The sequence below is a fragment of the Balaenoptera physalus genome, assembly GCF_965194825.1.
Source record: "Balaenoptera physalus genome assembly, chromosome: 1".
Taxonomy (NCBI): domain Eukaryota; kingdom Metazoa; phylum Chordata; class Mammalia; order Artiodactyla; family Balaenopteridae; genus Balaenoptera; species Balaenoptera physalus.
The window spans coordinates 86744311-87030862 of NC_138882.1; the positions used below are offsets into that span (position 1 = coordinate 86744311).

The 286552-nt window shown below is 44.1% G+C and overlaps 8 protein-coding genes and 1 long non-coding RNA gene across 40 annotated transcripts; 6 read left to right on the plus strand and 3 right to left on the minus strand.

The window, feature by feature from the left end:
* Window positions 1–453: 453 nt before the first annotated feature.
* RORC (RAR related orphan receptor C) lies at window positions 454–24163 on the plus strand. Of its 3 annotated transcripts, none has more exons than XM_082474913.1 (11): window positions 454–602; window positions 2866–2895; window positions 14106–14191; window positions 14511–14652; window positions 15902–16414; window positions 16641–16762; window positions 17651–17783; window positions 17948–18055; window positions 18237–18347; window positions 19737–19846; window positions 22733–24163. In XM_082474913.1, the coding sequence occupies exons 1-11, from the start codon at window positions 455–457 to the stop codon at window positions 22892–22894; spliced, it is 1665 nt and encodes a 554-aa protein (XP_082331039.1). In that variant the 5' UTR covers window position 454; the 3' UTR covers window positions 22895–24163. The 3 variants fall into 3 exon arrangements, with proteins under 3 accessions (XP_082331039.1, XP_082331040.1, XP_082331041.1); XM_082474914.1 differs by having other exon boundaries at window positions 17948–18019; XM_082474915.1 differs by lacking the exons at window positions 454–602; window positions 2866–2895 and adding an exon at window positions 5592–5737.
* A 205-nt stretch (window positions 24164–24368) lies between these two features.
* On the plus strand, window positions 24369–35095 carry LINGO4 (leucine rich repeat and Ig domain containing 4). Of its 2 annotated transcripts, none has more exons than XM_082474617.1 (2): window positions 24369–25009; window positions 27340–35095. In XM_082474617.1, exons 1-2 carry the CDS (start codon window positions 24810–24812, stop codon window positions 29207–29209), a joined length of 2070 nt encoding a protein of 689 aa, XP_082330743.1. In that variant the 5' UTR covers window positions 24369–24809; the 3' UTR covers window positions 29210–35095. The 2 variants fall into 2 exon arrangements, with proteins under 2 accessions (XP_082330743.1, XP_082330744.1); XM_082474618.1 differs by having other exon boundaries at window positions 27415–35095.
* Window positions 35096–35230: 135 nt separating this feature from the next.
* TDRKH (tudor and KH domain containing) lies at window positions 35231–66355 on the plus strand. 7 transcript variants are annotated; one of them, XM_082474672.1, is made up of 14 exons: window positions 35231–37425; window positions 59412–59548; window positions 60627–60733; window positions 61342–61531; window positions 62251–62390; window positions 62501–62822; window positions 63709–63869; window positions 64058–64230; window positions 64450–64514; window positions 64793–64944; window positions 65176–65277; window positions 65540–65636; window positions 65867–65954; window positions 66128–66355. In XM_082474672.1, exons 2-13 carry the CDS (start codon window positions 59425–59427, stop codon window positions 65917–65919), a joined length of 1686 nt encoding a protein of 561 aa, XP_082330798.1. In that variant the 5' UTR covers window positions 35231–37425; window positions 59412–59424; the 3' UTR covers window positions 65920–65954; window positions 66128–66355. The 7 variants fall into 7 exon arrangements, with proteins under 7 accessions (XP_082330798.1, XP_082330800.1, XP_082330799.1 ...); XM_082474674.1 differs by having other exon boundaries at window positions 35231–37400; XM_082474673.1 differs by having other exon boundaries at window positions 35231–37362.
* Window positions 66356–68334: 1979 nt separating this feature from the next.
* On the minus strand, window positions 68335–120377 carry RIIAD1 (regulatory subunit of type II PKA R-subunit domain containing 1). Its single transcript, XM_082475061.1, is given in 10 exon segments — window positions 68335–68593; window positions 69251–69336; window positions 69831–70006; window positions 70869–70943; window positions 70945–71005; window positions 104768–104948; window positions 106794–106840; window positions 111557–111633; window positions 112128–112298; window positions 119451–120377. Coding segments are annotated over 10 exon segments (1350 nt in total). The 5' UTR covers window positions 119784–120377; the 3' UTR covers window positions 68335–68450.
* Window positions 74219–81233, plus strand: MRPL9 (mitochondrial ribosomal protein L9). 2 transcript variants are annotated; one of them, XM_082475793.1, is made up of 7 exons: window positions 74221–74392; window positions 74549–74705; window positions 75174–75298; window positions 75520–75570; window positions 77509–77610; window positions 80511–80594; window positions 80708–81233. In XM_082475793.1, exons 1-7 carry the CDS (start codon window positions 74252–74254, stop codon window positions 80840–80842), a joined length of 795 nt encoding a protein of 264 aa, XP_082331919.1. In that variant the 5' UTR covers window positions 74221–74251; the 3' UTR covers window positions 80843–81233. The 2 variants fall into 2 exon arrangements, with proteins under 2 accessions (XP_082331918.1, XP_082331919.1); XM_082475792.1 differs by lacking the exon at window positions 80511–80594 and having other exon boundaries at window positions 74219–74392.
* On the plus strand, window positions 117131–139659 carry CELF3 (CUGBP Elav-like family member 3). Of its 13 annotated transcripts, XM_082475023.1 has the most exons (15): window positions 117137–117178; window positions 117914–118019; window positions 119254–119336; window positions 124458–124506; window positions 124794–124808; window positions 124938–125066; window positions 125204–125283; window positions 126294–126437; window positions 126630–126771; window positions 127018–127167; window positions 127584–127649; window positions 127954–128082; window positions 128313–128456; window positions 129181–129317; window positions 130995–139659. In XM_082475023.1, the coding sequence occupies exons 4-14, from the start codon at window positions 124458–124460 to the stop codon at window positions 129306–129308; spliced, it is 1176 nt and encodes a 391-aa protein (XP_082331149.1). In that variant the 5' UTR covers window positions 117137–117178; window positions 117914–118019; window positions 119254–119336; the 3' UTR covers window positions 129309–129317; window positions 130995–139659. The 13 variants fall into 13 exon arrangements, with proteins under 13 accessions (XP_082331155.1, XP_082331156.1, XP_082331157.1 ...); XM_082475029.1 differs by lacking the exon at window positions 119254–119336 and having other exon boundaries at window positions 117131–117178; XM_082475030.1 differs by lacking the exon at window positions 119254–119336 and having other exon boundaries at window positions 117131–117178; window positions 117914–117999.
* Window positions 136879–221918, minus strand: SNX27 (sorting nexin 27). Of its 4 annotated transcripts, none has more exons than XM_082474934.1 (12): window positions 221456–221918; window positions 198571–198802; window positions 171216–171408; window positions 169540–169604; window positions 167853–167957; window positions 164823–164901; window positions 160770–160933; window positions 153061–153150; window positions 142554–142703; window positions 142096–142224; window positions 141647–141706; window positions 136879–140752 (listed from the first exon to the last, which is right to left on the minus strand). In XM_082474934.1, the coding sequence occupies exons 1-12, from the start codon at window positions 221776–221778 to the stop codon at window positions 140705–140707; spliced, it is 1638 nt and encodes a 545-aa protein (XP_082331060.1). In that variant the 5' UTR covers window positions 221779–221918; the 3' UTR covers window positions 136879–140704. The 4 variants fall into 4 exon arrangements, with proteins under 4 accessions (XP_082331060.1, XP_082331063.1, XP_082331062.1 ...); XM_082474937.1 differs by having other exon boundaries at window positions 221527–221646; XM_082474936.1 differs by lacking the exon at window positions 198571–198802 and having other exon boundaries at window positions 221527–221918.
* LOC309667609 lies at window positions 221812–238352 on the plus strand. Its single transcript, XR_014267839.1, has 2 exons — window positions 221812–221927; window positions 222330–238352. It is a non-coding gene; the product is annotated as an uncharacterized lncRNA (long non-coding RNA).
* A 1761-nt stretch (window positions 238353–240113) lies between these two features.
* Window positions 240114–285630, minus strand: TUFT1 (tuftelin 1; the record flags this gene model as incomplete). 7 transcript variants are annotated; one of them, XM_082475249.1, is made up of 13 exons in its annotated part: window positions 285494–285630; window positions 261759–261860; window positions 259235–259274; window positions 258381–258467; window positions 257351–257440; window positions 255361–255426; window positions 251567–251680; window positions 247675–247803; window positions 246997–247091; window positions 244220–244325; window positions 243267–243350; window positions 242271–242371; window positions 240114–241683 (listed from the first exon to the last, which is right to left on the minus strand). In XM_082475249.1, exons 1-13 carry the CDS (start codon window positions 285517–285519, stop codon window positions 241620–241622), a joined length of 1104 nt encoding a protein of 367 aa, XP_082331375.1. In that variant the 5' UTR covers window positions 285520–285630. The 7 variants fall into 7 exon arrangements, with proteins under 7 accessions (XP_082331375.1, XP_082331373.1, XP_082331379.1 ...); XM_082475247.1 differs by lacking the exon at window positions 259235–259274 and adding an exon at window positions 262274–262348; XM_082475253.1 differs by lacking the exons at window positions 259235–259274; window positions 285494–285630 and adding exons at window positions 262274–262348; window positions 262578–263917.
* Window positions 285631–286552: the final 922 nt, after the last annotated feature.

Below are 286552 nucleotides of genomic sequence, written 5' to 3' on the forward strand. Positions count from 1 at the left end.
AGGCACCATCCCCCGAATAAGCCATCCCGTCTTCATCTCTCCCGTCCCCACCTCCCCTGTTCCTGTCACCTGTCTTGGCCAAGTGGAAAGCACATGATTCTAAAGTCACAGAGACCCGGGTTCAAATCACAGCTCAGCCACTTATTGTCCTGTGCAAGCCCTTGGGCAACTCATGACTATCTTTGAGCATCACTTAGCTTATAAGCACCACATAGTTATCTGGAGCAGTCATGCTGGCCTCATGGTGGATGTTGGGAGGATTGGAGAAAATCACGGATTTCCATAAAGTGACCGGCAAAGGGCCCAGCACACAGAAGGTGATCGATAAATGCTAGCCCCCTTCCCATCACCTAACCTGTTTCTCCTCAAGGCTCCAAACTCTGTTCCTCCCATCTCTCCCCTTGTCCCCTCCTGATGCCAGGATGCTCTGCCAGCCACTCCTTTCCCCTGCCTGATGCTGGGCCAGGTGCTCCCTCCCTCCTCCCTCTGCCCTCCCCTGGGCCCTGCTCCCTGCCCTCCTGGGCAGCCAGGGCAGCAAGGACGGCACCAAGGGAGTTGCCCCATGGACAGGGCCCCACAGAGACACCACCGAGCCTCGCAGGGTAAGAGGCCTTACGGCCCTGCAGGCAGGTGGAAGGGGCTGCCAGGAGGTTCAGAGGAGAGGGAGAGATGGCAAGAGACTGGTCGGGAAGTGAGGAGGGAGGAGGGGCAAGCAAAGAGAGAAGGAGAGAAAGATGAGTCGGCAGGGGAAGGCAGGCCGGTGAGAAAGGACAGGTCTCGATAGAGACTGAAGGAGAAATGGGAGGGGGGGCTGGGGACCTGCCAGAGGAGGAGAAATAGGAAGGGAGAGAGACAGGAAGCACAGGGAGGGGAAAGAAGGGGACAGCTGAAGAAGGAAGAGACGGGTGGGATGGGGGAAGAGAGGGGAGCAGAGTCAGGGAAGCTGGAGGGAGGAAGGGTCCACGTCCCAAGTGTGAGCGCCCCCTGGGAGAAAAGGCAGGCACTGCTCATCTGGCTGGGACCCCAGGCAGCAGTGGGAGGCTGACCACTCCACCTTCTTCTGTTCATTCAGCAACGGAGGAAGCCGTCCTGCCTGTAGGGATGACAAAGGGTCGGGGAGAAAGCAACAGAACCCTGTCCACCGCCCTTGCCCACCAGCCCAGCACATTCCTCCCCGCTGGCCTGGGGGGATGGGGCCTCATTTTCTGCAGAAAATGTGGGGCACTCAGCCAGGGGCAGCGGGGGACGGAGAGTCAGGCGGTCCTTGGGCCCGCAGATGGTCTAACTCAGAGACTCTCTCGGTAGGATCCCAGGGCCACGTGCTAGGTCAGGTGTGAGCGCTGAGGGGAAAAGCTGCAGGGCCACCTGGTGTAGGAAGAACTCCACTGCCGCGGCAAGCACGGGGACCACCCCTACCCCAGGCCTGCTCTGAGGCGCAAGGCTGGAGGCCAAAGAGACGGTGCCACGTCAGGGAGGAAGCTGGGTGGAGCCAGGCAGGATGGGTGGGGAGGCGGGAGGGGCCGGATGAAGCCACTCCCTCTCTGGGCAGTCCTCCGCCCACCCCACCCCCGGCAGAACCCAGGCCTTCCAGTCCCCTCGCCCGCCCCCGCCCAGGCCAGCAGAGGAAGCCTGCTTGCAAGGAGCATCTCCTGGGCAGGGGGACAGCGTGTGTGTGTGCGGGGGGCTTGAACGGAAGCGGGGTGCGGGGCGTCAAGGACTGGACAAGTAGAAGGAAGAAAACTACAGGAGAGCAGAGTCAGAGGTTAGGGAAACTATAGGGGCCATAAGGCAGGCCTGCAGGGTTTTCTGAAATGAAAGACTGGCCCTGTGCTCTGTGAGGAGCCGCTGTGTGGATGTAAGAAATGCACCAAGGCCTGGCAGGGGAAGCTTCTTCTCAGGGGCTCCCTTGGTAGGTGTTTAATAAAAGCTAACCGTACGGATGAATGAGTGACACACTCCCCCCCACTCCACCGAGGCTCCAGCTAAGGCTTTCCCCTCAGCAGCTGCCCCTCTGGAGGTCTGGGCCTCCCTGCCCACCCCGCATCAACCCGCCTGTGCTCCCTACTGCCTGCCCTCCCCCTGGACCAGCCACACACAGCAGCAGGGTGGAGGCGGGGCGGGGGGTGGAATCCTGTCCTCTGCAGGCTGGTGAGCCAGTGGAGCCAGAGCCTGCAGGAGGCATAGCAGGAGTCTGTGCTTGCAGCTCTCCCTTCCTCTTCCCCCTAACATCCTCACTACCCTACCCTCAACCACCACACCTCTGGAATTCCCAGCTGCTCTCAGGCACAAATAAGCAACCAAGAGATTGAACTCCAGCTGCGGAGTATTTATTGTGCACCTCTAAGGGGCAGGCACAACAGAATCACAAGATGAACAAGGCAGACACGGTCCCTGCCTCCATGGGGCTCACTGTCTAGCAGGAAAGCCCCGTTTCACAGATTTCACAGTTATAGCAGTGAGATGATGTGGTGAGTACCAGGAACTCAAATGCTCGTGGTGAGTGTGTAAGCACAAAGGCAGGAGGAGTTCTCCAAGGAAAAGACATAATCAGGAACCTGGGGGATGAGAAGTTATCTAGATTGAGGAGGGGCAAGGGAAGGGCATTCCAGGCAGAAGGAATAGTGTGGAGCGGTCCCAGAGTAGTGAGGAGCCTGGCACATCTGAGGACCCGGAAGAGGCCTCGTGTGACTGTAGGGCAGAGAGTGAAGAAAGGGGTGCAGTGGAGGGTGGTCCTACCTTCTCCTCAGATGGCAGGTTCTGCTGGGAAGGAATGGGGTGGGGATGAGGGCCTGGGCATTGGGGAGTGTCTCTCGGTCCTCCGTGGTCCTCAACCTTTGGCCCTGACCCCCTCTCTTCTCTTCACAGAGCTGCTGGCTGCAAAGAAGACCCACACCTGTGAGTAGAGAACTGGGGTAGGAACTGGTGCTGGGGCGTGGAGAGATGGCAAAGAATTCAGCAAGGGTTCCAGGGAGGTCCGTGTAAAAGAAAGGCGCGTGCCTTGCACAGAGATGGAGCAGCTGGGCAGAGATGTCCAGGCCTGAAGGGAGGTGGAGCCTAGAAAAACGGGGGAGATGGGGAAAGGAGGGGCAGGGGTGAAGAAACCTCAAGATCAGGGCAATCGGAAGAGATAAGAAAGAAGCCTGAAGAGTGAGAGGGAACATCGCAAAGAAACAAGGAGAGAACAGTGAAAGCGGGCCATGGTAGAAGGAGAGGAAGCTGCTGGACAGAGGCACAGGAGCCGCAAGGGGGTGGGGCAGATCGCTGGGCCAGCGGGGAGACGGGGAGGCAGGGTGGCCTCAGGGACTCCGGGAGCCTGCACCAGGCTTTGTGGAGGCAGAGCCAGGTTTGGTGTTCATCTCTGTGGTTAACACATCCCGAGGTGTGAACAAGCCTGGGGCCAGCCTGTGCAGGGCTAGAGAGCAGGAAAGCCTTCATCTCTGTAGGAAACATACAGATAGGAACACTCTGGGTCCTGGGGCCCTGAAAGACTGAGGCTACAGCGTGTGAGAAAGGGGTTAGAGCTCAGGAAGGACTTCCCAGTGGATACTAGCAAGTAACATCCTCTCTAGGGAACTCTCAGCACATCAGATCTATCCTCCTAGTTCATGGGAGAGGCTACTCCCCCAGAAAATGCACCCACTGCACCTTGGTCTCAAAGCTCATGTCCCAGCCACATGCCCTTACCAGCCTGAGGGCACTCTGAGGAAGGCCTTCTAAGCATCCTTGAATTGATGAGGACAACTCTGAGGTAGGAAAGGCCACCTGCATTTCTCTATGGCCCTCCCTTGGATTGCCTACCAGTTCCCCCTGAGAGCTCACTGCGGCTCCTCCTGCTGTCAAAACTGCCTAGAGCGCCCTGTTCCAAGCAGAGAGATCTCAGAGGGCAAAAGCACCACCCTCCTCCCTGAGCTGGTCAGACAGGGGCTGGGGGGCCACGGGGAGGCTACATCCTTCTGGTGGGGGGGTTGCTTTGCTCAGCACAATCCTGATCGGTGCCTCGCCTGCCCCTAGCCACAGGGCCCCACGGAAATGCTGAGCAGGGCCCTGGGAGGAAAGCGGGTCAAGGAGTGACGCGGGTGAGGTGGGGGAGGTGAGGACCAGGGACCATATGTGGGTGGGGGGAGATGGGGGACTTTCGGAGCATCTGGAACTGGAAGAGCCTCAACTCCATTCCTACCCTTAACCCCTTACCGCAGAAACCTCGGCCAGGACCACGCCCCCTTACCCCTTCGCAACCCACTGGCCCCGTACAGCCACACCCTCACCCCACCCCCACCGATGAGTGTCCTCCCCCAAGCCACACTGCCCAGCTCCTGAGAGCCCGAGGAAGGCCAGCGGGGAAAGGCTTGTGCCAGGCTGAGGAGCCCTGGAGTCCCGGCAAGATCAGAGACCTCTTAGGAGTTTTGGCCCAGAGAATCCAGGAGAGATGAACACCTCCTCCAGGCCCAGAGGCTCTGAAAAATGGGCTCCAGAATTGAGACAGCCCCCCAAAGGGGGTCTGAGACAACCCCAAGAAGGGAGGAACCCGAGAGGGACCCCCAGACCAAGAGGGAGCCTGATTACTAAGGGATCCTGAAGAGGGAACCCCGAGGCTGAGGTACCCCACGGAGCAGATATGAGGCTCAGAGAGCTTCTGAAGTTGACTGGCTCCACAGAAGGACCCCAAGGCCAAGAAACTCTACAGAGAGATTTGCACACCAGGAGACCCTCGTAAGCAGACCTGAACCAGAGAAAACTTCCCATTCCTCGAGTGGAATCTGGGGCCAGACTGCCTGATTTTGAATCCTGACTCCACCACTTTACTAGCTGTGTGACCTTGGGCAAGATACCTAACCCCTCTGTGTCTCACTTCCCTCATCTTTGAAATAGGTATAATGGTACCTACCACATAAAGTATTTTTTGAGGATTAGCTAATCCACATAAAACATTAAGAACCATTTCTGACATATAGCTAAGCCATCATCATCATCATCATCATTATCTGCATTCCAATTTCAGCAGTTTTGCTCCTGAGGAAATTTCTGATGGACTAACCCCTCCTACAGATTGTGGCATTGGTCTGATGATTATTACTGCTGCTATTATCATTTATTCCCTAGCCCAGGGCATGCACCGTGTCTGTAGGGAGGGCGTGAGCATGGTAGGTGGTGGGGCAGCCTCCCAGACTGCATCTCACTGAGCTCGGCTCTCGGCAGTCCGCAGGGTCGCAGGTGGCCCCAGGCAGACATTCTGTGACTTACCTCTAGAAATATCCCTGTCCCTGGAGTCACCTGGCAAAGAGGGTCAGGCTCTGGGATCCTCGGGGGGAGGGGGAGTAGGGACCTGGCCACAGGCTCGCGTGAGCTCCATTCCGGCTCCCCAGCCAGAACTACCCTGGCGGGTGGAAACAGCTTTTACCGCGTGTGTCTGTCGCCTGTGGTTTTGGAATTTTCCAACGCCCCCTGCGATTGGCTGCCCCGCCCCTCACACTCTGCCCCAGGCCCAGATTGGCCACATGGGGCGCCTGTCATCCTACCCGCTACACCCCAGAGGGGTGGGGGGGTGGAGCTGGGGGGGTTGTCACTCGGCCACCTGTGGGGTGCAGATCTTAAACCCCCCGCCCAGAAGCATTGGGGGAGAGCTAGGTGCAGAGCCGCGGCCCGCAGCCCCACTGCCAGCTGCGCCCCATCCCTGGAACACCCCCGCTGAGAAGGACAGGGAGCCCAGGCGGCAAAGCCCACGACTCAGTCATGAGAAGTAAGTGAATGGGCCACCCGGGAGAGGGGAAGCCTGGGGCCCTCTGGAAAGGACGGGCACCTTGGGAACAGTGTGAGCAGAGCTGAGTGCTCTTCCCTGGCAGGGTGTGTCCCGGTCAAGGCCAAGGTCTGTGGGGAGATGGGTGGAATAGTCGGGGAGTCTTGCTCCCTGAGCAGTTCTCTTAGAGCAGCCACAGTAAAGGGACTATTGAGGAACTCCTGTGTCATGGGCTCTGCAAAGGATCTCCAAGAGTATCTGAGGTACCCTGCCCCTCGTTTTACAAAAAAGAGACTGAGACCCAGAGAGGCCCAGTGCTTCACCCAAGATCACACAGCTGTAGTAGGTGGAGGCTGGTAATTAACAGGCAGCCTGAACTCACTCCCCTGGCTCCCACTGCAGTGTTTCCCTCCATGCCTCCAAACTGCCTGAGAGTAGGGTGAGAAAAGAGTCCGGAGGAGTTGCTGTACCCTGAAGCGGTGGGACAGTGAGGGTAAAGCCAGGTCAGCAGGCAGAGGCGGTCAGAACCCCAGCATCCAGGCCTCTGAGCCATCACGCTCTCTGCCCAATGCAGGAACAAGATGACCAAGTGGAATCCAGCCAGGGTGCTCTGTGTGTGTGTGTGTGTGTGTGTGTGTGTGTGTGTGTGTTAGAGAGAGAGAGAGAGAGAAAGAGAGAGAGAAAGAGACCCCCCCCCCACCCCAGGTTCAGATGCCTGTTTGATGAGTAGGATCAGACAGTGGAGATGGGAGCAAAAAGCCCTCAGCTTCACCCGTTTCCTGGCCCGGAGCCATGGGCCAACAGCTGGTGGGCAGATGTCTGGGGTCCCTGTGCCTTCTAGCAGAGCAGGGGTGGGCAACTCGCCCCTGTAAGGGAAGCCAGAGGACCTCTCAGAGCACAGGGCGAAGGAGGAAAAGGGAAGTCCCATGCCCCTGTGGCCTGAGGCCTGAGGTACCCCCAGCCTCAACCTGGGGTCTTCCCACAACCCACAAAAGAGAGGCCATATTAGATCCTGGAAAGACCCGTGGGCTGAGTCTAAAGACCGGGTTCTGGTGCCACCTCTGTCACAGACTAGCCTTGTAGCCTTAGGCAAGTCATTGGGCCCTTGTCTCCTGTAAAACAAGTAAGCTGAATTTTAAAACAAAACCAACTTTGGGGAAGCGCCCAGTTCTGAGGGCCCAGGACCAAGGAGAGAGCGCTGGTCTCTGAGTTAAGCACCTCCAAGGGTAGTGGAGGAAACTCAGCTCTCCCAGAGGGTACACAGAGAGGCGGCCAAGGAAAGGAAAGAGCTTCACTTCCACGTTTGGGACAGAGACTCCAGTGCCTGTGTATGAGCTGGGGCAGGTCAGGAGGGGTGAGGAGAAGAGCCAAAATCTTCCACAAGAAGAAGGGCCTCTTGGGGCTTCAGTTTCCCTTCTAGCTTCTTCCCATTAGCAGCAAAGGTTAGCAAACCGGTCTTCCCAGAAATGGTCTCAAATCAGCAAATCCACCCTGGGAAGCAATGATCAGATGTGCTTCAGAGCGTGGCAGGAGGGCAGGAGTCCCTGGGACTGGACAGGGGAGACACTTGGTCAGCTCTACATGATATCCCCCTGGGCAGTAGGCAAGAGAGGGGTCTCCTCCAATCTGGGGTTGGTACCACTGGTCCTTCTCACTTGGACATCCCTGGGTATCTCATAGCCCCAGATTATCTGACTGCCCTGACCCCCTAGGGAGTACCAGCCATCACCATGTTCTCTGACCTTAGCTGGGGCCGGCAGAGCACTGGGGTCTTGGGACTGTGACACACCCAAAGACCCAAGGGCCAGACACACAAGGAGCAGAAATAGATCAAGAAATAAAGAGAGATGCAGAGGCCAAACTCAAATGACGAAAGATCTATGAAACACATGGGGAGAGAGTGATGTCCGGATAGAGATACAACTGGAGAAATGCCAGGAGAGTCAAAACATTGCGGTGTCTAGCCTGAGACAGAACTGGAATGCAAAGATGGAAAGGCACACAGACGCAGGGAGAGACAGAGAGGAAAGAAAGCTGGCAGGAGAGGGGAGACACTGAGTATTGATCCGGTCTAGGAAGGCAGGAAGTGGGAGGCATGGGATTTATAGAAGTTCTGAAAGAATGATACAGGCTCTCTGCCATGGCAACCTGCTGGTCAGGAGAGAGGAAATGTCCATTAGCCAGAAAGACTCCCCAGCCAGCCAGAGGGAGGGTGGCCCCATCAGCTCACTCTGGGGCGCGGACAGTGTGGAGCCAATAGACATGAGGCCCCACCATTAGGCCTGGATGGGGAGGTGGGAGGACGAGGGGTACGAGGTTGCATGCCTGTCTTTGCTGTGCCCTGATCTCGCTCAAGTCTGGTCATGATAATGAGGAGCCATGGGCCAGAAAGAAGTCCAAGTCCCCGGGTGCCACAGACCTCAGCCTGAGAGCCCAGGGCCATCTGAGAACTTTACAAAGGGCCCCCTCCTTCCTCGCATCACTGTTGCACCTTCGCCTTTTCCTCCTTCCCATTCCTAACGGGACCCCCAAACACCCCCAGCCCAAGGCCCTAGATGTTGGGAGCGTCCCAGCCCGTCCCACCACAACGAAATGTGGGTGTTGGTGCGGCTGCCCCTCCCAGGGGCTCCCTCCCCCTCCCCTGCCCCCAGGCCACTGCCTCAAACAGGGAACGGGGACTTTCCCACGCTAAGAGCTCTCCAAGAAAGGCAGCCCTGGGGTCTCCTCCCGTCCCCCAGTGACTAGTCCTTTCTGAGATCTAATCTCCACTCCTCCTGCTGCTGCAGTGCTGCCCCTCCCTGGGCCTCTGGGCTCAGAAAGGATGGAGATGTCTATCTGGGAGGAGGGACGGCAACAGGGCAGGGCCTCGGGGCCAGAGCCAGGGTCCTTCTGGGTCCACTGGTCTCCTGCCCCAGCAGAGGCACTCTGGAGAGGAGATGCAGCCCGGAGGCCGGGAAGGCCGCTGATTGTGACGTCTGGGCTCCCGCTCCTCACAGCTTCCTCCTGGTGATTCATGCCCTCCCCCCAGCCACTGGTTGTTTTCACTCAGTTTTTTTGTTTCCCCTCCTTTCTCCTGTCCCAGACTGCGGGGGTGGCAGGGCACCAAGCGGGGGGTTTCAGGTGGCTGGCTGTCTTTCGTGGCTTTTCAAAACCCCAGACTCTCCCTCGCCCACCTGAGTTTTAGCTTCACTACTTTCTCAGCCTGGGATCTGGGTGTATCAGCAGAAAATTCTCACCATGGGCAGGGAGGAGCGTTCACCAGGGACAACTGCTTCTCTCCTGACCCCCAACCCAACCCTCCCCCTCCTGCTCTTTGTGGCGGAGCCCACCGCCGTGGTTTCCAGCTTTGCAGAAGCTGCGGGAACTGAGAGCTGAGAAAGGAGGGAGGCTGGTGACAGGCTGGGGTACACAGGGGTTCCCTGGTCGGAGCTGTGGTCTCCGTGGGAGGAGAGGGACTAGTTTTGGCTGTGGGGTGAGGGGGCCCTAAGCTAAGAAAAGAGATGCATTCCTCTTGCCCACTCACTCATTCGTTCCTGCAGAGAGACCTACCAAGGTGTGTGAAAGCCAGGCCACACCCCAAGGGAGCTGTGGTCTCCCGAGTAGCCCCAAGTCAGGAGCTCTGGTGGGATGGGCGAGCCATGCCTCCTTGGCCTTAGAAGCCAAGGGTAAAGGCAGGAGGGGGCTGGCACCACAGAAGGTGTGGGACAGAGGGAATAACGTCTCTCTGGATCTTTAGACTAGACATGAGTCTTGGCTTTAGTTCCACGGGTGTCCTCCCTGAATTCCGTTCCTAGCCCACCCCCTCACTTCACACTTTCCCCTGCAGCCGGTAACCTTGTCCCCCATCCCATTCTGCCCAGTGCATTTGGGTGTCTCATCCTTATAGAGTATATGGCTCAATAGTTGGGGACACTGGCTCTCAGGTTACAGAGACCTGGGTTCACATGCCAGATCTGCCACTTCTGGCTGTGTAACCTTAGTCAAGCCGCTTACTCTCCCCTGGACTCAGTTTTCTCATTTGTAAAATGGGGACAATACAAATAGTATCTACTTCACAGGATTGCTGTGATCATTAAATTAAAAATGTATGTAACGCCTGGCACAGAATAAGAATTCAGTCAGTGCTTATGTCTATCTTAATTACTCCCCCTTAATCAATGTCCATTGGAGAAAAGGAGAGAGAAAGAGAAAAGAGGAAAAGCCTAGCTTTAGACTGATGGGGCACCAGGAGAAGACGAGGACCCCAGGGTTCCTCTGGCTGCATCCTTTCTCTACCAGAGCTGGGGGGTGGTTCCGGGGTTTGAGGGGAGAGATCCCCCTGGGTTGCAACCCCTCCTTTGCTCCCACCACTTCCTTTCTGTGGCGTAGGGCACCTGGACAGGGCCCAGGGCTGTCTTCCTAAGGTGGCACAGGGCCAGGCTCTGGATGCATTCAAAGAGCCCTATCAATGAATCTCGCAGCTGTGAGAAAGGTGAGATTAGAGGAGGCTGGCGGGAGGGGGGACAGCCTACTTTGTCTCTACCGTATTTCCCCACACAGGAGGTGCCCAGAGGAAGCTCCCTGGGGATGCTTCAATCCCTGAAGCAGTCCAGAAGAGATTCATTTTCTTTTCCTAGTACCATGTCAGAATAAAGTTTTAGAGGTCACACTGGATGGCAGGGAAGATACAAGAATGAGCTGGGGAAGAGACCACCAACCCCACCCTTATGCCCCAGAAAGAGGCATAAACAGGAAGAGGGACTAAATTCTTGCTACTCAGAAAGGTAGGGTGAGGACCAGCAAGCTTGGGCACCAACCAAGAGCTTGTTCAGATGGAGAGCCTGGATCCGCCTCAGACCTGCTGCGTAGGGACCTGCATTTTAACAAGCTCCCTAGGTGATCTTGTTTAAGACTCAGAGGTCTAGAGTCACGCAGTCACTAGGTGGTTTCGGGAGGTATCATGTGCACAGGGGCATTTCTCCCTCCTTGGAATTGGAGGGTTTCCTTTGGTGGGCCCTGGGAGAGAGCTACAGTGTGAGCTACAAAGATCTTCCCGAAGCGGCAAGTGAGGGCGCGGGCAGAGTGAGGGCTGCTGCAGGAGCCGTGCTGCAGGGGCTGGCCTAGACGTTCCTGTCCTCGGCTTGGTTCTAGTTCCTGGCACTGTCAGGCCCTTAGATGGTAAGTTCCTGGCAGGCCAGGCTCCCGGGAAACAGCTTGAGTAATCCTGTGATTACTCAGCTCCCCTCCCCAATTTGCGTTCCCACCACCTGCTGCTTCAGGGACAGGGCTCGAGGGGGAGGTTTTGAAGGTGAGCTATCCGAGGTGTTTTTCAGCTCTGGCTCCCCCCACCGCCACCTCTGCCAGTCCTCTTCCCGTTCTCTCCCCTCCCCTCCTCCACAAGTCACACTCGTGTGCACCGGTACTTTCTCTTTGAGGTTTTGGGTAGATGGCATTGCCGGGGGACAGGTGGCAGGGCCAGGAGGGAGGAGTAGGATAAGAGGGCCTGACACTGCTGAGAGGGCCAGGGGCTGGGCATGGGCCCAGGACACGAGTGTGGGTTCTTCTGTGTTTCTGCGGCTCTCCCTCTCTCTGGGTCTGTCTCTGTTGTCTCCTGGTCGCCAAACTCTTGGTCTTTCTAGCTCAGAGGCTAGAGGGTCTGACCCTCTAGCCCGAAACCCCTGATCCTATGTGCCTGTCTCATTCCCTGGGTGCCTGCCTCACTATGTACCTCTGTCTCGGACTATGGTTGGGGAGCATGGGGGAGTGGCTGGCCTGGTGGCCGGGGTCTAAACTCTGGTGTCCCCCAAACATGGGTATTTGTGAAGGTGGTTTGTGGCTGGCCACATCATGCTATGAGAAGGGCGAGGTCTTGGTGACACTGTTGTGAGGTTCCTAGGGCCAGGACCAGCAGTGAGTCAGGCTGTGGGGCAGAGAGATGTGTCTGAGTTACCCGTGTGGTCAGCTCACACACGCACACGGATGTGGCTCTTGGAGAAGGGAAGAGGCAGGGAGGCCTGTGGTTGAGGACTGGGCTGGAGCCCGAGTTCCCACTGCGGCTTGGCCTAGTCTCCCTCCCGCTTACTTTTTTGGGTGACCCTTGTTGGTTTCTGCCCTCTCTGGGCTTAAGGCCACCGAGGAGAGAGATCCCACGGTGTTGGAGAGGAAATGCGTTGGGGAGAGGCAAGGGCAGACTCCACAGGGCACAAGCACTTCTCTTGGGCCTCAAATGCCTTCTGGGTTCTGTGCCCACTGCTGTGCTTGGTGGTAGCCAGCACACACAGTGCTCGCGGCCGCGCTGCGCTTTCCGCAGGTGATACCACATACGAACTGTGCTACCGCCCATCACCCCCTGGACAGGCAGTGAAGGCTATGCTTACCTTTTACTGGCAAAGGAACTGAGACCCAGAGAATCCAGTGGCTAGATGTGCATGTGCCCCCACGTTCTCTGCCCCTTTTCCGGGCACCCAATCCCCCCACCTTGTTCTCTCTTCCCTCCATTCATTCCAATCTGCTCTTAATTTACTGGAAAGAATCTGAAAGCTCCCTTGCTGTCTGTCCTGGATGATCACAGCCTATTGTGTGGGTGCTGGGCAGACTAGTGGGGCTGGGGGTGAGGAGAAGGCTCGGGCTCTAATGGAGGGACTTCAGACACCTATGCACCCCGTCCCCCGTGAGAAGGCAGCTGCTTACTCTGACTCAGCTCAAGGCTAGCCTGAGGGGATGATGGTTTAAGGATGACGGAAACAATATTTCAGGGAGTGCCACGGAGCCATGGTCACCCTCCCCACCTCACATCAGCACGTCCTACACGCAACCAGGGTCCAGGCCTGGACCAGAGGAGAGTTCACAGGACTGTGGATTTGCCCTATAGGCAGGCTGCTGCTTCCTCTGACCCTTGGGATCAGAGATGAGAAGGGGCTACAGTCCTAGACCAATTTATGACGTGCTCCACCCCAGGCATCCCCCCTCGGAGGGGAGGCAGCAGGTTAGCAATGTCAGAGGAGAGACCCACATGCCCTTAGGAGTGATGAAAACACCTAAAAGGGACACCAGCTCTGCCCAGTGCCTTCAAAGATTGGCTGGGGGAAGGCCAATGCCTGGTCCCTGAAACTCAGCAGAGAGCTGTGGGCATTGACAAGGATGGGGCAAACCTGGGGCCAGTAACCAACCACAGTGAAGGGAGCGGGGATGTAGGTTATAGTGAGCTCAGTGGGAGAGAGGGGGTTCCTGGCAGCCAGTGAACAAACACTAACAAATACGCACGTGTGCACACTGGCTTAAGCAGACATGCCTATTGGCTCACAAACCACATGTACCTTTCATGTGTACACATACACACACACACACACACACACACACACACACACACACACACACGAGCACTCCTTCAAACATGCAACATTCCCACTGATGTGTGTGCCCCAAAAGTCATATACACAGAACAGCCGAATGGAAAGCTATGGGGAACTGGGATATAGACCCAGTTCCTGGGTAAACTAGCGGTATGAACCTGGGCCAACCACCTGATCTCATTTGGCCTATTCCTTCATCTGTGAAGGAAAAAAAGAGGTTGAATTTGATGGTCCGTAGTCCCAGCCAGTGTTAACCTTCATGATTCGTGCGCACACAGTTGGACGCAGAGGCCCTTGTACACACGTAAGCATGCACACTCTCATACGTGGAGACTCGCACAGCCACCCTCTGCTCTGGGGCCAGGAACCTAGGAGGCCTGTTTGATCCGCTCCCTGGCTCTCAGACATCCAGCAGAGCTGGCTTGTTGACCCCACTTTCCTGGGCTCCATCTCGGCTTCTCCTTACCCTCTCTGGGGCCCACCCAGTGGACCCTGCCCCCTTCGGCCCGTGGTCTCTGCACAGCCCCTCCCTGAGCCTTCACTGCCCAGCCGAGGATGGCTGGCATCTCTACCTGTCCCCCAGGTGCCTCCTGCCTGGTGGACCACATCTTCCCACCATGCCCCACACTCTGCCCCTGTGGGCCGAGCCCCAGTGGGGGAGGGCGGCACAGAGGAAGCCCCCTGGGCGGGAAGCAGGTGTTGTGAAGCCATGAGGACTCCTAGGTCCCCAGGCAAGAGGGAGGCAACTAGAGCTTTTCATCTTGAAGGGCTGAACAGGTGGCCTCTGCAGCTGCTTTCTCTGCCCCCGTAGAACTGATACAACCCCCGGCCAGCCCGGGAAACTAAAACAGCCTCCACAGACACTTTGCTGAGTGGCATTTGGCATTCACTCCTTCATCCGTCTTGCAAGAGGGAAACAGCAAGCTGGAGCGGGGGAGGGAAGCAGGGGAAGCACCGTGTCCCTGTATCTGTCCCCCAGGTACAGGCGGTAGGATACACCGAAGGCTCCTGGGCTGACCTCTGCTCTTTCCCTCTTCTAGCACAAATTGAAGTGATCCCTTGCAAAATCTGTGGGGACAAATCATCTGGGATCCATTACGGGGTTATCACCTGTGAGGGGTGCAAGGTGAGTACACACACATACACAGTCTCTTCAGAGGTGGGGAGAGGGGCCTCGGCGGCCTTTGTTCTGCCTGCAGGGCTGGTCTCCTGAGACAGCCAGAGAGCTACCCGGGTGGCACCTTGCCTGGAGAGCCCGGCGAACAGGAGGGCCTTGTCTTCAACTAGGGAAGTGATTGCAGGACAGATTACAATGGAGGAGAGAAAACTGAGGCGTCGTGTAAGATCTGGAAAAGGTGGGGCTAGAGCTTGCGGGCTGCAGGCACTTGGGACTGAGCTGGGCCTGGCCCAGATCAGCAGCCCTGGTCTCCACCTGCCTTCCCCAGGGTTTCTTCCGCCGGAGCCAGCAGTGTAATGTGGCTTACTCCTGCACCCGTCAGCAGAACTGCCCCATCGACCGCACCAGCCGAAACCGATGCCAGCACTGCCGCCTGCAGAAATGCCTGGCCCTGGGCATGTCCCGAGATGGTGAGGCCAAGCGGGCAGCCCACGGGGCTTCAGTCTCCAGAGGGGCAGCCTGACCTGCTGTGCCAGACAGGGGTTAGAACGCCCTTTGGGAGCTCCGTCCCTCCCTCTGGCAGGCCCTTGTCTCTTCCACTGTTCACCATGGCAGTGGGCAGGCTACCCTCAACAAAGGTCTTCACAGTGCCCAGCTTCAGGCTCTGCTACAACAACCCTCCTTTCCCCAAGGCCCCAGACTCTTCATTTTCTCCTTCCTCGGGATGGAGTCTCCTCACCCGACTCCCCTGTGACCCAGATCCCATCCGCATTCCACATCTTTCCCTCCTGCCCCATGGCTCCAGTTCCAGCTCCGTCTCCCTCCCTAGTGCCCCATCCCCAGCCTGGGCCAGGGGGAGGTGGCTGCGAATGGGACCAGAGTTGGCCTGAGAACAGCCCAGAAGGCTGAGGCTGGGGAGGCCGGCTGTTCCTGGAGGCTTTTCTCCACCTTCCTCAGCCACTGCCCCTCGCAGCCCCCAAACTGCTCCCCTGGCAACACCACAGAAGGAGCCCAGGCCGGGGCTGGGGGAGACCTGAGGTGATGAGGAGCCAGAAGGAGCCTGTCAGCACTTTTCAGCGCCCAAAATAACAAAGTGAAAGGAAACACGCAGTGTTACAAAGGGGCAGGCGGGGCGACGAGGGGCTGTGTCCCCACACCTGGGAGGGGTGGCGGGCAAATGAAAAGGCAGGAAAGAGAGAGCAGAAGAGGATGTTCAGAAACCAGCCGCGAAGCCTGGGTTGGGCTGTGGTGAGTATCTAGGTCACCAGGGAGCCTGCAGGCCTGACCACAGGGGGACCTGCATTCTCGGCTCTCCTCTTCCTCCGACCCTCCTAGACAGGCGAAGTGATCCCAATACAGCTCGAGGCCCCCCACTCAGCCACCCCCAGCCCCATATCACGAGGCCAGGGCCCTCAGTCAGGACTCATTGCTTGCATTCTGCCACCAGTAGAAGCTGGTTTCGAGCCAGGAGAGTTTGCCCGGGAGACTGAAATGTCTGGGCTGGACCGAGCCCCGAAGCAAACCAGAGTGAGAGGTGGGAGGGGTCTTGAACAAAAGTGCCCTGAAGGGAGGCTCTCAGGCAAGACTGGAGAAGCTCTGCTGGGAGTCAGCTATTCAGGGAGCAGCAAGTTAATCCTGTGATGATCTAGTTGCCTACTCACTCTGCCCTGTACCCTGTCCTCCCCCCTCAAAAACTCCTGATCCCCAAACCTCTTTCAGCTGTCAAGTTTGGCCGCATGTCCAAGAAGCAAAGGGACAGCCTGCATGCTGAGGTGCAGAAACAACTGCAACAGCGGCAACAGCAGCAGAGGGAACAAGCGGCCAAGACCCCTCCTGCAGGAGCCCAAGGAGCAGACCCCCTCGCCTGCACCTTGGGGCTCCCAGATGGGCAGCTGCCCCTGGGCTCCTCGCCTGACCTGCCGGAGGCCTCAGCCTGTCCCCCCAGTCTCCTGAGAGCCCCAGGCTGCGGGCCCTCCTACTCCAACAGCTTGGCCAAGGCCGGGCTCAACGGGGCCTCGTACCACCTGGAATACAGCCCTGAGCGGGGCAAGGCCGGGGGCAGAGAGAACTGCTATGGCACAGGCAGCCAGCCGGCCCCTGACAGGTGTGGACTCCACTTCGAGGACCCCAGGCACCCTGGGCTTGGGGAACCAGGACGGGGCCCGGACAGCTACTTCAGCCCCAGTTTCCGCAGCACCCCAGAGGCGCCTTATGCCTCCCTGACGGAGATTGGTGAGCCCCTGGGGAGGTAGCTGGGGAGAAGGGAGGGGGAGGAAGATAAGGGAGGGGCTTCCAGGAAAGGGGCCCTAGTCAGCACCCTCTGTAAACTAGACGTGCACAGGGGCCTCGGGGGGAGGCAGAGCGGGGCTAGGCCAGGCAGAGGAGTGCCCTTTGTACGGGAAGGGTAGGAGCTGGCTGAGATTGAGCCCCTGCTTTCCTCCTCCTCCTCCGGCCCCAGAGCATCTGGTGCAGAACGTTTGTAAGTCCTACCGAGAGACGTGTCAGCTGCGGCTGGAGGACCTGCTCGGACAGCGCTCCACCGTCTTCTCCCGAGAGGAGGTGGCCGGCTACCAGAGGAAGGTGAGGCCAGGGGACCGCGCGGGGAAGGGAGGACCTCCCACCACCACTGGGGGGTCCAGAGACAGCCACCTGCACACACAGGTGGGCTGGGGCGAGGCAGGGTATCCCAGAAAGACACAGTGGGTACCGCTGTTAAGTATGCACCCTAGCAGTTGGATGAGAGCTTCTCCTTAGCTCCTGCCTATGGTCATTTTACGCGGCCTTCATCCTACCTCCCCCATCATGCCGACCTTGGCGAACAGACCTCGGCCTAAGCTCCTTCCTCCTCCATCAACAACGACAAGAGTCAGAATCCTGAGCAGCATTTGTTAAACGCTCCTTCTCTGCCAGGCACTGTGCTGAGCGCTTTACATAAATTATCCTTGACCCGAAGGACAACCAACCTATGAGGCTGGCATCTATCTCTGTTCTTAATGGACCGAGAAACTGAGCTCAGAGGAGTTCGTAGACTTACTCCTCGTCACAAAGTAGTGGATCTGAAAGCAAATTCAGATCCATCGGGCTCCAAAGCTTGTTCTCTCCCTCCTGTCACTCTGACAACACCTCCTGCGCTAAAAGCACTTGTTTGGTACTGAACTTGAGTATGTCTTAGTCACCTCAACAAGATGCACACTCTTTGAGGGCAAAGCTGTATCTCAGACGTTTGTTAATTCCCCACAACAGCTCACTCTGCGCCAGTGGCTGGTGGGCACTCAGTAAGTGCGTCCAAGTGACAGGAATTAACCTGGAGTGCACATTTGTGCTAAGAATAGGCTAAAAACATAGGTGCTGAGAATGTGGTGGTTCAGAATCTACCCCCTGCAGTTTATCTCTCTGGGTTCCCAGGGCCTTGGCGGGGGGCCCGGGGTCATAAAGAGGGCTACAGTGGGACCCCCTCCTTCCCTGCAGTCAATGTGGGAGATGTGGGAACGCTGTGCCCACCGCCTCACCGAGGCCATTCAGTACGTGGTGGAGTTCGCTAAGAGGCTCTCGGGCTTTATGGAGCTCTGCCAGAATGACCAGATCGTGCTACTCAAAGCAGGTGCCCAGGGAGAGGGGGCAGGCCTGGGGGCAGTGGGGACAGATGAGGAAACGGGCAGGGCTGAGTGGAGGGAGGTGACTTAAGGGAACTGGGACACTGAGGGAGACAGAGACAGATTCCTGGCCGTGTTTGACGGTGTACCTGCCTTTCTCCCCACTCCCCAGGAGCCATGGAAGTGGTGCTGGTCAGGATGTGCCGGGCCTACAATGCTGACAACCACACAGTCTTTTTTGAAGGCAAATACGGTGGCATGGAGCTCTTCCGAGCCTTGGGTGAGGGGCAGGGGGAAATGAGAGAGAGGAGTCGGATGCCAACCCCGTCCGAGGCTTGGAGACCCAGGGCCCCCTCTTTTCAGGACAGATTGCCCGCTCTGCTCCAAACACCAAGGGGCGGGTGTCCTCGGGCACTGTGGCCTCACCCACCTTGCTCACTCTTTCGTTTCCACCCCACCAGGCTGCAGCGAGCTCATCAGCTCCATCTTTGACTTCTCCCACTCCCTGAGTGCCTTGCATTTTTCCGAGGACGAGATTGCCCTCTACACGGCCCTCGTCCTCATCAATGCCAGTGAGTGTCACTGGGCTTGGGTAAAGGACATTCGGGCAGTGGGGGCGGGGGGGTGGCGCAACAGATACTGAAGAGTCTGGACCTTCGCTTGTGGTTAAATCTGGCAAGTCACTTTAAAGAGCTGAATGAGCCCCCCTGAATATTGCTGTAAAAATATGAGTTAAAATAAAGACACAGAGGAGCCTGACAGAGGGAAAAGAGCAGCGCAGGCGGGGTTGGAGAAGTGGGGAGACGCGAGGAAGAGAGGAAGTGAGCCATTTCCCTGGGAGAAATTAGTCTGCTTGTGAGTCCCTGTCAGTGACTCCATTGCGGCCGCACGTTGGAATCACCTGGGGAGCTTTCAAAACGATTGCTGCGACTCTGAGGTCATTGATCTGGGGTGCTGCCGGAACACCAGAAGTTTTAACAGCCTCTCACAAGTGATTGTAATGTGCCACCAAGCTTGAGAATCACTGCTCTGTGTGAACTCATTTCAAGACTACATGCCATCGGGAATTCCCTGGCCATCCAGTAGTTAGGATTCCACGCTTTCACTGCCGAGGGCATGGGTTCAATCCCTGGTTGGGGAACTAAGATCCCACAAGCCCCGTAGCGCAGCCAGAAACAGAAATGAAAAACAAAACAAAACAAAAGACAACATGCCATCATGGCAGGACTCTGGATGTCCGCTCCACTGGAATGGAGTGGGCTGGGTGAGCCAGCTGAATGCTAAGGATTCAGAGAACCTGGGGAAGTGCGTTGAGCTGCTAACCCTAGTTTGCAGGCCAAGATTATCAGTCTTCTGGCTCTGCCAATGAGTAGAGACGTAAACATTCCCCTTGAACTGGAAATAAAGACTTAAAAGATGACTTCTGGGTATTTTATGGAGTCAGGGCAAAAGGTGGTTTGTCTCTTGAAGTTAGCCACAGATTGCTGCAGAGGCCTTGATGCTGACCTAGGTGGCTTCACAAAGCCCATCTTCCTATCTGGGGCCATCCCTGCCAGGTGGCGGGGAAGAAGAGAGAACTTTTTTTTTTTTTTCTTCCCCACAGCAGAGTTTTAGTGCCTAGCTTTGAATTAGCTATGTGAAATATCAGGGTACCAGGGATAGGGCAGCTTGGAACTGGGAGATTGGAATGTCTTATCTCTTTCATCTCTCTCCAGTTTTCCTTGTAGAAAGCTAGCCCAGCCCAAGGCCCCATAGCTTACCATTATCAAACCAAGACACACACATTCACACACACACACACACACACACACACACACACACACACACACACTCTTACACTCTCTCTCACTCAGCTAGGAAGATCTATATTCAGCACAGATGTCCAGAATGACACACCCTTTTGGGGAAGTTAACGTCCATGCTCTTTCTTTTTCTTGCTATGGTCCCATCCCCTCCTTCAGACCGGCCAGGGCTCCAAGAGAAAAGGAAAGTAGAACAGCTGCAGTACAATCTGGAGCTGGCCTTTCATCATCATCTCTGCAAGACTCATCGCCACGGCATCCTGGCAAAGGTAGGAGCAGTCCCTGGGACAGAGGAGGTCAGGCCCAGTGCCAGATCTGTGACATCACAGCTTGCGAGGGCCATGGTCTGAGGGTCCAGAGGAGGAAGTGCTTGAGTGCTAAGTTGTGTGAGAGAGCTTGCAACAGCTTGGGGGCAAGGGGACTGATCAGTCACTTCCATGTGGGTAAAGATGGGGAGTTAGGGAGCCTGGAATTGGGAGGGACCTCCAGGGAACAATTCAGTTTAATAGAGCCACCGCTTACCCAGCACCTGCTTGTACCGTGGAATGGAAAGATACAGAGATGCCGTCCTTACCCCAAGAGTTTTTAATCTGCTGTGAAGAAGAGACTCGTGTACCAATGACCCTAACATAGAGGAGAATGTGTTATGGGATATAATAATAATGCGATTAACAAAGTGCTTTCACAGATATGCTCATCTTTATGACAACTCAGTCAGTAAGATAGGTGTTAAAATCTCCCTGTAGTGATAAGGAAACTTAAATGACTTGTCCAATTTTATGCAATCATAAGTGATAAATGTAAGGTTTAATCCCAGGGCTTTTTCTACCGTATCCCTGTGCCCCTAATATAGTACTACAGTAAGAGATATTGGGGAAATGTGAGAGCATGGAAGAGAGATTAAAAATAACTTGAGGGTAAAAGGAGTGGGTCATAAATGCTTCCTAGAGGAGGTGGCATTTAAACTAGGCCATGAAATATGTAAGATTTTAATGGGCCTTCAGGGGGTGGGACAGGCATTCCAAGCTTAGGGAAAAATATGGACAAAAATAAGGAGGCAAGATAATGCATATACGGAGAATAGTTCATGGAACATTTTGACTAAAGTGTAAGGTCAGGAGCTGGGATAGATTGATGGGGGCAGGGAAGTAGCAGAAGACAAGCTTGAAAATTAGGTCAAGGAGCAAATCAGAGAGGACTTTCAAGGCCATATTAAAGAGTTAAGACTTTATTTCCAGGCAATGGAGAGAACCAAAGGCTAGAGGAATGATATCATCAGAGCTATTATTTAGGCAATTTAATTTGGAACCAGTGTAAAGGAACCATTTATGTAATGGTTCAAGCAATGGGCACTTGCTATGTGCCAGGCAGAGTGCTAGGTGCTGAGAATACAGAAATGCCTTAAACGACAGGCTCTGCCCTAAATAAACTTCAAGTCTGGTAGAATAGATTAGGAGGAGGAGAACCTGAGAGAGCAGTTGGAAAGCAAATCTCTGTTGGATCCACCTTCAGAATACATCACCTCCCACTGTTACCCCCTAGCTGTCAGTTCTCACTTGGACCATTAAAGAGGCCTCCTTAACTGGACCCCTGCTCCATCCCTGTCTGTCCTACGGCAGCCACACAGCACTGTTCGCAGTGCTCCTAGAGCTGCCCATCATGCTGAAAATCAAATCTAGAGTCTGTGTCGTGGTCTACTGGCCTCATGATGTGTCTGACCCCCGACTTCTTTTCTCACCTCATCTCCTTCCACTGCCCTCTCAGTCACCCGTTCCAGCAACACTGGCCTCCTTGCTATTCCTTGAACACATCAAGCCCGGTTGCTTCTCAGGACTTTGCTGTTCCAGCTGCCTGGAAGGTTCTTCCCCTAGTTTTCCAAATGGCCTGCTGCATCCCTTCATTCTGGAGAGGTTTTCCCAGACCACCCCATACAAAAAGCCCTCTACCCATCACTCTGCTTTATTGTTTTTTAAAGAAGTTTTCTAACATATATTTATTTTCTGGCTCCCTCACTAAAATATACATTTAATAAAGGTAGAGATTTTATTTTCTTCACTGATCTATCACCACAGTCCGTCACAGTTCCTAGCCAAAAGGGTCTCAACAAATATTTGAGAATGAATGAAAGAATGAATGAATGAAGCTATTGCAATAGCCCAGACAAACGCAAAATAAAGCAGGAGGAATGAAAAGAGGATGAATTCAAGAGATTTCAAGGGATCCCATGCTGCCTGCTCTTCCCTGACTGTCCCTTTCCTAGGCAACTAAGCTGGGGAAAAGGGGGTGGCTGGTGAGAGGTATTTTTAAGGCTCACTTGGTTATACAGGAAACTGCAGAAGATAAATGGTTTTCTCAGCCTTTCTCCAGTGAGGTCTCCCTGCCTCTGTCTCCTCATGGCTCTCTGGGCCTTTTTCATTCCCCTCCACCGGCTGAGTGCTGGCAGTGTTGGTTTACTATTTGCAGTGTTGGGTACCTGCTTGGAAATTGCTTAGTCCAAACAAACAGTTATTGAGCATTTGCCATGTGCAAGCAGCTTGATAGGTACAGAGGATACAGACAGAGGGAGGGAGGGAAGGGAGAGAGAGAGACCCTACCTAAGGAGTTTAAATCTAGGGTAGGGAGACAGACAAATTGGATCATTTTCCTAAGATGGGATTTCGGTGCTGCACAGAGGGAAACCCAAAGGAAGGGCCCTTAACCCAGGGAAATAGTCCCAGAGGAGGTAACACTGAAGGTGAGTAAGAATTAGCCAAGCACAGAAGAATTGGAAAGGCATTCCAGGGGAGGGGAACAGTATCAACAAAGGCAAAGAGGCACGTAACATTATATAACAGAGAGTGACAGAATTTCACTATTATAAAAGCATAAAGTGTGAGTTAGAGAGTCTTTAACAGGGCTCATCTTAGGAGTAGCAGGAACACCATTTGGGGGTTTCAGCCAGAAAACATGTACCTGTCCCATAGCAGTCCTCGCTAGCCTCCAGTTGCCTGAACACAGACCTACCCCTACCAATGGGATCTGGCTGTTCCACAAGTGCCAAGTGTGCAGGGAGAAAGCAAGGAGGGTTATCCCAGCCCAGGAAGGATGGGGGCACTTCTCTGCTCTGGGGACAGAGCTGTAGTACTGACCCTCCTTCCCCATGAACCCATGTCCAGCTGCCACCCAAGGGGAAGCTTCGGAGCCTGTGTAGCCAGCATGTGGAAAAGCTGCAAACCTTCCAGCATCTCCACCCCATCGTGGTCCAAGCTGCTTTCCCTCCGCTCTACAAGGAACTCTTCAGCACTGAAATCGAGTCACCTGAGGGGCTGTCCAAGTGACCTGGAAGAGGGACTCCGTTCCCTTCCCTAGAGCCTGGTGGCTCACCTTCCCCTTGGCCTTTTCCTTTCCTGTGCGCCCTGGAGGGTGGTCTCTGCCTGTTTTGGGGGGGTGAGCAAATGCGGAGACTGGCTTTCTGCCCACCAGCCTGCCTGGCAGCGGGCCAAGAGCTAGAGGGTGGGGATGGAGGAACACCATCTCCAGCCTCAGCTTTGTCCTGGCCCCTCTCAGCTTCTGGGAGACCTGGGGTGGGATACAAGGACCTCTAGGAGGACCTAGGTGTCCTCAGGACAACAGGGGGATCCAGGACACCCTGGACAAACAGAACTCAACTCTGGGCTCAGAAGCTAAGAATAGGCCTTTGAAATACCTCATTGCATTTCCCTGGGGGCTTTGGCTGGGGAGATGCATCAAGCTCAGAGACTGGCATCTGGAGCCCAGAAGGACCTGTATATAACATGAATCTGGATCTTTAGATTTTCTGCCTTCCCCCTTCCTCCCAGCTCAGCAAGGAAATTGTTGGGAACCCTGGGGTCTAAAAAAGACTAGATATGTGGAGGGTAAGGACGGGATGGGGGTAAGGGAGGGGCTGGGGATAATATTTTTATGGGATTTGGGTATAAGGATAGGGTATGACGAAGGCCAAGAGCATCACAGACAGACAGACAGACAGACAGACAGAGAGTTAGAACTCAAACTTCTTATGTGCACTTTAAAAATAGACTTTAGTGGTTACACAAATCTGATCAGAGACACACGTCCACATACATGTGAAACACATACTCACACACTTAACCTGTAGTCATGCAGCTCTATAGACGCATTTAATCTGACACAGTCTCTGTCTTCCTTGAGGTCACAGATCAGAGGAACTTAGTGGCCTCAGGGAAGATCCCAATCCTGAGGGACCCCAGAACATTTTCACCTGGTGCCCCAGTTCACCAATCTTAGACGTGGGGTGGTCCAAACTCTATCCCAGCCCTGGCTGTCTTCTGTCAAAGGAAACCCTAAAAGAAGAGATGGCTGGACACTGTAAGTCAGAAGGCCAAGGACAGACCCCCGGAGGACTGTCTGGGCCCCATCCTCCAGCCCTGCTCTCGTTATGGAGAAAGGCAGCAGATGCGATTCCACCACTCTGTGCCTGGGTACCACCAAGTCTGGCAGGGTGAAGGAGACCTGTTTCTCCAGCCGTGATCTTGCCCGAGAACTTCTCTTGCCTTTATAAATAGCTGTGAGCCCTCCTCTGAGGGATAAACAGCAGGTGGTCAGGACGGTTTTGTTTTTTTTTTTTCCTCTCATGGGAGGGTAAACATAAACCCTAACCTGTGCCATTCTTTATAAAATGACTTCAAAGGCAAGAGGCATTGCTGCTCTGCAATCTCATTCCCGCGTGAGAACCCAGGTTCCCAGCCCTGCCAGCCGCCAGCACTGTAAGAAGTCTGCACCCACCCTGAGCGGTCCCCCACTGAGGCGTGGGAGCTGGTCCTCAGGAGCCCCCCACCGAAGCCGTCTCAGACTAAGCTCCACAGTGGGTGTTCTGGGCTGAGAACTTTCCCCACAAATGATACCCACAGGGAACATTTAGAATGAGAGGTTGCACAGAACTGCCCCGCATCTGGGAGACCGAAAGACAACCCTACGGAAAGTGCCTGGCCCCAGAGCTCCGCAGGGGGGAATCAGGATGCCCGAGAGACCCTGCGGAGCTGCCCAGCTGCTTCCACCGCCGACCCCTCCACCCCTCGGGGCTCCGGACCCTCCCTCTGCGCTCCCTCCCCTCCACTGCCATCCTGAAGTGGCGCCTGCTGCAGCCCTCCCTGGTTGCTTTATTTATTTATTTTGCACCAACAGGGTTGCTGCAGACTCATTCTCGCCTGGTTTAAAAAGAGAGAGAGGAGGAAAAAAAAAAAAAAAGGAGAAATGCTTTCTGGCTCTTCTCTCTACCTCGGTCTTGGCAGCAGCCGCTGCAGCAGCAACAGCAGCATCGGCAGGCGGGCAGGGGGGCAGCGGGGAGAGAGGCGCACGGGGAGGTGCGGGGCAGAGGTGCAGCTCGAGCGGGACGGGCCCCCAGCCCTGCACAGATGCAGTGCCCAACTTGATGCCACCCTCCAGCTTCTCTGGTAAGTGCACCTACCTCCTGTCCCAGAGCTGCCGCTGCCATTCTCCATAACGTTCTCAGAGACAAGGCCAGACCCGTCAAGGCTAGAGAGCCTGTGCCCACCCCAGGCCCAGCCAACCATCGATCCTGGCCCCATAGGACTTTGATGGGAAAACTAAGATGGCCCAGGTTCTCCGGAGGGAAGGACTCCAAGGAGACCTCCCTCGGTCTCCCGGGTGCTCTCTCTACCTCTGGGAGGGGTTTTCCTGCAATCCGTGTGGATATTCCAGAAATCTTACCTCCAAGAGCCCCCTCCCCGTGTAGGTCCCCATGCCTCACGCAGGTCTGCTTTAAAGAGGATATCCAGGATCAGATGTGTCTCTGGACTGCCACATAGAGACAAGAAGAAGAAAGCTCCCTGTTCCTTGAGGGTGATGCCCCAGACCCCAGCCCATACAAGGAGAGAAAGTAGTGGTCCTGACACCTATCTCTTCCTGCAAAGTGGCCGGAAGCCAGTCCTGTAGCCGTGGAGATTGGCAAGGGCAGTTTATGATTACATTAGCGACCTTTAAAGAGAAGGGGCCAGGTCCCCAGCCCCTGGCCCAGCGGGCTTCGGAGACTAAGAGGACATTCACAGGAGTGGCAAGGAGGGAAGCTGGGTTACATGCTTCGCTGCACTTTTGCTGAATGCAGGAAAGAAGGATGAGCAGGAACTGCAGCAGTAGTGATAAAGAGCTAGCTGTCAGGTGGACTTCCCAGGGGAATGAGGGTGGCTGGGACATTTCTCTGCCTGGAGAACTCTTAGCATGCCATCCATACCTGCCAGGTTGGGATAGGGAACAGAGGGGCCTTCTCAGCAGCCTCTGCCGTGCCATTCTTTCTCACACCCAAGCCTCAGAATGGTGTCCTACATCCCTCTGCTCTTTGGGCCTCTTTCTTCAGTTTCTGAACTACTACCGTCCTCTGAAGTAGCTATAGCGTAGCCACCAGAACGATCCTTCTAGGAGAGGGTATAGAGTGGGAAATAAAGGGGAAGAAATCACACCATCTCTTAAACTGCCTCTCCTAAGTTCCACCTGGGAGAAAATGGGCCGTGGGGTAGAAAGCTGACCCTGTAGGGCCCAGAAAGTCTGAGGCCTGAAAGGTCAAAGGTGATTGGGATCTGCGGCTAGAAAGAAACCCAGGCCTCCTGCCTCAGTTGGCTCTTGTCCTATCTCTGTAGCATCCCTTGCCAATTCCAATACCTCCCCTCCCTTGGGGTCCCAGTTGTCACTAAACAGGGTGAGTCTATGGGACCTCTTCTCCTCCATCACCTCAGTCAGGCTCCAGTGGTCATCCGCCTGATTTTGCCCAGGCCCCTGGCACCCAGAAACCACTTTAAGTTGACAGGCTGGGCACACAGCCTGTGCCCAGAGATCTGCTGTGCCAGCCAAGGGCTCCCTTGGTCCCCACCATAGCGTCTGGCCAGGCGCTGTCTCTCCTCACTTGTCTATGCCTCCCTGGCTCTCAGTCTGTCTCTTGTGTTTTTCTCAGGCAGCGGAGGCCAAAGGGGACAAGAGCTCTCCCTCAGACTCACACACTGGGTTGAATCAAAACACCATGAAGGAGGGGTATGAGAGAAGCCTAAGTCTGAGGACCAAGCAACAAAACTGGGGCATCTCTTGGGTCCCTCACACCCTAACGTCATCTATAGGGGAGGCGGGGTTGCCCTTGGGGTTCTTGTGAGGGATTCATGCACCCCCTGCATCCTGTGCCATATCTAATGTGCAGCTTGGCTGTCGTCCACAAGGTGTTCTGGGGAGATTGGATCTTGTTAGTCTGGGGCCTCAGGCCCTGGGCCAGGCTGGAGGAGGGCAGAGAGGCAATAAGTGGAGCCTGGGGGGCAGAGCTGAGGCCCACATGCTTCCCAGCCTTGGATGACTTAGTCAAGGTGATGCCTGTCTCCAATCAGGATCCAGGGATATGATCCCCCTTAAGCCGTAGACAAAGCTGTGGGTAGATAACCTGGGAGAAGGGTGGGCAGAGAGGCACAGAGCAGAGATCGGGAGAGCAGCTATCAGGGAGAAGGGACCTGAGGTATTTCTGGATCTCACAGATGTAGGGAAACTCAAAAGTTACTTCCCTGCTGCTTCCTGTCTCCCTCCCATAAAACTTTCCCCACCTGACTAGGGTTCCATGAGCTAGTAAGCACTTGGCCTGTTACCCAGGTTGGGAGGGGGAGGAAAGTAGAGAGTCCCCGAAGAGGAGCTCCAGAAGGCTCCAGGAAGGTGTGCACCAGAATTCCTCCCAGATCTGCACCCTAGCTGCTGGCCATGCTGAGATGGGTAGCTCAATATCTCTCTCTCCTCTAAGGAGGCCCAGGGAAGTCCAGGGTTCCCATCACCTGAAGCCACTTTCCAAAAAGGGCCATGTCATCGTCTATTCCAGGATTGAAGAAGGGATGGCTGCGGCCACTACTCCAAAGCAAGCCTGGCCCCCGTGGCCCCCCATCTTTTTCCTGCTCCTCCTGTCTGGGGGGGGCAGCGGCGGCTGCCCTGCTGTGTGTGACTGCACCTCCCAACCCCGGGCAGTGCTCTGTGCCCAGCGGCGGCTGGAGGCTGTGCCAGGGGGACTCCCGCTGGACACCGAGCTCCTGGACCTGAGTGGGAACCGCCTATGGGGGCTTCAGCGGAGAATGCTCTCCCGCCTGGGCCTGCTCCGGGAACTGGACCTCAGCTACAACCAGCTGTCCACCCTCGAGCCAGGGGCCTTCCATGGTCTGCAGGGCCTGCTCACCCTGAGGCTGCAGGGCAACCGTCTGCGAATCATGGGCCCTGGGGTCTTCTCAGGCCTGTCTGCCCTCACGCTGCTGGACATTCGCCTCAACCAGATTGTCCTCTTCCTCGATGGAGCTTTCGGGGAGCTAGGCAGCCTCCAGCAGCTTGAGGCTGGGGACAACCACCTGGTGTTTGTGGCTCCGGGAGCCTTTGCTGGACTGGCCAAGCTGAGCACCCTCACCCTGGAGCGCTGCAACCTCAGCACCGTGCCTGGCCCGGCCCTGGCCCGCCTCCCAGCGCTAGGGGCCCTAAGGCTCCGAGAATTAGATATTGGGAGGCTGCCGGGAGGGGCGCTGCGAGGGCTGGGGCGGCTAAAGGAGCTGGAGATCCATCACTGGCCACCTCTGGAGGCTCTGGAGCCTGGGAGCCTGACCGGGCTCAATCTCAGCAGCTTGGCCATCACCCGCTGCAACCTGAGCTCGGTGCCCTTCCAGGCGCTGCACCACCTGAGCTTCCTCAGGGTCCTGGATCTGTCTCAGAACCCCATCTCTGCCATCCCGGCCCGGGGGCTCAGCCCCCTGGTGCGGCTCCAGGAGCTCCGACTGTCAGGGGCATGCCTCACCTCCATCGCTGCCCACGCCTTCCATGGCTTGACTGCCTTCCACCTCCTAGACGTGGCGGATAACGCCCTTCAGACACTGGAGGAAACGGCCTTCCCTTCTCCAGACAAATTGGTCACCCTGAGGCTGTCTGGTAACCCCCTGGCCTGTGACTGCCGCCTCGTCTGGCTGCTCCGGCTCCGCCGCCGCCTGGACTTTGGCACGTCCCCCCCTGCCTGTGCCGGCCCCCAGCACGTCCAGGGGAAGAGTCTGAGGGAGTTTTTAGACATCCTACCTCCAGGGCACTTCACTTGCCAACCAGCCCTGATCCGAAAGTCCGGGCCACGATGGGTCATTGCAGAGGAGGGGGGGCATGCCGTTTTCTCCTGCTCTGGAGATGGAGACCCAGCCCCCATCGTCTCCTGGATGAGGCCTCAGGGGGCTTGGCTGGGAAGGGCCGGGAGAGTAAGGGTCCTGGAGGATGGGACGCTGGAGATCCGCTCCGTGCGGCTACGGGATAGAGGGGCCTACGTCTGTGTGGTCAGCAATGTAGCTGGGAATGACTCCCTGAGGACCTGGCTGGAAGTAATCCAAGTTGAACCACCAAATAGCACGCTCTCTGACCCCAACATCACCACGCCAGGGATCCCAGGGCCCCTCTTGCTGGATAGCAGAGGCATAGCTATGGTGCTGGCAGTCGGCTTCCTCCCCTTCCTCACCTCAGTAACCCTGTGCTTTGGCCTCATTGCCCTCTGGAGCAAAGGCAAAGGCCGGGTCAAACATCACATGACCTTTGACTTTGTGGCACCCCGAACCTCTGGGGATAAGAACTCTGGGGGTAACCGGGTCACTGCCAAGCTCTTCTGACCTTTCCTTCCACACTGGGGACCCATCCAAGAGGGGAAGAGGACCAAGGCTGCTTGGACCAGAAGCTAGACCCAAACAGCATAGATCTCGCACACCTCCTGCCTGCACCATGCCAGCAGCTAATGCTGCCTCCTGATAGCCTGCCTCCTTGTGCTTTTGCAGTTTGAGGATAGCACTGTCATCTCTTCCCTGAGGGTCCCGGGAAGCTGAAGATGTAGACCCTGTAGTCAGCCCAGTCCTCCCCACACCACATACAAAGCAGGAAATATAACCCTCCAGTCTGCTAGTCTAAGCTCCAGGCTTCCTTCACACCCACCTACACACACCTTCATAACCAATACCAATTGCCAACCACAGCCATAGATTACTTCAGAGATGGGGCTGGGAAGTGCCACTTGCTTCTTGGAGTCTCTGCTCCTCAACCAGGTGGTCTCTCTCTCTCTCTTTTCTGCTCTGTCCCCTCTCTAGGTGCAAAGAACTAGGGCCAATGACCTCAAGCTAAGGAGAAGAGGATGTGACAGGGGAGTGTGGGACGGGGAGGAGGACAGACTACACACTGGCACTGAGTGTGCATGAGCCCCACCACCTGCCTCTGTCTGTCACATCATTAAACCTGTTGCCAAAAGGCCATGACAGTAGCAGCCACAACTAAATGTGATCTCTGGAGTTTTCTTTAGTCTTTTCCACCCCTTATTTCTGTCAGATCTCCCCCTTCCTACCCTTTCTGCCTGCCCATGGAGCCTGTATCCTAATGGCCTTGCCTGAATCTAACGAGCCTGACAACCAGGGGTTTATGCAAAAAGTTGCCGGCCATGCCTGGAGAGATCAGCACTCCCGGCCCACGTCAGGGTCAACCCTTTCCCCTGTACTCTCCCTCTCTGGAGTTGGAGGAGAGATCCTCTGCCTTCCAAAGGATCCCTCTGCAGAAATGTCAACCCAGGGCACCCAGCTCCTTCCCTTCTTTCTCATTCTGGTTGGAACCTCCCTAACATTCCTGTATTGCAGATCCCTAGTGCCCTTGATGGAAAGCAAGAGAACTCCTAGAAAATGACTAACAAAAGCAAGAATCTGCAGCTGTCAAAGGAGAGAGACCCAGAACACAGCAGAACTAGGTTTGAAGGAACAAGGTGGGAGGGGCACTGCAAGCTGTAGTGAAAAGTGGAGGGAGGAAGGAGCAGCAGGAACTACCTGCCTTTCCACCGTCCTTCAGCAGCTTTCCCTGGTTCTGTGTTTAGTGCAGCCCCGCTGGGAAGCTGTCTCTGGATAGAGGTCGCTGTCTTATGGAGACCCCAGATGCAGAGGCGGAGTGGGAGGAGGAGATGCCGACTGCCTCTGAGTGTACTCCAAAGAGAGGGCAAAGCAGAGCTAGGAAAAGTAGAGATGCTGAGAGCTCAAGGGACAGGGCAGCAGCCCCAGCATCGCCGGAAGGGGAGGGGTGAAGGGAGAGAAAAGGAGCAGGGAGGAGGGACCGAGAAGTGGAGAGTCACGAGGTCCCTGGGAGCCTCTCTCTCTCTCTGCAGCAGCATCTGCACAGCGGCCTTAGCTCCCCTCCACCCTCAGGAGCCCCCACCCACCCCTCACCCAACAATATGCAAGCGTCATCAGCTTCCTAGCCATTCCTGCTGCCCTCGTCCTTGCTCTGAGGAGACTACACTCATTAGGAGATTCCCAGCCCAAACTGTCCCTGACAGGTGAGAGAAGCTGGCGCCATATGGGGGCAGCCAGACTTCACCAGCAGGCAAGCTCTTCGGTGGGGCAGAGGTGGGAATCTGGGGGCAGGGGGCTGTGGGCAGAGGTGAATGTGAGAGAGAACCCGGCAGTTTGGAGAGTGAGGCTGGAGGATCACACAATCTTGCGCATCCGGAGCCTCCAACCTTGCTCCCGGCACCGTGCACACACAATTCTCTTAGCATTGCAGCAACCTCCCCTCTCCAGTTTATTAGACAGCAGAAAGGTTTCCCTGGGGCACAGCCCTCTCCCTCATTTCTAAAATCTTCCATCAGTAGCTTGTGAGATTGGGACTTGTGGGGGTCAGGTGCTAGAGGTTCTCATACTAGTTGCCCACACTGCAATGCAGAAAAGGGCAGAAGCAGCAATGCTGTTCAGAGAACTCTACCCTGGGAAGCCCCCTGAGGCAGTGGGGAATGGATGACACGTGTCTGGATTGGGAGATGCTGCTGCCTGAGTCCCACAGCCGCCAGAGCAGCCCAATAGAAACAGAATGTGAGTCACTTATGTGATTTCAAGTTTTCTAGTATCCCATTAAAAAAGCAAAAGAAACAGATACAATTAATTGTAATACTCTATTTTATTTAACCCAGTGTACCCAAACTATGATCATTTCAACATGTTAGCTATATAAAAATGAGTAATGAAATACTTTACATTATTTTTTCATATTAGGTCTTTGAAATCTAGTGTATACTTTACACTTACAACACATTCCAATTTGATAACTAAATTCTCACCAGAAATATCTGATCTGTATTTAGGTTTCATAAAATTCACTGTTGAAAAAGTCAGTTCACACGTCCAAGTTGTTCCAACCAAGCTGTTCCATATTAAAAGTTTTCCAATAACTAAATCAAGTATTGGTTTTAACATTTAAATTAATTGAAATTAAATAAATTTTAAATTCTACTCCTCAGTCACACTAGCCATCTTTCAAGTGCTCAGTAGCCACATGTGGCCAGTGGCTACCATATTGGACAGCACAGCTCCAGACACTGTAACTCTGGGTGTAGACTAGGGCCTCCTCAGCAGAGGTGGGCAAAGTGTCCCTCGAGAAGCACATTCAACCTAGAGGAAATGCCTGTGGGGTTCCCCAACTACCACCCCTTGCTCTCCTGACATGGCCTTTCCAGAACACCTTCAGGGAGGGACGCTAGTTACCGTAACAAGGTTACTGCAATGAGCACTTCCACAGCTTGTCCAATCATCAGAAAGCCAGCCCCTTACCCCATCTGCCTGAAAAGGCTGCCCTTAGCTCAGGGGTGTGTGTGTGTGTGTGGACAAGTGTGTGATGGCAACCAGGGACGCAGGCGGGTGGTGTGTGTGCACGTGCAGGGATGTTATGGTCCAGGTCAGAGGCAATCCAATGGCAGCTCTCCCCTGGAGGGACAGTCGTGGAGATAGATAGAAGAAAAATAACATTTATTCTATGTTAGTGGTTATATGTATGTTTTCTTATTTAATCCTCACATCAACCCTATAATACAGGGAATCTTGGCTGATGGAACTAAAGGTCAAATAGATTAACTTGCTCGGGTACACAGAGCTGGTTAGTAAGGGAGCTGCTTCTGGACTCAGGGCTAACTCAAAATCCAAACGCTTTCCACCACCCCGCCATACTGCTCCAGTCACTGTCTGCTCTTATAACCCCCTTTCCCAGGGTCTCTCAGCTGCAGGAACTGACCTGTGAGAAAGGTAGAATCCAGGGCTCATCCTCAGCCCCACCCACTCCGAACAACTCTTTTAAGGGGAACTGGGGTCAGTTGTTGGTCCTCACCTTCCTTCAGTAACTCTAATGCACCTGATTCAGGAAGCTGAGGATTGGTTGTTAGTTTTTAATCTTTCTTCTCAGTTTCCCCCAGCATCCATCTCTCAGAGAGAGGCAGGAGGCTTTGGGTAGGACTTTTGCTCTAAGAAGTGAGTGTGGTGATGATTCAGGCCGGCGAGCATGTGAGATCAGAGGACTCCTGAGTCCTCTTCCTCCAAACTGCTTTGTAAAGGGGAGTTATGGAAGAAGACTTAGAGCTGGATGGTGGTGGCCAGAGAAGCTGAGGAGAATGTCTCTCTCCTAGGACACCCTGCCACAAGTCATCAATCTGATCGAAAGACGAAAGAGTAGCACCAGCATAATTTCTGATACTAAACCCACACTCCCAGTTGCTGGTTTCTGGTGAAGAGCCTTGAGTGACGGGGGAAGAAGGGGTGATTCCTACAATGGACAAAGGGAGTGTGCTGTTTTCCAAAACCTCAGATAGCTGAATATCATTTGAATGGTTTGCATGTTATCCAGGAAGGGAACTCTGTAAGCAGCCAAGGCTCTAGAACTAGGCTACTGTGTCTGAGAACCCCTCCCTGCCCAGCCCTTTAGCTAAAGTCTACTTTCCTGCTTTGGCTTACTGAGTGGAAACACCTGCCCACTGAACTCTCTGGACAACCCACACCTTATGTTCATCAGTTTCACCTACTGCCACCTGCACCTTGTTCGGAACACCCTTCAGGGAAACAGAACTGGACTCTTCAGAACAGGAGATGAGAATAAAGAAATCACAGTTCACCCAATCCTAGTCTCTCACAACTCAATCTTTCAATCCTGGTTTGGGCTCTTAGAGGGGGAATGAGATGACAAATCCCAAATACACAGTGACTTGAGAGTGAGTTTGGAATCATCTCACCTAAAGTTATCCTTTCTACTCCCCAGTCTCCCTACCCAACCAATTAGAAATCCACCCTCCTTCAGAAAATTTCCAGGAAAAGTGATTACACCTGGCTTTTCACTGCTCTGATTAAGAAATTAATCCTGTGGTTTAATTTTTAATTTTAATCCCTATTTTTGGACTTCCACTTCATTTCCTCTTCTTTGCTCACCAGCTCCCATTGGAGCTGGAAGATGATGAGCCCATAAAGTAGGCCTGTGCTTTTTATAGCAACAATGGACACTCTTCCTTAGGTCTGAACTACACTTTACCTTTTTAAAAGTAAAAGTAGCTATAGCAATCAAGGCACTCAAATACCTAGAAATAATCTTAAAAAAAATATGTAAATTTTACATGACAAAAACTTTAAAACACTACTGATGGGACATCAATGACTTACACATGTTTATAGGAAGATTCTATATCATAAATATAACAACTCTCCCTTATGTAATCTAAAAATATGTGATTCCAAAAAATAACATTAACAGTATACTCAGAAAGGAAATTGTGGTATATTCCCAAAATATAATACTACACAGTGATGAGAATGAATGGGATAAAACTATACACAATAATACAGCTGAATGTCACAAAAATAATGTTGAACAAAAGAAACCAGACACAAAAGAGTACTTACTGTGTGATTCTCTTTGTATAAAAAACAAAACAAGCAAAACTAGTTTCTGCTACTAGGAGTCAGAAGCAAGTTTACCCTTGAGGGGAGTAGTGACTGGGAAGGGATAATGTTCTGTTTTTTTGATCTGGGTGTTGGTTACACAAATGTGTTCCATTTTTGAAAATTCATCAACATGTATGCTTTTCATCTGTGCACTTTTCTGTGTATATATTGTACATCAATTTTAAAAATTGTGGTAAAAATAACACATAATGTACATCAATTTTAAAAAACAGTATGGTACTAGAACATGAATAGAGAGATCAATGGAACATGAAAAACCCAGAAATAGGCCCAAATACATGACAATTTGGATCTTATGAAAGGTAGCATTCAAAAACAATGGAGGAAATATGTGTTATTCAATAAGGGTTGGACAAGACAAAACTGGATCATTATTTCACACCTTAACACCAAAATAAATTCCAGGTGAATCAAATATTTTACATATGGGGCTTCCCTGGTGGTGCAGTGGTTGAGAATCTGCCTGCCAATGCAGGGGACACGGGTTCAAGTCCTGGTCTGGGAAGATCCCACATGCCGCGGAGCAACTGGGCCCGTGAGCCACAACTACTGAGCCTGCGCGTCTGGAGCCTGTGCTCCGCAACAAGAGAGGCCGCGATAGTGAGCGGCCCGCGCATGGCGATGAAGAGTGGCCCCCACTTGCCGCAACTAGAGAAAGCCCTCGCACAGAAACGAAGACCCAACACAGCCAAAGATAAAAATTAATTAATTAATTAATTTTTAAAAATTACATTGCAAAAATACACTATAAAAATATTTTTAAAAAACATAGGATAATTTTTTAATAATCTTAGGTCATAGGACGCTTTTCTAAATATGAGACCCAGAAGTTATCAAAGAAAATGCTGACAAATTCAGCTACATAAAAATTAAAAATACTTGCATAACAAAAAAAGTCACCATGAAAGTAAAAAGACATAGGACAAACTGGGAAAGGGGAAAAATATTTTCAACTTATACATGAACAAAAGGCAAATATTAAAAGTCCTGACGACCAAATAGAAATATGAACAAAGTGTATGAACAATTTACAGAAAAATAGAAAGCAATTGGCACTTAAGCATATTAAAAGATGCTCAACCTTATAAGAGAAATGAAAATTTAAATTGCAATGAGATGCCATTTACACTATCAGATTGTCAAAAATCAAAAAGTTTGATAACAGGCTGTATAAGCTTGCTGATTGGTAAAAATTGAGAGAGAAGATTGGTAAAAATTGCATGGAAGGCAATTTGGCAATACTAACCAAAATCCTTTTCAAACATTGTTGGTGGAATGAAAATGAGAAAAATCTTTGTGGGAGAAAGAGAATTTGTGAAATTGTATCTATCCAAATGAAAAAACAATACACACACTTCTCAGACAGTGTTTGCAGCCCCAAGTATTTATTGTACAGATATATAAGAGCCAAACAAAATATACTTGGGTATCAGTATAATGTTAATGGGACTGATTGAATATATCTTAATACATCCCTCAGGTTTACTATGAAACTTAACTATTAGGCAGATATCTATGTGCTGCTATGGACAGATATCTAGAGCATATAAAAAGAAATTGCAAAATAGTAATGTATAACATGTTACCGACTGGGTAATACATATAAATACATTTAATGTATACATGTTTACTATAGAATATCTTGTGAAAAATCCACAAGAATCTGGTAAAACCGGTTGCTTCTTAGGGAAGAGAGGCCTTTTATTCCTTCGTAGAATGTGCATGTACTACTTACTCAAAACACATATATATTTTTCAGATTAACACAAAACGAAAAACTGAGGCCCACTGGCATCTCCTTAGCTGACCAGAGATATAATCTTGCATTCACTCAACAAACATTTACTGCGTGCGTATCATGCCCCAGGCATTGTGACAGAAGCTGGTGCGAAAGATCCCCGCATTACAAGGAGCGCTCAACCCCTGTCAAGGGTGAGCCCCTAGTGCGGGGAGGGGACTGGAGGCCGGGAGGGGCCAAGGGCCAGCTCGCGAGGCTCCCGGCGGCTCAGAGTCCGTAGCAGGGTCCAACCGTCTCAAACGGTCCAAGGACCCAGACGGCGGTTGGAATGCACTCTTCCAAAGCAAACCGCCGTCTGCAGAAACCCTCCCCTTTTCTCACCCCCACAGAAACGGCCCGGTGGCTTGTGCCTTCGCGCCTGTTGCCCCGACCCGTCTCCCTTTAATCTCCAGGAAAGGGGGGGGCCCTGATGACCGCCCTACCCACAGGTCCCTTACCACGGGGTGCTTCGAACTCGGGTCCCTCGCCATCCCTCCTGCTGCAGTGTCGGTGCTCCTCGTCTGTTCATTCCTCGACAGAGAAGTAGAGTGAGCCCCGCACTCTCTGCCGCGAAATTCCTTCCCCTTGGCTTTCTCTCCATCTCTACGAAGCCTATTTAATGTTTTCCCGCAAAAAAAAATGTTTTCCGTGTCTCCTGAGTCCCTGTCACAGTATGGGGACCGATCGAGGCAAAAGATCTCAAAAGAAACAAGTGGCGGAGCATCGCCCATCAGGAGGGGGCTGCCCCAATGGTCACTGGGTTGTGGGGTCGCACTGGCTTTGTACAAAGGCACTAATTTTGTGCGAACGGTGATGCGGCTGAGTGATGCCACCCCCTCGCACCTTGGGAGCGCGATTTTTCCCCCAGGCTTAGGAGGTGGAAGCCTCCTCGGTAATTGGCCTAGAGATTGGCAGGGAGTACTCCGGGAGCCTCTAACTGGCTGTTTAATACTCAGCAGGTGCAATCTCAATTAACGATGTCGGCTTTCCCTGGAGCCTATTGGCTGACCTGGTGGGCCGGCTTTGAATTCCATCCGGGTAATTGGGTACTAGCACGCAGCAACGCCGTCGCTCAGGGGCAGTCCCCGTGAGGATTGGTTATGGGGGGGAAGACTGATTGGTCGGGCTGCGACCCGGGCATTGATTGGTGCGGGCTGGCTGCGGGGGCGGGGAAGTGGCGGCTGAAGCTAGGACCGCGGGGTTCCGAGTGGCGCTGTGAGTGAGAGGAGACGACGGCCTCTGGCTTGAGGTGCGAGGCGGAGCGCGCGACGGCTGACTCGAGGAGCAGTAAAGGCGGGGACCGGGAGCGGAGGTTTGGGGAGTGGGGGAGGCTGGGCCAGGGGCGCCAGTGGCAACAAGGAGGCGGAAATGTGGGGCTTAGGGAAGGGAAGCGCCCCCGGACGAGGAGAGGGTGTGGGGAAAGCTTTCCCCCACCCCGAGGCTAGTAACCGTATCCAGGGGAAATGCGCTCGTCCCAGGATTAAGCCACGACGGACCCTTGCACCAGTGCGGGAGGGTTTGTCCCAAGCCAATAACAATCAGTTTATCAGTTTGCCTTTTATTTTCCACAGCTTTTTCTTTGATTATCTCTGATAGGATGACTATTTACAGTCATCAGAGTAAGGGGGTTTTGTTTGTTTTTCCAGCTTCCCTCTTTAGTTCTTAATACAGATAGGATCGTGGGTTTTGGCTCAAGACTCCCGTGTCAAAGCTACTCTTTCCTCAGCTTGCGAGAAGTGGGTGGAGGCTTCTTTCACGCACTGCTTTAAAAATAAATGTAGCAAGGATGAGAAAATTGAATGAGCTGCTTCAGTTCAACAAGCCTATCACCATGTTTTAGGTACTTTGTAAGTTCTGGTTGTTAGGAGATACTGGAGTGATAGATCCTTGCCCCCATGGAGCTCACTTTGTGTTTTGAAATGCATATCATATCAGATAGTTGTTAGCAACTGTTTAATACAAATGTCAGGAAACTTCAAAGTTAGCTTTTTCTGAAAAGCGTTGTCTAGCCATATTTCTCAACCTTGAAATGACCCACGTGTCTCCTCTTTACCTGGTTTCCCCAGGAGCTATGCTCTTAAGTTTTAGTCTCCTCTTCACATTCAATTTGCAGTAATAAAATCAAACATAAGCTAGCATTTGGTACTATACAGTTATTCCCATTTCCATCATATTTCCCACTTTTATTTTTCTTAAGAGAAACTTAACAATATGAAAGGATATGTAAATTGTAAACAAAACTATACTTGATTAATATTAATCAAGTAGATTTTCTGTGAGACATCAGCTGATAACAAAATTAGCACAGACTTCATTTGTAATATTTGAAGAGGTGTTAGTAAAATTTAGGTTTTGGTTCAAATAGAAGTCACCTGATAAATTCATCCTTGTCACGGACATTCATCTTCCTGCCACCCACACTCCCTCCACCACCAAATCATCAATATTCTATCTCAAATGCTACCATCTACTCAAATGAGAAACCTGGTAGCCAGCTCCTTGGCTCACCCTCTAACCTTTCCATAAATCAATTGCTGGGTCTTGTGTGTTCTACCTTTGAAAACTCTCTGAACCGTCTGTCTCCTTCTTTCCATCTCTATCACTGACACCTGGACTAGCCTCTGAATTGGTCTCCCTACACGTGCTGTTGCTGCTTTCAGTTCATTCTCACTACAGACATAGCCATTAATCAAGAATTACAAGCAATGCATGTGTTATGAAGGGATGGTTGGTGTACTATGGAAACCAGTAGCAATGAAATCCAACTCAGTATAGCGGGTCATACTAGGGTCATTCTCTCCTCTCTCTGAGATGGAGAGAAAAACATTTTGAGGTGTTCCAGGGACCCTTTGGAAAACCTCAAAGTTAGCTAGAGGTCAAATGAACTTTCTTTAGAATTTGATCTTTGCGAAGTTTGTCAGAAATATCAAAAAGTTTTAAAACACTTGGTCAAGTAGGATCATAGGTCACTGTGGAACAATACTTATTCACTGAAACAAAGTGACAAAGATCTCAAAGGCAAATACGGAAATGTATTTCCATTCCTTATACCTTCTTTTTCCTGAAAACACTCCTCTTTCCTTGTATACTGAAATGTTTCGCTTATTCTAGTAGCTTAAATTACGTATATTAATTAGAAATCTCAGCTCTTAAATCCCTAATTTTTAATGAAAACTAAGAAGTAAGCAATTATTAACTGTCTTTTACATTAGCATTCTGTAGATTAGCAAGCTTATAAATAATATTTATGGTTTCTAGAAAACACGTGCTTTTTTTATAGTAAGTGTCTTAGTGTGGCACCAAACATATTAAATAGTTTCAAATATCTGTAGTTTCTTTGTAAAAGGAAGTCTGTGTTCAGTGACTAATGCTTCAGTATCTCATTTTATTTGGGAGTTATCTATTCAGTAGACTTCCATCATTTAACTTAATTTAGCAAAACTCTAAAGTTTCAAATTATCAAAATCTAGAGAGTATTTTAAATAGACATTCCCAAACATAATTATTCCTAAAGAGTTTACCTAAAGTTCTTATCTCATTTACCTCTCTTTTATTTACTTAAAAGTTTCATCATATCAAGTTATTTTCTTGCCAGCAAACTTTGCAACAGATATAATAAGGTCTTGTTTGATTTCCAGTAAACCTAGGTACAATAAAGGTATTATACTTAATGTTGATGATTCTAAAGGTATATATTGTTAATTAAACCAACAAGCTTAAGCTAACTTTAATACCTGACATTAATTCAATACTGAATATTTCCCAGATTGTTACCGGAAAACTGGGTTCACCTCTTGGTGGCTGTCAAGCCAAAAAACACAACCAAGCCAAAGATCGGGAGAAGGAAGGATTTATTTCTTGCAGCAAGTAAGGAGAACACTGAGGATCTTTTCTAAAGCAGTGTCTCCCCAAATAGCAAAATTGGGGAAGTTTTAAGTAAGGGTACATGCATATTCATGAAGGGGTTTGGGTGGTTGAGAGTCCAAGCTTTAGCTGATTGATGTCAGGAGGGTCAGAAAAAGTCAACATCATCATCATCATCAACCAGATCATCCCTTGGTGCCAGTTGATCTGGTTGTTCAGTGCTTCAGGCTAATCTTTACCACTGAAACAGAACCAGGAGTCTTTACAACTGATATATTATCTTTGCCATCATTACTTCTCTTGCCTGATAAGTCATTGTTTCTGCATTCTTTTGTTCCCTTAAAATCATTAATTACTGAGACCTGTTCAATGACAAGCATTGTGGCCAGGCTTGGATCACATAATGACTTGGGCCAAAAATGGCTTCTCTACTGTCAAGAAAACCATGCCCAGGGACCTCTTACCCTATCTGCTTACAAGATCACGTGAATCCGAAATTCCTTCCGGCTAGTTTCTTTTATATTTCTAAGTATTTATATAAGTGCTTAATTTTCTTTAAGCCAGTTAAATAGAGTTCTTGTACAAATTAATTTTGGCAATAGAACACATCTACAACACACATAGACACATAGAAAGAGACACCCATAGTTTTCATTCCAAAATTTCAACCATGAATCAGGGACAAAAATATTAAACCCATCAGTAACAAGCTGTTGGATTCAAATTGGGTTTCTGGCACATGGAACAAATCAAAGTCACCTGTTTAGATGGCTAAACATTTTTACTAATACTTATGGAGACACACTTAAGATTTTGTCATTGACAAGTCAAGTGCCAAATTACCTACACCCTTCCTGAAACTTGAATTTTATCTTTTTTTTTTTTAATTGAAGTATAGTTGATTTACAATGTTGTGTTAGTTTCTGGTGTAGTGCAAAGTGATTCAGCTATACATATGTACACATATTCTTTTTTCATATTTTCCATTATGGTTTATTACAGGATATTGAATATAGTTCCCTGTGCTATACAGTAGGACCTTGTTTATCTATTTTACATATAGTAGCTTGTATCTGCTAATCCCAAACTCCCAATTTATACTTCCACTACCTGCTTTCCCCTTTGGTAACCATAAGTTTGTTTTCGAAGTCTGAGTCTGTTTCTGTTTTGTAAATAAGCTCATTTGTGTCATATTTTAGATTCCACATATAAGTGATATTGTATGGTATTTGTCTTTCTCTTTCTGACTTACTTTACTTAGTATGATGATCTCTAGGTCCATCTATGTTGCTGCAAATAGCATTATTTCATTATTTTTTATGGCTGAGTAGTATTCCATTGTTTATATGTACCACATCTTCATCCACTCATCTGTCGATGAACATTTAGGTTGTTTCTGTGTCTTGGCTATTGTGAATAGTGCTGGCTGTATCTTTTTGAAGTATGGTTTTCTCCTGATATATGTCCAGGAGTGGGATTGCTGGGTCATATAGTAGTTCTGTTTTTAGTTTTTTAGAAACCCCCATACTGTTCTCCATAGTGGTTATACCAATTAACATTTCCAGCAGCAGTATAGGAGGGTTCCCTTTTCTCCACACCCTCTCCAGCATTTATTGTTTGTAGACTTTTTGATGATAGCCATTCTGACCAGTGTGAGGTGATACTTCATTGTAGTTTTGATTTGCATTTCTCTAATAATTAACAATGTTGAGCATCTTTTCATGTGCCTTTTGGCCATCTGTATGTCTTTGGAGAAATGCCTATTTAGATCTTCTGCCCATTTTTTGATTGGGTTGTTTGTTTTTTTGATATTGAGCTGCATGAGCTGTTTGTAGTATAGTCTGAAGTCAGGGATCCTGATTCCTCCAGCTCCTTTTTCTTTCTTAGGATTGCTTTGGCTATTCGGGGTCTTTTGTGTTTCCATACAAATTTAAAATATTTTTGCTCTAGTGAAAAATGCCATGGGTAATTTGATAGGGATTGCATTGAATCTGTAGATTGCTTTAGGTAGTATAGTCATTTTGACAATATTGATTTTTCCAATCCAAGAACATGGTATATTTTTCCATCTGGGTCATCTTTGATTTCTTTCATCAGCATCTTATAGTTTTCAGACTACAGGTCTTTTGCCTCCTTAGGTTTATTCCTAAGTATTTTATTCTTTTTGATGTGATGGTAAATGGGATTGTTTCCTCAATTTCTCTTTCTGATCTTTCATTACTAGTATATAGAAATGCAAGAGATTTCAGTGTATTAATTTTGTATCCTGCAACTTTACTGAATTCATTGATGAGCTCTAGTAGTTTTTGGGTAGCATCTTTAGGATTTTCTATGTATAGTATCATGGCATCTGCAAACAGTGACAGTTTTACTTCTTTTCCAATTTGGATTTCTTTTTTTTTTTTTTTTTTAATGTTTATTTATTTATTTATTTTTTACTTATTTTTGGCTGCATTGGGTCTTCATTGCTGCATACGGGCTTTCTCTAGTCGAGGCGAGCGGGGGCTACTCTGCACTGTGGTGTGCAGGCTTCTCATTGCGGTGGCGTATCTTGTTGCAGAGCACGGGCTCTGGGCTCGTGGGCTTCAGTAGTTGTGGCACACGGGCTCAGTAGTTGTGGCTTTCGGGCTCTAGAGCACAGGCTCAGTAGTTGTGGTGCATGGGCTTAGTTGCTCCACGGCATGTGGGGTCCTCCTTGACAAGGGATCAAACCCGTGTCCCCAGCATTGGCAGTGGGTTCTTAACCACTGCGCCACCAGGGAAGTCCCAAATTTGGATTTCTTTTATTTCTTTTTCTTCTCTGATTGCCATGGCTAGGACTTCCAGAACTATGTTGAATAAAAGTGGCAAGAGCGGACATCCCTTGTCTTGTTCCTGATCTTAGAGGAAATGCTTTCAGCTTTTCACCATTTAGTACGATGTTAGCTGTGGGTTTGTCACATATGGCCTTTATTATGTTGAGGTAGTTTCCCTCTATGCCCAGTTTCTGGAGAGTTTTTATCATAAATGGGTGTTTAATTTTATCAGAAGCTTTTTGTGCTTTTTTTTTGAGATGATCATATGTTGGTTTTTTTTTTAACATCTTTACTGGAGTATAATTGCTTTGCAATGGTGTTAGTTTCTGCTTTATAACAAAGTGAATCAGCTATACATATACATATATCCCCATATGTCCTCCCTCTTGGGTCTCCCTCCCATCCTCCCCATCCCACCCCTCTAGGTGGATCATATGGTTTTTAATCTTCAATTTGTTAATGTGGTGTATCACACTGATCAGTTTGCAGATATTGAAAAATCCTTGCATCCCTGGAATAAATCCCACTTGATCATGGTGTATGGTCCTTTTAATGTATTGTTGGATTCAGTTTGCTAGTATTTTGTTGAGGATTTTTGCATCTATGTTCATCAGTGATACTGGTCTGTCATTTTCTTTTTTTGTGGTATCTATGTCTGGCTTTGGTATCAGGGTGATGGTGGCCTCATAGAATGAGTTTGGAGTGTTCCTTCCTCTGCATTTTTTGGAATAGTTTCAGAAGGATAGGTGTTAACTCTACTTTAAATGTTTGATAGAATTTGCCTGTGAAGCCATGTGGTCCTGGACTTTGTTCATTGGAAGTTTTTAAATTACTGATTCAATTTCAGTACTGGTAGTTGGTCTGTTCGTATTTTCTATTTATTCCTGGTTCATTCTTGGAAGACTATACCTTTCTAAGAATTTGTCCATTTCTTCTAGGTTGTCCATTTATTGGCATATGATTGCTTGTAGTAGTCTCTTTTGATCCTTTGTATTTCTGTGGTGTCAGTTGTAACTTTTTTCATTTCTAATTTTATTGATTTGAGCGCTCTCCCTTTTTTTCTTGATGAGTCTGGCTAAAGGTTTATCAATTTTGTTTATCTTTTCGAAGAACCAGCTTTTAGTTTCTTTGATCTTTTCTGCTGTTCATCTCTCTTTCATTTATTTCTGCCCTGATTTTCATGATTTCTTTCCTTCTACTAACTTTGGGTTTTGTTTGTTCTTCTTTCTCTAGTTGCTAGGTGTAAGGTTAGGTTGTTCGAGATTTTTCTTGTTTCCTGAGGTAGGATTGTATTGCTATAAACTTCTGTCTTAGAACTGCTCTTGCTGTGTCCCATAGATTTTGGAGCATTGTGTTTTCATTTTCATTTGTCTCTAGGTATTTTTTGATTACCTCTTTGACTTCTTCAGTGATCCATTGGTTGTTTAGTAACATATTGTTTAGCCTCCACTTGTTTGTTATTTACAGTTTTTTTTCTTGTAGCTGATTTCTAATCTCATAGTGTTGTGATTGTTGTGGTTGGAAAAGATGCTTGATTTGATTTCAGTTTTCTTAAATTTACTGGGGCTTGCTTTGTGGCCCAGTATGTGATCTATCCTGGAGAATGTTCCATGTACACTTGAGAAGAATGTGTATTCTGCTGCTTTCAGATGGAATGTTCTATAAATATCAATTAAGTCCATCTGATCTAATGTATCATTTAAGGCCTGTGTTTCCTTATTGATTTTCTGTCTGGATGATCTGTCTATTGATATAAGTGGGTTGTTAAAGTCCCCTACTATTATAGTATTACTGTCAATTTCTCCTTTTATGGCTCTTAGCATTTGCTTCATATATTGAGGGGCTCTTATGTTGGGTGCATATATATTTACAATTGTTATATCTTCTCCTTGGATTGATCCCTTGATCATTATGTACTGTCCTTCTTTGTCTCTTGTAAGTCTTTATTTTAAAGTCTATTTTGTCTGATATGCATATTGGCTACTCCAGCTTTCTTTTGATTTCCATTTGCGTGGAATACCCTTTTTCATCCCCTCACTTTCAGTCTGTACATGTCCCAAGATCTGAAGTGGGTCTGTTGTAGACAGCACATATACGGGTCTTGTGTTTGTATCCATTCAGCCAGTCTGTGTCTTTTGGTTGGAGCATTTCATCCATTTACATTTAAAGTAGTTATTGATATGTTTGTTCTTATTGCCATTTTGTTAATTGTTTTGGATTTGTTTTTGTAGGTCTTTTTTCTTTCTTTCCTCTTTTGTTCTCCTCTCTTGTAATTTGATGACTTATCGTTAGTGTTGTGTTTGGATTGCTTTCTTTTGTGTGTGTGTGTGTGTGTGTGTCTATTGTAGATTATTGGTTTGTGGTTACCATAAGATTTTGATATAGCAGTCTACATATATATACAAGATTGTTTTAAGTTGCTGGTCTCTTAATTTCAAATGCATTTCCAATATCCTGCTTTTGTGCTTTCCTCTTCTCACGATTGCTGGTTTTGGTATCATATTTGTGTGTGGATGATTTCCTACCTTTACTGTATGTTTGCCTTTACCAGTGAGCTTTCCCATTCATAATTTTCTTGTTTCTAGTTGTGGCCTTTTCTTTTCCACCTAGAGGAGTTCCTTTAGCATTTGTTGTAAAGCTGGTTTGGTGGTGCTGAATTCTTTTAGCTTTTGCTTGTCTGTAAAGCTTCTGATTTCTCCAAATCTGAAAAGAGCCTTGCTGGGTGGAGTATTCTTGGTTGTAGGTTTTTCCTTTCATCACATTAAATATATCGTGCCACTCCCTTCTGGCCTGCAAGGTTTCTGCTGAAAAATCAGCTGATAACCTTATGGGGATTCCCTTGTATGTTATGTGTTGCTTTTCTCTTGTTGGTTTTAATATTTTCTCTTTGTCTTTAATTTTTGTCAGTCTGGTTACTCTGTGTCTTGGTGTGTTCCTCCTTGGGTTTATCCCATATGGGACTCTCTATGCTTCCTGGACTTGTGTGTTTCCTTTCCCATGTTAGGGAAGTTTTTGGTTATTATCTCTTCAAATATTTTCTCAGGCCCTCTCTCTCTTTTTTCTCCTTCTGGGACCCCTGTAATGTCAATGTTGGTGCATTTAACGTTGTCCCAGAGGTCTCTTAGACTGTCCTCATTTCTTTTCACTTTTTTTCTTGTTTCTGTTCTGTGGCAGTGATTTCCACCAATCTGTCTTCCAGCTCACTTATTCATTCTTCTGCCTCATTTATTCTGCTATTGATTCCTTCTAGTGTATTTTTCATTTCAGTTATTGTTCATCTCTGTTTGTTCTTTAAATTTTCTAGCTCTTTGTTAAACGTTTTATTTATCTTCTTGGTCTCTGCCTCCATTCTTTTTCCAAGATTGTGGACCATCTTTACTATCATTACTCTCTTTTGTCTAACTTTCTGTGTTTGTGGCCTCCGTTCCTCAGGCTGCAGGATTATAGCTCCTCTTGCTTCTGGTGTCCGTCCCCCGGTGGGTGAGGTTGGTCCAGGGGCTTGTGCAGGCTTCCTGGTGGGAGGGACTGGTGCCTGCCCACTGGTGGGGGGGAGCTGGGTCTTGTCCCTCTGGTGGGCAGGGCCATGTCAAGGAGTGTGTTTAGAGGTGGCTGTGGGATCAGGACGACTTCAGGCAGCCTATCTGCTGATGGGTGGGTCTGTGCTCCCATCCTGTTAGTTGTTTGGCCTGAGGTGTCCTAGCACTGGAGCCTGCAGGCTATTGGATGGGGCCAGGTTTCAATGCCAAAATGGTGACCTCTGGGAGAGTTCACAATGATGAATATTCACTGGGGCTTCTGCCAACAGTGTCCTTGCCCCCACAGTCAGCCACAGCCAACCTCTGCCTCCCCAGGAGACCCTCCAAGACCCACAGGTAGGTCTGTCCCAGGCTCCTATGGAGTCACTGCTTTGCCCTGGGTCCCAGTGCATGTGAAACCTTGTGTGTGCCCTCCAAGAGTGTTGTCTCTGTTTCCCCCAGTCCTGTGGAGCTCCTGCACTCAAGCCCCACTGATGTAGCCAAATGCACTAGAGGCTCCTCCTCTTGATGCCAGACCCCCAGGCTGGGGAGCCTGACATGGGGCTCAGAACTCTCACTCCTGTGGGAGAACCTCTGCGATATAATTATTTTCCAGTTTGTGGGTTGCCCACCTGGTGGGTATGGGATTTGATTATATCGCGAAAGCATCCCTTCTACCATCTCCTTGTGGCTGCTTCTTTGTCTTTGGATGTAGAATATCTTTTTGGTAGGTTTGAATCTTTTTTGTAGATGGTTGTTCAGCGGTTAGTTGTGATTTTGGTGTTCTTGTGAGATGAGGTAAGCTCAAGTCCCTTTGCTCCACCATCTTGTCTCCCCAACACCCTTTAGACTTTTTAATGATGGCCATTCTGCACAGTGTGAGGTAGTACATCATTGCAGTTTTGATTTGCGTGAAATTTGTGTTTTAAAAAGATGGTCCGGGGAATTCCCTGGCAGTCTGCTCTTCCATTGCGGGGGACCCCATTTGATCCCTGGTCAGGGAACTAAGATCCCACAAGCCACAGCAGCACAGCCAAAATAAGAAGAAAAAAAAAAAAAGATGGTCCAGATAAGAGTTCCTGGAGAAGATCAAATAGAATATTTGCATCTCAAAGGCATAGGAGGAGAAAGGCAAGTTCCTCCTAGGAGGACTTTGTTCCTTAAAGGCTAGATTTTTGTTTTTCAATACTTACAAGCCTCGGGACTTCCCTGGTGGTGCAGTGGTTAAGAATCCACCTGCCAGTGCAGGGGACACAGGTTCGAGCCCTGGTCCGGGAAGATCCAACATGCCACGGAGCAACTAAGCCTGTGTGCCACAGCTACTGAGCCTGCGCTCTAGAGCCTGTGAGCCACAACTACTGAAGCCCTCAAGCCACAACTACTGAAGCTCATGCGCCTAGAGCCTGTGCTCCTCAACAAGAGAAGCCACCGCAATGAGAAGCCCGTGCACCGCAACGAAGAGTAGCCCCCACTTGCTGCAACTAGAGAAAGCCCACGTGCAGCAATGAAGACCCAATGCAGTCAAAAATAAATAAATAAATAATTAATTAATTAAAAAAAATACTTACAAGCCTCTTAATAGGTGAGGTTGGGGAGTGGTGAAAGGTTTGGTGGGTTTTGTATTGTTTCTGGAGCCACATCTCTGGTCCTGTAAAGAGTAGAATTTTAAAACAAAGACAGTTGTTTTTAATTCCTCAAAGAATTGGGTGGCCACCTCAGTGAAAGGACTGACATACCCATTCACCTCTGTTGGAATTTTACGTTCCCTCATTTAGCTTAGAGGACAAGGACCCCCCCCCCAGTAAAATTCCTATCAGGCTCTGAATATCAGCTATGGTCAGTTTAGTCAGACCAGTGGCCTCCCATCTTGGTAATCCATTTACAAACACTTTTGAGGATCCTTCGTGGGTTTAAGAAATTCTTTAACTATGGCCTACAGCCTCAGATGGTCCCATTTCTTTTTCTTTTTCTTTTCCTTTTTTTTTTTTTTTAGTGAAGTATAGTTGATTTACAGTGTTGTGCCTATCTCTACTGTACAGCAAAGTGACTCAGTTTTACACATATATTCTTTTTTTAATATTCTTTTCCATATGGTTTATCCCAGGAGATATTGTTTATCCATTCTAAATGTAATAGTTTGCATCTACCAGCCCCAAATTCCCAGCCCATCCCTTTCCCTCCCTCTCTCTCCCGGCTTTGGCAACCGTGAGTCTGAGCTCTATGTCTGTGAGTTTGTTTCTGTTTTGTAGATAAGTTCATTTGTGCCATATTTTAGATTCCACATATAAGTGATATCATATGGTATTTGTCTTTGTGTTTCCTTTTTTTTTTTTTAAATGGATGACCACAACAAAAGCAGCAATGATTGCAATTACCAAACATGAAACACACTCAAACTATGTCATAATATTGACATTCAGTCCAGTAATCCTCCACTGTGACAGCTCCTTTACTTTGCAGTGAAAATTGATTTGTATATTCTTTGCCTCTGAGTCCTTGTGGGATTTTTTTTTTTAATTCAAACAAAGTCACAAAAATTATACTCATCAGTTCACTCAGTCCCATGTAATTAATTTTTTTTTCCATCTTGATCTTTTCTTAGCACTTTTATGAGTTCATCAGTTTTTCATTAGAGTTCTGAAATGCTTATTCATTCAGTTCAGCAGTACAGTCACTTACCAGAAACCTGTACTTGTCAGAGTCTTTTCCATGAATTTCTTGAAGATGAAACCCTTTTATAGGAACATATTTGCAAAAGCATCAGAGTACACCCAGAACTGTCTGTAAATGACAAAAGACTTAAAAATGACCACAGTTAAAGATTTGATGAAAGTTCATAATAATGCAGTTGACAAGAAAATTAGTTATTTCTGAGATATACATTTTAAACTAATAACTAGGATTATGACTTACAACATTATACCAGAACATATAAGATTTTTAGAAATTTCATGTAATGTCTGAAACATTTATATTAACATATTTCCATACAAATAACCCAATGAAAGTTTAGTATTAGTTGTTTTGTTTGTTTTTTTATGCTGCAGGTTCTTATTAGTCGTCAATTTTATACACATCAGTGTATACATGTCAACCCCAATCGCCCAATTCAGCACACCACCATCCCCACCCCACCGCAGTTTTCCCCCCTTGGTGTCCATATGTCCGTTCTCTACATCTGTGTCTCAACTTCTGCCCTGAAAACTGGCTCATCTGTACCATTTTTCCACATACATGCATTAATATACGATATTTGTTTTTCTCTCTCTGACTTACTTCACTCTGTATTACAGTCTCTAGATCCATCCACGTCTCAACAAATGACTCAATTTCGTTCCTTTTTATGGCTGAGTAATATTCCATTGTATATATGTACCACAACTTCTTTATCCATTCGTCTGTTGATGGGCATTTAGGTTGCTTCCATGACCTGGCTATTGTAAATAGTGCTGCAATGAACATTCGGGTGCATGTGTCTTTTTGAATTACGGTTTTCTCTGGGTATATGCCCAGTAGTGGGATTGCTGGGTCATATGGTAATTCTATTTTTAGCTTTTTAAGGAAGCTCCATACTGTTCTCCATAGTGGCTGTATCAATTTACATTCCCACCAACAGTGCAAGAGGGTTCCCTTTTCTCCACACCCTCTCCAGCATTTGTTGTTTGTAGATTTTCTGATGATGCCCATTCGAACTGGTGTGAGGTGATACCTCATTGTAGTTTTGATTTGCATTTCTCTAATAATTAGTGGTGTTGAGCAGCTTTTCATGTGCTTCATGGCCGTCTGTATGTCTTCTTTGGAGAAATGTCTATTTAGGTCTTCTGCCCATTTTTGGATTGGGGTGTTTGTTTCTTTAATATTGAGCTGAATAAGCTGTTTATATATTTTGGAGATTAATCCTTTGTCCGTTGATTCATTTGCAAATATTTTCTCCCATTGTGAGGGTTGTCTTTTCGTCTTGTTTATGGTTTCCTTTGCTGTGCAAAAGCTTTGAAGTTTCATTAGGTCCCATTTGTTTATTTTTGTTTTTATTTCCATTACTCTAGGAGGTGGATCAAAAAAGATCTTGCTGTGATTTATGTCAAAGAGTGTTCTTCCTATGTTTTCCTCTAAGAGTTTTATAGTGTCCAGTCTTACATTTAGGTCTCTAATCTATTTTGAGTTTATTTTTGTGTATGGTGTTAGGGAGTATTCTAATTTCATTCTTTTACATGTAGCTGTCCAGTTTTCCCAGCACCACTTATTGAAGAGACTGTCTTTTCTCCATTGTATATCTTTGCCTCCTTTGTCATAGATTAGTTGGCCATAGGTGCGTGGGTTTATCTCTGGGCTTTCTATCCTGTTCCATTGATCTATGTTTCTGTTCTTGTGCCAGTACCATATTGTCTTGATTACTGTAGCTTTGTAGTATAGTCTGAAGTCAGGGAGTCTGATTCCTCCAGCTCCATTTTTTTCCCTCAAGACTGCTTTGACTATTCGGGGTCTTTTGTGTCTCCATACAAATTTTAAGATGATTTGTTCTAGCTCCGTAAAAAATGCCATTGGTAATTTGATAGGGATTGCATTGAATCTGTAGATTGCTTTGGGTAGTATAGTCATTTTCACAATGTTGATTCTTCCAATCCAAGAACATGGTATATCTCTCCATCTGTTGGTATCATCTTTAATTTCTTTCATCAGTGTCTTATACTTTTCTGCATACAGTTCTTCTGTCTCCCTAGGTAGGTTTATTCCTAGGTATTTTATTCTTTTCGTTGCAATGGTAAATGGGAGTGTTTCCATAATTTTTCTTTCAGATTTTTCATCATTAGTGTATAGGAATGCAAGAGATTTCTGTGCATTAATTTTGTATCCTGCAACTTTACCATATTCATTAATTAGCTCTAGCAGTTTTCTGGTGGCAGTTTTAGGATTCTCTATGTATAGTATCATGTCATCTGCAAACAGTGACAGTTTTACTTCTTCTTTTTCAATTTGTATTCCTTTTATTTCTTTTTCTTCTCTGATTGCTGTGGCTAGGACTTCCAAAACTATGTTGAATAATAGTGGTGAGAGTGGACATCCTTGTCTCGTTCCTGATCTTAGAGGAAATGCTTTCAGTTTTTCACCATTGAGAATGATGTTTGCTGTGGGTTTGTCATATATGGCCTTTATTATGTTGAGGTAGGTTCCCTCTATGCCCACTTTCTGGAGAGTTTTTATCATAAATCGGTGTTGAATTTTGTCAAAAGCTTTTTCTGCATCTATTGAGATGATCATATGGTTTTTATTCTTCAATTTGTTAATATGGTGTATCACATTGATTGATTTGCGTATATTGAAGAATCGTTGCATCCCTGGGATAAATCCCACTTGATCGTGGTGTATGATCCTTTTAATGTGTTTTTGGATTCTGTTTGCTAGTATTTTGTTGAGGATTTTTGCATCTATATTCATGAGTGATATTGGTCTGTAATTTTCTTTTTTTGTAGTGTCTTTGTCTGGTTTTGGTATCAGGGTGATGGCCTCATAGAATGAGTTTGGGAGTGTTCCTTCCTCTGCAATTTTTTGGAAGAGTTTGAGAAGGATAAGTGTTAGCTCTTCTCTAAATGTTTGATAGAATTCACCTGTGAAGCCATCTGGTCCTGGACCTTTGTTTGTTGGAAGATTTTTAATCACAGTTTCAATTTCATTACTTGTGATTGGTCTGTTATATTTTCTATTTCTTCCTGGTTCAGTCTTGGAAGGTTATACCTTTCTAAGAATTTGTCCATTTCTTCCAGGTTGTCCATTTTATTGGCATAAAGTTGCTTGTAGTAGTCTCTTAGGATGCTTTGTATTTCTGTGGTGTCTGTTGTAACTTCTCCTTTTTCATTTCTGATTTTATTGATTTGAGTCCTCTCCCTCTTTTTCTTGATGAGTCTGGCTAATGGCTTATCAATTTTGTTTATCTTCTCAAAGAACCAGCTTTTAGTTTTATTGATCTTTGCTATTGTTTTCTTTGTTTCTATTTCATTTATGTCTGCTCTGATCTTTATGATTTCTTTCCTTCTGCTAACTTTGGGTTTTGTTTGTTCTTCTTTCTCTAGTTTCTTTAGGTGTAAGGTTAGATTGTTTACTTGAGATTTTTCTTGTTTCTTGAGGTAGGCTTGTATAGCTATAAACTTCCCTCTTAGAACTACTTTTGCTGCATCCCACAGGTTTTGGGTCGTCGTGTTTTCATTGTCATTTGTCTCTAGGTATTTTTTGATTTCCTCTTTGATTTCTTCAGTGATCTCTTGGTTGTTTAGTAACGTATTGTTTAGCCTCCATGTGTTTGTGTTTTTTACGTTTTTTCCCCTGTAATTCATTTCTAATCTCATAGCGTTGTGGTCAGAAAAGATGCTTGATATGATTTCAATTTTCTTAAATTTACTGAGGCTTGATTTGTGACCCAAGATGTGATCTATCCTGGAGAATGTTCCGTGCGCACTTGAGAAGAACGTGTAATCTGCTGTTTTTGGATGGAATGTCCTATATATATCAATTAAATCTATCTGGTCTATTGTGTCATTTAAAGCTTCTGTTTCCTTATTTATTTTCATTTTGGATGATCTGTCCATTGGTGTAAGTGAGGTGTTAAAGTCCCCCACTATTATCGTGTTACTGTCAATTTCCTCTTTTATAGCTGTTAGCAGTTGCCTTATGTATTGAGGTGCTCCTATGTTGGGTGCATATATATTTATAATTGTTATATCTTCTTCTTGGATTGATCCCTGGATCATTATGTAGTGTCCTTCCTTGTCTCTTGTAACATTCTTTATTTTAAAGTCTATTTTATCTGATATGAGTATAGCTACTCCAGCTTTCTTTTGATTTCCATTTGCATGGAATATCTTTTTCCATCCCCTCACTTTCAGTCTGTATGTGTCCCTAGGTCTAAAGTGGGTCTCTTGTAGACAGCATATATATGGGTCTTGTTTTTGTATCCATTCAGCAAGCCTGTGTCTTTTGGTTGGAGCATTTAATCCATTCACGTTTAAGGTAATTATCGATATGTATGTTCCTGTGACCATTTTCTTAATTGTTTTGGGTTTGTTTTTGTAGGTCCTTTTCTTCTCTCGTGTTTCCCACTTAGAGAAGTTCCTTTAGTATTTGTTGTAGAGCTGGTTTGGTGGTGCTGAATTCTCTTAGCTTTTGCTTGTCTGTAAAGCTTTTGATGTCTCCATCAAATCTAAATGAGATCCTTGCCGGGTAGAGTAATCTTGGTTGTAGGTTCTTCCCTTTCATCACTTTCAGTATATCATGCCACTCCCTTCTGGCTTGTAGAGTTTCTGCTGAGAAATCAGCTGTTAACCTTATGGGAGTTCCCTTGTATGTTATTTGTCGTTTTTCCCTTGCTGCTTTCAATAATTTTTCTTTGTCTTTAATTTTTGCCACTTTGATTACTATGTGTCTTGGCGTGTTTCTCCTTGCGTTTATCCTGTATGGGACTCTCTGCACTTCCTGGACTTGGGTGGCTATTTCCTTTCCCATGTTAGGGAAGTTTTCGACTATAATCTCTTCAAATATTTTCTCTGGTCCTTTCTCTCTTCTCTTTCTGGGACCCCTATAATGCGAATGTTGTTGCGTTTAATGTTGTCCCAGAGGTCTCTTAGGCTGTCTTCATTTCTTTTCATTCTTTTTTCTTTAGTCTGTTCCGCAGCAGTGAATTCCACCATTCTGTCTTCCAGGTCACTTATCCGTTCTTCTGCCTCAGTTATTCTGCTATTGATTCCTTCTAGTGTAGTTTTCATTTCAGTTATTGTATTGGTCATCTCTGTTTGTTTGTGCTTTAATTCTTCTAGGTCTTTGTTAAACATTTCTTGCATCTTCTCGATCTTTGCCTCCATTCTTTTTCCGAGGTCCTGGATCATCTTCGCTGTCATTATTCTGAATTCTTTTTCTGGAAGGTTGCCTATCTCCATTTTATTTAGTTGTTTTTCTGGGGTTTTTTCTTGTTCCTTCATCTGGTATATAGCCCTCTGCCTTTTCATCTTGTCTATCTTTCTGTAAATGTGGTTTTCGGTCCACAGGCTACAGGATTGTAGTTTTTCTTGCTTCTGCTGTCTGCCCTCTGGTGGTTGAGGCTATCTAAGAGGCTTGATGGGAGGCTCTGATGGTGGGTAGAGCTGACTGACTGTTACTGTGGCGGTCAGAGCTCCGTAAAACTTTAATCCACTTGACTGTTGATGGGTGGGGCTGGGTTCCCTCCCTGTTGGTTGTTTTGCCTGAGACAACCCAACACTGGAGCCTGGGCTCTTTGGTGGGGTTAATGGCAGACTCTGGGAGGGCTCACGCCAAGGAGCACTTCCCAGAACCTCCGCTGTCAGTGTCCTTGTCCCCACGGTGAAACAGAGCCACCCCCCGCCTCTGCAGGAGACCCCCCCAACACCAGCAGGTAGGTCTGGTTCAGTCTCCCCCAGGGTCACTGCTCCTTCTCCTGGGTCCCGATGCGCACACTACTTTGTGTGTGCCCTCCAAGAGTGGGGTCTCTGTTTCCCCCAGTCCTGTCGAAGTCCTGCAATCAATTCCCACTAGGCTTCGAAGTCTGATTCTCTAAGAATTCCTCCTCCCATTGCCGGACCCCCAGGTTGGGAAGCCTGACGTGGGGCTCAGAACCTTCACTCCAGTGGGTGGACTTCTGTGGTATAAGTGTTCGCCATTCTGTGAGTCACCCACCCAGCAGTTATGGGATTTGATTTTACTCTGATTGCGCCCCTCCTACCGTCTCACTGTGGCTTCTCCTCTGTCCTTGGACGTGGTGTATCCTCCTTGGTGAAGTCCAGTGTCTTCCTGTCGATGATTGTACAGCAGCCAGTTGTGATTCTGGTGCTCTTGCAAGAGGGAGTGAGAGCACGTCCTTCTACTCTGCCATCTTGGTTAATCCCCCCCGTCTTTGTGTTTCTGACTTACTTCACTTAGTATGATAATCTCTCGGTCTGTCCATGTTGCTGCAGATGGCATTATTTCGTTCTTTTTTATGGCTGAGTAGTATTCCATTGTATATATGTACCGTATCTTCTTTATCCATTCATCTGTCGATGGACATTTAGGTTATTTCCATGTCTTGGCTATTGTGAATAGTGCTGCTATGAACATAGGGATGCATGTATCTTTTTGAATTATAGTTTTGTCCGGGTACATGCCCAGGAGTGGGATTGCTGGATCATATGGTAATTCTATTTTTAGTTTTCTGAGGAACCTCCATACTGTTTTCCATAGTGGCTGCACCAACTTACATTCCTCAAGTGGTCCCATTTCTAAAGGTAACCATTTAATAGTGTCTTCAGAGTAGAAAGGCAATTCAGATAGAGGATCACTAGAATGAGTACTCAAAGGAGGATAGAGGGGAGCAGTAGTTAAAGTTTTAGGTACCATTAATCTTTCATTAGCCTTCTACAACAATTCTTTCAATGAGGCTATTTTGAAATTTTGGAGCTTTTTTGGGCTTCTTCATATCACTTAAAATGGGTACAATAGTTTAAGATGATAGCTCTCTAAAATTTTAACAATTTGGAAGTTTTTCCAATTCAGAGGATCCAAAGCTTCAAAAAGCTAGCCCTATACAAATATTTCTCCCTGCTAAACTCTTACCACTGTTTCCAGTAGACCCTGCAGGCAGACATCCAGGAGACTGCCAGCTTTAACTGCATGCAAAAAAATCAGTTTTGGAATGCAAAAAGAGAACCCAATCTTGGCCATTTCAGGGTGGGGTTTCCTCTAATTTCCAATTAAGTACTTGCAAGCATACATAAACCCAGCTGGTATTCCCATAGGTGGCTGTCTGTCTCCACAGGGGCTGTTTGGCCTTTGAGGCACGATTTCCCATTATTAATTTGGTAGCCTAATTCAGATATGAGATACGATCTGAACAGCGTTATGGGGACCGTGTGGTGGATCAAATGTGTGCTGCTTCTGAGTCTAGCTCCCCAAGAATGTTACGCTTTATGGTTGGGCAGGTACTTCTGCCAGTGGGGAGGTTTGGTCAATGCATGGTGCAGATACACAATGCACAGTAGAGAGAGGAGGCCAAAGGGCAGAGAAAATTTTTTATATTTAAATTATCCTTGACTTGCCTTAGAATATGAAATTTTATTTCATCACATGTGATTTATTAAAGTGAAAAACAGAATGGTTGTAAGTGTATTGATGGACTAGGGAGTAAGACTATGAAGGCGGAAGTGACATGTGTCAGAGCGAGGATACTTAAGAGGGTACATCCTGTTCCCCTCGTAAGGGTAGGTTTAGAATGTAAGGCTGTGAAGATGGTAGGCAGAGATTAGATTATAAAGAACCTTTCATGCCACTGAGCTTACGTGTAGGCAGGAGAGTTGCTGAAGAATAAGAGGATGTGTATTCATTCAACAAGTTATTATTGACCAAATATTTATTGAGTGGCTACTGTGTGCTAAGTACTGAGGAACAAAACAAAACAAAATAATTCCTGCCTTTGGGGAGTTAACTTTCTAATGGGGAGACAATCAAAGTGAACACCTTCCAGGTTATTATAATGACTGACTTTTAATCATAGTGAAATGGAAAACTTTGGAAGGATTTGAGCAGATGAATAGCACTATTTGACTTACTCCAGCTGTTGTGTTGGGAATAAACTGGACAATGGCAAAAGCAGGGACGTAATTAAGAAGCAGTTGCAGTAATCTAGACAAGAGATAATGGTGGTTTAGAGCAGATGGCGGTCATAGCAGTGGAGAGGTTAAAAAGTGGTTAGATTCTGGATAATTTGAAGGTAGAACAAATAGGATTTGCTGACAGGATGGAGGTGCTGTTTGAGGGGAAGAAGAGTAAGATTTTTAGCCTAAGGAGCTGAAAGAATGGAGTTGCCATTAACTGAGATGGCAAAGACTACAGGAAGAGGGTGAGATCAGGAGCTAGGTGTTGCACCTGTTAAGTTTGAGATGCCTATTAAACATCAAATGGAGACATCTCATAGGCAGTTGGATATACAGACCTGGAGTTCATGGGAATGGTCCTAACTAGATCTGTGAATTTGGGGATTAAATCAGCATATAGATAAGGTTTAAAGCCAAGACTGACTGAGACTTGATGAAATCCCCAGAGAAGTGAGGTAGAACAAAGAGGGCAAAGGACAGAGCCCTGGGGCACTCCAGTGTTTAGAGGTTAGAAAAAGGAGCAGGAACCAGCAAAGTAGACTGATGGAGCAGCCAGAAAGGGAGAAGGAAAACCAGGAAAGAGTGATGTGAAGCCAAGGGAAGAAAGTGTCAGAGAAGAGGGAGTCACCAGCTGTCCCAGACCCTGGGAGGGGTGGGGGTAAAGGGAGGACTGAGAATTGATCATTGGATTCAGCAAGTCCAAGTCACTGGTGACCTTGACAAGAGCAGTAAGAGTGGATTCAAGAAGAGAAATCGAACACAGAAGTATTGACACTCTTTGAGTTTTCTTGTAAAAGGAAGGGAAAAATGAGTAGTATTTAGAGGAGTAAGTGGAATTGAGAAAGGATTTTCTTTAAGAAAGGAGAAATAATAGCATGTTTGTCTGCTGATAGAAAGATTCAGTAGAGCAGAAAACATTAATGATGCAGGATAAGGAAGGAGAGCAACATTTATATGGAGCAGAGATAGTTCATCAATGGCCACAGGAAAGAAGATAGAATATTTAGGCACAGATGGAGGTAGGTGGGTCAGTTTGGAAGTTTGTTAATACTTTCTCTGAATGCTTTACTTTCTTAGTGAAATAGGAAGCAAAGACATCAGTTGAGAGGGAGGATGGAGAAGGAAGCACTAGAGGTTTGAGAAGAGGCGGTATGAAATAATTGGGAGGGTGAGAAAGTACATGGAATAAAGGAATAGAGTGAGGGACATACTGAAATATGCTAGGCAGGACTTCCCTGGCGGCGCAGTGGTTAAGAACCTGCCTGACAATGCAGGGGACACGGGTTCGAGCCCTGGTCCGGGAGGATCCGACATGCCGTGGAGCACCAGGCCCCGTGCACCACAACTACTGAGCCTGCACTCTAGAGCCCGCGCACCACAACTACTGAGCCTGCGTGCCACAACTACTGAAGCCCGTGTGCCACAACTACTGAAGCCTTCGCGCCTAGAGCCCGTGCTCCGCAACAGGAGAGGCCACCTCAGTGAGAAGCCCACACACCGCAACGAGGAGTGGCCCCCCGCTCGCTGCAACTAGAGAGAGCCCATGTGCAGCAACGAAGACCCAACACAGCCAAAAATAAATTAATTAAATAAATAAATTTTAAAAATATATATGCTAGGCAGCAAAATGAAGATACAGTGTCAGAGAGAGACTAATAGCAAGAAGGCCATTGCAGTGGTCTAAATGAGATTTGATGAGCTTCTGAATCAATTCAGGTACAGTATTGGGGTCATTAGCGTATAGGTAGTAGTTCAAGCTTCAAGTATGGATAAAATTGCCCAAAGAGAGCAGACTGACAATAGCAATGGATAGAGACCACTGGAAGACAAGCTTAAAACTCAGAACTCCTCTAGGTAAACAGGAAAAACCATGGGAAAGAGGGCACAGAGGTAAGATTAGTTAAGGCTTATATGTGCCATCCAGGTTGATTACCTGGGAAGTTGTAGTTTTGATGAAGGAACAGGAGAGAACCCCATTTCACTGTCAGATGAGGAGTAAGTAGAAATACGGAGTACAGATAGTAAATAGACCACACTTCCAAGAAAGAAAAGTAGAAGTAGCAAAGCCTAAAACTAGGCCTGGAAAGCCATTCCTTTGGCAGAGACAACAGCTTCTGGAAAGACCAGGAGGTATAGAAGTGCACATATAAGGAATTTTAAATAGTTTGATATGAAAACTAAATTTTTTAAAATATTTGATTCATTTAATTTTTTGTTCCTTTGTCTTTTAAAACTGATCAGTGTATAGTTCTCTTTGGAGGAATTGGGGAGGGAGAAGTAACCTTCTATTTAGTTGTATGTATATGTGTCCCTTAGCTAACTTTTTAAAAAAAAATACCGAGACTTTCACATGAGGTAGACTTTGAGACTGCTCAAGCTCTTGAAATTGGAAATTAGGCAGTAATATTCTTCTTAATATTGTAATGTGTTCCCATTCTCTACCTGTCATAAAAGTTGTATGAAAGCTCCTTTTCCTTCATTTGCTTATTTTAGGAAGCAGCAGAAAATGTCCACTGAACGGACCTCTTGGACAGGTTTGTCCACTATTCAGAAAATAGCACTGGGCCTCGGGATCCCAGCCAGTGCAGTGGTTGCCTATATCCTATACCGCAGATATAGGGAAAGCAGAGGTATGTGAATCCATGGCTGTACACATGGAAATGTTTAAACTATGTTCTGGCCTTGTTAAATTGAAATGAAAACTTCCATTCCAGACTGGGTATCATTTGTCGGGATGTAATTGGCTTTCTCTGAGGGATCTTTTTTTTTTTTAATCAATTCATTTATTTTTTGGTTTTGGCTGCATTGGGTCTTCGTTGCTGCGCGCGGGCTTTCTCTAGTTGCAGCGAGCGGGGGCTGCTCTTCATTGTGGTGCACGGGCTTCTCATTGCAGTGGCTTCTCTTGTTGCAGAGCATGGGCTCTAGGTGCATGGGCTCCAGTAGTTGTGGCTCGCGGGCTCTAGAGCTCAGGCTCAGTAGTTGTGACACGTGGGCTTAGTTGCTCCGCAGCGTGTGGGATCTTCCCGGACCAGGGCTCAAACCCGCGTCCCCTGCATTGGCAGGTGGATTCTTAACCACTGCACCACCAGGGAAGTCCTTGTGAGGGATCTTTGAAACAAAGTTTTTTCTTTTCTATGTTAATGTGAAGCTAGTCTGTGAAATAAAGAACTCATTTTATAATTCTTTTGATCTCTTCCTTTCAGCAACACCAACACTACAGTGGGTTCTTTCTTTCTCCTTTTTTTATACCCATACACTTGTTTATATTTTCCTTCTACTGTTAGAAGGCTAACTGTCCGGTCCAGTTTCCCCACAGGTTGGACCTAGGGAGTAGGACCTAGAGAAATGATTTACGTACAAACAAGAGAAATTCTGAGCCTAGTGGGCTCCTCAGGCAACTTCTAGCCTTCATTCTTCTCCAGGAGTCGTGTCTTGGGAGAAGTAGTTTGCCCAGAATCCATCACCCCTTCCTTGCAGAACCAAATGACTTTTCCCATTTTAACATATGAAAACAGTAGCCCAGAGAGAATGCCCATCTTCTGGTCTTTCAGGACCTTTTAATTCCCACTCAGATGCTACTTCTCCTTCTCTTTGTGGTTGAGATCCTCAGTTTATCTCTTGCATCCACATCTCTTTGACAGCTAGATTCAGGGGAGGGCAGGTAGTAGCTTTGGGTATTATCTAAGTATGATCTGTTTATCTATGCAGAAGAGCGGCTGACATTTGTTGGGGAGGATGACATCGAGATAGAGATGCGAGTCCCCCAGGAGGCTGTGAAGCTCATCATTGGCCGGCAAGGAGCCAATATTAAGCAGGTAACTGTGTGAGCAGGCAACAGCTTTCCCAGGGATTGATTCTGTTTTCCCTCCTCTGCCCCCATTCCATAAAACCCACTCACACTATGTATATTTTAAACAGAAAAAATACAGGAACTTTTTAGCTAACTGCTATTTTCCTTCTAGAGATGAGTACTTCTCCCTAGAGAATGGGTGACTTAACTTGAAATGGGGATTTTTAATTGGATGATTCTCAGCCTGGTATAGCTTGAATCATTCCTTTCTACTATGGAATTATGAACTCTCATTAATTGACAGTAACTAATTGCTCCCTGATTCTTTTTACCATCTCCTGTTGTTCAGTTGGAATGTCAGTAAAGTAAAATAATTGATTCTCTAATCCAAATTAGGGGGAAAGAGTGTTCTAAACACAGAGAAACTGTTTTGGATTAACTGCTATTTGGGGTTACCTTTGTCTCTAATCTCCTTCCATAAGTACACGTAATTGAGGACTGCTTATAGCACCCTGAGTTCACTGGCTGCTGTGTCCAGTTCCATCTACCTCCAGGGTTAGGTTTAGAGTATCCTTGGCTGACCCAGATGAGAGCTTGTCCAGCGCGTACTACCACGTATCCTTTTCTCTGCAGCTACGAAAACAGACAGGTGCTCGGATCGATGTGGACACAGAGGATGTAGGAGATGAGCGGGTGCTGCTTATCAGTGGTTTTCCTGTTCAGGTGTGCAAGGCCAAAGCAGCAATTCATCAGATCCTGACTGAGAGTACCCCAGTGTCTGAGCAGCTCTCAGTTCCCCAGAGATCTGTGGGCAGAATCATAGGTACCACTGGACAGCTTCCTCTGCTGTTTCCTTTTTTGTTTACCTTTGCCTTTCTTTCACACCTTCCCAAGGGTTTCTCCTGGCCTACTTCCGCTTCACCTTGCTGAGAAAAAAAGGCAGGGACGTTGAGACCAGAGCTTTACTTTTTTACAGAAGTAAAAGCAGTGGTAAAGCAAAACTCATTACCTCAAGAAGTTGTATGATCTGAACCTTACAAATAGGTTCCAGAAGGGTTCAGGTAAATGTATTTACCTCAGATTTTTAAAGGGAAGCTAAGGATGCTCATTTTATCCCAAGTCTTTCAAGACAGTGCTCTAGAAAGCACCTATTATGCCTTCCCCGGAGCATTCCTTACGCTGCTGGTAGAGGCAGAGAAATGTCCTGTCCCTGGTCCACTGTTTCACACACTGTGTAGGGTATCTTCTAATGAAGTGGGGATGTAAAGTATGCCGAGTGGCCAAAAAATGCAAGTGACATGACCACATTAACCTAGCCAATGTGTAGAATTTAAATAAAATGGATAGAGCAAATAATCCAGTATTCCCCTTAGTATAATACAGATTTCGGTAGCTCCTGCTTTCCATTCACTATCTTCCATTCTGTTTAGTTTGAAAATGAGAACTGACTCTCCCCTCCTAGTATGTACAAAACAGTGGTGTCTCTAGTAGTTAAGGTTAGCAAGGAGGGAAGGACAGGTTTTTATGTATTATGCAATGCAGGGAGAGGCGGCGAGACAATTCGTTCTATCTGTAAGGCCTCGGGAGCCAGAGTAACCTGTGACAAAGAATCAGAGGGGACATTGCTACTATCAAGACTTATAAAAATCTCAGGAACACAGAAGGAGGTGGCAGCAGCTAAGGCAAGTAGCTGATAGATTTGAATTGTATCTAAGAGTGAGAAGAACACTTTACTCCATCCCAGGTCAATATCTGGCCATGTAGATATCATCCCTTGTCTTATTTTCCACAGCATTTGATACTGGAGAAAGTTTTAGAAGATGAAGAACTTAGGAAGAGAATTGCTCATTCTGCAGAAACCAGAGTCCCACGGAAGCAGCCAATCAGCGTAAGAAGAGAGGAAGTGACAGAGCCAGCTGGGGCTGGAGAGCCAGCTTTATGGAAAAACACTGGCACTAGCTTGGAGCAGGCTGCACCTCTGGCAGTTCCTCCCCACAAAGGAGGTGGCGACACGTCTGTTGTAGGACCAGAAGAGCGTTCCTGCAAGAAACCTAATGATGACAACTTTCAGAAGTTTGGAGCCCAGACCAGTCCAGAGACATCCATGTTTGAAAGTAAGTAAGAAAGAGGGAACCCCGGAGCCATATGGAAGATAGAAAAAGTGGCTTAGATAACCCAAAATAGGAAACAGTAAAAAAAAAAATGTCTATTTTCTCGACTACACTTACAAGTCTTTAATCACAGATAGGACTTTCTGGCAATATTTTACTTGGGATTAGTACTAAACACAAATACTTTTTTTCTGAATACAGCACAACTAATAATTATAGAAAACAATATAGAAATGTGCTAGTTCACAGGAAACTAGTCTGTGAGTAATACATCAAATAAGTGAATTACATGGTATTCTTTCTCCAAACCTATTTATTTAAATAAGTAAAATACTGAGTGCAGTTTTTTTCCTGAATCATTACTGTTTTAAAAAATCGACACCATTCAAGAAGAATAAAAAGGCTGTGGGCTTTTTCTTCTATGTATAGGTACTGGGATGGGCAGGGAAGACCAGGGCCCCTCAGAGGTTCATAGACTTGTCCAGGGTCACATAATGAGTCAGTGATAGAAAGGGATCTGGAACAGGCCCACATCTGTCCATGTGTCTTCTCCCTGGTCCATGCTGCAGCTAGCATATGGGGATTTCCCTTCATTATAACTGGTGGCTGATTTGAATACATGGCAGATGACTAAGAATGTGACCGAACTCTTATTACTCAGATACATAGAAAGGAACAGAACATAGCTTCGTATTTTTCTTCAGGATATTCTTGTATGATGCATCCGGTTGTCCCTCTAGCCATTTTTAAATGGTAATAGCCACTTGGTATTTGTACCTCTCACCCTCCTGATGCAGTCTTCCCATTTCAACCAGAGATGATTCTAATAATGGTCACCATATTAGTTAATAATGATTCTGCAGCTTAACTTGCTTATCCCTGTGGTTAGTCCCCAGTCCGGACTTCAGTTTCCATGCTGATGAATTCCTAGAAGTCTATGTCTCTGCCTCTGAACATCCTAACCACTTCTGGATCCAAATCATTGGCTCCCGCAGCCTGCAACTGGATAAGCTTGTCAGTGAGATGACCCAGCACTATGAAAATAGTCTGGTGAGTTGCCATAGGGACAGGGCAGGGGTTTGATGGAAAGGGGGCATATCTTTTTCATTGTGACATATTCTCTTCCCTTTTCTGTGGAGCAGCGGCTTGTTCTTCCTTCCTTCTGGTATCCACTGTTTATATTTTAGCCTACCCCTTCCTAACTCTGCCCTCTCCTGCCTCCTCATCCCCTTGTGTAGCCTGAAGACTTGACAGTACATGTAGGAGACATTGTCGCAGCACCTTTACCTACAAATGGTTCCTGGTATCGAGCCCGGGTCCTTGGCACCTTGGAGAATGGGAACCTGGACCTCTACTTCGTTGACTTTGGAGATAATGGAGATTGCCCACTGAGGGACCTCAGGGTGCTCAGGTCAGCGTGGGGGCCAGGCTGGAGTCTCACTTACTGACTCAGTCCTGGCCATAGGGTGGTGAGCTGTTGGCACTTATCACCAGGGGGCGTTGGAAGAGAACCTCTTTACAATGATCAGATGATTATCATCTTCTGCTGGGTTAACTGCTGTCTAGAAGCCAGGAATATAAGAAGGGCCTTCTGGCACTAGGATTCTAATTTCAATTTCTTTCACTTTAGGAGTGACTTCCTAAGCCTTCCATTTCAAGCAATAGAGTGTAGTCTGGCACGGATAGCCCCCTCAGGTAAATTAGTCCTATTACCTATTGACTTTGCCTCCATATAGAATAACTTTCATAGAGCACATGGGAGGGAGTCTCACATTCCCAGGCTTTTTGAGCTCGGGGGGCTCAGGTGCCTTTTCATCACTAGTGCTAGAAAGCAACGGCCAGAAACTTGCCTGGCAGTCAGACATAGGTGCCTTTTGAAGTAGACAAAGGTAGTTCCAGTTTTCCTCCAGGACATAATCCCACCCCCGTCAGCACTGACCCCTTCTTAGGCGCTCTCTACGATTTTTTACGAGGTGAACAATGGGAAGAGGAAGCTTTGGATGAGTTTGACAGACTCACTCACTGTGCTGACTGGAAGCCCCTGATGGCCAAGATCTCTAGCTACGTCCAGTCTGGGATCTCAACTTGGCCCAAGATCCACTTATATGATACTAGCAATGGGAAGGTAAGACTGGGGTTCACACGTTGCTCACTGTCTCTTCAGTGTATTTATAGCCTCATTTACTTTTTCTCTCCCAGAAACCCTTACTTGATGATATTTCTAACTCGTAAGATCCTACTTACTGAACCACCAAAGGAGTTTTTTAAAGTATCAATCCTAGCTCTTCTGCCTTATTTCCTCTGATTTGCCCTTCCTTCAGAGAGAACATCATTCCCTTTTCATCTTTTTTCTCAGAAACTTGATATTGGGTTAGAATTAGTTCGTAAAGGATACGCAGTTGAGCTTCCTGAAGACATGGAAGAAAACAGAGCTGTCCCAGTAATGTTGCACGGTGTGGTGAGTGAGCCATTGTAGCCATTCAGGGTGCTGCTTTGGGGCAAATCTGGTGCCTTGAGACAAGAGGGCTTCTAGTCGTGCATGACAGTTTGTAGAGCGTTCTCTTCTCTTAAGGACTCTGAGTTGCTCCACTAGTTGATCACAGGAGACCTTGGGTGCCTCAGCAGCCAAACCAGATTCGGTGAGCAAAATGATGGGACGGCTTCTCCTTTCCCACCAGCCAAACACATTCTTCCTTTTTCTCTTGTTTTCGTCCCTTCAGGCCACAGAAACAGATGTCTCTCTCCGCAGCACGGTCACTGAGACCAAGAAGAGCCCTGGAGAGATGGCAGATACCCTGTCCTGCCTCAGTTTATTAGGTACAAACAGCATTTGCTCCCTAGAGCATCTCTAGAAGTCACCATTTCTTAATCAGCCTCTCCAACTAGGGAGGTTGTTAAGACTTACCTCTTAACCAAGGTGGTCATCGAGCACCAAGAAGCCCTTTTAGCAGGGCTAAAATTTAGCAGCCCTTTTAGCAGGGCTAAAATTTAGCAGTGCCTGCTAAATTAGGGCAGTATCTAACTTTATCCTCATTTCCGCTAAATAGAAGCTGCCTCTATGTCTGGTGATGATAACCTTGAAGATGACTACTTACTCTGAGGTCACCTTCAGTTGCCTCAGCCATCTGCTTTGCGGTAAGTAAAGCTATCATCTATCTGTAGCAACAGGAAAGTAATTAGGGTGACAACAGGGGCCTTGCCTCTTCCCCATAGCCCATCTTACTACTACTTCTCTGCAGCTGCTTTCCTGCAGCTTTACTTTCAGACTGAGCCCTTTCAAGCTTTTTGTGTCTTTGTGTCTTTGGCAGGATTTGGCATAAGATTTGGTGCCTGGAGAGAGGAGCCTGTGATAGAGATCAGTGCAGTTCTTCCTTCATTATATACACGATCTGGCTTGCTGTGGACCAAATGCATTTGCTCCTTCCACTGGACTACCAGAAAGTGTGAGGGGTGGAGGGAGACAAACACATGCCCCTACTCCACCACCACCCCCTGCTCCCCTTCCAGTGTTTGAGTGCTGCTGCGCTACTTCCAGCCTGCTCAGCGTCCAGCTCGTTCCCCTCGGCCAGTCACAGAGCACACTGCTGCTAGGCTGTGTCCTTTTGAGGCTGGGAAACAGCCAGGGTTTGGTTATTGGAAATGATGATTCTGCAGCCTTCTGACTCACCTCATCAGGTGACTGGTTAAGGAGAGTTTTTTGAGTGGTGAACTCAAAGACTGCAGTTGAGTCAGGAGGCAAAGGCAAAAATCAGCATAATTATATTGAAAAGCCTCAGGAAGTGGGAAGAGAATACTGCCTCCCAGCCTCAACTGCTGATATGTTATTGGAGACAAGTTTTTTGAAACAGTGCTCCAACTATTTCCCATAGTTGAGAGGTAACTCAGGAAATATTCTAAATTGCTGGTATAGTATCTATAATATATATGTATACACACACAGCCATAGAGAGAACTTATGTAGCTGTTCAAATCATTTGGGGGGTCCTTTGCTGAATAAAGTTCTCAAGAAAATTATTTAAAACTAAATGCTGGTTGAATCACAAGGTGGAAACAAGTCTATGGGTATCTTGTGAACTGAAATCTGGTGAAAACTGCCAAACACCTCACACAGAGGGGCCCATCTATGAAACGTCTGTCCCTCTCATGCACAGATCATATTCTTGCCGTAAAGCAACTTCAGAATTAATCATTCACTAAGACCCTACCTAAAAGGAGTAGATTAGGATTCTAGAAACATGGGTTCTAGGGATAGATCTTTGTTGTGAACTTGCGGGGCCTGTTTCCTTATAGCATCTCTCCATTTCTGACAGTATTTTGAGGATCCAGTGAGAACTGTGAAGGTATTTGAAAGTAATGTGGGTGGTAGAATGATGGCAAATGAACTTTTTTTTTTTTTTAAGATCAGCAAGGTAAAGTAGAAGACTTAAAACTAGTATATAAGGCTATCATATGCAGGATTTTTTAAATCCAGGAATTAGTGACATCCACCCCTATACACATGGCAGCTATATTTTCCCATAGACACAATTTTCAAATTTTATTGTCTTAGAAAAGTCTCAGTACCAAGCAGCAGAAAGGCTTCAGTGAAGGAGCGTCTCTGAGTAGCTTGGGTAGTCCCACAGGAATCAGTGAAGGGCTGCCATTGATATGACATTTCAGACCTTGGCTGCACTCACTCAGTGAAGCAGGCTCGGCCCTGGAATTGGAGCTGCTGTACAACAGGGTCATGAGGCCAGTTAGTCCCCAGTTTCCTCAGCCTTTACGCCTTTTTTTTTTTTTTTTTTTTGGGAATATTTATTTTTTTAATTGAAATGTAGTTGATTTACACTGTTGTGCCAATCTCTGCTGTACAGCAGAGTGACTCAGTTTTACACATATAGACATCCTTTTTTTATATATTCCTTGCCATTATGGTTTATCACAGGATATTGAATATAGTTCCCTGTGCTATCAGTAGGACCTTGTTATCAGCCTTTACTCTTGAGAGGTCCCCTGATAGAAAACATTCATAGGACTTCTTGCTCTGGAAAATGAGTAGTGTCTCATTCTTAACTGTAGTTTGTCACTGTGTATGAAAGCCTGTTCCTTTAATATGGCCTTTAAGCCTTGTCAGTTTGCACTGCATTCTGATGGGTTCCCTAATCCAATATAACTCTCTACTTCTCCTGCTTCCTGGGATGTTCCTCCCCTTGGGCCAGTGCCTCGGGAACCATGTACCTTCTCTGATGTCCTCCACCTCAAAGAGAAGGAAATAGCACTTGTCTCCAATTTGAACCAAAATATATGGATGAAAGTCTCCCAGTAAGGCTTAAGTCTTCCTGAATTCCCTAGTGCTTGGTTTTGCTGCTGGCAGGTGCTCAGATGGTTAGAATAAATAGGGGAAGGCAAAAACTGAAAATCCTTGGATCCTTTCTCTCTCTGGCTCAGGCCCCTTTGATCTTTTCAGTCATCAAATGTTTATCTATCTATCCTACAGTGAATTCAGCTCTGTAAGGCTCAAAGAAACAGTGAACACTTGAGGATTGCACTACCCTTTATTCCTAAGATGGAAGGTGTTCTGAATCACATCCTGGGCCCCTGGTTCTCATTTATCAAGGCTCCCAGCCCTTCACAGAGTAGGAATAAGCATGTTCAGGGAGGTTCACTGGGCAGGTGGCTTATGTCCCTTTCAAGGGGATACACCATAAAGATGACATTGTTCCAGGGAGGAAGGGCCGGGTGATCTGGTCTGACCACTTCAAAGCCCATGTAGCTGAAGGCCCGTAGCAGGGCACCTGTGAAAAGAAAGAACAAATTAGAACACTCTGAAACTCAATACAACTGTTCCCCCAGCCTTGGCTTCTTCCAGTAGGAAATGACTTAGGGGGTGTGGGAAACAGTGTAGTGCAGGCACTGGGATGATGTGCTTTCGAGTCAAACAAACCTAGACTCTAACCTGGCTGGAGTTTACTATACCGGGATAGCATAGTAAACTCTTGACCATCTTTGTCTTTTATCCAATGAAGTATAAACTCCTTGAGGGAGGAGGTGTAGTTTCTGTAATGTGTGCCTAGCATCTGGTTAATTATATTCCTATGCTGCTGGCCTAATGCCTGACCCTTTCCCTCTATAGGTGTTTAATACACTTGAGATCCTTTCTGTCCTACCAGCCAGGTCCCTTGAATGGCTTCTTTGTCATTTCACCAGTGCTCCTTCAGTCTAGATTCTGATATCTACGTGCAGGGCCTTCTTCATAGTCTAGTTATGACTTGAATGAACAGAATGCTAGATGCCTTAATTTCCTTGGCGGGGAGTAGGGGGTGGGTGTTGAATCCCTGAACTGCCTGAGCATGCCCTTTTTTAAAGAGTGAGGGGAAGAAGGTCTACAAAGGAAAAGTCACTTGTCAGCTGCTTCAGCACAAAGGGCCGGGAAGGACAGAGCAGATCCCCACCTCTATCATTGCGGTTGTTCTGGAAGTTTACAAGCACAGAATCCACATTGGTCTTCTCCTCCACGTACTCCAGTGTTGCAGTCAAACTAGGGACCAGAGGGAAGATGGTCAATGTAATGTTCAGCAAACTCAAAATCCAGAAAGACACCTACTTGCAGCAGAAGAAATGTTATTACTCAGTTTTTCCTGACCCAAGCCAGGAAATGAAAGCTGCTAAACTAGTTTTGATAGATTTTTTTCTCTGAAGCCAAGGGATTATACACTACTGGACTGACACCCATGCCGTGGAAGGGGCTTGGGGTGAAGGGGCCACTCTATAAAGACAAACAGCTAGAGAGCACTTCCTTTAAACTATTTATGGATTCCCACTTGTGTTTCTGAATCAGTTTAGCAACCTCCCATGGGCTGTTATCCTTTGAACCCCAGATCCTAGCTCAGCTCACAGGCTTGTTCAGTGGTTTGAATGTATCCAGCTCCTGAATAAGCCCTCACTGGTTAGCATGCCCACTACCTGATTATGACATAAGAGCGAAATCCCCTAACCTCTTTCCTCCCCTCTCCCCCATACAGGCTCAGTCACCTTTCCCGGCTGCCTTGATCCAAGGCCCGGTATGGGATATCTAGGAAGAGTCTGTGGTCACAAAGAAGGCCGTGCCAATGGGCAGAGGTCTGGGGGGTGAGGCGGAAGTGGAAGTCTAACTGCACTGGGTCCTGGTGAAGCAGGGGGTCAGTAGCCAGCACCGTCAGGTTCCCAGCCTAGAAAAGGGGTAAAAATGAGAATAATAGTCTCCTATTTCTGTGCTCACCTAACCCTCAAATCATATCTCAGGCCAGTTTGGGTGTGTCTGTGGAAGCAAGGCAGGGGCTGATGGAGAGCCTGGGAGAAGTGGAGCCAAGGTCTTAACATCCCTTAGTCCTGGGACCTAACTCTGTTCCTATCATGGAGTTCTCTTTGATACAAATAATTTGGAATCTGGAGTCAATGGAGTATTACTGCCTGCTGACCTCCCTCGGTGTGCTCTAACCACTCAGCAACTTATATTTACATCAGAGAGCTTACTCTAAACAAAGCTGTGCCATCTATTTACTGTCTCACTGATAATACTCTTCTGCTTTTTTCCATCATAAGTTTTCTCTAAATTCTCCCATTTCTTACTTAAAATGCATAGCTCATACCCAGGCCATCTATTTACTGTCTCACTGATAATACTCTTCTACTTTTTTCCATCATATAAGTTTTCTCTAAATTCTCCCATTTCTTATTTAAAATGCATAGCTCATACCCAGGCATGTTATTGAGATATGATACAAAGGCAAGGGCAGGAGTTCTGGGTTCTAGTCCCAGAACTTAGCTTAGCATCTAAACAGCTTTATGTCTTAATACAGTCTATCTTTGTTTCCACTTTCTCTTTTCCCATCCTGCTTTTCACCACCAGCCCTAGGACCTTGCCTTAAGATCTCTGGACCAGAATCCTTGTCTATAAAGGAGCTTTTACACATGAGCTCCGAGGTCTCATCTAGCTCTAGCTTCTTATGATTTATTTTCCAACTAGCTAATGTCCCTTTGCAAGATGTCATTACAGCAAGGGCTACCATGTCACAGCATCAGTCCACTTACCGAATGTAATTCTTTAAGCTGGTCTTGATCACCCTGCTCGCTGCTTCTGCCCCCCTGAAGGCCTACTAGGGACTCAGGAGCACTGAAGGCAGCAACGGGGTCGGAGTGTCAAGTCCTCCTGTTCCTTATAAGTGATGCTGATTGGGAAAAAGAGGTCCAAATTAGTTTATTTCTGAGTCTGAGATGGTGAAAGACTCTTAACTTCCAGGTACACAGGGCCAGGCTCTGGCACCATCTTCTCTATCTTATGTGAACCAACCTATCTGTTTCCATTTTCCCAAGCCAGCCAGATAGAAAAAGTTTATGAAGCTCCATGCCAGCCTTCTACTCTATTTTGCTATTATCATCTTTTGCCACTTGGGAAGTTCTTTCGAATTCTTTTTTCTTTACAGTTTATGTAAACAACTACAAGTAGAGATGAAAACAAGTACCTTTTATAACAAGGCAGCATCTTCTCCCGGAGGGTGATCCGGTATTTGTAACAGTAAAGGTAATAGGCGTATGGTGACCAGATCGGGTAGCGGTAGTTCCGTGTTTTTCCCCTCTTGATATAAGAAAGGGAGTAGATAGAGGGGCGCGACCTGTTACAAGGCAGTTTCTTAGTTCAGTGCCTCCCCAAGGCAAAGTGAGGTTCAGGGATGGGTGGCAGAGGTTCAGGCAACTGGTGCCATTGTGACACGGTGAACACTATGACATGGACAAAGCGTCAGCCCTTACATCACCTCAGGACTCCTCTCTGCTGCTCCCTACCCCATTACCCCCTTAGGTAGCCCCAAGGCTCCTGTTCAACTAGTATGCCCTTCACAGCTATATCAGAAGTTAAAATACTTTCACTTCTGTAGTGGTTGGTAAACAGCCCTGGCTGACCACTTGTGCCCACACAATGTGGGCTCCTCTCTGGCATGTGCACATGCAAACACACACTTCAGCAACTAAAGGGTTGGGGTCTGACACTGCAGGAAGCTTCTAAGGCCCTGATCCAGCATCTGACCTGACTGGTTGGTTCCTGGTTCCTATCAGTTAAATATTTTTATTATCATCCCTACCTTTAATAAGCCAGTGGTGCTACACGTTGTTGAACTTTCTCATTGCCTTATAGGGTAGAAATCACAAACCAAATGCCTCCGGGGGCCTGGACAATTAATGGAAATTAGTGGAGCTGCGGGGCAGGGCTGAAGCCAAATGAAAAGCTCACACCCTAAAAAAAAGTGACACAATAGCTCCAAACAGCTGCCATGCAGGAATGCAGACTCAGTGGTACCAGATCATATGATTTTTCAACAGAAACTGGAAAGATAGATTTTTGTGATAAATTTCTCAAATTTTTAAAAAATATTGGCTACTAACTTAAAAAATAAAAATTGTTGATTAAAAAAAATCAACATGGTGAGTCAAATTTGGTTCTGGGGCCACCAGTTTGAGACCTCTGCATATTCATTTATTCATCCATTTAACAAATATTTATTGAGGACCTACTATGAGCTTAGGATACACAGTAAACAAAACAAAGATCCCCTGCCCCATGGAACTTCTAACAGTGAAAGAACAAACCTAAACACTAAGCACAAGAAAATTATTTCATATGTTAGATGATAGCTGCTATGGAGGAAAATAGAGTAGAATAAAGAAGGATCAGGAGTGTGAAGGGGGTGGGGCAGTTGCAGTAATAAATAGGGTGATCTAAATAGGCCTCATTGAAAAGGTGACATTTAATCAAAGACCTGAAGAGGGTGAGGGATTTAGGCCAAGTGAACATCTGAGGGTAAAAGCATTCTGTGTCAAAGCAACAGCCAGTGCAAAAGCCCTAAGGAGAATGTGTCAAATGTTTTCCACAAACAGCCAGGAGTCCACTGTGGGTGGAGTAGTATAAGCTATAGGGAGAGTATAAAAAGAAGAGAGCTAATGGGGCCAGATCATTGTAGGGCCTTGTAGACCATTGTCTGGCCTTTTTCTTTTACTCTGAGTAAAGGGGGAAGTCATTGCAGGTTTTGGGTAGAAGAGACATGATCTGACTTGTGTTTTTAGAAAGATTCTGACTGTTGTAAATAAACTGTAGAGCTTCAAACGATGTTTGTTAGGAGACTATTGCAGTAATCCAGGAGAAAGACAGTGTCTTATTCCAGGGTGGAGCATTGCAGGTGATGGGATGTGGCTGGATTCTGGAAATAGTATAAAGGTAGCACCCACAGGATTTCCTGGCGTAGGAGAGAAATTGAGTCCAAGAACTGAAAGAATGGAGTTACCATCAACTGAGAGGGGAAAGGCTGCAGGTGAGGCACTATGGGGCAGGGTATAGAGATGGATTTAGTTTGGAGCATGTTAACTTTGAATTGTCCATTAGACCTATAAGGGGAAGATGACACGCAGTTGGATACTCATGTCTGGAGTTTAGAAGACTAGGGTGAAGACAGAAATTTGAAGTCATTGGCATATAAATGGTATGTTAAGCCATGAGACTGAATGGGATCACCAAGAGTGTGTACATTGAGAAGAGTAAAGATCCAAAAACTGAGTCCTGGGGGCACTCTGAGAAGTGGGGAATAAAAGAGAAATCAGCAAAGGAGACTGTGAAGGAAAATAGTGAAGTAGGAAGGAGATAAAAACAAATTGGTGTCCTGGAAGCTAAAAAAGTGTAATTAAGAGGAGGGACTACTGGTCAAAGGCTGTTTATGTGTCAAATAACATGATGTATAGAGCATCTTTCCATAAATCTCTTCTGCCAAACAGACCCTATTCACTCCATTTATATGGTTTGCTCCCCAGTACTGAGACCCTCCACGGAGGGAACCGTCTCCATTGTGATTTAGAATTCTTTAAACATGAGCCTAAATACTGCAGTGTCACGATTAAGGATTAGGCGACTTCCTGGGGCTTGCAAGTTTTCCAGAGGATCCCATCCTTCCACCACTTTTAGGCAGGTTTGAAGTAAGGAAAAATGAGAGCAGCACCCTCTCCCCTCAGCATCCAGTTATCACAGAATGTCAGAATTGTAAGTGACCTCAGAGAACTACTAGAGCTCAGTCGAAGCCCCCATCTTAAAGACAAAGTGAAGCCAAGAGGGAGAGGGTGTCTTTCCCGGTGTCAGTGCACCAGTCACTCCACTATGTGTCAGTGGCTACGGGTGTCCCTCCCCTCGAAAAGAAATTGGGAGAAGGGAGTAGAGGAATGCTGAATCGTGGAGCATTCATCCCAGATCTCTGGTCTCGAGACAGCCAAGTCGCAGCCCAATCCGGGCCCGGGCTTCCCCCGGGCTTCCCCAGGGCTTCCCCCGGGCTCAGCTCGGACAGAGCCGCACCGGCTCAGGCGCTCCGCGGGCACCCGGTGGGGGCCTTTCCTGCCGCCGGCGCCGGGGGCCTTCTACGCCTCCATCCGCGCCCGAGAACATGGCGGCGGCCTCGGGGAGAGCTCTGCTGCGGGCGAGCACTGAGCGGCTGGTGCGAGGAGGGGTTTGGGAGCTCCTCCGGCCGCGACTTGAAGGGGGCACCTCCGGCTCGGAGCGCGACTTCAGCCTGTCTCACAGTCGGGTGAGGGCCGGGTGTGCGTTCTGGGGCTCCTTGACTGGGGCGCGTTGAGACCCGGTGGGGCCCCGGCCTGCGGGTGGTGGGCTCTCCTTGAGGGGCCGGCGGCCAGAGGAGGCTTCTCCGTGGAGACTCGCTCACGCTCGCTCCCCCGGCCGCCAGGGCACGGTCATTGTGGAGCGCTGGTGGAAGGTGCCGCTAGCGGGAGAGGGCCGGAAGCCGCGCCTGCACCGGCGGCACCGCGTCTACAAGCTGGCGGAGGACACGAAACACCGGCCCAAAGACAACCTGGAGCTCATCCTCACGCAGTCGGTGGAGGGTAAGGCCCCGGCAGAGGTGCTTCCTGTTTCAGGCTGGGCCTGTTTGGCATCAGCTTTTTTCTGCCTTTTCACTAATTTGGGGGAATGACCAGCTCATATTTGAGAAGAGGAAGCCACAAAAAGTACTGTGATGGTGACACTGGCCTCCTACATAGAAAATCAGAACAGGAATGCAGCAGCATCATTAACAGTGTGTGGGGAGAAAGAGGCCTGACAGTATGTGCCACAGATACTGAAATCCCGTGATGGGACAGTGCTTCACTTTGTACAGGGAATATTAAGTTTCTAAATCAGGTCCTAAAGAAATGAATTAGAAATCTCTTAAGAGTTGTCCTAGTGAATGCTAATATTTCTTCTAGGAAGAATAAGCACTGTGAGGGAATAAGAGGTCTTTTTTCCTTTGATTGTCCCTTTTTTTAGGGATTGCTCGATAATTCTGATCCAGTGTCTCTGTGCTCTGTTGGCAGAACTTGGAGTCCGAGGTGACCTGGTCTCAGTGAAAAAATCTGTAGGCCGTAATCGACTACTTCCTCAAGGACTGGCTGTATATGCATCTCCTGAAAACAGGAAGCTGTTTGAAGAGGAGAAATTGGTGAGCCCAGAAGACGGCAGAGGGACTTGGAGGAAGTAGAACCTTAGGATTACCTGTAGCAACTTCTTCGAGTCCCTACTTCATTTTCAAATGAAGTAGAGACTAGAAGAACAGGAATTCAGAAGCCCAGCCTATGCTGAGCATAGCAAGAGTTTGTTATTAGTTACCACAAACTCATTTTTCTTTTTTTTTTTTTTTCCATCTATAACTTTCTTTTCTAGCTGAGACAAGAAGGAAAATTAGAGAAGATCCAGACCAAGGCAGGTGAGACGGTGAGTAGAAACATAGAAAATCTTTATTTATTGGTCACCTACAAAGTCACCAACCTCTTCCTGAAAGACTTCTTGATTTCCTTGAAGTCTCCTGATTTCAAGCACAAGGTAGGGGCAAGGGGAAGTGTTGTGGCTACCATAACTGGTGTTGAGATATCCTAGGATATCCTGACCTGTTGGGTGAAGTGCTCTAGTTTATTGAGGGAGGCCCCAAGCTGGGTACCAGGGGACCCATGGAAAAGTGAGATGAGGACTCTGCCTTCGGGGTTGTTTACAGACAAGTTGGAGAGAACATAGACACGTGAGAAAGTGATAAACTCAAGGCAGTAAATTATGAGTGACATGGACCAAAATGGATTAGGGTGATTGGGAAAGGATTTTTTTCAGATGGGATTGAATTAGGCCTTATGGGATTAGTAGGCTTTGGATAGACCAGGAGGGTGGGAAAGGTATTCTTAAGGGAGAAAAAGTAGATAGTTAAGGCACGTTGTTGTTGTTGTTTAATTTTAAAAAAAATTTATGCAATTTTTAAAGGTTACACTTCATTTACAGTTATTACAAAATATTGGCTATATTCTCCATGTTGTAGAATACATCCTTGTAGCCTGTCTTACACTCTATATCTGTGCATCTGTTTCTTTTTTGTTATGTTCACTGGTTTGTTGTTTTTTTTAGATTCCACATGTAAGTTATCATACAATATTTGTCTTTCTCTGACTTACTTCACTTAGCATAATGCCCTCCAAGTCCATCCTTGTTGTTGCAAATGGCAAGATTTTGTTCTTCTTTATGGCTTAGTATTCCATTGTGTGTGTATGTGTATGCACATACATATTTGTGTGTGTGTGTATACACGTATATACTACATTTTCTTTATCAATTCATCTGTTGATGGACACTTAGGTTGCTTCCATGTCTTGGCAATTGTAAATAATGCGGCTGTGAACATTGGGGTGCACGTATCTTTTCAAATTAGTGTTTTTGTTTTTTTCAGACATATACCCAGGAGTGGAATTGCTGGGTCATATTTTTAGTTTTTTGAGAAACCGCTATACTGTTTTCCACAGTGGCTGCACAAACTTATATTCCCACCAACAGTGTATGAAGGTTCCCTTTCTTCTACATCCTCGCCAACATTTGTTATTTGATGATAGCCATTCTGACAGGTGTGAGGTGATAGCTCAGTTAAAGCATGTTTTAAAATAGAAAGTAGACCAGTCTAGCTAAAACAGAGGACTTCTATTAGGAAATGACTGGAAAGAGGGTTGGGGCATGACTTACAAAACATCTTTAATCCTCAGCTAATGAACTTATACTTCGTTCTATAAGCAGGGAGGAATCATTATGGTGTAGGGTTGGGATTGAAGGGCCAGAATATTGTGTTAAAACAGTCTATGAAAATCATTCCATCATGAGATATACAAGCGGCCCCCATTGGTGAGCCTAACCTTGGTTTTGGGTTTTTTTTAAAAAAACACTTTTTAAATTTTTTTTAAAATTTTCTTTCTTTCGGCTGCACCAGGTCTTAGTCGCAACATGCAGACTTCTTAATTGCAGCGTGCATGTGGGATCTAGTTCCCCGACCAGGGATCGAACCTGGGCCCCCCTGCATTGGGAGTACGGAGTCTTACCCACTGGACCACCAGGGAAGTCCCTGATGAGCCTAACTTTGACATGGCCTGTTTCTCCTTGCTTAGGAATAGCCACGTATAAGCAGCATTTCCTTCCAGAGCATCGCTAAAACATCTTTCCATAATATCAGCCTTGAGACAATGAGAATTTTTATCTTTCGTATTCATCATCTCACCTATCTTGGCTATGAGGCAGAAATTGTGCTTTGCCTGAACTCTCAGACTGTGTGGCTCTTGGCCTCTTGCTAACATGTTTCCTCTCCTTGATTACAACTCTAACCTATCTTCTGTGTATAATTCCTCTCAGACAGTGAGATTTCTGAGAAGATGTCACCTGCAGGTAGGAATGAAGAACAATGTCAAATGGGAGCTAAACCCTGAAATAGTTGCCCGCCACTTCCTCAGAAATGTGAGTATTCCCAAACACTGCTCTACCCCTGAGGGTGGAAACTACCCCTGGGAAGAAGAAGCTACCCCAGGATTGATCCCTCTGTTAGGAAAGGGTGTGATCATCCAGCTGGAGTTACAGGAAGCATTTTTTTTTTTAATGGAAGTATAGTTGATTTACAATGTTGTGTTAATTTTCTGCTGTATAGCAAAGTGATTCAGTTATACATATATATACATCCTTTTTCATATTTTTTATTATGGTTTTTTACAGGATATTGAATATAGTTCCCTGTGCTATACAGTAGGACTTTGTTTTTTATCTATTCTATACATAATAGTTTGCGTCTGCTAATCCCAAACTCCCAATCCATCCCTCCCCCACCTGGCAACCACAAGTCATTTCCCTCCCACACCCGTGTAAACCAATCAAGAACGCTTTCCCTAAGTTGGACAGCCTCATGTAAATCAATGCAACCTGCCCCTTGGCAACCACAAGCCTGTTCTCTACGTTTGTGAGTCTGTTTCTGTTTCATAGATCTTTTTTCTAATATAAATTTATTTATTTATTTATTTATTTATTTATTATTTATTTTTGGCTGCGTTGGGTCTTCGTTGCTGCACGTAGGCTTTCTCTAGTTGCGGTGCGCAGGCTTCTCATTGCGGTGGCTTCTCTTGTTGTGGAGCACGGGCTCTAGGCGTGCAGGCTTCAGTAGTTGTGGCATGCAGGCTCAGCTGTGGCTCATGGGCTTTAGAGCGCAGACTCAGTAGTTGTGGCGCATGGGCTTAGTTGCTCCGCGGCATGTGGGATCTTCCCGCACCAGGGCTCGAACCTGTGTCCCTGCATTGGCAGGTGGATTCTTAACCACTGCGCCACCAGGGAAGTCCTGTTTCATACATCATTTGTGTCATATTTTAGATTCCACATATAAGTGATATCATATGGCATTTGTCTTTATTAGTTCACTTAGTATGATAATCTCTAGGTCCATCTATGTTGTTGCAAATGGCATTATTTCATTCTTTTTTATGGCTGAGTAGTATTCCATTGTATATACATACCACATCTTTTTCCATTCATCCATTGATGGACATTTAGGTTGTTTCCATGTCTTGGCTACTGTGAATAGGTCTGCTGTGAACAGAGAGGTGCATGTATCTTTTTGAATTATAGTTTTTGTTGTTTTTTTTAAAAGTACAAACAGATTATTTTTTAAATTTATTTATTTATTTATTTATAGCTGTGTTGGGTCTTTGTTTCTGTGCGAGGGCTTTCTCTAGTTGTGGCAAGTGGGGGCCACTCTTCATCGCAGTGCACGGGCCTCTCACTATTGCGGCCTCGCTTGTTGCGGAGCACAGGCTCCAGACGCACAGGCTCAGTAATCATGGCTCACAGGCCCAGTTGCTCCGCGGCATGTGGGATCTTCCCAGACCAGGGCTCGAACCCGTGTCCCCTGCATTGGCAGGCAGATTCTCAACCACTGCGCCACCAGGGAAGCCCTGAATTATAGTTTTGTCCAGATACATGCCCAGGAGTGGGATTGCTGGATCATATGGTAGCTCTGTTTTTAGTTTTTTAAGGAATCTCCATACTGTTTTCCATAGTGGCTGTACCAATTTACATTCCCACCAACAGTGTAGAAAGGTTCCCTTTTCTCCACACCCTCTCCAGCATTTGTTATCTGTAGACTTTTTTTTTTTTAATTTATTTATTTATGGCTGTGTTGGGTCTTCGTTTCTGTGCAAGGGCTTTCTCTAGTTGCAGCAAGTGGGGGCCACTCTTCATCGCGGTACGTGGGCCTCTCACTATCGTGGCCTCTCTTGTTGCAGAGCACAGGCTCCAGACGCTCAGTAATTGTGGCCCACGGGCCTAGTTGCTCCACGGCATGTGGGATCTTCCCAGACCAGGGCTCAAACCCGTGTCCCCTGCATTGGCAGGCAGATTCTCAACCACTGTGCCACCAGGGAAGCCCTATTTGTAGACTTTTTAATGATGGCCATTCTGACCAGTGTGAGGTGGTAGTTCATTGTACTTTTGATTTGCGTTTCTCTAATAGCGATGATGAACATCTTTTCATGTGCCTGTCGGCCATTAGTATGTCTCCTTTGAAGAAATGTCTGTTTAGGTCTTCTGCCCATTGTTTTTGATTAGGTTGCTTTTTTGTTGTTGAGTTGTTTGAGCTGGTAGTATATTTTGGAAATTAAGCCCTTGTCAGTAGCTTCATTTACAAATATTTTCTCCCAGTCCATAGGTTGTCTTTTTGTTTTGTTTATGGTTTCCTTTGCTGTGCAAAAGCTTGTAAACGGTCTCAATTGTTTACTTTTGCTTTTATTTCTATTGCCTTGGGATACTGACCTAGGAAAACATTGGTACGATTTATGTCAGAATGTTTTGCCTACGTTCTCTTCTAGGAGTTTTATGTTGTCCTGTCTTATATTTTAAGTCTTTAAGCCATTTTGAGTTTATTTTTGTGTATGGTGTGAGGAAGTGTTCTAACTTCGCTGATTTACATGCGGCTGTCCAACTTAGGGAAAGCGTTCTTGATTGGTTTGCAGGGGTGTGGGAGGGAAATAACTAAGATGGTCACATAGAATCTGAAGACTGATAGGAGAAGATGGTGGGATCATTTATTTTCTCTAGCTAGGGAAAACCTGAGGAAATGTGACTCACTGGAGAATTTTTACTTTTGTGGATGAAGTGAGTTTGATCTCAAGCCCTGTTTCTCTTTGTGACTCCACCTCCCTTTCTGAGAAATTAGGACTGAGTTATTCTGCCACTGTTTATGGAGGTTTGTGCCTTTCCATGGGATCAGCCAGGGTAAACCCCCCAGTTTTATTCACCCATGTAGAGGAAAGTCTAGAGGTTGCCTGGAGTGGCAGCCATGTAAACAGAGCTCCCTTTGGCTGTGATTTTTTTTGCAGCTTGGTGTTGTGGTTGCCCCACATGCGTTAAAGTTACCAGAAGAGCCTATCACACAGAGGGGCGAGTACTGGTGTGAGGTGACGGTGAGTGTCTCACATCCTGTCTCCTTTTTCTCACTGGGTAGAAAGCTGGGATTGGATGGTGTTAGTTCGTATCTGCCCCACTGATCTGAAGATTCCTGTTGTTTTGTGTACAGGTAAATGGGCTTGACACTGTGAGGGTACCTATGTCTGTGGTGAACTTTGAGAGGCCCAAGACCAAAAGATATAAGTACTGGTTAGCCCAGCAAGCTGCCAAGGGCATGGCCCCCACAAGCTCCCAGACCATCTGAACCTGTTCTACCTCGAAAGCAGCAAAGCAGAATCAGAGGAGTGGTGGAGCGAAGATGGGCCAGCACCGTGATATCACTCCCAGCTCTGACCAAACATGGAATTTTAGAAAGCATATGGAGACAGCGACAGCAGACTAGACTGAATATACGTTGAATTGTCCATATTTGCCATCTTCAGCGGTTATCACATCTAGCGTTATTGGGGCAGGCCTACTCCAGAAGTACCAGGCTGTAGATTTGATAAGCTAAATATTAATAGACCAAAAGAGTCTAGATCTGTTTAGCCTCTTCCTACATTGGAATTCATTGGAATAAATGATAGAGCTAGCTCATTCTCATCATCCAAACTAAACATTTGTATCCAAAAAAAAAATAAAGAGGTTGTATTCTTTTTAGGTGTTGTTTACTGGACTGAGTAGACTGGAGACGGGACCTCTAAGTGGGATGTCCTCTTGAGCCACTGGGGTTTACTGCTAAAAAGGAAAAAAGAGAATACATTTGCAGGCTACAGCCCACAGTTGCTATGGACAAATTACTCAACAAGTTGATATGCCTTATGGTCTTAAAACTTACTAGGTATGCTAATAAAGCCCTCAGTACAAATAAGCACAATGGAGTCTACTTTTCTAAGGAGATCTGAATAAGGCCTAAGAGAAATTGTTGGAGAAAATGACGCTGGGATGAAAGAAGTTTAAAAAGGGAACTTCTGTTTTATTTCTTCAACCAGCTCCTGAAATTTGGAAAAGAAAATACCTTGGTTTCCAGACCGAGGTTAAGATATGGGGCTAGTTCGTAGGTAATTACGGAATAGGAGATGAAGCAAGTAGATAGATGATAGTTCTGCATAAGTTCAAGGTCCATTCCTGGAAAACAGACCAACTGTTGACAAGTGGATTGTGCCAGAGTCACTCAAATAAATATGAGATTTTGCAGTTTAGGAAGGATAAAGATGAGACCATTGACTCTATTGCTACCCTTACCAGAGAAATTGGTTTCTATCAATCATCCTATGTGAGCTCACCTGCCTTGCCAAGCCAACTAACTACTTTCATCCACACAAAGCCATCCCTGCTATTGAGAGTTCTGTCATCAGTAGTTGCACTAATATCTGTATCCAACCTCACACTTGCCAGAACTCTGTAACAGGTCGAGCACTAGTATTGTTTGCAATTGCCATTTGATTGATTGTCAGATTTGCCATCAATCCCTGCTGTCCTTGAAATGGAAAGCTCACTTAATACTGCATCTTTCCACACCACCACCATCACCATGATGAAGCTCTCTGAAACTGAGCAACAGGAGCAACGTTCCACAGAGCAAACCTCAAAAAGTGTCCAAATACTTGTTGTGAGGTGAGTTCCCGGCAAAACAGACTGAGTTGGAGATTTGGGTGCAGGAAGTTTACTGGGGGCGTCCTCTAGATTAACACCTGTCGGGGAGTGAAGGAAGCAAAATTCGGTAGAGGGAGAAGTTGAGCTGACACAGTCTCAACAAAGGCCTTAGTCCCCTGGGGAGCTCAAGCTAGGGTGGCTTGAGCCATCTAGGTGTGTACCATGTTGAGGCAGGTGGCCAGACCTATAGACCCCCACGCTGACAAGGAAAGGGTCTTGGGTGAGGTGACTGATTTCAGGCACAGGCAGTTCCCAGAGGGGAACTCAGATGAGAGCTGTGCACATTCTCAGCAGCTTGGGAAGTGAGTGCTTTGGTGCTGAAGGGAGCAATCTGGGCAGCATACCATAGTCTCCACTACAGTCCACTTCTTGTGCTGTCAGATCAGTTTGTTCATAAGTTCTAAAACGATCCCTTCAGGATCCTGATGGGCTTCCTTTCCTGGGAAAACTTGGAGGAAGATCTGGGACAGACTACAGCCCCTGCTGCTGTAGCTTAAGTCTACAACTGGTACTTACTTCCTACTACCCATTCTAGATTCTTCCCCACACCCCCTCAATTTATACTTCTGTTAGTCCACATGGGGAATAAGCTATCTGTAGACCTTGAAGATGTTACCCAGGCACTGTGCCGCCTCTTAGTGGCGAGATGTGTGAGATACAAAATTTTTCCTTTACTTTGGAAGAAATGTCCTAGCATTGTGCAAACTACTGAATCTCTAAAAACTTCCCTGAACATTTGCAGGGTTTATGTACCACCACTTGAGAATGTTTATCCTATCCAGGCCTCCAGTGGACTTGCTATTTGTTGCTCATCCTGTACAATTACCATGATGTCATCAATAGAGTAATGTGGTATTCTGTGGAACGTCCAGATGGTCCAAGTCTCTTCAGATTATATTATGACAGACTTGGGAGCATTTACATGTTTCAGGTGCAAGACTGTAAATTGTATTTTATTGCTCATCTCAATAGTGAAAGCAAACTTTGATCCTCGTTTCTTATAGAGATGGAAAAGAATATATTGCTCAGATTAACGGTCACCTACTGCCTACCTGAGGCTGTTAATCTGCTCCACCAAAGAAACCACATTTGGCATGGCAGATAAAATTGAAATTACTTGACTGAGATTACCATAATCCACTGTCATTCTCCAGGAACTGTCTGGTTTTAGCAGAGGCCAGACTGGTGAATTAAATGGCATTATGGTGGGGACCACCATCCCTGCATCCTTTAGGTCTTCAAGAGGGGCACTAATGTGATATTTTTTAATTTATTATTTTAGCCTGAGATGGTGGAGGCAATTTCAGGAACTTCATGTTGGCCTTTCTCACTATGATAGCTCTTAACCTGTCGTGGTTAATGTAGGTCTACCAACTATCAACTATGTCCATCTCAACTGTCCAATTAAGGACAGGTGAAATGACCACTAGGTGGATCTGTGAACCCAGTAGACTTACTAAGAGCCAGACCTGGGCCTGGAATACATTTGTTACCTAGCCCCCATACACTGACACTCTAACAGGGGGCCATGATGTTTCAGATACTTGGTTTCAAAGTCAAATAGGACCCTGTATCCAACAGTCTTGAAATAGTTGGATATTCCTCTTTCTCCAAAGTGTATTATGCAAATAAATGGTCATAAGTCCCTACAGGATAGGACTGGGGGAATTATTACCTTATACTCTTGACATGATGTTTCATGGTCCTTTCTTCTAGGGACCTAGCATCTTCTTTCATTAGTTGTTTCCAGCTGAAAAACTGACTCAGAAAGATTTCCACTTCTACCCATAAAGGAATTACCACTACCCAAATCGCTCTCCCACTATAAATAACTATAAAGCCAGAAAAAAAAATAAAAAGAAATGTTTATAGGGAACTGCGTGGCAGCCCACTGGTTAGGACAACACGCTTTCACTGCTGTGGGCCAAGGTTCGATCCTTGGTCGTGGAACTAAGATCCTGCAAGCCGCACGGTGCAGCCAGAAAAAGAAAGAAAGAAATGTTTATAGGTATTGGAAAGCAGGTAGGGCAGAACATTGTTAACTGAGAAAAGGGAAAGAAATGAGGTGAGCCCTTTGACTGCCTGAGTTTACAGACTAGAGGTAGTTTCCTGCACTGTACTGATGTGAGCAGTGCAAAAGGGGGAACCCAAGTAAAGCCAGCAGTCTCAAAGTGAGTGGAGAAGACAGAGATTAGAGTTGATGGAGGATAAGTTGGCGAGAAATTGAGAAGCAGAACACTGTAGATGAGGGAATGATACATAGAGCTTTGAAGATCTGCGGCAGGGTCCCCTCAAGTCTTTGTCTGAATACTGATCTGTGCATGCATCAGGTGAAACTCCATGAGGCCAGGGAACTCGGCCTCCATGAAACTCCATGAGGTGGGGGAAACACCAGAAAGAAGTAAGCCAAACAATTCCCAGAGCTCACACAATATTGGGAATGTTTCGTGTTCCTGACAGCCAGTGTGGGTAGAGCACCAGGTAGAGTCCTCAAAAGGGCATTAGAATAAAGGCTACTCTGGACCATCATGCAAAGCTTGAAAGCAAACCTTGAAAGGATCAAACTAATACCAAGTATGCCAGAACCAAGACCAACACTCATGAAAGAAATGCAACAAACAAAAATCTAACACTAGGGACTTCCCTGATGGTCCAGCGGTTAAGACTCCATGCTCCCAATACAAGGGGCCTGGGTTTGACCCCTGGTCAGGGAACTAGATCCTGCATGCCGCAACGAAAGATCCCACACGCCACAACAAAGACCCTGCATGCAGCAACTAAAAACCCAGTGCAGCCAAATAAATATTTGTTTAAAAATCTGGGACTTCCCTCGTGGTCCAGTGGTAAGAATCCACCTTCCACTGCAGGGGACGCGGGTTCGATCCCTGGTTGGGGAACTAAGATCCCACATACCACAGGGCAACTAAGCCCACGCGCTGCAACTACTGAGCCTGTGTGCCGCAAACTACAGAGCCTACGTGCTCTGGAGCCCACGCGCCACAACTAGAGAGAGAAAACCCGCACACCACAACTAAAGAGAAGCCCTTGCACCCCAATGAAGAGCCCATGCATCGCAACAAAGATCCCACATGCTGCAACTAAGACCTGATGCAGCCAAAAAATAAAAATAAACAGCTATATCTTAAAAAAAAAAAAACACTAAACAACATAAAATTCCCAATGTCTGATACCCATTTAAAATATTACCATAAAAAAGAGACATAAAGAGAGACAGGAAAATGTTACCCCAAACCAAGAGAAATCTTCCTAGAAATGACAGTGATGGTGGAATTAAAACAGTTGTTATAAATATGCTTCATACATATAAGACTAAAGGCAAATAAAATATAATGAGAGAAATGGAAAATAAGAAAGACCCAAATGGAACTTCCAGAGATGAAAAATACAATACCTGACATGAAAAATACACTGATGGAATTTTACTTCTAGGAAGGTAGAGTAGATATACTTTCACTATTCCTAGTACAACTATAAACCCTAGAAATTATACATAAAACAAACATAACATAACTTTGAGAGGTGGAAAGAAGAAAGCAAACTGCCTAGGAATGGCAGGACCCAAGCAACAACACTGCAGTGAGTCCCTTGGGTTTTCTTTTTGCCTCATTTATCCCAGACTTGGAGCTGAAGAACCAGCAATTTGGAAATGCCAAATTGGGCCAAAAATAAAATAAAAATAATAATAAGCTTCAATAAAAGCCTGCTCCTGCTAGCCAAAGGAAAGGGGCAGCCTAACAAGAAAATTTTTAGACAATAACTGCTCCACTCTAGCCGAACACCACAGACAACACTGTGGTCCAACTGCCCACCATGCCAAGGCTGAGTGGGGAACCTAGACTTCCATCCTCACAAGGTTATAACAAGTGGCCCCAACACCCCTGCCAGGTGGTGTCACAGAAGATCAAATAGGGAACTATGACTTTCTTCCCCACCAGCCAGTAATGGGTCCTTCTACCCCTCCCTGGTGTCAGTAAAGACCATGGTGTCAGCGGGGAACCTGGAATTCACTCTCACCCGGCAGAAAAGAAGCACCCTTCTTCGTTCCTACACGGTTAAGTCAGAGGAGGCCTAGTAGAGAGTCAGCACTTTCACCATTACCCAGCAGTAATGAGGCCACATCCACCATAGTATCAGTGGAGACCATGCAGGGAGCTGGAAGTCACACCCACACCTAACAGTAAAGAGAAGCTCTATGTCCCTTGGTTGTCAATGGAGGTGAAGTGTGAAATCTGAAACTCTACCTGGCAGCAGTGAAGACCTACTTCTCCCTTCTATGCCAAAGCAGTGTAAGAGAAAGTCAGTTAAAACAGAAGTCAGTTAAAACAGAAGTTTTAAATTAAGATTCAGAGTCTCATAATACAAAAATGTCCAGATTCCAATTTTTTAAAATCTCTCATCATACCATGAACCAAGATGATTTCAAACAATGATAAAAGACAATCAATAGATACCAGTACTGAGAGATATTAGAATTATCTGACATATTTTAAAGCAGCCATGATAAAAAGCCTTCAACAAACAATTATGAACATGCTTTAAACAAATGGGAAAAAAATAGCTTCAGCAAAGAAACAGAAGATATAAAGAAGAACCAAGTGGAAATATTAGAACTATAAAATGTAATAATGGAAATGAAAATTTCAGTGGATGGACTCAAGAGCAGAATGAAGAAGACAGAGGAAAGAATATCAGTGAGCTGAAAGACAGAACAATAGAAATTACCCAATATGAACAACACAGAGAAAATAGACTGGAAAAAAAAAAAAAAAAGAATGGAGCCTCAGGGACCTGTGAGACTATAACAAAAGATCTAAGATTCCTGTCATTGGAGTCCCAGAAGGAGAGGAGAAAGAAAGCAGGGCTTAAAAAGTACCCAAAGGAATAATGGCTGAAAACTTCCCAGATTTGTTAAGAGACATAAACATACAAATTCAAGAAACTAATCAAACCCCAAACAAGATAAACCCAAAGAAATCCACGCAAAGACAGATCATAATTAAACTTCTGAAATCTAAAGACAAAAAAATCTTGAAAACAGCTAAAGAAAAATGACACTTTACCTATAAGGGAAAAAAACAATTCAAATGATAGCAGATTTCTCATCAGAAACCATGGAGGCAGGAAGGAAGTGATACCCTATTTTTCAAATGTTGGATGAAAAGGACTGTTGACCAAGAATTCTATACCCAGAAAAAAATATCCTTCAGGAATGAAGGGGAAATTAAGACACTCTCAGACAAAGGAAAACTAAAAGTTTGTCACCAGTAGACTTACTACTCTAATAGAATGGCTAAAGGAAGTTCTCTAAACAGAAGGGAAGCAATAAAAAAGAAACCTTGGAATATCTGGAAGGAAGAAATAGCAGGGATGGTGAAAATGTGGGTAAAATCAACAGACATTCCTTCTCCTCTTAAGTTTTCTAAATTATGTTTGAGAGTTGAAAAAATTATAACACTGTCTGATCTGGTTCTAAAGGTATGTAGAGGAAATATGTTAAGCAATTATATTATAAATGAGAAAGAGAACAGAGAATTAAAGAGAGGTAGGGTTTCCATACTTCACTCAAACTGGTAAATAATGACATCAGTAGGCTATGATAAGTTATATATACATAATACATATAGCAGCCAATTTTTTTTTAAAAAGCTATACAAGGAGATACACTCAAAAACAAAATGTAATTCTAAAAAATTTTCAAGACCCTGATAAAAACCAGACAAAGATGTCACAAAGAAAGAAAACTACAGGCCAATAACACTGATGAACATAGACGCAAAAATCCTCAACAAAATACTAGCAAACAGAATCCAACAGCACATTAAAAGGATCATACACCATGATCAAGTGGGGTTTATCCCAGGAATACAAGGATACTTCAATATACACAAATCAATCAATGTGATACACCATATTAACAAACTGAAAAATAAAAACCATATGATCATCTCAACAGATGCAGAAAAAGCTTTTGACAAAATTCAACACCCATTTATGATAAAAACCCTCCAGAAAGTAGGCATACAGGGAACTTACCTCAACATAATAAAGGCCATATATGACAAACCCACAGCCAACATCGTCCTCAATGGTGAAAAACTGAAACCATTTCCACTAAGATCAGGAACAAGACAAGGTTGCCCACTCTCACCACTATTATTCAACATAGTTTTGGAAGTTTTAGCCACAGCAATCAGAGAAGAAAAAGAAATAAAAGGAATCCAAATCGGAAAAGAAGAAGTAAAGCTGTCACTGTTTGCAGATGACATGATACTATACATAGAGAATACTAAAGATGCTACCAGAAAACTACTAGAACTAATCAATGAATTTGGTAAAGTAGCAGGATACAAAATTAATGCACAGAAATCTCTTGCATTCCTATACACTAATGATGAAAACTCTGAAAGTGAAATTAAGAAAACACTCCCATTTACCACTGCAACAAAAAGAATAAAATACCTAGGAATAAACCTACCTAAGGAGACAAAAGACCTGTATGCAGAAAACTATAAGACACTGATGAAAGAAATTAAAGATGATACAAACAGATGGAGAGCTATACCACGTTCTTGGATTGGAAGAATCAACACTGTGAAAATGACTATATTATCCAAAGCAATCTACAGATTCAATGCAATCCCTATCAAACTACCATTGGCATTTTTCACAGAACTAGAACAAAAAATTTCACAATTTATATGGAAACACAAAAGACCCCGAATAGCCAAAGCAATCTTGAGAAAGAGAAACGGAGCTGGAGGAATCAGGCTCCCTGATTTCAGACTATACTACAAACCTACAGTAATCAAGACAATATGGTGCTGGCACAAAAACAGAAATATAGATCAATGGAACAGGATAGAAAGCCCAGAGATAAACCCATGCACATATGGTCACCTTATCTCTGATAAAGGAGGCAAGAATATACAATGGAGAAAAGACAGCCTCTTCAATAAGTGGTGCTGGGAAAACTGGATAGCTACATGTAAAAGAATGAAATTAGAACACTCCCTAACACCATACACAAAAATAAACTCAAGATGGATTAAAGACCTAAATGTAAGGCCAGACACTATCAAACTCTTAGATGAAAACATAGGCAGAACACTCTATGACATAAATCACAGCAAGATCCTTTTTGACCCACTTCCTAGAGAAATGGAAATGAAAACAAAAACAAATGGGACCTAATGAAACTTAAAAGCTTTTGCACAGCAAAGGAAACCATAAACAAGATGAAAAGACAACCCTCAGAATGGGAGAAAATATTTGCAAATGAAGCAACTGACAAAGGGTTAATCTCCAAATTTTACAAGCAGCTCATGCAACTCAATATCAAAAACACAAACAACCCAATCCAAAAATGGGCAGAAGACCTAAATAGACATTTCTCCAAATAAGATATACAGATTGCCAACAAACACATGAAAGAATACTCAGCATCACTAATCATTAGAGAAATGCAAGTCAAAACTACAATGAGGTATCACCTCACACCAGTCAGAATGGCCATCATCAAAAAATCTAGAAACAATAAATGCTGGAGAGGGTGTGGAGAAAAGGGAACCCTCTTGCACTGTTGGTGGGAATGTAAATTGATACAGCCACTATGGAGAACAGTATGGAGGTTCCTTAAAAAACTAAAAATAGAACTACCATATGACCCAGCAATCCCACTACTGGGCATATACCCTGAGAAAACCATAATTCAAAAAGAGTCATGTACCACAATGTTCATTGCAGCTCTATTTACAGTAGCCAGGACATGGAAGCAACCTAGGTGTCCATCGACAGATGAATGGATAAAGAAGATGTGGCACATATATACAGTGGAATATTACTCAGCCATAAAAAGAAATGAAACTGAGTTATTTGTAGTGAAGTGGATGGACCTAGAGTCTGTCACACAGAGTGCAGTAAGTCAGAAAGAGGAAAAACAAATACCGTATGCTAACACATATATATGGAATCTTAAAAAAAAAAAAAAAAAGGTTCTGAAGAACCTAGGGGCAGGACAGGAATAAAGACGCAGACGTAGAGAATGGCCTTGAGGACACGGGGAGGGGGAAGGGTAAACTGGCACGAAGTGAGAGAGTGGCGTAGACTTATATATACTCCCAAATGTAAAATAGATAGCTAGTGGGAAGCAGCTGCATAGCACAGGGAGATTAGCTCAGTGCTTTGTGACCGCCTAGAGGGGTGGGATAGGGAGGGTGGGAGGGAGGCAGATGTAAGAGGGAAGAGATATGGGGATATATGTATATGTATAGCTGATTTACTTTGTTATAAAGCAGAAACTAACACACCATTGTAAAGCAATTATACTCCAATAAAGATGTTAAAAAATTTTTTAAATGAAAAAAAAATTTTTTTCAAGAAATCCTCAGGAAGTCAGGAAAAAGAAAACAGAACAAACAAAAATAAAAAATAAAATGGCAGACTTAAGCGCTACCATACGAATAAATACATTAAATGTAAATGGTCTAAATACACCAGTTAGAGACAGAGATCAACAGTGTGGATGAAAATAAATGTGACCCAACTATATACTGTCTACAGGAAACTCACTTTAAATATAATGATACAATGGGAGGAAGGGGAACTGGATGAAAACAGTCAATAAGTACAAACTTCCAGTTATAAGATAAATAAGTACTAGGGATGTAATGTACATGATAAATATAATTAACACTGGTGTATGTTATATATAAAAGTTAAGAGAGCAAATCCTAAGAGTTCTCATCACAAGGAAAAATATTTTTTTCTATTTCTTTCATTTTGTATATGAGATAATGGATGGTCACTAAGCTTACTGTGATAATCACTTCATGATGTATGTAAGTCAAATCATTATGTTGTACACCTTAAACTTATACAGTGCTGTATGTCAATTATATCTCAATAAAACTGGAAGATATATATATATATATATATATATATATATATATATATATATATATATTATGATATAGGCAAGTTGAAAGTAAAAGGATGGGAAAAGTTATACCACACAAATATTAAGCAATGGGAAGCAGGCATCATTGTATCAATATCAGATAAAGCAAACCTCAGAACAAAGAATTACCAGACACCAAGAAGATCATTACATAATAATAAAGTGACCAATCCACCAAGAAAACATAGCAATCCTAAATGCATACGCCCCAAACAAAAGAGCTGAAAAGCAAGTGAAGCAAAAGTGAACTGAACTAAAAAGAGAAGTAGACAAATCCACAATTAGATTTGGAGACTTAATACCCCTCTCTCAACAACTGATAGAACAACTAGATAGAAAATCAGCAAAGATACAGAAGAATTCAACAACACCATCAACCAACAGGACCTTATCAACATTTATAGAACACTCTAACCAACAACAGCAGAATACACATTTTTTTATTCTCCCACAGAATATATACCAACATAGGCCATATCCTGGCCCATAAAACCAATCTCAACTAATTTAAAAGAATTGAATCAAACAATGTGTCCTCTGACTACCACAAATCAAACTAGAAATCAATAATAGAAGCATAAGAGGAAAATCTCCAAATACTTAGAAACTGAACAATACACTTCTGAATAACCTATGGGTCAATGAAGAAGTTTCAAGAAAAAAAAATTTAATACATTGAACTGAATAAAAATGAAAACAACATATCAAAATTTGTGGCACACAGCTAAAGCAGTGCTAAGGGAAAATTACAGCACTAAACACATACATTAGAAAAGAAGAAAGGTCTAAAAATCAATCATCTAAACTCCCACCTCAAGAACCTAGAAAAAGAAGATAAAACTAAACCCATAACAAGCATGAGCAAGGAAATAAGAAAAAGAGCAGACGGTGCTTTGTGACCACCTAGACAGGTGGGATGGGGAGGGTGGGAGGGAGGGAGATGCAAGAGGGAAGAGATATGGGAACATATTGTATGTGTATAACTGATTCACTTTGTTATAAAGCAGAAGCTAACACACCATTGTAAGGCAATTATACTTCAATAAAGATGTTTTAAAAAAAAAAAAAAAGAAAGAAAAAGAGCAGAAATCAATGCAATTTATAAAAGAAAAATAGAGAATATCCATGAAACAAAGAGTTGGTTCTTTGAGGAAAAAAATCAATTAAATTTAAAAAAAAAATCAATTAAATTGACAAACCACTAGGAAGAGTGACAAGAAAAAGACACAAATTACAAATATAGGAATGAAACATGGCATATCACTAAAGACCTCACAAATATCAAAAAGATAAGGGAGGGCTTCCCTGGTGGCACAGTGGTTAAGAATCTGCCTGCCAATGCAGGGGACATGGGTTCGAGCCCTGGTCCGGGAAGATCCCACATGCCACGGAGCAACTGAGCCTGCACTCTAGAGCCCGCGAACCACAACTACTGAGCCCGTGTGCCACAACTACTAAAGCCCGCACGCCCTAGAGCCCGTGCTCCACAACAAGAGAAGCCACCGTAATAAGAAGCCCGCACACTGCAATGAATAGTAGCACCCGCTCTCTGCAACTAAAGAAAGCCCGCGTGCAGTAACGAAGACTCAATGCAGCCAGAAATAAATAAATTTATTTTTTTTTAAAAAAGATAAGGGAATACTATGAACGCTATACACATAAATTTGAGAACTTAGACAAAACAGATTAAATCCTTGGCAAAAAACTATCACAATTAACCCAATATGAAATACATCATTTGAAAAGACCTGTAACAATTAAGAAAATTAATAATTTTAAACTGCCCCCTTCTCGTCCCCACCAAAAAAAAAAAAACCTCTCCAGGCCCAGATAGTGTCTCTGGAGAATTCTGCCAAATGTTTAAAGAAAAATTAACACCAATTCTATATAATTTCTTTCACAAAATAGAAGAATTGCCTCCCAATTCATTTTATGAAGCTATATTACCCGGGGGGGGGAGGGGGAGGGGACAGACAACAACAGTACAAAAAAAAAAGATAAGTACAGACCAATATCTCTCATGAATATAAATCAAAAAATCCTTAACAAAGTATCAGCAAATAGATTTTAGCGATGTATAAAAAGATTTATACATCATGCCCAAGTGGAGTTTATTCCAGGGAGGCAAGTCTGGTTCGGTATTCAAAAATCAACCCATGTAATCTACCATTAAGACTCTGAAGAAAATCACATGATTACATCAATTGATTCAGAAGGATTATTTGACACAATTCAACACCCACTCAGGATTAAAAAAAAAATGATTATCAGGAAAATAGGAATTTAGGGAAACCTCTTCAACTTGACAAGAGCACCTACAAAGCCTACAGCTAACATTATACTTAATGGTGAAAGTCTGAGTGAGCGCTTTCCTCCTAAAGTGAGGAACAAGGCAAGTATATTTGCTCTCATCCCTCTTGTTCAAAATAGTGCTGGCAGCTCTAGACAGTGCAATAAGGCAAGAAAGGGAAGTAAAAAGGCATATGGATTCAAAAAGAAAAAATAAAACTGTCCCCATTTGTAGATGCTGTAATTTTCTATGTATAAAATCTTAATGAATCTAACCAAAAAACTCCTAGGAACAAATTAATATGGTACACATACACACACACCCCGTGGGGACACCAAAATTAAAAATACTATTTACAATTGCTCAAAAAACTGCTTAGGTATAAATAACAAAACAAATACAAATTTATATTCTAAAAACTATACAATGTTGATGAAATAAAGATCTAAATAAATGGAGAGACATTCTATGTTCATGGGTCAAAAGACTCAGCTTAGTAAAGATGTCAATTTTTCCCCAAATTGATATGCAGGTTTAATGAAATTTACTATCAAAATTCCAACATTTTTTGTTGACATAAACAATATTGTTCCAAAATTTATTTGGAAGGCAAAGGAACTAGAATCGCTAAAATAATTTTGAAAAAGAACAATAAAGTGTACCCAATTTTAAGACTTATTATATAGCAACAATAATTAATGTTGTGTATTATAGGTGGAGGGATAGACACATCAATCAGTGGAACAGAATAGAGATCCCAGAAACAGACCCACACAAATATGCCCAACTTTTTTTTTCTTTTTTTTTTTTGACAAAGATACCAAAGCAATTCAATGGAGGAAAGAGAGCTTTTGCAACAAATGATGCTGACGCAATTAGACAGCCATAGGCAAAAAATGAAACTCAACCTAAGTCTAATGCCTTATTCAAAAATTAATTCAGGACTTCCCCGGTGGCACAATGGTTAAGAATCTGCCTGCCAATGCAGGGGACACGGGTTCGAGCCCTGCTCCGGGAAGATCCCACATGCCATGGAGCAACTAAGCCCGTGCACCACAACTACTGAGCCTGCACTCTAGAGCCTGCGAGCCGTAACTACTGAGCCCACGTGCCACAACTACTGAAGCCCACGCGCCTAGAGCCCGTGCTCCACAACAAGAGAAGCCACTGCAGTAAGTCCATGCACCGCAATGAAGAGTAGCCCCCACTCGCTGCAACTAGAGAAAGCTGGCGCACAGCAACAAAGACCCAACGCAGCCATAAATTAATTTATTAAAAAAAAAATTAATTCAAAATGGCCAAAGACTTAAATGTAAACCGTAAAATTATAAAACTTTCTTTTAAAAAGGAGAAAATCTTCAAGACGTGGAATTAGAGTTCTTAAATTTGACACCAAAAGCATGCTCTATAAAAGGAAAAATCAAGAATTCAGACCTCATCAAAGTTAAAAACTTGTGCTCCTGGAAAGCCCACGTGAAGAGGATGAAAAGACAAGCTACTGGGGAACAATATTTGCAAACCATATATCTAACATATCTAAATAAATACTCAAAGTAAAAAAATCCTCAAACAATCCAATCAGAAAACGGGCAAAAGACATGAGTATATATTTCACCAAAAAGGATATTATCAAGGGAAAGGAAACACATGGAAAGATGTTCAAGATAATTATCTAGAAAAATGCAAATTAAAACCACAATGAAATATTACTATATACCTATCAGAATGGCTAAAAGAAAAAATTGTGACAACACCAAATCCTGGTGAGGATACAGAGAAACTGGTTATACACTGCTGGTAGGAAGGCAAAATGGGGTAGCCACTTTGAAAAAGAATTTGGTGGACTTCCCTGGTGGCACAGTAGTTAAGAATCTGCCTGCCAATGCAGGGGACATGGGTTTGATCCCTGGTCTGGGAAGATTCCACATGCCGCGGAGCAGCTAAGCCTGTGCACCACAACTACTGAAGCCTGTGCGCCTAGAGCCCGTGCTCCGCAAGAAGAGAAACCACCGCAGCGAGAAGCCCGCACACTGCAACGAAGAGTAGCCCCCGCTTGCCACAACTAGAGAAAGCCCATGCACAGCAACGAAGACCCAACGCAGCCAAAAATAAATAAATAAATAAATAAAATTAATTAAAGAAAGAAAATTTGGCAATTCCTTACAAAGTTAAACATACACTTACCATTTAACTCAGCAGTCCCAATCCCATGTATTTACTAAAGAGAAATAAAAAGTTACTAATAATATATTTAATGTTCGTAGGAGCTTTATTTCCCCAAATGGAATAACCCACATGGCCATCAACTGCTGCATAGATAAAGAATGGACTACTACTCAGTAGATAAAGGAACAAACTAATGAGACATACAACACTGATAAATCTAAATATATGCTACATGAAAGAAGTTGGACACAAAACACTACATGCTGTATGATTCCATTTATGTGAAATTATTAAAAAGGCAAAATCTAGTGACAAAATATCAGTAGTAGCTAGGAGCCAGAGTTTTGGATGGGGATTGACTGCAAAGGGGCATGAGCAGTGATGGGCTGGTAAATGTTTAACCACCAGCTTTCAGTGAGGAGGGAGCCCTGGTTTGTGGCATTTGCCAGTGTCTATGGTGTAAATACCTCTTTCATTGTCAATTTCACATGACCAATATGACATCACTGAACACTGAGTAGGGGAGAGAATGCTAGCTAACAATTGGATCCCACAATTGGTGTAAGTTGGCTCCAGCACACCACTGGGCACAGGGGAATGTTGTGGGGCTGCAGAAATATTACCTCTCTTGTAGTGATGGTTAAACAACCGTATATATTTGAAAAACTTATTAAAGGTATTTTTTTAAATAAATTTATTTTGCTTATTTATTTTTGGCTGCGTTGGGTCTTCGTTGCTGCACGCGGGCTCTCTAGTTGCAGTGAGCAGGGGCTACTCCTCGTTGCGGTGCGTGGGCTTCTCATTGCGGTGCCTTCTCTTGTTGCGGAGCACGGGCTCTAGGCACGCAGGCTTCAGTAGCTGTGCCTCGCGGACTCTAGAGCGCAGGCTCAGTAGTTGTGGCGCACAGGCTTAGTTGCTCCGCGGCATGTGGGATCTTCCCAGACCAGGGCTCGAACCCATGTCCCCTGTGTTGGCAGGCGGATTCTTAACCACTGCCCCACCAGGGAAGCCCAAGGTATGTTTTAAATTGGTGAACTTTAATGTAAATAAATTATACTTCAATAAAGATTTATTTTTTAAGCTGGCTCAGGTATAGAAACAGCAAGGAATTACAACTTTTTATCGGGATGGCTGCCCTCAGTCTCCTGGTCATCCACCCTCAATTACTCTTAATTGTACAGATTGGGCGATATCCTTGTTGAGTGCCACCTATCTTGTTCCCAAGAGAGCTGTATTTCATTAATGATCTCCAAAGCCCTCTGCCAGTCAGACCTTAGCTGCCTCTCCAACATTTCTGCTCAGTACAGTAATTCAGCCACTCTGATGTCAATGGCTAGGCACCCACCACCTGCCCGTTTCAGCGTCCTATGGTCCCCATTACTATCAGTGAGCCTGGTTCTGTGACAGTTCAGTCCTGCCTGTGGAGCAAGGCCATCCCTGAGCTTCTCAACGAAACTGGTGCTCATCTCACAGCACATTCTTTCTCACTTCAGTAAATAAAATATCCTTTGGGCCCTCTGATAGAACATAATCATTTGGTGACTTTTCTGACTTGATGTAGCATATAAAACTGGCATATTCACTCTAACCTGCCAACTTTTTTGACCCCTTTGATACCTTCTTCCATCATATGCCAAGTGGCCCCCACTCACCGCAACTAAAGAAAGCCCGCACACAGCAACGAAGACCCAACGCGGCCAAAAATAAAAACAAATAAAATAAATTTAAAAAACAAAAAACTTATCTAGAGCTCTGCTACTCTTATAATTAAATCCTGGACTTTATTCTCAGCTTTTTGGGTCCTCTAGATGCAGGAAATAAAAGTCTCTTCACAAGCTGCCAAGGAGGGCCTCTGGCTTTCACAGGCTTCAATTAGTGACTATCACCCTCAGCCTTTCACTGTCTTTCTCCACTGCACTGAGGGCCTCCAGCAGCAGCCATCCAATTCCACTGTCTTTATAACTTCTCAAACCTGATGTATTTCCCCCACTAATGCATTCCCTCCCACCAGGATCCCATCCCAGTGCACCGCTAGTGAAAGTTTTGACAACTGCAGCCATCCAGTGTGCCAGGAGCCATCCATGCTCTACCCACCACCAGCGATTGGGTCCTCATTGCCAGCCGGCCGGCAGGTGATCTGGCTTTAAAGTCACATTTTGGAATCTGCTTCCTCAGTACTCTTGGCACCAACTGTTGCCAGGCTGGGTTCCCTGGGTAACATACTTTGAGATGGAGATTTGAGTAAAGGAAGTTTATTAGGGTGTGCTGTCAGGATCAACAACACCTGTGAGGAAGTGAAGGCCACAGGACTGGACAGAAGGAGACATGGAGCTGTGGTGACCCTTCAGTGCTGTCCCCCATAGAGGCAAGGGAATCAGGCCTTTGAACTCCCATACTGACCAGTGAATACAGGCTGTCTAAGGATGGGGCACTACCTTGGATGATTTTTCAGTTGAGGGCAATTTCTAGAGGGGTCTCGGCTTAGAAATGTTAGCCACCAAAACTACCCACACCTTGCGCAGGAAGGAAGGCTACAGGGTTGAGTGCTTCAGTCCTAAGGAGGGGTATCTGGATGGCACACCGTGGCATCCACTGTAGGACCTTTAAATACGAGAAGTAGAATATATATATACTTTTGATACTTCTCACCTAGGACAGCTATAGACATCTTCTCTCCCCTCGTAGATGGTTTGGTGTGTGGGGTCTCACAATCAGTTCCTTTACTACTGGAAGGGTCGTCAGCCGAGGGGAGAAAAACGGTGTATTCCAAAACCAAATAGACATTGTATTAAGATCTTACTATATATTAGTCCTAACATCGCTATGAACTATTGAATACATGTGACCAAGAATACACTGTTCATCTTACCTTCCTCTCTAAGGGGTGGACTACTTTTCTTTACACTCAATAGATCTTCCCATAACATCTAGTGCAAGTCGATATACAGAACAGCAAACTGAAAAATGAAAATCATGGAGATGGAAATGACCTTGAATGAGAGAGATAGTTGGCACTCAAAATGTTTGTTGATAAACGAATGGATTTTGACCTCAGCTACAGTTAGAATGATAGATTAATTGCCCAGAGGTGTACTACATCCATGTTCCTGAACTGTCATCCAGCCATTTTTTGTTCTCCAAGCTAAACGGGTCTAGGTATTTTTTTTCCTAGCGTGAAATACTGGAATCACATTAGATTGGAAAGCAGGAGAGTGCAAGCCCCCTGTGCCACTCTGTCATCTGTGGATAAGTTTCTTCATCTGTAAAATAAGACTGGACTGGCTGATCTCTAAGGCAATTTCTATTTGAACAAATTCTACGATTCAGTCCTCCCCTTTGGCATCTGGTTTTCATTTCTCTAATCATAAAGTGTGGAAACAAAACGCAGTAACCCATTTAGCCTTTTTCCATCAGATTTAGTTTGCAGATACATCTTAATTGAACAATTAACCTATCCTACAGCTACCAGACAACTATTAGGAGTTTGTTCTTCCAGTCTCCTGAGATGCGCTTATCGCTGCAATTCTTTGAGGGCTCTGTGCTGTCACTTATCCAGCCCAGTGACTGAAGAATAGGACACTTTGTGAAGTCCTGCTCCTGAAGGACCCGCCTCAGATTCCAGGCCACTTGGGGCCTGTGAGAGACGGGTCAGGAGTGTGACTAGTGAACTGTTGTGTTGGGCCTTGAAGAAGCTTTCTGGAGAAAGCGCTAAGTCTTCAGTCTCACACAAAATAGCTCTAAACGCCAACATATCAACTTGCATTTAATTTTAGTGTACTCCCTCTTCTCCTTGTGACTCTCCTCAGTGACCGTCCCCTGTGCCAGGTTAAATTACTACCTCACTGAAACAATAGCTGCTATCTACGAAGGCCTACCATAGGCCAGACATGGGAATGGTGCCTGCATGTGTAATGACACCCCGCACAAGTCCACAAGGGACATGTTATCCCCCTTATAGATGAAGAAACTCAGCAACCCAAGGGGACAACAGGAATGCTTTAACAGTGCCAAGAGCCTGTTCTTTTTCAACAAGCATTTAGTGAAAAGCTACTGTATGCAAAGCACATTTGATTCTTTTGGATTAAAGCAGAATTTTCCCATGGATGCTGAAAAATTTCTGGGTTTGTATGTCCACATGCACGTGCCAGCCTGCTCCCAGGGAGCTGTTTTTACAAAGCAAATGTTAGGATTCATGGATTTCAGATTCACGATGACAACAATGCTCAAAGATAAAATCTAGTAGCATGCCCCACTTTTTTTTTTTTTTTTTTTTACAGATATGAAAACCAACGCCTTACGAGACTGTTAGATAACAGTGATATCTAAGAAAAAAGTGAGGAAAGGCTTCAGGAAGAAGTTTCCTTGGAAGAAGCAAGACTTGCCCTTCAGATTTAATAACGGGGAGATATGATATTAGACAGTAACTTGATGCCTGTAATTCCTAATCATCTGTTAGCATTTAGTTCCCACGCTGGGAAACATTTTCTGGCCAAGCCCCCATCATGCCCACCTGCCACTACAGTGCCAGTCAGGTATCCCTCCTCTGTGCCCCTGCAGTGGCTTGCCCTTTTCTCTTATCATTTCACTTCTGAAACTGATTCTAATTATCTATTAATCCATCTCCACTCACTAGACTACAAGTTCCTTGAGGAAAGTGTATCTGACTTCCAAAAGTTTGCAGCCTGAGTATATAATGTACCCTAATATTTGTTGAATAAACGAGTGAATAAGTGATCAAACAAATGAATGAATAATCAACCTTGCAAGGTTTCTTTCTTCTGACACTTTTAAGAAGGAAACATCTAAGGAGCTCATGAAACAGCACTGCCAGAGATTAGGCCCTGGATTTTGCAACTTCTGAAGAAACTTTCTATTATAGGAATCTGGAAATTTGTGAACATTCTCCCACTCCTAGCCCTGTTTCTCTTCCTCCTGCTCACTCCACCCGGGCCTGGAACGGGCATTCTCCGAGCGGAGCGGTGTCTCGCCCAGGAGAGGGCAGCAGAGGCCCGTCCAGGGGAGATGAGAGCGACGAGCTTTCCAGCTCTGGCCCTGCCTTCCCACCCAGTGAGAGCCAGCCGGAGGCCATCCTTGCTGCAAGCCTGTGACAGCTTCTGCTCCAACTGTGAGGACAGGAACCTGACACAGAGGTCACTCTAGGTCACGTGGTGGCAAAGTTAGGCCTGCCCATTAGTTCCCATTACTTCTGGACATCAGGGCCAATCTGCACAACATTTCCAAGAAGCCCCTAATGTTTTTTAGCCTAAAAGTAAAATAGACCCGAAGATATGGAAAATGTCAAACCCCTGGATGCTCAAGCGTCTCCCATTACAAAAGCCCGTCCTCGACACTGCCTCCCCTTCTAGCTACTGCCCTTCCTCCGTCCGCCTCACAGCCTTGCTCCTAGAAGGTCATCTCCACGGGCAGCATGCATCCACTCCCACATCCTCATCTCACAATTGCTGCTAAGCCCACTGCAGTCTCACTTCTGTCAACCCCACTGAAGCTAATCATATTAATATTATGCACGACCCAATTGCAAATCAGTGGAAACCTTCTGGCCTAAATTCATCCCCCGGGGAGTTCCCTGGTGGTCTAGTGGTTAGAATTTGGCGCTTTCACTGCCATAGCGCAGCTTCAATCCCTGGTTGGGGAACTGAGATCCCACAAGCCACACAGTACGGGCCAAAAAATAAGTTAAAAATTTTTAAACATTTTTAGAATTAAAAAATAAATTCATCTCCCCATTGCCCCTGCCCCTGTCGACTTCCCTTCTGCATTAGCAGATGATCCTATCATCCCTCTCCTTGTCCACACAAGAAACCTGGAAGTCAGTCTAGAATCTACATCCCCCCTTATAACCCCGCCCCATTCAAATCACAAGCCCTGCCAATTCCTCCTCCTAAAGACAACTAGGATTCATCTCCTGTTTTCATGCCACTGCCTCGATCAAGCCTTCCTCGTGCAGTCAGGCTTCTAACCACCACCCACCCATCCTTGCAACCATTCAGCAAGTGCGCACTGAGTAGCTACACGTGCCAGGCACAGCTGTGGGTGCTGGCCTTGGAGTGACGAGCACGACTGACAAGGCCTGCTCTCACCGGGGCTCACATTCCTGGGGCCACAGACAGTAACAGGAAAATAAGCAGACAAGACAATATCAGACAGTGGTAGGTGTTGTAAAGAAAACCAGACAGAGGGATGTGACAGAACGGCTAGGGGGAATACCTTTCTAATTAAATATGTTTAAATGCCTGGGGGAAGCGACTTCAGTCTGCTCCCTAGAAAAGGACTCTCTGAGGAAGTGACAAGAAGCTATCTAGGGCACTGTTCAATGGCTAAATCCTCAACTTCCCAGCCTCCCTTCAAGAGGGGGCCGCGTACACAGTTCTGGCCAATGAGATGGTAGTGGAAGTTGCGGGGAGGAAGCGGGTGTCCCGAGGAAGCTTTTGCTTTCCTGAAAAGACAGACAAGTACCACTGGCACAGTCCCTTCCTGGTCCTCCTGCGTCTCCTCTGACCATGAGGGAGGGAAGGAACGGCAGAGAGGCGGCCCCTGAAACAACGCCAGCAGCCGCCACCTGCGGGTCGGCCACGTGAGGAAAGCACGGCCTGCTTGCTCAGCAGAGTCTTCTCTTATTTCCAGCACACAGCATCCCTACTTGGACCGTTAGCTCTGTGAGGTTCTGGGGAAGAGAAATCGAGGCAGAGTTCGAAGGCCCTAAAGTGGGAACTACCTTGGCATGTTCGGGGAGGAGAGAAAAGATTGGTGTGGCTGGTGTGAGGAGGGAGGGAAAGAGCAGCCGACGACCGAGAGGTGGAGGGGCTCATGAAGCCTTGCAGTCCCTGGAAGGCCATCCGGACTTTAAGTGCACAGAAGACCACTAAAGGGGTTTAGGCAGGAAAGTAACACACTGATTTAGGTTTCTTAAAAGATCATTCAAGCTACCACGTGGAGAATGAGTCAGGGAGGGAGGGTACGGCAGACACTGCTTCGGGACTGACCCAACAGCTGCTCCCCTCTCCTTTTCTCTTGCCCCCTTCTGCTCTGGAAGCAAGGAAGAAAGGAGTAATAAGAATCAGCAGACCAGGACTTCCCTGGTGGCGCAGTGGTAAAGAATCCGCCTGCCAATGCAGGGGACATGGGTTCGAACCCTGGTCCGGGAAGATCCCACATGCCACGGAGCAACTAAGCCCATGCGCCACAACTATTGAGCCTGAACTCTAGAGCCTGCGAACCACAACTATACTGAGCCCATGCACCACAGCTACTAAAGCCCGCGCGCCTAGAGCCTGTGCTCCGCAACAAAGAGAAGCCACCGCAATGAGAAGCCCGTGCACCGCAATGAAGAGTAGCCCCTGCTTGTCGCAACTAGAGAAAGCCCGCGCACAGCAATGAAGACCCAACGCAGCCAATAAATAAATAAATTAATTAATTAATTAAAAAAAAAAAAAGAATCAGCAGGCCACCAGCATCCTGCTCAGCAGAATGTAAACACCGAGACACCCTGACTACCCCATGCCTCTTGCCACGTCTGCCTAGCAAATCTCTTCTTACACATCACATGCCAGTTTCCGTGAGGCCTCCCTCACTCCCTCACTTCGCAAGGAGACCAGGTGTTCCTTCTTCCACCGCCTCCTGTATCATGTCCCTACTTCCATCATAGGTATACAACGGTCTTGATAGCAGTCGACGTAATGGGACTGCTCATTCAACTATACAAGCATTCGTTCTCTCCACAAATGCATACCAAGCACTTGCTATATTCAGACACTGTGCTAGGGGTCTGGAACTCAACAGTGAACAAGTTCGGTTTTTAGGTTTGGTCCCTGCCCTGGTGGAGCTTTCAGTCCAAAAAGTGAGATATTCAGACAGTTAAAGTTTGGGGAGAAAAGCAGCCCGTCTCCCAGACCATGAACCACTGCACCGCGGGGACGATCGCTCTGCCTTACCCCCAGGACCGAGCGCACTGTCTCACACAGAGAAGGCGCACTGTGACCTAAAAGTGCATTTCTTATCTCCACCAGGGAACTCCCCAAGCATGAGCCGCTGCACTCTCGTGTATTAAACCACGCGCTCAAGCATCCTGAAAAACGCTCTGCTCTCTCCCCACACTGTTGCAGGCCTCTGCCCCTACAAAAGGTTCCAAGAGTGTCTAACATAACACTTCACATCAGAGATCCTTAGTAGGTGTGTGTTTGGCTGAAGGCTTCGTTTGGATTTTCTAAACAGGGATACCTCATTGTCAGAGCCATGGCTGTTGAAGTGTGATTCTGAAAGCACTTACAATAACTCCTCAGGTTCCTACCCCATAGCTTATTATGTGTAGCTTTAATAGTTCTCTAAATGCCCCATTTTGTTGCCCTTTCTACTACTGCAGATGATGGTAGCTGGGAACAAGACAGCAGAGACAAGGGAAATAAAAATAATACAGCCTCCACTTCGGTCTGTATTATTTGTTGCTTCTGTTGCCATAGTGAAGTTGACAAGTGACACACAGGTGAGAGGTCCTTCCCACGGTGGAGCCAGTGAGTTGTGGAGGCCAGAGAGGTAGGACACACACACATGCAAGACTTCCATGCCTCCTAGGCCTGGAAAGGACTTCACCAGGCCAACTGGCCCCTCTCCTGCCTCTAAGCTGAAAGTCAAATGGTTGGGCAGCTTGTTCCTAAAAACCCTCAAGAACAAAGTCCACCACCTCTGAGTCACCCATGGGGCTCTTATTTCACAATATTCATGGCCCTGAATGGGTTTTCTGTGTCTAATCTCATTCGCTCTTGCCGTCCACCCAACCCAATTCCTCTGACTATTGCTTCTATGGAAATAAAAGTTAATCATCACCTGTACACTTTGTACAGTAACCCCGGAGGTAAGATAAAAAACAAAAGCCACCTTGGAAGCGTGGACTCTGCTTGAGTACAAGCACGACCAGCTGTGTTCCTCTCAGGATTCCCCACCCCTGCTCTTTTGTCCGGTCTTGGCTCTGGGAGTGAGTGGCCTGGAGGGGCAGGGAGTGCACGGGGTTGAGGCACATGTGGAAACACCCACTGACCTAGCTCAGAGGCCTCTGCCACGAACAGAGAAACAGGCCTGCTACCTACCCGGTCAGAGTAGGGGCAGAGCAGCCTCCCATGAAGGATGTCTTCTTCCTTCTAAGTGAAATATAGCAGAGAGAACAGGGAGGTCTGTTTTTAATGAGCATCTTTAAAAGCCTTTGCAACAGCAGACACAGCCCGGAAACCCACAGTGATGGCAACAGGGCTCTCTCGCTTCCAGATGACCCTGCAAAACAGAAATGGTGCTGCTAAATCAGGAGTGTGGCTCTTTCCCACTTCACATTTAAAAATCCCAACCTTCAAAATCATTTCAGAAATCCTGCCCGAAAAATGTGTGATGGCCCTCACGGCGTAGCCTGGTTTGACAATGAAGGGGGCAGGAAAGCGCCCAATCCAAATGCAACGAGGGAAACTGCCCCCACCCTTGACAGAAGCAGTGGGAAAGCCCTTCTACTCCCGCCGCCAAAGACACAAGGAAAAGGCCACCTGCAGGAGCACACAGGAATTCTGCAGCCTGAGAGCAGGCCCTTGATACTAACGGATCCCACCCCGTTTCCCTGGCTCTCTCTTTCCTCCAGAACTACTCCACTTCCATTCTCTTTATCCATGTCACTAGATTAAGAAGACGGATGTCTCTCCCTGACACGGACATGCCAGACAAACCCTGGGCCTCTCTTCACATTCCCCAAAGTAGTGTCAGGAAAATGAAACACTTGCACGGAACTTCTCTGCAGCATCTCTGTTTGGTTTCTTTCACACCCTGGGCCGAGGAGCCAGTGCTTATTTTCACAGGAGTAAAGAAGCCTCTGACTGTAAGTGAGGTTAACACCCACCCCGAGGCTAGATTCTTTCTGTTCTCTCTCAACAGCTGAGCATCAGGATTTTGCTAATTAAGCCGCTTTCTTCTCCTTAATTAGCTGCATGTGAATCTTGTTGGGAAGTCTTGGATCCGTGAAATAGTCTGGGATAAGAATTAAAAAGAAGAAATCATCTAAACCCAAGGGAAAAAGACTAGGCGAGAGACAGCTCACTCTGCTAAAAAGCCAGGATGGCTCTGTCTTAGCAGGACTGTTACTGGTGGTCCTGCTTTACAATGTAATATGAGATGCCACAGCAAATCCCAAGGTCGCTGTCTTCCCCATGTCGCCCCCAGAAGTTCTGAGCCTGCAGCTCCAGGGTTCCCAGCAAGGGCTGACAGGACGGCCCCTGTCCCCTCCACACCACCCTGCCGCTGGCCTGTCAGCTTGCTGACGCACAGGGAGCCATCAGAGGGCTGAGGGAGTTTCTGGCTTTCTGCTCCAGGCCCATCTTGGGGCCCAAATAAATACCAAGTGTTATTCTTGTCTCAGCTCGGCCTGCTGGCTCCTGTCTCTGAGACATCACGCCCTCTCTGAGAATATCCTCTCAGAGGAGAGCCAGGCTCTTGCAGGATGACGACAGAAGAGGATTTTTATATACCCAGCATAACGTGAATCAGAGGCAGCATCTGCTGTGGCAGCAAAGACATACTTAGATTCAGTCAGAAACGGTTTGAGGCTGTAATCCCAGGGCTAAAGGGACCCAAGAAATCATCGAGCCCAGTCCCTTCCCTTTAAATACCATTGACCTCAAGCCATCTCAGGGCAGCGGAGCCCATTAGAATCACCTGGGGAGCCTTTAAAACTGTGGATGCCCGGCCCCACCCCAGACTAATTAAATAAAAACCTCTGGGGGTGGGCCCGGGCATCGGTATTTTTTAAAAGTTCCCCAGATGATTTTAATGTGCAGCCAGGGTTGAGAACCCTGCTTTAAGATTCCCAGGGAAAGAGCTGCCAGTCTGTTCCTTAGGGAGTCTCAAAATTCTTAACAGTCTTTACCACGAGGAAGTTCTGCCTCCTTTCTTATCTGTCCTCATTTTGAGGAAATGACATTGAGGAAAGAGCCTTTTGAAAAAAGCTCCCTTGGGAGACATTGGATAAAGAAGCACCCCAGACTCTGCAGGGAGAATCCTGGGCTTGTCCGAGTCTAAATTCACAGTAACACTCCTGGTGCTCGTTTATCAAACGCCCAAAATGGACGCTGCCTTACTCACCTGCAGCAAATTCTTGAATGTTGTCTGGTCTTTTCAAAAACATTTCTCTGGAAAACATCAAGGGATAAGGGGAGGAGGTAAAGCAGGTCCTGCACTGTCGGGCAGATGACCTGAGACACACCCGTCGTGGCAGGCGGAAAGCCGGAGGACTCCTGCCGAGGACCCTTTCCTTCGTGATTTTCCTTCTGGTCAGGATCTGAGGCCAGGAGCAAGACGTTCTAAATGGCAAGAAGCCTAGGGAATGCTCACCTCACAAGACAGCGAGTGCTGCAGCCAAGTGAAGCTTGTCATTCACTCCGCAAACATTTCCCAGAACCAGAGACCAGGCCCGGGCCAGGCGGCAAGTTGAAGAGCTCGCTGCCTCCTCCTCGAGGGACTCACGTGTGGTGGGACAGATGTGCAACCCACAACCTTCCAAGGAAGTGTAACCAGGAACCGCCACGGGTTGGGGGGAGGGCACAGTAAACCACGCTGAGAAGACGGACTTGAGATGGTTGTTGGCCCTGCATACAGTGGACACTGGGACAAAACCCACGGTGCCGGTGCCACTGGGAAGCTGAAACTGCCTTATAGCCCACCGACTTTTATAGCCCATAAAGCTCGTTCACAAACATTATCTCACTCTACACTCTGGGAAACAGCAATGACTGTGCCCCATTTTACATATGAAGAAAGCAAGCTTTCAAAAGGTTGACCATTTGCCCAAGTTCATAAAGCAAGTAAATAAAGGAGAGGAGGCCCAGGTCTTGTGGTTCCAAGGCCAGTGCTCTACAACATGGCCTTGTGGCCATGGCTGCCCTGCCCCACCAGCATGGAAGGCCCTCCCTGCCCAGGAGGTCCCTGCCTCCCAAGCTTCAAGAATTTTGCTTCCCTTCTTCTCCTTCAATTCGAGAATTGTTGAGCATGAATTCTGTGTAAGTCACTCTATAAGATATGAGGGATTGATTTTAAAAAGATAAAATATAGCCCCACCTCAAAGGAATTACAGTCAAGTGAAAGGAAATGGGTAAGTTCCCAAATGTCCAAAAGGCCAAGTAACCTCCAGGGTATGAAATAGTGTGCCGAGAGATCAGAGGAGAGAGAGTGATTCCTTACGGCAAGACCCCCAAATCCTCACAGAGCAGCTGGCGTTTGAGAGCGCCCTTAAGGTACACATGGGACAAGGGCTGAGGGACAAGAGCCTTCCAGACCAAGGAGCAGCAGGAATAAAGGCCCGAAAATTAAAGGGAACTGCCCATGTCCTATCGACAGTGAACTCCAGAGGGTGGGAACTGGGTTGTATCCACCTTTGTTTCCCCAGGGTCTAGAAGAGCACTCAGGGAGTGTCAGTGCCCCTGCAGAGGGCGGTGGAATGATCAGAGAGGTCCAGTCTGGCTGGAGTGGGGGCACGTGCAGGGAGTAGTGGGAAGCGAAGGAGGCCCTAGTATGGAGGGCCTTGAAGACCAGGGAGAGACATTCATACTCAGTTCAAGAGACAATGTTGGGGGGACTTCCCTGGTGGCACAGTGGATAAGAATCCGCCAGCCAATGCAGAGGACAAGGGTTCAAGCCCTGGTCTGGGAAGATCCCACATGCCCTGGAGCAACTAAGCCCATGCGCCACAACTACTGAGCCTGCGCTCTAGAGCCCGCGAGCCACAGCTACTGAGCCGGTGTGCCACAACTACTGAAGCCCACGCGCCTAGAGCCCGTGTTCCGCAACAAGAGAAGCCACCGCAATGAGAAGCCCATGCACCGCAACCAGAGAAAGCCCACGCGCAGCAAGGAAGACCCATGGCAGCCAAAAATAAATAAATAAATAAATTTTTTAAAAAAGAGAGAGACAATGGGGGGACTTCCCTGGTGGCGCAGTGGTTAAGAATCCGCCTGCCAATGCAGGGGACACGGGTTCGAGCCCTGGTCCGGGAAGATCTCACATGCCGCGGAGCAACTAATCCCATGCGCCACAACTACTGAGCCTGCGCTCTAAAGCCTGCGAGCCACAATTACTGAACCCGAGTGCCACAACTACTGAAGCCCATGGGCCTAGAGCCCGTGCTCCGCAACAAGAGAAGCCACCGCAATGAGAAGCCCACGCACTGCAACGAAGACCCAATGCAGCCATAAATAAATAAATAAATAAATTTATTTTTTAAAAAAGAGAGAGACAATGGGAATGGATAAACAAAGCATGGTAGAGTCACACAGTGGAATACTACAATGAGAATGGAGGATCTAAAAGATACTGCTGAGCAAAAGAAGCCAGGCACAAAAGAGCACATATTATGGAATTCCATTTGTATAAAGTAGACAAAAAGGCAAAATGAATCTGTGTGATTAGAAGTCAGGATACTGGCTAACTTTTTGGAGGAAGTGACTGAAAGGGGCCACAAAGGGTCTGAGGTGCTAGTCAGGTTCTAGTTCTTGATCTGGACGCTAGTATCATGTGTGTTCTCAGCTCGCGAAAGTTCATCCAGTTTAGGATATGCCACTTGTCTGTACTTTATATTTCAATAGAATGTTAAAAAAAAAAAAAGGCAATATTGTGGATCCACTGAAGATTTTTCCAGCCAAGGAATGATATGATCCGTGCTATGGTTTGGGAAGATTCATCTGCCTGGCTGTTTACAAAAACACCTAATAAAACCTGTCTACAATTTCACACTTTGTTATCATATCTCCAGCCTAAAACCTGAGCTTTCTGGGTGCCTAAAAGAAGTTAGATCCCTATTTCTTCCATTTTTCAGTTCTAAAATTCAAGGCATTAAGAGTTCCATATACTGTATATATGAATATAGACTGGAGAGTTGTGGCTGAATGGCCATAAATCATTAGGATCTGCAAAACCCAAGTGGTGAGCTTGCTTCCCAACAAAAACAGCGTGGGGCTTCTCATGGCTTGCAGTGAGTGTACAGCAGAGACCTGCAGACAGGTGAGGACAGGCATGCTGCCCAGGATTCTGTCCCCTCTTCTCCCTTCCTCTTTTCTCACAGGAAGGACCATCTGAAGCATCCAATGCAGACGAGGGGCTGATTCTGATTCACTCTGGTATCATCCAAAGGAAATAACAATCACACCAAAAAAAAACCAAAAGCAAACCCCCAAAGTTCAAACACTTCCTCTCCCCTCTCACCTCCCCCTCAGAAAGAGAAAGGCCTAAAGGGGGCCAGGAGGATTTCACGAGAGGAGCTTCTGGGACAGCAAAAGGAGAAGCCTGGTGGCCTACCTGGCCCAGGGAGGGGGATGATAAGGAAGGAAAGGGAAGATGCCTAGGGCTGTCCTTGCAGACACCCAGCTCCTCCTGGAAACTGTTCCTGGGCAGAGAAGCAGGGCCACCCCTGCCATGTGACTAAAACAACACCCTCTTCATTCACCACCCCCAAGGGTTCTAATCCTTTTGTTTGTGAACATTGCAAATGGTGCGTTAATTCAGGTTTTAACATCTATCCCCAATCTCGCTGCTGGAATCATTCCTAACTTGGATTGCAAGCTCCCCAGGATAGGAAAGATGTCATCCTTTATCTCCCTTTAGAAGAAAAGATACAGAAAGTGATGGCCTGATCTCCAGGGCTGACACTGACAGAGGACCCCTAAACTATCTTTTGCCCAAGCCTTACCCCTGGCCCAAAAAAACCAAACCTCACAGACAGGTTTCCATTTTCCCTTTCCCCTTCCCATATCTGCCCTCTGGGAATCGGCTGCCACTTTGAAGAACAATGAAGCATGGAAAAAAGACACCTCTCCAGGGCTACTTTTAAAAAGACAAAGGAGAGCCCTACCTCTGGCTCCCCAGCTCCTGTGTGCTTACGGTGCAACACAGTGGAAAAATCAGGGGTTTGGATCCTGGTTCAGCAATTTGGGGAAGGTATTTCACCTGTAAAATGGAAGTGATAATAAACTATCTTTGTAGAGTTGCTTGGAGGATCAGCAAAAATGTACCAAAATGTCATACACTGTGGGTCCTGGGGACACAAACATGGCTCCACCAGCTTAGAGCTTTGGTCCAGGGAGAGAAAGAAAAGATCGACAATGCAATTATACAATGTGATAACTGCTAATGTAGGAAACCAATAGCAGTGCCTGGAAATGGAAGCCATTATTATTTAAATCTTGCCTATCTGTCTGTAGCCAAACAGTATTCGACATAGCTCTATTGTTTTCATCCATTGATGCTCCATGATTTTTTTTTTCCCTCAGTTCTTTGCTTTTCAACCTATTAGGAACATTTTCCATTCAAGCAAATGCCATGCTGAAAGGCAGTGTGGGGGAAGGAAAAAGATGCTCCAAGACATGGTGGAAAATGGTTTTCTTTTCCCCATGACTTACAAGGGAGTGGCTTCCAACCCTTGGGAGTCTTTCCACACCAATGTTCTCAGGTAGAGAAAGGCCAGACGTCTGAATTTTTTTTAAGTTCTAGTGACCTTGCTAAATGCCTCTGATAGAGAATAGGGGTCTACACCCAATGGCTGCCTGCTGAGTTTCTCAATGCCAAATTCCCTCTTCCAAGTGTTGGAAGGTATGTATTTATCCTTAGAGCTAAAGTGAATGCATATTAATATTTTTGAGAATTTTGAGATAACTGAAGGAAACCTCTAGAGATAACAAGAAAACCCTGGGTGCCACAGACCCCAGCGCTAGAAAATATTCAATCTCAGGATATTTTCTAACCTTCAGACCCTAAAGGAAGCAACAAGTAATGTTTAAAGAAAGAAGAGGTCACTCACACTCATCCATCCCCAACGAGATTTCCACTATTTGCTCAAGGCCAGTCTGAAAACCACCTACCTGAAGAAACCACTTATGAGCAACTCCACTTCTTTGTGGGTCCTTAGGTACTTTTCATTAGTAATCCGAGTCTGAATCTGGAGGGCAAGAGCAAAAGGTCATGCTTCATGAGGCGAAAGATTTCAGGGTTCAAGCCCTGGAGGTGTGGAGGGCTTGGGGAAACAACGTGCGCACTTAACCCGGGTCTCTTCGCAGGATGTTTGAACATTTAAGCCATCTGTCTTCTTACAGATCAACATCTTCAATGCTGCCTCCGGCTCAGGCTTAGGGGCCTTAACTAAGGTCGGGGTCTCCACCGTTGGGAAGTTCTTGTTTGTATCTAAGTTAAAGTATCCGGCAGTCATTTCGGTCCATTTCTCTGGCGCATCCCTGTTTAAGTTTTTTTCTGCACTTTCAGGCGCCTGTCGGGCTCTGTTCAGGGGCCCAGAAGCCTAGGGGTCCGCCGGGGGTGTCCCCACCCACCCAGCCTTCCACCCCTTTGTCTGGGAACAGGCTCCACGTCCCTCTTCTCTGGGGCCCTTACCCAGGGGAGCTGCACTCTAATGGAGGCGGGGGTCGGGGCCGCACCCACCTTGAAGCCGCGCAGCTTCTCCAGCTGCTCGGGGCTCAGCGCCTCGGGGTACAGCCCTTGAATCCCTCCCGGCAGGGTCGCCATCTTGTCGCGGTCGTCAAGGCGACGGGAGGCGCGGCTGGTGAGGACCCGCCCCCGGCCTGGACCCGCCCTCTCCAGCAGGGGGCGGGGCTGAGGGAAGAAATAAGGGGGCCACTCTGAAGCCGAGGAGGAAGCTCAGGAGGGTGTCTAAAGGATCCCCTTCCCCAGATTTGGGGACTGAATTCCCAGCTTGACTGTATATGAAAATGAGCCCTTCTTGTTGACCCCACCCAACCTCAAATAGTTTTTTCTTTAGCTCTAGAGCATAACTGGAAAAGGGATTCCTAAGGCAGAGTCTCCCAGAATCTGGTTCCTGACTCTCTCACTTTAAGCCTAGTAGTGGGGAAGGAGAATCTAGGCTTCTTCCCTTTCCACCGGCCCGGAAGCCAAACCCCTCCATCCTTCAAGTGCAGACACTTGACCCTGAAGTCTTGGATTCTTAACACAACATGAAAGCACCCCATAGGATGGAATGAACCGAGTTCTACAAAGGAAGGAATGTTCTCAGACTAAAAATGCTGGAAAGGACCTGGGGACATGCTGCCAGAAGTTTCCCCTCTTGGACTGACTTTCTTGTGTAGATTAACTGCTCCTTATAAATTCTAAATCATGTCTCCCACTCCCAATGGAGTAGGGGGACGGGAAAGGCAGTTGGTCTTCAAGATGTGTTCTTCTGCTATCTAATTAAGAAGAGAAAGTGAGACAGAAAGCCAGAGAGCTGAAAATAGCACCTAGAAAGGGCAGGAGGCTGTCTGACAATACACACAAGTGCTGAATTTCTACACCCCCCCAGAGATCAGCAGCAGCAGAGACCTTCTGAGAGGCAGAGAAGAGAGCCCAAAAGGAGGCAGTCTTTTTAGATTTGTGAAAACTGCCCAAGGAGCAAGGAAAGAGCTTAACAAGCCCAGCATTAGGCCATGGCCTGGGAGGGGGGTCTCCCTGCGATCTGCCTCTCAGAAAAGACTGAGGAGGGAATTCGCTGGCGGTCCAGTGGTTAGCACTCCGTGCTTTCACTGCTAGGGCTGGGTTCAATCCCTGGTCAGGGAAGTAAGATCCCGCAAGCCGCGCAACGTGGCCAAAAAAAAAAGAAGTGAAAATGTTGGCAGTTCCCAAGCCAGGAAAAAACCTCAAGAGGTAGATTAAATAGTGGGCTACAAACCTCTTCTCAGAAACCCCATCTGGGTAGTAATCATTTTGATTGTTTTTTAGGAGCGAGAGTTATAGTGAGAGGTAGATAAGCTGCCATCTGTCAGAAGTGATTTTTTTAGGCAGGAGCAGAGGTTAATCAGAGGTGATAGTTCCTGTTGGCCAAGACCTGTCTCTTCCCACCCCTCCACCCCCCCAGAGAAGCTAGTGTTAGAACCTCTAAGTTGCACTGTCCAATGTGGTCACCACGAGCCACCTGTGGCTATTAAGCACTTGAAATTTGCTGAAAGTGTCAGATGAGCTGTAAGTGTAAATCACTGACTGGATTTTGAAGACTTGGTATTTTAAAATGTAAATATCTCATTAATAATCCTTACATTGATTACATGTTGAATATTTTGGACATATCATAAAAACTCGTTGAATAATATATTGAATATACTGGTTAAATAAAATATATTATTAAAAGTCATTTCACTTTTTCTTTTCACTTTTTTAATGTGGCTACTAGAAATTTTTAAATTATATATATAGCTTGCATTATAGTAAAGGGTGCTGGTCTGGACTGTCAAATCTACACACACATACACACACACACACACACACACACACACACACACATGCACAATTCCCTCCATCCCCCACCCCCATGCATAAAATAATTAATGTCTTCCTTCTGCTAGGCTATGATCTTCTTGTGCTTTGAGAATCAGTCAAGCCTTTCTTGACTGACCACATCCCATGGCCCAAACCCCGAATACACATATGTGTAAATGAGAGAGGCTACTTTTCTTTTTTTAACAGTACCTCAGTTCTCGCTATTGTAAATTGTGTTGGCCTTTCTTACCTCTCCACTTGAGGTAGAAGCCACTTGAGGGAAGGAAGATTATATAATCAATTCTTTGTACACTCTCACAGATTCTGCTACAGAAGTCTTCACTCTGTTTTCAATTATTGAGGCCAGCAAGTATTTGGTGACTAGCCATTCTGCCCACACATACCATCACTACATTTTGACCTTTCTGAAAAGTACCCCAATTATTTAGCATGTCTCATTTCCTAAGAATCTAAAACCAGGAGTGAGCTCTCTCTTTATAAAGTCAATAATCTTTTAATGTAGGGCATCTTCACATTGAGTGCAGAGAATAAGAAAGAGGGTGAGCTTGGGGATGGTGGGCAGAGAAAGTACCTTGGAGGAACCTAGTTGGAAGCCTCATCTCCTCCTGGAGAGCAATTCCCCAGTATGCGCCTCTGGGTCATTTTTCCCCCCAGTCTTCACCCCACAGGGCTTCCCTCCCCTACAGCCTGAAGGACAACAGAGATGTGCCCACAGTCGCCCAGCAAGGAGGGCCTGAAGAGAGCTCCCACCTCTTCTCTCCTAAACCCCGCCTCTCCTCTCAGACTGAAGCCTTCCATCTGGGGACCACAAACTAAGCGAAGGATTGGAGGCGTTTTGCTGCCTGCAGCTGTCTCCTCAATTGCTGACTGGGAGGAGGAGTGAGGGGAGTTCATTATAATTCATTTTTGTGAATGTTTAATATTTCAATTAATATGATTAGCCCCAAGCCTGAATGAGCAGCAGGGCGGCAGATCTGCTGACAAGACACAGAGTAATGAGATCAACAGGGCCATGGGGTCTTCCTAGGCTCCATCCTCAGAGGGTGTGATCTGTTTAGCATCTCCATAAATACCAAGATCAGATTAGGAGGCAAGGGAAGGAGCAGTGGGGGTGGGGAGATGAGTGGAAAGTTACTTTCCAGATGTATTTGCCCTCTTGACTCCCTGGGCACCCTGCACTGGGTCCTCTTCCATCTCCCCCCACCCACCCATTTTAGAGGACCCTATTGGGAGGACCTGGACATCCGTACCATAAAGTATAATCATGTCTACACACACACATACACACACACACACACACACACTCACACTCAAACATACATACCTGTCAGAATGTGGCTTCAGGCCACAGAAATGATGCTAGGGAAGGATGGATGGTGGTTAATGGAGAACCAAGCAGTAGAAGGAAGGATAGCTCTCACCCAGGGCTCAAATGAAGACACAAGAGGAAGAAAGGCCAGGCTCAACCACTCCCCCCATTCCCAAGAGGAGATTTGACAGGGAAGTTAAACGCATGGACTTGGAAACACACTGTCCGGGCTCCACTCTCAGCTGTACCTCTTTCCAGTGTGTGACCTTAGGCAAGTCATTTAATCTCTCTGTGCCTTGGTTTCCTCATCTTTACTTGAAGATAACAATAGAACCTACATCATAGGGTGATGCTGAGGGTTAAACAAGTTAGTAAATATAAAGCACTTAAACAAGGCCTATGACACGGACCAACACCGTAAGAGCCATCTAAGTGATAGTACTATTAATTCCCTTCCAGAAGAAAAGCCTGCCTGTCCAGAGAGCTGAGGCAGGGCTGCTGGGATTCAGGTGGGACAGATTTCAGAGACACCAGCACCACTGTGGAGACATCAGCCCCATTCTGGGGTGAAGAAGGGGTGACAGGAGGCAGGGAGTTCCACAAAAGCTGTGAGCCCAGGTCGGTGAGCACCTGATGGCAGGCAAGGGCTGCCCCGTCCAGGAGGTTTGATGTCAGCAGATACTCCCTGCATTGAGGGGGAGCTGTGAGTGAGCCCAGTGTACAGAGGGGTCAAGCTCCCTCAACATCACAGGGCAAACTGATCATCTATAGAAGTTTAACTGTTTAGGGGAGTAATGGCCCCCAAATATGCTTCCCCCATCCCTCTTTGTTACCTGACTCAGTTAGAGAGTCCCAGTCAGGGAACATAACTGGGGTGGGGGGGAGGGGAGAAGCAGAAGGAAGGAATTTTGGGGTTTCCTCTGCCCTAAAGGGGAGCTTGCCAGCTGTGATTCTGCCCACTGAAGGAATCAGGAATCTACTCTCATCAGAGGTTCTTGGCATCGACTACTTATTCGAGAAATATTTGTTAAGCTCCTACTACGTGTGAACAAGACACTGTGCTAGACACTGTGAACAGTAAAAGCTGAATTAAACAGTGTCCTGGTCTTCAAGCAGCTTCCAAGTGCGAGCTCCCGCTGTCACCACTGCTGCCTCCCTGCCCACGCACTTATACACACAAACCCCCCAGAGGGCGAGAAGGGGGCGTCGGCAAATGCCAGCAAGATCGAGTTTTTCTTGTTTCCCTTTCTGGAAAACACAGTTCCCTCTCTGCACTCATCTCACCCTGCTCTCTCTTCCACAGCCCCCTTTCCATCTTTCTCTCTGGGTCCCTTCTGCCCTTTCCCCCAGGCTCTGCGACCTGCTGCCCTCCCCAGCTACACCCTTCTCCTCACCCGCCCCTAACCTGCCCAGCCATCTCTATGCCATCTTCTTTTCCCTGTTTTCTTCCCTTGGCTCCCCACTCTCAGTCTCCCCAGATGCCAGCTCCTCTCTCTTCCTCCCCCCTGCTCCCCTCTCCTGGGTCTTCTCTTCCAGCACCGGGGACAGCTCCAGCCCCCGGAACAATGGACCCCACCTTAGGGCTCCTCTATAAATTCTCCATCTTAGTGCCTTGCCCAACTCGTGATTAGGGAGTAAGATGGGGGAAGGGTTATTATCAACAGGACCAGCTGCTCTTCTGGGGGTGGGAAGGGAGTCAGGGAGGAAGGAGATAGAAAGAGGGCGTGGCTCTTGTCTGGATTGTGCGTCCCTCTCCAGGGTAGAGAATTTGTCTTCCACCCCTGAGACTGACATCACTGATGTCAGGGGAAAGGAGGTGGGAGTGGGGAGGGGGGTGTGGAGGGGGGAGGTTTTTGTTGAGGAGAGCGCGGCCGGAGAGCAGAGCTCCGGGACCCAGGTGACCGGGAAAGCAGGCAGCCCCAGCGGCGGGAGCAGCCAGCAGCAGCCCAGGCCCGGGGACCGGGGTGGGGGTGGGAGGGGGGCTGAGGGGAGGACCTGAAGGGAGGCGGCAGGGCCAAAGGGACCCCCGGCGCCCTGCCGCCATCAGAGATCAAGCATCTGGCATCAGGGATCTTCGGACCCAGCAGAAGGATCAGCCACAGGGGAGGTGTCCTCCCGGGGAAGCCAACGAGAGCTCCACCTGCCCCACATCAGGAGTGCCCCCCCCAACGCTGCTGGCAACCATACCAGGACCCTAACCCCTCAGCCTGCAACCCCATCACCCTCCTCAGGCCCTTTCCTCCACCTCCAGCTCTAATCTCAACCCCTAGTTCCCAGTGCCCCTGCTACCACCCTAACCCTCCAGGTCTTGGCCACACTGCCCCCCATCCTGGGATATCTGCCAGATCTCTGGGAGGGAGATCGTTTGCTTGGGCTATGCCCCCTGGTGGCATGACAGTGTCTGCCTAGACCCCTGACCCCTAGCCCTCAACTCCCTGGGCCTCCTTTGTGTGAAGAGCGGCCCCTCTGCTCAGCACTGTGGTTGGGGCCAAAGGGAAAGCCAGCCCCGGCCACTTGCCTCCTTGCTGGGCAGCTCCCCCTGGCCTTCGGGCCTCTCCCTGCTCCCCTCGGCCCCTTCTCCTGGGCCGCCCCAATGAAGGAACCGGATGCCATCAAGCTGTTTGTGGGGCAGATACCGAGGCATCTGGAGGAAAAGGACCTGAAACCCATCTTCGAACAGTTTGGTCGGATCTTCGAGCTGACTGTCATCAAGGACAAGTACACCGGGCTGCACAAGGGTGAGGGGTCAGGCCAGGCTGGAGAGGCTTCAGGGAGTGGGCTGGGAGGTTGGGAGGCTGGGAGGAGGTGGGGAAGCCAGGCTGGAGGGACGGAGTGGCTGGAGAAGGCTGATCTGGAAGGAAAAGAGTTCACGGGCTGGGGAGTGTGGATGGAGGAGCTAGAAGAGAACTCAGCTAGGGTGACCAGGGGACTCCAGGTGGAGGACCAAGGAGAGCCTCTCTGGGGGAAGAGTTGTCAAGGTGGCTGCAGAGATGTGGACCCCAAAGTTGAGGGGGATGATGTGGATGAACTCAAGGAAGGATGGAGGAACGAGAGAGCTGGTTTGAGAGATAAGGAGCTGGGCAGGGGTGTGTGTGTGAAGGGGGGCAGCATGCACAAGACTGAGAGTCTTAGTAGCCTCAGATACTATTGGGATGGGGGTCGGGACACAGGGTCAGGTGCTCAACCTGGAAAGAGTGGATGTTCGTGGAGTGGGCAGGGCAGCTCCAGAACTAAAGAGAGGGACCTGGGAAACAGTGTACAAAGGACAGAGATTGGTAAAGATCTGGGAAGTGTAGGGACTCGAAAGTTAAGGGAGCTGGGGGTGAAAGAGGATGTGCCTCAGGCCTAAGGGCTGTGCAGCTAAGCAGGGTCAGGCCTGGGGTCAGGTCTTGGAGAGCCCCAGACGCCGGGAGTCAGAGGGGCCACGCTGCCTCCCCCTCCACCGGCCCAGGGACTCCTACTCCCCACTCTTCCCTTTCCTTCTCTAGTCCACTCTCCACCCTCCACCTGCCTCCCATGGAGCTGGAGAGAGAGGAGGAAATAGGGAAAATGGGAGAGGAGAGGGCTGATGATGACCAAGATGGAGGGAGGTGGAGGCAAAGAGAAAGGGGAAAGGAGACCAGCTAAGGAAGAGAGAAAACCACACTACACGTACTTGTCTGGAGATCACATGCCCCTTCTCCTCCCCCCACACAAAGCCCCAGGTCCCACAGCCCAGGCGTTCTCCCTCTTCCATCACCCCACCATGGAAGCCTCCCGGTCTCGGGGTCTCTGCCCTGTGCTCATCAGCCCAGAGACTCCGGGGAAGAATGTGCACCCCCTCTCAGACACCTCCCCGCCCCAGCAGGCAGAAGGTGGCGAGAAGGGACAAGCTTCCCAGTCCTCAGTTTCGTGGGGGGTAGGGGGCCTTTTAGGGAGGGGAGACCGGGGACTCACCCCCGACCCGGTCTCTCTGCCCCTGCCCCTCCTCAGGATGTGCCTTCCTGACATACTGTGCCCGCGATTCAGCCCTGAAGGCCCAGAGCGCCCTGCACGAACAGAAGACGCTTCCAGGGGTGAGTCCCGGCCTTTTCAAGGCCAGGGGGCTGAGAAGGGCCTTAGAAGGGGCACCACCTTCCCAAGACACTGAGTGTATATTCCACCTCCTCTCATCACCGGGAAGCCCCTACCTCCTTGTAGCACCCCTCCTCCTTGCTGAAGATGCACGCATTTCTTCTCACCGAGAGAGAAGGAAAACAGCGATGAGCAGAGTAGATATAACCCTTGCAAAGAGCAGAGGTAGCCCTTTCCCCACTTCCCAACCTGGCCCTGGGGCAGCGCTTAGAGGAGGGACTTAGCTGGTTGGGAGGCATGGGGAGAAGGCTTTGGACACCAAGTGTAGGGCCGAGTGAGCAGGAGGCACTCAGGCACTCTTTCTGGCTCTGGGGAGGAAACCTGGCTGTGAAATGGGGGAGGGGTGCCTGCGGCCCGAGGTGGGCATCTGGTGCCTGCCCGCCTGGCATCTCTGTGCTGACTTCTGAGGTCCAACAGGCTCACCTCGCGTCTCCCAGGAAAAGCCGCGGGAACAGTGCCACAGGGCATCAGGGTGGTCAGGGCCTGGTGGGCCTGGGCTGGGAATAAGCCCTGTGGAGGGCGGCAGCGGGCAGCAGACAAGGGCAGGGGCAGTCATCAGTGTGGAGGATCGGGCCTGACCCCACCAAGTGTGCCCAGGGAGGCAGGGGGTGCCTCTGACGTGGCCTCCCTCCTGCAAGGTCAGAGCTCTTTGTCTGCTTCCCAGGCAGCCTTGCAGCTCGTCCCAGGCCTGGGCTGGCACGGGCAGGAATAAAGAATCTCAGACTGCCCCCCAGTTACCCATCCTGTGGCGAAAGGATGCGCCACTCCCTTTCTGTATCTATCGGCTTCTGTTGTCTTCCCTGGAAAGTACCTCTTGAGAGCTAACTCCACCCTTCCCTCCAGCCAACATTTGCTAAACACAGTCTGAGTGCTGGAGACACACCTGTCACATCCTCTTCTCCTCCCCTCGTGTGGGAATGGAGATGGAGCCCGATTCTCCAGCTCTTCCTGGGAGAGAAATAGACAAAACAGATGGGAAAGGGGGGGGGGAATCTAGGAAAATTAGAACCACTCCCAACTTCACACCCTCCATGGCTCTGTAACCCTCTGTGGCCCTCAACCCTAAATACCACTAGGACAGCAGATCCACTGCCAGCTCCCCACCTTCACCCCACTATCTTATCCCAGTCGGGGGCAAGGCAGCCCAGAATAGCCATCGCCCACAGAGATAAGTATCTGTGTATGTGTGAGCAGGCTCAGGCTCTAAGAAGCATATGTGTGTGCGTGTGTGTGCGTGTGTGTGTGTGTGTGTGTGTGTGTGTTTGGGCACATGAATCCCCGGGAAGCCCGGTTCCCATCACATGACCTCACAACTCTCCTCTCTCTTTCCTCTGGGGAGGCCCCTCACAAATCAACAGTTTTCATTTCCATTGCCGTTTCTCTGTCTTTTTCTGTTGTCTCCTATCTCTCAGAGCCCCTGTGGAAACCAGAGGGGGACAAGGGAGAAGGTAGAAAGCAGGGGTACTGCAGTGGGGACATGGGTGAGAGAGACGGCGCCGGGTGGGCAGGAGCCCCAGGGCCATCTGTGCCAGCTGGGGGCTTCTGCCCTGGCTCTGTCCCCCTCCAGCTGCCTGTGTGGCTCAGGCAGGGCTACGCCCTGGGTGTGGAAAGGCGCTGCCTCCTCTTCCTGAGGTAATAAGGCCCAGGGTGGGAGGCGAGTGAGAAGGGAGCCCCGGTTAATAATTAATTGTCGAGCCCTGCCCCAAGCTCCCAGGTGAGGCTGAGTTCTCCACTTTGGCCCTTGCCCCAGGGGACAGAATCCAGAGGCACCTGACAGAGCCTTTAGTAGGAAATGAGGGGTTCTATCCTCCAAGGGGCCCCCCGTGCTGGGGGTTTGGGGGAGCAGATGTCTATAACCAACCTCTGCCTGACCCTTTGTACCCCCAGGTCTTTTCTCAGCCACCTGCCCTTCTGGCAGCAGTGTTTCCCCTCAGATAGTCATTGAGTGTGAGTGTGTGTGTGTGCGTCCAGTGTGCCAGCTCTTGCACAAATGTGTTGGGAAGTTCCTCCTACTGTCTAACCTCCATGCCCTCTGACTGCAGGTTCCTTCTTTAATGGGGGCATTTACCCGCTCTCCTTTCTCCCCATCTTTGTCAGCTCAGAATCTGGAAGATGCCACCATATTTGAGTGATGCTTCAGGCTGCAGAGAGAAAGAATGGGAGCTGGGCCTATGGCCATGGAACCGCATTTCCTTCTCTCTCCCCTAAGAGTTCCCAGGAGAGGCTCTGTCACAGGTTCCTGGATTCTTCCTAGGAGCAGGGTGTGACCTCCTGGAGGTGGTGGTGTGAAGGACTCCTTCTGTCTGGCCTGCGCTTCCCCCTCTACTTGGGCCAAAATCCCGCTCTGGGGACATGGGTCCTCCCGGTCATCTTGCTGTTGGGCAGGTGGATTCTGGCTCCATGGAGAGGACCTGTGTGTGGTCTGGGACACCGGGCGCAAGTCTAGAGTCGGGGGTGGCAGGGCACCAGGCCTGTGCCCTCAGGAAAATTAGATCTGTGGGCATGGGGAGCTCTTCTTGGAAGTGGGGTCTTAGCTATTGGTGAGAGGGACTTACTTACAAGTGACCATGTTGGTAGGGGTCTCAGGGATACTTGGTAGGAGTATAAATAGCCCCTTCTTCTTTGGGAGGCCCTGGGGAGGGCTTATCACCTGGCGGGTGGTAGCTAGGGAAGAGAGGCGCCCGCGCCAGGTTGCCCGGTAAACAGGGCCCAGCTGGACTCAGGGGAGGGGGCAGGTGTGACCGAGCTGAGCTAACAAAGGCTGAGCTTCCCACAGGAAGTGCCAGGCCAAGAAGGAGAGGCTGGGAACGGGGCACTGGGGGCCACTGAGGGAGGAGTCCGTCTATGAGGGAGTGGGGAGAGCCTCCCGTCAGCGTGGTCTGTGCTGTGGTCTGCGCACTTGTGTGTGTTTTTGTGCGAATCCATATCAGCTGTGGATATTTATTGATATGCTATTTTTGTGCCTGGGAGCCTGGCAGGGAGGGAACACCGTCCTTTCTCTCTGGATCCCAGGTTCCCCATCCCCACCTAGAGCAGCAAATCCCCAGGGGCCTGTTGGGAAGGGGTTAGTGCCGAGCATATCCCCGACGCTGTGACTCCGGTGCTGATCCTACCTCTCCTGTAGTGGGAGCTGGGGGGCTGGCTGCTGAGCTGCCCGTGAGGGGACTTCCTGATGGCTTTGACCGGAGTACGGGAGAGAGGGGGAGTGAAAGACCAAGAGTCCTGAGTGTCTGACCCCCACCCCTTGCTACACACACAAACTCACACACACAAACTCACACGCACTCCTGAGGAGATTGAACCTCCGATGGAATAATCCCAGATTGGTGGATAAAGCTGGGGCAGATTGGCCGGAGGATTTGTGTGACTGTTCCCCCTCCAACGCCCCCCCCCAACCCATCTGCTCTCAGAGACTGGGGGGGGAGGGGTGGACAGGGAGGAAGTATTGGTTGAGGCGGGGCCTAGATTTGATCCGGGCTGAAAATACCTCACCTGCAGAGTCCAGCCAGACTGACTGGCATGGCGTGACACCTGGGAACAGGGTGCAGTGTGAGAAGGGGCAGGGGCAACTATCATTTCTGCACTTCTCTGTCTTAAGTGCTGACACACAAGACCTCAAGGCTAGAATACTAGAGCTGAGGGGAACCTAACTCTAGATCGCCTGATCCAGCCCATTTTACAGATGAGGAAGCTGAGGCCTAGAGGAGAGAAATGACTTGTCCAAGGTCACCCAGCCAGTGAGTGGCAGAGCCAGTCCTCGAAGTCCAGTGCCTTTCCTGAGGGTAACTTTTGCCCCACCCTCAGAATTTGGATGAATGGTTTCTTCTGTTTATTTTTTTGGTCACTAGAACTAGGGCTGCCCCACCATCAGATGAGTGGGGTGGCCAGGTGTGGCCCCAGCGGTCAAAGTCTTCAACAGCAAAATATTTTCAGATGTGAAATACTGAGTCCTTCCCTCCCTCTCCAGTTCCTAAGATGCTCCCCACACTGGTTAAGGAAATCAACCTGCGGGAGTCATTCCCAAGTCCTCTTACCAGACAGGAACATGGAGTGGGGAACTGTCTGCATTTCCACTGGAGGCTGAACAAAGGGAGATGCTGCAGGAGTAGGGAGAGGGTAGAGCTCAGGACGACTTCCGGGTACCCGGAGAATCGCGAAAGAGCACAGGACAGCACTTCCTCCTTTAGAGCTGTCTTGGCGGTGAGACATCAAGGATTTGATCTGGAGGAGGAAGGCAGGAGCTTGGACAGTATGGCCCCTGCAGGGCCTGCTCAGCGCCTCCCTCCAGAATCAGGACGCTCTCCTGGGCCCCTCCCCCACCTCCCAGCCCCCACCAAATCCTCCACCCCCAGCATACCCTGTTCCCACCCCCCTCCCCACTCCTTCTCCGGGTGTGTGGAGCAGCAGAAGTGATGACGTCACCATGGTCGCCAGGGCGACGGGGACGGATAAATCAGGCTGAGTGGGCGGTTGCCATGGCGCGCATTCTCCCGTTGCCACGGAGACTGGGCATCTGCTCCCTTTGTGCTGCCCGAGTGCCTTCCCCCTGGGGTCAAGGGGTGTAGGGGGGCAGAAAGAGAGGCAAACACACCTCTAGGGGTCAGAAGGAAGTCGGGGCATCTGTGGGGTCTCCCTCAGTCTAGAGTCTTCCTTGGGGCTGCTTGAGGGGGTGGCCTCTGTTGCTCCTACTTTGTAGAACTGAGGCAGCTTTTGCTGAACAGCCCTTGGCTGGGCTCTAACTCAGGACCCGGGTCCTATGGGCAGCCCCACTCTCCCCCTAAGGAGAGCAGCACCTCTCCCTGGCAAATCATCTGGGGCCCTGCCTGAGCTTAGAGTCCTGCCCCAGGAGCATCCTCCTCTACATCCTCTCCTTCCACTACCTCTAATCCCCGCAGGTCCTAATCCTAAACAAGATTAAGCCCCATCCCTCCCTTCCATCCACACTTTAGAGGGCTGGGCCTGGGGCTTACTCCCTCTAGCCTCTCCACAGGTCCTGGCCTGGGGAGGCCTCCTGGGGTGGTCAGAGGAGGTCCCCAGCAGTTGCTTTCTCTTCTTTCCTTTAGATGAACAGGCCGATCCAGGTCAAGCCAGCCGACAGCGAGAGCCGAGGAGGTAGGTTCTGTACCTTGGGACTCAATCCTTCTCCCTCAATCCGCAGGCCCAGCACTTGGAGTAGCTGAGGGGCAGGCTTTCTGAGGAAGAAAGTCTGAGAATTCTGAAGGGTTCCCAGTCAAAGTGGGCATAGGAGTCAGGGTGGCCAGAGGGGATGTGATCCAGCCCATTGCAGAGACAGCAAAACTGAGGCCCAGAGTGGAGTGCAAGTCAGTCCTTCAGAACTGGGATGCCCAGTCTATGTATCTGCAGCCCATCCCCCAACCATCCCTTCTTTCACGCCCTAGAGCCATCGGTTCGGGGTGAGGGGAGTTCCAGGGAAGAGCTGAAGGCGAAGGGGAGGGGTCTCTGCCTGCCCCAAGCTGGAGCAGGGCTGGGAAAGCAGCCTGGAGGCCCTGAACCTGCCCCTCCTCCTGTGCCCTACCCGCCAGAAGACCGGAAGCTCTTTGTGGGGATGCTAGGGAAGCAGCAGACAGATGAGGACGTCCGGAAGATGTTCGAGCCTTTCGGGACCATAGACGAGTGCACTGTGCTCCGGGGCCCAGACGGCACCAGCAAAGGTAGCCCACCGATACCCCTCCCCCGCCGGGCACTCCGCCTTCCTGCCCCTCCCCCACTGGTTCCGTGGGCAATGGGGACTGTCAGGGCCCTCAAGGGTGGGCACTCACCCCTTTCTCCTCCCTCTTGAACTCTCCAGGCTGCGCCTTCGTGAAGTTCCAGACCCACGCCGAGGCCCAGGCAGCCATCAACACCCTTCACAGCAGCCGGACCCTGCCGGTGAGTCCTGTTGCCCCACTGGGCCCACGCCAGACCCTGGCTCAGAGGGCGCAGTCCGTTCTGGATAGGGTCTTTACTATCCAGAACAGACTGCCTATTACTGAATGACTATTATTCAAAAAGAATTTTCTGGCAGAAGAATCAAACCTCTTAGGGACAGCTTCCCCTTTCCAATAACATCTCCCAGCCCCTCCTCTCCTGCCTCCTCCAGCCCTCAGCCCTGGTCACCTCTCACTTCTTCTCCCTCCTTCCCATATCCCCACCCCCCCTCACTGGCTGGGCATCGGGACACTTGCTTAGAGGCCCTGCGTGCCCTCTGCACATTCATCCTGCTGCCCCACACATTAGCAGTGGGTCAGCTGACTGATCTCGCAGAGGGCTCCCCCAGCAGAACAAACCTCTCAAAAGGAACTAGCTGGCTCCCAAGGAGGTGAGCTTCCTATAACTCGAGGTTCTCCAGCAGAGGCTGGGCAAGCACTTAGCAGGGACCTGGGCGAGAGGACGCAGCATCAGATAGAGAACTGCGTTCCAGACCCTAGGATTCTACAACAGGCCTTGCAAATGTTCCAGGCTGGTTTTTATTTGGCATAGGCTGGTATGAAACTTTGAGGCTGCATCCCTGAGCACACCGTGAGGACTGGGATGTGGGAGCATGGGGTGAGGTAAGGGGGTGGGGTAGCTACCAGGCAAGACGAGCTTGAGGTTAAACGTTTGCTGTGGCTGATCCACCCTGGGGAGGATTTCCGGCTCAGAATCTTCATGGAGAAGCCAGGACTGCCCTTTGCATTCTGGGAGCACTTTCCCTTTCCCAGCACATTCCTCTACGTTTTTTAGTCTGGCACAGGGGGAGGGTGGGATGAAAGTCTCCCCGCTTTGACATAGGCACAGTGATGGCTGCCCTCCCAAAGAGCCAAGCCATGTGTGGTGGAACTGAGCCCAGGTCCTGAGGGCTCTGGGGAAGAGAGACCCCCAACTCTGCCCCTCTGACCACATGGGGGGCCGGTGCCCAGGGTGCCTCGTCCAGCCTGGTGGTGAAGTTTGCTGACACGGAGAAGGAGCGAGGTCTCCGCCGAATGCAGCAGGTGGCCACCCAGCTGGGCATGTTCAGCCCCATCGCCCTCCAGTTCGGAGCCTACAGCGCCTACACCCAGGCCGTGAGCACTGCCCGCTGCCCCCCGCCCCACCCTCACGCCCCCCAACCCCTCCTCCCCGTGCTGGGCTGGGCCCATCCCCAGGCTCTCCAGCGTCCTGCCCCCCAAACCAATGCCCAGGCCCAGGGTTGGGAGGGGAGCCAGGCCAGGGTGCAGGGGGGCTGGCCCCACTCTCCTCTCTTCCCCTGTCCCCAGCTGATGCAGCAGCAGGCGGCCCTGGTAGCGGCTCACAGTGCCTACCTCAGCCCCATGGCCACCATGGCTGCCGTGCAGATGCAGCACATGGCCGCCATCAATGCCAATGGCCTCATCGCCACCCCCATCACCCCATCCTCAGGTAAGGTCCAGGCAGGGCTGGGCTGGGTGTGAGTGGGGCAGATCAGGGGAGCTACCACGTGGTGGGGGAGGGGAGGGGGGCACAGGGCATCACTCAGGGAAGCCATGGGGGCTGGGAGGGGTTCAGGGGTCAAGGAGTAGACTGCTTCCTCCCCTCTGCCCTCAGACTTGTTGACTGCTTCTCTGCATTTGTGTGTATGTGTGTGTCTGCTTCTCTGTTCTGTCTCTGCCGCTTTCTCTTCCCCAGGAACCAGCACCCCTCCTGCCATCGCTGCCACGCCCGTCTCTGCAATCCCTGCTGCCCTGGGCGTCAACGGCTACAGCCCGGTGCCCACCCAGCCCACTGGGCAGCCTGCCCCTGATGCTCTGTATCCCAACGGGGTTCACCCCTACCCAGGTGGGGTTCTCTGCCTACCCACCCCTCTCCCCGGCAACCATCCCAGCTATCGCTCTCACTGCCGGCAGGCATGACACACCTTCCCTCTCCAGGCTGTGGGGTGATAACGGCGCTTTCTCCTGCTCTGTCACCCTGGGCAGGGATGTTCCTTCCTGGTCTCAGCCAGGGAAGCTGAGGCACAGAGAGGCGAAGTGAGTTCGTCCAGGGTTGCACAGCCAGTCACAGACTCAAGTCTTGCTAACGCCAGGCTCTCCCCTCTCCCTACGGCTCTGTGCATTTCCACCCTCTCATTTCACATCCCATGCTCCCCCATGAGGCTCTCCTCCCCACCTGCCTGGCCTCTGCTCCAAGAGGCACTGGTGGGGCTCCCAGCGGCGTCCCAGCCCCGCCCTCACGGTCAGTGCTGCTCTCCCCAGCCCAGAGCCCCGCGGCCCCCGTGGACCCCCTGCAGCAGGCCTACGCGGGGATGCAGCACTATACAGGTGAGGAGCCCCAGCGCAGGCCCCGGTCTGGGTGGAAGGGCTGGTAAGAGCTAAAGACGCCCAGAAGTTGGGTCTGGGCTTCGTGCTGTCTGCCAGCCGCCCCGTCAGACTTCCCAGCAGGCCATACCTGTGAGGACACGCCTTTACGGGCACGGTCTGAGGCAGCTCCCCCTCCGACACCTCTCGGCCCTGTCCACTCCATCGGCCTGGGCGAGGGGGAGGAGGACTGGGGTGGCTGGGAGGGCCAGGTGGGGCAGGGGCCTCTCAGGAACCCCATTAGCTCTCTCTGTCCTCCCCCCACCAGCAGCCTACCCGGCAGCCTACAGCCTGGTGGCGCCCGCGTTCCCACAGCCTCCTGCCCTGGTGGCCCAGCAGCCTCCGCCTCCCCCCCAGCAGCAGCAGCAGCAGCAGCAGCAGCAGCAGCAACGGGAAGGTGCGGCCTGGGCGGGGAGTCCCAGCCAAGAGCCTTCAGGGATGGGGTGCCCTTGCCGTGGGCTCCAAGGCCAGCTCTGGCCCCGTGTGTGCGGATGAAATTGGGGGGGGGGGCGGGGGAAGTGGCTGGCGCCCTGGCCCACATGTTGGGGGCTGCCTTCCCCGGCCCCCTGCACCTTGAGTCTGTCTCCCAGTCACTGAGCTCTTCCTTCTGTCTCCGCTGCCACCCAGGCCCTGATGGCTGCAACATCTTCATCTACCACCTGCCCCAGGAGTTCACCGACTCAGAGATCCTCCAGATGTTTGTCCCCTTTGGCCACGTCATCTCAGCCAAAGTCTTTGTTGACCGGGCCACCAATCAGAGCAAGTGTTTTGGTAAGAATATGATGATCCAAAAGATAAAATATAGCACATTTTGGCCAAACTCCAGATGAGGTCAAGATCTGATGCATTTGCAGGCACTTATGGTTGCAATGGACCCAGTAGTTGAAATCCAGATTGTCCAAGAGTCTGAAAGGACCAGTTTTTACACTCCTGACATCCCATACCAGCTGCTGCCCAGGCCCATCTCTTCCTCCAGAAAACCACATCTTTTCTCCTTAAGAACTGGTCAGATCCATGCTCTGTGAGGATTGGAAGAGGCTCGGGAACTGGGGAAGTTCAGCTGTCAAAAGGAAGGCTTAGGGAGCAGGGTTTAGCTGCCTTCACTCTTTGAAAGGCTGCTTCAGGGGAGAAAGGGGACGTGCTTGTCCTCTGGGCTTCAGAAGTCATTTAGGGTCCGGAGTGGAGGTTTCAAAAGGCAGGTTCTGAGCTATCCAGGCCAAGGAAGGGGTTGCCGCCCCTCAAAGAATGCTGAAAGGAATGTCCCAGGGTGTGCGAGAGGCCGGACTGGACTCATTCACTCAGCCTGTCAACAACTACTTACCGAAAGCCTCCTGTGTGCTGGGCAGTTTTCCGGGCATTTGGGAGACCTGGAGGAAGTAGGGTGGTGACGGGAAAGCAAAGAGCAGGCCTCGGCCTAAGCACGGGACAGTGGGGCGGGGTGGGGGGGCAGGGCGGGGTTGGTGCTGGGCCAGGCCTTATGCCCCTCTCACCTCAGGCTTTGTGAGTTTCGACAATCCAGCCAGTGCCCAGGCTGCCATCCAGGCCATGAACGGTTTCCAGATTGGCATGAAGCGCCTCAAAGTCCAGCTAAAGCGGCCTAAGGATGCCAACCGGCCCTACTGAGGGCCCCAGGTGGGTCCCGCTCCCGTCCTGTGACCTCTCCAGCCCCGTCACATGGCAGCCAGGGCCCTCACTTGGACTGCCCCCACCCCCTTTCCCACCACCCTCAGGGATGCCCACCCCTGACTCTGGGCACTTGAGGCAGGGATCTGGAGCAGCTTCCTCAGCTGTTTTTCAATCACCCAAGTCTCTCTCTCTTTCACTTTCTCTCTCTCGCTCTCTCTCTCTCACACACACACACACACACACACACACACACACACACACACGCGCGCATGCGCGTGTGCACACGCACTCCCACTGTGACCCCAGAGAGAGCCAGGTCTGTATATGTCTGTGTCCACTCCCTAGAACCTGCCCAATATCTGGTCTCGTTTGTCTGGTCAGTGTCCATGTGTCTTGTGTGTCTCTTTTTCTGGTTTTCCTTTAGGTTGGAGTAGAATTAGGGGAGTAGGGTTTGGGGAATAGGGGGCTGGTTTAGGGTACTGGAGGGTCCTAGAATCACTGGCTCCTAGAATATCTGTTGTCCTGAGAAGTGGGGACATCAGGTCCCGGTGCCCTGGACCCCAGGTGATTTCCCTCATGTAGCAGTAGACCCATGGGACAGGGGAGAGTACACAGAAGAGACTGGGGGGGAGTCCGAGTGACAGGGCTCTGGGGAGCAGCTTTGGTTCAGGTGGAGGCGGCTGGAATGCTGGACTGCCGTGAGTTTCACTTAACAGGTCCCCTCCTCCCCACTGCCCGCCACCTGCCAACCTCATGGCCACAGAGCTGTGAGCTTTCATTACTTTTGTGTTGCTTAATCTCCTTTGGACCAAACCCCTGAAAAAAACACAACCCAAGAACAATACCCACATTTTCTGTTTTTCCCCCCTTTCCCCCCAATCCTGGCTGCTTAACTCCTCCCACCCTGGGGGCCCCCCAGCCCAGGGCCCGTGTCCATTGTCGGCCGAAGCCCCCATCCCCGGACCCCTGCTCCGGGCCCCTGTAAGTTGCATGGAACGAGCGTGTTGTCTTTGGAGCCGATTGTTTGTTATTTGGGGAGGGGGCCGCGGAGGGAAGCGCCCCCCAGCCCAGAGTCAGGGCCGGGGGCAGCTCGCGGGATGTGCTTGGTCAACAGTGGTTGGTGACTGTGGTCTGTGTTCCGTGCATTTCTCTCTCGCTTTCTTTGTTCCTTTCCAAAAAGGAATGAGAGCGCCCCCTAGGGGCTGGGGGGTCTCGCTCGCCCCCACGAGACTCCAGCCCTAAGTCCAGCCCTGGTTCCACCCTGGCCTGCTCTGCCACCCTTTTGCGGATGCCCCCTTGCTCTTTTTCCAGGTGTCTGTCCCGACACTGCACCCTCCTCCTTTCTCTGAGTCACCTCTGCCTGCCTGTTTGTTGTCTCATTTCTTTGCCCCTCCTCCTCTAGTCCCTGTCTCCAGTATCTTCCACGTTCCTTTTCTCACGGGCTGTTTGAGTACTTCCTTCCTAATATCCTTTGGTTTCTTGTGTCATTAGCCCCTCCCTCCCGTCTCCTCCATCCCTGCCCCTTGTCGAATGGCTGGGGGGCCGGATGGTTCAGTTTGGACTGAGGCCTTTCTGATGACCTGCCTTCCTCAGCCACCCCAGCTCCCTCCCCACCCAGGGCCTGGGACCTGCCTCAGCTGCCTGTCTTCTCCACTGCTTCACCCACGTTTCCTTCCTTCACAGGCCTGGAGACACCAGAGGAAGGGGCGCCTCACCCCCTCGCCCCGTGACTGGCCCCAGCCCTCTCTGCACATCCGCCCTGGGCCTTGATTGGGCTCTGGGGCAAACGCTGCTTCATGGCCCTGGGGGCACAGGACACCGGCCCACTCCCACCACCCCGCCTCCCCGAAGGGCCTGTTTCCTCCCAGGTGCCCTTTTGGCCTTTGTGAGGGAGCAAGGAACAGGCTCGAAGGCTCTGGGGTATCTGCCTTCTGCTGGGGCTCCTGTGACGGGCCTTCTGCGCCCAGCCTTCGCACTTGCCTCCCCCAGCGGCGGGCCTCTTCTACCTGTGCGGCCCGGGAGGGCAGCGGGGGCCTCCCACATGCTCCCTGCCCACCCTTGCCCCAGCCTCGCCCCCATATTCGGGGTTTCTCAGAAGCTGGTTCTCACACTCCCTGTGGCCACCCTCAGCTCGAGGTAGGATATCCCTGAACCCTGGGCTCCCAGCCCTAAAACTCACTGCCTCCCCCAAGGGCCCCCTCCAAGGAGAACGTGGAGGAGCCCTGAGGGCTGCCTCTCTGCCAGTCAGCCACAGAGACCCTCCTCCTTTCACGAGGAAAAGACCTCCCCCAAACCCCTAAAAATGTTTACAGTCTCTGCTGGCCCCTCCGTGTAAATAGCACTACCACCCGTGCGTTATCCAGCCCGGCCCAGCCCGGACGCTGCCATTTCTCTTTCTGGGGGTTTAGACAATGTTTCCCTTGGATTTTCTCTCTCTCTTGAGTTCTCCCTTTGCTTTGGGGGGTAATTGGGTATTTGGGAGGAGGGGTGTGGGGCGGGCTAAAGGGGTTTATTACCTGATCATTTTCTCTAGAAAGAGGTTTTAGGGAAGAGAAATGGGGTGGGGGTGGGAGTGGTCCGGGGAGAGTGGGGAGTCCGTTTCAGACACTTCTCTATGCTTAACTTATTTATTTATTGCATTTTACTTTTAAAGAGTTGGTCTTTTCTGTCTAAATAAAGAAAAAGTTTAAAAGCATCAAATAAGTGTCTTGGGAGGCTGAAGGTATGGGATGGTGCACGTCGGGGACGGGGTGGGAGGGAGGTGAGGGGAGTGAGGTTTGGGAGAGAAAACTACCAGGAAGGCCCAGCCCTTGCCTTTGAGCAGTGTCCAGGCGCTGATCACGGCTTCATGATCCTATTCTTCCGCCCTTCTTTTGGGCTTAATTCTGGAATGCTCTGTAGAGCTGGGCACAGAGGGAAGAAAGCAGGTCAGCAGGCCTCTCTCCCGCATCCAGCCCTGTCCCTCTGAAGGCTGAGGACGTGCAGCCTCACACTCCAGACCTCCACTTCTCCCTTGTTCATGTGAGGGAGCTGTCCCAGCACCTGGCCAGTGGGGCTACTGGGAGCTGACTACACCACCACCGTTTATGAAGCAGTTGCTCTGCACATGCTTCTGTTCTAGGCCCGTAATGTGCATTTCCTCATTTAACCTCCCAACAGCCCTATGAGGCAGGATAGAATTTTACAGACAGGGAAATGGAGGGTTTGGAGGTTAGTTAACTTACCCAGTGTCACAGAGCGACTAAGGGACGGCTGCAGGAATGGAACCCAGGCACCAAAGCCCATGATGTGCTTGTCTCATAGCTTCAACTACCTGTTCTGTGACCTGAGGCAAAGATCCCAAGGAGTATCTAGCAGGCTGGAGCAGTGAAGGTGGACGCATTAGCCCTAAGGTCCCTGCAGTTTCTAGATTCCTCTCTGTGAATTGCTTTCGGGCTGGGCTTCACACAGGTATCGTCTTTAACTTCACAACATATGGGCCATTTGCTTCTAGACAGCTACCTGCTACCCCACCCTCATTACGTCCTGCTTATAAACTTGCTCACTTTCCAGCCCAGATCTGGCCTGAGGTCAGGATGAGTAAATCCCCACAACTGACCCCTCACCTCTGCCCCATACTTCTGCCTTCTCTTAAACTTCCCCAAACTAAGAAGAGTTAAAAACAGAAGTAACATGTGCAGCACTATAGGGGCTATCTGTGGACACTGTTTCAGGAAGAAACGTCTCTCGGATTGGAAAGACATCAGGGATGGGACTTACTCAGAAGAAAGGGAATCCAGTCAGGATTCTGAGCCAAGTACGCAGCATCTGAAATCTGTTAAATAGAGATATGGGTGTGTGTGTGTGTGTGTGTGTGTGTGTGCGTGCGCTTGCGCGTGCATGCAGTCAGACATGGGAAGAGGTGTGCAAGGAGGAAGGTAACAGGAGTTGGTATTAACACTATGAATTTTCCCCTGAGCTGCTCACTGTGGCTTTGCAACAGTTTCTGGGTCAGGACAGAGAGATGGAAGGTTGGGTTTAAACCAAAGGGCATCTCCCAGAGTGATTTACTGACTGGTGGGTTCTCCTGAGATGTGGGAGCTGGGGGGACTAGGAAGGATCCTCCTTCCTGGCATCTTTCCAGATCTCAGGCAGCCCCTCAGTGTGGTAGCCCTTCACACAAACATTGAAGACTACATTTATTGTCTGTCACTGCTCACTGATGTCCCCTCTCCCTGCAAGGCTGCAGCCAGATTTTCTCCAGAGAAGCAGTAGATAAGTCAGGCTGAATGATGGGGATGAAGAAGACACAGAGGGTTCTTCTGGGGAATCAAAACAACATCTGGGCAGGGATTCTCCAGGCCCTTTGACAGCAAAACATAGGAGGCCATCTGAGATGGGAAAGGAAGCTCCTAACTTGTTTCTTGTATCAACACAGACTTTTTCAGACATCATACTGGCTTCAAATATAGTAGGAAAGGTATAAAGGAGGGATAGTTCTGTTAACTACCAAAGTTCACTAACATCTCTTCTGAGCAGAAGAGGCCTCAGTAATAAAATGCAGAAGAAACAGAAAATGATGACAATAGGATCACCTAACTTCAGACCAAACAAGATGAATCTCAGCACCAGTTTCTTCTAAAATAATCAAGTTACTGTTCAAATGTTAATGGCAGAATAAAGAGAAGAGAGAAGGAAAATAACTTCTCGAGGCAGAAGAGTGGAGCTGACAGGTTAATAGCAGGGATTGGGAGAAGCCTTCTAGTGTTAGAAACAAAAACAGACATTTAGAAAAATATCCTCAGTTAGGGGGGACTGTGGTGATGAGAATGTGGCAGGGGAAAAGCCCTAGATCATTCCTTCAATGCATTCTCATCCCGTCTGTATTTTCTGAGCTTTAAAATGTATGAATGTAACGCAAGGTGTCTTGCTTCCTTAGGGTTGGACCCTTCAGTAGCTTGACACCCTCTCTTTCAGGGTTGCCTTTGTCTTTTCATCCTCCTGCTAAAATTTCAAAGGCTGTCACAGCCTTGGCTGTTTGTATTTGTGATTGAAGGAATTCCCACTCATGGCCAAGCCATTCTCTTCTCCAAATCTGAGAACTTGAGCAGCCCTGGCTCAAGCTCCTGGCTCTTAGATTCTCCCTTCTCTGGCCCCTCTTTCGGTCCATCTCCCTGAGTAGTCAGCTTCCTCTTGCTTCCCATAAATGGGGTTGCATCTTCCCATCTGCTCAATGAAAGTGACTCCCAGCTATGTGTTTCTAACCTAATGTTTCTCCTGAACTCAGTTTTGGTAGTGCCTTTCCTCCCTCAGTCCTCCTTGCTCGTAAAGAGCACCACTGTGTATCCACCCAGGCCAAAACTTTGATCACAGCCTTTCTCTCACGTTTCATATCCAACTCAACCGCAAAGCCCTACTCGTTCTCTCTAAAATGCGTCGGTGATGTACTCACGTCTGTCTCTCCAACTCCACCGCCATCAACACTGTCCAGGTCACCCTCGCCCACTGGAGGCCTGCAGTATCCTCCTTACCCGTCTCTGCATTTCCCCTCCTCCTCTCCTACAACGTGCTCTCCAGAGAAGATACCTGTCTTCTACGAATTCATTCACAGGTATTTACTCTGCCTTATCACCACTGTATCCCCACCATCCTCATCAGTGCCCAGAACATTAGAAGGTGCTCAGCAAATAATTAAGAAATAACTGCTGGACACCTGTATCTAGATTTCTCACACATGCCTGATTATAATTGGTCCAGAGCTAAAATATTTTCTTCCCCAAAGTTCACCTAGCCATGAAACCTTGGGAGTCTTTTACTCCTCTCACATCAACTCAGTGTTTAATGCTAAATCATAAATGATTGTACTTCCACAGTTTTTTCATACCCATTTCCCTCGTTTCAAGTTATCACTGCCTCCACTTACTAACTAATCACGGCAGTCTCCTAATTGATCCCTCTGTATGTATTCTGAAACATCAGTGTTTCTAAACCGGAGCTGATGAAAAACAAAACTTCTCTGGTTCTTTTTTCTGGCTGTGCCATGGCTTGTGGGATCTTAGTTCCCCAACCAGGGATTGAACCTGGGCCATCGGGAGTGACAGCGCAGAGTCCTAACCACTGGGCCACCAGGGAATTCCCCCCCTCCCTTTTTTTTTTAACGTAGAGCACTTCACCTGGCATTTAAGGCTCTTCGAAGGCTTATCTTCTGTTTTATTCCTACACACACCTTAAGTTCTAATCAAACAGGACTATTTGTTGCTCATCTGGCCAAGTTTGATCCCCGCCACACCCATGTCTTTTCAATTCCCAATTACTAGTGTCTGGCACATAATGGCTCAGTAAAGCTTGCTGAATGCCTTCTTGTTGAAATTCTGCTTATTCTAAACATTTCACTTTCTTCATCAAGACTTCCTTCATTGCCTTCATCCAGAGATCTTTCTCCCCTCCTTTTCTAGTCCTTCCGGCACTTAACCCTTCCACAGCTAGGTCATATGGTCATTCCTCTGAGAGGCTGAAAGTTAGCAGAGTGTCTCTTACTTTGCTTTTGTATCTATTGCAGTATCTAACACAATACCCTGCGCACAGCAGATATTCAATAAATGTTTGACTTTAACTTCTATAATTCTAACTCTGGAGTTTCACTTTCTACTTCTCTGTGGATTCTTTCCTTGTTAAAGAAAAAAAAAACTTTTTTCCCCATTAGCATAGTAATATTTACCAGATTTCAATTATTGAATGCTGACGGCTCAGTGAGAGACCCACAGCAATGTCTCTCCCCGAACTGCCAAACAAAATGTCAAACTGCTCCTTGCTCTTATGGTCTCCAATCAAGGAGCAAAAGCACATGGCTAGGGATTAGAAAAACAAAACAGGAAGGTTTATGAAAAATAATTTAAAATATCCGACCTAACACAAATGCTGAGCTTTTCAGAATAGATTCAGCCCATAAACTAACACACAGAGTAGAGTAGGTATCCTTAAGAGTAGGTACTACAACACCTGAGATTCCTCCGCAAAAGCAAAGAACATGCAAGACCACGCTTATTCTCAGGAGTGTGGGCAGAGGGGAGAATATAATCACCCAGAGGACACAGTATTGAGCTGGCATTCGTTAGGGGTAATAGGTACCGTTCAGTTCAGATTCCAGAGAGAAGTTTCCTAAGTAACTTGAAAAATGAAAAAGTATATACATGTGGCTGGGGGCAGGCAGACGGTGCTAAGATCTGTCCCAAGGGCTCTGCCAGGCTCTATCTGCATAAGGCTGAGGAACAGAAGTCCTGTGAGTCTTAACGTGGAGTTTGTGCAAGCTGGCACAACCAACCCTGAGGGTTGAGGGGGAAGAAGGAATTTTCAAAGGAGGAATTTTCTGGAAATCGAACTTTGGACCAGGGGCCTCCCAGCTTCTCCTTTTCCCACCCTTCCCCATCTCCTGCTCTCCAACAACCGCCTCACTAGTTAGTTGCTCAGGAGAACTAGTTAGATGTTCCTTCCCATTTTCAGACTGATCATTCAAACTCAAATCTCAAACGTCCTTCTTCACCTCTTCCCACACAACCCAAAGGATTTGTAAGTCTAGGAAACCGAAGAATAGTTTCATCAATAAATCAATTTATTTAAAAGAATATGTTACAATTAATTACACTAAGTGACATTACCAAACAATTTTAGAGTGGTTAGCTCTAGAACAAGGAATGAAAGAAACACTGTTAGCCATTATGTGTCTGTGTATTTTCTCTTCACATTTCTTAAATCACAAATAAAAAATACAAGATACTGCAGTGAAAATACAATTAGAGTTTCTCTCAAATAAATTAAAAGTGTGCATGGTCTGGGGAAAACTGAAGCCCTGCTCACCGGCTTACAAAGGGGGATGTGATATAAAACTGGTGTCCAAGTTTAGCAGTTAGTTGGCCATTGCCTCCACCCACATCATCCCCTCTTCGATTCTGTTCTTCCCCAGAGCCCTAAGCTTCCCACACACCCTAGATTACTGCTGAGGAGTGAGCTGACACCATCCTGTATGAGTGAGGCCTGGCATGATGCGCTCAGGTTTAGGGCAAGAGGAAGGCAGGAGGTGAAACCGGAAGATGGGGAACCAAAGACGCGCACCCACTGCCTCTGCTCTCTGAGTATTCAACCACATCACCCTCCCTCCAAAAGGAAGCTAATGTGACACAGTGACTCTGGAAGGAACCTAGCGGTATTTTGGGGTGCAACAGACCAAATGGCTTCTACCGCTGAATCAATCCAGCCAGAGAACATGAAGCAGAGAAGGGAGGGCACAGTTGTCCCTCTAGGTCTGGAGACTTCGGGTCACCCAGGATGCAGTCCTCTTTAAGAAAACTGCCTTCCAGAGCCAGGCCCCTAAGCTGGCAAATTCTGAAATGAAAGAGAGAGGTATCACCTCCTGTTACAGCCCTATGCTGCCGCTCCAAGCACTGGGTTTGGAGATATAAGGGGATAACCCGAAGCTACTGGCCTGGGTAACTAAAGGATGAAACTAGATGGGCCAGGCACAGGGATGCTGAACATTTATCTAATTCCTCCCTGAGAGCTGTCCAGGCCTAGGAGCTGCCCCGAGCACTCGCCTGTGCTGAGCTTAGACCTAGGGCAAGGGGAGGGCAGAAAAATGGAGAGTAAAATAAAAATATAAAGAGCAGAAAACCCAAAGCATGGCCCAAGGGAACCCTTTCTGCAGGGATAGGTTTCTCAGGGCCTGCATTTTCTCCTGATCCATAAAAACTCTGAGTTTTTATCAAAGAGGATAGAAACTCTCTGTTGGGAAGGGAGGACAACAGGAGATCAGGGAGACCCTGCTGGCTCTGCTGGGGCAAAGCAGGGGGAAAGGGGAGCCTCTCTATTTCCCGGAGACAAACTGCAAAAAAAGACTGAGCGGAAGCCTCCCTGGGCAGAACCCTGGACTGAGAAAGGTGGTAGGGATTCGAGGAAGGAAGTGCAGAGCAAGGGGGAAAGGGTATCACACTAACACTGCTTCGTGCAAAGAGGAGCTTGACCCGATGGAGCTGTACAGCCACAGCGACCTCTGCCTCCATCGCAGGATGCTGTGGGTGGGAGAGAAGAAGGCGCTGTCCTCCAGGGCTTCCCTGCTTTCCCCTTCTCACCGTAGCTGGGGCTTTGTTAGTGGTACAGCCTCAAGCAGGGGCTAAACAGGCTAACTACCTACAGGGCCCTCACCCAATCTCCAAGCACCAAGTGAGTGCCAGGTCAGAACGACACAGGAGCAGCGTCTATGCACGCTAAAGGCATCCCCGCTACTCTCACATCACAGGTCAGCATCTGGGCTTCCCACGGACTCCCGGATTTGTTCATTCCTCTCCCACTCTGACGGAATAGGGGCAAACTGCTATTTTTAAAGTTTGAACAAAGCTGGTGCCAAAAGCCTCTTCAGCATCTTGGAGTGGGCAATCAACATACCTTCCTTCCAGGGTCCTTTGGCTCATTATTAAACTCATTTAAGCCAGAAGAAGTTAATTCTGTGCCAAAGCCTCCAAATCAGGGATCACTCTCTGCAATTTTAAACATTCAGCTTTCTTACATTTTGCATTCTGTGATTCCACCTGGGTTTGGAGAAGGTGAGGAAAGATAGGATGTCCTATATGATCCCACACCCCCTGGGGCAAGCGCCTGCCAAGATAACAGAGTGAGAGAGAAAGCAAAGTGGCCTCACAACAATCTGCAAAAACAAGTTACAAAAACAGAAACTTCAAACCACCCCAACACTGCTCAGTGGAGTTGACTACAACCAACTATGGCTGCCTCCCAGTTAGACAAAGCAAAAGATGCCACTCTATGGAGGTTTTTGTTCAGAAGGTAGAGAAGGAAAAAAGTAAAGAAGGCTCAAAAATGTTTCAGGTGCATCAGAGCCTGACTGCATCAGAGCTCCCAATGCAGTACCTTTGGAGGCTGGGGGTTGAGAATGTTGCTCTACCCCAGTTAGCCCTGGCCCCAGACCCTGGGATGTAGCCCTCAGGTCTCAAAAGGTCTAACTGCAAGGTCAGATGAGGAGCTCTTTGAGGGACAAAAAGATTTTCCTTCAGGGTCCTTTTAATTCAAAGCTGAGATCCAACCCAAATCAACCATATTACTACTGCTCCTTCCTGGGTCCTCAGCTGGCTTGGACGGGGTATGGTTTGCCTGGCACAGACCACTGACCCTTCCAAGTTTCCCCAAGGCCTTGGGGATGCTGTCAGATCCTTCCCCAACATGGGTGTTTAAGGAAGTCACAGAGAATGTAATAGTTATGGGTGGTTACTGGTCAGCAATGGAGTAGGGAAAAGCTTATATTCATAGGGACTTTCTTCTTTCCTTCCCCCTACTTAAGTCCAATCTTTGTGCCTAAAGGTATCAGCTTTAACTCTGGTCCCAAGTACCGTCCCTGCTTCAGAAAGAGCAGGGAAATGGGAAATCATGACCACTAAGTGTTTCAGGTGTCTGTGGCATCAACCTCCTGAGCCCGCCCTCCCCTTCATTCTAGGCTTGTTGAGGGAAAGCATACAGGGGGCCCTCGGGAAGCAGGAAGATGTGGAATGTGGCTAAAAGCCATGAGTGGAAGAGACAGAGATGGACCAGGAAAGTTGTCTTGGAATCAAGAGAGACCACACCAAGTCTTTAGACTCTCGCTGCAGATCTGCAGCCTTGCTGCCCTTGAGAAACACACCTCTTTCTCTTCCCCAGCAGCCTCTTGGAAGATAAAGAAACTATGCTCCTTGCTCCTCAGACTCTATGGCAACCCATGATCCAGAATCTTCATTCAATACAAAAAAGGGGGGAAAAACCCAAGCAGGTTGTAAACTTTTCGAGTCCTTCATGAGGAGAGGTATTTTTCCCTGTAAATTTTTTTTTTCCTTTTTAAAGTTTGTTTCAAAATAAAGAGAGCAAGAGAGAAGTCATGAATTCTAGTGAAAGGTGTGTAAAAACACAAGCTAAAAAAGGTACTGCCATCAATATGAAATTTAAAAAGAAATATATATATGTATATACGTGCAGCTAATTTGTGTATATATAATTTTTACATACATACATATATATGCCTGAACAGTGCAAATGGATGGAGTTCATAGTTCCAGTTCTAAAAATATAGTACAAGGAGAGTCTGTTGGTATGAGGCCCAGGTGAAAAGACAAAGATACCTTTGGCGAGTTGGTTGGGCTTATTTCTTTTCCTGTCTTAACTCAGTTGACTCCTGGTGCTGACCCATCTGTTGTTCTCTACCAGCTCAAATCCAGAGATATGAAATTCAGAGGGATTATTAATAATATTTAGTTTAGGGCTTTTGAATATAATGACTTTTTTCCTTTTTCTCTTCTTTTGTGTTAATGGTTACTCTGTCTGACACGGGAGACGAAAGGGATAAGAGGATGAGGGTGAAGAGAAGGGAAGAGGGTAACGAAAGGCTAGGTGGCCACATCCCTCTGCTGTGACCTCGCCATCTGGAAAATGTTCTGAAAGGAAAAAAAGAAAAGAGTTACTGGGAAGCCTTAGGTGTCCTCATCTCCTCCCATCTAGAGACAACCCCTCACACAGAAAATATATGACTGGATGATTTGATCTGATTGGCCTCTTCACTTGATATAACTTTCCATCAAGAATCATAGCCTTTTAGAGTTGGAAGGGACCTAGGATATTAACTATCTGGTTCAGCCTTCCTGTCTCACAGATGAGGAAAGATGAGAAAACTGAGATCCAGGGAGGCTGATCTGTCCAAGATCACAGAGAGAAAAAAAGATGGGAGAGAATCCAGATCTGATTCCCAGAGCCCAATTTTCTTTCTACTATACCAAGAATATAAATTTTCTTATTCCTGACTTCACCTTCTGAACCTTGGAAACATCTTCTTTGAGAGTAAGTAGCTAATTATTCTGAATGTTTTAAATTCTGTTCCAGCACTGGCATATACAGACAGCAGGAAAGCAGCAGCAAAAACCTTCTCACGCACACACACTCTTGGTTAGCCTAGACAGACTCTTTTACGTCTCACCCAGTCAGAACGGCGAAAACTGAGGACAGCTGCCCTTCTGGGTCAGGAAGAACATGGAGGGCGACTGATAAAAAACAGGCAGAGGAGGGTGCATAAAGTCATGAGAGATGGAATAGCCTGCAGCCAATGGCCAATCTCTAGACAATGGAAGGAGGGCTTTTTGGCATAGTCTGTTTAGCGTCCAAGGCTAATAACCTCTCTGGAAGAATATCCTGGCTCACATTGGATAACCAGTCTCTAACTAATATTCCTAGACAGATGGAGATGAGGGTCCCAGGTATTTGGCCACAGGACTATACATTTTAAACAAACAAACAAAAAAAGATGAAAAGGTCAATTCAAGATTGTTTAGAATTACCTCTTTTCTCCACTTGAGCTCGCAGAACACCCTCTCGAAGCATTCATGCATGTAATTGAACTGAAAAAAACAACAACAGAGCAACACTCACTGACTTCTCAAGACCAGGCACCAGAGGACCATGGCTTTGAACTCCTGCCCAGAGTCAGTCACCTTCCAAACCTGCTCAGCCTAGAGAAAAACCTTAACAAGCTCCAGAAAACCCAGGCCTGGCTCATCTGCTATTCTCTGGCTCCTTCTAGTGGTAACTGTGAGTCAAGTGGGATATGAAATTGCCAATCCTACGCGGGCCTAAAGGAAAGACAGGAAGAACCTGGGGCTCTAGGATTCAAACAGGTTCAGATCTCAAAACAACTGCTCTACAGCTCTCTCCATTTACGCATTTAGCTTAAGGAGAACTTGAAGCCCAATCTGCTTTCCCCGTGCATGCTTCCCCAACTACCACTCACATATGGTGTGAAGATTTTAACCCATCGAGGCTTCTTCTCTCCTCGAGCATATTCAAAACAGAAGGCCATTCCTTCTTCATCTGTATCCCATCGTTGCATCTCATCCCATTCAAATGCTATTACCTGGTTCTAAACAACCGAGAACAAGAGCGTAAGTTTGAGAATGCTGGGGAGCTTAGGTAAGATGGTTCTGAACCAGACAGCAGAAAAGAAATCAGTAGAGATGTCTACATCATTTCAGGGAAAAGACTGTGACAGAAGAATAAAAGTCAGTGTAAGCAGCCAGTGAAGGTGAGGAGCAGTGTGGATCCAGAGCCTATTTACCCCAGTCAAAACAGTTTTGATATCATTTCCCCCACAAGGAGGAACTAACACATAGCAAGTGAGTATCAAAGTATTCCCAGTGTTCCTGGACCCCGCCCCCTGACTTCCCAGCTACGTGCTAAATGAACTCTCACCTCCAGTTGTCCTTCTTCAGTGCAGGCATGCAGTTTAAAGTGCGTGATGCTGATGGCTGTGATCACATGCCCCTTTCTCCTGGAGTCGCAGGCACAGTGGGGGAAGATGATTTCATTGTAGCCCTCACAAGTCCTTAGCATGTTGAGGTACTAGAAAAAAAAGGAAAGAGAAACAGTGTTATATGGAACTACACCATCAACAGGAGCTGCTGAGATGGCACACAAAAGAACCAAGAGAAACCTTGCAACCTGAAGACCTTGCCTCTGGTCTCACATCCAATGCCAAGCTGGGACAGGACTCCTAGATGATCCTTTATCCTCCTTCTAACTTCCAACTCCATACTTCCAACCCTGCTCTCTTTCTCTACTTATATATAAATGAAGCCAGAAGAGATACTGCAACCAAGACTCCTAGGACTAGAGGGAACTCACAATGCCATTTAGTCCAGCCCTCTATTTTCACTGTACCTAAGGGATGGAATCAAATCTATCCTTATAATTAAGGCAAGAGAGCTAATGTTTCTCATCTCTTCTCCAATCAAAAGTTAGAATGATCTCAGTGATGAGGATTAAGCTATCCCAAATCTCATATTCATAAAAAGTTTAAGCTGAAGGAAACTTTAAAAGTTAGTCATTTTACAGAAACTCAGAATAATATGAGACTTGCTTAATGTCACAGGTAATAGTAAGTGGCACAACCAGGATTAGAAGCCAGGTTTAATTTCTAGGCCTCTGATCCTTTCTCTATTACCAACTAGTCCCATTTAGCCCCACTGCCCCCTGGGTCTCCAGCATATGTGTCTCCTTAGAAAGCATCTAGACCAAAAACAAGTGACATATGTGACCCTCACAGGTACAATGCTCCAAGACTGATCCAGAGAGGTCTCTGAACTCTTTGTCCCTTCTCCTCTACAGTTAAGCCTGGTCTCTCTCTTACTTAACTCACTATGTTGAGTTGAGAGGGGAGAGAGTAAAAGAGAATGAATGGGAAGGAGAGTAGAAGAGAAATAGGGAAAAGATGATAAGGAAAAAAGAAGACGCATGGACTCTGACCTGGTTTCCTCAGTGATTGCCTGGGAAACAAGCAAATAGTCTCAAGTCTGTGTGACACCCCCATCTGCATGTCACACAGGAAGAACAAGGCACAGTGGGGAGGTGCGCAGAGAGTTAGAGAGAAGACAAAGGTATAGCACGCTAGTTGATTTCAACTAGATGGGTACGGAGGTTAGAATACACTGGAGAGCTGCCTTCTGCCTCACCAAGAGAAAAGAAGAGACAGGCACAAAAAGGACCCTAGGCAACCTATGGCTGTGGTACCAAGGAATGGCACCTAAGACTGTCTCTACTGCCACCAGGGACTGTCTGGGAAGACCAAAGGGTCCAGGGGGAAAAAAAAATTACACCACAGGCTCCCTTCCCTACTTTGTATTTACTTCTGCTTAGGTAAAATAATAGCAACTTTAAAGGTGAAAACTTATAAAGGGGTACCAAGAACACAGGGACAGGGTCAATACAGAAGTGCCAAAATAGTTCATTTGCATCATTTTTCTTCTCTGTCTCCCTCCATTACCCCATCCATCCCCCTTTATCATCATCCATCCTGAATCAGTGATAAACTGCTTAGGCCTTCTACTGGCACCATGAACAAAAAGAAATCTCTGACTACTATCTATACTTTGGTAAATATGACAGGCAGTGGATGATATAGGAGAGAACTCTTCTGGGGTTATAACAAGCAGCAAACAGCACAGAGTAGTGATCAAGAGCCTGGGCCCAGAATGCCCCAGGCTTGAATCCTGGACCCATAACTTCCTAACTCTGTAACCTTGGGCAAGTTATTTGAACTCTAGCAAATTATTAAATCCTAGGAGCCTTAGTTTCCTCTTCCATAAAACGGGAAATAATAATAGCATCTATACCATACAGTTATTTGTGACCTTGAAAAGTATCTAGCATAGTACTTAGTACATAATTAGTTATTCAATATATGACAGCTTTAAAAAATAATTTTAAAGGCTCCATTAAGGTAAGGTGTCATTGGGGAAATTTAAGGTTTTCCTGAGATTATCAGGTCAGGTAGTATTTCTCAGTTTTAAGTGGGCAATCTCTACATTCCTCGATTTGCAGAAAACATAGAGAAGAAATATTTAAAATTTTACATACATCCAAATTTCCAAAGGAAAGTTAATTTTTGTTTTCAAACATATTTACATAAGGGTGTAGCTATGTACTTCAAACAAAAAATTATCCTATTCTCCTTTCATATTAAATTCTCCTTTCATATTAAATTCTGAGTAACTAAATATGTATCCTAAATTACCTTCCTTGATTTGCATACCACTTAGATGATGGTGCACATCAGGCAAGAGAAGAGGACAGGTATGACATGGGACATTTTATAAATGTTCAATGTTCAGTAAGATAGGTAAATACTGAAATAGGACGGTTATTAAAGCAGAGACACAGTACTTAACAGAGCAAAACACTTTAGGTGAGGGGATGGAGGTCCATTCTGGAGAACTCTCTGTTCTCCCAAACAACCTGCCAAGGGTCAAACCAGATCTAAAATTGAAATAAAGGTCTGAGAGGAACCTTGGAAGCCAACTCTCCCAAATTCCAAGGGTAGTGTTTCTCAAGCACCTAAAGTTGCAGACTCACTAGGGTGCTTCTGTAAAAATCTTCACAAATATTTCTAGATCCTACCCCTAGAGATTCTGGTTTAGTAAATGTAAGGTGGGGTCCAGAAATCTGCATTTTGAGCAGGCTTGACAAGTGATTCCCATGTAACTGGGCTGGCAACTACACTTTGAGAAACACTGACTTCCACATATACCGCCTTGTGTGAAATCATTAAAAATTATGTTGACAAACACAAACCCAGAAACTTTTTTTTTTTAATAAATTTATTTTATTTATTTATTTTTGGCTGTGTTGGGTCTTTGTTGCTGCGCGCGGGCTTTCTCTACTTGCGGCGAGTGGAGGCTACTCTTCGTTGCACTGTGCGGGCTTCTCATTGCAGTGGCTTCTCTTGTTGTGGAGCACGGGCTCTAGGCGTGCGGGCTTCAGTAATTGTGGCACGTGGGCTCAGCAGTTGTAGCTCGCAGGCTCAGTAGTTGTGGTGCACAGGCTTATTTGCTCTGCGGCATGTGGGATCTTCCCGGACCAGGGCTCGAACCCACGTCCCCTGCACTGGCAGGCGGATTCTTAACCACTGCGCCACCAGGGAACCCCAAACCCAGAAACTTCTTATTTGTCAGTTCAACAATGGCAAGACGTAAGTTACACATGTTCACTGTTTGTGTGAGAGTTAAAAAAAAAAGAGAGAGGGACTTCCCTGGTGGTGCAGTTGTTACGAATCCGCCTGCCAATGCAGGGGACACAGGTTCGAGCTCTGGTCTGGGAAGATCCCACATGCCACGGAGCAACTAAGCCTGTGTGCAACAGCTACTGAGCCTGCGCTCTAGAGCCTGCAAGCTACAACTACGGAGCCCACGAGCCAAAACTACTGAAGCCCACGTGCCCAGAGCCCGTGCTCCGCAACAAGAGAAGCCACTGCAATGAGAAGCCCGCGCACCACAACGAAGAGTAGCCCCTGCTCGCTGCAACTAGAGAAAGCCCACGCGCAACAACGAAGACCCAATGCAGCCAAAAATAAAATAAATAAATAAGTATTAAAGACTTAAAAAAAAAGAGAGAGAAAAAAGAAAAAACAAGTCTTATGTACACTATATTCTCAACCATCCAAATTTGAGATTCAATCTAACTTTGCAAACAGGTAAAAAACAAAAACATTTTGATCACACTGGGTATTACAAACTATGGCAAAGGTATGAGCTGTCCTCTGTATTTGGAGAGCAAGGGAACTTACACAAAGCTTATTTATCTGTTAACTCTGGAGTATTTTGTCAAGATTCTACTTGAGAGCTAGCAACCTGAACATCCCCAATTTACAGAAAAGAAACTGAAAGTGACAAGCTTGTGAATTGCTGAAGATCTCACAGTGATCTGGCAACTAATCGTAGTGATCTGGCCTAATCTCAGGCCTATCAACTGTGCTAAGTTGTTATACATAATGGTATCAAGACCTACGGGCTCTGAAGGGTCCATCTGAGGTGGTAGTTTCAATGTATTGACCATGACCACTGACTAGGCTAATGTCTTTGAACACTGATACCTGAATAAAACCCAAACTTTTGTCAGGGGGGAGGTCTTTAAAATAGGACTGCAGTATTATGGGGCCGGTACACACTTGTACACTGGCACTAGGTTTTCAAGAGAAGCATATTTTATACTCAGTTCAGATGACCCACGGGGAAACCTATCAATGTACTAACTGCACTTGTGTTCTTAACTGAGGATTACAAGATACAAACTTGAGACTAAAAAATAATTTCATAATAGATTACTATGCTTGTTAAATTCAGATTTTCTATATTTTGCCACAGAACAACCCAAACCTATTTATTTCTCTAGCACTGGCACACACTTGGTGCTCAACAAATATTTTTTGTTAAATGTATAAATGGAAACTAGTGTGTTTAGAGTGCTATATGTGCAAAGAAACAATATGTATTCCATATTCAGAAGGCCTTATGAAATTACTTCGATTCTGTTGGCTTTGACAAAGGCAAAGAACTACTGCAGAGGTGGATAGCCCTTTTCAGTAGAAGATGCAGGTGTGTTGGTCAGAATCATGCATTAATATATAGAAGATAAGACCATTATCTTAAAGAAGAGGTGGAAGTTGAGTTTTAAAATCCTGTCTCCCCCATAGCAAAATTCCCTTAACCAAAATTCTGCCAAGACTCTATTCTATTTTTTTAAAAACATTTTTATTTATTTATTTATTTTCGAATATTTATTTATTTATTTATTTGGCTGCACCGCAGCATGCGGGATCTTTGTTGCCGTGTGCGGGATCTTTTTAGTTGAGGCTCTTAGCTGTGGCATGTGGGATCTAGTTCCCTGACCAGGGATTGAACCCAGGCCCCCTGCATTGGGAGCGTGGATTCTTAACCACTGTGCCACCACGGAAGTCCCAATACAATTAATTTAGATGGATCAACATTCCCTCCTAAGAACTGCTCAGAAAGTACAAAAGAAATTCAAGTGGCCTATCAGAATTATTACCAATGCAATTACTGCCTTGTGTAAAAACTGTACGAAAACTATTATGAAAAACTATAAATGGAAAATTTTCAACTATCTGAATTGGCCAAGAAAGAAGTTTTAAGATGATATGAGTGGAAGTTTTTAGAAGTGTTCTTTACAAATTTTATTTTTGACAATTTTCATCCCTCTATTTATGGCAGATACCAATTCAAAACTAATTTTGAAATATTCCAAGAATATCATAGGTAGCCCTCTCCAACAGAACTTTCTGTGATGATGAAAATGTTCCATATCTGGGCTGTCCAATACAGTACCTACTAGCCACATGTGACTACTCAACACCTGAAATGTGCTAATGCATCCGAAGAATTGGATTTTAAATTTTATTTAACTTAAATGAATTTAAAATTAAATTTAAATAGCCACATGAGGCTAGCAGCTATGGAATCAAACAGCACAGCTTTAGGATATCATACTAACCAAAAGCACTACTGAGCGTAAATGTTTAAGCAACTGCACAGATGGGAGTTGTGAAAATAAATGATTTTGTGATTGCTAAATCACAACTAAAATAATTTCTAATGTTAAACATCTAAATATTAATTCTTACAGAATCTTATTTTTATCATATTAAATGTTTTGCACATCTTTTATTTTAGGACTTTTTATTATCAAAAAGAATACTGTTTGGTTATTATTAATAATAAAGTTATATACCTATATATACCACAATAAGCTTTCTGTGTGCTAAATGGAGGAACACAATGGACTTTATATCAAGGTCTGTATCTCCCTCCTTCTTTTTAAATCAGTTAAGCCACTGACCAGGCTGTAAACATCTTTCAAAAATGACTAGAATAGGTTTAAGAGATAAGAAGGGGCATTTTCAAAAAGCACATGAAAAAATGCTCAACATCACTAATTATTAGAGAAATGCAAATCAAAACTACAATGAGGTATCACCTCACACCAGTCAGAATGGCCATCATCACAAAGTCTACAAATAACAAATGCTGGAGAGGGTGTGGAGAAAATGGAACCCTCTTACACTGTTGGTGGAAATGGAAGCTGATGCAGCCACTGTGGAAAACAGTATGGAGGTTCCTCGTAAAACTAAAAACAGAACTACCATATGACCCAGCAATCCCACTCCTGGGCATATATCTAGACAAAACCGTAATTCAAAAAGATATATGCGGGCTTCCCTGGTGGTGCAGTGGTTAAGAATCCGCCTGCCAATGCAGGGGACACGGGTTAGAGCCCTGGTCTGGGAAGATCCCACATGCAGCAGAGCAACTAAGCCCGTGCGCCACAGCTACTGAGCCTGTGCTCTAGAGCCCGCAAGCCACAGCTACTAAGCTGGCGTGCCACAACTACTGAAGCCCGTGCCCCTAGAGCCTGTGCTCGGCAACAAGAGAAGCCACCGCAATGAGAAGCCCGCGCACCTCAATGAAGAGTAGCCCCCACTCGCCACAACTAGAGAAAGTCTGCGCACAGCAACAGAGACCCAACACAGCCAAAAATGAAAATAAATAAAATAAATAAATTTATTAAAAAAAATATGCACGCCTATGTTCACAGCAGCACTATGCACAATAGCCAAGACATGGAAACAACCTAAATGTCCACCAACAGATGAATGGATAAAGAAGATGTGGTACATATATACAATGGAATACTACACAGTGCTATAAAAAAGAACAAAATAATGCCATTTGCAGCAACATGGATGCAACTAGAGATTATCATACTAAGTGAAGTCAGAAGGAGAAAGACAAATACCATATGATATCACTTATATGTGGAATCTAAAATATGACACAAATGAACCTATCTATGAAACAGAAACACAGACACATAGAACAGACTGGTGGTTGCCAAGGGGAAGGAGGTTGAAGGAAAATGGAGTGGGAGGTTGGTGTTAGCAGATGTAAGCTTTTATATACAGAATGGATGAACAAGGTCCTACTGTACAGCACAGAGAACTATATTCAATATCCTATGGTAAACCATAATGAAAAAGAATATTAAAATGAAGTGTGTGTGTGTGTGTATATATATATATATATATATATATATATATATGGCTGAATCACTTTGCTGTGCAGCAGAAATTAACACAACATTGTAAATCAACTATACTTCAATAAAAAAATATTGAAAAATAAAATCTATAAAACAATAAATACTGGAGAGGGTATGGAGAAAAGGGAACCCTCCTGCACTGTTGGTGGGAATGTAAATTGGTATAGCCACTATGGAGAACAGTATGGAGGTTCCTTAAAAAACTAAAAATAGAACTACCATATGACCCAGCAATCCCACTCCTGGGCATATACCCTGAGAAAGCCATAATTCAAAAAGAGACATGTACCACAATGTTCATTGCAGCTCTATTTACAATAACCAGGACATGGAAGCAACCTAAGTGTCCATTGACAGATGAATGGATAAAGAAGATGTGGCACATATATACAATGGAATATTACTCAGCCATAAAAAGAAACGAAATTGAGTTATTTGTAGTGAGGTGGATGGACCTAGAGTCTGTCATACAGAGTGAAGTCAGTCAGAAAGAGAAAAACAAATACAGTATGCTAACACATATATATGGAATCTAAAAAAAACAAAAAAAACGGTTATGAAGAACCTAGGGGCAGGACAGGAATAATGACGCAGATGTAGAGAATGGACTTGAGGACATGGGGAGGGGGACAGGTAAGCTGGGACGAAGTGAGAGAGTGGCATGGACATATATACACTACCAAATGTAAAATAGCTAGTGGGAAGCAGCCGCATAGCACAGGGAGATAAGTTCAGTGCTTTGTGACCACCTAGAGGGGTGAGATAGGGAGGGTGGGAGGGAGACGTAGGAGGGAGGAGATATGGGGATATATGTATATGTATAGCTAATTCACTTTGTTATAAAGCAGAAACTAACACAGCATTGTAAAGCAATTACACGCCAATAAAGATGTTTAAAAAAAAAAAGTGTGTGTGTGTGTGTATATATATATATATATATATATATATACACACACACATATATATACATATATACATATATATATACACACAAACATATATATATATATATATATATATATATATATATATATATATGGGTGAATCACTTTGCTGTGCAGCAGAAATTAACACAACATTGTAAATCAACTATACTTCAATAAAAAATATATTGAGGGCTTCCCTGGTGGTGCAGTGGTTGAGAATCTGCCTGCCAATACAGGGGACACGGGTTCAAGCCCTGGTCTGGGAAGATCCCACATGCTGCAGAGCAACTGGGCCCGGGAGCCACAACTACTGAGCCTGCGTGTCTGGAGCCTGTGCTCCGCAATAAGAGAGGCCACGATAGTGAGAGGCCCACGCACCGCGATGAAGAGTGGCCCCCGCTTGCCGCAACTAGAGAAAGCCCTCCCACAGAAATGAAGACTCAACACAGCCAAAAATAAATTAATTAATTAATTAAAAAAAATAAAAATTAAAAAAAAAGGAAGCCAAGGGACTTCCTTAAAAAAAAATATATATATATATATATAGAAAAATAAAATCTATAAACAATAAATGCTGGAGAGAGTATGGAGAAAAGGGAACCCTCCTGCACTGTTGGTGGGAATGTAAATTGGTACAACCACTATGGAGAACAGTATGGAGGTTCCTTAAAAAACTAAAAATAGAGCTACCATATGACCCAGCAATCCCACTCCTGGGCATATATCCAGAGAAAACCATAATTCAAAAAGATACATGCACCACAATGTTCACTGCAGCACTATTTACAATAGCCAGGACATGGAAGCAACCTAAATGTCCATCGACAGATGAATGGATAAAGAAGATGTGGCACATATATACAATGGAATATTACTCAGCCATAAAAGGGAACAAAATTGAGTTACTTGTAATGAAGTGGATGGACCTAGAGTCTGTCATACAGAGTGAAGTAAGTCAGAAGAAGAAAAACAAATACTGTATGCTAACGCATGTATATGGAATTTAAAAAAACGGTACTGATGAACCTAGTGGCAGGGCAGGAATAAAGACGCAAACATAGAGAACGGACTTGAGGACACGGGAGGGAAGAGGAAGCTGGGACGAAGTGAGAGAGTAGCACTGACATATATACACTACTAAATGTAAAATGGATGGCTAGTGGGAAGCTGCTGCAGAGCACAGGGAGATCAGCTCAATGCTTTGTGACAACCTAGAGGGTGGGATAGGGAGGGTAGGAGGGAGGCTCAACAAGGAGGAGATATGGGGATATATGTATATATATATATACATATAGCTGATTCACTTTGTTGTACAGCAGAAACTAACACAACATAGTAAAGCAATTATATTCCAATAAAGATGTAAAAAAAAAAAAGTAAGGAAATTAATAATTGTTGGACTTTAGTTAATATATAACAAGTGTACCATATTAAGTAAGATAGGAACTCTGTACTATCTCCTTAGTTTTTTCTGTAATATGAAACTGCTATAAATTCTATCAATAAAAAAGTAAAAAAAACCTAAAAATAGAACTACCATATGATACAGCAATCCCACTCCTGGGCATGTATCTGGAGAAAACCATAATTCGAAAAGATACATGCACCCCAATGTTTACTGCAGCACTATTCACAATAGCCAAGACATGGAAACAACTAAATGTCCATCAACAGAGGAATGGATAAAGAAGATGTGGTACATATATACAATGGAATATTACTCAGCCATAAAAAAGAATGAAATAATGCCATCTGCAGCAACATGGATGGACCTAGAGATTATCATACTAAATGAAGGAAGTCAGAAGGCGAAAGACAAATACTATATGATATCGCTCATACATGAAATCTAAAACATAATACAAATGAATGTATATACAAAACAGAAACTGACTCACAGACTTCAAAAACAAACTTATGGTTACCAAAGGGGAATGGTTGGGGGGAGGGATAAATTAGGAGGTTTGGGATTAACATATATACACTATATGTATTAAATTAGGAGGTTTGGGATTAACATATACACACTATATGTATTAAATTAGGAGGTTTGGGATTAACATATACACACTATATGTATTAAATTAGGAGGTTTGGGATTAACATATACACTCTATATTTTACTATATGTAAAATAGGGATAAATAGATAATCAACAAGGATGTACTGTATAGCACAGGGAACTCTACCCAATATTCTGTAATAACCTATATGGGAAAAGAATCTGAAAAAGAATGGATATATGTATAACTGAGTCACTTTGCTGTATATCTGAAACTAACACAACTTTGTAAATCAACTATACTCCAATATAAAATTAAATTAAATTAAAAAAGAGATAAGAAGGGGCATTTTATAAAGAGATTATGGGGACATAAACCTACCATGACCATTTTCCTTTGTTCATACAGCTTCTGTAATTGGTAGGATTTTTCCTCTGCTTTGATGTAACCTTTTTTCACATCATCAACAGCCTGTCACCAAAACAAGGCAGGGAAGAAAGAAATGTAAAAATTAGTATCAAGCACATTCTTGATAAAAATAAAGAGACACAGATTATTTTCACAATAACTCTTATCCATCTGGTTATCACCAGTGAACTCTGCCACATGGGTATATTTACTGGAATAAGTAGCATTTAATGAGCGTCTGGTATGTGCTCAAGGATTGTTCTAGGCACGTGAGGGATCTGGTTTCTCCTGTTAAGAGATTTAAATTCTGGTTAATTTGTACATGAGAAAGAATTACAGAACACTGCAAGATAGTATACAATACTGTATTAAAGACAACAGTGAAGTAGCAAAAAATGTGTGACATAAATAGTAAGTGATACATGCAGCCAGAACAGGAGAGCTTATTGCTAACCGTAGTTATCAAGGAAGTCTCGGTTGGACCCCAAAGGAGAGGCTGAACAGAAGAAACTACAAGCTAAAGTCAGGAAACAGGAATGGGTTTGACCTTAAATACATTCAGGAGACAGACCTGCCTGATGTGAATAAAGGGTACATGTTAGGGAACAATGAAAAATAATTCTGAATGGGTAGGTTAATAGGGTATGAAGGATCCTAAAGAGCAGGCACAGGAATTTAGATTTAGGGAGAGTAGAGAGCTAAAATAAATAATAAAAAAATCGTTGTTGTTATTGTTGTTTTTTAAGAAAGATTGATCTGTATATGACTGCCCAAATGATTTAAGCCAAGGAGAGAATGAAACAAGGGAGATCAACGATGTTGTGGTACTTTAAGCATGAAATGAAACAAGACCTTAATCTAGGGTGGTAACAACTGGAAGAGAGGAAGTGATAAATCTGAGACCATGAACTGAAAAACTTTCAGAGAGGACTTGATACAGGCATGAAGGTACCCAGATATAATATTCTAATATGCTAATTCTAAACTATTCCTGGTTCAGCCACATGAAACATACATCTCCTTTCCAACCTTACTCTACTCCTCCTCCACTCCAAGAAAAACTTTAAAAATCTAATGGAAGGGAAAACTGATCTTTGGGAGGAAAAAAAGAAAAAGAACAAATAGAACCATTTGTCCAGGGTATTCAGGATCTAACCTCAGTGAGTTACTGAAAGGACAACTCTATACAGACACCAGGCAGGGGCCCACTTGAAATCTTTATCAGAAAACTGCTGATTTCCTTAAGGTAGAAATCATTCCCCATAGTCTTTTAAGGGAAAATATTTGCATAACAGAATGAATTCAGGACTGAAGTTAAGAGACTAGTTCAAATTCTAGCTGTCACCTACCAATATGCACTTGAGTAAGTCACTTAAAACCTCTCAGTCTGTAAAACAGGAATAACACTCATCTTGTAGGTGGACAACAAAATAAGATAAAAGATGTTAATAGTTTTGTAAAGTATATATAAATATATATAAATAGTTACTATTACTATCACTTATATTAGCATCACTTAGCGGTTAAATTCCTCTAAGAACCACACAAGGATATTAATATCCTGCCTGGACTGTCTAATGGAAAGATTATGCAGTGTCTCCCCAGTCCTAGCCGTATAAGCGAGGATTCACTTAGAGAGGATTATATTCACAGAGGCGATGCTCAATAAGAACTGCCACCAATGTCCTGAAGAACCTGAACATTGTGTTGTTTATTGCCAAAAGACTCAGCTGCTCCAGGTCAAATTTAAACCAGTTACTGAAAAGCTGGGAGAGAAGTAAAGAGGGAAAACAAACAAATAAATACTGGTTTATCTATTCAGTTTCCCCAATACCTAGAACTGTGTCTGACTAGTAATAGCACTTAAATATTTTTTATAAGCTTTTTTTTATTATTAATTAATTAATTTTTGACTGTGTTGGGTCTTCGTTTCTGTGCGAGGGCTTTCTCTAGTTGTGGCAAGCGGGGGCCACTCTTCATCGCGGTGCGTGGGCCTCTCACTATCACGGCCTCTCTCATTGCGGAGCACAGGCTCCAGACACGCAGGCTCAGTAGTTGTGGCTCACGGGCCTAGTTGCTCCGCGGCATGTGGGATCTTCCCAGACCAGGGCTCGAACCCGTGTCCCCTGCATTAGCAGGCAGATTCTCAACCACTGCGCCACCAGGGAAGCCCAGCACTTAAATATTGATGAACGTTTCCCCAGGGCAGAGGTGGGTCATCTACCCAGAGTGAACATCTACTCCAGCAGCTCTAAGTGACCTATTTTCACATGGGGCAGTAAAAATGTTCTCTCCTCACTCATTTCTAATCAAGATTATACTGCTTGACTAGCCCTGAGTGAAAAACATAAATATTACCACACTAGATTCCTTTTTCCCTTAATTAAAATTTTTTATTAAAATAAAAGACATACATAATTTTTTTAATGTGTATTACTAAGAGGTGCCTAATAAAAATAAGTCTCCTGATCCCACAGCCTCATTACACAGATACTTTAAAGCACTGTAAACAGTTTTTTGTGATATTCCTTTCATAATTCTAAATGTCATGCTTATGCTAATTCCTAACTTATCAATTTTAGACAATGTTGACTTGCTGTTAAAAATAATAAGTTTTAGGGACCTCCCTGGAGGTCCAGTGGTTGAGAATCCGCGCTTCCACTGCAGAGGGCATGGGTTCGATCCCTAGTCAGGGAACTAGGATCCCGCAGGCCACGTGGTGCGGCCAAAAAAATAATAAGTTTTAGCTTTCTTATACCACTCCTACACTCTCACTTCTTCTTCCTTCAACACCTCCATAAAAATTAAATCAATAATCAGTATTGATTACTGTAATCTATACATTATTGTAAGCATGTAAACATTGTTCACAACTAAATCATGTACTGTACCAGGGCTTCCTCTCTTGTACATTTTTTTTTTCCTCTTAGGTTAACTGCCTCATGTTTGTTTGTAACCTTCCACATGTCTCTCACCAATTCTTCCACGATAACCAAACACCAAAGTCATGTTGATTCATTCAAACATTCATTTTCTAAAAACTGTTGACTGTTCTCATGTGCTGTGTCTCATCCTGTTCTCTTTGCAGGTTTATGCCTCTTAAAATCCATTAATGTTATTTTAGTGAGCTTTCAGGAAGAAGTAGTTTAAAAGTATGTTTAGTCTGCCAGGCTTAGCCAGAAATTAAATATATCTTACTACGGATTTTGACCTTATCAATTTTTTAAGGAAAAGGCACATTACTATCATTATTATCCAGTATTTCATCAATTCTAAGGTGCACATTTTTTCACATTTTATTGTTCCTAAAATTGGGATGCATCTTATAATCAACGTGTGTTGTTTAACCGGTAGCTTTTTTCTCTTGGTAGTACATAAAATACTAGTGCATCTTACAACTGATGGCATCTTAGAATTGATGAGATGCATGAGATATTCCCACCACCAACATATGATACAAAAAAATAACTAAAATTAAGTGAGGGAAAAAATTTAGTATTATTTTCCAAAAGGCACAATTGTTTACCTAGTCAATCAAAAAAATCATTTGCGCTGTTGTGCACTGCTGGGAATGTAAAATGGTACAGCTGCTATGGAAAACAGTGTGGCGATTTCCTCAAAAAATTAAAAATAGAATTACCATATGATCCAGCAATCCCAATTCTGGGTATATTAAAAGCAGAAGTTTGAAGAGATATTTACATAACCATGTTCATGACAGCATTATTCGTAACAGCCAAGAGGTGGAAGCAACCTAAATGTCCATCCACAGATGAATAAACAAAATGTGATATACATGTACAATGGAATATAATTATTCGGCCTTAATAAGGAAGGAAATCCTGTCACATGCTACAACATGAAAAAGCCTTAAGGACATTATGCTAAATGAAATAAGCAAGTCACAAAAAGACAAATAATGTATGATTCTACTTACATGAGATACCTAAAGTAGTCAAATTCACAGAGTGTAGAATGGTAGTTGCCAGAGGTAGAGGAGGGGGAAATGAGTTGTTTAATGGGTAGAGAGTTTTAGTTTTGCAAGATGAAAAATTTCTGGAGATCCATTGCACAATAATGTGAATATATTTAACACTACTGTACATTTTAAAATGGTTAAGAGGGTAAAAAAAAAAAAACTTATTAAATTACAAATTTTAAATATGTACAGTTTATTGTATGTCAATTATACCTCAATAAAGCTGTTTAAAAAATTGTTTGAAGAAACAGAAGAGTTCAGAAAAGGTGTTGCATATGAGATACTGCTACAAAAATAACAGCTTTTCTTTCTATATACCTAAATATTTTATTTTTGCTTTACAGTTTTATAATTCAAAAAGTAATTTCACAAGCTCTGCTTTGTTTAAATTTTGATACTGATTAAAAATGTTACTATTACCCTTTAATAGATCAGAAAACAGATCTCAGCAAAGCTATGTTAAAGATTTACCCAATGGAGAGCTTGTACTTGAACCAGATATTCTGACTCCCGGTAAATAATTATTCTGTTCCAACAATACAAAGAAAAAATATATCATTCATAATTGTAATAAAAATATAAAATACTTGTGAATAATTTAAAGGGGCATATGTGAAACATAAAACAACAGAACTTTATTTGGGGAAACAAAAGATGAGATGAATAAAACAGAAACATTAAACATTTAGTTGGGAATACCACATTTAATAAAAATGGTGACTCTTCTTCAGTTAAACTATAAATTTAACAAAAACCCAATTGTAACGGATACTTTATAAAGTGTTATGAAATGGGTTAATTATTTTCAAAATAATCTTAAAACAAAATGTTTAAAAGAAAGTAAAAAGTAAGGATAGTATTCTCTATATGGCTCTGCTAAATTCATTATTTACAGTCATAGCAGTATAAACACTGAATATTAATCTAACAAATATTGTAATTTGACTATAGTGAGAAGATGGGACAGATGAAAAGGTACGAATATGTAGTGCAGTGGCGGAGGAAATGGAGCTAAAGTCTCATCTTCTAGAGCAGGTAATTAAGCAATATTGCTTGAATCGGAAACATCAAGTAGGAGTAATATAATTAAGTTATAATAGAGGTATGGAAGTAAATATAAAATGAAATAGATAGCCCATGTTCTTGGATTCGAAAAATTAATATTGTTAAAAAGGCCATACTACCCAAAGCTATCCACAGATTTAATGTGATCCCTATCAAATTACCCATGACATTTTTCACAGAACTAGAATAAATAATCCTAAAATTTATATGGAACCATAAAAGACCCAGAATTGCCAATGCAATCTAAAAGGAAAAAGGACAAAGCTGGAGGCATAATCTTCCCAGACTTTGGACAATACTACAAAGCTACAGTAATCAAAACAGTGTGGTACTGGCACAAAAACAGATATATGGATCAATGGAACAGAATAGAGAGCCCAGAAATAAACCCACACATCTATGGTCACTGGTCACTTAATCTTTGAAAAGGAGGCAAGAATATACAGTGGAGAAAAGACAGTCTCTTTAGCAAGTGGTATTGGGATAGCTGGACAGCCGTGTGCAAATCAATGAAGTTAGAACACTCCCTTATGCCATGCACAAAAATAAACTCAAAATGGCTTAAAGACTTAAATATAAGACATGACACCATAAAACTCCTAGAAGAGAACATAGTCAAAACATTCTCAGACATAAATTGTAGCAATGTGCTCTTAGGTCAGTCTCCTCAAGGCAATAGAAATAAAAGCAAAAATAAACAAATGGGAGCTAATCAAACTTTTAAGCTTTTGCACAGCAAAGGAAGCCATAAACAAAACAAAAAGACAACCTACATACTCGGAGAAAATATCTGCAAACCATGCTACTGACAAGGGCTTAATTTCCAAAATATACAAACAGCTCATACAACTCAATAACAAAAAAATAAACGACCCAATCAAAAAATGGGCAGAAGACCTAAACAGCCATTTCTCCAAAGAAGACATACAGATGGCCAATAGGCAAATGGAAAGATGCTCAACATCGCTAATTATTAAAGAAATGCAAATCAAAACTCAATAAGATACCACTTAACACCAATCAGAATGGCCATTGTTAAAAAAATCTACAAATAACAAATGCTGGAGAGGGTGTGGAGAAAAGGGAACCCTCCTATACCTGTTTGTGGGAATGTAAGTTGGGGTAGCCACTATGGAAAACAGTATGCAGGTTCCTCAGAAAACTAAAAATAGAATTACCATATGACCCAGCAATCCCACTCTCGGGCATACAACTGCAGAAAACTCTAATTTGAAAAGATACATGCACCCCAATGTTCATAGCAGCACTACTTACAATAGCCAAGTCATGGAAGCAACCTAAATGTCCGTGGACAGATGAATGGATAAAGAAGATGTGGTATGTGTGTGTGTATTCACACACTCACATGCACACACACACCCACGTATATATAATGGAATATTACTCAACCATAAAAAAGAATGAAACAATGCCACTTGCAGCAACATGGATGGAGCTAGAGATTATCATACTAAGTGAAGTCAGAGAAAGACAAATATCATATGATATCATTTATATGTGGAATCTAAAATATAACACAAATGAACTTCTTTACAAAACAGAAACAGACTCACAGACATAAAAAACAAACTTCATGGTTACCAAAGGGGAAACGGGCTGGGGGAGGGATAAATTAAGAGTTTAGGATTAGCAGATACACACTACTATATATAAAATAGATAATCAACAAGGACCTACTATGTAGCACAGGGAACTATATTCAATATCTTGTAATAAACCGTAATGGAAAAGACTATGAAAAAGAATATATATGTATAACTGAATCACTCTGCTCTACACCAGAAACTAACACAACATTGTAAATAAACTATACTTCAATAAAATTTTTTAAAAAGATGAAATAAAACAAACAACAAAAAACAAGCTAAAAGAGGTGAAAGTGGTTGCCTATGAGAGGAAAAGAAGTGGGAATAACTAATATTTTTCATAATAACCTGTGTAGAACCATTTGATACTTTAAGCTCTATGTATGTATAATTTTGATGAAACATTTTTTGAAAAAGAACATAGCCCCATAATGTTCATTTGTTATTGTTTTAAAATATAATAAAAAATACATTTTGAACTCCAGGATATCCCCTTCTTAAACTTTTTTTTTTTTAATGGCTTTATTTATTTATTTATGGCTGTGTTGGTTCTTCATTGCTGTGCACGGGCTTTCTCTAGTTGCAGTGAGTGGGGGCTACTCTTCATTGTGGTGTGAGGGCTTCTCATCACGATGGCTTCTCTTGTTGCGGAGCACAGGCTCTAGGCGTGTGGACTTCAGTAGTTGTGGCATGCAGGTTCAGTAGTTGTGGCTTGTGGGCTCTAGAGTGCAGGCTCAGTAGTTGTGGCGCACAGGCTTAGCTGCTCCACAGCATGTGGGATCTTCCTGGACCAGGGCTCGGACCCGTGTCCCCCGCACTGGCAGGTGGAGTCTTAACCACTGCACCACATGGGAAGTCCCCCCACTTCTTAAACTTATCTTTTGTCAAAATGGGATAGAACATTTTACAAATTTAACTAAGATCCAGGAGGTAAAACAGCTTTCTCAAGGATTCACACTGGATTGGCAAATGACCACTACATATGAACAGAAAAAGAAATCAGGCCTTTCCAGGGAGATCAATTCACCCACCTGATGAAAGAAGTAGGTAACAGCAAGGTCATTGTCATTTAAGAGGATTTCTTCTTCTGTCGTAAAAAGCCACTTTCGAATGGTCAGGCAGGTGCCTGGCACAGCTGATGTGTAATTCTGGACGTAGAGTTTATGAGGAAATTCATTAGGTGCCAGCTTACGTACTAAAGAGAAGACAAAGCAAAGAAAGCTAGAGTGAGAAGATATACAAGGCATCTCCCTAGTATGAACTGTGTAAAGCAGACAAGAATGGAGGTTATCATTAACCAGCACATCAGCTTAGTTCCATCCAGGAGCTCTGCCTTGGGACCACAAAATATCAATTTGTCTAACCAAATCTACGCCTTCTAATATGACTGGCCAACTGAGCCTCAAGCTAACTGAAATCTATCACCTGAATGAAACACCTTTCAGTTAACATGCTGACTTTGCAGACAGCACCTACTCCAAAGTCAGTTAAAATATCTGATCCATAATTGAGTTAAGTTACAGCAATGTCCACTGAACATCTTTAAAGCAAGCCTCCCCTCTTACCCAGCTATGGTGCATTCAGAGTCTCTCATGTGGCAGTTCTCAATGAACAGCTTTTATTATTAGGAGCTGAAAGGCTCTCCACATCCCCCCACAAGTCTAAGACATTCACCAAAGTGAAAAGTGACTTCTGGGTAGCCTTACTTCCTCTTCCTAACAATGCTCAAGCAGGATAAAACACTACCACTTTTAATTTCTATATTGTTTTTCTTTAAAAAGGTAGAGTTTTCGTCTCTTGATGTTTACTTGGCTTTATAACAGAGCAAAAGACAGATTTAATATTTCCCATTTTTTGTTAACTAAAGCTTAGAGAAGAAGGTAAGATTAGAATCCAAGTGTCCTGGGTCCTTAGCAATCCTTTGTAATATTTATATCTGCCTAGTTAGACTGTAGAGAGTTGGGAAGAAAATAAACAATTGGGAGATAGCTGCTTTAGCGGGAATCAGAGTTGTTCTACCTTGACCTGGGATGGCAAGGCGACTCAAATCTACCAAACTCTCTCCCTTTCCGGGATGAGGAAGTTCTGATCAGTCAATATTATCTGTTGTTTCTGGCCTTAGCCCTGTACATATATGATGTGGAAAAGACCCATAAACCGTAGGAAGTTTGTCATTTAAAGCAAGCCTTCCAACTTCCTCCCCTTTGTGGTCTCAGTGCAACCATCCCTAGCTTTTATAAAAGAATAAATAAGAGAAAATCTCTGTCACCGTGCAATAAAACTTCCTAGGAAGAGGATATCTGTTTATGCAAACTTAAACACTGGGTTGGCCAAAAAGTTCGTTCGGTCTTTTCCATAAAATGGCTCCAGTAGCGCTTAGTTGTCTTTAACTTCATTCGAAACAGATTGTATTGTGACAGCTATCATATCAGCATGCATTTAAAAAAACTTATCAAAATTGGGTGAATTTTTGTGTAGCCATTTTAATATTGAAGATGAAAGAAAAAAGCAACAATTTCGGCATATTATGCTTTATTATTTCAAGAAAGGTAAAAACGCAACTGAAACGCAAAAAAAGACTTGTGCAATGTATGGAGAAGGTGCTGTGACTGATCAAACGTGTCAAAAGTGGTTTGCTGGACTTCTCTGGTAGAGCGGTGGTTAAGAATCCGCCTGCCAATGCAGGGAACACGGGTTCGAGCCCTGGTCCAGGAAGATCCCACATACCACGGAGTAACTGAGCCCATGCACCACAACTACTGAGCCTGCACTCTAGAGCCCGAGAGCCACAAGTACTGAGCCCGCCCGCCTAGAGCTCGTGCTCTGCAACGAGAAGCCACCGCAATGAGAAGCCTGCGCACTGCAACGAAGAGTAGCCCCTGCTCGCCACAACTAGAGAAAGGCCCCGCACAGCAAGGAAGTACCAACACAGCCAAAGAAAGCAATCAATCAATCAATAAATTAAAAAAAAAAAAAAGTGGTTTGCAAACCACTTTCTTTCGTGCTGGAGATTTCTCGCTCTATGATGTTCCATGGTCGGGTAGACGAGTTGAAGTTGATAGAAATCAAATAGAGACGTCAACTGAAAACCGTCAATGTTATACCATGTGGGAGATAGCTGACATACTCAAAATATCCAAATCAAGTGTTGAAAATTATTTGCACCAGCCTGGTTATGTTAATCGCTTTGATGTTTGGGTTCCACATAAGTTAAGCGAAAGAAACCTTCTTGACTGTACTTCCACATGCGATCCTCTACTTAAACATAACAAAAACGTTCCGTTTTTAAAACAAATTGTAGTAGGTGATGAAAAGTGGATACTGTACAATAATGTGGAACAGAAGAGATCGTGGGGCAAGCGAAATGAACCACCACCAGCCGCACCAAAGGCTGGTCTTCATCCAAAGAAGGTAATGTTGTGTATAAGGTGGGATTGGAAGGGAGTCCTCTAACATGAGCTCCTTCCAGAAAACGAAACAATTAATTCCAACAAGTACTGCTCCCAATTAGACCAACTAAAAGCAGCACTCGACGAAAAGCGACCAGAATTAGTCAACAGAAAACGCATAATCTTCCATCAGGATAATGCAAGACCACATGTTTCTTTGATGACCAGGCAAAACTGTTACAGCTTGGCTGGGGAGTTGTGATTCATCTGCCGTATTCATCAGACATTGCACCTTCGGATTTCCATTTATTTTGGTCTTTACAAAATTCTCTTAATGGAAAAAATTTCAATTCACTGGAAGCCTGTAAAAGGCACCTGGAACAGTTCTTTGCTCAAAAAGATAAAAAGTTTTGGGAAGATGGAATTATGAAGTTGCCTGAAAAATAGCAGAAGGTGGGACTTCCCCTGGTGGTCCAGTAGTTACGAATTGACCTTCCAATGCAGGGGACGCGGATTCGATCCCTGGTCGGGGAACTAAGATCCCACATGCCGTAGGGCAACTAAGCCCATGTGCCACAACTACTGAACCTGCGCGCTCTGGAGACCAAGCCCCACAACTAGAGGGAAGCCCACGTGCCACAGCAAAAGATCCCGCATACCACAATGAAGATCCTGCGTGCTCAACTAAGACCCGACGCAGCCAAATAAATAATAAATTTAAAAAAAAAAAGAATATAAACTCTACTGGAGCAAAGAATTTTAAAAAATGGCATAAGGTAGTGGAACAAAACGGTGAATATGTTGTTCAATAAAGTTCTTGGTGAAAATGAAAAATGTGTGTTTTATTTTTACTTAAAAACCAAAGGAACTTTTTGGCCAACCAGTACATGCATTAAAGCAAAGGCTTGGGACTTCCCTGGTGGCGCAGTGGTTAAGAATCCGCCTGCCAATGCAGGGGACACGAGTTCGATCCCTGGTCCAGAAAGATCCCACATGCTGCAGAGCAACTAAGCCCCTGCACCACAACTACTGAGCCTGCGCTCTGGAGCCCGCGAGCCACAACTACTGAAGCCTGTGTGCCTAGAGCCCATGCTCCGCAACAAAAGAAGCCACTGCAATGAGAAGCCCATGAACTGCAACGAAGAGTAGCCCCCACTCGCCGCAACTAGAGAAAGCCCACGTGCAGCAACGAAGACCCAATGCAGCCAAAAATAAATAAATAAATAAAATTTTTTTAAAAAAGCAAAGGCTTTTAATCAACATATTTCTTTCTAACTCCTGAAAACAAAAAGCTATTCTTAAAAATCTACAAAAACCATAAAGTACACTAAAACAAGCTGTGGCTAAGTAGAAAATCCCCTTTTTAAGGCTGTTTCATTGGAATATATTAATTTTGAACTCTGATTTTTAAAAATCTCATGAAAGTATCTGCTTCAGTGCTGGGTGTAAGTAACTGATACTGACAAAAGAGGAAAAAGGGGTGATCAGGTATCTAGACTTAGTGGGATTATGCTTAATGGGATTTGTCCTCTCTGCTTGTTAGAAACAGTCCCAATTAGTGGGATTGCCCCTTGTCTTCAAGATCTTCTTCTCCAGGCAAACAGTTTCAATCTGACAGCTTTTGGGAGCTTCAGTTTCTTAGTATTAGGATAAAATATCCTCAAACAAAACTTAATATTAGTCACTGGCACTTACCAAAGAAATGATTGATCACTTCAAATAAGGCAAAGTAATTCACTGTTGTACTGTCCATGCCAACCTTTGCTGCAATAGCCTAAAGTGTAAACAGGATAGATTAGTTTCAGGAAAACAAAATCAGACAGTGCTGTGGGAAAAGACAGGTATATGCATGAGGAGTGGGGAGAAGAGAAGGGTTTTGCCATCTTGGTTTCATATAAACTAAATTCATGGTCCATAGCTACTCTTTTTTGTATGTATGCATACATATGCATGAAATAAAAGAGAAAAATACCTGTATTTGATCCAAACAGCTATGATCTCTAAATATGAGTTTCTCCCCTCCAATTAAAGCTGATAACAGTCTCTCCTTAAATATCAGCTTTGCTCTCTGAAATAGGACTTATATCATGATGATCTTTTTGAATAGCACTTACAAAAAATGTGCTACATAAGGACAGATTTTAAGAAGAAAATAAATTCTTAAATATCTAGTCTCACACATTCAGCCTACATTTAATATAGGCTGTTAACATACAAGATCTATATCTTTGGTTCTTGAGCTTAAAACATTGTTTATCAATTTTGCTCATACTTCACAAATTATTCTTGTTTACTTTTCAGATGATACATGTCTCATGCTGGGGACCTCCATATCCTAAGAATTATCATCATCCTTATCCACGTGAAAATAGCAAAATGTTGGGACAACAGAGACATTTTAAACAAGTATCAGTCCTTCTCTCTAGGAACTAAGGTCCCAACATGATAAATAAAAAGAAATTGAAAGACTCCACATGCAAATAAAGGAGAATTGAAATTACATACAAATAACAACAAGAAAACACAAAGCAAAAAACACAAACTAGTAGTACCAAAATTCCTTTTCAAGATCAATCCCAAAATGTATAAATAAGGTGTTAATTAAACAAGAGAAAATTATTGAGTATTAGTGTCTCAGTAAACCAAATATGATTATATCCTTCTTCCCGTATCTACTCACATATCAGACCTAGGTTCATCCCTGATGTGAGGCAGAAACTGGAGACTGTAAGTGTTCTAAGCTACCATTCTATACTGCACTAGATAGAAACTGAAATCTTCTCAAGGTTTGGAAAATGGCTTATAGCTAGAAGTCTCTGTAACAGGGTGAGGAGAGAAGTGAAAAAAAAAAATTAGGCCTTGCTAGAGAAGTATTGAAAATGAAACAAAACATCAATAAGCTATACAAAATTAATGTTTTCCTTGCAATCAATCCACCATTTTATAATTTCTGAAATACCTCAGATCCGGTACATATCCTTTTGCCATGGTATACAGTAAATATTTGGGGGGTAAATTTTTTGTTTGCCACAAAGGAGAAATAAGTACTAATATCCAGAAACCCACTAGTCTCCCTGAAAATCTTGATCAAATCAGGATTAAAGACCAATGAAAAGGCCTAAAAGAAACAATTACACCCAGCACCTGGATCATGATCTTTAAATACCATTCCTCACTGAAAGGAAAGACTCCTTGGGGAAATGACTGATTGAAGATCTAGTGTAGGAAATATACAAAGATGAGCCCAGAGCATCTTGTTGTACCAAAAAGCAAGGATGCTATCATAAACAAATGGGTTGCACCAAAAAAATACAGGAGCAGACGTGAAGGAGCTTCCACTGACCAAAGACAGAACAATGTGAGAACCAAAAAGAATATATGTTCTTGATTAATCACACTGAGTATCTAAAAACCCACATGATACTAAAAAAATAATTATCTCATTGGACATCACTGGAATCAGCTAGGGCACTGATCCTTTATGCCAAAAATTGGCAATAAAAGGGAAGAATTAAATATTTATCTCCCTTTTCCTATAAACTGTATTTCAGGATACTAAATAGCCTTAGTTGATAAGGGAAAGTTCTTTACAGAAGAATTCTAGTTAATAAATGTGAAGAAATGAGAAAATTGGAAAATCAGCATTTTGCAACCCTTAATGAAATCACTGGTTAAGACAGTAATCATCAGTGATACACTTATTGGATAAAAGATCAGTGAAGAACTTAACAATGGAGACATCAGGTTATTACCACGTAAACCTACTGATTAATCACTAAAAGTGGATAACCAGATATTGTGTTCCTCCCGTTGAGAAGCAATATGAAGTATATAGCACCGATTATGAAGTATTCTCATCAAAAAACTGAACCTGAATCTAATCAAGCCTCTAGAGAAAAATTCCATTTATAGAAAATATAAGTAGACAGAAAGACATATTAAATGACACAAATAGACAAAAGAAGCAAACAAATAAATTCAGAATGTGGGACATTTCACAGGACACAGACCCAATTTCTGCAATAAAACAATAACATAGGGGAAAAAAGTTGGGGAAGGGAAGGGAAGAGAGACTGCCCTATATTAAAAGAAACATAAAAACCAAATGTTTTTTAAGGACATAAGGACCTTGTTTAGATCCAGATTATAACAAACCAACTGTTAAAATTCATTTTTAGACAATTGGGAAAACTTGACTATGGATTTATTATTAGTTAATACCATGGAAGTAGTTAATTTTTTAGGTTTGATAATGGCTTTGTGATTATGTAAGAGGAACATCCATATTTTTTAGAGATGTATACTGAAATATACACAGGTCGAAAAACATGGAATTTGCTTTAAAATATTTAAACAAAGGAAAAGGAAAAAAGGATATATAACACAAATGTGGCAAAATCTTGAGGATTATTAAATATGAATGATGAGTACATGGAGCTTCACTGTACTATTCTATTTTCACATACATTAGAAAGTCTTTTACAATTAAAAACATGGGGTGCTAATCACAACCATTACAACCTGGGATATTTATTGCATCTTTCTTTCAAGGAGGACAAAGTACTTCCACGTTAATAATCATAACATCAACAGCAGCAGCTAACATTTAATAAATTTATTACATGCCAGATACTCCAAGCTCCTTATATGTATTAACTCATTTAATCTATCTTTCTTAGTTTTAAACCAACCAATGTCAAGCCTACTTGTTCAAGTTTAATTTACCTGATATACTTGGTCTGTAGTACTGTTCTTTTTAACCCTGACTGTAACTGTTGTTCCATCTGGTAATGCTACTCTCAGCTCTACGTCAGACACACCATTGTAGTTCTGGGGAAAAGGCAGAAAAAGAATTAATTTAAAAAAAAAAACGAATTTATGACCCAGTACATCCTCATTCTCCTTGCAACATGCCAGCTAAACAACCTAAACTTGTGATAGAAAGAAAGTGAGTTCCAATGAAAAGGGGAAAAAAGACATAAGTCAATACATTGCAAGTCATAAAGCTGACTTTAGGCTGCAGCAGAAGTTAACCTTTAAGATGAACAGGGAGGAAAGAAATATGTTGAACCCAACGTGTTCATATCTCAAAACAGAAAACTTGTGTGAATCAGTCTAGGTCAAACACAGATAAGATTTCTGGCTTACTTTCAAACATTCAGAACTCACAAATGAGAAAAGAAAACAACCAAAAGCAGTAGTTTCAACAACTATTCTCTGGTTTTAAATGGTTAGGCATGCTAGATTAGCTCAAGAAGTATCCTAAGTTCCATTCTGAACCCTGAAATAATCATGACACCTTTGAAAGGAAAAATTGATGAAACTCAGGAATCTGAGTTAGTCTGATGTCCAATTTTCTTCTAGCAAAGAGTAAACAATTCTTATCCTCCTTAATTCAAAAGAAGTCCTTCTCTCCTACTGCTTTTGAAAATTAACACATTCCTCTAACAAATTTGTGACCTTGTAATTTTTATTACAGAGAAACAACTATTTAGAAACAAGTCCATCGTCATTTACCACTTTAAAAAAACTACTATTCATTGCCTAAAGCCATCGTAAGCATTACTTTGTTATAAAAGCCCTTGTCTGCAAGAAACTTATAATCTAGTTGGGGAAATAAAACATATACATATAAAATAATTAGTGGATGACACACTAGTTAATATGGCAGCATTACATAGTCATTCTTCTATTCAATTAATATTTATTAAGCACCTACAAAATGCTTGACATTGTGGTAAGGCACTGGGAATATAAAGATGATCAAGATTTAGCTCTTGTTCTGAAGATCTAATGTACAGCGTGGTGATCATAGTTAACAATACTATATTCCATATTTGAAATTTGCTAAGGGGGTAGATCTTAAGTGAAGAAAGGAAGGAAGGAAAGAAGAGAAAAGGGAGGAGGAAATGGTAATGAGGTGATGGATAGGTTAATTAACTTGATTATGGTGATCATTTCACAATGTATACAGATATCAAAACATCAAGTTGTACACCTTAATATATACAATTCCTGTTTGACAACTATACTCAAAAAGCTGAAAAAAAAAAAAGATTTAGCTCTTACCTACAGGTAGCTCATGATCTAGTAAAGTAAAATTATAAAGTGATCATCTGACTGTATGTATAAAAAATTAGAGACTGAGATAGCAACAAGGTGATAATTAAGTGTACTGACTGCAGAAGTTCTTGGTGGAATGAAAAATCAGTGACTTGAATATCAGGGAAGGCTTCAAAGAGAAGGTGGACCTAGCACTAGGTCTTGAAGGATAAGCAGGACACATAACAAAAGGAAGTCGAAAAAACAGTCATTTAGAGAATTTATGGCAATTCAATCCATCATCGATATCTTTATTTTCCCCCACAAGGAGCCAAGAGGTAAATAGTCACTACAGTGGGTGTTCACCTACCTCATCTGATTCTGATAGGAATTCTTGCATGATGTCACTCTCACCAATGACTCGTATTGAGCACACTACAGAAAACAAAGACAGAATCTGGCATGAGGCCCTAAAATCAAGAATATAAAGTCAAAACATATCAAGGTTTAAGTATAAATCATCATTAGCAGGCAGTGCTGAGGTAGTATGCCATCCCTAACACATGATATTTTACGGCACAACAAACATTTATATAAATAGGAACCAGAACAGAGGAATAACAGGATGTACAAAGATGTAGCTTACTAAAAATATTAAACATAGACAAAGGAAGTTACCTGTAAAAGAGAAATAAAAGTTCAGTAAATCTAACTTTGCTGTCTTGTGTTAACTATTAATAAGCTAGACAATAATAGAGCAAGGGTAAGGTCAATTAGGAATAAACACAAAATTAAAATACAAAGAAAAATATCTATTTGGCCCAGGAGCAGGCCAGTAAGAGAATCATAAGCATTTAAAGCCACTTTGGAAAAAATTGGGTAGGTAATCAAGTATTAAGCTGAGCACATCTTCTCATCTTCTCACCTCACTAACTTTAACTTCAAAACAACTACAACTAAAAAAAAGACAGAGAGAGAAAGGGAGAAGGAAGGAAAGGAAAACAGGCAGGTAGGTAGGTAATCATCTAAATCTAAGAGAGTTAATTTCCTAACATTCTCATGAGGATAATAAATTACACTGCTGATTTTACTTCATTTTATTAAAAAAAAAAATTGTACTCTTTCTCATTTCCCAAAGGCTGTGTTAGGAGGCCATTGTTAGAGAAAAGCTAAAAATAGATGAAGTTTAACTACCTTCTATGGGGGAAATGGTTTTTCTTCAGGGATAAAGCTCTCTACCAAAGTTTTAAAAAAATTCAACTAGGTCAATTAGTTCTTCTACAAGGACACAGAATTATTAAATACCACATAAGACCATTATTCTGTTAAATTAGTATTTTAAAGAAAAGCCTATTGCATGCCTAGCAAATTATGTAACTCTATAATGTAGCAAAACAAGGTCTCTTCTCTGAGCCACAAACTGAACCATCTTATTCAGGAGATCTGTGTCATTTCTCCCTGCCTTTCTAGACAATGTTTCAGCATCCACATCCAAAGACTCCTAATGTATTGTTTGGAGGTCCTGAGATAACAAGTAAGTTTTAATATTTCTACCTATAACCTACTTAGAACAAGGGGATGTTAGCTTACCTACAACTCATCAAACCTATCCATGGACACGTGTAAGAGGAATAAGGAATTTTCAAGTAGGACATGCCAGTGAACCAAGAATCACTTTCATAAAAATGTCTTAAATACTGCCCATCTAGTTCCCAAATCAATTTAGCATGTTGTTGAGTCTGTATATGTTTGCTGTGTGCAAATAATATAACCCTATAAATAAAGGTCCTTAATGCATCAAAAAAATAATTATGCATTTTTCTGTTGTTGTTAAGTGTTTGGCGAGTCAATAAAATAGGCTATTAATTGCTGTACTGAACATTTCACTCTTGGCTTCAAAGCTCAGATCATTCAACACCCAAGTCAAAAACCTGATTTACTTTCACTGTTGAGTTTCAGGAAACTTAGCTATGCAGTTTAGGAGCTGCAGTATATACCTAGACCCTATGTTTACTCAAGATAGTAGAGTTTAATAGGCTGGCTTACCTTTTTCTAGATATTCTTCCAACCCCCGACGTCGGGCATCTAATTGCTGTTCTGATAAAGAGAATGGCCACTTCCCTGGAAGTCGGGGAAATGTAAAGTTGGCAAACTCTCTCTTCAGGTTCTGGTGTAGGATGGCAAACTCCCGGTACCGCTTAGAACACAACTGCCTCCCTGCCATGTAAACATTGTATACCTGGTGAGGGTGAAGAACAAAAAAAAGCCTACTTACTACAAACTAAATCACAGAATCACCTACAGTCAGGCTTAGATTGATACTGGTTAGGTATATTCTGCTACACACTTAACAGAGAATATATGTTCAAGGTCACTGTAAAACAAGATTTACTTTTAATAAACATGCCAGAAATTATATGTACAAAAGAGGGCTACTGCCTTCAGGGGGCCCATGATCTTATTTTTGCTATTACAATTACCTCCAACACACTGTTTTAAATATCTTCAGAGGCAATTATCAGCTTTTAAGGGTAGATTTTATTTTCAGAAAGTTAAAAATCATTCAAAGCCAATGTGGTAAGTATAGTGAATGAACAAGCAAGCAAATTTGGAGAGAGATGTAAAAAGTTAGAATTGATTATAAAGCAATGTGACTGATATTTGTGTATGAACCACGCTTTCAAAGAAAAGATCTAAAAATGATGTAAGCAACAGTGACATTTTTGTTACCAAATATATCATTTTTGCAAAAGCTCCTTTCCTGAAGTCAGATATCCCTAGTTTTGTTCTTCTCCCTTCCATCATTAAAACAGGGTTTACAAAAAGTTGACGAATAAATGTACTCTAAGGACCTCCTCATATAAACAGTTAATAATCCTCATAAAGAAATAGGTAGAGGGACTTCCCTGGTGGTCCAGTGGGTAAGACTCCGAGCTCCCAAAGCAGGGGCCCTGGATTCAATCCCTGGTCGGGGAACTAGATCCTGCACGCATGCCACAACTAAGAGTTCGCATGCCGCGACTAAGAGTCCACATGCCACAACTAAGAAGCCCACCTGCCGCAACTATGAGCCCGCATGCCGCAACTAAAAGATCCCGCATGCCACAACTTAAAGATCCCACATGCCACAACTAAGACCCAGCACAGTCTAAATAAATAAATAAATATTTAAAAAATAAAAAACAAAAATAGGTAGAGATTTCTGTCTACTGTTCACAGATGCATGCCAAGCTTCTAGAACAGGGCCTGGCACACAGTAGGCACTCAGTAAATATTTGATGAAAAAATGAATGTATGTATGTGTAATTCTTAAATATGTGTCCTCATAAAGGAAAGTGGTGGGATGCATAATCCAAAACCATCAAATAATCTAAGTTATTTTGTATTCTCAGAACATATCAAATTATGCAGAGATGGGAAAATTAGCCCCAAATCACATTTACTGGCTTAGCAAAAATCATTCAAAAATTTAAATGTGCACAAAATAGGTCATCTACTCATGTAATCAAGACTTAGTTACTGAGCATAGAGAACAGACTGGTAGTTGCCAAGGGGGAGGGGGTTGGGGGAGGGATAGAGTGGGAGGTGGGGGTTAGCAGATGTAAGCTTTTATACACAGAATGGATAAACAACAAGGTCCTACTGTACAGCACAGAGAACTATATTCAATATCCTATGATAAACCATAATGAAAAAGAATATAAAAAAATGTATATTTATGTATAACTGAATCACTTTGCTGTACAGCAGTAATTAACACAATACTGTAAATCAACGATACTTCAATTTAATAAATAAATCAATAAATAAAGACTTAGTCACTGAGAATGTATACACCAAAGCCCTTCCTTCAATCTCAGGAAGAATCTTTTCCATGCTTCTGTGATTTAGGAAGTATAAATTAAATGCAACAATAATTTAAAAACTCCTCTCTCACAACTCTCCTTCTATGATCCCTCCCCTACTTAAAAGCAAAGCCTCTAACCACTGTCAAATAGTGTCCAGGGATGAGTATGATCCTGATCAATGAGTTTTCTTCTTATAATTATCGCTCAAATTTATAACTGATTGTAATGAATCACACATATTACCAAGTATTCCTTCTTAAGTACAAAAGCATTAAAAGGAAAACAGTCTTCCCCTCAGACAAGACCACACATTCTCTTAAGGGCAGGCAGTCTCAAGAAAGTCTTATTCAGTCAACCTGGTCTTATATACTTACTTCTCAAACTAAACTTCCCAAATTTCTCAATAACATCATCATTCCTTTGCTTAAAAAGCAAGTCCACAACCCTACTGGTGCTAAAAGTCAGTCTGACTTCCTCACACAAGGAAGGAAGGAAGGGAGGTAAAGCTAGCTTAGTGGCATTGGTGAATTAGGTATTCCCCAATGTCTTTTTCCAGGGAAGAGTAGACTAGGGCTTTGATAACACACAGAAAGACTATGACTGGATTTCCTCAATGATGATGACTTGAGTAATCCCAAGTCTAGAAAAACATTTCCTAGGGTAGAAAGAACCCTACAACTTGAGAGGCCTTTGTGACAATTTCAATCCTAAAATTTCAGTTTCTTATAAGGTGAGAAGAGTAACATCAAATAGCCTCTCACCACCCACCTCTTCCCACTTAAATGTGAAGTCAAAGGGAACAGAACTATAAATAGGATGCCTGACAGTTCAGTAATACTTTAATGCAGGTAGGAATGGCTTCCACAAGAGCCAAATCGTTTTTTTTTTTAAATAGACCTTTATTGGAGGATAATTGCTTCACAATACTGTGTTAGTTTCAGTTGTACAACAAAGTGAATCAGTCATATGCATACATATATCCCCATATCCCCTCCCTCTTGAGCCTCCCTCCCATCCTCCCTATCCCACCCCTCTAGGTCATCTCAAAGCACCAACCTGATCTCCCTGTGCTATGCTGCTGCTTCCCATAACTATTTTACATTCGGTAGTGTATATATGTCGATGCTAATCTCACTTCGCCCCAGCTTCCCCCTCCGCCCTGTGTCCTCTAGTCCATTCTCTATGTCTATATCTTTATTCCTGCCCTGCCACTAGGTTCATCAGTACCATTCTTTTTTTTTTTTTAATTCCATATATATATGTGTTAGCATACAGTATTTGTTTTTCTCTTTCTGACTTACTTCACTCTGTATGAGACTCTAGGTCCATCCACCTCACTAAAAATAACTCAATTTCATTTCTTTTTAAGGCTGAGTAATATTCCATTGTATATATGTGCCACATCTTCTTTTTTTTTTTTTAACATCTTTATTGGAGTATAATTGCTTTACAATGGTGTGTTAGTTTCTGCTTTATAACAAAGTAAATCAGTTATACATATACATATGTTCTCATATCTCTTCCCTCTTGCATCTCCCTCCCTCCCGCCCTCCCTATCCCACACCTCTAGGTGGTCACAAAGCACAGAGCTGATCTCCCTGTGCTATGCGGTTGCTTCCCACTAGCTATCTATTTTACGTTTAGTAGTGTATTTATGTCCATGCCGCTCTGTCTCTTTGTCACATCTTTCCCTTCCCCCTCCCCATATCCTCAAGTCCATTCTCTAGTAGGTCTGTGTCTTTATTCCCGTCTTGCCACTAGGTTCTTCATGACCTTTTTTTTTTTCTTCTTAAATTCCATATATATGTGTTAGCATACTGTATTTGTTTTTCTCTTTCTGACATACTTCATTCTGTATGACAGACTCTAACTCCATCCACCTCACTACAAATAACTCCATTTTGTTTCTTTTTATGGCTGAGTAATATTCCATTGTATATATGTGTCACATCTTCTTTAACCATTCATCTGTCAATGGACATTTAGGTTGCTTCCATGTCCTGGCTATTGTAAATAGTGCTGCAATGAACATTGTGGTACATGTCTCTTTTTGAATTATGGTTTTCTCAGGCTAAAACACTGATGAAAGAAATCAAAGATGACATAAACAGATGGAGAAATATACCATGTTCTTGGATTGGAAGAATCAATATTGTGAAAATGACTGTACTACCCAAAGCAACCTACAGATTCAATGCAATCCCTGTCAAACTACCAATGGCATTCTTCACAGAATTAGAACAAAAAACTTTACAATTCGTATGGAAACACAAACTGTTTTTAAATTAACTGTGCTTATTAGCAAATGAGAAACATACAAAAAGAGATCACAACAGACACTGCTTTGTTCTTCACTTGTCCTTAAAATTAACCAAGATCCATTAGCATCCATTTCCCTGGTTTGGACACACTCATTTGCAAAGAAAATGACTGACTCCCTGCTGAATCAACTCATGAATATCCATGATCCATGAGAAACGACCATGGTCTCATTACAAATGAAAACATCCGTCAAAAAATATATTCTCTGGACTTGAAGGAAGATTATCAAATAGGAACTAAAGATATACACAGGCGAACAGTGCTTCTAGGATCTTTCCACCTTAATGTAAACCCTCAGACTGGCTGGCTCATACATGGAATTAGATGATGTTTGTCAAGCTTGCGATAGCACGCTGAATTTAATGACCACTGGTCACTGTCTTCTCCAACTGACCATATCCTACAAAACTTCAAAAGTTAGAATGTTCATACAGATGGCCAAGAGGCACATGAAAAGATGCTCAACATCACTAATTATTAGAGAAATGCAAATCAAAACTACAATGAGGTATCACCTCACGCCGGTCAGAATGGCTATCATCAAAAAATCTAGAAACAATAAATGCTGTAAAGGGTGTGGTGAAAAGGGAACCCTCCTGCACTGTTGGTGGGAATGTAAATTGATACAACCACTATGGAAAACAGTATGGAGGTTCCTTAAAAAACAAAAAAATAGAACTACCATACAACCCAGCAATCCCACTACTGGGCATATATCCTGAGACAACTGTAATTCAGAAAGAGAGAAGTACCACAGTGTTCTTTGCAGCATTATTTACAATAGCCAGGACATGGAAGCAACCTAAGTGTCCATCGACAGATGAATGGATAAAGAAGATGTGGCACATATATACAATGGAATATTACTCAGCCATAAAAATAAATGAAATTGAGTTATTTGTAGTGAGGTGGATGGACCCAGAGTCTGTCATACAGAGTGAAGTAAGTCAGAAAGAGAAAAACAAATACCGTATTCTAACACATATATATGGAATCTAAATTAAAAAAAAAATGGTACTGATGAACCTAGTTGCAGGGCAGGAATAAAGATGTAGACATAGAGAATGGACTAGAGGACACAGGGTGGGAGGGGGAAGCTGGGGCAAAGTGAGATTAGCATCGACATATATACACTACCGAATGTAAAATAGTTATGGGAAGCAGCAGCATAGCACAGGGAGATCAGCTCGGTGATTTGCCTAGAGCAGTGGGATAGGGAGGGTGGGAGGGAGGCTCAAGAGGGAGGGGATATGGGGACATGTGTATGCATATGGCTGATTCACTTTGGTGTACAACAGAAACTAACACAGTATTGTGAAGCAATTATACTCCAATAAAGATCTATTAAAAAAAAAGTTAGAATGTTCAGATCGCAAAGCCAGCTTCCAAGGGTAACAAGTTACAGCCCTCTTGAGATACTCTTTGCTGAGTTAGACCCCAATAAGGGAAAAGGAATGAATTACAAGTGGGGAAAGTGTACAACTTATCTGATCAGTGATCTAATTTTGTCTCTCTGGATTCTGCAAGTCAAAGTTTCAAACTTCAGCTTTGAAATAATTTCCAAATTTCTCAATATGTAAATGTTGAAAATCCATGCCATGCGATTTCTCTCTTTATCCTCATGAATTAATTCTATGGAATGAATGCCAGAAGACAGTAACTGATAAATTCTCACAATAGCACAAACCACTGAAGGGAAAGCAATTCTAGCAATACCTGGGCTCTGTATTCAATAGCAAAAACCAAAATTCCGGATATCAGAGATCTTTACTTTGTTGCTTCCTTAATCCCTACCTACAGATTTCTTAAGGCTTTTAAATGGTAACATCTCATTCTATGTAGGATCTGAATATTAAAATGTTCTCACTTTCTCAAACCTCTAGTAACCAACAGGAATTGTGCTACTGAACACACAGAAGAGACTCTCCTTATACAATGCAAAAGTGATTAGAAAAAAAGAATGATGACAATTTGGCCATGACAACATCACCCAAGTTCTGCTTCCAAATGTCAAATAGACCCTGATCTAGTCCATGCTATTGATCTGAATGAATCTTCAATGTACATTATGATCAACAAATTGTTTCCAATGCTACCTTGCCATTTAATCTTGTTTTTAGCTGAAAATTCATCTTCAAAAGGACAATTATTTGCTATTCATAAGCTGCTTATAATAGCAAAAGGAGATACAGCACTCTTAGATGATTTCTGGCTAAAACGTGTGAGATCCTTAACTAAGGGATTCCTCCCAAATACTTAAGTATTTAGGCCTGTTCTTGGAAAGAAAAAAAGCAAAAGGAAACAAAATGATCCTAAAGAACTTAGGTTTAGTGTGTGTGTGTGTGTGTATGTGTTTTCCCTAATGTGGGTCATAAATGGTATCCATTTTCTTTATTTGGACCTCAGGTGTACAGACTGGATTAATCACAATCCTTGGTTCATAACACAGTCTCATTTTGGCAAACTCTTTGTTTGGATATTTAATTTAGTTATTTTTATTTTACTTTTATCTTTTATTTTTTCGGCCATGCCACACATCATGTGGGATCTTAGTTCCCCAACCAGGGATTGAACCTGTGCCACCTGCAGTGGAAGCGCGGAGTCTTAACCACTGGACCACCACGGAAGTCCCAATTTAGTTATTTTTAACATTGTGAAAAGCAAACTAAAAGCTAAGACCTTGACAAAAACTTATTTCTAACCATATAGTCTCTGCCTCCTTCACCCTATCTCCCTGTTTCTCTAACTCCCAAAATTATTATGCTCAACCATGGTTCATTATTCCCTTGTTTTTATAGTTTTTTCATTATTCCCTTGTTTTTATAGTTTTTTCCTGCATTTATATGTAATCCTTATATTTTTACTTTTTATTTTAATTTTTGAAGGGTATTTTAGTTTTATGAAAAGGCTATCATGCAGAATGAGACCTTTTGGGACTTATTTTTTCACTTAGTCTCATCCACAACGTTATATATCTTTGTGGTTTATTCTGTTTTATATGACACTTCGTTGTTTCACTTTTCAAAAATCTGTTCTGTTGATGGGTATTCAGGTTGTTTCTGGGTTTTTACTACTTCTTAGTTTTGGTTATTATGAACAATGCTGCTATGTACATTTATGCATATGTCCCCTGTAGTACATATATAAGAGATTCTCCTGGGTATACCCTACAAGAGGAACTGCAGAGTTACAAGGTATGTGAATATTCAACCTAAGGAGGTAATGCCAAACTGTAAGCTAAAGCAGTTACATCAATTTATACTCCTTTCAGTAATAATATAAAAAGATCCTCTTGGGGCTTCCCTGGTGGCACAGTGGTTGAGAGTCTGCCTGCCAATACAGGGGACACGGGTTCGAGCCCTGGTCTGGGAAGATCCCACGTGCCGCAGAGCAGCTGGGCCCGTGAGCCACAATTACTGAGCCTGCGCATCTGGAGCCTGTGCTCTGCAACAAGAGAGGCTGCGATGGTGAGAGGCCCATGCACCACGATGAAGACTGGCCCCCGCTTGCCACAACTAGAGAAAGCCCTCGCACAGAAACGAAGACCCAACACAGCCATAAATAAATAAATAAACAAATACTTAAAAAAAAAAAAGATCCTCTTAATTTTTGCCAGTGGAATGCGTATGAAAAGACTTCTCACTGTGGTCCTAATTTACATTTCCATGATTACTAATGATGCTGATCATCACCTCTCCATATATTTATTGGCCAGCTGCCCGGGGATCCAGCCCCACCTACCAGTGGGCCAACATCAACTCTGGGAAACCCTGGGCCCCACAGCCAGCCAAGTCAGGAACTGGCCCCACTCACCAGCAGGCTGACACCAGCCCCAGAACCTTCCCTGGACATGGCCCCACCCACAAGTCGCTGGCAGCTTCTGCACTAGGCAAGGCCTGGCAACCAACCTGATCAGGGACCATCCAATGAGCCCACAGTAGTCAGCCTGACACAACAGAAGGGCCCATGCAGCCCCCATAGATGGCACCCCTAAAGCATATAGGTCTGGTGACCAGAGGGGAGTATGCTGCTGACCCATAGGCATTTCCTACATAAGGCCACTTCTCCACGACCAGGAAACATACCAACCTACCAAATACATAGAAATAAGAACACAGAATTAGGCAAAATGAGGCGATAGAGGAATATGTTCCAAACAAAGGAACAAGACAAAACCCCAAAGAAGAACTAAGTGAAATAGAGATCAGCAATTTATGCAATAGAGTTTAAGGTAATGATCATAAAAATGTTCAAAGAACTTTAGAGAAGACTGGACGAACACAGTGAGAAGTTAGAAGTTTCTAACAAAGAGTTAGAAAATATAAAGAACCAAACAGAGATGAAAAATACAATAACTAAAATAAAAAATAAACTAGAAGGATGCAACAGGAGATTAGATGATACAGAGGAATGGATCAGAAAACTGGAAGACAGAGTGGAGGAAATCACTCAAGCTGAACAGAAAAAAGGACAAATAATTTTAAAAAATGAGGACAGTTTATGACACCTCTAGGACAACATCAAGCTTATAACATTCACATAACAGGGGTCCCAGAAGGAGAAGAGAGAGAAAAAAGGTGCAGAGAACATATTTGAAGACATAATAGCTAAAAATTTCCCTAACTTGGGAAAGAAAGCAGACATCCAGATCCAGGAAGCACAGAGAGTCCCAAACAAGATCAACCCAAAGAGGACCACAACAAGACACATTGTAATTAAAATAGCAAAAATTAAAGATAAAGAGAGAATATTAAAAGCAGCAAGGGAAAAGCAACTAGTTATGCACAAGGGAATTCCCATAAGGCTATCAGTTGACTTTTCAGCAGAAACTCTGCAGGCCAGAAGGGAGTAGCACAATATATTTACAGTGATGAAAAGAAAAAATCTACAACCAAGAATACTCTACCTGGCAAATTATTCAATGATTTGAATAACTATTCAAAACATTAAGATTTGAAGGAGAAATCAAAAGTTTTACACACAGGCAAAAGCTGAAAGAGTTTAGCGCCATGAAACCAACTTTACAAGAAATGTTAAAGGGATGTCTCTATGCAGAAAAGACCACAACTAGAAAGAAGAAATTATGAAAGGAAAAATCTCGTTGGTAAAGGCAAACATACAGTGAAGGTAGTTGATCAGCCACTTATAAAGCTAGTAGGAAGGTTAAAAGACAAAAGTATGGAAATCATCAATATCACAATAAGCAGTTAAGGGATACACACACCAAAAAAGGATTTACAATATGATGTTAAAAACAGTAAATGTGGCGAGGAGGAAAAATGCAGGATCGTTAAAATGCATTCGAAATTAAGAGATCAGCAACTTAAAATAATCATATAAATAGATGGACAGATAGATAGATTGCTATATATAAACTTCACGGTAATCACAAACAAAAAGTCTCTAAAAGATATACACACAAAGAAGAGAAAGGAATCCAAACATAACACTAAAAATATGGAAAGAGAGCAAAAAAAGAAGAAAAGAACAATAAGAGCCATAAAAACAACCACAAAACAATTAATAAAATGGCAATAAGTACAAACCTATCAATACTTACTTCAAATGTAAACGGGCTAAATGCTCCAATCAAAAGACATACAGTTGCTGAATGGATACAAAAACAAGAACCATATATATGCTGCTTAAAAGAGACTTACTTCAGATCTAAAGACACACACAGGCAGAAAGTGAGGGAATAGAAAAAGGTACTCCATGCAAATGAAAATGTAAAGAAAGCCAGGATAGCAAATATATCAAACCAAAAAGACTTTAAAACAAGGTCTGTAATAAGAGATAAAGAAGGACATTACATAATGATCAATGAATCAGTCCAAGAAGAAGATATAACAAGTGTAAATATATATGCACCCAACATAGGAGCACTGAATACATAAAGCAAATATTAATAGACATAAAGAGGGAAAAACTGACAGTAACACAATGATAGTAGGGGACTTTAACACCCCACTTACATCAATGGACAGATGATCCAAACAGAAGATCAATAATGGAACACTAGCCTTATATAACACATTAGACCAGATAGACCTAACAGATTTATATAGAACATTCCATCCAAAAGCAGCAAATTGCTCATTCTTTTCAAGTGCACGTGGAACATTTTCCAGAATAGATCACATGCTAGGTCACAAAACAAGTCTCAGTAAATTTAAAATTGAAACCATATCAAGCATCTTTTCTGATCACAATGCTATGAGACTAGAAACGAACTACAAGAAAAAACTGCAAAAAACACAAACACACGGAGGCTAAACAATGTGCTACTCAACAACCAATGGGTCACTGAAGAAATCAAAGAAATTTAAAAATACCTGGAGACAAATGAAAACGAAAACACAACGATCCAAAATCTATGTAATGCAGGAAAAGCAGTTCTAAGAGAGAAGTTTATAGGGATACAAGCCTACCACAGGAAACAAGAAAAATCTCAAATAAACAAACTAATTTTACACCTAAAGTTACTAGAAAAAGAACAAACAAAACCCAAAGTTAGTAGAAGGAAAGAAATCATAAAGATAAGAGCAGAAATAAACAAAATAGAGACTAAATAACAACAATGACAACAACAAAATAGAAAAGATTGATGAAACTAAGAGCTGGTTCTTTGGTGTGACATTTTTAAAGTACTGAAAGAAAAATCATCCCAGAATTTTATGCCCTGTAAAAATATCTTTCAAACGTAAGGGTGGACAAGAGGGCAGACAGCAGAAGCAAGAAGAACTACAATCCTGCAGCCTATGGAACAGAAACCACATTCACAGAAAGACAGACAAGATGAAAACCCAGAGGGCTATGTACCAGATGAAGGAACAAGATAAAACCCCAGAAAAACAACTAAATGAAGTGGAGATAGGCAACCTTCCAAAAGAAGAATTCAGAATAATGATAGTGAAAATAATCCAGGACCTCAGAAAAAGAATGGAAGCAAAGATCGAGACGATGCAAGAAATATTTAACAAAGACCTAGAAGAATTAAAGAATAAACAAACAGAGATGAACAATACAATAACTGAAATGAAAACTACACTAGAAGGAATCAATAGCAGAATAACTGAGGCAGAAGAACGGATAAGTGACCTGGAAAACAGAATGGTGGAATTCACTGCTGAGGAACAGAATAAAGAAAAAAGAATGAAAAGAAATGACAACCTAAGAGACCTCTGGGACAACATTAAACGCAACAACATCCACATCCGTCCCAGAAGGAGAAGAGAGAGAGAAAGGACCAGAGAAAATATATGAAGGATTATAATCGAAAACTTCCCTAACATGGGAAAGGAAATAGCCACCCAAGTCCAGGAAGCACAGAGTCCCATACAGGATACACCCAAGGAGAAACACGCCAAGACACATAGTAATCAAACTGGCAAAAATTAAAGACAAAGAAAAATTATTGAAAGCAGCAAGGGAAGAACGACAAATAACATACAAGGGAACTCCCATAAGGTTAACAGTTGATTTCTCAGCAGAAACTCTACAAGCCAGAAGGGAGTGGCATGATATACTTAAAGTGATGAAAGGGAAGAACCTACAACAAAGATTACTCTACCCGGCAAGGATCTCATTCAGATTTGATGGAGAAATCAAAAGTTTTACAGACAAGCAAGAGCTAAGAGAATTCAGCACCACCAAACCAGCTCTACAACAAATGCTAAAGGAACTTCTCTAAGTGGGAAACACAAGAGAAGAAAGGACCTACAAAAACAAACCCGAAAAAATTAAGACAATGGTCACAGCAACATACATATCGATAATTACCTTAAGCGTGAATGGATTAAATGCTCCAACCAAAAGACACAGGCTTGCTGAATGGATACAAAAACAAGACCCATATATATGCTGTCTACAAGAGACCCACTTCAGACCTAGGGACACATACAGACTGAAAGTGAGGGGATGGAAAAAGATATTCCATGCAAATGGAAATCAAAAGAAAGCTGGAGTAGCAATACTCATATCAGATAACATACACTTTAAAATAAAGAATGTTACAAGAGACAAGGATGGACACTACATAATGATCAAGGGATCAATCCAAGAAGAAGATATAACAATTATAAATATATATGCACCCAACACAGGGGCATCTCAATACATAAGGCACCTGCTAACAGCTCTAAAAGAGGAAATCAACAGTAACACAATAATAGTGGGGGACTTTAACACCTCACTTACACCAATGGACAGATCATCCAAAATGAAAATAAATAAGGAAATAGAAGCTTTGAATGACACAATAGACCAGATAGATTTAATTGATATATATAGGACATTCCATCCAAAAACAGCAGATTACACGTTCTTCTCAAGTGCGCACGAAACATTCTCCAGGATAGATCACATCTTGGGTCACAAATCAAGCCTCAGTAAATTTAAGAAAACTGAAATCATATCAAGCATCTTTTCTGACCACAACGCTATGAGATTAGAAATGAATTACAGGGAAAAAAAAAGTAAAAACCACAAACACATGGAGGCTAAACAATACGTTACTAAATAACAAAGAGATCACTGAAGAAATCAGAGAGGAAATCAAAAAATACCTAGAGACACATGACAATGAAAACACGACGATCCAAAACCTATGGGATGCAGCAACAGCAGTTCTCAGAGGGAAGTTTATAGCTATACAAGCCTACATCATGAAACAAGAAAAATCTCAAATAAACAATCTAACCTTACACGTAAAGGAACTAGAGAAAGAAGAACAAACAAAACCCAAAGTTAGTAGAAGGAAAGAAATCATAAAGATCAGAGCAGAAAAAAATGAAATAGAAACAAAGAAAACAATAGCAAAGATCAATAAAATTAAAAGGTGGTTATATGAGAAGATAAACAAATTGATAAACCATTAGCCAGACTCATCAAGAAAAAGAGGGAGAGGACTCAAATCAATAAAATTAGAAATGAGAAAAGAGAAGTTACAACAGACACCGCAGAAATACAAAGCATCCTAAGAGACTGCTACAAGCAACTCTATGCCAATAAAATGGACAACCTGGAAGAAATGGACAAATTCTTAGAAAGGTGTAACCTTCCAAGACTGAATCAGGAAGAAACAGAAAATATGAACAGATCAATCACAAGTAACGAAATTAAAACTGTGATTAAAAATCTTCCAACAAACAAAAGTCCAGGACCAGATGGCTTCACAGGTGAATTCTATCAAACATTTAGAGAAGAGCTAACACCCATCCCTCTCAAATTCTTCCAAAAAATTGCAGAGGAAGGAACACTCCCAAACTCATTCTATGAGGCCACCATCACCCTGATACCAAAACCAGACAAAGATACTACAAAAAAAGAAAATTACAGACCAATACCACTGATGAATATACATGCAAAAATCCTCAACAAAATACTAGCAAAGAGAATCCAATAACACATTAAAAGGATCATACACCATGATCAAGTGGGATTTATCCCAGGGATGCAAGGATTCTTCAATATACGCAAACCAATCAATGTGATACACCATATTAACAAACTTAAGAATAAAAACCATATGATTATCTCAATAGATGCAGAAAACGCTTCTGACCAAATTCAACTCCCATTTATGATAAAAACTCTCCAGAAAGTGGGCATAGAGGGAACCTACCACAACATAATAAAGGCCATATACGACAAACACACGGCAAACATCATTTTCAATGGTGAAAAACTGAAAGCATTTCCTCTAAGATCAGGAACAAGACAAGGATGTCCACTCTCACCACTATTATTCAACATAGTTTTGGAAGTCCTAGCCACAGCAATCAGAGAAAAAAAGAAATAAAAGGAATACAAACTGGAAACGAAGTGAAACTGTCATTGTTTGCAGATGACATGATACTATACATAGAGAATCCTAAAGATGCCACCAGAGAACTACTAGAGCTAATCAATGAATTTGGTAAAGTTGCAGGATACAAAATTAATGCACAGAAATCTCTTGCACTCCTATACACTAATGATGAAAAATCTGAAAGAGAAATTAAGGAAACACTCCCATTTACCACTGCAACAAAAAGAATAAAATACCTAGGAATAAACCTACCTAGGGAGACAAGAGACCTGTATGCAGAGAACTATAAGACAGTGATGAAAGAAATTAAAGATGATACCAACAGATGGAGAGATATACCATGTTCTTGGATTGGAAGAATCAATATTGAGAAAATCACTACACTACCCAAAGCAATCTACAGATTCAATGCAATCCCTATCAAATTACCAATGGCATATTTTACGGAACTAGAACAAAAAGTCTTAAAATTTGTATGGAGACACAAAAGACCCCGAACAGCCAAAGCAGTCTTGAAGGAAAAAAACGGAGCTGGAGGAATCAGACTCCCTGACTTCAGACTATACTACAAAGCTACAGTAATCAAGACAATATGGTACTGGCACAAAAACAGAAACATAGATCAATGGAACAAGATAGTAAGCCCAGAGATAAACCCACACACCTATGGTCAACTAATCTATGACAAAGGAGGCAAGGATATACAATGGAGAAAAGACAGTCTCTTCAATAAGTGGTGCTGGGAAAACTGGACAGCTACATGTAAAAGAATGAAATTAGAACACTCCCTAACACCATACACAAAAATAAACTCAAAATGGATTCGAGACCTAAACATAAGACCGGACACTATAAAACTCTTAGAGGAAAACATAGGAAGAACACTCTTTGACATAAATCACAGCAAGATCTTTTTTGATCCACCTCCTAGAGTAATGGAAATAAAAACAAAAATAAACAAATGGGACCTAATGAAACTTCAAAGCTTTTGCACAGCAAAGGAAACCATAAACAAGACGAAAAGACAACCCTCAGAATGGGAGAAAATATTTGCAAATGAATCAACGGACAAAGGATTAATCTCCAAAATATATAAACAGCTCATTCAGCTCAATATTAAAGAAACAAACAACCCAATCCAAAGAGGGGCAGAACACCTAAATAGACATTTCTCCAAAGAAGACATACAGATGGCCAAGAAGCACATGAAAAGTTGCTCAACATCACTAATTATTAGAGAAATGCAAATCAAAACTACAGTGAGGTATCACCTCACACCAGTTAGAATGGGCATCATCAGAAAATCTACAAACAATAAATGCTGGAGAGGGTGTGGAGACAAGGGAACCCTCTTGCACTGTTGGTGGGAATGTAAATTGATACAGCCACTATGGAGAACAGTATGGAGGTTCCTTAAAAACCTAAAAATAGAATTACCATATGACCCAGCAATCCCAGTACTGGGCATATACCTAGAGAAAACCATAATTCAAAAAGACATATGCACCCTAATGTTCATTGCAGCACTGTTTACAATAGCCAGGTCATGAAGGCAACCTAAATGCCCACTGACAGACGAATGGATAAAGAAGATATGGTACATATATACAATGGAATATTACTCAGCCGTAAAAAGGAACGATATTGGGTCATTTGTTGAGACGTGGATGGATGTAGAGACTGTCATACAGAGTGAAGTAAGTCAGAAAGAGAAAAACAAATATCGTATATTAACGCATATATGTGGAACCTATAAAAATGGTACAGATGAACCGGTTTGCAGGGCAGAAATTGAGACACAGATGTAGAGAACAAACGTATGGACACCAAGGGGGGAAAGCGGCAGGGGGTGGGGGTGGGGTTGTGATGAATTAGGCGATTGGGATAGACATGTATACACTGATGTGTATAAAATTGATGACTAATAAGAATCTGCTGTATAAAAAAATAAATTAAATTTAAAAATTTTTTTAAAAAGGAATATTAAAGAGTATATATATATATATATATATATATACACACACACACATATGTATGTATAACTGAGTCACTTTGCTGTACAGGAGAAACTGGCACAGCATTGTAAATCAACTACACTTCAATAAAATTTTTGGTTGTTTGTTTGCTTTTTATATTGCAGGTTCTTATTAGTCATCAATTTTACACACATCAGTGTATACATGTCAATCCCAATCGCCCAATTCAGCACACCACCTTCCCCACCCCACCGCAGTTTTCCCCCCTTGGTGTCCATACGTTTGTTCTCTACATCTGTGTCTCAACTGCTGCCCTGCAAACCGGTTCATCTGTACCATTTTTCTAGGTTCCACATACATGCGTTAATATACGATATTTGTTTTTCTCTTTCTGACTTACTTCACTCTGTATGACAGTCTCTAGATCCATCCACGTCTCAACAAGTGACTCAATTTCATTCCTTTTTATGGCTGAGTAATATTCCATTGTATATATGTACCATATCTTCTTTATCCATTTGTCTGTCGATGGGCATTTAGGTTGCTTCCATGACCTGGCTATTGTAAATAGTGCTGCAATGAACACTGGGGTGCATGTGTCTTTTTGAATTATGGTTTTCTCTAGGTATATGCCCAGGAGTGGGATTGCTTGATCATATGGTAATTCTATTTTTAGTTTTTTAAGGAACCTCCATACTGTTCTCCATAGTGGCTGTATCAATTTACATTCCCACCAACAGTGCAAGAGGGTTCCCTTGTCTCCACACCCTCTCCAGCATTTGTTGTTTATAGATTTTCTGATGATGCCCATTCTAACCGGTGTGAGGTGATACCTCATTGTAGTTTTGATTTGCATTTCTCTAATAATTAGTGATGTTGAGCAACTTTTCATGTGCTTCTTGGCCATCTGTATGTCTTCTTTGGAGAAATGTCTATTTAGGTGTTCTGCCCCTCTTTGGATTGGGTTGTTTGTTTCTTTAATATTGAGCTGAATGAGCTGTTTATATATTTTGGAGATTAATCCTTTGTCCGTTGATTCATTTGCAAATATTTTCTCCCATTCTGAGGGTTGTCTTTTTGTCTTGTTTATGGTTTCCTTTGCTGTGCAAAAGCTTTGAAGTTTCATTAGATTCCATTTGTTTATTTTTGTTTTTATTTCCATTACTCTAGGAGGTGGATCAAAAAAGATCTTGCTGTGATTTATGTCAAAGAGTGTTCTTCCTATGTTTTCCTCTAAGAGTTTTATAGTGTCCGGTCTTATGTTTAGGTCTCGAATCCATTTTGAGTTTATTTTTGTGTATGGTGTTAGGGAGTGTTCTAATTTCATTCTTTTACATGTAGCTGTCCAGTTTTCCCAGCACCACTTATTGAAGAGACTGTCTTTTCTCCATTGTATATCCTTGCCTCCTTTGTCATAGATTAGTTGACCATGGGTGTGTGGGTTTATCTCTGGGCTTACTATCTTGTTCCATTGATCTATGTTTCTGTTTTTGTGCCAGTACCATATTGTCTTGATTACTGTAGCTTTGTAGTATAGTTTGAAGTCAGGGAGTCTGATTCCTCCAGCACCGTTTTTTTCCCTCAAGACTGCTTTGGCTATTCGGGGTCTTTTGTGTATAACTGAGTCACTTTGCTGTACAGCAGAAACTGGCACAGCATTGTAAATCAACTAACTTCAATAAAATTTTTAAAATAAATAAATAAAAACCTCCTAAGGGAAAATGAAACTAGACCCTTTTAAACCCAGCTCTGGGGCTTCCCAGGTGGCGCAGTGGTTGAGAGTCTGCCTGCCAATGCAGGGGACACGGGTTTGAGCCCTGGTCTGGGAAGATCCCACATGCCAAGGAGCAACTGGGCCCGTGAGCCACAATTACTGAGCCTGCGCGTCTGGAGCTTGTGCTCCACAGCAGGAGAGGCCGCGATAGTGAGAGGCCCACGCACCGCGATGAAGATGAAGAGTGGCCCCCACTTGCCGTAACTGGAGAAAGCCCACGCACAGAAACGAAGACCCAACACAGCCATAAATAAATTAATTAATTAATTTTAAAAATGGAAAAAAAATACTGCGTTATACCATTGTGGCAATTAATAAACTGATTTATTTAAAAAAAAACAAAAAACAAAAACCCAGCTCTTACCACAGGTTTAGTTTGGGTCAAGTTGTGTCCCTGACATAACTACACATTTTAAAAAGGTGTCAGAACACAACTTACAAGCTCCAAAAAAGAAAAAAAAACATAAGGGTGAAATAAAGACTTTTTGAGATCAACAAAAGCTGAGAGAATTCATTGCCAGCAGATCTACACTACAAGATTATTAATGGAAATTCTTCAGGCAGAATGAATATGATACCAGATGGAAACTGCAGTTACACAAAGGAATGAAGGAGACCAGTAATGGTAAATATGTGTTTGAATATAAAGAAACTCTTCTCATTTTCAATCTCTTTAATTATTTTTTTAATATTTATTTATTTAGGCTGTGCCAGGTCTTAGCTGCAGCACACGGGATCTTCATCATGGAGTGTTTAGTTGCCACATGCGGGATCTTTAGTTGCAGCATGTGAGCTTCTTAGTTGCAGCATGCAGTCTCTTAGTTGCGGCACGCGGACTCTTAGTTGCAGCGTGCGTACTCTTAGTTGCGGCATGCAGACTCCCTGTTGTGGCATGTATGTGGGATATAGTTCCCAGACCAGGGCTCGAACCCAGGCCCTCTGCACTGGGAGTGCAGATTCTTACCCAGTGGACCACCAGGGAAGTCCCCCTTTAATTATTTAAAGCAAAGACAACAAAATATCATGGAATTTATAATACATATAGAAGTAAAATGTATAACAACAGCACAAAGGATAGAAAGTGGAAATGAAATGTACTGTTATAAAATTCTTATACTAAATGAGAAGTAATATTGTATTATTTAAAGATAATACTTATAAAGATGTATCCTGTAAATGTAGAACAACCACTAACAAAATAAAACAACAAATAACATGGAGATAATATCGGATCATTAAAAATACTCTATTAATCAAAAAGAAGGCAAGAAAGGAGGAAAAAAGGAATAAAGAACAGATGAGATATAGATAACAAAGAATAAGATGGTAGATTTAAACCTAACTACATCAATAATTATACTGGGACTTCCCTGGTGGCACAGTGGTTAAGAATCCGCCTGCCAACGCAGCGGACACAGGTTCGAGCCCTGGTCCAGGAAGATCCCACGTGCCGCGGAGCAACTAAGCCTGTGCGCCACAACTATTGAGCCTGTGCTCTAGAGCCCATGAGCCACAACCACTGAACCCATGTGCCACAACTACTGAGTCTGCACTCTAGAGCCCGCGAGCCACAACTACTGAAGCCCGCGCACCTACAGCCCATGCTCCGCAACAAGAGAAGCCACCACAATGAGAAGCATGCGCACCGCAACGAAGAGTAGCCCCTGCTCGCCACAACTAGAGAAAGCCCACGCGCAGCAAAGAAGACCCCACGCAGCCAAAAATAAATAAATAAATTTAAAAAAATAAAATAAAATAATTATACTAGGTAAGCAGACTGTACACTCCAAATAAAAGACCAAGATTGCCAGATTGCACAAAAAAAGCAAGACACAACTATATGGTGTCTACAAGAAACCCATTTTAAGTATAATTATACAGATAGGTTAAAAGTAAAAGAATGGAAAAGATATCCAATGAAAACAATAACCAAAAGAAAGCTGAAGTGGCTGTTAGTGGCTATATGTTAATATTAGAGAAAGACTTCAGAACAAAGAACAATACAAGAGATGTTTAAGGTGTCAATTCATCAAGAGACATAATGGCTTCATTATACATAAAGAAAAAACGGATAGAACTGAAGATTCTGCTTCAGGTAAACTCCCTATAGACCAACCTTCCCAATGAACAACTACAAGCTCTGGAAAAAATACAAAAACTGATTACCTGAGGATTCTGAATAGTACACTAAAATTGTAAAGGGGAGTCAAAACATGAAGCAATTGACAGAGTTGGGGAGTTTCCTGCTTTTAGGGGATTTTGCCCTGAGAGTGGGCATCCGTCACAAATCAGCATAACTTAAGCAACTAAAACTCCAAGAGAAACTGTGACATCTTTCTGGCCAGAGGAAAGAGAGAAAGGTTCTGGGCAATCATGGATGCCACCAAAATGAGTGGAGAATCCCAAAAGAAACAGAACCAGAAAAGGGGATGCCTTAATTCTGTGAACGAACATCACATATATCTCAGGCTGATCCCTCCCTAAATGATATATACACAAGACACACTCAAAAGTAGCACAGCAAAAGCTGAAAGAATTGAAATGAGACTTGAAGTGCAACTCACAGAAGCTGACACAGCTTACAGTTAACTGCCAAGTAAAACAAACACATCAACATTCCTCAGAGGAATATCACAGAATCCAGAGTCTACACAATGTAATATTCACGATACCCAGGATACAATCCAAAATTACTCACTGTACAAAGAACCAAGAAGATATGACCCATTCCCAAGGAAAAAGACACTAAACAGAGAACAACATCAAAATGACAAATATTAAAATGTTCAGACATACACTCAATGGAACAGAACAGTATACAGAAATAAAACCACACATTATGTGTTCAACTGATCTTCAACAATAATGTCAAGGTATTTCAATGCGGAAAGAATATTCTTTTCAACACAAGTTGCTAAAACTGGATACCCGTATGGGGAAAAAAAATAACCTTGACCCTTCTATCATACAATATACAACAATCAACTCAAAATGGATCACAGACCTAAACATAAGAATAAAACTATGATGCGGCCACTTTGGAAAACGGTTTGGCATTTCCTCAAAAGGTTAAACATAAGAGTTACCATATGACCCAGCAATTCTACTCCTAAGTATTTCTTTCCAAGAGAAATGAAAACAGGTATCCACACTAAAACTCGTACACACATGCTCATACCAGCATTATACACAAGAGGCAAAAAATATAAAGAAACCCAAATGTCCATCAATTGAAGAACAGATAAATTAAATGTGTTATATTCATACAATGGAATGTCATTTGGCTGATACATGCTACAACATGGATAAACCTTGAAAATACATATGGCTTCACTTATATGAAACATCCAGAATAGGCAAATCTATAGAGATGGAAAGTAGATTAGTGGTTGCCTAGGACTAGAGGCGATAGGAGGTTTGGAGAATGATGGCTAAAGGGTATAGAGTTTCTTTTTGAGATGATGAAAATGTTCTAAAATTGTGGTGATAGTAGCACAATTCTGTGAGCATACTAAGAACCACTGAATTGTACACTTTAAATGGGTGAATTTATGGTATGTGAATCATACCTCGAAATAAAGTTATTACAAAATCAGAAAGCTAAAACTATAAAACTTTTATAAGAAAATATAAAAGATTTGTGTTCTTGGGGTAGGCAGATTTCTTAGAACACAAAAAGCATTATCCATAAAAGAAAGAAATTGACAAACTACACTTCATCAGAGTTTAAAACTTGTTTTTTTGAAAGACACTGTTAAAAGTAAAATAAAAAGGCAAGCCTCAGACTGGGAGAAATATTTTACAAAGCATTTATCTAATAAAAGACTTATATACAGTATACATAAATAACACTTACAACAAAATAAGACAAACAGCCCAATTTTTTAAATGGGCAAGAGCAGAACAGATACTTTAACAATGAAGATATAAGAAAAGCCATTAAGCACATGAAAATACACTCATCATGAGTCATTAGGCAAATGCAAAATTAAAATCAGAATGAAACACCACTATACTCATTAGAATGGCTAGAATTTAAAAAACTGAAAATACCAAGGGTTCAAGAGGTTATGGAGCAACTGGAACTCTCCACAACAGATGAGAATACAAAAACAGTACAGCCTCTTTGGAAAACAGTTTGACAATTTCTCATTTGATCCTGCAATTCCACTTCTAGCTGTGTATGTACTCAAGAGAAATGAAAACATAAATCTACATAAAGACCTGTACATTAATGTTATTTCATGGCAGCTTCAGTAATAATAGCCCCAAACTGGAAACAACACAAATGGGCAACAACAAGCAAACAGATAAATAAATTGTAGTAAATCCATCCAATGGAATACTATCAGTAATTAAAAAGGAATAAACTATTGATATATGCAACAACATGTATCAATCTTAAAGGACTACACTAAGTGAACAAAGCTAGACATGAAAGACTACATAGTGTATGCTTCCATTTATTTGACATTCCAAAAAAGGCAAAATACAGTAACAGAAAGGTGATCAGTGGTTGACAGAGGCAGTGGAAGGGAAAGAGGACTGACTACAAAGGGGCATGAGGGAACTTCCTGGGACAATGAAAATGTTCTATATCTTGATTGTGGTGATTATAAAACTATGTGCATTAATTAAAACTCACGAAACTAGACATTTAGCATGGGTGAATGTTAATGTTAATAAATTATGCTCAATAAAGTTGATTTTTTAAAAAAGGACAATTAGTAGTTTCATTCCTTTTCTAAGTCTACAGAGGTTCTCGAGGTCTTAGGTAATTCCCCAAAGGTCTCAATATCCAATCTGCTCCATTTTTAGGGTCCAATCTTGATTTCTACTTCTTACATGTCTTATGATTAAAAGTATAGCACCTCTACAAAGGATCATAAGAGACTACTACGAGCAACTATATGTCCATAAAATGGACAACCTAGAAGAAATGGACATATTCTTAGAATGGTACAATCTCCCAAGACTGAAGCAGGAAGAAATAGAAAATATAAACAGGCCAATTACCAGTACTGAAATTGAATCAGTAATTTTAAAACTCCCAACAAACAAAAGTCCAAGACCAGATGGCTTCACAGGTGAATTCTACCAACATCTAGAGAAGAGTTAACACCTATCCTTCTGAAACTATTCTAAAAAATTGCAGAGGAACGAACACCTCCTAACTCATTCTGTGAGGCCACCATCACCCTGATACCAAAACCAAACAAAGATATCACAAAAAAGGAAAATTACAAGCCAGTATCACCGATGAGCATAGATACAAAAATCCTCAACAAAATACTAGCAAACTGGGACTTCCCTGGTGGCATAGTGGTTAAGGAACCGCCTGCCAACGCAGAGGACATGGGTTTGAGCCCTGGTCCGGGAAGATCCCACATGCCTCAAAGCAACTAAGCCTGTGCACCACACCTACTGAGCCTGTGCTCTAGAGGCCGCGAGCCACAACTACTGAGCCCGCATGCCACAACCACTGAAGCCCGCACGCCTAGAGCCCATGCTCCACAACAAGAAAAGCCACTGCAATGAGAAGCCCGCACACTGCAATGAAGAGTAGCCCCCGCTCGCCACAACTAGAGAAAAGCCCTTGAGCAGCAATGAAGACCCCACGCAGCCAAAAATAATTAATTAATTAATTTTAAAAAAATACTAGCAAACCGACTCCAACAATACATTAAAAGGATCATACACCATGATAAAGTGGGATTTATTCCAGGGATGCAAGTATTCTTCAACATCTGCAAATCAATGTGATACACCACACTAACAAACTGAAGAATAAAACCATATGATCATCTCAATAGATGCAGAAAAAGCTTTTGATAAAATTCAACATCCATTTATGATAAAATCTCTTCAGAAAGTGGACACAGAGGAAACATACTTCAACATAATAAAGGCCATATAGGGACTTCCCTGGTGGCGCAGTGGTTAAGAATCCGCCTGCCAATGTAGGAGACATGGGTTCGAGCCGTGATCTGGGAAGATCCCACATGCCGTGGAGCAACTAAGCCCATGCACCACAACTACTAAGCCCGCACTCTACAGCCCTCGAGCCGCGACTACTGAGCCCACGTGCCACAACTACTGAAGCCTGTGGACCCGTGTTCGGCAACAAGAGAAGCCACCACAATAAGAAGCACACACACCGCAACGAACAGTAGCCCCCACTCGCTGCAACTAGAGAAAAGCCCACACGCAGCAACGAAGCCCCAATGCAGCCAAAAATAAATAAATTAAATAAATAAATTTAAAAATAATAATAAAGGTCATATATGACAAACCCACAGCTAACATCATACTCAATGGTGAAAAGCTGAAAGCATTTCCTCTAAGATCAGGAACAAGACAAGGATGCCCACTCTCACCACTTTTATTCAACACAGTTTTGGAAGCCCTAGCCACAGCAATCAGAGACAAAAAGAAATAAAAGGAATCCAAATTGGAAAAGAAGAAGCAGAACTGTCACTGTTTGCAGATGACATGATGCTACACATAGAAAATCCTAAAGATGCTACCAGAAAACTACTAGAGCTCATCGGTGAATTCAGTAAAGTTGCTGGATACAAAATTAATATACAGAAATCTGTTGCATTTCTAAACACTAAAAATGAAACATCAGAAAGAGAAATTAAGGAAACAATCCCATTTACCATCGTATCAAAAAGAATAAAATACTTAGGAATAAACCTAGCTAAGGAGGCAAAAGATCTGTATTACAAAAACTATAAGACACTGATAACAGAAACTGAAGATGACCAAACAGATGGAAAAATATACCGTGTTCTTGGATTGGAATAATCAATATTGTTAAAATTACCATGACTACCCAAGGCAATATACAGATTCAACACAATCCCTATCAAATTACCAGTGGCATTTTTCACAAAACTAGAACAAAAAAAATTTTTAATTTGTATGGAAACACAAAAGACCTTAAATAGCCAAAACAATCTTGAGAAAGAAGAACGCAGCTAGAGGAATCATGCTCCCTGGCTTCAGACTATACTACAAAGCTACAGTAATCAAAACAGTGTAGTATTGGCACAAAAACATACAGATCAATGGAACAGGATAGAAAGTGCAGAAAAAAAAACCCCACACTTATGATCAATTAATCTATGACAAATGAGGCAAAAATATACAATGGAGAAAAGGCAGTCTCTTCAATAAGTGGTGCTGGGGAAACTGGACAGCTACGTGTAAAAGAATGAATTAGAACATTCTCTAACACCAGATACAAAAATAAACTCAAAATGGATTAAAGACCTAAATGTAAGACCAGATACTATAAAACTCCTAGAGGAAAACATAGGCAGAACACTCTTTGACAAAAAAAAAATCACAGCAATATTTTTTTGGATGCATCTTCTAGAGTAATGGAAATAAAAACAAAAATAAACAAATGGGACCTAATTAAACTTAAAAGCTTTTCCACAGCAAAGGAAATCATAAACAAAATGAAAAGACAACCTACAGACTGGGAGAAAATATTTGCAAATGATGCTACCAATGAGGGATTAACTTCCAAAATATACAAACAGTTCATACAGCTTAATATCAAAAAACACCAAACAACCTAATCAAAAAATGGGAAGAAGACTTAAATAGACATTTCTCCAAAGAAGACATACAGGCACATGAAAAGATGCTCAACATTGCTAATTATTAGAGAAATGCAAATCAAAACTATAATGAGGTATGACCTCACACCAGTCAAAACGGCCACCATTAAAAAAAAGTCTACAAATAATAAATGCTGGAGAGGGTGTGGAGAAAAAGGAACCTTCCTACACTGTTGGTGGGAATGTAAATTGGTGCCGCCGCTATGAAAAACAGTATGGAGGTTCCTTAAAAAATTAAAAATAGAGTTATCATATGATGCAGCAATCCACTCGTGGGCATATATCGGGAGAAAACTCTAATTTGAAAGGATACATGCACACCAATGTTCACAGAAGCACTATGTACAACAACCAAGACGTGGAAACAACCTAAGTGTCCACTGACAGATGAATGGATAAAGAAGACGTGGTACGTATATAGAATGGAATATTACTCAGCCATAAAAAAAAGAATGAAATAATGCCATTTGCAGCAACATGGATGGACCTATAGATTATCATACTAAGTGAAGTAAGTCAGACGAAAAAGCCAAATATTATATGATACCACTTATATGTAGAATCTAAAAAAAATGATACAAATGAATTTATTTACAAAACAGAAACAGACTCACAGACACAGAAAACAAACTTATGGTTAACAAAGGGGATAGTGGGGCGGGAGGTTGGGGTGGGGGAGATAAATCAGGAGTTTGGGATTAACATATATACACTACGATATATAAAATAGATAAATAACAAGGACCTACTATATAGCACAGGGAACTATCCTGTAATAACCTATAATGGAAAAGAATCTGAAAAAGAATAGATATATATGTGTATGTATAACTGAATCACTTTGCTGTACACCTGAAACTAACACAACATTGTAAATTAACTATACTTCAATTTAAAAAATGGTTAAAAAAGAAGTATAGCACCTCTGAAACACAAAACTCTAAATTTTGTGTGTATGGTTCGGAGAATACATAGACCAGACTGACATAAAACCTACATGCTATCATCTCCAGCTAAATTACAGATGCAGTCAAACATTGTTTGATCCTTCTGGAACTTTTCAGGCTTCCTTGCTTGCTTTTCTCATCTCCCCATTAAAAAGAATTTACCATAAATATCTAGTAGCTCATTCTTATACAGGGTACAAATCTCAGTTTCAGAGACTGCAACATTAAACAGCAGATCAGCTTTAAACACATGTAGTCTGTTTGCCAATACCTACAGAATGCACTGCATTTTCCACAAAGATTAATGAATTTCTCATTATACCATCACTCCCAAAATAATCACAGGCAAATAAAGAATACTGCAACCAAGGGAAAAATTAAGCAGATTGGGCTATCAGTTGCAATTAGGTTTTAAAGAACAAACAAAGGCATTTGGGAAAGGGGCTGGCACACATTATCCAGAATTCAAGATGGGCTTTCCTGCATATCTACAACAGCAAGAAACTGGAAATGTATCAAATAGCCCATGTGAACTGCATGCAGAATATAATGAGGACCTTGGAGAAAACCAGAATTAATCATTCACACAGATATCTCCAAAGAAAATGAAAAAGAACAAGATGTGAAGGGGGGTATAAGGCACTTGCAGGTTCTGACATGGACAAACTCTGTATTACCCAAATGTTTTGGAAGACACACCACACTTTAAAATTAATCTTGCTCTATAGCTCTACAGAGTCAACAGTAAGTGAGAGACTGCTATTAGCAAAGAGATATGACAACTAATAAAAGAACAAACAAAATAAACTCACACATGATTGCAAAAGGCCCAAATGCAAACTTAAAACTGTCTAGAATAAAATGGAATTATACTTAAGCAGAAATATGCCTCTTCTTCCATTACTGTAGTTCACCCCCTGCAATAAATCAGGGCCAGTGTCTTTTATTTATGTGTAAACCCATATTCCTGGTAGGCAAACTGACCTAGGTGGCAGTCATTTATCCTAGTGCTCTAATATATATCATAAATGATAAGATTGGGAGAAACAAAAGCTAGGTGTTTGAGGATGGAGTTGGGCTGACACTCACCACAAACTTCTCACCATTCTGCTCCACATGTTTGTATGTGGGGACCGATATGGGCACTGCTTGCTTTTCTGTGTAATCATAAAATGACTGTCCCAACGAGTCGTCACTGGGATCTAGGTTATCTGCCTCATGAGGAGGTACAGATAACACTGTCAAGATCAATTCCTTCTCGCCTGCTCGGATCAGGTCCACCACCTGCTTGTGTGTCGCCCCCTCAACATTCACGCCGTTCCTAAGGGGAAAAAGGGAAAAAGACAATCCCATAAACCAGAAGGGTCCAAACACCTTATAGCTCCACCCTCCTGCCCCCACTCCAGTGTCATGAAGTATGAACCACAAAATAAAAAGATCAGTTTGGTTCCAGAAAAGCTGTTCATGTTTTTACAAATCATAATGTGAAAAAGTGTGTGTGAACTTATGGCAGGGGGAAAAAATGGCAACAGGTGAAAGGACCTACCCTTCCTCTATGCTGGAACCTCGCACACAGCCTCAGGAAAACACAAGGGAAGGAGGGTGAAGCTGAGGAGGGAACAAAGCTTTTAAAGCCAATTTCCTCATCCTAACTAAGCACGTATACAATACAATAAAGTGGCTTTTAACAATCCTGCCATTTGAACTGTTCTTTGCCCTTTTTAAATTTCTTAGAATTGGGAATTCTGTCAAAAGAAATTTTTCACAAAATATGCTCCCTTAATTTGTAAAGACTCAAAAAGTATGACTTAAGATAGTTCTTTTACATTTGTATCTGATTTCTCCCCATATCTTAAAACTGGTCAACTTAATTTTGCTTTATACCAAGTTTCATCACCTTGGGAATTAAATGATATATATCTTCATACACACTAGTTTCCTCTATCACTCAGTTTTAAAAATCTAAAATTTTATTATCTGATCCAACTTCCTTTGTTCTCCCAATCTCTTCAATTAGTATCTACTTTTTTTTCTGTTCTGTGCTATCTCACTTAAAGCCCTGTTTAATCAGTTCAAACTAAAAAATGTACCGCTAAGGTTACATAGTATATCAACCTACGCATTCTCCTTCCTGTTCCACTGTGTATAAAAAGGCTGAAACTAGGAAAAGTACAAGGTTTGGAAGAACACTAATTTTGTCAAGAAAGATGCTGCGTCTCAGAAAACTCACTCAGCAAACTGAACTACCTTCCCAGAATGCTGACCCAGCCCGTTATCTCAGCAAAAACCACTAGGCAGCTAGCTGACCTGGAGGTTCCCTCCATGGCTATCCCAAGAGGGTTAGGAAATACACACCTGGCCTTTAGTCAATTTGATAAAAGCTTATCTGCCCTTTAAACTCTTTTTCACTCTTGTTCCAAACCATTAGGGTTTTTCCTTCCTGCAAATGATGCTAGGTTTAGTAACAAGCCTTCCACAAACTTTTCAATCACTGGAATTGTCTGTCAGACAGAGTATTGTATCTGAAACATCCATTAATATAAACAGAACAGGCAGGAGAACATCCAGCTAAGCCTCCTTCCTTATTCTAGGTTTAACAATCTAGCCAGTAAATTCAGTACTGTTGACATTTCACAACCGAAAGTCTAATACACACACACACACACACACACACACACACACACACACTACAGCAATTTTACAACTGGCTAGCTATAGAAGAAAATAAAGAGCTCCCTCCACTGATGGAAATTTGAGCTTTTAAAATTCAGATCAGGTCAGACCAGTGGCCAGAAAAAGTGGTCAGTTCTTTGATCATAGAGCAGGATGGTAAAATAGAAGAAAATGGGGCTTTGGAGCTAGATCTACATGGGTTCAAATCCTCGCCCTGCCAGAATTGGTCTTAAGTCATTTAACCTTTCTTAGCATTGCTTTCCATGTCTATAAAATAGAGACAATAATCAGTCCCTAACAGAGTCGTTGTGAAGATTAATGTAATAAAACATGTAACTTGCCAAGATCAATGCCTGAACACTCATATCAGAAAGTATATTAAGGAAAGAAGTACTATGTATCTATGCGTTATGAAGAGATTTTGATTAAAGAATAAATAGAAACCTAAAGTTGGGGATTGGTAAAGCATTTCATCTGAATCTTTGACCTAATTACTAGTTCTGGGAAAATATTTTGATGGTAGAAGAAATAAAATGGAAAAGGCAAAAGTTAAAAATCAACATAGAGAATTTGATCTATCCCTAGGAATCTTAGCTTAACTCATGAATATCCTTGTTAATTTTTTTTTTTTTTAACAAAGTGAGGAAAACTAATACTGTAGAGACTGAAGAAAACATCTTGGATACTAAAACACGATTTTTATGTTAGTACAATCAATTTTATGAGATGAGCATTTGTGAAAAAAGTTTAAGAACTGATGAGCATTTGTGAAAAAAGTTTAAGAACTGATGCTCAAATCTTATTTTTCAGCTCCCTAATTTTTCCTAATTTTACAGGATTTTTAATCTGGACTACTCTGTCGATAGGCTTGGGGGCGGGGGGCGGTCAGTGAACCCCTACAGAATTTGTATGTAAAATTATATTTGTCTACATATATGCATTTTTTTCTGGGAAGAGGGCCCACAGCTTTCATCAGCTTCAAAAAAGGAGTATGTAATCTCCAGAACGGTTAAGAACTATTGTTTTCAATGCATACCTCCACCCATTCAGTTTTCAAGTCAGAATACACTGTTCCTTGGGTCACTCACAGAAATAAGCCCTGAAAATTGGCAAACTTAAGTGAGGCTTACTCCAAAAGCAGTCAGGGAGCAAGGAAGGTTGTTTAGGTTTCACTTCTTTAATAGTAAGACCAAGCTTCAAACTGGCTATCATCCCAAAAACCCTCTTAAAAAAACCCAAAACAACAACAAAAACAAAAAACCAAAAAACAGGAAAGAACTACCAGTGTCATATTCTAAACACACTTGCTAATACTTATCTGGTTCAACTATAGAAAGAATTCTATACATTCCACAATTTAATACAAGCTGGAAATTCCTTCATTCTTCAGAGAATGAAATGGGTCAGTAAAAACCCCAGGATGCCTGATTTCAAAAAGGGCCCTCCCTCCGCAAGAATTAAGAGACCTTCATAGTCATAAAAATGTTTATATGATATCCCCTTTTCCACAAGAATGCTACTATACCAGGCTCATATTAGGTGTGGCCCAATTTGGCCGATTCTGAAGACATAAATGAATGTAAACTATAAATTCTGCAGAAAGGGAACTTTCAGCACTACAGACTTCTGGTTCAAAGCATGGGTTTTGGAGTCAGAGAGACTTCCGTTTGAATACCAGTTGTGCCATTTAAGAGATGAGACATTTGGCAAATGATTCAATCTCATTAAGCCTCAATTTCTTAACTCATAAAATGGGGCTAATAATATAACAGAGTTGCTGTTAAGACCTCAAATGAGATAAAGCTCTAGAATACAGTAATCACTCAATAAAAGGTAGTTACTCATGTGACAGTATTTCTATCAGCTGGGCAAGCAGGTTGGTAGTATTTTGGCCTCCTGATGAAACAAACAAACCCTTTCTACGACCAATTTCCCTTGCTTTTCTTTTGTCTTTGTAACATAATCTAGATGGAATTCATTTGAAAATAAATGACTGAGCTCTCAACCAATGATAATAGGAAACACAAGATAGTCAACTTCAAAAGATAACTACCACATCAGAGAACCACTAAGTCCTATACCACACAAAAGTAACTACTGCCCAGTAGGTTCTACCCATCAATGCTTTTTCTACAAAGAAAGGCTTAAACACACCATCAAAAATTTTCAACAGATATGTGATTAAACAAATACAGTAAAATGTTAATTATAGAATCTAGGTGGTAAACGGGTATTCTCGTGCAATTCCTTCAACTTTTCTGTATGTTTGAAATTTTCCAAAATAGAAAGTGGAGGGGGCTTCCCTAGTGGCGCAGTGGTTAAGAATCCACCTGCCAATGCAGGGGACAAGGGTTCAAGCCCTGGTTCGGGAAGTTCCCACATGCCGCGGAGCAACGAAGCCCGTGCGCCACAACTACTGAGCCTGCGCTCTAGAGCCCGCAAGCCACAACTACGGAAGCCCGCGTGCCTAGAGCCCATGCTCCGCAACAAGAAAAGCCAACGCAATGAGAAGCCCACGCACCGCAACGAAAAGTAGCCCCCGCTCGCCACAACTAGAGGAAGCACGCACGCAGCAAGGAAGACCCAAGCAGCCAAAAATAAATTTAATTAATTAATTAATTTAAAAAATAAATAAATAAAATGTGGAGGGAAAAAAGAAGGCAACCAAAAAATCCAAACATCCACAACTAAGACCAAAATTTAGTTTCCTTAGGCAACTAGATGGTACCCAATTACTTTGTGTCTTCAGCATTGTAAAGATACACTTGATAATTTTAATAAAATGCCCCTCAGTTTTTACATAAGACCAAAATTTGACCCCATTGGAGAGGCCCTTAGGTAGCTAATGGGAGTGGCTTTAAGTAAGGCTTTTATTCAACTAAAGTTAGCCAGCTGAAGAAACTGCAAAGCTAATGTAAACACTCCCAAAAGGCAGGGGAAAAAAAGTTCTAAATAGTCAGGATTTGTATACTGTTTATGAAGGAACCTGTATATAATGAAACTAGGTATGGATGGAAATATGACACAGCCAATCACTCACTATACGTGCCACAGGAAGGAGCCATTCTATGTGGTAAGCAGAATATTATTTTGACCCCCTGTGACACGCAGGAAAGTAATTAAAGTGTAGTTAGTCCCCCAGAGGGAGCCTGTAAAAAACAGACAATGAAGTCCTATAACTGCAAGCAGTAGGAGACACTTCTCAATTCTGTAGGTTAAAACACAACGGCTACACGTTCACAGAAAGGTTAAAATAAAAAAGTTTTGCCAAGGATGTGGAAGAGATGGAATTCTCATGCATTGCTGATGGGAGCATAAAGCAAAAACAATCCAGCAGTTTCTTATAATGTGAAACATAAACACATTTACTATATGACCTAGCAATTCCACTCCTACGTATCTACCCAAGAGAAATGAAAACATGTCCATACAAACAATTATAGTAGAATGTTCATTGAAGCTTTATTCATCATAGTCCAAAACTGAAAACAGTCAAATGTCTATCAAGAGGTAAACAGATAAACTGTGGCACATTCATGCCACAGAGTATTACTCAGCAATAAAAAGGACCAAACTACTGATGTCCACAATATGGATGAATCTCAAAAATACACTGAGCAAAGAAGACAGAAAAGAGTCTGTTCGATTTGATTTCATTTATTTGAAGTTCAGAATAGACAAAACCATTCTATAGTGATAATTATCAGATCAGTGGTTGTCTGTCAGGGAGGGGGCGGGGGTAGGGGGAACAACAGACACAAGGAAGCTTTCTGAAGTAATATACGTGCTCTATATCTTGATTGGGGTGGTAGTTAAATGGATCTATACTTTTCTCAGATTTAAAACTCTCAAAATGTGTGCATTTGACTGTATGTAAATTAAACCTCAATAAAGCTGATTTTAAAATAAAATTATATAATATCCTCATTTATAAATGTAAAATAGTAGTCCATCATCAGAGTGAAACAGCCCCTATTCTGCTTTTAGATTACTCTGAATTTTTTTTTGTTGTTATTGACAATGTTGTTATGAAGATCCTAGTAGATGAATCTGTACACATATCTGCAGTACAAAATTGTTTAATGGATAAAACACACCCTTTTTCCTTCACCTCCCATATCTTTGTGGAAAATAAGCTAAGCCTTCAATACTTTCACGTCTTACAAGCCTATTTCAACAAAATAATGAAGAAAAATTAAGCCAGAGATAGTTTTACCCCTGCTACTGCTTTGGCCTTTTGTCTTAACCTCTATAAACAACAGGACACGTATTTCAAGCCTAGTGTAGTTAAGAACGTCAGTAACAGATGATTATAAAGTTAAGCCAGAGCGCAACAGCATCTCTGTCTAGTTTATTAAAGCCAAAATGTGAGAAACATCAAACTCACTCAACACTTGATTAATACTATTATACTACATTATAAATATAATTGATCTTTTTTAGGAGTCCTAGAATCCCCTTGTTAGATTTTTAAGCATTCAAGGCTGTAAAGCATTTTCTTCTCAGAGAGTATTTGAAAAAGAATTTGTCCAGCCAAACAGCTAACATTAGAAAAACTTTTAATGACATTGAAGTACATCAAGCAAATGAACTTACAGCTCAAAAAATATTTATGAAGACTCTATGCAAACATGGAAAAGTCCTTATAGTATGTAAAATGCAAAAAACAAAGACTATAAATATTGTTTGTTTGAGGTTTTTTGCATTTAAAATATAAAAATATTGTCCATTGTGATCTTATGAGCACATAAGATATTTCTGCCCCCAAATAGACACAGTATGTAAACAATGAAAATAGCTGAGTTAGGGTAACTATGGAACTATGGGTAATTTTAAAAATTTAACATAGCTTTTCTATCTTTTCAATTACAACAAAGCTTTTTAAAGAAACTCCCTATCTTCTCTGCAATATATCTTCTTGGAAATTGGGTGAAGATCTTCCAAGTTGGAGAAAAACAGTCCCCTGACTCATCAAAAGAACGACACTTCCTTTGACTTTTCACTGGTTCATTGCCCAGTTGTTGAGTACATCTATACTAGACACTAGACTATAAAAACAAGGAACTACTCTACTGAAATGTAAAGACATGTCCTTTTAAATTTTGCAGTTAAATCATCTGGCTGGCTTAGGTTGACTCCTTTTCATCCACCTCTGCCTCTTTGCTATCTAACTTAGGCAAACAATCAAGTCACATAATTGACTAATTGTCTTAGCAATCACGCTGTACTTTGCCCTAACACTCTGGAGATAAGGGATTCAGACATGCATAAGCAATAAAAATAGCCAAAGGAAGTCAAGCTTGATGGTGTCTGTACCAAAGTACAATGCCAGACCACTAAATATCAATAACTTTTTGGAATTTTGTTTCAGAAATAGTAACATTTTAGAACACCTAATTTACTGACAGGACAAGAGAAGTACAACTAGAGAAAGTAAATGGTCAAAGGTTTCTAAAATGCTTGCGTTTTTTCTAATAAACAATCTGGTTAACGATTTTAAAAGCACAAAACTTATCTCAATTACTCTTAATGTTAACTTATGTGGAAAATGAGATGATGACTACATAAACAGGTAAAATCCTTTTGGAAAGCAATTTCACTGGTAATATGCATCTAAAATCATAAAAATGTTCATGTTCTTTCAACCCAAAATGGCCTGAGAATTTATCCGAAAGAAATCATCAAAATATGAGCTCCATGAGGGGAAGAACTTTACAGTGGCATGTAGACCATTCTCAAGTATTTGTTGAAAGAAATGAAATAATCCTGAACACAGAAAAAGCAAGGTACAAGTACGTTCATCATTATTTAGGTTGTTTCCAAATTTCTGTTCTTATAAAAAGTCAGCAATAGGGGGAAATGAATGGTAAAGAAAATTATAGCAAAACAATTTAACTATAAAGCAATCATTTAAAATTGTAAATATGAAGAACAAAATAATCTATAAATATGTTTGAGCCAATGTTATGTTAAGAAGTGGATTATAAAAATGTAACTTCTAAAAGATAACATAGGAGAAAATCTAGTGATGGGTATGACAATGAGATTTTAGACAACAAAAATGTGATCCATGAAAGAAAAAATTGTTAAGATGAATTTTATAAAAATTAAAAACTTCTGCTCTGTGAAAGACACCGTTAAGAAAAACAAGTCACAGACAGGGAAAAAATATTTGGAAAACACATATTTGATAAAGGACTTGTATCCAAATATAAAAGAACCTTAAAACTTAAAACTCAACAATAAGAAAACAAGCCAGTTAAAAATGGGCAGGGACTTCCCTGGTGGTCCAGTGGTTAAGACTGTGTGCTCCCAATGCAGGGCGCCCGGGTTCTATCCCTGGTCAGGGAACTAAGATCCCACATACCGCAACTAAGCCCGAGTTCTGCAACTACTGAGCCTGTGCGCTCTAGAGCCCATGAGCCTCAGCTAGAGAACCCCGTGCGCCACAAGGAAGACCCAGCACAGCCAGAATAAATAAATAAATAGACAAATAGATATTTTTTTAAATTAAAAAAATGGGCAAAAATCTGAACAGACACCTCACTAAAGAAGAAATACAGACGGTAAATAAGCATATAAAAGTTACTCAACATCACTCATCATTAGAGAACTGCAAATACCATTAAATACCTATTTGATTGGTTAAAAAAAACCCACAATAATATCAAATGCTGGTGAAGATGTGGAGCAACAGCAATTCATTCAGTGGTAGAGCCACTCTGGAAGACAGTTTGACAGTTTCTTAAAAAGCTAAACATAGTCTTACCATAAGATCCAGCAATCACACTCCTAGGTATTTACCCAATTGAGTTGACAACTTATATTCACACAAAAACCTGCACACAGATGTTTATAGCAGCTTTATTCATAATTGCCAAAAACTGGAAGCAACCAAGATGTCCTTTATAAGTGAATGGATAAACAAAAGTGGTACATCTAGACAATGGAATATTATTCGGCTATAAAAAGAAATGAGCTCTCAAGCCACAAAAAGACATGCGGGAATCTTAAATGCATATTGCTAAGGGAAAGAAGCCAATCTGAAAAGGCTACACATTGTATGATTCCAATTAATTATATGACATTCCAGAAAAGGCAAAGATCAGTGCACTGCCAGGGGCCTGGAGGGAGGGGAGGGATGAATAAGTGAAGCACAGGGGATTTTTAGGGCAGTGAAACTATTCCGTATGATACTGTAACACTGCATACATGACAGGATGCACTTGTCAAAACCTACAGAACTTTACCACACAAAGAGTAAACCTTAATATATGCAACTTTTTCTTAAATCAGTAGGTTCAGAGAATTCCAGGCTGTAACAAGAGAATCTAACTGTATTTCAAATCTATTTCAAAAAATCTCATGGAAGCGGGTAGGGGGGAAAAGGTACAGACCTAAGTAACTGGAAATGAATGAATTCTGTAAGATTAAAGGCCAAAGGGACTGCACATAAGTACTGTATTCTAGTCAATAAAGTTGTTTCCCACAGGGGTACAGGTTAACAATTCTGGTATTACCACACATGTATACTGGAATTGAAAAATTAAGTAAATAAATGGTGGATGTAGGGAGCCAAGTTTCTCACTGTTGGAGTGGAAATGTACAGATCAGCAAGGGGAGGGGGACAAAACATCCATATGGTAATGAAGAAAAGCTAGAGACATCAGTAAGAACTCATGTTTAACTTAATATAGATACAGATGGTTACATATAGAAATACTTATAGATATGTGTATATACAGGGATTAATAAACACACATATATTTCTTTGCTCTGACAGCTGAGAGGGCCTGAAAGAAAGTACACCCTCTTAGCAAGAACCATACCTAATGCCTAGATCTTGGTTTCTAATAACATTCTCCAGTAAAAAGAACCAGTGCCTCTTGGAGAAATGGCTGATTCTAGGACTGGGGCAGGAAACACACAAGATGAGCCTGGAGCACTGTGTAGTACCAGAAAGTAAGGAAGTGCTCAAAAACAAAATAAAACAAAGAAACACACATTGATGAGAGTATGTAGAAGGGCACAGAAGCCAACTGAAAGAGCTACCAATGGCCGATTCTGGAACAACTAGAGCAACAAAATAAAGTGGCAGTATCAGATTATACAACCCAAAGTATAAAATAAATATCCATGAGCCCATACTGATATAAATAAATGACAGAATAAATTAATACACAGGGGAGAAGAGACATTCTTCTCCTATGCAGAATTCCAAATAAATTATACAGTTACTACATACTAAAGGAGAAAAGCATAACTTCCCACTCCTTAAGTGTGGGCTGCATATAGTGACTCCTATCCAAAGGGTACAGTATGAAGTGGGGGAGAGGAGGAGGAGAATAACTTTAAAGTAGAGAAACCTGGCAAATACTACTTTAGCCAGATGATCAAGGTCAATATCAACAGTCATAAATCATGATGATAGTATGTATTGTTGATATGAACTGATGAAAATGATACTTTACCTTTGTGACTGTCCTCCCAAAATCACCAAAACTCCAATCTAATCATGAAAAAAAATCAAATTCTAATAGTCAGGCATACTATACCTGACCAGTACTCCTCAGAAGTGTCAAGGTCATCAAAAATAAGGAAAGACTGAGAAAATGTCACAGCCAATATGAGCCTAAGGAGACATGACAACTAAATGTAATGTGGTATCTTGGATGGGATCCCGGAATAGAAAGACATTAGGTAAAAACTAATGAAATCAGAATAAACTATGGGCTTCAGTTGGTAATAATGTATCAACATTGGTTCATTTATTTTAACAAATGTTAAACATTTAACAAATAACCATACTTATATAAGAGGAGAAACTGTATGGTGGGAGTGGAGGATGTATATATGGAAACTCTACACTATCTGTTCAATTTTTCCGTAAATCTAAAACTATTCTAGAAAATGGTCTATTAATTCTAAAAATTAGATCACAAATTATATGTAACAGTATAACTTCATAACAAATACATTAAAAAAGGACAGCCAAAATACAAAAAGTAGTTGTGTTAGGATGATAAGACGATGGGTGATTTTTTTTTTCCTTAGTCTCCAAATTTTCTAACATTACTAACACATTACTTTTATAATTTAAAAAATGAATTTTATACCACTAAACACCTACTAGAATGACCAAAATTCAAAACACTGACAACACCAAATGCTGACGAGAATATGGCTTAACAGGAACTCATTCATTGCTGGTGGAAATGCAAAAGGGTATACTTTGGAAGACAGTTTGGTGGCTTCTTATAAAAATCACATACTCTTACCACCTGGATCCAGCAATTATGCTCCTTGGAGTCAAAAACTTTTGTCCACACAAAAACCTGCACACAGATGTTTATAAGCAGCTTTATTCATAATTACCAAAACTTGGAAGCAACCGAGATGTCCTTCAGTTGAGGAATGGATAAACTGTGGTAGATCCAGAAGACAATGGAATATTATTCATCACTAGAAAGAAATGAGCTATCAAGCCATAAAAAGACATGAAGGACACTTAAATGTATATTACTAGGTGAAAGAAGACAAGGCTACACACTATATGATTCCAACTGTATGATAATCTGGAAGAGGCAAAACTATGGAGACAGTAAAAAGATCAGTAGTTGCCAGGGCTTAGGGGGAGAGAGGAATGAATTAGCAGAGCATAGAGGATTTTTAGGGCAGTGAAACTACTCTGTATACTACAGTGGCAGATACTGTTATTACAAATTTGTCCAAACCCATAGAATATACAACACCAAGAGTGAACCCTAAAATAAACTATGGACTCTAAGTGACAATGATGTGTCAATGTAGGCTCATCAATTCTAACAAATGTACCTCTCTGGTGGGGGATGTTTATAATGGTGGAGGCTATGCATTCTATGGAGAGCCCTAATTCACAAACCCTTACCAAAGTCTTTTTTAAGTATCAAAAGCAAAATTCAATATTTATACCAATATTTTAAAGCACCTACATCCAAAAATTTAATGCTGGGCAAAAGAGAGTACTAATAACAATAAAGTATGGCCCTGGCAGGGTTGAGAAACTGAGAGCTATGTCAATCAGCATCTAGTCTTCCCAAAGAGGGAAAAAAGAATAAATAACTTGTCAAATAAGCTGCTCACCATCACTGGGACTTTTTACCCTTGGCTGGGTGTTCTATTCACAAAGAATGCTGCCTGAGGCAGGAAAAGTACAAATAAGCATCATCTGTCTTTCGACCATAATACCTCCAGCCACAAGTAACAAGGGTTTACTACTTGGGAAGGAGTAATAGATTCCTCAAACCTTCTAGTTCCAAGGCAATCAGGATACAAATATCATCTACACAGGTAGACTTATTTCTAAAAAAATGAATCTTGTCATTCAATAAAAAAAAGTATAATAAGGCTTACGGCTTTAAGGTATTTTAAAAATCAATATAAAATTATAATCAAGCTATTCAGAAGAAAAGTTCATTTGTTATCTGATAATTACCTGTAAGGCCAATGTAACAACTTGACACCAAGAATAAAAACAAACTTGTTCATTTCCCTCCTAATAAAATACAAAATTCTAGTCTTAGAATTTTAAAACAGCCTCCTATATTAAAATTACTAAGGCTTTGGATCTGTGCTCCACATGGCCAGGACACAACTAGTTTACACCTTTTATCCTAGCATAATTAATGGGCCCCTTTCATTTTCAAGTGTCTTGGTCTGGACAATAAACTATACAGTCCTCCTAGTTTTAGTACATTTTGTGTCTGGAAGACTCCTGTGAATATGCACATAGTCTCTAGGCACTTGCATTACTAGTTTAGATAACTAAGGGCAGAAAAGTACTTATGGCGACTTGGAGGAATTGCTCTAAACTTGTTCATCCCATTGTGGTGAGGCAGGACGGGGGAGGCTAGGGAGGAGGAATGAAAATCAGGTCAACTGGGCTTAAGAAATAACCTGAGGCTGCCGCTTTCTCCACCAAACCTAAAATTCCTTAGTGCAAAGACTATATGTCATTCAGCTTCCTATCCCCAGTGTCTAATATTGTATGTGTCATGTAGTAAGCACTCATTAAAAGTTTTCCCTGAGAGAATGAAAAAAATTATTAAGATTAGCACACAAACTCAATACTGGTTTTTCTTCATGCACTTCCATAATTTCATTCTTTATTTTTAACTTTTATACTGGTTTCACTATTTAGAGGGAAGTACTAAAAATATTATGCAAGCTCTACATTTTTCAAGCCTTAGTATTAGTGATCACTTTGCTTTCTATTATGGGTAGCAATAAAAATAATGGTTAAGAGTAAAATATGACATTCAATTATGTAAGCAATTCCAAAGTGAGGCTATGTTTTCTTTTACTGAACTATACTGAAAATAAAAGTAAATTGTTTTTATTAATTTTTAAAAAAATAAACACTGATTCCAAGGATAGCAAAATGAGGTAAGAAGAAGGAATAAGAAATAAACATGTTGACATTTAAAAAGCAGCCTTTATTTTATGTTAATTCTGGGAATAATCTATTATAATTATATTGTTTCATCTCATAAAAACTAAATGCACCACACTTAGCTAAAAAATTTAAGCACGGTGGGTCTCCTCACATGACAGAGGCTAATAAAGTATTACCAGTAAAGTCTTAAAGAAATTTCTGATACTAAAGCTATAAAAGTATACATTTATCTTGTTTGGATAAGATTTTTTTGTTTGCTTACTTTTCAACTTTTGTCTTTAAAAACTTGATCAGCATATAACAACTCTATGGTTCAATTTAAATGTAAAGCTGGATGTGAAAATAGGTTACTTCTTCACACTGCGGGATAATAAATGCTAGATAAAGGTAAGAAAGTTGCTAATAGCCATAATGGTTTCCCTAACCTGACTAACTCATTCTCCTATCTACCCTATTTCTCAGGCCCCCTCAATCAGTTATTCACCAGCAAAACAAACATAATCAGTCCTAAAGCATTTCTCAACACCAACTCAGGCTTTGAGATCTGCTATAATTTGAACCATTGCCTAAATGGCCAACTTAAACACAACTCCCCAATGTTTTTAGTTTGGTGTACAGTGAAAGTTAATTAAAGAATAAAATCTACTTGCTTTATCAACAACCTTAGTTTGCAAGTCAGGTAAATTACCAAAGAAGGAATCTTAATATTTTAAAGTTCTATTTCACTACTATTTCTGAATTATCACATAATGCAACTAAAAACACGATTCCTCATGTGATCTGATAAGTCTGTTCTGCGGTGACAAACTGCACCCTGAATCCCAACACCCATTTCCTAAATGTTCCATTAGTCTCCAGAGGTACTGTATTTGAGTGTGAGGAGAAGTGTAAATCTATCACCACTACTGAAAAAACAGTTCAAAATACCTTCATCTATGTAAGAAGCCCTCAGAAATGAATAACAAGACATACTTTTTAAGTGATATGGCCCTTCAGCAATCAAATACCATCCTTTAACCCAAATTAAATTTGCGCAATTTCTTTTGGAAGCTGAGGAACACAGACTACAGTACAGTTTTTGTAAGCTGTAGTCTATTTCAGCATATTGAATAAGAAGAAAGTTACAGTAAGACCTTTTCCAAATCAGCAACATAAAGGATAATTTGGTAGGCCAGGGAAATCTAAAATAATCTATTAGCACACATTTCAGAAAGGGAAACTTTAGTGTCACATTTCCTTGGATTCAAAACACCAGGTAGAGAGAACAAAACTCATTGTCGTTTCTAAGAAAAGAGATGCAAGTTACGTACCTTGAGAAAACAGATCCAAAAAACAGTTTTTAACCCTACCAGAATCAAAATGATCATAATTTTGGGTAAAAATAATTAAGTAACCTGCATGGTACATTCAGTAGACAAACTACACACCTTATAAATTACAAACTTTATCATGATTAAACTGATCAGCAAAAGAAGTGGAAGAAGTTTCCAAAACTTTCACAGAGGTCATCACATCTCCAAATATTAAGTTAATCAATCTCCCAATTTTCAAAACATACTAAATAAATATAACTAAAACTAGATAGGCCCACAGATATAAAAGTACTCTCGGGGGCAGGGGGTTGGAGGGGAGAGAGACAGCTTCCTGGTTAATCGCACTGAATAGTTCTGTAAGAGTAATCAGCCTCTTCAAAGCAGCTGGGAGAAAATCCACACAAGCAGCTGACTCTGCAGACTGCTCTGTACTTTTCCAAAGAGAAGTAAACTAATTACTTGTGTTTCAAGCCCACAGAATACGTAGACCTGTCATTCTAGTCTTGCTCTGAGGTCTGACACAAGAATCTGCAGTTTCAGAGAGCTTAAGCAAAAACCATTTTTTTAAAAGATGTTTTCATAACAACGGAAGTTCATTAAAGGAAGTACACATAAGAGTATTCAAATGCAGTACCTTACTCTGCAACTTTAATACCTTGCAGATAGGTATATTTCCTCAACTATATGAAAACCTTATTATTTAGCAGGGAGCAATAAATAATAAACAAAAGAGACTACACACATACTACCTAGCATTTGACTGATACCATATCACAAAATCTAACTCTGAAGTACCCCTCACATTACTGACAGGAGAAATTCACTGTATGGTCACCACCAATTCTTAAACTTACCTGGGGCTTCCCTGGTGGCGCAGTGGTTAAGAATCTACCTGCCAATGCAGGGGACACGGGTTCGAGCCCTGGTCTGGAAAGATCCCACATGCCACGGAGCAACTAAGCCCGTGCGCCACAACTACTGAGCCTGCACTCTAGAGCCCACGATCCACAACTATTGAGCCGGAATATCACAATCCACAACTACTGAGCCGGAATATTGCAACTACTGAAGCCCGCGCGCCTAGAGCCCGTGCTCTGAAACAAGAGAAGCCACCGCAATGAGAAGCCCGCGCACCACAACGAAGACTAGTCCCCACTCGCCACAACTAGAGAAAGCCCGCGCGCAGCAACGAAGACCCAACACAGCCAAATAAATAAATAAATAAATAAATAAACTTATTTGAAAGATCTTTGTAAGAATTTTCATTTTGAAGGTAGAATGCAGGTATAAATCTTAGTACTATATATATTAAGTTCCCTGTCTGTCTTCAGTCCCCCTCAACTCCCAGGAACACGCTGTATACCAAAATAAAAGGTTTAAATTAAAGGAGGCATCTTCAAATCAGAGGAGTACAGCTAAAACAGAACATCTGTAGGGCAGAGCACAAGTGGACCTACAGCATATAGGATCAAACTTATCAACTGTAAACACAATAGTAAGTACAGTCATATAAAACATAAGAGAAAGAGAAACGGATATTTGAGAAGCTGAACTGTGCTGTGAGTAAAATACATATATACAAATTAAAGGCAACCAGCTCCTCACCAGCTGCTCCTAGCTCTAGGCATTAGAGCTTAGTTGTCTTTAGTTCCCTTCTTTATATAGTACAAGACAGCCCAAGAGAGTAGATGCTCTGAAATTCTTCTAACAGTGATTTTCCTCTTTGGTCTTGGAAATGTTATTCAACCCCTTCAGGTAAATAAATAAAAACTAAATTCTCAGGGAGTCCTGGGTATTAATGCACATACAACGATATTCTGACCTCAAAAACAGAATAAAATCCAAACTTTTTAGCACGGCAATCAAAACCCCATTTGATCTAACCTGAAGCACAGGTGTCTATAAACAAAGAGCAACTTTAGATTCCTTGTTATCCTAAGATCCTCCCTTTGGTCACACAGTTACCTCAGCCTATAAAATCCTTCCCCCTCTTCTGCCTACTAAAATTATACCTGTCCTTCAATCACAGTTTAAAAGCCTTCTATGACCTATCCACCCACCAATCCTCTAATCTTCTCAAGCATATTCACTCTTCTTACCTCTAAACTCCCATTGTGTTTTTCATTTATCTCCATTATTTCATTTTGCTTTACATACAGTAAATTGTTTACATGCACCTTCCCCACTGCAGTGTAAGTTTCCCGAGGGCAGGGATACAGGGACTCTGTGACTCATACAAGCCTAACAGTACTTTAGACATAGTTTGTGCTTAATTGTGGTACCAGGCTGAACATGAAGTGATATTAGCCAACATCATAAAATTGATACCCTAAGTCAGTTTTTCAAACAGTGGATTACAACCTAATGAGTCATGAAATTAATGCAGTGGGCCACCATCAGCATTCAAAAAACAAAACAAAAAATCCAAAATACTGACAGACTAAAAAATACCAGAGTGCATGATACTAGTAAACACAGTTTTGTGAAACTTGTTTCAGGTTTTTTTTTTTAACTGGGTGTAATACAAAATCTATGAGTTCCAATTTTTTTTAAATGGTTTTAAACTGCCTAAATTTTTTTTTTCCAAATGTGGGCCTGGAATTGCACCACCCATACACTGGCTCTTACTAGACTGCCTAAGTGAAGCACAGAAACCATCTCTATAGCTGACAGTCAAAGAACAGAATGACCCTAACTGGCGCTAACCTAAACCACTACAATATCCTTTGTGCCAGCAATGTCAGCATCTAACAAATGAACTTACCACAGATCATGCTCCCAAAGCACCGTGCAGTGATCATAAATCGTAAATGTTTGCTTGTCAACTGAGTCTCTTTGCTTATCTACCGGATCATAAGAATTATTCCCAACAGGACTTATCTAAAAAAACAATTATCCTTTAGAGCGTGGTAATAAACCCTCTCCTGAAACAAACTGGAAAAGTGGTGGCTGGAAAAAGAATTGTTCTTCACAGTAACTTATATGACCCAAACAAATCTTCACGTTAGTAACAAAAACTCTTTTCCTGGTCACAGCAATGTTGCAGAAGACATTTCTGTGGGGAAGATAATGCTATTTTCAAATTTAGTTTTATTATTTTGCCGCCCTCACTACCTATGGAATTAAAAGTATTTCTTGGGGTTGCAATTACGATCATCATGCTCTCTTCACTGATAACCAATAAAGATAGCAACAAATAAGGGCAAAGAATGCCTATTTTGGTTCCCTGTCTTCTACCCAATTTAACAATAAGAGAGACAGGGTAAATAAAGATATAACACAGTTACATTTCAAAATCATAGAACCAAAGTTCAACTGCTATCCAACTTCATAGGGATATGACTGAATTTTTAAGAATTTTAAGTGACTTCAGTCAAGAATAGTTGACTATTAACAGTCAAGAACAGCTGAGAAAACAAAGAAATGGAAAATACACTGGATTTAGCTTCCAAAGACCTGGGTTTAATTCTGGTTAACATTCATTAGTGCAACACCCAGTTTCCTCTCTTATGAAATAGGGATAACACTCATACATTCATTCAGCAAGCATTTATGGAAGAGTACTTTCTATGTGCCACTAGATATTTAGCTACGGAAACAGCATAGACATAGTCCCTGTCACCAAGGAGCTTATATTTTCCCTATCTCACAAGGCTCTTGTGAAGATCAAATGTAAAAACACTGGGCAAACTGTAACACTGTACAAATTGCAAAGTGATATAATAATAATTATTATTAACTTGCTCTACCTCTTAACCCTCACCTTTATTATAACAGCTTATCAAGATTCAATAAATAAAGTGTAAATGATTAGATACAACAGTTAGTCCACTATCTACTGAACTGATTTTCCTAAGGGCTGGGATTTCAAGAGCCTAACAAATCACTTTGTTCATATAGTCTTAGCTAATGACTCTCTACATAATCATGACAATAAAATGAACTGAGAATTAAAGGCTTGTAGTTTCACTCCAGGTATGGGGTGGGTATGTTGACTGCATTTCCCACACCTGGCCAGGGAGTAAAAAATAAAGATTTCTAGGCCCCATGCAAGACCTACTGAATCACAACCTTTAAAGGGTGAGCCTGAGAATCCATACTTTTGACAAGCACTCCCAGTGATTCTTACACTCACTAAAGCTTGAGAATCACTGCCATAAAAACTTCCTTTGATCAATAACCATGATTTCAAACACCATTTCCAAAACCTACCTGGAAAATCTAAGCCAAATAAAATTCAGCTACAACTGAGAAAGCAGATCCTAAGAAGGTACTTTTTAACTCATAAAAATACTTCGTGTGGCCCCAACCTCTTTTTAGTCAATTTTCAAATTTTCACATAAAATAAAAAAAAAACAAAAACAAAGAATGCCCATGACATATTTATACGTTTTTAAAATAAATTATCACTAAACAAATATATATACACACACATCTTTTTCTTATGGTTTAACTTTAATACAGAAAAGTTATATTATCTTGTAGCTATCAAGAAGTAAGGTGGGACTTCCCTCGTGGCGCAGTGGTTAAGAATTGCCTGCCAATGCAGGGGACGTGGGTTCGAGCCCTGGTCTGGGAAGATCCCACAAGCCACGGAGCAACTAAGCCCGTGAGCCACAACTACTGAGCCTGCGCTCTAGAGCCCGTAAGCCACCACTACTGAAGCCCACGCACCTAGAGCTCGTGCTCCGCAACAAGAGAAGCCACTGCAATGAGAAGCCCACGCTCCACAACGTAGAGTAGCCCCCGCTAGCCGCAACTAGAGAAAGCCTGCGCAAGGCAACGAAGACCCGACACAGCCAAGAATAAAATTAATTAATTAATTAATTTTTTTTAAAAAAAGAAGTAAGGCATATACTCTCTGCCTAGCATAAATATATCATGATATTGAATGCTTACAAGCCAACCTTAGGGTCCATGCTTACTGAAGAGCATATTATCCAAATACCAAAGAGACAAAAACTAGCCAACAGACAAACCTAATCTCTCAAAAATAGACAGTACAATATCCATATCCACTGCACACTTAAACCCTCCTAAGGGCATCTCTCAAGAAATCAATCAAGAGCCCTTGAAACTATCTTAACCTTAAGAAAATCACCTGAAGTCTAATATTACTTCACATGCTATATGATTAGTGCAAAGACGTATTTATTTTGGTTCTATTTGTTGAAAGCATCCTTCACTCACTAGTCTCCAAGTATATACACATCAAAGGGAAGACACTCAATATATGTTACACTGGAAAAATTACAAGGTGGAGACTAACATTGCCATTCAAGAAAACTTTCCATCTGCAGTAAAATTCAGAGCCCAGAAGCCTTGTTCATACTCCAGTACCAAGCCCTGCAACATGACTCTTTCCCTAACCAGTTAGAATCTAGTCAGTTTTGAAGGGAGAAAGGACAAACCAAACCATATTGAATTTAATTTAATGACTTTTCCAAGATTCAGTTAGGACAAGGCCTTGGTAAGCAGCCTTTAAAGAAATGCACAGAAATAATGCTCTTTTTTGTCCAAGCTTCTATTCTCGTAAATCTCATCTGTTCTTTCAAACCTCTATCAGTTGTCCAAACTACTGCAATATATGAAAATTGGAATAAAATAATTTGCATATTGGAGGAAAGAGTCTAAAATAGGGAAAAGTCTTCATCAACAATTATCTGTTTAAGGAGGTCCAGACATCCACCTATAACTCAATACAAACTACATCTACACAATAATAATCTACCTATGCCTACTCTGACCCTACTTGGCACTTCATCAACATGCAAAGCTTACCTGGGACAACAGAGAGGTTAATTTAAGGAACTTGGGTGAGAGACAGAAAAAAGTGTTGCCTAAAGAATGCTTTAGGAAAATTAGCATCAACCTAACCAAGATCAAAACAAGTAGCAGATACAGATATCCCTCAAGAACAATGTCTGTTTGGTCTCTCTTCTCCTCCTCTCACTTGAAAACCTAAGGAGAAGATGTAGACTTTGGAAGAAGGGGAGGAAAGAGAAAGAAACTGTAGAGTTGAGGACCCAAACAATTTACCATCCATCTTGGCTCTGTGTTACAACTATCACTATTTTCACTATAGTAGCAGAGAAACTTCAAAGAATTTGGAAATCAAAATACAGTTCGAAGGTGAGAATCCAATGCCAGGTAGATGTCCAATCATCACAACCTTCCAGAAAAAGGTTCTCTAAGCAAAGAGTGCTCTTTTTGCCCCGCCCACTAAAAGAGAGAAAGTTGTCTACTCATCACCACTAAAATGTAATGTCTTTTCTCTAGAAGAAGAAATGGGCCTAGACTGGAACCTGGGCCTGAGGCAAGTCCTTCTATCTGTCTAGGGAATCATCTGAGGTCTCCTTTACAGTACCTACTTTGCTTCTGGACTCTGCTGCAAAAACCACAGTACTCTACTCCAGTAAAAAGTAAATGATTTAGAACTTTATGATAAATTTATAATTTTAAATAAATACTTCAGTTTTAAATTTAAAAATAAACAGCTGGATACAAAGTTAACTTCCAAAGGGAAAGAAAAATGACAATTCCAAGAGCTTCTATCAGAAGGAAACATCAGCCACAGATCTTGAGTTATCTAGAAAGAAAAGAATTAGGTGCCCAGGTACAAAGCAAAAGGTCAATACTGCATTCTGTATCTGAATGCCCTGACACCCAAAAAATTAAGAATATATTGCCAGAGTACCAGAAAAGTCATAGGACATTAACAGAAAAACGAACGCACCTATTTACAGGAAGGACAGAGGAAAGGTATAATAGCTTCACTTACTTTGGTGAACTACTCTTTTTTGAGGTGGAAGGTAAGAGGAAACAGAATGAATGGATACCATAGAATAAAAATGTCAAGGATAAGGGTAAGAGGCATAAGCTGAATAAGAAGGGATAGACTACTCTATAGGTCCTTCAAAATACTTATCCCCTTGAAACCTTGATCAAACCTACTGTATAAACCTACTGTTCTACTAGAGGAAAGACTGAAGGTTATGGAAATTATGGTTAAAATAACATTTATAGTAATGAGAAAGAGGGAATTCCCTGGCGGTCCAGTGGTTAGGACTCTGCGCTTTCACTGCGGTGGGCCTGGGTTCGATCCCTGGTGGAGGAACTAAGATCCCTCAAGCTGCGCGGAGCGGCCAAAAAAGAGAGAAAGATTCATGAGGGCAAATCCTAGCACTGAAAGAGAGGGCAAAAGTGTGAAACAAGAATATACAAGATAGAGTCAGTGAGCAGGAGAGAGATACAGGATTGAAGACTGCTGAGGAGAATGGAGACAATGAGAGCACACACCACCTACCAGTCAATCAGCAATCACTATACAAATCTTAATACAAAGTATAAAAACATAAATGTAACACCTGGATTAAAGGAGTAGGAGGAGGTCTGCAAAGAAACTGCAAGACAGGGCAGCATCCTGCCAGAGCTTTAAGGTATGCGGTGAGGAAGTAAGGATGAAGGAATATGAAGCGGGAGGGACTGCAGCAAGGAAAGAGGATGGGTTTCAACATGAAGGAGCCTAAAAAGAGAAAGAAGGGAAAACAACCTCAGAGAGAAAGAACAGGATAAAGTCAAGCATGATATCACAAGAGAACAGACTAGAGGAGAGAATGAAAACGGCATGCCCTGAAAAAAGTGGGGAGGTCAAAGACCCAAAAGGGGCTGTAGTTTGGGGGAAGTAGGAGCTAAGGAGAGCTCTACCATAAACCCGACTAAAAAGAAATACGAGTATGGTGCAGGAGTGAAGACAGGGGCCAGAACAGGGATGCTCTCAGAGGGATGTGGTGATGGAGACACTAGATTCAAAATACTGGTGTGACAAGGGGACTACTGTGAAGAGAAACTATCGTGTCAAAGACGACACCACCATCAAAAAAAAAAAAGCAAGGGTCAGAAAAGAAGGTATTCTCAGAGTATGAATACAAAAAAGAGGGGAGGAAAGGGACACACGGAAGGACAGAAAAATATAGGGAGTGCCTAACCATAAGGAGAGGGTAACTAAGGAAAGAAAAAGGAGTGCAGCGTGGAGGGATGATGTTTCCGGAAGAAAAGTAGGAGCCGACCAAAGGTCCTGCCTATTTGGTTTAGAGGGCAGAAGGGACGGTCCACGGGTTCTGAAAGGAGTGGTGGAGAACAAGAAACTATGATGCTCAAGATGAGAACTTGGGGAGGACACACAGCGGCTGGGTCAGAAAAGGAGATGCTGTCAGTTAGAAGCAGAAAGAGGTTCAACAAGAGGAAAGCAAAGGGCACCGAGGAGCAGAAAGCAGCATGCCAAAGGGGAAGGCAAGGGGGCAGAAAAGAAGCCAAAGCAATGGGGGCAGGGGTAAAAGCAGTAGGGGCGCTGGGACACTGGAGATTACAGGGAGGGTGCGGGGGTCTCAGAAACCCAGGGTGTGCGGAGGTAAAAGGGCCAACCTCCATGGAGGGGCGGGGGGCCGGTTCGGGGGTTGAGGGGAGGTGCGGCCTGAGGGTGACAGGGGTAGAGGGGAAATGCAGAGACAGACAGAGGGGAAGGGGTGGGGCGGCGGGCAGCCCCGATACTCACACCTCCAGAATGCGGTCCCCCTTGCGCACCCCGGCCCGGTCGGCCGCCCCCCCGGGCAGCACGGCGCTCACATGCTGCAGCGGCGCGTACAGCTCCCCGTTGATGCTCCGCAGTTGCCCGCCCTCGCTCACTTGGCCCCGCACGTTGAAGCCGTAGCCGGACTCGGACTTGACGATGCGCACAACCCGCGGGCCGCCGCCTCCCCCGCCGCCGTTCCCGGCGCAGTGGAGCCCAGACCCCCCACCGCCGCCGCCGCCGCCGCCGCCACCTCCGTTCCTGTGAGGGGCTGAGGGGTGAATCCCTTCCCCGTCCTCATCCGCCATCTTGCGAGCGAGCGAGCCGTACTCCCACCACCCTACGCCTCCACTCCCTCCGCGCGTGCTCGACCTTCTCAGCAGCCGCGCGACCCCCGGCGCGCGCGCCCGCTCCGCCGACAGCGGGACCCGAGTCGGCCACGGAGCTGCCGGCGCGGGTAAAGGGGAGACAGGGGGCGGGGGGAAAGAAGACGGTTTAGATGCCGTGAAGCCTCCTGGGAGTTGTAGTTTCTGAATGGTGGGGGCGGGGAGAGGGCTGGGCCCGGGCCGGAGCTGAGGTTATATGACGCAATTTGGGCGCAAAGCCTGCTGGGGGTTGTAGTTCACCTTTCAAGCCCTTCTTAGGAGTGTCCTTTTGGATGGTGAGCAGGTAACCCAGCCTGGAGTGGAGGTGACAGATTCATCTGCTGACGTGGAGCATGTTTTATTTTTCTTTCATTTCATAACCTTTAAAAAACAATAATATTAGGACAACTTGATGTTTGTGATTCAACATAGTCTTAAATTATAACAATTCGTTTGCTCAGTACCTTATGTGTCTACATACTTTTTTTTTTCAGGCCCCACGGGCTGGCAGGCGAAATCTTAGTTCCCTGACCAGTGATGGAATCGGCGCCTCAGCCCCACCCCACCCCCGTGGAAGCGGGAGTCTTAACCACTGGACCACCAGGGAAGTCCCTATATACATTATTTTCTTGAATGGCCCCAACAATCTTGTGAGACAACTGAGTCATGAATTCTCTTCTCTATTTCACATATTGGGAAACTGAACCAAAGTCATCTAGCTGTTAAGTAACAGGAACTGAGGCCCAGTTATTTTTGCGCAATTTTCTTTTTATATATTGCAACTACATAAAAACTTGCCCCATCTATGTAAAAAAGCATATGTAGGGCTTCCCTGGTGGCGCAGTGGTTAAGAATCCGCCTGCCAATGCAGGGGACATGGGTTCGATCACTGGTCCGGGAAGATCCCACATGCCACGGAGAGCAACTAAGCCCGTGCACCACAACTACTGAGCCTGCGCTCTAGAGCCTGTGAGCCACAACTACTGAGCCCGCGTGCCACAACTACTGAAGCCCGCATGCCTAGAGCCTGTCCTCTGCAACAGGAGAAGCCACCGCAATGAGAAGCCCGCACGCAGCAACGAAGACCCAACGCAGCCAAAAATAAATAAATAAAATAAAATTTTTTAAAAAAATCATATGTAGAGGAAACTATGGTCTCAGTGATTTATTTAGACCTGGATATTAGAGTGGCCAAGTAATAATTTCAGTTGAGCAATGATTTTGTTTTTTAAGTTTTAAAATATCCATTTTTTTTTCTTATTGAAGTATAGGTGATTTACAATATTATGTAAGTTTCAGGTATACAACGTAGTGATTCACAATTTTTAAAGATTGTACTCCATTTATAGTTATTATAAAATATTGACTATATTCCCTGTGCTGCACAATATATCCTTGTAGTTTATTTATTTTATACACAGTAGTTTGTACCTCTTAATCCCCTACCCCTAACATGCTCCTCCCCCCTTCCCTCTCCCCACTGGTAACAACTAGTTTGTTTTCTGTAACTGAGAGTCTGTTCCTTTTTTGTTATATTCATTACTTTGATTTATTTCTTAGACTCCATGTATAAATGATAACATACAGTATTGAGCAATGATTTTGAAGTTACCATTATTTCAAATTCATTTTGTTTCCCCCAACAACACAGTAGAGTTCTTTGCATATGGCAGCAGTTGATGTTTTTTGGCTACCTACCCAAACACAAACTTGCAGATATTGTGCAGAATGCCTGGCAAAGGCAAGTAAGAAGAGCAAGAGCAACAATAATGAAAAATAGCTTACTTAAGCACTTACTGCTCAAGTCTGGTATTTGATTTTACTCTACTGGCAGGCTAATAAATTAGTCTGTTACTGGTTCACGGATGCTGATAAAAGACACAAGATTCCTGGGTCAGAGGCAAAGGACTTTTACTCGCAACATAGGGAGCAACTTGAGCTTCAGCCCCTTTGTGTCAATTCCTCTTGCCCCCCCAAGTGCCACAGGGATGACATGAAAGGCTCAGATGAATGCTGTGCACTTGGTGGGCTTACACACAGCTGGGGAACCTGCTGTTTTGTAGGAAGCAGTAAGCAAACCTGTTCTTTGTCCTGGAGGGAGAGCTTACTTCATTACTCACAGCTGCTCACTGTAAACATAACCCTGAGAAATGACCCTGGTAAAAAGCGGTCAGGGCTTTGCATTCTTGTCATACCCAGGAAGATGGGTAGAAGCATGAAAGACCCATGAAGGACTGTCTCTCTCAACATAAGTATGTGCCACTCTTCTAAGCACTTTTTTTTTTTTAATTTTTGGCTGCGTTGAGTCTTCATTGCTGGGCACGGGCTTTCTCTAGTTGTGGCGAGCGGGGGCTACTCTTCGTTGCGGTGTGCGGCCTTCTTATTGCGGTGGCTTCTCTTGTTGCAGAGCAGAGGCTCTAGGCATGCGGGCTTCAGTAGTTGTGGCACGCAGGCCCAGTAGCTGTGGCTCGCGGGCTCTAGAGCGCAGGCTCAGTAGTTGTGGCACACGGGCTTAGTTGCTCCACGGCATGTGGGATCTTCCCGGACCAGGGATCAAACCCATGTCCCCTGCATTGTCAGGCGGATTCTTAACCACTGCGCCACCAGGGAAGTCCCCTCTCTCTTTTTTAAATCCCTTTAACAAATACACCTTCCAGTGACCCCATCTGCCCTTCAGTGAGTCACACGCTTGTGTAATACCCTCCCCTTGAGTGTGGGCAGGACCCGTGACTTGCTTCTAGGCAATAGAATATAGTGAAGATGATGATGTGTCACTCCCATGGTTACAGGTACATTATATAACATTCCTTCTTAGCTGACTGGGACGAGAGTCTCTTGCTGGCCCTAAAGAAAAACGCTGCCATGTTGTGAACTGCTGGTGGAGAAGGCCCATGACAGGGAACTGCAGGAGCCTCTAGGAACTGAGAGTTGCCCCAAGTGGACAGCGAGAAAATAGGGCCCTCAGTCCTAAGCCTGCAAGAAATTCTGCCAACAACCTCGTGAGCTTGGAGGAGGATTCTTGGCTCCACTAGGGAACATAGCCCAGCCAGTGCCTTGACTGCAGGCTTGTGAGACCCTGCAGAGGACCAGCTAAGCTGAACCCTGACTCCTGGACCACAAAAGTTGTGAGATAATAAATGTGTATTGTTTTAAGCTACTAAATTTGTGGTAATCTGTTACCGGACAATAGATAACGAATATAACTCCTGTTGCATCTATGGTCAGTGCTACTCAGTTTAGATCAATTTAATACTTAGTTTAGCTTTACCTTTCCAATCTGAACATAAGCTTCTTGAAAACAAGGAACTTGTCACATGTGACTTGTCATGCCTTCAGAGTGTATCAGAGTGAGAGGCACAAGAGAAGGAGCTCAACAAAGGTTGATAGAATGTTAGTCTAGGAAAGGACCATAAAGTGGCTAATAATACCTGCTGCATAGGGACATGTTGGGGACCAAATGAGAATATGTGGGAAACACCTAACATAATATTAATACTTAACACAGAGTTATTATTAAGAGTACTAATAGGGAGGGAGGCTCAGGAGGGAGGGGATATATGTATACACATAGCTGATTCACTTTGTTGTACAGCAGAAACTAACACAACATTGTAAAACAATTATAACCCAATTAAAAAATACTAATTAATATCACATCTAGCCCTATTTCCTCATTTTGCTGGTAAAGGAATAGCTCCCTCCACTATCACCCTTTGAAAAAGGAAGTAGATCCAGCAAGGTACAATGATTGTCAAAAGTCACTCAGCAGATCAGTGGCCAGCACCCAACCCTAAGTAGAAAAATTAAATGGCTTGAATGAGGAAATAAGGCATGCCATTTCCCAGGGAGTCATGAGTTGAAGAAAACAAAAAGAGGGCCCTTTTTTAGGCCTTTGCACTAATTCTGACTCTTCTTTCATTTTCACTACCTTTCTGTACATTTTTCTGTGAAGACCACATGAAAAATCACTTCTTTGGTAAACTGAATTAACTGATTTGCTAGAGTGGATAAGACCTAGAGACTAGAGGGTTTATGAGTCAAGATTCCTTTAGTTGCAAGTGACAAACTCAATTCAAATTACCTTAAGCAAAAAAGAGAATTTATTGGTTCACATAGCTAAGGAGGACACTGGGTATTTCCTTAATTGTAGCTGTGTGACAAACCATCCCAAAGCTTAGTGGTCTAAAACCATCAATTTATTATTCTATTGGACTCTGTGGGTCAGGAATTCAGATAGGATACATAGGGATGACTTGTCTCTGCCCCTCCTTGATGTCTGGAGCCTCAGTTGGGAAGACAAAGGCTAGGGGTGACTCGATGGCTGGGTTCATCTGGAAATGTCTCATTTCTGGTGGTTGAGCCTGGCTGTCTGCTGGGACCTCATCTAGGGCTGTTGGCATGATCCTATACATGGTCTCTTCATGTGGCTGTTGGCTTCTTCAAGCATGGTGCCTGGTTTCCAAAATCAGATGTCCCAAGAGAATAAAGCAATAGTGTATGGCATTTTTATGACTCAGTGTCAGAAGTCACATAGCATCACTTCCACCATACTTTTTTGGTCCAAGTGGTCATAAAGGTCTGTCCAGGTGCAAGGGCAAGGGATATAGACATCACCACTCTATGGAAGGAGTATCGATGTTGCACTGTAATTAGAGTATATGGGATGGGATATATCATGGTGGCCATTTCTGGAAAACATAATCTGCCACACTGGGATAGCTCATAGATTTAAAGCAAATGCTATAGGAACCTAGGTGTTAAGGTTTGACACAGAGAACTCGAGGTCATCTCCCTCTTTTTCTTCTGCCTTTCATTTTTGCTCATCTCTGTTTCTCTTTGTCTATTAGCAAAAAACACCTTGTTTTTCTCAGTGTCTGTATCTAATTTCCTAGGGAAGGGCTTTGGCCATTCCTTGAGTCATATGCCTACCACCTGGACTGATTGAAGTTCCCTGGAGAATGAAGAACTGTGATTGTCCAAACCAGGATCACATGCCCAGCTCACATGTCTAAAAGAAAGTTTGCTGTGTAGACTCTGAAGAATAGCTAGTACGATCTGCCACAGGTTTAACGTAAGTGAGCGTTGATGTCAGCTTCGTGTGTAATTATAATTATGTTAGTTCCCTATCAGGATTCTGTAGTTGCAGTATTTCAAAGCCCTTTACCTGGTCATCTTCATATGATGCCCTTGTCTTCTACTTTGTCACACACCAGCTCTCTGAGATTTGCTGGGTTCCCCATTGGAGAGAAAAGCTCCCTGGCTCTTACAACCATACTGGCTGGCTTTTTTCTCCCATTCCGTCTCACCACACCTGACTGGCATGTTTCACAGGGCTATTCCCAAATATCATTTTTTACCATCCTTCCAGTTGCAACTCCCTAGGCAATTGTCGCTCTGTTATTTGTGTCTCTCTTCATTTTCTCCAGTGTCTCCCCTCCCCTTTCTTTTCTCAAAATGAAACTCAATTTTCCAGGGGTCCCTTTTCCTAGAAATTGCTTCCCAGAGCCAACAGTTCAGAAATAATACAATAGGTTGGGATAGTTCATAACAAAAAGACCAATGCTGAGTCAATAGCATCATCCAGTGGAAAAGCATGTGAGACTTGGTTCCTCTGCATTGGTTCCTGTTTAGCTTTAATCCTTAACAAGTCATTTATCAATAATATGCTTTTGGCTGCAAGTACAGAAAATGCAAAAGTGGTTTAAATAATAAGGAAATTTATGATCTCACATAAATAGCACGACTAAAAGTGGGGAGTCCCAGAGTTGGTTAATTCAGAAGCTCATTCACATGATAAAGGATCCAGATTCTTTCCATCTTCCCCTCTGCCATCTTCAGTGTATTATCTGGGTGATGTGGCTAATTCTTCTCATGGTGCCAAAATGGCTGCTGAGCTCCAGGCATCACTCATACATGTGGCCACCATACTGAGAAGCAGAAAATAGGAAGTGTGTATTTGTCAAAACAAAGAAACCCTTTTTAGAATCCTTGCATCCACTTTCTCTCATGTCTCATAAGCCAAAAGTGTATCACCTACTAATCCCCTATACCAATCATTGGCAAAGGAACTGAAATTACTGTGATTGACTCAAATGCATCAAGACTTACTCCTGGGGCTAAGAGTAGCCCCTTCCCTGTGTGCATAGCTTGCCTGTGAATACCAGAACAAAATTTGGGACTTGCGAAGAGAAAGAAGGGTGACAGGGAATGGGAACAGGGCAGAATAGATTTGGAGAAGCAGCCACTTGTATCTGATGCACTGAACTTCTCTTCAGCTTGGTTTCTCCAACTACAAACTAGGCATGATGATACCTACTTCATCTATATGTAGAGATACTTTTAGAAATAAGATTTTGCAGGACACTCTCATGAAAAGAGTTTAATTACAAAACAGTGAGGTTCCTAGAGTAGTCAAATTCATGCAGACAGAAAGAATGGTAGTTTCCAGGAGCTTAATGGGGTAGGAACTGGGGAGTTAGTTAGTGTTTAACGGGTATAGAGTTTCAGTCGGGGAAGGTGAAAAAGTTCTGGAGGCGGGTGGCGGTGACGGTCGCAAAACAATGTGAATGTACTTAATGCCACGGAAAGGTGCACTTAACAAGGGTTAAAATGGTAAGTTCTATGCTGTGTATATTCTATCACACACAAAAAATTAATAAAATAGTGAGGTTATTTAAGATATAGAGCAAAGAAATTGTGCTAAACTTGAAAAATGTACAATATAAATTCATGGTTCTAATAACCATAATGTTGAACTTTTACCTATTTTGATTTGTCGATGGTAGTCATTTCCCAGCCTCAGCTATCACTTCTGTCCAGATCATGTGCCATTCTCTCCTCTTTCCTCATATTCATTGTTATTTTGACCGAGGCGCGGATCAAGAAATTCTGTCTCCGAAAAATGCCCTGCAAGGGAATCCCCTGCCTGGAATGGAATCAACGACAATACCCATTTACTTTCCTCTTGAAGGTTACCTTCCCCTTCCTTCCTTTGTCTTCTGGTCCTTTTTCAATACAGCTGTCTCTCCCCACATCCATGCCCAGAGGCTTTGGGACAAGAAGGCAGAGAGGAAGACTCGGAGCCAGAGAGAAGCAAAAGCACAAAGCATCGGGGGGGGGGGGGGGGTGTTGGCAGCTCTCGCAAACTCTATTTACTGACAACACATATGTACTAATATTTACTGATCCCTCAGATGTCTGCAAATGAGGCAAAGCTGCTGTGTAGAGAAATGGCTATGTATCCAACCCAAACACCCATTCCTAGAGGACCAGGTCATTCCCGCTGCAGCTACCAAAGCCCCTGCCCCCAGGTCCAGAGCCCAGAGCTGAGCCATTCTATTACATAAACTTGAAAACAGAGGTCTTCTATTCATATTTATTTGGTTTTGTTTTTTTGTTTTTTTGGTTTTTGGCTGTGCCATGCGGCATGCGGGATCTTAGTTCCCCGACCAGGGATCGAACCCATGCCCCCTGCAGTGGAAGCACAGGGTCCTAAGCACTGGACCGCCAGGGAATTCCCATCATCTACTCATATTTAACCTACTCACTCTGGACAGTCTTTTCCAAAACATATCATAGATTATAAAGACCTTCAACATGGAACACTCACCGCTCCCTTAAATTCGTGTCCCAGAGCTTAGTCACACTATCAGAAGGTGTCTCCTTACACGTAATCTGCTGTAAATAAAATGGATTCTAGACAAATGGCCTCCATCAAGTTTTGAGTGATGTGTGCCCTCCAATGCAATTGAATGTTAGCAATTGGTTATATGTATTTAGCTCCTGATACTAGGCAAGTGCCCCAGGGCTCCCTTCAGGAATGATTGTCTCTTGTTCAGTGATCCTGGTCAGTCACCTTGCAAAACACCCTGCTGGTTACAGGAAAGAGAATCCATTTCCGTTCAGCCAGCATTGACTGAGTATGCACAGTGTGCCAGGCAATATAGGACTGAGGATACAGGGATAAATCATCAGCCCCTGCCCTTTAGGAATTCTCAGGTCTGAGGGGAGAAGCAGACGTGAAAACAAACAATTACTGTACAATGTGATAAGTTTTATACCAGCTGCTCTGGCAGCACAGATGAAGGATGATTAGCTGTCTCTCGGGATTCTCTGGGGAGTCAGGGAAGATTTCACCAGTATCATTGAGTGGGGTTTGGAAGAATGAGTACAAGCTTGCTGGAAAGATAAGGCAGGGAAAAGATTTCCAGGCAGAGGGAATAGCATATGCAAAGGCAGAGAGGTGAGGAAAGACAAGTCCTTCTGTTTTGGAAACAACTGGCAAGGTAGCAGAGGCTCAGAAATGAGGCTGGTTGAGTAAGGCAGTGGGCAGCTTAATCCCAAAAATGACCCCTCCTTGGCCCTGGGAGAGGGGGACAAAAACAAAGCTCTAGCTCTATTGCTGGTGAATAAGCAATGTTATCTTCCAATATAAAGCTCATGGCCTTATATATCCTGTTCTGTGGGTGTTCTAGGTATTTTGCAAGATTATAATCTAATGGGAACTGTCTTCTCAAGGAACAGAGTTCTTTTATATATTTGAAAGGCCCTTGGGCAGGCCATGTGGAATCTTTGGGCTGTTGTGATGATCTGAAATGTGATTATTGCTGAGTGGAACTCTGAAGAGGATAAGCCAAGGCAGAACCCAGCCCTCCTTTCCACCCTCCCTGAGCTTCCTCTCCATCCTTTCAGACCCTTCAGGTGCCAAGGCCAGTGCCCTTCATTCAGTAAACACATGAAAATTTTGATTATTTTCATCCTCTCCTTAATTAATTAATTAATTAATTTAGTGTTGGTTTGGCTGAGCTTTCTGGAAACTTCCAGAACGAATTCTTTCTTAAGAGCTTATTAAACATGAGCAAAATGAGCTGAAATTTCTCAAGGAACTCTGAGAAATGCTGGTCTAACACACAAGCCTTCCAAATGAGCTTTAAACCTTTCAGTCTGCTAAAATGTTTACTGGTCTGTAAAATACTCCCAGCTCTTCTCAAAGCTCTGCCTCTGATGATGTGAGCCGTAGGCAACTTAAACTAGGACAGGGATACGTTTTCAATTTTTCATAAAGTATTTATTCTTCTAGAATCCAATTTCTTTTTAGGCCTGGTCTTTCATCTTTCTGGTGCTAGACTTAATTTGCAAAACTGCTCCCTTGTCTCACTCCAATCTGGCTGGCTGCCCTTTGCTAAATAAGTGAGTTTGGGATTTACAACAGGAAAACCCCGGGGGCCTAGGCACGGTCAGAGGAGAGAGCCTGCTTGTCTTCCTGTGGGGCCCACGGTAGGCACCTGCCCAGGTGCTCAAGGCCCTGCTGCCCTCTTGTGGCAAGCACTTCTGCTTTGCAAACAAAGAAACTCCTCTTGTTTTCAGGTTCACTGGCTGACGAAATGTGCTCTGAAACATTGCTGTGCCCCCCGCCACCCCCCAGCACCAGCATGTGGGATCTTAGTTCCCCAACCAAGGATCAAACCCGCACCCCCTGCATTGGAAGCACAGAGTCTTAACCACTGGACCGCCAGGGAAGTCCCAGGACCCATGTGATTTTAGAACTGGAAGGAACCTTGGCCGAACCCCCTTTTTTTGGTGGTGGTGGTGGTTGTTTTTTGGTGGAGAAGGAGCCTGAGGATAAGAGAGATATGGTCATTTAGCTAAGGACACACCCTAGTTAGAGAAGTCAGCAGGAATGGAACACCCACCCTCATGACAAGACAGGAAAGCAAAAGGAAACTGCCAGTTGAAATTTAGGAAAACAAAGAATGCTAAAAAGTTGCAGACCAGGTGAGCCAGCTGAGCCGGGAGGATCTGGTGGGCTTCTCTCCATCGTCAGTGACCACTTCTCCCATTTTCTGCTTCCCAAGGAAAGCCACTTTGTAATTGCACACAGGTCTTGGATAAGGACCATCTCTCTGTCTTTTTTGAACACTTTCTTATGCCAAGGACACACCACTCCATTGTAGGAGATCAGGATTTTTGTCCAAGCTTCAACCTTTAGTTACTCATACCACACTCCCACTTTTGGGCCTCAGTTTTGTCCTCTGGAAAATGAGGGAGTTGGATTGGATGTTTTCTAAAGTTTGCTTTAGCACTGATAGTTTATGATTGTCTGTTTGCCTCTTGGCACACAAATATCTGGTGGTGTTATTAAGACTCGGAGTAACTTGAGGGCAGAGTCTTTTCCTCTTAATATCCCCAAAGCCCAAACCTATACCACTGACATATTAGATGCTCAAAAAGATTTATTAACAATAATTAGCATATTCAGTGTCTGCTGACACTGCCAGACACATTACATGATATTTAGATATGGTTTTATATTGGCGATCGCCACACCTGTGAAGTTATAGAGCACACCATTAAGCACAGGTGAAACCATGCACCTCAGATTGGAACTTGAACCCACATGCTGGGACTCGAACACGGCCAAAACCCTGACTGGGACTCAAACCCATGCGGCCGGGACTCGAACGCGGCCGAAACCCACAGTCTTCCAACTGAGATCACAGGACTTAATGAAGCTCAGGTTCTTGATGTCTCATCGCAGAAAGAATTCAGTGAGAGACAAAGCGATAGGTAAGAAGTGGACTTATTTAGAGAGAAACACACACTCCACAGACAGAGTGTGGGCCACCTCAGAAGGTGAGAAAGGCACCAGGGTATGGGTTTGTCAGTTTTTATCAGGGTGGGTAATTTCACAGGCTAATGAATGGGAGGAGTATTCCAGCTATTTCAGAAAGGGGTGGGGATTTCCAGGAATTGGGCCGCCGCCCACTTTTTGATCCTTATGGTCAGCCTTGGAACTGGCATGGTGCCTATGGGTGTGTAATTTAGCTTGCTGATGCGTTACAGTGAGCATATACTGAGGCTCAAGGTCTAGTGGAAGTCAACTTGTCTGCCATCTTGGGCCCATTTGGTTCAAATCAGTTTATGTCATGTCCTCGGGCTATGTCGTTCTTTCAAAGGCTGTGCCCTGCCCCCTTCCCTCCTGTTTCACTAGGACTCTGGGACAAGATTTTCTATGACCGACTCCTGGTTCCACACATCTGTGCATCCTTTCTCTGTGTCTCAATTTCCTCATCTGTAAAATGGGAATTAAATGGCAGTAAGCACTCAGTAAATGTTCTTATTAGGTAGACATTATTATCTTATTATTATCGAAGACCCAACACAGCCATAAATAAATAAATAAACAAATACTTTAAAAAAAGAAAAGAAAAGAAAAAAAGGCTAGAAATAAATACACCTAACTGCTAACCATGTTAGTGTTAAGGCAGGATTTATTTTTCTGTTGGTTTTTGTTACCTTTATTCTTCATTTTCCAAATTTTCTATAGTGTTCACTCTTCCCTCTCCAGCAGGGTTGTGTTCCCACACTGCCTTATGTTCATGCCGGGATCGTTCCTCTCTTTGTACGTTTGCTGGTGTTATTTCCTTCACCTGGAATGCCTTCCTCTTTTGCCCTATTAATCCATCAAATATTTATTGATAATTGATACAGGCGTATCATGCAGCTTGTGGAATGTAATGTACATGAAAACACTTTGTAAACTGCTTTACAGATGTTAGTTGTTATTGTTAGGAGAAAAAAAAAAAAGATGAGGAGGATAAGGAAGAGAAAAAAACTATTATTTGTACAATAATGTGCCAGGTGCTAGGGGAGGCCAGGATGGAAAAATATAGAAAAGGGTGGCAGTCCTCCAGAAGTTTAGAATCTTGTCAGGTGAGTAGAGGAAAAAAATACCGCCATGTGGAATAGAAATCGATAGAAATGAAATGAATAGAAATAGATAATGGAACATGTGAAATGAGAATGTGAGAGAGGCAGACAGTGATATAAGAGGAAACAGAGAAGGGTGGGGAGAATGTGGAGCTAGAACCAGGCCCTGAGGGATTGGGGCAGGTAGGTTCAAAGAGAAAGGACATAAAGAAAGCTTGCACTGGGAAAAAATGCGGCGTGGTGGGGGGCGGGGGGCGATGATGAGCCCAGCTGAAGATCCTGCTGGAAAGTGGTAGGAGGTTAGGGGGAGGGGGAGATAAGTAGGGTGGGCCTTGCCACAGGTCTCTGCTGGAGTTTTTATAAATTTTTTAAAAAATTATTTATTTATTTATTTATTTATTTATGGCTGTGTTGGGTCTTCGTTTCTGTGCGAGGGCTTTCTCTACTTATGGCAAGCGGGGACCACTCTTCATCGCGGTGCGCGGGCCTCTCGCTATCGCGGCCTCTCCTGTTGCGGAGCACAGGCTCCAGACGCGCAGGCTCAGTAATTTTGGCTCACGGGCCCAGCTGCTCCGCGGCACGTGGGATCTTCCCAGACCAGGGCTCAAACCCGTGTCCCTTGCATTGGCAGGCAGATTCTCAATCACTGCGCCACCAGGGAAGCCCTAGCCTTTTTTTTAGAAACATTTTTTTTTTCTTTTGCTAAGCTGTAATAAGTGTCCATAACATTTTGTGTCCTACTTTTTTTCACTTAACATTCTAAGCACAGTTCCCTGATGTGACATAGTCTTCATAAAGGCCATTTGTAGTGAATGCATAATATTCTAGAGTGGCTGCATCTGCATGTACTTATCTATTTCTCTTTTGTTGGACACATGTTTCCCATTTTACACTATTATAAGAAGCACAGATCTCTTGTGCAGAGAGAAGAAATGGAACAAAGCTGGGTCTTTGGTGAGACCTCAAATTATTCTATGAAGGCTCACCTGAGCCTAAAGCGTCTCTGGACTTTTTAGTCACCTGAGCCAGTCAGACTGATCCCTTATTGCTTAAGCCAATCGGAGCTGCATTTTCTCTGATTTGCAACCCACGTTATCCCACCTAACATAAGGGCTCCAAGGACAGGACTGAGCTTGTCTTGCTCACTGTCGTAAACCCACCTGAATCCTCAGTCCAAGGCACAGAGTAGGAGCCTAATAAACATGTGCAGAAAAAAGAATATGAACTCTTGTATGAACTATCCATTCTTATCCTGACCAGTGATCTAGAAGGATCTTAGTACTTTTATCAATATGAGCTTATCAACAAAAATGTTGCCTCTTCATCATATTTGCCACTAATAATTCCTCGTTTTTTGGCCTTCTTTAGTTTTTCAATTTAGAAAGTTTACATTTTTATGAACTAAAATATTTTCCTTCATGACCTTTATTTTTATTTTTTATTGGGATATAATTGACATATACCTTCATGACCTTTAATACTAAAATTCTAAATGGATCTCCTCTCAGAGTTGATATTCATTTGTATTTTCTTCTAGTTTTTCTACAGTTAAGTTGTAGTATTTAATTTCTTTCATTTACGTAGAATTTATTCAGGTGTACTGTTTAAGGTTAGAATTCTTTTTTCTTTTTTTTCTAAATTCTTAACCAACTCTTCAAACGCCTTTTCCCCCATTGAGTTGCAATGCTTCTTTTATCCTTTTTTTAATGCTTATATAAAATTGAGTCTATTTCTGCCTAGCTATGTAATATTTCACTATCCGCCAAGGCCAATAATCCTCCAATTAAGCTCTGTCTTCAAAATTTTCTTTGCCATCTCCCCTGTTTATTTTTCCAGATGAATTTTTAAAATAATTATATCCAATTCTAAAAGGACTCTTGGAATTTTCACTGTAAGTATACGAAGCCTAAAAATAAATTAAGGAAGAATTGACATCTTTACGATTTTAAACTTTGCCATCCAGGAAAGTTTTTCTTCATTAAGTTTCCCATATTTTTCAACAAAATGTGGTCATTTTCTTCACATAGATCACTGACATTTCAAATAAAGTTTATTTCTAGGTATTTTGTATTTGTTATTTTAGATTGTTTTCTAACTGGGATATTACTGGCATATGTAGGGAAACTTGCTAACTTGTCAAGACAGTCCAACTGACCCTCTAATTGTCTGTTTGTTTCTTAGCCATCTCCCTGCAGGTGCCAGCCACAAGTCTGAGTTCTGCCCTCTGGAGCTAGGTGGAGTGAAACTGCACCTCCTTCTACAGGACAGATTTTCATCTCTTGGGGACTGCTATCATGTTTCCGTCAGCCTTCTTTTGTCCTGGCTAAATAACCCCGCTGATAGGATGAAAATGTATCTGGGAGAAATTCAAATGACAGTGGTGAGGTGGGTGGATTTGGGGCAGGTTAGGCTAGAGGTGGGGTACCAGTGAAGACTGGCTTCTGTGGTAATCCAGGCTTAAAGAGATGGGCTAAGATGAGGCTGAGAACATGGGAAGGGGCAAGTCTGGGAGATATCTCAAAAGAGGAAACATTAGGACATATTGACAAACTAGATATAAGGAATAAAGAAATGCAAAGAGTCAAAGATGGCTCTAAATCACTGAAGAAAGTGATTCTCTCTACTAAGAGGAAGTATGAGAGTTGAAAAGGGAAGGTAGTTTCGAAGGAAGTCAATTTTGGTCCTCCTGACCCTGAGATTAAAATATATCCAAGGAGACAGATCTACAGACTAGTTGTGAGATAATAGAAAACTTATGTATTGGTCTGTGCCCTGGGTTCCTGGCACAGGGTTCCTGGCACAGGGTTCCTAACACCCTTGTCAATTCCTAAGTGATAAATGCACTAGGATCATCTTTTATTCTAATGAGGGGACTCCGGCCGGGCTCCTAGATGGGGGCTGGTCACCAGAAAGACCAAGCCATGATTAGAAGCTTGGAATTCTCAGCCCTGTCCCTCACTTATCCAGAGAGGGGAGAGGGGCTAGAAATGAAGTTCACGATTGATCATGCCTGCATGAGGAAGACTCCATAAAATCCCGACAGTATGGGGTTCGGAGAGCTTCCAGGTGGGTGAGCACATCCTTATACTGGGAGAGTGATGCACTCCAGCTTCACCGAGACTGAACCTCCTGTACTCGGGACCCTCCCAGGCCTCACCCGATGGATCTCTTCATCTGGCTGTTCATCTGCATCCTTTATTATATCCTTTAATAAACTGGTAAAGGTAAGTAGGTGTTTCCCTGAGTCCTGTGAGCCTCTCTAGCTAATTAATCGAACCCAAGGAGGGGGTCGTGGGAACCTCTGGTTTGCAGGCAAGTCAGACCAAAGTCCAGCTAGGGACCTGCTACTTGCAGTTGGCATCTGAGGTTGGGGAGGGACAGTCTCTTGCGACTGAGCCCTTAACCTTATCTCCAGGTAGATGGTGTCAGAATTGAGTTAAACTGTAGGACACCCAGCTGGTGTTGCAGAGAACTGCCTGTTACAGGGGGAAAAAAACCCCACATACTTGGTGACCAGAAGTGAAGTGTTCTGTGTATGTAGTAAAGGAGACATACAGGTGAAAAACTGAGTTTTTCCTAAACATCAGTGTTTTTCCAATTTTCCCCCACAGTCATATGTTTTACATAGCAGGCCAGTTCAAACACAAACACATAGAAATAGATATAAAACAGATATAAGTGTCCTCAAACTCCTACAGACATATGCGAGTTTGGCCTAGAATGACCCCCCTGAATTGACAGATTAAGTCAAGAGGACAAATTACTTCCTTCCCCTCAGCATGTGAGATCCTGTGGTCTAAGACTTGGCGACCAATACCTGGTCAGGAAATTAATTATCCTACCACCATCTACCCTCAATCCCATGTCCCAGAGGGCTCCAGAGGAAGAGAGATTCCAGAAGAAAGGCCACACACATTTTAGAGTTCAAAGTAGGTCTCACTGCCAACCCACAGAGCACACAGAGTTAGAAATTTCTCACCTTTTAAAAACACATCTCCTTTAGCCTCAGGCTAGATAAGGATTTTCCTTGGAGAAAGAGGGGCTAGAGAATATTTAGGTCTCCAACTTTGAGTTTCAAGGCCATGGGGCTTAGAACTGGGACAGGGAAGATAGAAAACACTTTCTCCTTGCGAAGTGAGAGTCCTAAATCGAAGCATGGAAAAGAGGCCAAGGGCCCTAGGCTAACATCTGCTGTTGGGTCAGAGCCTGAACAAACTCAGGCCGGAGCTCCACAACGCTTGGCAATGAGGAATGAGGGAGCCCACGGGATTAGCAGAGGCCCCACAAAAAACAGCAACACACATTGAAGAGCTGATTAAAGACAGAAATTTGCTTTTCTACCCCCAAGGGATATTACCCTCCTCAGTCAAATTAAGTTGCTTTAAGCCATATCATGTCAAAGCATCTTTACAGAGTACATCTTGGAACGTTTCATAATACAAAATTTTTTTAAATAGAGTTGAAAATAAGCCAATCAATTTTTGGCTTTAGATACTTAGTTTTAAAAAAGAGGAAGTGAGAGAGTAGCACTGACATATATACACTACCAAATGTAAAATAGATAGCTAGTGGGAAGCTGCTACATAGCACAGGGAGATCAGCTCGGTGCTTTGTGACCACCTGGTGGGGGGGGGATAGGGAGGGTGGGAGGGAGGCTCAGAGGGAGGGGATAGGGAGATATATGTATACATATAGCTGATTCGCTTTGTTGTACAGCAGAAACTAACACAACATTGTAAAGCAATTATACTCCAGTAAAGATTTTTTTTTTAAAGTAAAAAGAAAAATAAAAAACTGAAGAAAAAAAACCCAAAAGAGTTCCAATGTACCATTTGGTTGAAATACCATGTCCCTGTCAGGCTTTTTTCTACTCAGGGAGGGGACAAATGAAGAGGTGGGAGGACAGGGGCAAGGAGTGCTCCTGCAAGCTTTTCCTACGCTGGGGTGATGCTCCGGGTTTACAGCAGCCTGCTGATGACGGCTGCGTGTCCCGGCAGCTCTCAATACCCAGCTCAAATAAACAGGCTGTCATGGCAAAGGTCCCAGGGAGTCAGACTCAATCTTCCCTCTACAACATATTCAAGGAGCACAGAGGAGTTGGCTTACACATGACATAATGCAGGCAATACACAGGCCGCTGAAGTCAGGAGCAGCTGCTTACCACGCCCTTTCTCAGGCCCTGGGCTCTGCTTCTGTTCTCCTCCAGTCCCCGTTCTCCATCTCTAATGGAAAAGTTGCCAGGATATAAACTACCTTTCCCTCAGCTACTTTTTCTTCCCATAGACCCTTCTTAGCCCCTGTTCCTTTCATCAGTGGTACAACTAAACTCGGGGAAATATACACCAGGGGCACTTTTTGGTCCCAGAAATCTCTTAGAGCTCTAGTTTTTTTTTTCGGCCGCGCCACGTGGCTTGTGGGCTCTTAGTTCCCTGACCAGGGATTGAACCCGGGCCCGAGGCAGTGAAAGCAGAGAGTCCTAACCACTGGACCGCCAGGGAACTGCCATTAGAGCTCTAGTTCTAATCTCTAGAACGTTTCCAGACCACCTCATTATCTCCAAATCGAAGCTCTGCTCATCCCACCATGTCCTTGAGACCCAGCCCAGAGCCCCCCTCTCCTGTGCGGCGGCTCACTCGCCACGCAAGTCGCCTTGGCACCTCAGGCAACCGCACCCTGCTTCCACCCTCTTAATATTCGGAGAACAAGCACAGTCTAGATACACCCAGGCCAAGCAAGACTTCCAGAGAAGGAAGAGAACCCAGGCTGTCAGAAGACAAACCCAGGTCTGGAATGGAAGGAGGTTTCCAGTGCATCCTGAAGCCTGGATGTGAATTAGCTGAGAAGCATTACCTGGGATGTGAATTAGCTGAAGCCTGGATGTGAATTAGCTGGGAAGAAAAGTCACAAGAGAAAAATTTACATTCTTTTGATTGAAGGAGAAAGGGGACTAGAGAGGAAATGCGGCCAGGGATGACGGGGGTTCCATTTCTAGTTTCTTTGGTCCAGGGAAGATTCGTGTAAATTTAGCTATGTCCCCCGTTGGGCCCTGCAGTCAACTACATTTTTTGGCAGAAAGAAAAAGATGATCAGTGGATTAATTGAATGATGCCTAGAGATAGCCCAAAACTAAAGCCTCAAACAGCTGCAGTCAGCATTTCCAGAGTACTTTTCATTTCTGCGAAGCACATGGAGTTAGTCATCTCCCTCCAGTGCTGACTGGTAAATCTCTAAGTAATCACAGGACCTCTGTCTATGAGCAGATCTTTTCCAACTGAGAAAGACACGCAGTGGCCAACCTTAGGGATCCCACAAGGCCACCACCCCAGACAGGGTCAGAGCTCAAGTTAGGGGCTACTTCCTGCCATGGGGACTCAGACCATGGAGGTGAGCTGTTTAACAGAGACATGCTAACTCCTCTGAATGCCACAAAGTCCCCATATCATCGTGTTGGGGATGTCTCCATACCTCCCAGATGTGGATAGCAGGGTGCCCATCTGCAAGAGGCACTAAAATTATGCTCTTTCTTCCTCCCCGAAAAGTGGAAAGAAACCAGGCCAGGAGCTCGAAAAGACACATGAACATAATTTATTAAATTCACCACACAAAGAACATGCCACAGGAAAGAATATCAGAACTGGAAGGGCCCATGGAGATTATCTGGTCCAACCCCCTCGTTTCACAAATGGGAATGGCGTGAAGAACACCAGAACACCAGAACACGATGGACAAAGCCAGCATGGGAGCTCAGCCCTGATGCACAGAAACCGCAGACTTAAGGCTTCTGGTTTTGAGCCAAGTAGAACCTAAAGACTTAATGTTTATTCTTCATTTTTCTGTGTCCTACGGTACCACATTCTGATGCTTATCTCCTCCTTAAGGCTGCAGGAAGAGCCCTAAAGAAACTCGATGAGTGGCAGGTTCACGCAGAGCCAGGATAACAAACTGACTGTGGAGCAGAGGGGTACAGAGGGGTTAAGGGAAGAATTCAATCCCTGCTGATTGCTCTCTTCCCCCAAACAACAGACACTCAGACCCCGATGCTTCAGGGAGAATATATCAATACTTGCCTTCCTGAGGTTTGGAGGAGGAAGGGAAAAGCAGCAGGAAAGAGAGAAAAAGACTATGACATCATTCTGAAATCGACAAGTCCACTGGGAACACTCTTTTCCCTCTGTCGAGCAAATCCAAACACTGCAAGAGAAGGCTGTAGAACTCTGAACTCTGGTATTTAATCAGTGAGATGTAAGCAAAAACACCAATAACTTAGCAAAATAAATACCACGAGAGTTTCTTCACTGAGATGGATGTAACCCAGTGAAAACAGTTTTTAGGCGCTGAGTCGAGAAGAATGAGGTGTATCTTGCACTGCAACTTAGGGGGAAACCCTAAGAGATTCTGGGAGTCTTCACAGCAGACAGAAGTCGCCCGTAACTGTCCGTGGCCTCACAGAACCTTTCTGCTAAGAGCTCCTCCCTGAAGGACATTCCCCCTCCCCAAAAGACAAGGCCTGTCCAGTCAAAGTTGAGGTTCACAGGCCCTGACAGGTAGCCCCATTGTCTGTCTGCAGGAGGCCCGGGTCAGCATTGGGTGAGGGTGGAGCAATTAGAAAAACAAACAGTTTGTTGCTAAGAACTGAGCTGTGTTTAAGGAAGGAACTTCATGCCCCCGGGACACTCTCCAATCACTGCTGACGTCTGTGCCTCCAGCCTCTAGGGCTGAGGCAGATCTTGTCACCTCTCCCGATCTGCGGAGGGCCTGGCTTCTGGGGCAGAATAACCGGCCCGGGCTACAAACTCCAGCCTACAACAGAAGGGAGGCTCTGCTACAGAGAAAAATAGTAACTATGGGAATAAGGCTACTGCCCTGGCTCCTGTGGGCAGGATATCGCCGGCCTCCAGAGGCTGCAGTGTCCAGAGGGGGAGCTCATCCCCCGTCTGCCCAGCGTAGAGGATGGGCGTTCGGAACCATGAAGGGAGCAGTCGGGAAGTCAAAGTCAGGGCCGGCAGCCTCCAGGGGTGGTGGGCTCCTCCTCAGGCCAGAGGCACCAGCAACAGCAGCATCTTGTCTCCTGCAGCTCATGTTTCCACCACTCGGATGAGAGGCATGGGCTTTAGGCTGGGGGGCTTGGCGATCCTAACGCTGAAAAGAGAGTCGGAAGCGCTGAGTGCCCTGTTGTTGCCCACCCTTCACAGAGCCGCCCCTCCAGTTTGCCTCTGGATTCTACCCTGCAGGGCCCACTGATCTCTTGGTTCTAATGCCTTGAAATAGTAATTGTCAGTGCTAAGAGATTAGGGGACTGGTACTTTTGTCCGGTGGCAGGGGTGGGGAAAAGAGAAGGCGCAGCTGAACACCTTAGGAGTGGGTATGGCTTTGATTCTTGATTTTTTTTCAGTCTTGGACCTTTTTGTGAATCTCTTGGAAACAAAAGGCCCTCTCCCTGGAAATATGCCCTTACTACACATTCACAATTTTTGCATACAACTTCAGGGGGTTCAGATGCCTCTAGCATTGTTCATGGGCCTCTTTGGGGTTCTGGTATCAGGCTCTACTCTAACCTGGTTAGAAAGTGGTTCAGGTGGAGAATGGGTCAGATTCGAGACTGAGAGAATGAAGCTGGATTTAGAAGAGCCTCATCCTGGCCTTGGCACTAAAGGTCTCCTTCCCACGGCTCTGTCCCTCTTTCCTTCACTTCCTACCTGGGGCCCACTCCAGGCATGCCCACTCACCTGCCCAGGTTCTCAGTCTTGGTCCGGTTCTGGGTGCTGAAGTTGCCATGACTGACTTGTTTCTCTATCAGGTGTTCCATCCGGTCGTGCATCTCTAAATTCTGTAACACAAGTTATGAGATTAGAATTGGGCTTCCTCTGGTTTGCCACGTGCCACATTTAACCAGCTCATTCTGGTCTCCACCTCTATGCGCTGCTGTCACCCCCACCCCTACCGTGTGTGCCACCAGGATGCCCTCTCCCTCCAGTACTTGCCCCAGCCTCCTTCCCTGAAGGCGTGTTCTCTCAATAACTGTGCAGCACTGATCATCTCCTGTAAATCCTCTCTATACATTTCCTGCATATAATTTCCTATAGTCTGCTGAGATATTTACTTATGTTTGTCCATATGCTTTTCTATAAAGTATTCTTAGGTATTTTTAAAATGTATTTTATCTATAAATCTAGACTGCAATCTCCCTGAAGATAAACAACCCTGTCTCCCATTTCTTTTTCTCTCCCCCACTAGCTGGGACCCTCACACAATGGCTGCAAAGCAATCTCAGGTAGTCAGTCAATGGACAGGAAGGGCCCTGAGGTATGGTAGAAATCCGACCAAGAACTCATTAGCTAATCGAGCCCATCGCCTTAGCCAAAGAGAAGACTCCACCTGTAGAATGCATCCTCCTTCAAAGCTCAGCTCCACTGTCAGCTCCTCTGCCAAGCCCATATAGTCAGAATGAAGGGCCGGCCTCCATGCTGCTATGTGGCACAGGGCTTGCACCATGAGGATATATCCTTTTAGAGTGGGGACAGGTCTTACCATTGTTTGCAACTCCCTGAAGAGTCTTAGAAAATGTTCACTCAGCGGAACTGAAGATCATCCAACCACCCCAGCTACTCACTTCCAAGCAGCAGCTAGACAGGATCGAGACCCCCTCCAGAATCTCTCCCTCCCTATGTCCAGTTTTTTCTTCAAGAGTCTGCTCCCTTCCCAGGCCTGCCCAGAACACACACCTCGGCTTCCAGGTAGGCAATTTTCTCCTTGAGCTCCTGGATGGCAGTGTCCTTTGACTGTATCACAGCTTTTGAATTCTGGAGCTGCAAAGACGTGGCAGACACTGGAGCTTGTTCTGAAATGACTCATTACATACTCATCGCACTTCGCCCCGCTGCCGGGGGAGCCAGCAAAGACAAAGGGCAGAGTTTTGTACCTCTCTCGTGACTGGCTTAGCTTTTCTATAAAAGCCTTGTTTCAGTCACTGTTAAACTCTTGATTATCCCAGGTGTGAGGGCAGGGGTTTGAGGGGAACACCACCCTGATAATCCAAAATAATGGACGATTCAAAACCCATTCCATTCGACTTTGGGAAATACAAATTATGTATTGGTTCAAGAGATATTTATTGAGTGCTTACCATATGACAGGCCCTGTTCTAGAGAATGGGAAACAGCAGTGCACAAGACAGAAAAATCCTAGCCCTCATGGAGCTGACATGCAGCAACTATGCCCTCCCAATTAGGGTATCTTAAATTCTCAAAACGATTCTACAAAATAGCATATTCTGAGTGTGCTACCCTAGCTCAGGCAAGGGCAGGCAGAAAATGTGCATGAGGTGCAAAGGTTGAAAATCTACACACAGATAAGTGAGTTTATTGGGACTTAATTACTCATTTACCAGCACTCTTCAAAGTGTGGGAGAGAATAACCTTTTCCTTCTTTTCCCATGGGAATGCACAAGGCAAATAACCAAAAAAGTAGGGGGAAGATGGGAGAAAAGCAAATCCCAATCACCCTAACCTAGTAATCGGTTGCCATAAATGTTTTATGGGACACTTAATGAATATAAGCCAAGATACCCAAGAGAATAAATCAATAAAGGTGTAGACTTGATAGGAAAACAGGGCTAGACAATGTGGAAACTTCCAGAGGGGTAACCCAGAGCAGGGTAAGATCTAACCCTGCTTACCTGCTCTATCATTTGCCGGACTTTCCGCTGCTGGCTCTTAAGCATGTCATCCAAGTGGTGGATCTTCTCCCGCAACCCAGCCACTTCCTTTTCCAGGTTAGCAGCTCTGGGGATTAAGACCAGAAGGCTGAGGCAAGGGGAAAAGATGCTCTCTCCACCCAGTCACAGTAAGGGCCTTGGGCTCAGGGGGTTTCGATCAGGCATGATTCCCTCTGCCTGATTCCCCAGTGGTCTGCTGTAAGGAGGAGGTGGTGGGACACCTTAGAACAACACATCAGAAGCATCACTAGAGATCATCTAGTCCAAATAAGGGAACTGAGGCTCGGAAAGGTTAGAAAGGATAAGTCATTCTGGATAGTTCTACAGATAAAACTAAGGCCAATAGGTAGACGTTTCAAGGAAGGAGTTCTTATATTAACACGGGAAAGACTTTTTCAGTATTAAAGTTGTCAGAAAGTGGACTGCCTCGTGTGTAATGAACTCCTCCTTCCTGGAAAGATTCAAGTACAAGCTGGGATTATGATACCCTAGACCATCAAGCTTTGGCAGGGATTTTATATCAAGAGGGAGATGAGATTTGAGGACCCTTAAAGCCTCTTCACACAAGTCTGTTTCTAAGTCTCCTGATTCCTGCAGACACTGCTGTTTCCTTTGCCTCTTCTAAGCAAACTGGGCCAAGATCTCCAAAGGTCAGGCGGCTGGGGAGAGTGTCCAGGAGTTCAGAGCGCTGAAGAATTGCTGGTACCCATTACTCTCTGGGTCTGCCTGAGGAAACAGACAAGCGCCCACTGCTAGAAGATGGGCATGCTTGGCGTGGGGGACAGTGCAATCTGAGCCTCCAAACTCATCCTTCCTAAGCTTCAAACATTCTAAGTTGTCACCCTCAGCTCTCCAGTGCCCTAATACTCAGTCTCCTTTTATTTAGAAAATCAGCATTTATGATGCATAGCTGTCACTTGCCATCCCCAAGTCTCAGTTTTGGATTATCTGGTCTTTTGTGTTTCTCCTGCTCCTTCCACTCAGTCTCCTGACCATGAGCATCTCCACCATTGAGGAGGGAGTGCTGAGTAATTTAAAGCAATTCTGGGGCTTCCCTGGTGGCGCAGTGGTTAAGAATCCACCTGCCAATGCAGGGGACACGGGTTCGAGCCCTGGTCCGGGACGATCCCACATGCCATGGAGCAACTAAGCCTGTGCGCCACAACTATTGAGCCCGTGCACCACAACTACTGAGCCTGCGCTCTAGAGCCCGTAAGCCATAACTACTGAGCCCACGTGCCTCAACTAATGAACACCGTGCGCCTAGAGTCCGTGCTCCGCAACAAGAGAAGCCACCACAGTGAGAAGCCCGTGCGCAGCAATGAAGAGTAGCCCCCACTCGCCGCAACTAGAGAAAGCCCGTGCACAGCAACGAAGACCCAATGCAGCCAAAAATAAATAAATAAATGTATAAAAAAATAAAAATTTTTTTTTAAAAATAAAGCAATTCTGCTGTGAAGTCTGAAAGAAGGCTACAATAAGATGTCTGCATTTTTCATGCCAGGCAGGCCTAGATCAAGGATATCCCAAAGGAGAGAAAAGGACCCCCCAGCAGACTGAGGGGTCTAAGAAGGCAAGGATTGTGTCTGTTTATCTTGGAATTCCTTAGAAGGCCCTTCAGGTAATATCTGTTTAACTTAGAAAGGTCCAAATTATACAATGAAGTCCAGACCAATATACTAACGTTAAATTTGATGTACCAGGACTTCCCTGGTGGCGCAGTGGTCAAGAATCTACTTGCCAATGCAGGGGACACAGGTTCGATCCCTGGTCCAGGAAGATCCCACATGCCGCAGAGCAACTAAGCCTGTGCGCCACAACTACTGAGCCCGCGCTCTAGAGCCTGCGAGCCGCAACTACTGAGCCCGTCCACCATAACTACTGAAGCCTGTGAGCCTGAAGACCATGCTCTGCCACAAGAGAAGCCACCGCAATGAGAAGCCCACGCACTGCAATGACGAGTAGCCCCCGCTCGCCACAACTAGAGAAAGCCCGCGTGCAGCAACGAAGACCCAACGCAGCCAAAAATAAAATAAATAAATTTATTTTAAAAAATTTGATTTACCATCTGAGATCTTCTATATTATTTGCCAACAGCATAAAAAATTTCTAAATTCGTGAAGGTCCAAGAATGGCTCAATCTTTGCTCTGTAGGTTTCACTGGTCTGGGGCCTCTGATCCCCTCTGATCAGAGGGAGGTTGCAAAATCCTCTAACCCTGCAGTAGAAAGGATCTCAGAGATCCCCTAGATGCCACTGCGGACAGGTGGGTCTCAGTTTCTGAGTTGGTTCAGATGAAAGAAGTTCAGTATCTCTCCACGAAGCTGCTCATTGTATTTTCATCAGCACAACTTGTGTGGAAAGTATTAAATTTTACCCTCAGATAGTTTACAGTTGGTTTTTGTTTAGGGGGGGAGTAAGCTGTGGTGTAATATTACCACTTCCACGTCCAGTGTGACAACCACGGAATGATGTGCCACAACGGCAGACACTTTGTCAGCTCCTGCTTGACCCTTGCTCTAAAACTGTAGAAGCCCTTTCTTCAGGTTATTACTCCCTGGAAAATGAGCTCCTTGGAGATGGCAGCCTCCCCAACAGTATCTCCCTGGGCAGGGCCCCACACTGAGTAGACACACAGTGAGTCAGAGCTGGAAGATCTGACATCAGCACCAGCTTCCTCCCCAGGTCTGTGCCCTCCCCTCCCTGCACCCCAACCACACAGTGAACCAGAGTCCTTACTTTTCTTGTTCTGCTCGGCAGTCAACCTTCTTGCTCCGAAGTTCCTCCAGAGCTGTCTCCCCTTCCCTGACCTTTGCCAATAAGGCCTGATGCTCCTGGATGGGCCAAAGGAAAGAAAATTTAAGATGAGGAGATGGCGACAGTTTCTGCGTTTGGGGTGAGATGGGCACTAGGGCTGGCAGTCAGCCCCTGCTGGGCCTGGGACAGCAGCCAAAGAGCAGCAGCCCAAGCTGGTTTGATGGGGCACTCTCCCCTGTCCGGGATAACCCTTCCCACCCCGGCACATAGAAACTTCTCAGCCTCACCCAGCTGCCCAAGGGAGGGTCTGGCCCTGCATTATCCAGGCCCCCCTGCCAACTATGGCTACCAGTCCCCGAGAAACCAGGCTGAGTGGCTCCTGAAGAACCATCTTCAAAGGCCAAAGGACAGCTATACAAGAACCCGCCTGAAATGGAAATGGGTTCAACTCTAGTTATCAAGGGCTAAGTTAGACAGAGAAAGACCTTCCCATTCCTTAAGGGCTAAGAGGTCCTCGAAGGTATTTGCCAAAGGAAGCTATGAAATGTGCTTTTCTGGAGCTGATCAGAAAAGGACAGTCTCTGCAACCACCTCAGTCAATCCCCAGGCACCTTCTGGCCTAGGAGTCTGAGTGCTGAAGAGCAAGACTCCAACAGTTACCGTCTCCATTCCCACAAAGCATCTCTGCAGCTCCCCGACTTCCGCCTCCTTCTGCTCCACTCTGTCCTCTGCTCTCTGAAGGGCCACCTGATTCTGTTCTGCTTCTCTCTGGTACCGACTGAGTGTGACCTGTGACACAGGATGGGGAGGCGTTAAGCATGCAGAGGGACAAACATGGATTAAAAACCTTAGAAAAGAAAACCCAGAGGGGGACTGCCCTGGTGGTCCAGTGGCTAAGACTCTGCACCCCCAATGCAGGGGGCCCGGGTTCAATCCCTGGTCAGGGAACTAGACCCCACATGCTGCAACTAAGCGTTCATATGGCGCAACTAAAGATCCCGCACGCCACAACTAAAAATCCCACACGCCGCAACTAAGACCCAGCACAGCCAAATAAATAAATAAATATTAAAAACAAAAAACCAGGAATCTGGGTGCAGTGATGGGAGGAGGGAGGCAGCCCTGATGAGCACACCGCTGTCTCCCACTCACTGTTCCAGGACCACTCAGGAGACTAGCAGATTCACTCCACTGGCAGGGTTAACTGTCCCATAGTTGATCAAGCTCTACTTTAGAGTGACACCGGGAACCCACAAGCACCGCTTTCCAGATGGCTGACTTCGTCAACACCCCCACCAGCCCTCCAGTGCCACCCAAGCTTAACCCAGTGTTTCAGCTTTCCTCCTCGTGCAAACACAAAAAATCCAGGGGAGGAGATCTCCATGTCCTTCCTTCTGTCTCCCACTCTTCCTCGTCCTCACTTCCAGCAATACTGGAAAGGCCAAAATGGCACCCGGAAGGGCTACTAGCACCAGGAAGAATTTGCTCTTTGTCAAAGATGATAAGCCAACTTGGAAAGGAGAGAAGCAGAATTTGTAGTGAAAAAGTAAGAACTTGCCTCCTTTCCTCCCACGTGCATTTTGCCAACTCCAGTCATCCTTCAGGTCTCAGCTTAGACACCCCTTCTTCTAGGGAGCTCTGAGCTCGGGTGAGGAGCCCTTCCTTGTGTGTCCACAGAAGACACACAGCCCTTCCCTCTTATAGCACTGAGCAGATTTTGCCCGGTCACTTGTGTGCACCCCCCAGGAGACCATCAACTTCATGACGGCGGAGACCTTGGGCACCGTTACCTTTCCAGAGCTCAGCACAACACCGAGCACACAGCCGCCGCTCCATCATATCATGAATGGAATTGATGGTCATCTAGTCCAACCCTCTCCTTTCACAACTAAAGATCAACTGACCTGTTCAAGGTTACACAGCCAATGAATGACAGAACCCGGTTCCTTCATCATCCATTTCAATGCTTCCCAGTTACCCCACACTGACTCCCCAGTCAGTTACTAAAAAAGAATCCAGGTAGCCTCCGGAAAGCCTAACCAGACCTGGTAGAACAGAACACCAGCAAGCAGTTTGTGTGGCTCCTCCCAAGTCAGAATCAAGGAGGAGAAAGCAAAGCACGGGATGACGTGTGATGGGGTGTGTCCATGCTGCACACAGCTCTGTCCAGAGCGAACTCACGGCAAATCCTTCCTAACGGCCAGGAGCCAGCAGGACGGGAAAGCATGAGGTTTTCCTCATGGTAATTGACAGCCTTGCCCTTCCTCCCCCGCATGTTCAGAAAAGGAGACCAGAAAGTCTAATTCACCAGGAGAGACAGAGAAAAGCCTTCAAATGTCTCATATTAGCCTGGAACAGGCCAGCCCCATGGGCGGGAATGTAAAAATAAGGCCTCTCACTTCTGTACACAGACATTGCACCCAGGTTGATGTGTGCTCGGAGTACAGCATTAACGGGCCACAGATGATCTTCACACCCAGCTGCAGGATGACAGAGGAAAAACACACCCCCCTCTGCCACATGAGTCCCACAGCTCCAGCCAGCTCTGCCCTAAGGGAACCTCTTAATCATAAGAGGGTGTGGTGACCTACCCCAAGAGCGGGAGAAACCCAAGGAGCATCTCCTATCGCAGGTGGGTGCTGCATGCCTTGGGGTTAAAGGGCAGCCCCCTGTAAAAAGCCATGGGCGTGTGATTAACAGCTGTCAGGGGTCTTCTAGCCTTGGGCTTTTACTCAGGACACTTTTGCTCAGGCTTTGAAACCCAGGGCCAGCAGAGCCCCCCCGTATGCTGCCAAAACCAACCAGTACTTCACAATGTCTCTCAATGTAGAAATTTCTTTCTAAAATTCACAGTCTGGTCAGTGCTACAGCCTCGACCTCCCCTTCCTCCTGTTCTACTCCAAGAAGGTAAGGAACAGCTGGTCATTGAACCAATTCATTGTCAACCAAATTATCCAAATTGTAGAATCTGAAATAGATACAACAAACTCCTTTACTGCACAGCTACTCTGTTCTGAGACCAACTAATCTTAGTATTACCCTAAGCCCAAATTATTTAGGATAGGAAAACCCACGTGTTAAACTGATCACTAAGAAAAATATAGGATATTTTTTGTTTCTAAAACCCTTTTGAGTAATAAATATACTTACATATATTACCTCACTCAATCTATACATGAAACCTGTGAGGTATATTTCATGACCCCTTTTTACAAAACTTGAAACTGATGGTTAGGGAGGTTAAACTACTCACTCAGGTAAGACTTCGACTACTCTTGAGGCAGTTGATCACTCGCACTGCCCTTCGTCCTCACCCTCAATACACCTCTCAAAATTCCCTCTCTTAGGGAATTCCCTGGTGGTCCAGTGGTTAGGACTCCACGCCTCCACTGCCGGGGGCCCGGGTTCGATCCCTGGTCAGGGAACTAAGGTCCCGCAAGCTGCGTGGCGTGGCCTAAAAAAAAAATTCTCTCTCTTAGTCCATAAAACAGAAGAGTTCAGGCTGGGATTCCTCTTTCCACCAGACCCTAGCAAGCCTGGGCAGGGCAGAATCCTACCATGACATATTTCTGACCTAAAAAGTACTTTACGTGTGGGTGAACAATAGCACGTAACAGATGGCTACTCTCACATAGAGCAGCTAGGAAAACTGCTCTGTTTGCCCAGTGTACCTCATCTTATACCCAAAGAATTGTCTGGAAAGCATGGAAGACATCACATACTTTTAATAGTGGGGGGCTTTCTCTATATAGAGATTTTTGTATTTTTTTTAATCTGCTACAATAACCTAGTATTACTTTTATAACAATAATTGAGATACTCACTCAAGATCACAGAGCTCTGGGCAGCAGTAGGGATAAACTGGGAATTTGGGATTAACCGATACTACTACTATATATACTGTAGATAAACAACAAGGACCTACTGTATAGCCCAGGGAACTATATTCAATACCTTGAAATAACCTATAATGGAAAAGAATCTGAAAAAGAATATATATATGTGTATATAACTGAATCACTCTGCTGTACACCTAAAAACATTGTAAATCAACTATACTTCAATTTAAAAAAAAAGATCACAGAGCTCTGTGTTGTAAAGCCAAGTCTTGATCTAAAGTCCCCTGCCTCCATGGGCACAGTTCTTCCTAAGACCACACCAATTCATCCACTCCTCCTGTCCACACTTAAGAGGCACCCACCTGATGCCAGGTATTGTCCCAGACACTGGGGATGCAGTGGTGAACTTGACAGCAATAATCCTTGCCTGCATGGTGCCTAGAGCCCAGCAGTCCTTATAGAAAGGACTTCTGAAGTACCTGCTCTCCCAGACCAGCATCACCACTCTGCTCCAGTAGAGCAGAGACTCAAGAGCTAGCCTTAGACAACAAAAACTATAAATATCCAGGAAAGGGCAAAGCAGACAGGAAGTACTCCAGGCCGCAGAGCCTAGCCTTTCCAGTTGATGGCACTCCAGCCAGGAAGACTTTATCTGCACCTGTATCCAGTGGCCCAACCCTTAGGGCACCTTCTCCCCAGATCCCAAATCTCACCTCAAAATCCACACGGTCTGACTGGTGCTGCCGCTCAGCCTCCTGCAGCTTGACAAGCAAGTCCTGCACGGTCCTCCTCAAGCTCTCGACATCTTCATCTCTATAGGTGTCCACCTGCAGCCAGAGCACGGAAGGGAAGGTGAAGTTACTATGTTTGTGACTTGGTACGAGAAGGTCCCCCTGACAACGCACACTTGTTTGGACCATCTTGCTCAGACCACCCTCACAAAAGAATTCACATCGCACAAGGGGAGAGTTAGTCAGTCATAGGCACCAAGGAGTTCTGAGTTATTCATATGAAAACACTCTCATACCCTAAAGAACTCAACTAGCTTCCAATCACCTGATTATTTTAGGACACACTAGTCATTTTTATACATGTATCAACTGATTAATGAACAGGTATGTTTATGCCGTTCTCATGTGTCTGTCCTGCTTCCGTCAGACTAGAGCTCTCTGAGAGCAGGGACCATGTTTCGCTTTGGACTACAGTTCCCCAAGGGCAGGGACTGTGCCACACTCATCATGAGGGGCATGTCCCAAAGGCAAGCCTTTTGTGGTTCTCTGCACTTAGCACAAAGATCAGCAGATAAAGGGTTACTGACAGATGGGCAGCTTAAGGCAAAAGCACCCAATAAGTCCAGGAATCTGATTCGATGGAGGAAAAGGTGTCTCACTGAGGTTACTGTGAGCCTCTCCCCCAGGCACACCCGAACTGGGAGTGGTTAGGGCTGAGCTGGCATGTACACTCTCGCTGCACTTCAGTTACCAGCTCCCTTGAGTCTGACAGAAAAGTCCCTCCCGGTCTTGCACAGCGGGAAGTAGCAGCACCTTCAAACAAGAGCACAGAGCTCAGCTGGGAGGAGGGGACAGGGTCCCTGGGTGGCTGTGTTATCACTGAGTCCTGTGGGCCTTGTTTCTCTATCTGGGAAGCAGGGAGAAGACTCCTTACCACGCCCTGCCTTACAGCCTGCCTCAAAACTAAGATAATATCCGGTAGGGCTTGGAGCTTGTGAGAAGAAAGGCTGAACAGATAGTGCCAGGTGTTATTATAACTTGTTGCCAACAGCATATTTGCCAAATATGGTGATTTGGGGAAGGGAAACATCCAAACTGCACATCTAAAGTAAGTGGCTAGAATCACAACATTCCAAATCCAGCGGTCAGTAAGTTATCTGGTCAGTTCCCCTATGTCTGCGCCTATGCTGCTGGGCAGGTGAGAATGTTTGAAAAGGCTCCTCCTGGAGCACAACTGTTATGTGTTTATTTCAAATGGCGTTCTCATAAGACTCTCTGATGACATGGAAAAATTTAATGATACAGTATGAAGAGAAAAAAAGGGAGTTATAAAACTTTACATGCAGGAGCTAGAGACAACAAACCAGATTTTAACACAGCAATGTAGATAGAGCCTAAAAACATGGTGTTGGATAAAAAAGGAAAAAACAGAAATACAGCACAAGTCCATTATGAAAATTAAAAACGGGCTTCCCTGGTGGTGGAGTGGTTAAGAATCCGCCTGCCAATGCAGGGGACACGGGTTCAAGCCCTGGCCGGGGAAGATCCCACATGCCATGGAGCAACTACACCTGTGCACCACAACTACTGAGCCTGCGCTCTAGAGCCCGCGAGCCACAACTACTGAGCCCGCGTGCTGCAACTACTGAAGCACACGCGCCTAGAGCCCATGCTCCACAACAAGAGAAGCCACCGCAATGAGAAGCCCGTGCACCGCAATGAAGAGTAGCCCCCGCTCGCCACAACTAGAGAAAGCCTGCACGCAGCAACGAAGACCCAACCCAGCCAAAAATAAAAACAAATAAATTAATTAATTTTAAAAAACATATTTAATAGACATATTTAAATCATATATTGAATATGTTAGAGTGAGTACCTTTTGGTTGGGGAGACAAAAAAAAAAAAAGTGAAAGCAGTGAGAGGCCTTTATGGGACCAATGATGATAACGAGCCCTGAACTGATGGGAGGGTCTGATTCAGCTCTGCACTTGAGAGCCAAACAAACCTAATCCAAAAATATACCTGCCCAAGCAAAGAAACAAATGCAAAGAAATGCTATATACAGTCTAATCTCAGTATCATAAACATATATTTGCACTGAAGGAAAAACAAAGGAAATTTCACCAAACTGGTTTTTCTCTGGGTAGATTACAATTGATATCTTTTTCTTCTTTCAACTTTTCTGTGTTTCTGAATTTCCCTAATTTTCTACAATATGTGTGTCTTAAATTATTATGTAATCACAAAAAATATAATAACAAATGTCATTTTAAAAAAAAGTACAGCCATGTTTATTTGTCAATTATACTTCAATAAAGTTGGGGGGAAAAAAAAGTACAGCCATGGAAGGAAATATTTTGTCGTTATTCAAAAGAATGAGATAGGGGCTTCCCTGGTGGCGCGGTGGTTAAGAATCTGCCTGCCGGGGCTTCCCTGGTGGCGCAGTGGTTGAGAATCTGCCTGTCCATGCAGGGGACACGGGTTCGAGCCCTGGTCTGGGAAGATCCCACATGCCGCGGAGCAACTAGGCCCGTGAGCCACAACTACTGAGCCTGCGCGTCTGGAGCCTGTGCTCCGCAACAAGAGAGGCCGCGATAGTGAGAGGCCCGCGCACCGCGATGAAGAGTGGCCTCCGCTCGCAGCAAGAAAGCCACAAGAAAGCCCTCGCACAGAAACGAAGACCCAACACAGCCAAAAATAAATAAATTAAAAATTAATTAATTTAAAAAAAAAAAGATACCTTTAAAAAAAAAAAAAAAGAATCTGCCTGCCAATGCAGGGGACACGGGTTCGAGCCCTGGTCCGGGAAGATCCCACATGCTGCAGAGCAACGAAGAGTAGCCCCCGGCTTGCCGCAACTATAGAAAGCCTGCGCGCAGCAGTGAAGACCCAAAGCAGCCAAAAATAAATGAATAAATAAATAAATAATTTCAAAAGAACAAGATAGATTTACACATACAAATATGGAAAGAAGGCTATATATACTTTTCAGCTTAAAAAAATAAAAAAGCAAGCAAGAAATAATGTATTTATCATGACTGGAATTGTGAAAAGTATGTGCATATTATATACATACATTTATCCATGTATGTATATATAGTGCATGTGTATATATTAGTGTATACACACACACACATACATATGGCTTTTAAATATGGTTGTCTGTATATAGATAAACACTCTAGAACTTTAGACTAGAATATTAGAACTAATAGAACTAATAGGCTAAATATTAGAATCACATGAAGAGCTTTTAAAAGTCCTGATGCGTAGGCCACACTTCAGACCAGTTAAATTACAGTCTCTAGGGATGGCACACAGATATTGCATCCTTTAAAGCTCCCAAGGCCATCCTAATGGGCAATGAAGGCTGAGAAGCACTGCTCTAAAAGGACCCACCCACGGGAATTCCCTGGCGGTCCAGTTAGGACTCTGAGCTTTCACTGCCAAGGGTGTGGGTTCGATCCCTGGTCAGGGAACTAAGACCCCACAAGCCACGCAGCATGGCCAAAAAAATTAAAATTAAATAAATAAATAAATAAATAAATAAAAGGACCCACCCACTTCAATCTGTTAACCTTGAATACTTACAAGGAGTGGGATTGGGGAAGGAAAATTTCCGCTTTATATATTTCTCCTTTGTTTGAATTTTTACAGCAAGTAAATATCACTCTCATATTTAGTGAGAGAGAGAAAGCAATAAACAAAGGATCAGGAAGGATTATTTCCTGCCTCTTGGCCAAGCAGTAGTTACCACTATTTTCCCTGTTACCTACCTTGGGTGGGCTGCTATGTGGAGTCAGGGGACCTTGACTAAAGCCATTTGGCTTTTCTAGCACCACCTATTCAAAGAAAAATAAAGTTGGTAGTGAAAACAGTCCCAAGCAATCAACTTTGAAACATTCTTCTCCTTGTTTTTTTTTTAATTGAAGTATAGTTGATTTACAATCTTGTGTTAGTTTCAGGTGTACAGCAAAGTGATTCAGTTATACATATATATATCTATTCTTTTTCAGATTCTTTTCCCTTATAGATTATTACAAAATATTGATTATAGTTCCCTGTGTTATACAGTAGGTCCTTGTTGGTTATCTATTTTATAAATAGTAGTGTGTATATTTTCATCCTAAACTCCTAATTTATCCCTCCTCCCTGCTTTCCCCTTTGGTAACCATAGTTTGTTTTCTATGTCTGTGGGTCTATTTCTGTTTTGTATATAAGTTCATTTGTACCATTTTTTTTAGATTCCACATATAAGCAGTATCATGTATTTTTGAAACATTATTCTTCTAAGAGTTCAAATCTTAGATAGAAAGACAGAAAGAGGAGAGAGAGAGAAGGGGGGAGGAAGAGGAAGAAGAAAAAGGAAGGAAGGAAGGAAGGAAGGAAGGAAGGAAGGAAGGAAGGAAGGAAGGAAGAAGAGAAAAGAAAAAAAGACATCTAGTGCTCTGTGGGAAAATGGAGAAAAGAGGGAGTGGAGAAACATGTGCAGCCTTGAGGGGGAATACTCTATCTAGCTTTGTTGGGAGGAGGAAAGAAACCCCAGGCTAAAACCTTTCAGCAGATTGGAAAATGTGCAGGCCCATTCCTCGAAGCCCAGGAAATACAAGCAGCTGTCTGCCATAAACAAAGAGTTTCCTTTGCCCCTTGGGGATCCTGACAAGGTCTGACAAAGCATAAATCAAAAGGGGAAGCGGCATTTGCTGCAGTTCTTTCCAACCCAAAGCCTGATTAGTCATCATACGACTGCCGTTTTGTGTAAACAAGGTGCCTGGACTTCTGGGCTCTGAACACATTAGGTTCTTCAGTCACCAGACAAAGCACCTCCCACCAGCCAGATGTGAGCTCAGGCAGTGAAAGTCTTATCTCCAGCCAAAGCAAAATGAATTAGGGAGAATTCACCACACAAGCCTAGCACATGCCCAAGACGAAGGGTAATTTTGCTGGCACTAGCTGCTAGGTCACTGTTCCCCTTAGGAGAATGAGGGCAGGATCTACTGGAGAAAGACCACCGCAACCAAACCAAAAGCAAATGAAGGAGACACAGCTCGGAATCTAAGGGAAGATGAGGGTGAAGTCATGGAAGAGATAGTTCTGCTCTCCTGGGGACATTTCTATCCTCAACTTTTTGAAGAACTGAAAAACAGGATCCCAGGATCATCCATCCCAAGAGGGATGCTCCAATCAGTTTGGTCTAACAAACATTTACTGATGACCTTGTGCATCCCAGACCCTGGGCTGGGGTGTGGGGACACAGAGACGAGGGTCGGGGGGTGAACCCTAACCTGGAGGAGCTTCCTGTCCCAGGGTAGAGATAGCTATAGACACAGACAGTAATAATAGACAAGGACCAAGACTTCCAATTTACACCACAAGCATCACCAAATTAAGCAAGATCAGCTTATGAGAAGTTTGGATTTATAGGTTAATTGTCTCTTTATAAGACTTTGTATTATAAGAAGATTGATCACAGAATCCTTATATATAAGATGGCCTGCCATTGACTTAATAATTTTATTGATATAAATTCAATTTTTGCACATGCTTTAGGAACAGGTGTGCTTGTATGTAGGCTGATTAGTGTGAATACAAGTGTCCATCTGCTGGAGAGTCCTAACAAGGCTGTGAGTGCTCAGAGAAGCCAGCATCACTTGTATTCTCGCCTTTCCTGGCAGCGGCATTAGATTCGGCACCCACTGGGTGACTGGTAAATGGCACAACCCCACCTCCTCAGTGGGGACCCAACCATGGACCATTTCCTATTACCTGTATCTCCTGTTGATGGAGAGAATCTCCTGGATTTCCATCGAGCTTCCTACTTATATCCTCCCGGAGCTTCTGCAGGCAGTTCCTGGCCTGGGAGGAGAGGGCAAGAGGCTTTAGCTTTGGGAAAGAGAGCACACCAACTCACCCACCGTTGTGCCTATCCACAGCCCATACTCCTATGAGTCAGGTACTGTTCTAAGTACTGGCTGGGAAAGGAGAGATTCTAGTCAAGTGGGGCTGCAACCCAGTCCCTCCTATACAAGCAACAAAATAACAAAAACCGTGCCCCGGTGTATCTAACATTTTAGTTGTGGAGACACACAACCCAAAAGACAAATAAGTACAACATGTAATATGTCATGGTGACAAGTGCCAAGGAGAAACATGAGCCACAGTGAGGGTTAAGAAAAGTGGGGAGGGGACTTCCCCGGTGGTCCAGTGGTTAAAGAATCCGCCTTCCAATGCAGGGGACACGAGTTTGATCCCTTGTTGGGGAACTAGGAGCCCACATGCTGCAGGGCCCGTGCACCTCAACTGGAGAGCCTGCATGCCGCAAACTGCAGAGCCCACATGCTCTGGAGCCCACGTGCCACAACTAGAGAAGAGAAAACCTGCATGCCACAACTAGAGAGAAGCCCACACGCCACAATGAAAGATCCTGCGTGCCACAACGACGGTCCCGTGTGTCGCAACTAAGACCGTACATAGCCAAAAAAATAAATAAAAGATAAATAAATAACATAAATATGTTTAAAAAAAAAAAGTAAGGAAGCAAGGCTGGCAACTTTAGGTAGGATGACTGGGGGGACAGTGCTAGGTGCATGGTGCTTAATAAGTATTTGTTGATTAATGGATTGGTTGATTAATGGAAGGGTCAGAAATGATATTTACACATGAGGGGGCATGGTGCTTTGGAGATACGAAGGGAGCAGAAGGGAGAAAATCAGAACTTACAAAAGAAGGGAGCCAAAAAAATGTGAGGTTCAGAGAAATGACCTAGGTCATTTCCACAAAGGGAAGGGGTTCCCACCTCCTGGATATACTGGACCTCACTCTTCAGCTGGTTAATATTCTTCTCATGGATCATCTTGTCTCCAGACTTCCCCTTCAAGTACACCTGAAATAAGGAAAACAACACTAATTAAGAGACCTCCAATGGAAGCAACCTAAACGTCCATTGACAGATGAATGGATAAAGAAGATGTGGTGTATATATATACACATACACACACACACAATAGAATATTACTCAGCCATAAGAAAGAATGAAATAATGTCATTTGCAGCAACATGGATGGACCTAGGATTATCTTACTAAGTGAAGTAAGCCAGACAAAGAAAGACAAAAATCATATGATACTGCTTATATGTAGAATTTAGAAAAATAAAATGATACAGATGAACTTATATACAAAACAGAAATAGACCCATAGGCAGAAAACAAAATTATGGTTAGCGAAGGGGAAGTGGAGAGAGGGATAAATTAGGAGGTTGGGATTAACATATATATACTACTATATAAAATAGAGGACTTCCCTGGTGGCTCAGTGGTTAGGAATTCTCCTGCCAATGCAGGGGACATGAGTTCGACCCCTGGTCGGGGAATATCCCACATGCCATGGAGCAACTAAGCCTGTGCGCCACAACTGCTGAGCCTGTGCTCTAGAGCCCGCGAGCCGCAACTGCTGAGCGCATGTGCAACAACTACTGAGGCCTGCGTGCCTAGAGCCCGTGCTCTGCAACAAGGGAAGCCACCGCAGTGAGAAGCCCGCGCACCACAACGAGGAGTAGCCCCTGCTCACCGCAGCTACAGAAAAGCTTGCACACAGCAACAAAGACCCAACACAGACAAAATAAATAAATAAATAAATAACAAGGACCTACTGTATAGCACAGGGAACTATACTCAATACTTTGTAATAACCTATAAGGGAAAAGAATGTGAATCAGTTTGCTGTACACCTGAAACTAACACAACATTGTAAATCAACTATACTTCAATAAAAAGAAATCTCCAGTTAAATTAACTCCACATAGGCAACCTCATACACTGCTGGTGGAAGGGTAAATTGTCACCATCTTTCTGGGTGGCAATTTGGTAATTCCGATCAGAAGACTTAAAACTATATTTACTCTTTGGGGGCTTCCCTGGTGACGCAGTGGTTGAGAATCCGCCTGCCAATACAGGGAACACGGGTTCGATCCCTGGTCCGGGAAGATCCCATGTGCCGCGGAGCAACTAAGCCCGTGCGCCACAACTACTGAGCCTGCGCTCTAGAGCCCGTGAGCCACACTACTGAGCCTCCGTGCCATAACTACTGAAGCCCACGCGCCTAGAGCCCATGCTCCGCAACAAGAGAAGCCACCGCAATGAGAAGCTCGCGCACCGCAATGAAGAGTAGCCCCTGCTTACCGCAACTAGAGAAAGCCCATGCAGCAGCTGAGACCCAACTCAGCCAAAACTAAATAAATTTTTTAAAAAAAACTATATTTACTCTTTAACCTATCAAATCTATTTCTGGAAATTCATCCTAATGAAATAAATTTAGCTAAACTAGCATAAATACTCACATACATATATGCAAATTCATGGAAAGGGGGTTGTAAAAGGGGATTTACACATTTTTCTCTGTACACCATGCTTGAATCTTTAACAACTGAGAAAGTATTTCTTTATCACTTGTATTATAAAGCACATTCACAAATTAGTAACATATATGCTCAACAAAGTATTGTTTATGGCGGCAAAAAATGGAAATAGACAAAATGTCCAACAATGGAGGATTAAAGAAATTATGGTATGTGTATACTAGAACACTATGCACCCATTTATGGATACAAAGATGTTATAAACTACCATTAAAGGTGGGGCAAGCAGGGGACTGCCCTGGTGGTGCAGTGGTTAAAACTCCGTGCTCCCAATGCAGGGAGCCTGGGCTCGATCCCTGGTCAGGGAACTAGATCCCACAGGCATGCCACAACTAAGAGTTTGCATGCCACAACTAAGGAGCCGGTGAGCCGCTACTAAGGAGCCCGCCTGCCACAGCTAAGACCTGGTGCCACCAAATAAATAAATAAATATTTTAAAAAAAAAGAAGAAGAAGAAAGAAAAAGTAAAAAAAGAAGAAAAACCCACAGAATGGGAAAAAATTAAAGATTTTTTTCGAAATCATATATCTGATAAGGGTCTATTATCCAGAATATATAAAAGAACCCTTAAATCTTAACAATTAAAACACAATTGAATTTTTAAATGAGAAAAGGATTTGCATAAATATTTCTCCAAAGAAGATATACAAATGGCATAAGCATTTCTCAATAAGCATAAGAAAAGATGTCATCAGGGAAATGCAATTAAAACCACAACAAGATATCAATTCACATCCACTAGGATGGCTATAATCAAAACGATGGACAATAACAAGTGTTAATGAGTATGTACAGAAACCGGAACCCTCGTACATCACTGATGGGAATATAAAATGGAGCAGATGCTTTGGAAAAAAGTCTGGTAGTTTCTCAAAAGATTAAATATAAATATAGAATTACCATATGAGCTAGCAATTTCACTACTGCTAGGTATATACCAAGAGAACTGAAAACGTATGTTCACCCAAAAACCTGTACATGAATATTCAGAGCAGCATTATTCATAAAAGATAGTGGAAACAACCCAAATGTCCATCAATTGATGAATGGGTAACAAAATGTGGTATATTCATTCAAGGGAACATGATTCAGCCGTTAAAAGCAGTGAGTACTGATGTATGTTACAACGTGGCTGAACTCTGAACATACTGTGCTAAGTGAAAGAAGCCAGATACAAAAGGCCACACGTTGTATGATTCCATTTATATGAGATGTCTAGAAGGGGCAAATCCATAGAGACAGAAGGTAGATTGGTGATTGCCAGGAGCTAGAAGGAGTGACTGAAAATGTTCTGAAATTAGTAGTGGTGGTGGTTGCACAACTCTGTGAATATACTAAAAACCACTGAATTGTACACTTTAACCAAATCAATTGTATGGTATGTGAATTATATCTCAAAAAGCTGTTTTTAAAAAAGAAATAACAAAAATTGTTTTAATTTTTAAAAATAAGTTCCATAAACACACTTCCCCCCGGTCTCCACAACTTCCAGCAGCTAAACATGGACAGTGGATAAGCACCTAGAAAGGTCATCCCATCCATCCCCATGCCCAGGGCCGCGTAGCACCAAAGTCACTACAGACTGACTGTGGTCTCCTGGTGTTAATTAAGATCTTTCCAGGAGATGGCCAGGAGCTACGCAGGTCTGGTTCTTCCTAGTCAAACCACAAGGTCCCTTTGACGAAGTCAGCTGTTCCCTCTCCTGTGTCTATAGGGAGAAAGAGAGGAGGGAGAAACAGTGGAGGTGAACTAAGCTTACCTTAATGATCTCTTCATGTCCATCGTTGGACTCCACCAGTTCTGAGGCCAGAGAATGACCAGTTGAGCGGCCAGACACCATGGCATAGGTCTTCCTGCCGGCCTACCGGAGAGAGAGAGAAAAGTGGCTCAGAAACCATAAGACAAGCACAGAACTTCTGCCCCTCAACCAATGCAGAAGAACTGCTCCTCAAAAGACTTGAAGGGTTAGTCCGATCTTCCCCTCCAAAAATTCATTTCAGAACCTCTACCAAAAGCCACAGGACGAACACAGCAGCAGCAAGAACACAGGACAGGGAAAATTAGTTGAAATTGCAGGTTAGTTTTAATTTTAATGGGGGTCTCTCCATCCCCCAAAGCAGTGCACAATGCTGAGGTCAGCTGGGTGTGCCTGAAAGGAGATGCTCCCGGGCAGCAGAGGAGATGGCTCCAGCCAGCACTGGGACGAGGGGTCAGCGGCAAGGAAGGAGAACTGGCGGAGGGGAGGAGGCCTTGCCCCACCAGAAACCTCAATACCTTCTGGGCTATGCGTTCAAGTTCATCTCCTGTCAGTTCACCCTGGAGAGTCAGCCTGAGAATGTCCACGCTGCCCTAATAATGACAATGACAGCAACAATAACCTCTTACCTTGATAGTCTACTACCAGTACACATGCACTTTTGCCAGCCCTGTGGAGTGGGCCTTATTATCACCATTTCACAGACAAGAAAAGCTGAGGTCCGGGGAGGTGACATCAGCTTGTCCAAGATCAGTTCGCTCTTAGGTGATAAGGATGTCTCCGGGGACTTTGACAGTGCTCTTTACAATGCACAGAGACTACACAGCACACTGCTCCGTGTGGTTCCAGAGGGGCTACCCTGGTCCTTGGATTACAGGAAGCACATTGCATGCACTCTCCTTTCCCCAACCCTGAAGACGGCATCCCTGGATTGGTCATCCCCAATCCAGAATTTCTGCACCTGACAGCCAACCAGGTAGTTATTGATACACTTTATAAGACTAAGATATCCTTCCTGAACCAAACCATAGGAAGGTACATGAATCCAAACCCCTATTTCTATGAGCCACACAGAAATTATCCAAATGAAAGCAGGCACCTAACTTCAAAGGGAAAAGCAGATGTTCTTTCATAACTCAAAGAAGTTTTAAAAAACACATTGTGAGGAAGATAGAAAACCCGAGGGGGAAAGCATGCAATAAGAGAGAGAAGTGGGGGGCTGGAGATTTGGGGAGATAATAACACTGAGAGAGAATCAGCAAGGCAGAGTGGACCAAATCCTGCCAATAACCCATGTTATGTGTACAGGTGGACAAGAGGCTTAGCCACTCTGGGCCTCTGGATCTCACTGGAAAAATAAGCGTTGGACTAAGTATCTCTAAGGCTCCTTCCAGCCTTGATATTATGGCAGCATAAAAGAGGAGTATATGCCTCTCCCATCCAACGATGGGAAGATGGGTGCTGAACTAGCCAAGATGAAAGTGACCTTCAGGTCATCTGGTCATACCCTGCCATGAGGTCCAGAAGTATAAATGTCATCTTACTCTTTACACATTTTAAGGAACCCTCCTAACCTTCCAAATGTCTGTTGGAAAGAAAGAAAGAGGAAAGAATGGACTCTGCCCAGAGAGTTGGGAGAAGCTTTTCTGGGTAGGCAATAGTCCTTCCTACACAAGAAAGAGTGAATTAGTGGAGAAGTAATCAGTCTCTGTAGTCAGATACTTAACTCTCAGTGTTCTCGCTATAAAATGGGAATACCATCCAACTGAGAGCTTTTTGGTTGAAGATTAACTGAAAATGTATGGAGGTTGTTCTCTGCCACATAAGAGGGAGGTACTCAAATATTAGCCTCCTCCCACTTCTTGTAATGAACCCAAATTTAAGAAAAATGGAAGACACTTCCACATGGCCCTTAAGCCTTCCCAATCCTGGCAATGTAGCTAGATTTACAAAAACACTTAATTCCTACCAAATAAAAGCCAGACCCTTAGTGTGGCATTTAAGGCTCTCCACAGTCTGAGTCAACTCACATCTCCTGCTACTGCTCTTCACTGCCCCTGGTCCAATACGTCCCATGCCTTCCCACTTCTGTAACTTTGCTGTCATCATTTCCTTAGCCTTAAATGTTCTTTCCAATGACTATATTACCCAAAGCAATCTACAGATTCAATGCAATCCCTATCAAACTACCAATGGCATTTTTCACAGAACTAGAACAAAAAACTGCACAATTTGTATGGAAACACAAAAGACCCCAAATAGCCAAAGCAATCTTGAGAAAGAAAAACGGAGCTGGAGGAATCAGGGTCCCTGATTTCAGACTATACTACAAAGCTACAGTAATCAAGATGGTATGGTACTGGCACAAAAACAGAAATGTAGATCAATGGAACAGGATAGAAAGCCCAGAGATAAACGCATGCACATAATGGTCACCTTATTCTTGATAAAGGAGGCAAGAATATACAATGGAGAAAAGACAGCCTCTTCAATAAGTGGCGCTGGGAAAACTGGACAGCTACATGTAAAACAATGAAATTAGAACACTCCCTAACACCATACACAAAAATAAACTCAAGATGGATTAAAGACCTAAATGTAAGGCCAGACACTATAAAACTCTTAGAGGAAAACATAGGCAGAACACTCTATGACATAAATCACAGCAAGATCCTTTTTGACCCAACTCCTAGAGAAGTGGAAATAAAAACAAAAATAAACAAATGGGATCTAATGAAACTTAAAAGCTTTTGCACAGCAAAGGAAACCATAAACAAGACAAAAAGACAACCCTCAGAACGGGAGAAAATATTTGCAAATGAAGCAACTGACAAAGGATTAATCTCCAAAATTTACAAGCAGCTCATGCAGCTCAATATCAAAAAAACAAACAACCCAATCCAAAAATGGGCAGAAGACCTAAATTGACATTTCTCCAAAGAAGATATACAGATTGCCAACAAACACATGAAAGAATGCTCAACATCACTAATCATTAGAGAAATGCAAGTCAAAACCACAATGAGGTATCACCTCACACCAGTCAGAATGGCCATCATCAAAAAATCTACAAACAATAAATGCTGGAGAGGGTGTGGAGAAAAGGGAACCCTCTTGCACTGTGGGTGGGAATGTAAATTGATACAGCCACTATGGAGAACAGTATGGAGGTTCCTTAAAAGACTAAAAATAGAACTACCATACGACCCAGCAATCCCACTATTGGGCATATACCCTGAGAAAACCATAATTCAAAAAGAGTCACGTACCACAGTGTTCACTGCAGCTCTATTTACAATAGCCAGGACATGGAAGCAACCTAAGTGTCCATCAACAGATGAATGGATAAAGATGTGGCACATATATACAATGGAATATTACTCAGCCATAAAGAGAAATGAAATTGGACTATTTGTAGTGAGGTGGATGGACCAAGAGTCTGTCAAACAGAGTGAAGTAAGTCAGAAAGAGAAAAACAAATAATGTATGCTAACACATATATATGGAATCTTAAAAAAAAAAAAAAAGGTTATGAAGAACCTAGGGGAAGGACAGGAATAAAGATGCAGACGTAGAGAATGGACTTGAGGACATGGGGAGGGGGAAGGGTAAGCTGGGATGAAGTGAGACAGTGGCATGGACTTATATATACACTACTAAATGTAAAATAGATAGCCAGTGGGAAGCAGCCACATAGCACAGGGAGATCAGCTCAGTGCTTTGTGACCACCTAGAGGGGTGGATAGGGAGAGTGGGAGGGAAACACAAGAGGGAAGAGATATGGGGATATATGTATATGTATAGCTGATTCACTTTATTATAAAGCAGAAACTAACACACCATTGTAAGGCAATTATACTCCAACATAGATGTTAAAAAAAAAAAATGTTCTTTCCTCCCATTTTCACCAGGGGCATCTGCAAGTCCCTCAAGAGCTTGCATTCAATTGCCACATCTTCCATGACACTTCCCTACATCCTGTGGGAAACACCTACTCCCTTCCCTGAGCTCCCTCTGTATCACAGGGCCTCCGGTGGCACGTGCCTCTCACTTATTTGTGATCCATGAGGAATTACCCCTTCTAACTGTTAACTCCTTGTGGGCAGCTGTCTGCCACAGCCCCTAACAAAGGTAAGTATTTTCTGAATGCATAGTGAGTGTTCCATGACATCTAGGTCAAGAGAACATTAGAAAAGAAAGAAGAAAAAATAATTTCAAAATAGCCAGAGTGGCTGCTGACTCCTTTTCCCCAGGACACAGGCATGCATTCTGATTAAAACACAATCTCGGGAGTTCCCCGGTGGTCCAGTGGTTAGGATTTGGCACTTTCACTGCTGTGGCCTGGGTTCAACCATGGTATTCTAATTGGAAGAGCACAGACAACTAGGCTGGATTTGGGCCCTGAGAGGTCATCTCCTCTGTTCATGTCATCAGAATCCCAGTCGGAGACAAGAAAGAGAGCAAGTTGAAGAAGTACTCAAGGAAATAATGGCTGAAGCTTCCCAAATTTGGCAAAAGACGAATCTGCAGATTCAAGGAGCTCAGCAAACATGATAAACCCAAAATTCATGCCAAGATATATTGTAATTAAACTTCTGATAACTAAAGACAAAGAAAAAATCATGAAAGCAGCCAGAGAAAAATGACACCTTACCAATAGGGGGAAAACACTTTGAATAACAACAGATTTCTCATCAGAAACCATGAAGGCCAGAAGAAAATGGGACACTATTTTTCAAGTGCTGGGGAAAAAAAAACCTCTCAATCAATTTTTTCCCAGGAAAAATATTCATCAGGAATGAGGGGGAAATCAAGACATTCTCAGGTAAAGGAAAATTAACAGAATTTCTTACCAGTAGACCTACACTAAAAGAATGGCTTTGAAAGTTCTCTAAACAGAAAAGAAACAATAAAAAAGGAATCTTGGAACATTAGGAAGACAGAAACAACATGGATAGCAAAAACATGGGTTAATACAATAGGCTTTCCCTCTCTCCTTGAGTTTTCTAAATTATGTTTGATGATTGAAGCTAAAAATTATAACCCCGTCTGATGTAATTCTAAATGAATACACAGGAAATATTTAAATTAATTATAAATGGGAGAGGGTAAAGGAATGTAAAGGAAAGCAAGGTTTCTATACCTCACTTAAACAGGTAATACTAGAGCAATCACTACAAAGTCTATACAAAGAAATAATACTCAGAAACACTATAAATGAATCAAAATTGAATCATAAAAAGTGCTCAAGTAACCCACAGAAAGGCAGGGAAAAGAAAACAGAGAAATGAAGAACAGAGAGAACAAACAACAAACAAAAATAAAATAGCAGACTTACCATACCAATAATTACACTAAATGTACACGGTCTAAATACACCAATTAAAAAACAGATTGGCGGGAATTCTCTGGCAGTCCAGTGGTAGGACTCCACACTTCTACTGCAGGGGGCCTGGATTCAATCCCTGGTTGGGGAACTAAGATCCCGCAGCCACGTGGCCATGGCCAAAATAAATAAATAAATAAATAAAATAAAAATAAAAAACAGATTGGCAGAATGGATTAAAAAAAAACATGACTCATTATATGCTGTCTATAAGAAACATACTTTAAATATAAAAATATAGGCTGGTTGAAGTAAAAGAATGGGTAAAGATATATCATGCAAATATTAATCAAAGGAATGCAGGAGTGCTGTATTAATATCAGATAATTTAAGCTCTCACTACAAGAATTTAGAAAAAGAACCAAACTCAAAGCAAGCAGGAGGAAGGAATTAATAAAGATAAGAGCATGAATAAATAAAATTTAACACAGAACAATAGGGAAAAACCAATGAAACAAAGAGCAGTTCTTTGAAAAGATCGATACATATCATAACCTCTAGCAAGACTGACAAAGAATAAAAGAGAGAGACATAAATACCAATATCAGGAATGAAATAGGATATTTCTACAGACCCTGCAGGTATTAAAAGTATAAGGTAATAATATGAAAAACTCTATGAACATAAATTTGACAATTTAGACAAAATGAATCAATTCTTCAAAAAATACAAACTACCACAGTTCATCTAATATGACATAGGTAATATGAAGAGCCTTATAACTATTAAGGAAATTAAAGTCATAATTTAAAAATTCTCGGGAGTTCCCTGGTGACCTAGGGGTTAGGATTCCAGGCTTTCACTGCCGTGGCCTGGGTTCAATCCCTGGTGGGGGAACTGAGATCTCACAAGCATGTGGCGAGGCCAAAATAAAATATTCTCAAGAAGAACTATCCAGGCCCAGATGGCTCCACTGAGAATTCTACCAAATATTTAAAAAATTAACACCAATTCTATTTCTACATAATCTCATCCAGAAAGTAGGAGGAGGGAACACCTCCAAATTCATTTCATGAATCTATTCTTATTGTGTGGCACCAAGACCAGACAAAGACAATTTTAAAAAGAAAAAAACAGACTACAAACTAACATCTCTCATGAATACAGAGATTTTATTCTCTAACATTCTGTTAGAACACGGGTAAAAGACATGAAAAGATATTTCACTGAAGAAGATATACAGATGGCAAATAAGCATATAAAAAATGTTCAGCAACATTAGTCATTAGGGAAATGCAAATTAAACCCACAGTGAGATACCACTACACACCTATCAGAATGATTAAAACAAAAAATACGCCAAATGCTGGCAAGAATGCAGAGAAACTGGATCACTCACACATTGCTTGTGGAAATACAAAGTGACACAGCGACTCTGAAAAACAATTTGCAATTTCTTTAAAAACTAAACCTACAACTACCATATGACCCAGCAATTATACTCCTGGGCATTTATCCAAAAGAAATGAAGACTTATGTTCACACAAAAACTTGCACACTAATGTTTATAGAAGCTTTATTTGTAATACCCCAAAACTAGAAACAACCCAGATGCCCTTCAATAGGTGAATGGTTAAACAAACTGCAGTACAGCCATACCATGGAATGCTTACCATTCAGCAATAAAAAGGAACAAATTATTGATGCATGCAACAACAATTTCCAAAGAATTATGCTAAATGAAAGAAGTCAATCACAAAAGGTTACATACTATATGATTCCATTTATGTATTGATAATAGTCTTGAAATGACAAAATTATACAAATGGAGAACAGATTAGGGGTTGTCAGGAGTTAAGGAGAAGATGGAGATGGGAAGGAAGTGGGTGTGACTCTAAAAGGGCAACCTGAAGTATCTTTGTGCTGATGGAAATATTCTGTCCCTTGACTGTATTTATGTCACTATCCTGATTGTGACAGTGCACTATGGTTTTGCAAGATGTTACCACTGAGGAATGCTAAGTAAAGGGTGCAGAGAACTCTATTATTTCTTATAACTGCATGTGAATCTACAACTGTCTTTTTTTTAAAAAGTAATACTTCCAGAGATAAAAATTAAAGAATATAATGAAAATAATTATAATCCTGGACTTCCCTGGTGGCACAGTGGTTAAGAATCCACCTGCCAATACAGGGGACATGGGTTCGATCCCTGGTCCAGGAAGATCCCACAGGCTGTGGAGCAATTAAGCCCGTGCGCCACAACTACTGAGCCTGCACCCTAGACCCTGCGAGCCACAACTACTGAGCCTGCGATCTAGAGCCCGCGAGCCACAACTACTGAGCCCGTGAGCCACAGCTACTGAAACCCATGCGCCTAGAGCCCATGCACCGCAACAAAGAGCAGCCCCCACTCGCCGCAACTAGAGAAAGCCTGTGCACGGCAACAAACTCAATGCAGCAAAAAATAAATAAATAAAATAAATAAATACATTTATTAAAAAAATAATAATTATAATCCTACTACTCCAAAATAGCCACTATTAAAATGTTAGTGTATTCCTTATAATTTTTCTATGTATATTTTTGAAAGGCATACTACTATATACAGTTATATACGTGCTTTTTCCCCCATTTAATATTTCATCATTAATTTCCATCACATTAAACATTCTTCAGGGACTTCCCTGGTGGCGCAGTGGTTAAGACTCCGCACTCCCAATGCGGGGGGCCTGGGTTCGATCCCTCGTCAGGGAACTAGATTCCACATGTATGCCACAACTAAGTGTTTGCATGCTACAACTAAGAGCCCGTGTACCACAACTAAGGAGCCCTTGGGCCACAAATAAGGAGCCCATGTGCCACAACTAAGGAGCCTGCCTGCCACAACTAAGACCCAGCACAACCAAATAATAAACATTTTAAAAATAAATAAATAAATATTCTTCAAAATTTGCTTTTAATGGCTACTAGTATTCCATGAATAGATCAGACTAATTTATCCAGCCTACCCCCCCACCCCAGTACAGGTTCTTATCAACTTTTTGCATTTTATTATTTATATATTTATTTTTTTATTTTAGAAAATATATTTTATTTTGATAGAATGACATGATACACAGCAGTACCTAGATCACCACCAGATTTACTGCCTGGTCCATTACTCCTCAAGCCCAACTTGATTTTCTCTCTTCTTTGCAGAAAAAGAATAGCATTTGGAACAGTTAGACCTTGGCTCAAGCACTGGCTCCAGCTTTTATTTGTTGTGTGTATTAATTTTATTCTCCCTCAGCCTTAGTTTAGTAGTTGGCAAGATGGATAGTACAACATTTAAGTGAGAACACAGTGACTAATACACATAGACATACAAAAACGCCAGTTCCTCAAATTTGACATAATGCTCCTCTTCAAAATATTTTCCATAAGCATATTCCATATGCTTATAGGTTAAAGTAATATGCCTTGTCATGGAAAAAGATGCATATTAACTCCTACTTCACACTATATACAAACATTAATTCCAAGTGGATTGTAGATGTAAGTGTGAAAAGCAGAACAATAAAGGTTTTATAGGAGAACATCTTTATGGCCTTGGAAAGGCAAAATTTTTCTTAACCACAGCACAAAAAAATCCTCCCCATAAAAAACGGATACATTGGACTATATTAAAATTTTGAACTTTTGTTCATCAAAAGACTCCACTAAGAGAGTATGACAACCCACAGAGTAGAAGATATTCACTCTATGACTATCTGACAAAGGATATTCAGAATACATTAAGAATTCCTACAAAACAAAAAGACAAAAAAACAATGTGGTATCCTGGACTGAAACCTGGATCAGAAAAAGGACATTAGTGGAAAAGCTGGTGAAATCCAAATAAAGTCTATAATTTAGTTAATAGTATTGTATCAACATTAATGTCTTAGTTATGACAAATGCACCATGGTTATTAAGATGCTAACATTGGGGGAAATTGGGTGAAGAGCACATGAGTATTATCTTCGCAACTTTTCTGTAAATCTAAAATTATTTCAAAATAAAAAGTATATTTAAAGAAAGAAGGAAAGTGGGGAGGGAGGGAACATGAGAGGGAGAGAGAGTGGTACCCAACAGAAAAATGGGCAAAAGACTTCAATAGATACATCACATAAGAGGATATCCAAATGTCCAATAAACATATGAAAAGGGTTCCACCTTATTAGTCATCGTTATCAAAGAACTAGAAACTAAAACCATAAGGCGATACCACAAACTATCCATCAGAATGACTAAAATGAAAAAAAAAAATACCAAGTTTCGGGGGCTGTGGAACAATCAGAACGGACAGTGGGTTTGCTCATTATCACAATCACTTTGGAAGTATCTACCAAAGATGAACACATGCATACCTTATAATGCAGCAATTCCACACCTGGTTATCTACTCAACACAAATGCATACGTACTTTCCCCATAAAAACATATACTAGGGGCTTCCCTGGTGGCGCAGTGGTTGAGAATCTGCTTGCCAATGCAGGGGACACGGGTTCGAGCCCTGGTCTGGGAAGATCCCACATGCCGCGGAGCAACTAGGCCCGTGAGCCACAACTACTGAGCCTGCGCGTCTGGAGCCTGTGCTCCGCAACGGAAGAGGCTGCGATAGTGAGAGGCCCGCGCACCGCGATGAAGAGTGGCCCCCACTTGCCGCAACTAGAGAAAGCCCTCACACAGAAACGAAGAGCCAACACAGCCATAAATTTAAAAAATTTTTAAAAATGAATAAAAGCGCAATGTACATACAAAAAATATATATATATATACACTAGAATGTTCATAGTAGCATTTTTCATAATAGCCAAAAACTAGAAATTACCCAAATGTTTTTGGAGTAGAATGGATAAACTGTGATACAGTCATACAACAGAACACTGTACAACAATGAAAAAGAATGAACTAATGTACATGCAACATGGATGAACTTTACAGAAACGTTAAGCAATAGAAGTCATACACAGAAGTATACTATATGATTCCACTTATATAAAAAGTATAAAAGCAAGCAAAACTAATATATGCTTCAGAAGTCAGGACAGTGGTTACCCTTGAGGGTGATGGGTAGGTAATGACTAGAAAGGGACAAGAGGGGGCTTCTGTGGTATTGGTAATGATCTGTTTTTTGATCTGGGTGATGGTTAGAGAAGTGTATCCAGTTTGTGAAAATTACTTGACTGTACATATATGATATATGCACATTTATGTATGTATTTTATTGTTTAACATACATAAATGTATGCTTTTTTAAAAAAGCAAACAAAGAAATTTAAAACGCCTTATTGCAGCATTAAAGTCCCCTTATGATCAGACCTATCACAGTATATATCACATAATGTCTTGACTCCCACCAGTACCCCACCTGTACCCTACATTAGCTATCCCAAACGTTCCTGATCCAATTGCAGGAAGGCATCCAAATCCAAATTTCTATTTCTGTTGATGAGTTTTCCAATGCAATACACGCTCCCACCTCCCCACAAGTGTACATGTCGTTTTCTCCTCCAGGGATACGCTTCCCTCCCTTGCCTCCTTGGAGAATTCCCAGTCAACCTTGAAGGCTCAGCTCTAAGAGTCCTACCCTAGCACTCCTTAGTCAGAGCCTGCTCCTGCACCCCCTGCACCCTACATATCCTACACTGTAACACTGGCCCCCTTCCTTCATAACTACTTATTCATTCATCTCCCCAATAAAATCATAAGCTCCCTGAAGACTTCGATGGCTTATTTAGTACAGTGCCTTGCTTAGAGCGGGCATATCAAAGAATATGTGTTGTGTGAATTTCAGGTACTGTGGTCTGGGATTTTCCCACTTCTCTTTCTTTTGAGAACATAAGACTCCTCAGTTTAGAGAAGTGGTATGGAATACTGGAAAAAGGCAGACATGAAAAGGGGAAAACAAGAAAAAAAAAAAAAAATGAGCGAAGACCAAGAAAGGCAACACTAAGAAGAAACATAAGCGGCTAATAAATATATGAAAGATGCTCAACCTTACCAGTAATCAAGGAAATGCAAATTAAAATAATAATGAGTTATCATTTGGGGGGAATTTCATTAAATTTTGATTTAAAGAGTGTAAGATAAGACACATAGGGCTTCCCTGGTGGCGCAGTGGTTGAGAGTCTGCCTGCCCATGCAGGGGACACGGGTTCGAGCCCTGGTCTGGGAAGATCCCATATGCCACGGAGCAACTGGGCCCATGAGCCACAATTACTGAGCCTGCGCGTCTGGAGCCTGTGCTCCGCAACAAGAGAGGCCGCGATGGTGAGAGGCCCGCGCACCGCGATGAAGAGTGGTCCCCACTTGCCGCAACTAGAGAAAGCCCTCGCACAGAAACGAAGACTCAACACAGTCATAAATAAATAAATAAATAAATAAAAGAACGTGAATTTCTAAAAAAAAAAAAAAGACACATAGAAGTATGCTCACAGCAGCACTGCTTGCAATGGCAAAACACTGGAAACAACCCAAATGATGCACTGACAAGTAAATGGATGAATAAAATCTGGCATATTAGTACAGTGAGCTACAGCTACATGCATTGACATGAAGGAATCTCAAAATTAATGTTATGCAAAAAAGTAAGCAGTAGAATATAGTTGATACCATGTATACAAAGTTCAAAACATGTCAAACTAAGCAATATATTACTTGAGCATGCAGTAAAAGTATAATAAAACGCAAGAAAATAAACACAAAATTCACAAATTCTGTGGAGGAAGCAGAGGGGTTATGATCCAGAAAGGACCCCAGGGGGCTTCAAAAGTATTGGTAATGTTCTGTTTCTTAACCTGGTTGTTCAGTACACCAGGACCATTGTATTGCTATGCTTTAAAACTTCCCATATAGGGACTTCCCTGGTGGTCCAGTGGTTAAGACTCCGTACTTCCACTGCAGGGCGCATGGCACGGTTCGATCCCTGGTCATCAGGGAACTAAGACCCCACAGGCCACACGGTGTGGCCAAAAAAAAAAACTTCACATATACACAAGAATCCTTTCTTGCTTTTCAGTAAGCGAGTGAGTTACTTCATGTGAATCCTACAGAAATATCATTTTTATTTTTATTTTTTAAAATATTTATTTATTTGGCTGCGTTGGGTCGTAGTTGCAGCACGTGGGATCTTCGTTGCAGCGTGTGGGCTCTTTATTGCGGCGCTCGGGCTCTAGAGCACGTGGGCTCAATAGTTGCAGCGCTCAGGCTCTCTAATTGTGGTGTGCAGGCTCAGTAGTTGTGGCGCACCGGTTTAGTTGCCCTGCAGCATGTGGGATCTTAGTTCCCCAACCAGGGATCGAACCCCGGTTCCCTGCATTGGAAGGCAGATTCTTAACCACTGGACCACCAGGGAAGTCCCAGAAATATCATTTTTTAGATCAAGTGACTGGCAAATTTTAAAGATACTGATAATACCTAGGGTTGGTGAGGATGCAGGGAAAAAGACTAATCTCCCATGTATATCGTTGGAGATTATAAAAGTATTTTTAGAAACTAATTGGCGATATTAATAAAGAGTTTGCATATTTTATAAACCCTTTGAGTAATTCCACTTTTATGAATATGGCCTATGAAAATCCATGCACATTTGCCCAAAGATATGTGTGTAAAGCTGTTGACTGCAATACTCTTTGCAATAGTTAAAGACGTGGAAACAGCATAAATATTCATGAGTAAGTGAGTGTGTGAATCAAGTATGGTAACATCCACACCATGAAATACTACACTGCTGATAAATAAACCTCTATAAATTGACAGGAAAAGACCTCCAAGACATATTAAGTGAAAAAAAAGCAAGTCACAAATTCATTCATAAAATATGTCTTCTTATTTATTTAAGTACATACATATATTCATAGTATTGGTAATTGCCGGTTCCTAAATAAAGCAATTACTACATGCTGAGCCCTATTGGGCGCTGTTCTAAGTGCTTTACATGTATTAACTCATTTAATCCTCACAACACAACTATATGGTAGGTATAAATTCCCATTTTATAGACAAGAAAACTGAGGCACAGAAGTTAAGTATCTTGCCCAAGGTCATATAACTAGTAAGGAGCAGAGCCAGGATTCAAACCCAGGCCCTGTGGCTCCAGAGTCTGTGCTCCTACTCACCATGCCACGTTGGCATTTCTTGAAAGTAAGCACAACAGAAAAGCACTGAATTCATATACACTAAGCTAGAGAAAGTCAAGGGAGTCAAGGGACTTTCAGTCCATATACTTCTATAGTGTTTTAAACTTCTGCAACAAACATGTATTTGTGTGACATTCCTATAATAAAATAAATAAAATAAAGAGAAGGAAAGAAAAAGTACTAAACTTAGAGGTGGGATCTGAGTCCGACCCCTACTAATCCTTGAGCAAATCATTTTATTTCTCTGGGCAATTTTCCGTGTACAAAATGGGGGTAATAATACCTACCTTGCTTACACTTTAGGCAGGGTAGGTAGATGTGTAGGAACAGTGTGAAAAGTGCTTTGCAAACCATAAATCACTTCACAAAAGTAAGGCAGCGTCAACTTTCCCAAGGAGCTCTGGAAAGACTGCAAGGGAGGAGAGTAGGTGAGACAAACTGTCTAAAAGAAGCCTATGAATAAATCTAGGGTTCTCTCTGGCACCTCATCCTCTAGAACCAGAGGATCCAGTCTGTAAGGCCACAGACTTCACCCCACAACCCCAAACCATAGCCAAGAAGGAAAACCCAGGCCCCTCTCTGCTTGGTGCCATTGGTTGTTTTCTGGGGCTGGAGTGACCCCAAGGCTGCGAGCAGGCTCCAGGAAGCTTTAGGAACACCCCAAGATGTCTAGCAGGGTGGTCCCCACTGGGTACTCTCTGAACAGCAAGATAGGAAAGGGAGCCATCTTCTCTAAGGAAAAAGGAACAGAGCTAATCACAAGGTAAGCAGTCTCTAACCTCGTAAACATTCTTGGGGAGAAGCCCAGCCACCTTCAAATTACAGGCAGCCTCTCCACTCTGTTCAAACAAATCTCCAGCTGTGACTCACTCCTCAGAGCGGGGAGGGGGTAAACACATAGCTGAGGGCTTAGAGATCAAGACGCTAAGGAGGAGTGATACGGAGATATAGCAGGGAGGCCCCAGAGCTTCTCACATCACTGGCTCATGTGAATAGGGGAAAGAGCTATGGGAAAATACGTTTCCCCAGCTCCCACTCCCCAGGCTGCTATGAGGGCCATGAGGACTGGATGGCAGGTGAGGATCAAGGGACTCCGAGAAGGAAGTAAGGGAAGTGGAAGATTGCCCCTGAGCTGGAAACCAGCATCCTTAATTTATCCTCTCCCTATAACCCCCTCCTCCACCATTTTGTCCCTCAATCCTGTTCCCTGGTCCCACCGGGAATGTACATGGTCTCTCAAACTGCTACAGCAGCAGCCACCTCAACTTTCCCCTTCTGAGAAATGGGAATAGCCAGCACCTTGAAACAATGGTTCCCAAGAGGTCAGGATGAGGAAAGCCCCAATAAAGTCAAAGAGGCCAGATGCAGAGGTTGGGGGATGACCCGCTCTTGGCTAAGACTCCTAACCCACTCAGCTCACAGATCTCAGGTATCCTTGATCCTGCCTCTCACAGGGTTCTCTAGGTCAGAGATGGCCCTTTGTTGGGGATGGCACAAAGAATCATTCCTGCTCCTCCCCACAGATTAACCAACAGAACAGATATTTGCTTTTTGTCTGGCTACCTGCCCAGAGGCATGGGCTGGACAAGCTCTATGCAGAGGGCTGACCAGGGTGACTGGGAGGTGACATGAGAAAAAGGGATTTAGGGTGGCACCCTAAATGGGGCAGCCCTTCTCACTCCCTGGATCCCTAACACAGGGAATCACCAGGGCCTGGAAGTGAGAGTGTGTACATAGAGGGAGGTGGGCTCCTGAACTCTCCACTCTGAGGAAGACACCCTTTTGCTCAGCCAATCTCCCTTCAAGAAACCCACCTACTGCCCAGCCAGCCTGGAATTCCCAGTTCCCCAGCACCCTCTCCCCTCTCTAGTCTCTGATTACCTTGCTTTGCGATTTTTGCTTCTTTGCCTCCAGGCCCTAGAAGACCATTTCCTCTTCTTACCCCTGTATTTTCTTCTCCTCTTCCTGCCCCTGCTGGCTAGGCTTAAATCTGGGCCAACAGCCTCCCTGGCACATTCCTGTTCCCTCAACTAAACCTCCCCACCCCTAGGAGACAAAGGTGTTTCACAAGACTCTGCATCGTGACGCAAAGAGGCACATACCATAATTACCAGCAGGCGAGGAAGCCTGCCCCACCTGCTCTGAGCACGCGTGTGTGGAACCAAAACCATCTGCGTGCACACACCGCCCCACTACGCCCACCCGGGAGAAATATGGGCAAACTCTGGCGCCCAATGCCTGGTGACTGGGTAAGCCTCCTCACCCAGATCCTCCCACAGAGCCCAGGATTCCCCAAATTCCTGGCAGGCTTGGAGACATCAGCTGTAGTGCTCCTGAAGGTGAGAACTTGGCAATGAATGGGGGAGATGGAATGGGGTGAGGAGGAATTTATGGGCTGAGCTTGAGGCAGGTCTCATGAGTGGAAGGAACAGGCAGTCACCAAACTTGAATGGTTCCTCTGCCCAGGAGTTTCTTCCCCACCCAGGTATGACAGAGCCAGGGCTTCCACCGTTTTAGAATTCATTCATTCCTTTGGAGTAAGCATCAATGACTCCAGATGAATCCCCTTTTAAAATGCAAACATTCTGACTCAGCAATTCCAATCCTAGGTATTTCTTTCCAAGAGAAAGTAAAATGTAAGTCCACATAAAAACTTGTAAACAAATGTTCATAGCAGCATAATTCACAATACACAAAAAGAAGAAACAACCCACTAATAAGGACCTACTGTCTAGCACAGGGAACTCTACTCAATACTCTGTAATGGGCTACATGGGAAAAGAATCTAAAACGAGTGGATATATGTATATGTATAACTGATTCACTTTGCTGTACACCTGAAACTAACACAACATTGTAAATCAACTATACTCCAATAAAAATTAAAAAAAAAAGAAACAACCCCAAAGTCCACTAACATTTATTCACGATGAACATGTCATAATATATCCATACAATGGAATATTATTCAGCCATAAGAAGGAATGAAATACTGATTCATGTTACAACATGGATCAACCTTAAAAACAGGCTAATTGAAGGAAGCCAGTCACAAAGGATCACATATTATATGATTACCTTTAGATAAAATATCTAGAATAAGCAAATCATAGAGAAAGAAAGTAGACTGGTGGAATTTGGGGGGTGTTGGAAGAAAATGGGGAGTGACTGCTAATGGGTCAGGATTTCTTTCTGGGGTGATGAAAATATTCTAAAATCAGTTGTGCTGATGACTATACAACTGTGAATGTACTAAAAACCAATGAACTGTATACTTTAAATGGGTGATATGTACAGTATGTGAATTATATCTCAATAAAGCTGTTATAAAAAGAAATGAGGGGCTTCCCTGGTGGCGCAGTGGTTAAGAATCTGCCTGCCAATGCAGGGGACACAGGTGCGACCCCTGGTCTGGGAAGATCCCACATGCCACGGAGCAACTGAGCCCGTGAGCCACAACTACTGAGCCTGCGCGTCTGGAGCCTGTGCTCCGCAACAGGAGAGGCCGCGATAGTGAGAGGCCCGCGCACCGCGATGAAGAGTGGCCCCCGCTCGCCGCAACTGGAGAAAGCCCTCACACAGAAACGAAGACCCAACACAGCCAAAAATAAATAAAAAAAAAAAAGAAAGAAAGAAAAAAAGAAATGAGGCCCATAGTAAGCCTTCAGTAAATTACAGCTTTAGTTTTAAAAAAAAAGAGTCGGGCTCAGGAAAGACTTGGCATGTAACTAATGCAGCTTCTGAGGTCCTAAAGGAATGACACCTATTCCAGGGTAAAGACAAAGGTTCAGACTGCAACTGATATAAAATTTCAAATCCACTCAGGCATTGAGAGAACCTCTCTGGCCTAGACTGACCAATATAAAAAAAGGAGAGAGGACTGGTGGTGGGCGGGGGAGGGGAGAGCAAATATTCTAAGGAAGGGTAACACTGATAGGATACTTAAAGGGAATCACTTTATCAGAGTCCAGTGCATCAAGGGATACCAGCTGCCTTGGCCATGATTTCAGAAAAAGGAGGAGGAGGAAAGGAGCCCAGAGTGGGATGCTAAAATATGAACCCTGACTATCACTCTAAGACAGTCCTGGCTGAGTTGGGACTAGCGAAGGTTACGCAGGTCTTCACTCTGGGTCTACCTATAGGTCCCTTCTAATCCTCAAGACCCTCCACTGGCAGAGGAAAGGGGAAAGGAACATGTAAGAGCAAACATCAACATAATGAGAAGGAGCAAACCTTGACCAGACCACAGAGTTCCCAGACTCTTTCTCCATCCCTTGACCAGGGGAAGATAAAACACTCTAGCCAGGGGCTTCCCTGGTGGCGCAGTGGTTGAGAATCTGCCTGCTAATGCAGGGGACACGGGTTCGAGCCCTGGTCTGGGAAGATCCCACATGCCACGGAGCAGCTGGGCCCGTGAGCCACAACTACTGAGCCTGCGCGTCTGGAGCCTGTGCTCCGCAACGAGAGAGGCCGTGATAGTGAGAGGCCCGCACACCGCGATGAAGAGTGGCCCCCGCTTGCCGCAACTAGAGAAAGCCCTCGCACGAACCGAAGACCCAACACAGCCAAAATAAATAAATAAATAAATAAATAAATAAATAAATAAAGTAGCTATTAAAAAAAAAACAAAAAAAAACACTCTAGCCAGTAAGTAACAGAATATAACAACTAACATCTGAGCACCTACCATGTGCCAGGCATTGTGCTTAATATTTCATATGCATTCTTCACAACAACCTTATGAGAAGGGTGCAATTATTATCCCCATTTTACAGAGGAGGAAACTGAGACTGAAGAGATAAAGTAATTTACCAAAGTGATTTTGGGCAAAGCAAACACTGAAGTCCTGACTCTAGTCCACTGGGTCAGATTCCCAGAACCAGGCTCTTAACCACAATGTTATTAATAGAATCATAGTTTAGTCAAAAATTGTGATATACCAAAAATGGGCAGAAGTCCTAAATAGACATTTCTCCAAAGTAGACATACAGATTACCAACAAACACATGAAAAGATGCTCAACATCACTAATCATTAGAGAAATGCAAATCAAAACCACAATAAGGTACCACCTCACACCAGTTAGAATGGGCATCATCAAAAAATTTACAAACGATAAATGCTGGAGACGGTATGGAGAAAAGGGAACCCTCCTGCACTGTGGGTGGGAATGTAAATTGATACAGCCACTATGGAGAACAGTATGGAGGTTCCTTAAAAAACTAAAAACAGAGCTACCATATGACCCAGCAATCACACTACTGGGCATATGCCCTGAGAAAACCGTAATTCAAAAAGATACATGTACCACAATGTTCACTGCAGCACTATTTACAATAGCCAGGACATGGAAGCAACCTAAATGTCCATTGACAGATGAAGGGATAAAGAAGATGTGGCACATATATACAATGGAATATTACTCAGCCATAAAAAGGAACAAAACTGAATTATTTGTAATGAGGTGGATGGACCTAGAGTCCATACAGAGTGAAGTAAGTCAGAAAGAGAAAAACAAATACCGTATGCTAACACACATATATGGAATCTAAAAAAACGGTACTGATGAACCTAGTGGCAGGGCAGTAATAAAGATGCAGACGTAGAGAACGGACTTGAGGACACAGGGGGAAAGGGGAAGCTGGGATGAAGTGAGAGAGTAGCACTGACATATATACACTACCAAATGTAAAATGGATGGCTAGTGGGAAGCTGCTGCAGAGCACAGGGAGATCAGCTGGGTGCGCTGTGACGACCTAGAGTGGTGGGATAGGGAGAGTGGGAGGGAGGCTCAAGAGGGAGGAGATATGGGGATATATGTATATGTATAGCTGATTCACTTTGTTATAAAGCAGAAACTAACACAGCGTTGTAAAGCAATTATACTCCAATAACGATATTAAAAAAAATTGTGATATAATTTCTTTGGGAAGATGAGAGAAGGAAAGGGGAGCATGTAAGGAGTGGGAGTATAAACCTTCCTATAATTCCTACAATAGGAAGTCAATGATGTCTAAAACTGATAAATCATAAGCATACTATTTAGAAACATGGCAGTAAACACTAGAAAGAGCTAAACGAGTTAAAAGTGGTAACTTCCATGGGGCAGGCCTTGCATAGGGAACTGCTTACAATTTTCTTTTAAAGGCCTTTTGATATTAATAGATCTTTTAAAAATCATACACATATATTCCTTTGATAAAAAATGATTAAAAAGGAAAAAGAAAGAAAATCAGAGATCATGCAAATCAAAGTCTACTGTTGCTCTTGCCACAGTTTCCATCCTCCTCCACTGATAACAGCACTTGGGTTTGGCTTTGGAGAATCTCCCTCCTTCACTGGGCAATCTGGTGGGCCTGTCAATCAAGGAACCCCAACATGCCCTGGCCAAGTGGGGGAAGGGGCCAGTGACACCCTCTTGGAATCTTGAGCAGAATGGCAAAAAGACCTAAAACAGCTGGAACCACTTCACCCAGAAGTAGAAACCCTCCATTAGTACCTTCCACTTACCCAGGCCCCAGGACTCCCTTGGTTTGGACTTTTTAAGCTCTCCCTTAAATCCTCTGAGTTGCCCATTTCCGTCTAATAAATTCCTCTTTTGCTTAAGTTAGCTGGAGCCACTCTCTGTTGCTTATAATAAGGGAACTTAATGGGAATGTCTAAAAAAAATGAGTTTGAGGTTAATCTGTGCTTTTATTTGCCACTACAGTGGCTTGCAAACTTTTTTGACCTAAAAAATACATTTTACATCACAATCAAATAAACACACACACACATATATATAATACGTATACACAGATATAACTGAAACAAAAGTTTTGCCAAAATGTCTACCCTAACACTCTGAGAGTGTTAATTCTATTTCTTTTTTTAAAGACTTTATTGTTTTTAGAGCAGTTTTAGGTTTACAACAAAATTAGCAGAAAGGTACAGAAATTTCTCATATACCTCCCCACACACACGCATAGCCATTATCAATATCATTCACCAGAATGGTACTTTTTAACCAAAGATGAACATACATTGATACATCGTAATCACCCAACATCCACAGATCACCTTAGGGTTCACTCTAATGAAGTGAATGGTGCTGCACATTCTATGGGTTTGGACAAAGGTATAATGACATGTATCCATCGTTATAATATCATACAAAGCATTTTCACTGCCCTAAAAAACTTCTGTACTCTGTGTATTCATCTCCCCTCTCCCCACAGACTCCTGGCATCCATTCATCTTTTTACTGTCTCCATAGTTTTACCTTTTCCAGAATGGCATATAGTTGGAATCTCTTTCTTTTTTTTTTTTTTTAATAGATTTATTTATTTATTTTTGGCTGCGTTGGGTCTTCGTTGCAGCCTGCGGGCTTTCTCTAGTTGCAGCGAGCAGGGGCTGCTCTTCGTTGCGGTGCACGGGCTTCTCATTGCGGTGGCCTCTCGTTGCGGAGCATGGGCTCTAGGCACGCGGGCTTCAATAGCTGTGGCGCGTGGGCTCAGTAGTTGTGGCTCGTGGGCTCTAGAGCACAGGCTAAGTAGTTGTGGCACACGGGCTTAGCTGCTCCGCGGCATGTGGGATCTTCCCGGACCAGGGCTCGAACCCGTGTCCCCTGCATTGGCAGGCGGATTCTTAACCACTGCGCCACCAAGGAAGCCCTCTTTCTTTCTTTTTGAAAAGAGAGTTCAAAGCCTTTATGAGTATAAGACCACTCATGGCCCACCCATGCATGGACTAGACAGGATCTAAAGGACAAACTCTTCTAATACTGCAACTTTTCATCTAATATTGAGCCCTGTCCCACTGGTCCTGCCCAGTGGAGGTACAGGGGGACATGTGTAGGGTATTTGTTTATAGGAAGGCCACAAGTTTTGTGCCCCTTGTTACAATGATTCCTGTTGGGTGTGTTGTAAACAGAGGAACCATTTCTTCAGGCCTCCTGCTCTGAGCACATCTATTTCTTTTTTAACGCTGGTTCTGACCCACTAAGTTGATCTCAGTGATTATGTGATTATGATCAGCAGTTTGAAAAAAAAACACTGGCTCCCTATACCTGCCGCATCTGCCTCCAACAATAAAAGCAACCCAGAGAATGAATTAGCCATATTTCCATGTCCATGTGTAGTGCACTGAGGCATATGGCCTGGCTGGTGGAGAAATACCAACACAGTCCCAGGGTCCTGACATTCACTAGGACACACCAGACAGTTAAACTGTCTACGCTGCGGACACCAGAAGAAACATCTGTTCGTTTATTTATTCACTCACTCACTTTACACATGCACTGAGCACTCCTTCAATGGTGTGAATATACAAGAGGTTCCTGGGGACTGTCCAGAGCCATAAATTCTATCTGCAGGGTGGCTCAGAGGAGAGGAATCCAGGAAAAAGCTTGTCTCCTGACTGATCGATTGTTCACGATCTCCTCCCCTTCCTTAAGAGCTCAGGAATGTCTCTAACACCAGATCTCAGCAATAGTTATGTCATTCCCACCTTTGAAGTCAAATAACTCTCAAGCCCAGCTTAGAAAGAAGGGATAAAAGGGAATTTCTGTCTCCCCCTCATTCTAGAGGTCTCTGATAAGCTTCAAACTAATCTATGGCTGGAGATTGTCTGAATTCCTTGCTATTTTTCAATCCACTATTTCCCCCCGCCAGACAAGCAGCAAAACATCAAGTGATAGAAGAGAGTGTCAATTCATTCTCAACACTGCCAATGCCTTAGACTTAAGACTTTTCTGGATCTCTTTTCTACAGCAAGCAAAAAGAAGCCCAAACACCCCTCTCCTTTATTTCCGTCGTACCCCGTTCCCTGCCTCAACCATCCCAAGACAGTGAGCAAGCTCATGGAGTAGGACTGGGGCTGACACAATAGAGGATGGATTTTTTCCATCTACTGAAGATGAGGGATGGAGATACTGGGTTTGGGCAGTAGCAAGACCTGAATTGTAATGTGGTAGAAACTCTCACAGCCTGGGCAGAAACAGAGAGGGGACTGTGAACAGAATTAAGTTATCATCTATACCCTAAACTTGAAATGAGAAACTATTCAACAAATATTCTTTGAAGAGCCATAATTCAGGTGCGCATGGGTTAGCTCTATCTCAAGGGCATGCTGAGAGAGGAAGAGGGGAAGGGAATCAGAATCGGAGTGGAGTGGGGGAAAGGGAGGCATACAAACGCCCCATCACCTTGTCTCCCATTTCATTCTCCCCCCACAATAGCTTGGAAATTGATGAAATAATACACACCCATTCTGGGTTAAGTTCCCCAGCAGACCTAGAAACACTCAGCCACAAGTTACCCTCCTCTGCCTCTGGAGAGGAAGAATCCTACGGTCTGCTGGGGTGGGGAGGAGACCAGGTACTGGGAGCCAAGGGAGTGAGGGGAGCTGGGCAGATCGGTTAGCCCTGGAGCAGACGGGTTAGCACTCCTCTCTCCCCCACTCATTCCGTCCAGAAGCTCTCGCGTAAGTCACTTCCCTCCCCTTCTCAGCCCAGGTTCTGGCATCCCCTCCATCCACTTGCCCCGGGCTTGAAGGCTGGAGACGGAAGCAAAACCAACAACACGTCTCAGGAAGCTATCAGTTAGCCGATGGGGGGAGGGGAGCAGGAGACCCTCCATGGGGGAAAGAGGAGAAATCCTCTTTCAGCAGAGAGATGGCCCCCAAGCAGACAGCCCTATACCCCCTAGCGAAAGATAAGAGTCCCTGGCCAATCTCAGCGTACCTGGAGTTCTACCGCCCCCACCCTCCAGTCCAATCCCTAGGATTTCACTCTCTACCCTTTGTCTTGCTACTGCTCACCCAAAGCCCCATGAAGTTCTTTGAAGGGCCCCTGAGGTCACCAGGACCCACAGAAAAGCCTAATCCCCCTCGTTGGGAACCAAAGTCCAAAAGAGCACAGGGATCCCGTCCCTGGAGCTCATTCTCCTACGACGCAATCTAGCGGCGCACAGGACGCCTGAGCAGCGCGCACCCGGAGACCCGCGCTCAGTTCCGGGCAGGAGCCGCAGTGTCCTCCCAAAGGACAGGGACGCCCCTTGTCCTCGAGCCTCAAAACAGTCTTCATCCCGCAACTCCCCAGGATTCCACCGCCCGCCGCGAAGCGGCAGAAAAAGAGAAGCGCCGCGAGGAGCTGACCGCACCGAGCGCTGCACCAGGTGATGTCAGCAAACTCCTCGCTGGGCACTGGAAGGGCGGAATTAGAAACCGAGAATACCGCGCGAGGGAGGCGGTGCGGACGCTTTTTCTTACCGCGGTCTGCCCCTCCGGGTGCACATCCACCAATGTACACCAGCTATGCGTCCCGTTCATCTTCTGCTGGGGTAGCAGCTAGGACCCCAACGCTGGGCCCTGCTGTCCGGCTTCTCCTAGCCTGGCGCGCTCCGAACCTTCCCTTGTATAAGCGCGTCAGGGACTGAGGCACGATAGGACACACCCCTAGGACGCCGTTCGCCAACGAGCGAGCAAAGGGATGAAGTGGGCGTGGCCTAGACTTTTCAGGGCACGCCCGTCTGCGCTCTCTCAGATTTACCTAAAGGTGGGGCTTGGGAGCTGTTTATCTGCTTAACTGAAGTTTTGCCTAGCGTTATGTATGGTTGTACCTCAAACATTAGTCTTGCCCTCCCCTTTCAACTCCAAGACCAGTATTGGTAAGACAGAATCACCCTGCCTGCCCGTAGAGGATGAGGAGTTCGAAAAAAGCTTCCATGCATTCTCCTCTCCCTATACATAGGCCAGGCTGTAGGCTTTGTGGAGCTGAGCAAACATTTCCTCCACTGTACAGGCTCCCAAGACCAGCTCACTCAGACTGGCCTAAGCCAGTCTGGCAGGTGCCCTTCCCTGGCAGGAAGCCCAGGACAAAGGCAAAGCAAGCTCGGCTCTGGGTGGGGCTTGTTTTGCAGAAGCTATTATACCAAAGCTGCCCTTATATGGATGGGAGAGGCGGGACACATTGCCTTAAAAGGAATTTGCCTTCTTGAGAAGGAATGAACCTCAACTTCTCCAGTGGAATTTGCTCTCTAAGCCCAGGTTAGCATCTTAAGGGCCTAGAATAGAGGATGGCCAAGCAGGACCTTGGAGCCTCTTCCAGCCCAACTGCTCTCAGCAGGTGGCTTCTCCACTGGGCTATGGTCCACATGGACACCAGACAAGAAGAGGCCTGACCCACTTTTGAGTGGGCAAAACCCCTAAATCTGGCAATAGGCTCTGGTGAACAGCTAGCTCCCTCTTCAAGGCAACACAAGGGCAGGGATGACAGAAACTTCCCCACCTCCCATGTAGGGACTGGGTCCCATGCCTGGTAAGAATGGA

Excerpts from the sequence above, each read along its gene's own strand:
- SNX27 (XM_082474934.1), bottom strand. The coding sequence starts at position 221,778 with ATGGCGGATGAGGACGGGGAAGGGATTCACCCCTCAGCCCCTCACAGG. Across the intron at positions 171,409-198,570 it reads AGAATGGTGAGAAGTTTGTG|GTATACAATGTTTACATGGC; the intron begins GTGAGTGTCAGC and ends CACCCTCACCAG. Across the intron at positions 160,934-164,822 it reads AGTGATCAATCATTTCTTTG|TACGTAAGCTGGCACCTAAT; the intron begins GTAAGTGCCAGT and ends TCTTCTCTTTAG.
- MRPL9 (XM_082475793.1), top strand. The coding sequence starts at position 74,252 with ATGGCGGCGGCCTCGGGGAGAGCTCTGCTGCGGGCGAGCACTGAGCGG. Across the intron at positions 75,299-75,519 it reads TGTTTGAAGAGGAGAAATTG|CTGAGACAAGAAGGAAAATT; the intron begins GTGAGCCCAGAA and ends TTTCTTTTCTAG. Across the intron at positions 77,611-80,510 it reads CCCGCCACTTCCTCAGAAAT|CTTGGTGTTGTGGTTGCCCC; the intron begins GTGAGTATTCCC and ends TTTTTTTTGCAG.
- LINGO4 (XM_082474617.1), top strand. The coding sequence starts at position 24,810 with ATGCTTTCTGGCTCTTCTCTCTACCTCGGTCTTGGCAGCAGCCGCTGC. Across the intron at positions 25,010-27,339 it reads GCCACCCTCCAGCTTCTCTG|GAGGCCCAGGGAAGTCCAGG; the intron begins GTAAGTGCACCT and ends CTCTCCTCTAAG.
- CELF3 (XM_082475019.1), top strand. The coding sequence starts at position 117,875 with ATGAAGGAACCGGATGCCATCAAGCTGTTTGTGGGGCAGATACCGAGG. Across the intron at positions 125,067-125,203 it reads CCCAGACGGCACCAGCAAAG|GCTGCGCCTTCGTGAAGTTC; the intron begins GTAGCCCACCGA and ends TGAACTCTCCAG. Across the intron at positions 125,284-126,293 it reads ACAGCAGCCGGACCCTGCCG|GGTGCCTCGTCCAGCCTGGT; the intron begins GTGAGTCCTGTT and ends GCCGGTGCCCAG.
- RORC (XM_082474913.1), top strand. The coding sequence starts at position 455 with ATGCTGGGCCAGGTGCTCCCTCCCTCCTCCCTCTGCCCTCCCCTGGGC. Across the intron at positions 16,763-17,650 it reads TGGCCGGCTACCAGAGGAAG|TCAATGTGGGAGATGTGGGA; the intron begins GTGAGGCCAGGG and ends CCTTCCCTGCAG. Across the intron at positions 17,784-17,947 it reads GATCGTGCTACTCAAAGCAG|GAGCCATGGAAGTGGTGCTG; the intron begins GTGCCCAGGGAG and ends CCCACTCCCCAG.
- TDRKH (XM_082474670.1), top strand. The coding sequence starts at position 46,496 with ATGGGGCCAGGTTTCAATGCCAAAATGGTGACCTCTGGGAGAGTTCAC. Across the intron at positions 62,823-63,708 it reads AGAGACATCCATGTTTGAAA|TCCCCAGTCCGGACTTCAGT; the intron begins GTAAGTAAGAAA and ends CCCTGTGGTTAG. Across the intron at positions 64,231-64,449 it reads AGGGACCTCAGGGTGCTCAG|GAGTGACTTCCTAAGCCTTC; the intron begins GTCAGCGTGGGG and ends CTTTCACTTTAG.